This window comes from Macrotis lagotis, chromosome 4 (genome assembly GCF_037893015.1).
Source record: "Macrotis lagotis isolate mMagLag1 chromosome 4, bilby.v1.9.chrom.fasta, whole genome shotgun sequence".
Taxonomy (NCBI): Eukaryota; Metazoa; Chordata; class Mammalia; order Peramelemorphia; family Peramelidae; genus Macrotis; species Macrotis lagotis.
In genome coordinates this window covers 53398441-53686798 of record NC_133661.1, presented here as the reverse complement: position 1 = coordinate 53686798, position 288358 = coordinate 53398441, and the positions used below count along the sequence as shown (strand labels likewise).

At 38.4% G+C, this 288358-nt stretch overlaps 3 protein-coding genes and 1 long non-coding RNA gene across 5 annotated transcripts; 2 read left to right on the top strand and 2 right to left on the bottom strand.

Moving 5' to 3' along the window:
• Positions 1 to 19488: 19488 nt before the first annotated feature.
• On the top strand, positions 19489 to 59785 carry PLA2G12B (phospholipase A2 group XIIB). Of its 2 annotated transcripts, none has more exons than XM_074232805.1 (4): positions 19489 to 19901; positions 48863 to 48939; positions 50938 to 51103; positions 55042 to 59785. In XM_074232805.1, the coding sequence occupies exons 1-4, from the start codon at positions 19691 to 19693 to the stop codon at positions 55158 to 55160; spliced, it is 573 nt and encodes a 190-aa protein (XP_074088906.1). In that variant the 5' UTR covers positions 19489 to 19690; the 3' UTR covers positions 55161 to 59785. The 2 variants fall into 2 exon arrangements, with proteins under 2 accessions (XP_074088906.1, XP_074088905.1); XM_074232804.1 differs by having other exon boundaries at positions 19491 to 19901; positions 48863 to 48951; positions 55042 to 59783.
• A 683-nt stretch (positions 59786 to 60468) lies between these two features.
• On the bottom strand, positions 60469 to 95146 carry OIT3 (oncoprotein induced transcript 3). Its single transcript, XM_074232803.1, has 9 exons — positions 94932 to 95146; positions 89287 to 89661; positions 88376 to 88483; positions 85151 to 85273; positions 78103 to 78225; positions 76037 to 76197; positions 71183 to 71598; positions 62904 to 63003; positions 60469 to 61636 (listed from the first exon to the last, which is right to left on the bottom strand). Exons 1-9 carry the CDS (start codon positions 94993 to 94995, stop codon positions 61466 to 61468), a joined length of 1641 nt encoding a protein of 546 aa, XP_074088904.1. The 5' UTR covers positions 94996 to 95146; the 3' UTR covers positions 60469 to 61465.
• Positions 95147 to 103532: 8386 nt separating this feature from the next.
• Positions 103533 to 269441, bottom strand: MCU (mitochondrial calcium uniporter). Its single transcript, XM_074232802.1, has 8 exons — positions 269276 to 269441; positions 139184 to 139253; positions 133047 to 133217; positions 123917 to 124021; positions 118311 to 118471; positions 116811 to 117014; positions 112061 to 112177; positions 103533 to 108359 (listed from the first exon to the last, which is right to left on the bottom strand). Exons 1-8 carry the CDS (start codon positions 269420 to 269422, stop codon positions 108273 to 108275), a joined length of 1062 nt encoding a protein of 353 aa, XP_074088903.1. The 5' UTR covers positions 269423 to 269441; the 3' UTR covers positions 103533 to 108272.
• Positions 176362 to 178864, top strand: LOC141520890 (uncharacterized). Its single transcript, XR_012477788.1, has 3 exons — positions 176362 to 176700; positions 177509 to 177594; positions 178125 to 178864. It is a non-coding gene; the product is annotated as an uncharacterized LOC141520890 (long non-coding RNA).
• Positions 269442 to 288358: the final 18917 nt, after the last annotated feature.

Below are 288358 nucleotides of genomic sequence, written 5' to 3'. Positions count from 1 at the left end.
AGGAACTAGAGGGTTTCATTTTCCATTTGGTGGTTCCATTACAGCTAATTCTAATTCCTTTTTTGAAACTGGATAATTTAAGATTCTATTTGGGCTTTCATTAATTTGCATATTTATATATTTAAAAATATTTAGTTTTCTGTTTCTTTTGAGTTCCCAATTTTGTTAACAGACAACTGTGTATAATAGATTCCAATAATTCTTTATATTTCCTCTGGGTTTTGTTATGATTTTACCTTGATCATTTACTATTTTGTTGATTTAGTTTTCCTCCTTTCTAATCAGGATGTCTAAAGGTTTATGATTTTATTAGTTTTTTCAAAGAATTTGATTTTTTTCTTTATTTTTCATTTCTCAGTCTTTTTTGTTTACAATTTATCTATTTCTCAGTATCACTTCTTTTCTGCTTATATTGGGTTTATTTGTGATTGTCTCATTTTTAAAATGCATATTTAGTTAATTTTCTTCTTTATTATTTTGTGAATATTTGGGGAGAGGGAAATGTGGTTTCCACCTCCCCCCCAGAAGTACTTTAGATTCATCACAGAAATTTTAGTATGAAGTTTCATCATTATCATTTTATTTCACAAAATTATTGTTTATTTTGTTCTTTGGAACACTCATTATTTTGGAACACTCATTGTTAAGTGTCCATATGGATCGGTTTCTTTTCTTCATGCTTTCTGAATTAATTGCTATTATGATTATGTTATGGACAGTAATGAACTTTTACTAGAGCTGCCTTTTTACATTTATTTATAATATCTCTGTGCCCTAATATATGGTCAATTTGTATAAAAGTTCCATGTGGTATTGAGAAATACACATATTATGTAGTCATCCCATTTAGAAAATGTCATAAATCATTTACTAGTTTGTCTAGCAGTTTGTTCAGTTCTATGTATCTCTGTTTATTATTCTGTTTGAGTTATCTAAATTTGCGAGACATTAAATTTTGTTATATTATTGTGTTGACTTCTATATCTTCTCATATTTTAGTTCATTTTTCCTTTATGAATTTAAATGTTATTGCATTTGGAGGAATTAAGTTCAGTATTTATATTAGTTTTCTGTCCATGGTTCCTTTCAGCAGAATGTAATGTCCTTGTTTATCCTTATTTATATTATGCATTTTTATTTTTGTCTTTGTCTGATAGCATGTGTGTAACTCTTGCTTTTCTTAGATTCACCTATTGCATAGTGACTCTTGTTCCAGTTCTTCACTTTTATTTTGCATAAAGCCTTACTTTTCTCATCACCAAAAAATTGTGGGGTTTCGTTCTCTTGTCTAGTCTGTCCTATTTCATATTATTGGATCACTTAAGCCATTCACATTTAAAATTATAAGTAAAGCTTATATTTTCTAGATTTCTCTTTAACATTGCTTTTTGTCTGAATTAGGACATTTTTATTTTTCTTCCTATTTAAAGATAGTACTCTGTCTCTTTGTTATTTTTGTTTAATCTGTTTTAAGGAAATCCTATTCACATAGGTTCTTTTTCATTCACCCTCAATCTTTTCTCCTATTTGCTACTCTTTTCTGTAGTTTTGGAGTCTTCCTTATTTATTCCTTTTTCTTTGTTTTCGTTAGCTTTCAGATTTACCATCTTTTCTTTCCTTATTAGTTAAGTAGTTAATTAAAATTCTCCTGCCCCCTTTTGACTTTTTTGTTTGTTAGTTTTTTCTTTCATCTTGTGCTGCTTTTGCTAAAAAGAGATTTCTTTGTTTTCTTCATTCATTTTCTTATCTCTCTGTATCTTCTAAATTCTTACTCTTTGATTTGTGGTCCTTATACTTATTTATGCCTTTTTTTAATCTTGCTGTTTCTTGTGGAAATTTCTCTTCTAAGGTATCAATTCTAAAGTGTCTATCTTTTAAACAATTTCTATATTCCTGTCTTGTAAACATTACTCTCCCCCTTTTCTGTTGTGCCTCAAAAATAGAAGGATCAATTCCTGTAGGAGCTAGAAAGGGTAGAAATGCTGCCCCAGTGTAGAAATGTTCCTGCCTCTCTGTTTGTGTGAAACATTTTTAATTCTACTGGCTTTGCAATCTCCTTCTTGGCTCCATGCCCTCCCACCCTTTTGTATGTTGGCTGCTCCCCAGGAGCTCTGATTTCCCTTCTTTTGAGGCAGGATACTGTCCATGAAGGCATCCCATTCTCCCAGAGTTAGCTGTCTTTGTGAGCACCAAATAGTTAATTGCTACATTAGCTTAACATTATATGCATCTATATCTATATCTATCTATATTTCTCTATAGCCATTTTCTCCTAGGCACTATATAATTGCTCTCATTTGAGTCTCAAAATAACTATTATCATCCTTATTTTACAAAGGAGAAAATTGAGGAAACAACAATTAAATGATTTGCCCAAGCTCATACACTAGCATTTGAGGCTAGATTGAAATGCAGAACTTCCTAATTTCAGGTATTTGGGAAATGGAGACTTCCCAATGGGTTTTATCTGTAGTGATTTGGCCCTCAGAGTTGGGAAGCCCTGATTTTTGAGGATCAAATGAGAATATTTAAGTTCTATTTTGATCTCTATCTCATATGCTTTTGGAAAGAAATTTCTAACTGGCCCTTTTGTTGTTTTGTTTGTTTGGTTTTCGGTCTCATAGATGTCTTCTCCCCCTCCCCCCTTTTGTATCCTTTCTGGAGACTGGATAATTTATTTAATTACATATGTTTTCCTTGGCAGGTGAATTTGTTTACCTTTTATGTTTTTCAGTTGTCTAGGGGAGTTGAAATTTTCATTTTCTCCTCTCATTTTTTTTGGTAGGATGATTGAAAGTGCCTCTAATTTCATTGACAATTAGGCTCAAATTTGCAGGATATGTCATTTTTGGGGGTGTTTTGAGTTCTTTTGCTTTTGAAAAAAATATATTTGAAATATATATATACGTATATATACACATACACACATCACATATGCGGACACACTGGCATATCTACATATACATGTATGCAAATGCATACACATACATATACATATGAAGTGTATATATTCATATACATAATATATATGCATATATAAATTGAGGCATTCTCCCTTCTGAAGTTTCTAGTAGGAACTGACTGCTCAGAGTAAGGGGTGGAGGGGTTCTCTAGAGTGAGAATGTGAGAAGACTTCAGAGGAAGAGGAATCTTCCAGGGTAAGAATAGGAAGAAATTTACATACCTCTGAGTTATACATAACACTTTTACAAAAACGGAACCTGTATTAGGGGCATACAGACCTCTCAAAATGTAGAAAAGATAAATATTACTGAAAATTTTAAGATGAAAAATATGAAAACTGGAAAAACTTATATGATGATAGATATATGTATCAGGTGATGTAGAGTAATGTGAACAGAACCAGTAATCTATACAATAACAACACTGTAAAGGCAAACAACTTTGAAAAAGTTTAGTTTGCTGATCGGTGTAATGAACAAACATAATTTCAGGAGATTCATGATGAAACATGCTACCTTCTGAAAGATGATGGATTCAACATGAAGACTGAGATATGTCATTTTTGGACATGGCCAATTTGGGAATTTCTTAAGTTTGACTATGTATATTTATGGCAAAGGCTTTGTTTTAGTTATTTTTCAATTATAGCAAGTGAAAAAGGAGTTTTGTTAATAGAAAAAATGAATAAAAAATTGAAGGGAGAGTGTAATGATGGGGATTTATTTTTTATCCTACTCATATAAAAGTGCTTTTTCTTGTAAGGTAATAATCTAATGACTTAATTAGACAAAGCCACTAAAGCCACTAAGGGATTTTTACAAAAGGATGGAGCTATCTCAAAAATAGTTAAAAAGATTTTGAGGGTCTGTGACGTAGAGATGTAGGGGCAAAAGTAGAACTGGGCTAAGGCAAAGAAGGGAGATATCCAGGCCTGTCACTGGCTTAATAGGCATCTTAGAACAGAAGATCTTGACTGAGGGATTCACTGACAAAATCCCCAACACTCCCTCCAGTGCCCTTCTAACCATGGACACTGGACTATTGCCCACATGTTTCTAGTAAATTGAATTTTACTTTAACTACAAAAAGGCCAAGGATTAACTATAAGTGTATGTAATGTATAAATATTATACATATATGTATAGGTAATACAGAAATAAAACATATAAATGCATATGATATGTAAATAATATACATACCTGTATGGTATATTATATGTAATTCATATGCATATATCTATACACCTAGAGAATTTATATATAAACACATATAATTTGTGCACATACAACACTGTATATATATATATATATATATATATATATATATATATATATATATATATATATATATATATACAGCTAGGCACAATTTCCATTCACTTTTGCAAACTGGATCAGCACTGTACAAAAATCTTTTCTGAGCCATTTCTGGGCAGAATATGGCAAAATGTAATCTAACTGGTAACAAATGTGTAACTTGGAGCGCAAAGACAACAAGTGTGAAAAGGTGGGAAGTGCAAGTAATAAAATCTCCAGCCACTGTATAAGATGCTCCCAGTTTTTAGACCTCAAATTTTTCAAAAAAGGGTGCATCTTTTACATGGGGAAATATGGTGTATTGAGGGAGAGGGGACAATGTGCAAACATAGATGTATCCATGTTTGAAGGAGAGGGAGAGGAAGTAAGAATTAGCAACTAGAGCCCAATAACTGCTTAGATAATAGGAATGATTGTGATTTAACACATTACTTTTTGTCTAAAATAAATTACCTAAAGAAGTGAATCCCTTGGACCTTAGGGGTCTTTCTATTGGCCCTTAGACTTTAAATGAGCTGATTATTTTAACAAGGTATTCCATAGTTCTAGTTCACTTCCCTTATTTTGCATAAGAGGAAACTGAGACTCCAAGTGATTTGCCTAAGGTTTGGGTACCAGAACTGGAATTCGAACTTGGATCCCAACTTTAAATCCAAGCTCTTTTCACTCTGCCATGCTCTCATTTACAGCCTATCTAGCCTTGGATAACTCACTTCGTCTTTCTGTTTCTTTGTTTTCCTCCTGTATAAAATGAGGAAGTTGACCCAGATGTCTTCTGAGGTCTCATTTAGCTTTGTACCTATGAGCCCTGCATGCCCTAGGTGACTAGAAGTCAGATCTTTCATCCCTCCTTTTGGGGAGAGAAGAGCTCAAACACATCAGGGACTATTTCGATGGTAGTTAATTTGGGGGAGTTACATTATGTTCTAAAGATGATGAATATAAACATTTCAATAATAACTTTTTAGAAAGATTTTATTTATTTCATTAATAACTGTTAAAAATGAAATAAAACTTATTTTCACTCAAATTAAAAGCTTCCTGTTCCATATTATGCAAATATAACCAACAGGTAATTAACTGTGTAGATGGTGAAGTCTGCCCTGAAGTCAGGAGGACTGACCTCAGATACTTCCTAACTAAATGACCTTGGACAAATCACTTCACCCTTATTGCCTCGAGTCTTCTTCAAGAAAGAAGGACAAACATCATTATCAACTGTGTAAACCAAGTTAGAGACATTTACAATATTTATTTTAAATCTAGGATTACCAGCATTTTAGAGCCATATTTTCTGTCCCTACAGGCTAAGGTCTGGAAATATTAGCAGATGACATTTAATGTGATGTCTTTAGAATTATTATAGTAGTGGCAGTGGTAGTAGTAATTGGAGCAACAGCTGTAGCAATTATAGCAGCAACCAGGGCAGTAATAATAGTAATGGCATTAATTGTACTAGTAGCAGAAAGGCAACTAGGTAGTTCAGTGGATAAAGCACTGACCTAAGATTCAGGAGGATGGGAGTTTGACTCCTGCCGCAGACACCTGATTCTTAGTAGCTGTGTGACCTTGGACAAGTCACTTAACCCTGATCACCTTTCCTTCAAGGCCATCTCAGGTCATCCTGATTCATAGCTGGCCAGTGGACCCAGATGACTCTGGAGGAGAAAGTGAGGCTGGTGACTTAGTTCAGCAGCTTTTCACTCAAATCCAGTTCATGTACTTCTCATGCCATCACCTCTCTGATGTTGCTGTCTTCTTCAAGAATGAAGAACAAACAGTAGCAGCAGCAGTAGCAGAGCCATTGTAGTAGTAGCAGCAGCAGCAATTGTCAGAGCAACTGCAGTAATTGTTTTTTTCTTAGAATTATAAAGATTTTATTTATTTAGAGTTTTACAATTTTTCCCTTAATCTTACTTCCCTCCCCCTATCCCCCACAGAAGGCAATTTGCCAGTCTTTACATTGTTTCCATGGTATACATTGATCCAAACTGAGTGTGATGAGAGAGAAATCATATCCTTAAGGAAGAAACATAAAGTATAAGAGATAGCAAGATCAGACAATAATATAGCAGGTTTTTTCCCTAAGTTAAAGGTCCTTGGTCTTTGTTCCAACTCCACATTTGTTTCTCTGGATACAGATGGTATTCTCCATTGCAGACAGCTCCAGTTTTTTATTTTAGATTTTTTTTTCAAGGCAATGGGTTTAAGTAGCTTGCCCAAGGCCACACAGCTAGGTAATTATTAGGTGTCTGAGGTCGGATTTGAACCCAGGTACTCCTTACTCCAGGGCTGATGCTCTATCTACTGTGCCACCTAGCTGCCCCTACACCACCTAGCCACCCCAAGACAGACCCAAATTGTGCCTGATTGTTGCACTGATGGAATGAGCGAATCCTTCAAGGTTGATCATCACCCTCATGTTGCTGTTAAGGTGTAGAGTGTTTTTTTGGTTCTGCTCATTTCACTCAGGATCAGTTCATGCAAATCCCTCCAGGCTTCCCTTAATTCCCATCCCTCTTGGTTTCTAATAGAACAATAGTGTTCCATGACATACATATACCACAGTTTGCTAAGCCATTCTCCAATTGAAGGACATTTACTTGATTTCCAATTCTTTGCCACTACAAACAGGGCTGCTATGAATATTTTTGTACAAGTGATGTTTTTACCCTTTTTCATCATTTCTTCAGAGTATAGACACAGTAGCGGTATTGCCGGGACAAAGGGGATGCACATTTTTGTTGCTCTTTGGGCATAGTTCCAAATTGCTTTCCAGAAAGGTGGGTTAAGTTCACAGCTCCACCAACAATCAGCTACAGTAATTGTAATAGCAGTTGCACCAACTGGAACCGTAGCAGAAGTAGTCGGAGTGGCAGCTGCAACAACTGCAGTTTGTAGTAGCAGTAGCAACAGTAATAGTTATTAATATTTATGTAGCATTTTAATGCTTGCAAAGCATTTGTTTATATATTGTCTCATTTGATCCTCAAAAGGACCTTTCGATATAATTCTGCTCTTATCCCCATTTTACAAATGAGAAAATTAAGCTTCAGAAGGCCAAGTACTTTGCTCCGGATCGCAGAGGTTAATTAGCGAGTGGGGTAGGAAAAAGGGGGATACTTGAACCTCTACCCCCTGACCAGGTTCAGTGACCCAGGGATCTCTTCACTGGACCTTCTTTTAAAAATGACCACAAATTGGATTCAGGTCATATTCCCTGTCAGGAGAGTTTCCCAGCTTGAAGGACATTCTAAGCGTTGCTATTCAGCACACGTAGACATCACCAATTCAGATGTCGACATCTCAGAAACAGAGGAGAGAGATTGTCAGGAGAGGGAAGGACTCATCTGGGGGTCACCGTCTGGGTTCTTCCTTTTACTGGAGCTGTAAGTACACGCATCCCCCTTTTTGTAGGGAGGAGGCAGAAAGGAGAGTTCAGAATACTGGCCTATTAAGGACAATAAATGCTGGATGACAAATAACTTAGTTGCTTAAATTCTACTACTTGTTTCCCCTGTCTCAGAGAAAGCTCAGGATTCTGGGCTTCCCTGAGGGACCTGGGGATGGATTTTCTCAAATGCTAATGGCTCAAGTGCCTATTGGCTTATCCCTTCATTCCCTTATTCCCTTACCTAGATGTGACTACTTTCACATAACCATTTGATATCAATTTTCTTTTTTGAAGGGATATTTATTTTGAAGATAGAGCTATAACTAAGTCCAAACATTTTCTCAGCCCTTCATCCACACTCTCCTATATTCCCCCTTGGGCTCACTATTAGCACAGCTCCTCCATAGCATTGGTGGTCCTTCCATGTTCTCATCCAGATGTGGCATGACTACTGAGTCATGCCACCTACAGCTGGGTAGAGTCCTTTGCTCCAATGCAGAGCTGGCTTCAGATGGTGGGGTGCTGGGATGATGCTCTCCTTGCCTAAAACAAAAGAACAAGCCCCACCCAGCCCAGGCAAAGAATGCAGTTCTATATTCCCAAGTAATATGATGATCTTGGTGGATGGGGGAGACCCTAGGCCTTTCCTCTTATAGCATTATTTCTTTTTTTGTTGTTGTTTTTATTGGGGGGGGTTGCAAGGCAGTTGGGTTAAGTGACTTGCCCAAGGCCACACAGCTAGGTAATTATTAAGTGTCTCAGGCCAGATTTGAACCCAGGTACTCCTGACTCCAGGGCCGGCGCTCTATCCACTGTGCCACCTAGTTGCCCTTATAACATTATTTCTTACTGCAAAGAAGTTCAAAAGCTCCATCTAGAGTGTAGCTGAAAAGGACTAGGCCAGAATAGGCTTAGACTGCCTTTATTTCTTAGAAAGTAGCTAATCAAAAAAAAAAAGACTCCTACTAACCACATGCTTAGTAGATTAGAACCATGTCTACACATGCTCCCTAGCCTTACCAAGGCATTTCCATTCCACATTATCTCCAACTCTCCCAGAAGCACAACTCTGTTTCTTCTTTAATCAACCAACCCACTTTAATTAAGGGATTATTCTATTCTAGGCTGGAGATATAAAAAGAGGCAAAGACAGTCCCTGTCCTCAAGGAACTTGCAATCTAATGGAGACAACATGCAAACAATATATACAAAACAAGTTAAATATAGAATAAAAAGGAGAGGCCATTCAAAGTTCTCTGGCAGCTAGGTGGCAGCACTGGCCCTAGAGTCAAGTCAGAACGTGGGTTCAAATCCATCTCAGACACTTGACACTTTCTCGATGTATGACCTTGGGCAGGTCACTTAACCCTGATTGCCTGGAATTTCGGATCGTCTCCAGTCGTCCTGATTCATATCTGGCTACTGGACCTAGATGACTCCAGAGGAGAAAGTGAGGTTGTTGATGTAGCACAGCACCCCCTGACTCAAATTCAGTTCATGTGCTTGTCAGGGCATCTCCTCCCTGACGTCATGGTCCTCTTCGAGATTGAAGTACAAACAACAAATGATGCTGATGATAAGGTTAGATTGTTAGATGTTTTTTTCTGTTTCTCCCCTAGATGGATGTACTAGGAAGTGACAGCTTTAAACTCAACCTAAGAAAATTTCCTAACAATTAGAGATGGATGGGCTTCCTTAGCAGGTAGTAAGTGATTAATTGATAATTTGATTAGTTGAGACACAATGTCCACCTGAGCAAATGAAGGCACAGTTCAAGTGCAAAGCTGGAAGCCTGTATTGGCTGCAACAAATGGGCACCTGGAGAACAGCAGAATCTAGTCTGCTGCTCTAAAGATGGGAGGTTTTGAGAATGGTTTATGTGGTTTTACAACAAAGAGAGGAGAATGGGAGAAATACAGAGTCCCCAGAACCAGGAACTCTGTTCCTTTGAGGCTGGTGTGAACTAGTGTGGTTGCTGACACAGCAGATTGGCACACCAGATTCACATCATGAATATTGCAAAAAATCACTGGTGTGAGCAACACTTATTCAGCCTCTCGATTGGCTGATTTTGATTCCCCAGGATATTTTAGCCTCTTCTGGGGAATAAGGGAGCTCAAACTCATCAAGGTCATTAGTAAACTTGTTATTCATTCTATTTCTACACTACTTTCCATTTCTAACTACTTTAAAAAGATACCAAAAATAGGAGTGGCCTCTGAGATAATTTCCATCTCTCATTTTGTAATTCTTTGGTTCTGAGTTACTGGGACAAAGGCCACTATTTTATATCTGTATGTGTTCAAGTATCTATGTATGTATCTAATTATTTGGTTGTTTTGACTTGAGGAGGGATAGAGTGATATTTAATCACAACTGGTAAGCTCTTGGAAAGGCAGCTAAGTGGGGCAGTGGATAGAGTTTTAGTTCTGGAGTCAGAAAGACTCATCTTCCTGAATTCACATCCAGCCTCAGATACTTACTAGCTATGTGACCCTGGACAAGTCACTTAACTGTTTGCCTCAATTTCCTCATCTATAAAATGAGCTGTAGAAGGGAATGGATATCCTCTGCAGTATTTTTGCCAAGAAAACTCCAAGGGGATCATAAAGAGTTTAATACAATTGAAAATGACTGAACAACAACAAAGCCCATGACTTTGGTGTCAATTACTAGCTAAGTACAAATATTAAATCCAAATATTAAAATTTAGTTGGGAATTTAAGAGGAATCGAAACATTAAAGACAGACAAGTGCTTAAGCATTCCCTATAAAAATGATGGGATAAGGGGGCGGCTAGGTGGCATAGTGGATAAAGCACTGGCCCTGGAGTCAGGAGTACCTGGGTTCAAATCCGATCTCAGACACTTAATAATTACCTAGCTATGTGGCCTTGGGCAAGCCACTTAACCCCATTTGCCTTGCAAAAGAAAAACCTAAAACAATGATGGGATAAGAAGAACTCTCGAGGGAGAGGGAAGGGAGAGAGAAGACAGGAGACAGACAGAGAGAGAGAGAGAGACAAAGAAACAGAAGACAAGGAGAAGGAGGGAAAGGAGAATGAAGGAGGAGGAGGAGAGAAGAAGAAGAAAATAAAAAGCAAGGAGAGAAGAAAGAAGAGAAAAAGAAAGAAGAAAAGAAGAAGAGAAGAAGAAATGGAGGAGGGAAGGATGGAGAGAGGGAGAGTACAAGAATAGTTGTTTTAGCCAAAAGAGAGAGAAAATCTTTGTCCCTGGTTAAAATGTATTAAACAGATGCTCAAAGGAATTCAAATTATGTGACCTGAAGCAGACTACAGTCTTCAAGGGAAGAGATGGGTTTTACCTTTTTCCTTAGTCTTCTGATAAGTGCACAATTTTAAAGTCAATGATTTCCACTCAGAATACCCTCCTTTATTAACTTTACTTTTAATGGAGGAGGATGAAGAATTGGGCAGGGCATAATAAGGAGTTCAGTCCTTCTAGGGTTGCCTTCTCCATACAGTAACCTGGGGCCTTTGGAATCCAAAATCTAAAAAAAGATGATGCTGGTTCCATTCTATAAAATGTTGGCTAACTGTATGGCACTTGCATTCTTAAATCAGGATCTCATTATTTTCCTGTTTCCCCAATAACCCAATTGGGGAATTGTGCATTTTAATGGAATTGGGGAATGAAGCACTGTAATACAGTGAATAGTAGACTAGACATGAAGTGAGGAAGACTTGAATTCAAATCCTGCCTTCTACATTTATTACTAGTGTGACTCTGGGCAAGTCCTTTCTAAAATCTCATTTTTCCTTTATGTAAAATGGGAATGATGAGACCTCCTTCAGAGGGTTGTTGTAAGGATCAATGACTGTAATTATCTTTAGAAATGTTAAAACTCTACCAGTATTAAACTGTTATTACTGTTATTGTTGCATTATATTGTATATATTATAAGTATACATTGTATTGTATTCTAGATATTTGCACAATGAAGAAAGGCAACCCAGTGAAGAAGAAAAGGTCTTTGCTTTGAGAAAAGGATCAGAATTGGATTCTTTTGATCCTCAGAATGGGGGTGAGGACTGGGAAGTCAGAGAGATTGGCTGAAGAAATGAGATGGTGTAGAAGGAGCAGGACATTTCCAGCATGGCCTTGGGGACAGAAAGGGCTTTGTGTGTTCTGTTTTGGTTCCAGAATTCAATTGGATGATTCTGATTCAATTATTTCTATTCAAGTCAATCCCACAAGTATTTGTTAAGCATGTCCTATGTGTAAAATAGAAAGGAGTGGTGGAGAGTTGGGTAGATCTGAGTTCAAGTCTTGCCTTTGATGTCTTGTGACCAGGGTGTGGAGGCTTGGGGTGGGGGGAGCATTTAACCTCCCAGAGTTCCAGGCAGTTCTGTCAGAGAAGGAGGGGCTGCCTGGCACTAGAAAAGGAAGGTGTCTCCATTTCTGGGAATCCCCTGTGCCAATGACCTTTCAGGTCCAGTGACTCCATGAACAAGGTACCATAAGAGGCCCTGATGTTAAAACAAAAACCAATCCCTGTCTTCAGGGAGCTCACATTTCTACTGAGGACTTGGGTGGGATGGGGTGTGTAGGCAAAACATTTATGAAGAAAGGGGAAATCCAAGATCATTTGAGGCAGGACAAAGATCTGAAAACTAGGGGAATGGAAAGGGATTGGCACCTAAGCAGAAGGAAGAAAGGGAAGGAGAGAGGAAGGGAAGAAGAAATAGAGGGAGGAAGGAAAGGAGGCAGGGAGAGAGGAAGGGAGAAAGAAATGGATTGAGGGAGGGAGGAAGATAAGGGGGAAAGGAAGGGAGGAAGAAGTGGAGGAAGAAATGGAATGAAGGAAGGAGAAAGGTAAGAAGGGAGGAAAGGAGAGAAGGAGGGAAGAAAAGAGGGAGGGAGGGAGAGAGAGAGAGAGGAAGGGAGAAAGAAATGGAGTGAGAATTTACAGATGAGGAAATCAAAGCAATCCATAGTCATGAAAAAATTGCTCTAAATCACTACTTATTAGAGAAATGCAAATTAAAGCTTCTCTGAGGTACCACCCCACACCTCTCAGACTGGCTAATATGACCAGAAAGGACAATGATCATTGTTGCAAGGGTTGTGGGAAATCTGGGACACTATTACATTGTTGGTGGAGCTGTGAACTCATCCAACCCTTCTGGAGAGCAATTTGGAACTGTCCAAAGGGCAACAAAAATGTGCATACCCTTTGACCCAGCAATACCACTACTGGGTCTATACCCTGAAGAGATGATGAAAAAAGGGTAAAAACATCACTTATACAAAAATATTCATATCAGTCTTGTTTGTAGTGGCAAAGAATTGGAAATCCAGTAAATGTCCTTCAATTGGGGGAATGGCTTAGCAAACTGTGGTATATGTATGTCATGGAACACTATTGTTCTATTAGGAACCAGGAGGGACGGGATTTCAGGCAAGCCTGGAGGGATTTGCATGAACTGATGCTGAGTGAGATGAGCAGAACCAGAAAAACACTGTACACCCCAACAGCAACATGGGGGTGATGTTCAACCCTGAAGGACTCGCTCATTCCATCAGTGCAACAATCAGGGACAATTTGGGGCTGTCTGCAATGGAGAATCCCATCTGTATCCAGGGAAAGAATTGTGGAGTTGTAACAAAGACCAAACTAAAGAATTTAGAAAAAAACCAGATATCTTATTGTCTGATCTTGTTTATCGCTTATACTTTATGTCTCTTCCTTAAGGACATGATTTCTCTCTCATCACACTCAATTTGGAACATTGTACAACATGGAAACCAAGTGGGGGTGGGGTGGGGAGGGAAGTAAGATTGGAGGAAAAATTGTAAAACTCAAAATAATAAAATATAATTCAAAAACAACAACAAAAGAAATGGAGTGAGGGAGGGAAAAGAGAAAGGAGGAAGAGAGGAAGGGAGGAAGGATGGAAGAGAAGGGAGGGAGAGAGCAAGAGGAAGGCAAAGAGGAAAGCTTTCTTAGCGTGTTACAAAGGGCAGGAGCTCCAGAGGCAGGTTGTGGCTCCATGAGAGACGAGCTTCGGGCCACTCGGAGTAGCCCCCAGGCGGCCGCATCCCCTGGCTGGACGGCCGCGGGGCGGCGGCACTGAGTCGGTCCTGCGGTTCAGCACCAGACCCGCTGGACCTGCTCGAGCCCTTGAACTTCGGCGATCGCGACCCTCGTCTCCCGGCCCCGCTGTGGGCGCAGCCGCCCGAGGACCATCCAGGCCGGCGAGCACGGGGGGCGGCAGGGCCGCTCTCCTCCATGAAGAGCCCGGCCCCATGGGGCCAGCGGGGGCCATCCTCACTGCCAGAGTCCGGGATCCTCCAGGGAGGGGTGGGGGGTGGCGGGAGACGATGCTCCCCCATTTTTTAGGTTTTTGCAAGGCAATGGGGTTAAGTGGCTTGCCCAAGGCCACACAGCTAGGTCATTATTAAGTGTCTGAGGTCGGATTTGAACCCAGGTGCTCCTGACTCCAAGGCCAGTGCTTTATCCACGGCGCCACCTAGCCGCTCCTCAGCTACATTCTAAAGCTTGATGCCTCCCTGTGTGAGCCAAGGCTGCCTCGAGCTAATGTGCTGCGAGGGTCCGCACACGGGCCTTGGATGGGCGGAGACTCCTGGCTTGGGCCCGCCATCTGTCCAGTAGGCTCTTTGGGCCTTAGTTTATTAAACAGTTCAATGGGCATATTGCGCTTTGTCCTCCCTCACAGGGTGATGGGGGCAGATATTTATCAAACCACAAGGGCCGGCAGAAGCTTAAATTGTATTTTCCTATTGTCACGCTGGCCTTTCCTCTGTCCCCTCCCCGGTCCAAATTCTTCCTTCCAATTTCTGCTCAAGGGTTTCATTCTCCAGGCTCTCCGATCCTGTGATTATTTCCGCCTTCAGATTCCGCTTTAGAATATTGTTTCTCTTGGCACTTAACTCCTATTTGTAGTGGCCGGGTGCTGGGAGCCAAGAAGACCTGGGCTCAACTTTTGCTAATGATGTAAACTGGCTGCTGGGGGTCTTCTAACCCTTCTGAGAGGCAGTTACTCCACCTATAAAATAATCATAATAATTTGTTGTTACTTATGTCTGACTCTTTGTGATCCCATGGACCGTGCATGACCCACCAAAACTGTCCATGGGGTTTTCTTGGTAAAGATGACAGAGTGACTTGTCATTTCCTCTCTTAGTGGAATAAGTGAATGAGGCTGAATTTGAACTCAGGTCTTACTGACTCCAGGTCCAGAGTTCTATTCACTAAGACACTTAGCTGCCACTGCTACTACTTCTGCCAACAACAGCAGCAGCAGCAGCAGCAGCAATAACAATGCCACCCACATGGACAAGTATGTGAAACTGGATTTGAACTCAGATCATTCTGTCTCCAGACCCAGAGCTCTGTTCACTGAACTACCCTGCTGCCTCTCATAATAATATTAATAATAACACCCTCATGAATTAGTATATGAGACTGCATTTGAACTCAGGACTTTATGACTCCAGGTCCAGAACTCTTCTCCACTAAGCTGCCTACCTACCTCCAACAACAAAATTACCCACATGTATAGAGACATTTGACACTTTTTAACTGTGTGACCCTGGACAAGTCAATTAACCCTGATTGCCTTGCCAAAAAAAAATCAGAGAAAATGATAATAGCCATCGTAGTCATGGCACAGGTTTGTTGGGAGGCTCAACTGAGTACTCTGGGTGGGGGGTAAATAGTATTCTTCATCATAAGTCCATCAGAGAAATTGCCTCAGTATTTTTTCCCTACAGTTGCTACTGCTAGCTGTATTTCCCTCCATCCAATCTCCCCCCACTCCCATTTATCCTATTCTCTCTCTCTCTCTCTCTCTTCTCTCTCTCTCTCTCTCTCTCTCTCCTTTCACCCTATCCTTCCTCAAAAGCATGTTGTGTCTAGTTACAATCTTCTCTCTGCTTCTGACTTCTACACTTCCCTCCCCTTTCTCCCTTTCCTTTTCTCTCCTTTTCCCTCTAAGGTGAGGTGGATTTCTATCAAATTAAGTCTGTATGTTCGCAAATGCATACTTTTGAGCATCAGTTATTATTATCCTTTTTATTTTCTACTAGCCTGACCATTTGTATCTCAAATCAGATGGTAAATCCCTCAAGTGCCAGTCAAGACAATTTAGTGAGGGAGCCGTAGCTTCTGCCACCTAGTATCACTCCTAAAAAGCTGACTGCAAAACATAAGAAACAATAGAACGTAAGTTTCTTGAGGGCAGAAACTTTCATTTTTATGGTCCCTAAACCCCTAACTTAGTGGTTTAGTAAGTGCTAAAAATAATGCTTGCTTAATAAATTGAAGTAAGTCCATAGGATCCCCAAAGTCTGGAATTTTGTATTTAGTAAGTGTTTGATTAACCCTTTGGGATCCATATGGAACAGAAAGTCAGTTGGAATGGGCTGGGAAGAGGGAACTTCTTCCCTTTGTTCCACATCCTCTGGAAAAGAAGAATAAGGATTCCTCCCCCATCTATGTCTCATTTCAACATTAAATTCTAACGCTGAGTCCGAGATATTAGCACACGCTGACCCTTGGTAGGACTTCAGGGCCCAGATCATCCCATCTAACAGGAAACTCGAACCTCTCCATATCCAAGGTAGCAAAGCCACACCATAGAAGGATTTGTAGTAGGTTAGATATATAGATCCAGAAAGGACCTCAGAGACCAGGCAATCCAGTCATTTTACAAATGACTGAACTGAGGCCCGGGAATTTAGCCAATCAAGGTTACAGAAGTGTGATCCAATGCTAGAACCAATGCCCCTGAATGCAACAGCTTGAGCTCTTGGTTGGAGTTTAATAGAAAGGTTTCCACTGTTTTAGTATTAGGGACATAGCAGGCAGGGAGGAGGGCATTTCAGTATCTGATCTAGACAGTTAATACAGATAAACATTCTGAGCCTGGGTTCCCAGCTCACTCTAATGAGATATTTTGGCTTAAGGCAGTGGGGCTCCTGGGACACCTTGGTGGACCCATAGTGGATGGAGTGCAGGACCTGGAGACAGGAAAACTCCTCTTCCTAAATTTCAATCTGACTTTGGACATTTACTTGGATGTAATCCTGGGCAAGTCACCCAATCTTGTTTGCCTCAGTTTTCACATCTGTAAAATGAGTTGGAGAAGAAAATGGCAAATCATTCTAGTCAGAAAGAGTCAGACAAGACTGAACAACAGTGGGGCCCAAGGGAAAACACATGGGACTGAAGTCACGAAACCTGGCCCAATAATCATTTTTTTTAAGGTTTTTTGCAAGGCAATGGGGTTAAATGACTTGCCCAAGGCCACATAGCTAGTGTCTGAGGCTGGATTTGAACTCAGGGCCTCCTGACTCCAGGACTGGTGCTCTATCCACTGTGCCATCTAGCTGCCCCCCATCATCATTTTGATGACTATAAAGGCATATTCATCATTTTGATCCACCTCACAGTTTACAATGAAATAGCCATGATATTCATTTAAATATCACCTCAAATAACCACTAGTTCCTAGGGATACCAAAATGCAAAGGGCAACTCCTGCCCTGCAGGAGATTATATTCTATTGGGGCATTCTCTTATTATTCTTATAGGGATAGGAAATGTCCCCAAGATTTCAGGGGCACTGAGACTTGAAGATGAGGACATATCCTCTGCCAATGCAGGTCAGCATCTGCTCTGCAACTTAATAGTCATAACAAAAATTGTACTAATGCACTGATTAGTGGAAGGGCTTGTCCAAGGCGACACAACTAGGATGCTTCAGAGGCAGCACTTGAACCCAGACCTTCTTGGCCAACTCTTTCCAATATATCGTGGTATCTTTCAGCATTATATACAAATGTGTGTGTGGGAGAGAGAGAGAGAGAGAGAGAGAGAGAGAGAGAGAACCTTTAAAGTTTTTTACACACATTAATTCATTTGATTTTCAGAATTCTGGGAGATAGGTGTCATTATTTTTTTTAAACATTTTTAACATTTTCTTTAAAATAAAAGAAATCATACATCAATTCACACTGTACAAGTGGGGATGAAGGAATTATCTGGAATGCAGAGATAAGAGAAGCATGGAGATAATGATCTGGGCTATTGAGGGAGGAGATAAAAATGAAGCAGCATAATTCCAGGAGTAGAGAGAATTAGGTTCTAGTTCTCCACAAGGGACAGTGCTGGTTCTCTTTGTTGTGACCCTGATCCCAGGCCCGTCCAGTGATCTTCAGAGGGTGTCCAGTTCCCAGAATAACTCCTTCCTTGCTTTCTCCCACATTCTCATTCAGCACTGTGGTGTGTTTACCCTGCCGAGGCATCAGGGGACCAGGGGAATTATCATCCTGCAGGGTGGTGAGGGGTGATCTCCTTAGGACCTTGCAGGAGGCCTAGAAGATAGGTGTTATTATTATTATTATTATTATTATTATCATTATTATTTTAGGTTTTTGCAAGGCAATGGGGTTAAGTGGCTTGCCCAAGGCCACACAGCTAGGTAATTATTAAGTGTCTGAGACCAGATTTGAACCCAGGTACTCCTGACTCCAGGGCCGGTGCTTTAGCCACTGCGCCACCTAGCCACCCCAAATAGGTGTTATTATTAACACCAGACTCAGAACTATGACTTTCCCAGGGTCACACAGCTAGTAAGGGTCTGATTTGGGAATTGAACTCAAGAGACCTGAGCCCCAGATGCCAAGTCCATCTCTATTCATGGGCTTTAACCATGTAACTCTGCACCATCAACCTTCCTAAAGCAAAGTCATGAATGACTTTGAAAACTTAAAAATACTGTGAGACATCATATTGTATCATCATTACTCTGGAATATTGCCTAACAGCAATTCCCTCTGTCTGGGGCTCCTGAGGTTTCCATTTTAAAACAATTTAGATTCTCTCTCTCAGACAGAGGAAGGGTTCCTTATCTGTGATAATGAAATTCAATCTGTTATTTCGGATGGGGTTTTCTAAGCATGGTTGAGAGTGGCCAAAAGATTCATTTGATCAATGAAAGCATCATTATTATTTCCCAGTTGTCTCATAAAGGAAATTTATGGTCCTTTGTGTAACAAAAGTCAGAATATCAAACAGGAAACAGTGTCTAACTACTGGGCTTCAGATTAAGATTTGTAGGTGTCCCAAAATTATAAAAACTTTTTGGTAAACCAATTCCTCGGTTTTCATAGTGTGCTTAACAGAGGAAGAAGCTCACCTTTTCTGAATTCTCCAGGCACATTTCTTCTTCCTTTCCTTCTGTGATGGCCATAGGGTCTTCAGCTTAGAGCTAGGAAGGATTTTAGAAGTAATGGAAAGTATGCCTGTAATTGAGAGTGGACAAAGGGCCCCCTTTAGAGAGAGCCAGAGTAAGGTACAGAGAGATTAGGGGACTTGTTTGAACATCTGGCTAATCAGTGATGAAGACAGACAGGTAAATCCTCAAATCCTGACTCGCCCCCTCCTCAGATTAAGATCTTCTGGAGCCACCAGCAAGGCTAAAATGTTTTTTATATAGAATTGCTTTCCTGACCACACTGTGGGGTAAACAGCCATCCATGTCCTCTGATTACCCTTGGAGCTCTAGCCAAAGGGACACTGACCAGACTACAAGATGGTTGGCTAGATTAGGGTCAAGAGCCCATGGCCAGGGGAATGAATTCATGAAGCTAGGGAGGCAGGAAAGCATCAACATGTGACCACTAGCTGACCATACAGAGGAGGTCTCATCGGAGGAGGTCCGTCTGTACCCTCCCTCGGGCCCCTACATTTCAGAGATTGGTCAACCCTCCTCTACTTGTTCTGGAATCTAACTTTGAAGGGCCCTCCCATTACTAGACCTTTGAACCCTTTGTCATTACTCTGATCTCAACTCAGTTACACAGCAGTGTTTAAAGTCCACCTCCCAGGGGAATACCTGCGCTGAGCACTGTAGATAATCCCCTTTGGCAGCTTTTCTACCACCCAAGCTGGTCATAGGGAACCTGGGCCTCCCAGCAGGCCAGCTGGGGTCTAGGGAGAGGACTGGGCTTCTCTGCTTGGCTACAAGATGAAGCTGGTTAGCAGTGCTCTCTTCTTGTGGCTGAATCTACTGGGCTGTCTGGGCCAGAGTGAATCGGACTCTGAAACCGGGGAATCCTATTCTGACTGGGGCCTTCGGCACATCCGGGGCAGCTTTGAATCAGTCAACACCTATTTTGACTCCTTTCTCGAGCTGCTAGGAGGGAAGAATGGGGTTTGCCAGTATAGATGCAGATACGGTGAGTCCTGTCTTTCTGTCTCCATCTCAACTCTGTGCTTACAGGGCTTGGGAATTGTCTGCCTCTTGTTGAAGGCACTTGTCCCACAATTCCCATCTGTCATGGTCCTCCCTACCCCCACCATTCTGATAACTGCCAAAGGTCCCTCTTGCGTTTACATTGCTTTTGGAGGGTGCCTGGGATGGGGAGGAGCTAGAACACAGGGAAAATTGGAGTAAGGGATAGGGTGGAGTAAGGGTAGAGGATGTCATCTGAAGACCCAGGTGCAGATTGAAGGAAGAAGATGAAATATGCCTCAACAGCTGGAAAACTATCCCAAATAGCTGCCAAGTGATGGAACAATCTCCCCAAGGAGAGACTACCACACTAGAGAGGTCCTGAACCTGTTGTTCAAGAATTGAATTATTTCATTCTGTCTTTGTTCCCACATAAAGTAGCGAATAGAGTAGAAGACTTGGACTTAGGGCGATTTGGATTCAAATTATGCCTCTGACCCTTACTAGATATGTGATCAAGTGAAAGTCATTTAAGTCATTTAAATCCTAGGAAACTCTCAAAAACTATAAAGTCACAGCTAGACTGCATTTACATCCACAGAGAGACTTCTTGCATGTGAGAACTCTATCTCCATGAAATCACAGGTCCTTGATGAATCAACTCATGTTTTCTCTGAGTTAATTGTGGTTGAAAAGAGCCATGGAAACATCACTGGTATGGATGATAGGTATCTTCTGATGCTTGATCCTAAGTGGAACCAAAGTAGAGAGTTCAAATCCCACCAGCGACAATACCTCAGTGATCATGCAGGCCACTTTACATGGATGTGTGCATGCACATGGGACACCCATGTGTATATGGATGTGTGTTATAAGTACACACATGTGTACAAACAGACACACACTACCTCATTGTCAGAGTCCAAATTGGTTAGGGAGGCTGAGCCAGGCCAAATGTCTGATGGTAGAGCTGCCATCTAAGACATCCTCTCAGTGGCACCATTCTTACTTCAAGGCATAGTAGTAGTCAGAATAATGGGACCCTCATTGGCAGTTCCCCTGGAGGCTGAGCTCCAGGCTCTAGCTGCTTATCTCAATGAAAAGCTCTTCTAATGTGGCCCTCTGGGACATAATTACAGCTGACATTTTTATGGCACCTGTTAAAGTTCAGAAAAACATACGTACACAATCTAATTGGAGCCTCATCAAAACAAAGGTTTGGACTACATGATGGTCCCTATTTTTCAGTGAGTCTCAGAGTTAAAGTGGATAGCCTAGGGCAATACGGATAGCAGACGTCCTATGAGGAATTTGAACAGATCTTCTTAGTCCCTTGCCCAACATTTTATTAACTATCAGGCTCCATCAGCGCCTAGTTTAATAGGATTGGAGGACTGAGACTAAATATGGCAGAGGAAGCAACCTTTGAAACACACACACACACACACAGACACACACACAAACACCCTTTAGCCTAAGGAAAAGACCCAAGATTGGGTTAGTCCAATCTAAGGACTAACTTTTTTTTGGCAAGACAATAGGATTAAGGGACTTACCCAAAGACACACAGCTAAGTATTACCTGTCTGAGGCAAGATCTGAACTCAGGTCCTTCTCCCTCCATAGCTGGTGCTCTATCCACTGGGCCACCTAGTTGCTCCTCCTAATTTTTTTTAACTTCTGAGTTAAGGAAGAACTTTTCTTATGAGCCACCAGAGAGGAAGAAAGATGATGACAGCTGGTACAGAACAAGATAGTCCATGGCCAACAAGAGGGAAGCTATTCCTTCAACCTTAATTCTTTTTTTTTTTTTTAGATTTTTTTCAAGGTAATGGTGGCTTGCCCAGGGCCACACAGCTAGGTTATTATTAAGTGTCTGAGGTTGGATTTGAGCTCAGGTCCTCCTGACTCCAGGGCCAGTGCTCTATCCACTGTGCCACCTTAGCCGCCCCCTTCACCCTTAATTCTGTCTACATTCCATAAGGTCTATAGACATCTCTGTAAGGCTAATGAGAGATTGTGCTGGGCAATAAGTAAGCCGGTCTTGGAACCCAGAAGTTCTAGATTCAAATGCTGCTGCTGCTACATAGTAGCTGTGTACTATAGGCAGTTTCCTACATCAAAGAAGAGTCTCCAAGTTCCTTCCTCCTTTCCCCTCCTCCCCAAGCTAGGCTAATAATTCATACCTGGGTCATTCAAGTTAGACCGAAGTATAAAAATATATGTATTTGCTTAAGGAAGGGAGAAAGAGGATTCAGAGTAACAAATATCATCATTAAATCTTGTTATGGCAATTTGATTTCTGGGTAAAAGTGTATTATAGGACTTGGAGTAGAGAAAGGGACCTGGATTCAAATCCTACCCCAATTTTTGCTAGCAGCACAAAGCTGGGCAAGGTACTTCTTCTAAACCTCTGTTTCCTCAACTCTAAAATGGGGGTGATAATAATATTCTTCACCGAAAGAATTAAGGGCGATAAAGACTGCAGTGTCCTTTGTTAATCTCAAAGTACTGAGTGTCAACAATTACTTAGGAATGGAGTTTGCTCATTTCTGAATCAAGATAGGTACAGCCTCCCCGGACAGCCCAGGAGATAAGATGCTAGTTCTTAAAAGACCTCCCTGGGGAGGCAGTTCCTAGAATATAAAGAATTGCAGAACTTTTCCAGGAAAACAAGACTAGCTCCTCCTTTCTCTCCCCCATCAAAGCAAAGCAGCAGTCAAAGACTCCAGTTCAGCACCATTCAGTGTCCAAGCTCCCCAACTGGGTAGGGTTGAGATTGGGGAAAAGGAGAGAGGAGATAAGAGGGAGCTAGCTTGAAGGTAAACAAAACTTCTGCTTCAAAGACAGAACTTTTCCAAGGAGAAGTCCTGGGTCAAAGAGGAACAATGGGAAGAGAGGTTTTTTGAATCTGATTATCTCTGAAACCAGAGGGATCTGAGGACCAGGAGGATGATCACAACTTGCTAGAAACATCTTCTGAAATAATAATAGGAAACAAAAAACTCTTTCAATATCCAAAAGCATCTCCTTTGTCTGTCTCCCATTTAATAATCAGCAGAACTTTTCACTCCATCTCAATTTACTTAACTGCCCCACCCATCAGGTATGAAAAAAAAATGCCAATGACTAGATAAAACAGCTTAGACTCAATTACTCATCAACTAAACTTATTGGGTTTTTCAATTTTTTTTAAAGTTTTGACATCTTTTGCTTTTAAAAAATAGTTTGTAATTTTTATTTTAAAGTTACAAATATTTTTTGAAAAATGAATCTGGGGGTGGCTAGATGGCACAGTGGATAGAGCACCAGCCATGGAGTCAGGACTACCTGAGTTCAAATCCGGTCTCAGACACTTAATAATTACCTAGTTATGTGGCCTTGGGCAAGCCTTGCAAAAACTAAAAAAAAAAAAAAAATGAATCTAGAAAATGAATCTGTCCTTGACACAACTTCCCACCTTTATTGAGCAAATTTAAAACAAAGGGGCAAACAAATCTGAAAAACAAGGCACTCAAAAAATAACAACATATTCCAGCAAAACAAATTCCTAGATTACTCAATGTGAAAATGGGTATCTTATTCTGCATTTCAGTTTGTTACCTCCTTGTAGAGATGAGTAGAATGTTTCATCCTTATTCTTCTGTATTAACGGGTTTATCATTGCACTCACTAATCAGAATTCCAGTCTTTCATAACTGCTTTTCCCTCTAATGTTATCATTGTATACACTGTTCTCCCTTTGCATTATCTCATAATAGGCTTTCCAGTTTCCTTAGAAATTCTTACTGAATTTTTTCAAATAATTTTTACTGATATCTGTCATTTTCATACCACCTCCATTTCATTAATGTTGCCTCTCCCTCTAAGGAAGAAGTGACCACTTCTTCCCAATTTAGTTGTAGATGATGATTGTCCTTTGTTCTCAAAGAAGACCATGGCATCAAGGTGGGAATACCATGACAAGCCCATGAATTGGATTTGAGTGAGGGGGTGCTGTGCTAAGTCACCAGCCTCATTTTATCCTCCAGAACCTTCTGAGTCCAGGATGACTGGAGATGGACTTTGATGGGAGGCCTTCAGGGCTAAGTGACTTGCCCAAGCTAGTAAAGGTCAAGTGTCTGAGGCCAGAATTGAACTCCCATCCTACTGACTCCAAGGCCAGTATTCTATCTACAGCATCACCCAGCTGCCCAAATTAGCACATGTTCTTCACCAAGTTGCTATGGCTTAAATTCTTCCTCACTTGGTGGCCAACCTTCTAGTATTTCAATTCAATTCAGCAAGTATTTAGTATCTCCTATATATAGGACATTGTGCTTGAGATAGTGACCTCAAGTAGATTATATTCTACTGGGAATAAATGACACAATTTTCTGGGTAGAGGAGGAGCATAGGCAACTGACAGAACCAGGAAGAGTCTTTTGAAAGAGACAGCCAGGTTCCCAGGAGCTGTGTTGAAGGACATTACCTATGGTGAGAGAGGTGGAGGATGATCTATTTCATTGGATAAAAAGCAAAAAGATCTGGTAGTGGGAAGGTACGGATGGAGGGAATTGCAGTCAGTAACAGCAATGGCAGAAAAATATGGAAGTAATGTCTGTGATGGACTTATCCTAAAGAATGTGATCTGCCTGCAACAGAGCTGGCAGTGTGGGAACACAGATTGAAGCACATGTTTTTTTCTCTTTCCTTTACTTTATTTCTCATGATGGTTTATATTTTTTGGGGTAGGGGTATTATGTTTACTCTTAAACAAGACTATTTTAGTAATGTATTAAAAACATCAAAAATAAAAACAAATAAATAAAAAAGAGGGGCGGCTAGGTAGCGCAGTGCATAAAGCACCAGCCCTGGAATCAGCAGTACCTGGGTTCAAGTCTGGTCTCAGACACTAGCTGTGTGGCCTTGGGCAAGCCACTTAACCCCATTTGCCTTGCACAAAAAAAACCTAAAATAAATAAATAAATAAACAAACAAGCAAATAAATAAAAAAGAAAAACGAAAAGCAAGGAGGTCAATTGGTCTACAGTAAATTTTAGAAACAGGAGTGAAAAACCTATGCAAATAGAGCTAGATATGATCTTCAGTTGATGGAATATATCATTATTTGAGACTTCTAGGACCTGGCAGAGCTCTCTGTTGTTGTAACCATTAAAAAACCAATGCAAGGGTGTGACTAGGTGGTGCAGTGGATAGAGCCCTAGAGTCAGTAGTACCTGAGTTCAAATCCAGTCTCAGACACTTAATAATTACCTACCTGTGTGGCCTTGGGCAAGCCACTTAACCCCACTGCCTTGCAAAATCCTAAAAAAAAAAAAACAACCAAAAAAACCAAGGCAATTTCCACACTATGATGAGACATTGGGTTTCCATAGAGTCTTCCATGTTATACAGTCATAGAAACTGATGGTACAAAGCAAACATTAGTCAGAGTTTGAGAAGATTAAAAGCTTCTTCCTGAAAATAAAACTGTATTTATAAGGTACTCCTATTGTTTATGTTGCAGTTTCTTTCTAGATAAGAATGCAAGCCTGGCTGTCTAGACTTCCACAACAGAATATTAACTCTGTTTTTCTCATATCTGATATCAAAAGCTTTAACCAGCAATATACAAACAACATTTAGATGTTTTGCTTTTCTTAAGACATTTGATTTTTGACAATGATAATTTATTTTTCTAATTCTTCTGGTTTTATCCCTGCATAAAGTTAGACAGCACCTGTTCCAAATTAACTCAGTCCCTAAAAGAAATGCCTTCGCTGAATGACATGGTGTCCTCACCCCAGTAGATACAATAATCCTCCTGGCAATGAGAACTTCCATTTGTACAATATTCTTCTAGCTTCTGTGGAATTGTAATTGAAGAGATCATATAGTATGTCTTTCAAAGTTCTTTGTAAACAAGGATCTACTCAATCTATTCTTTAAAGAAAATTGTTGATATATTTTTTTAATTTTTTTTGCAAGGCAATGGGTTTAAGTGACTTGCCCAAGGTAAGTAATTATTAAGTGTCTGAGGTTGAATTGGAACTCAGGTCTTCCTGACTCCAGGGCCAGTGCTCTATCCATTGCACCACCTAGCTGCTCCAATATATTTTGTTTTGGAAGAGCAGTTGTGATCAAGAGAGTTTCCTCACCATGAATTCCCCACACTAAAGAAATTCTTTATTTAAGACTCTTTTTATAGATCCACACCCCAAATCCTCTCAAACTTACATTTTTCTATTATCTACATTTCCCAATATTCCTTTCCCAAAGGGATTTGACTAGAGTTATTTCTTATAATAAAGATTTTAAAAGAGGGGGAAAAAAGGTCCAATAAAACTGACCAATATATCAACCAAATCTAACATCTAGTTCTACTCCTACAAAGAAGAGAAAAGTATATTTTTTTACTTCTTTCCTTTGGATCTGGGCCTGTGTATGATTTTTTAAAAATTGTTTTTTCCTGTGTCCTTATTTTTTAATTTTCAAAATTCTGAACTTAAATCAAAACAATATCCATACAGGGAAACATACAAAAGAATATTTGTTTCATACCTTTGCTTTTTTTTTTTAAAGCATATAATAGGGGCAGCTAGGTGGCACAGTGGATAGAGCACTGGCCCTGGAGTCAGGAATACCTGAGTTCTAATCCGGCCTGAGACACATAATAGTTACCTAGCTGTGTGGCCTTGGGCAAGCCACTTAACCCCATTTTCTTTGCAAAAAAAACAAACCCTAAAAAAAAGTATGTAATAAATTCTCCAAGTTACTTCAAAAATTGTCCTATTTGCACTTTCTTCTGAAAATCTTCTGCACATTAAAAAAACCTTTCAATGATGCTCCTTTTGGGTCATTAGCATCACCTGCTAACTATCCTCTTCTCTTTTTTCATCATCCCATTAAAAAGAAAAAAACGCTTGTATCAACTGAGCATACAAAACAAATCGATATGGTAGCCATGTCCAAAAATCTATTTTTCTATACCTTGTTTCCATCACCTATCAGGAAGATGAGTAATATGTTTATAACTCTGTCTAGAGAGAGCGTTAGTCACTGCATAGATGAGTTAAGTCTTTCAAAGTTGTTTTTCTATACAATGTCACTGAACTCATACACTTTGCCCTCTTGGTTCTGCTCATTTCATTCTACTTCAGTTCATCCTACCCAGGGTATATCTTATGGTATAATCATATTCCACTATATTCATTTACCCCAGTCATGCTCCCCTTGGGCATCCTTTTTGGTTCTAGTTCTTTCCTTTTCTTTTTAATCATCACCCTTTTGTTTCTCATCCAATCCAGAAGTTCATTTTGCTCCTTCTTCCTATTTTATTCTTGTCTCCATCATTGCTTATTTATGTTGTATTTCTAGAGCTGACGCTACAGGTATTTGATTCTCCTCTGTCTGTTTCAGAGGAGCAAGAGATTTGTCTGGTTCTCACTCCCATTATCCCTTCCTCAGCATTCACACATTCTACTTCTCATGCACTCCAGTAATAAGAAACATTACATTCCAACCCTTTTCCCCTCTTTTCCACATAAGTATTCTTCCTTTTCTCCCTCTCTTCTTTTTCCCTTCTTATATCCTTCCATAGAACACCTAAGCCTTCTATTGTTGTTATTATATTATTGTTTCAAACTTTCAATTGCTCAAATATAGTTTTCTAAGTTCCTCTTGATTCTTCTTTGTATTTCAAAGCTCTAATCTTTTCATCAAAAATGCTTGCGAGAGTTACAGTAAAGGTCTTTTTTTTTGTTGTAGGTATATTCTTAACTTTGCAGATTATAATTCTACATCTTTTGCCTTTTGGAATATTGTATTCCAGTATCTCTTCTTGTTTTTAGTAGAAGCTGTCAGGTCTCGTGTGACTTTGACTGTGGTCATTGGTTCTTGGACTTTCTAGATGATTGAAATACTTTATTTTTTGACATGGGAACTCTGGGTTTTGACTGTGAAATTTTTAAGACTTTTCCTTTTAGGGGCAGCTAGGTAGCCTAGTGGATAGAGCACTAGCCCTGGAGTCAGGAGTACCTGAGTTCAAATCCGACCTCAGACACTTAATAATGACCTAGCTGTGTAGCCTTGGGCAAGCCACTTAACCCCGTTTGCCTTGCAAAAACCTAAAAAATAAAAATAAAGACTTTTCCTTTTAGAAAGTGAATCAATGAAGTCCTTTCTTCACTTTCCACTTTTGTCCATATAGAACTGGGCAGTTTTCATTTGTGATTTCTTGAATACAGTGCTCAGAATTCTTATAAAAACACATGAATTTCAGAGAATTCAAATATTTCAAATATTTCTCCTGACATGTTTTACAGGTCAGCTACTTTTTAATGTCAAATAGCTTATACATCCTTTTATTTTTTTCAGTCTTTTGACTTGGTTCTAATATTTCATCCTGTCCCATAAAATCATTGATTTCTGTTATGTCTGTTCTAGTTTTTAGGGACTCCATTTTTTTAGGGGAAAAAGATTTCCTTCTTTCTCTTGTAAGGCATTTATTTTCCTACCAATTTTTTACTCCACAATTTTTAGTTCATTTTAAAATCTCTTGTTTAATTTTTTCTAAGTAGTCATGTAGTCCTTATGGAAAATCCATTATTTTCTTTCCCCCGATTTCAACTGTTATAGACTTGCTAAGATTAATTTTTGGTCATTTTTACAATCTCAAAAAAATTTTTTCCTGGACAGTGACTTCTTTCTTACTGTTGTTCTTTGAGACTTTTAAGTCTCGTCTCCATCCTGTAGGAGTCAAACCATCCTGAAGCTGCTGAAAAGACTAGAACTTTGAATTGCAAGTACAAGAATCAAGAGAAACCTAGAAAGGTCCTTATCTCTCACCTACCACTGGAAGTCTGTGGGCTTGTTTGACCTTGTTTCCTTCTCTTACCCATTGCTTCTAGTGGACTTCTTGTTCTGTTCTAGAGTGAAAGCAATCATTTCCTATAACTTTCCCCTAGAATGCTTAATTACTATTTATCATGAAGAAAATTTTAGGCTTTTGCTAGAATAGGTTTGTGAGAATTGGACAGTCTACAGCCATCTCAGCCAGAAATCTTTGTTCTTCAGAGTTCCATAGCTTTCAATTTTAATTATTTTGATGTTGGCCTTTCCATTTCCATCATTGTAGTTGTTGAACATATTATTTTCCTGGCTTTGCTTACTTTATTTTGTATTCTTTGTCATCCCATTCTTCCCCTGTATTTATCACCTTCTTTTTCCTCTTACAGTATAATGATATTCTAATATAGTCACATGCCACAGTTTACTCAGTCTATTCATGAGCTCAGTTCCAAGAAAAAATCATTTCTGAGAATAGAGGCCTAAACTCCAATTATAAATGTCATTCACTTAACCTGGGAGACTTTGGCCAAATCACTTGACCTTTTGGGAGCTCAGTATGAAACTCAGTATGAGCTCTCAGGTACTCCCTGGTTCTCTATCAATAACGTCTCCATGATAATCATTTGCATGCTATCTCTTGTCAGAAAGCAAAAACTATGGAACCCAACCTTTCCTTTCTCTGGAAGGTTTAGCTGTCAGTGAGCCAGATTGATTGCTGAAAAGGAATCTGATCTGCCTCATTACTTCTGCTTCCTTCTAAAGGCCTCTGCTCAGTTTTTATCTTTAAGTGTCTTATCTTAAAGACTTTTAAAGATTCAATTGAATCTATAATCTGCTCCAACTCTTTTTTTGGAAATAAAATACAATAGAGATCTTAAAATTAAAATCTTCAAAAAATTTGAGAGAAACACAGACATTTAATGTAGAGTGGGCAGACATTATGGTTATTTAAATAAATGACCCCACCTAAGGAGTAGGAAATTAATGACTGCCCCTTGCCCTGGTAATAAACTCCAGTCGTCCTTGACAGTGACTGAACAGAGAGGAATGCAGAGAGAGAGAAATGATAATATTAATAACTCACTTTGTTATCAGACTTTAAGTTTTACAGAGCAATGTCCCCCAGAATGTTCTGTCCTTTTTAACCCCTTAGAGATATTTCTTGATTCCAGCTCAAGGGGAGCTGGGCTGCTGTTCTTCACCTGCAAGGCCCAAGGTTTGCCTCTCTTTCTCCTCTGAATTTGTTTCCACCCCCAATTTCTCTTCTACTGTTCTCTTTGAAACACCTCACAGATTTTCTTGGACATTTCTAAGATTTTGTTTTGTTTTTTCCTGTTAATAGAGAGGCAGCGTTGTCTTGGACAAAGGACTTTGTTGGCAGTGTTGAAGACTAAACTCAGCCCCCATGGGCCATAGGCTGGCTGACCCAGTGAGAAAAATAGCAGTTTGCAGTTAAGGGGCCTGGACTGAAACACCAGCCCTTCTATTTGCTACCTATATAGCCTTGGATAAATTTGGGTCTGAGTTTTCTTATCTGTAAAAATAAGGAAATTAGATTAGATGATCTCTAAAGGCCCTTTTTGCTTTCTATCTATACTTGAAAATCAAATGACTCATAGATGGACTGTGATCTGCATAATTGGAAGAACTTTCCACTAAATTTCCTTTCATTAAACTGATGTTTAAGCCTACAGAGCTTTCCTATATTCACGTTTCAGTAACGGTAGGAATTGGAGTATAAGGTTAAAGAATAAACAAATAAATCCTTTAGAAAATCAGAACTCTTAAAAGTAAATTCAGAGCAAGCATTATTTTCTAGAGGGATGAGCTAGAAGCCTTTCCAGTAAGATTAAAAGTGAAACAGAGATGTCCGTTATAATCCTTATTATATAATATTATATTAGAAATGTTAGCAATAGCAATAAGAGAAGAAAAAGACATTGAAGGAATCAGAATGGACAATGAGATAAAAGAAACTATTTGGAAAATCCTAGAAATTCAGCTAAAGGTTTAGAAGAAACAATAATTTTAGCAAAGTAGCAGAATATTAAAAAAACCCACATAAATCATCAGTATTTCAAAAATCACCAACAAACCCTGGCAAGAAGATAGGAAGATATATTCCATTTAATATAATTGTATATAGTATACAATTCCTGGGAGTATTCTTTTTTAAAACAAACCCAGGAATTACACCAACATAATTATAAAATACTTCTTATGCAAATAAAATCAGATTTAAATAATTGGAGAAACATTAATTGTTCTTGGAAAGGTAGAGATATTATAACCAAAATGACAATTTTATCTAAACTAATCTATTTATTCAATGCCATTTCAATTAAATTACCAAAAGCTTATTTTACTGAATCAGAAAAAAAATAATAGCAAGGTTCACTTGGAAGAACAAAAAGTCAAGAATATCAAAGGAATTGATGAAAGAAAAACTTACAGAAGGAGGTTTGGCAGTACCAGATCTTAAACTATGTAATAAGGCCATAATTATCAAAACTATCTAGTACTGGCAAAGAAATAGAAAGTTAGATCAGTGGAACAGAATAGATATACACTACACAGCAGCAAATGATTATAGTAATCCTATGTTTGACAAATATAACGATTTAACTTTGGCACTAAGAATTCATGTTGGGAAAGCTGAAAAGCAGTCTAACAGAAATTGGGCAAAGATCAAAATGGATGCATGCTCCAAATAGATAGGGAGATATCATAAGAAAATTAGAATAACATGGAATATATTATCTATTAGACTTAAGGATAAGAGAAGAATTTATGAGTAAACAAGAAATAGAGAGTAGTGAGATCTGAAATGGATAATTTTGATTACATTAAATTAAAAAGTTTTGTATAAATAAAACAAATGTAGCCTAGATTGGAAGGAAAACAGAAAAGGGGGGGGATTTTTCTGGACAGTTTCTCAAATAAAGGTCTCATATCTCAAATATAAAAAACACTTTGTTAAATTTTTAAGAATAAGAATCATTCCCCAATTGCTAAGTTATCAAAGCATATGAATAGACAGTTTTCCAATGAAGAAATCAAAACTATATATAGACATCAGAAAAAATGTTCTAAATTACTATTGATTAGAGAAATGCAAATTAAAATAACTTTGCAATATCATCATACATCTGTCAGATTGGCTACAAATGTTGGAGGGAATATGGAAAAGTTGGAACACTAATTCACTGTTGGTGAAACTGTGAATTGATACAAACATTTTGTAGAACAATCTGGAATTATGCCCAAAGAGTTATAGAACTGTATGTTCCTTTTAAGTTAGCAATACCTCTATTAGATGTGTTTCCCAAGATGATCAGGGAAAAAGGAAAAGAACTTATATGTTCTAAAATACTTATAGCAGCTCTCTTGGTAGTGATTAAGAACTGGGAATTGAGGGGATGGCCATCAACTGGGGAATGACTGGATAAGTAATGGTTTATGATTGGGATGAAATACTACTGTATAACAAATGATGAACTGGTAGATTTTAGGAAAACATGGAAAGACTTTCATAAAATAATGAAGAGTGAAATGAGGAAAATCAAGAGAATATTCTAACATAGTAACAGCAATATTGTTCTAAGAACAGTTTTGGAAAAGTCAGTTTTTCAGTAGTATTATGTATGCTAAAGTCATCTGCAAAAGGCTCATGAAGGAAGATGCTACCCACATCCAGAGAAAAAACTGTCAAATAGAACTATGTCCAGTATGGTTTTACATATCCATATCCATATCTATGTATACACATGTGCTCATACACACACACACACACACACACACACACACACATATATATATATAGACATATATACACATATTCATTATTCATGTCTAATGGTAGTCTTCTCTAGAGTTGGGTAGGGAGGGATCAAAAAAATAATATACTATTAAAATCATATAATCCAACTAGTTTGGCCATTCCCCAAATGATGGGCATCCCTTTGATTTCCAATTCTAAACCATCACAAAAGAGTTGATAGAAATATTTTTGTACAAATAGATCGTTTCCCTTTTTTGGATGTCTTTGGGATACAAACCTAGCAGAGATATTGCTAGATCAAAGGGTATACACATCTTTATATCCCTTTGAGCATAATTCCAAATTGTACTCCAGAATAGTTGGTTAAGTTCACAATTCCACCAACAATGCATTAATCTCTCAGTTTTCCCATTTCTCCAGCATCCTACATTTTCATTTTTTGTCACATTAGTCAATCTGATAGGTGTGAGGTGGTACCTCAGAGTTGTTTTAATTTGCATTTCTTTATTCAATAGAAATTTAGAGCATTTTTTCATATTACTATAGTTTTGATTGCTTTTATCTGAAAACTGCCTTACATATCCTTTGATCATTTATAAATTGGTGAATGTCTTGTATTTTTATAAATTTGACTCAGTTCTTTACATATTTGAGAAATATGACCTTTATTAGAAATATTTCTTGTAAATTCTATCCCCCACTCCTGTTTTCTGTCTTCCTTATAATTTTAGTTGCATTGGTTTTGTTTATGCAAAACATTTTAATTTTATATAATCAAAATTATTTTGTAATGCTTTCTATATTTTCTCTGTCCTAAATTTTTCCTTTATCCATAAATCTAACAGATAAAGTATTCTATCCTCTCTTTTTTCATTTTTTTAGGTTTTTACAAGGCAAATGGAGTTAAGTGGCTTGCCCAAGGCCACATAGCTAGGTAATTAAGTGTCTGAGGACAGATTTGAACTCAGGTACTCCTGACTCCAGGGCCAGTGCTCTATCCACTGTGCCACCTAGCCACCCCTTCTATGCTCTCTTAATTTGCTTATGGTATCACCCTTTAGGTATAAATCATGTATTCATTTTGACTTTATGCTGGTATTAGGTGTGAGATGTTGGTCTATAACTAGTTTCTGCTATATTATTTTCTGATTTTTCCAGCACTTTTTGTCAAATAATGAGTTTTTGTTCCAAAAGTTTGTCTCTTTAGTTTATCATATATTAGAGTACTGTGATCATTTATTGTAATGTAATTTGTACTAATCTATTCTACTGATCTATCACTCTATTTCTTATCCAGTATCAGATTATTTTCATAATTAATATTTATAATACAGTTTGAGATCCGGTCTGGCTAAACTGCCTTCTTTTGCATTTTTTTCATTGTTTCCCTTGATATCCTGGATCTTTTCTTCCAAATGAATTTGTTATTATTTTTTCAAATTCTATAAAACAATTTTTGATAGTTTTATTGGTATGGTATTGAGTAAATAGATTAATTTAGGTAGTTATCATTTTTTATTATATTGACTTGATCTACCAATGTGCAATTAATGTCATTACAATTGTTTAAATCTGACTTTATTCATGTGAAAAGTGTTTTATAGATGTAGTCATATAGTACTTGTTTTTGTCTTGGCAAGTATGTTATATTGTCCAGAGCAATTTTAAATGGAATTTCTCTTGCTCTTTCTCTTACTGCTGGATTTTGTTGTTAATATGTAGAAATGTTGACAATTTATGTGAGTTTATTTTGTACCCTGCAATTTTGCTAAAATTGTCAAATTCAAGTAGCTTTTTGATTGATTTTGATTGATTTTGTAGGTATAAAATATCCACAAAGAATGAAAGTTTTGTTTCCTCATACCTATTCTAATTCTTTTCCTTCTCATTGTTATAGCTAACATTTCTACTATAATACATAATAGAGGTGATAGTGGGCATCCTTGCTTCACCCCTGATTGAATTAGGAAGACTTCTAAGTTTATTCCCATTGCAGATAATGCTGGCCATTGGTTTTAGATAAATATTTCTTTTTTAAAATTTTTAAATTTTTTATAATTTATTTTTTTATTCTCATTTTGTACAAATTTTTTTTTACATTAATAAAATATTCTTGTTTACAAGTAAACAAAATACCCCTCCTCCCTCATGAATATAGATAGGCTTGCTTGGGTGAAAAAAGTAAAGGGGAGAGAAAAAAAATTAAAATAAAAAAAATAGTAATAATTGTAGGCATGGCCAGGTGGCGCAATGGACAAAGCACCAGCCCTGGAGCCATGAGCACCTGAGCCCATATCCAGCATCGTAAACCCAACCATCACCCAGCCCTGTGACATGCAAGGGGGTGATCCCCACTGCCCTGCAAAAACCAAAAAGAAGAAAAAAAAGACCCAAAATAAAATAAAATAGTAATGATAGTAGGGGTAGCTGGGTGGCAGACAGAGCATTGGCCCCTGAGCCAGGAGCACCTGGGTCCAAATCCAGCCCCAGACACCCAAAGATCACCCCGCTATGTGGCCCCAGGCAGGCCACCCAGCCCCACTTGCCCTGCACCCTCCTCCAAATAATAATAACAAAAAATGTGCTTGAGTCTTTGTTCCAACACCAACAACTCTGTCATGGGTGGATCTCATTCTTTATGATAAGTCCATCACAGAAGTTACTTTCATATTTTTCCACCATTGCCATTGCTGATCGCAACTCCCTCCTTTCTTATTTCTCCATTACCATGTACTCTTATTTTCTCTCTCCTTTCACTCTGACTCTGCTGTAGGGTCGTTGACTGGCTCAGCAGAGAGATCCCTGGTCCTGGGGCCAAGAAGCCCTGAGCCCCCATATCACCCCTTAGGCCCAGAATCCACCTGGCCCTATGGTCCTGGGCAGGCCTTCCAATTCCAGCCCCTTGCAAGAAGTAAGAAAGAAAATGTGTTATATCTGACCACTCTCCCCCCATGGTCCATCCTCTCCTCCTTTATTCACATCCCCACCCCTTCCCCCTGCTCCCCCCCTCCTTCTTACTCCAGATGTCTATACCCCATTGAGTATATTTGCTGTTTCCTCTCCTAGCCATCTGTGATGAGAGCAAAGGTTCCCTCATTCCCCCTTGCCTCCCCCCTTCCATATCATTGCAATAGCTCATTGTAATAAAAAAAAAAACTTATGTGAAATGTCTTGGACTATTCCCCCTGTCCTTTTTCTTTCTCTCATTACATTTCCCCTTTTTTTTCCTATTGACTCCATTTTAAACCATGTTTTATCTTCAAATTCAGCTTTCTCCTGTGCTTCAACTATGAAAGCTCTTTCTACCTGCTCTATTAACTGAGAAGGTTCATATGAGTATTATCAGTGTCATTTTTCTATGCAGGAATACATGCAGTTCATCCTCATTAAGTCCCTCATATTTTCCCCCTCTCCTCCAATCTTCATGCTTCACCTGAGTCCTGTATCTGAAGATCAAACCTTCTGTTCAGCTCTGGCCATTCCAAAAGGAACATTTGAAATTCCCCTGGTTCATTGAAAGTCCATCTTTTTCCCTGGAAGAGGACATTCAGCCTTGCTGGGTAGTTCATTCTTGGCTGCATTCTAAGCTCTTTTGCCTTCCGGTATATTGTATTCCAAGCCCTATGAGCTTCCAATGTAGTTGCTGCTAAGTCCTGTGTGATCCTGACTGCAGCTCCACGATCTTTGAACTGTGTCCTTCTGGCTGCTTGTAATATTTTCTGTTTGACTTGGGAGTTCTGGAACTTGGCTATAATATTCCTAGGGGTTGGTTTTTTGGGATCTCTTTCTCTGGGGGATCGGTGGATTCTCTCCATTTCTATTTTGCCCTCTGCTTCTAAAATATACGGGCAATTTTCCTGTAGTAATTCTTTGAAAATGATGTCAAGGCTCTTTTCCTAATCATGACTTTCAGGTATTCCAATAATTTTTAAATTATCTTTCCTAAGTCTGTTTTCCATATCAGTTGTTTTTTCAATGAGATATTTCACATTTTCTTCTAATTTTTCATTTTTTTTTTGTTTTGAAATATTGATTCCTGATTTCATCAATCTCCCTGAATTCTATTCTTTGTCTGAAGGATTTGTTCTCCTCAGAGAGTTTTCTTATCTCTTTTTCCATCTGGCCAATTTTGCTTTTTAAAGCATTCTTCTCCTCAATAACTTTTTGAACTGTTTTATCCATTTGACCTAAGCTGGTTTTTAGCATGCTATTTTCTTCAGCATTTTTTTGGATTTCCTTGACTAAACTGCTGAGTTCATTTTCATGTTTTTCCTGCATCTGTCTCCTTTCTTTTCCCAGTTTTTCTTCCAACTCCCTCATTTGATTTTCAAAGTCTTTTTTGAGCTCTGTCATAGCCTGAGCCCAATTTCTGTTTTTCTTGGAGTCTTTAGATGCAGGAGCTTGTGCTTCCTCATCTTCAGATTGAGTATTTTGATCCTTCTTGGGCTCATTTGCAAAATATTTCTCAATAGTCTTCCTTTTGTTTCTCTGCTTGCTCATTTTCCCAGCCTGGGCCTGGTTTGGGGTGCTTCCTGAGCTTTTGGGACACTTCCACAAGGGTCTCAGTGTGTGAGGCTCTGTCCTCCCTCCTGGTCTGTGAATGACCATAAGCACCCCCCTCTGCCACAGGGCTGAGGTGGGGGGCCCCTGCTGTTCTATGGGGGGGCCTAGACTGTGATAAGGATCTGAATGTGGTCAGAGCCCCAGAGTCCTGTCTAGATAAATATTTCTTATCTTTTTAACGTAAGCTCCATTTATTCCTACTTGGGCTCCTTATTTTTATCAAAGATGTTTTCTGCATCTAATGAGATTCTGTTAGTTTTGATAGTGATATAAACAATTATGTGAACAGTTTTCTTGATATTGAACCAGTCTTGCATTTCTGATATAAATCCCACATGGTCATATTGTCTGATCCTTGTGATATATTGCTGTAGTCACTTTACTGGTATTTTATTTAAAATTTTTGAATCAGCATTCATTAGGAAAATTGGTCTGTAATTTTCTTTTTCTCTGTTTTGACTCTTCTTGGATAAGGTATAAGCATCAGATTTGTGTTGTAAAAGTAATTTAGTAGGACTCCTTCTAAATATATAATATAGGTATTAATTGTTCTTTATATGCTTGATAAAATTTACTTGTGAATCCAACTGATTCTGGGGATTTTTTTCTTAGGAAGTTCATTGATAATTTGTTCAATTCCTTTTTTTAAAATTGATTTAAGTATTTTATCTCTTCTATTAATCATTTATATTTTTTGTAGGTATTTATTCATTTCATTTAGATTATCAAATTTATTGGTATATAAATGAGCAAAATAGCTCCTAACAATTGTTTTGTTTTTCTCATCATTGGTGGTGAATTCACCCCTTTCATTTTTTGATGTTTTTATTTTGGCTTTCTTCTTTTATTTTTTTAACCAAATTAGCTAATGGTTCATCTATTTTATTATATTTTTCCTTAAAACCAGCTTCTAGTTTTATTCATTAACCCAATAGTTTTCTTACTTTCAATTTTATTAATCTCTCCTTTGATTTTCAGAATTTCCAATTTGGTGTTTAATTGGAGATTTAAATTTTTTTCTTTTTCTAGTTTTTTTTCTAGTTGCATACCCAATTCATTGATCTGCTTTTTCTCTATTTCACTGATGTAAGGAATTAACCTGATTATATTTAGGATTATTTTTATGATTTTTTCAAATTAAACTTTAATCTCTTTTCATCATTTATTATTGAATATTAATTTTATTGCATTATGATCAAAAAGTACACATTTACTATTTCTACTTTTCTGCCTTTGATTGTTGGGTGTTTATGTCCGAATACATGATCAGTTTTTGTTTAGGTGCCATGTGTTGCTGAGAAAAAGTTATATTCCTTTCTATTACCATTTAATTGTTTCTAAAAATCTATCATATCTAACTTTTCCAGAATTTTTATTCACTTCCTTGACTTTCTTGTTTATTTTTTGGTTAGATTTATCTAGTTCTGAGAGGGAAAAGTTGCAATACCTCACTAGAATCAATTTATTATTTATTTCCTCTGGTAATTTATTCAACTTCTTCAAAAATTTAGATGCTATACCATTTGGCACTTCTGTTTAGTATTAATATGACTTCATTATCTATGATATCTTTCAGATATATTTTTGCTTTTGCTTTTTTTGAGCTCATGATTGCCAGTTCTGCTTTCTTTGTTTTAGGTAAAGCACAATGAATTCTGTTCCGGCTTCTTACCTTTAACCTGTATGTTTCTTTCTGCTTCAAATGTGTTTCTTGTAAATAACTTATTGTAGTATTTTGTTTTCTAAATCATTCTGTTATCCACACCTCTACCATCTCCCTCTTTAAAAGTATTTTATTTTTTATCACCACCTTCCCCAATATGCACTTCCTTTTATCATGCCCCCTCCTCCTTCCATTATCCCCATCTCTTTTTACTTTCTTGAAGGGTAGGATAGATTTCTGTATCCAACTGAATGCATATGTCATTTCCTCTTTGGTAACTCTCAGTTTTAAGGAGGATAAGGTTTAAGCTTTGCCCCACCCCTATCTTCTATTAGAATAAATCTTTCATACCTCTTTTATGTGGGATAATTTAACCCCCTTCACTCTCCCTTCTTCTTCTTCAAATGAGAAGATTGAGGAGATCTGCTCTCCCGAATTCATTGAGAGATGAATTATGAACATTAATGATAGAGTTGCTAGAGAAAGAAATTTAGGGCCCTGGGTATGATGGAAGGAAAAGAATCAATCAATCAATCAATCAATCAGCAATTACTTTAGCAGTAGTGAGTAGGATAGAAGGACAATTAGGTGGTACAGTGGATAGAGCATCGACCCTAGAGTCAGGAGAACATGAGTTCAAATCTGACCTCAAACACATACTATCTGTGTGACTCTGGGCAAGTTGCAAAACTCTGTTTGCCTTGATTTCTTCGTCTGTAAAATGAGATGGAGAAGAAACTACTCTAGTATCTTTGCCAAGAAAACCATAATGAGGTCATAAAGAGTCAGATACAACTAAAATGACACTATAACAACAATAACAAGTGTAGGAAAGGTGAGTCAGGTGAGAGCAATTAGGAGCTTATTGCAATAATCCTGGTGAGATATGATGAAGGTCAGAACTCAGATGGTAACTGTGGGAATAGAGAAAATGAATCAGATGCAAGAGATGTTCTAAAGGAAAAGATAACAAGATTTGGCTTTGGGGTGATATATGGGGTGAAGGAGAGTGAGAAGTCTAGGATCTGAGATGCTAGAAGGATGATGGCACTTTTTTTTTGCAAGGCAATGGGGTTAAGTGGCTTGCCCAAGGCCACACAGCTAGGTAATTATTAAATGTCTGAGGTCAGATTTGAACTCAGGGACTCCTGACTCCAGGGCTGGTGCTCTATTCACAGCGCCACCTAGATGCCTCTCCCCCAGGCACTTTTGATAGAAATAGAAAAGTTTGGGGAAAGGGAATATTTGGGTGAAAATATAATCACTTCAGTTTGGGACATTTTAAGTTTTGAGTTAAGATGTCTTTGGGACAACTGGTTTGAAATACTGAATGGGCAATTAGGGATGCAAGACAAGTTCTGGTACTGGATATACAGATACAGCATTGGCTCAGAAATGACGATCAAAGTCAGGAGAACTGAAGGGTTACCAAGAAAGAGTCTAAAGAGGAAGAAAAGAGGACTCAAACAGACCTGTAGGGAGCAGCTACTGCCACTGGGGTCATGATTTAGATGATGAGCCAGCCAAGGAGACTGAGGAGCATTCAGACAAGTAGGAGGCAAACTAAGCAACCCTGAGGACAGAGAATCAAGGAGGGGAGGGTTGTCAAGAGGGTTGAAAGCAGCAGCTAGGAAATAAAACTACCAAAAAAAGAGATTATAACATAATTAAGACATCCATTCGTGATGTGGGGGAGCTGGAAACCTTCTACCTTCTATATAGCAGGGTATGATGGAAACCTAAAGATAGGAAGAAGAGTGGCAGCCCAAAAGGCTAGTAACATGAATACTGTCCATGTCATACAGGAAGCCAGTTTTTCCTCCTTCACCTGGAAACATATTCTCAGCTGTCAAAAGTAAAATGAAGGGGGCAACTAGGTGTCTCAGTGATAGAACACAGGACCTGAGTTCAAATCCAGCCTCAGATATTTAATGCTTCCTTAGCTGTGTGAGCTTGGGCAAATCCCTCAGTCTCAGTGCCTTCAAAAATAAGAAAAAAAAGAAAAACAAAAGTGAAAGGAAGAAGATTCTAGTATTTACCAACAGATACTGCCATTTAAAGAGAACTGAATGAAAATGTTTACACCTATTTTAGTATACTTGGGACTTCAAGTGGTATTTTAACATACTAATAATGATAGCTAGTATGTATACATAAGGTTTGTGAAATGCTTTACATATATTAATTCATTTGAACCTCACAATGGCTCTATTAAGGTAGAGGCTATTATGATCTCCATTTACAGATAAGAAACCTGAAGCACAAAGATTTTAAGTGACTTGGCCAGGATCACACAACTAGAAAGGGTCTAAGGCAGGTCTCAACCTCAGATCTTCCTGACTCTAAGGATAGCAGCATTGCTGAATACAACAGTAAATAAAAGTTGAAATTAGAACTTGTAAAGAAACCAAGGATGAAAGCATTCCAACAAAAGCTGTTTACTTATTAAAGCTTTTATTCTCAGATTTCAGGTGGAAGATGCACTTGCCTTCATTAGCTAGATGATCTTTTTTTTTTTTTAGTTTTTGCAAGGCAATGGGGTTAAGTGGCTTGTCCAAGGCCACACAGCTAGGTAATTATTAAGTGTCTGAGACCCTGATTTGAACCCAGGTACTCCACCTAGCTGCCCTGGTAGATGATCTTTTCCTAAAATCTTTACAGAAATTACAAATGTGGAAAGGGAGGTAGCCTTTCTAGGGCTATAGAAAAAAAATGCTAGGAATAGAAGAAAAAATAAATTTGCCATCGAAAGTGTGACTGAGGCCCAGAAAAATTTGATTTGCACATTGGTATCCTTGGTGTTTTCAAAACATCAAGATGGCAAGAATAGTCACCTGCCACATCATCCTTGGAATTCCTTCATCTGAGGGCTATGGTAACATAGCTAGCAGAGCAGCAGAGCAGTTCTAATTTCAAGATCAGGGACTTTTTGTTCCTGAAAAAAGTTGGAAGTGTGCTGTATGAAAGGGCAACAACTATGCCACTTAAAAAGATTAATATTTAAAATCAATCAAAGTTTCCTTTGCTATTCTCATCTAGACACAAAAAGAAAAACATACTTCTACAGTTCGACTGACATATTGCCTTGGGTATTATATAAATAATATTAAAAATTATTAATTTGTCTTTTATTCTTTTGGCACAATGTACCTATATTTACTTGAATTACAGTAAATCCATAATTAGAATTCTTCCATTTTTGAGGAGAGAGAGGGAACAAGAATTTATAACAATGCATATTCTCTTGTTTGATCCTCACAACAACACTGGGAGTCAGGAACTATTATGATTCTCACTTTACAGTTAAGGAAATGGGTAAAAGTTAAATGAGTTGCCCAAGGTCACACAGATAGTAGGTGTCTGAGGCTGGATTTGATCTCAGATCTTCCTAACTCCAGGTCTGGCACTCTAGCCATGTATCACCTAGCTGCCTATTTGTTTAAGCAATTTAAATTAAACAGAAAAAAGAACTAATTGGTAATTTTGGAGAGAGTAGTTAGGTGAGACTAATAAGGCTAGAGGGGGTTGAAGAATGACTGAGAGAAGGTGGAGGCAGCAAAATAACCAATTCTTTTCAAGGAAAAGAGATAGAGAGATAGGAGAGTGAGGTAGCTTGAGGAAATGATAGAATTGAGTCAAAGTTGTTTTTTTAAAGAATGGGAGGGAGAGAGATTTGAAGACAGTAGGGAAGGAGTAACTAGGTAGGAAGTCGAAGGTCTGTGAGCCTGTCCAATCTGCTGGAGGAGGTGGGCAGGGATGGGATCAAGTACACATACAGAAGGGTTGGTCTAGGCAAGGAGAAGGGCTATCTCCTTGACTGGGGTGAGGGAGGAAAGGAAGAGATGATGTGAAAGGGTTTGAGAGGAAGAGAAGGGAAAATGGCGGGGAAGAGAAAAGTATATCTTCATAAAGCTCATGGATCCATAAAAATAGTAGCATATAATATGATGTAATGAAATGCCAACAGTTTTCTCTTTGGTAGAATAGTCAACATAATGAGTAGGTAAATTAGGAATTCAGACCAAATGAAGATGGTTGGAGAATGTGGGAGATTCTATATGGAGATGGGTTAAAGGATGTAAAATTGTTTATCCAGGAGGGAAAAAAAGGCTTTTGTGTATCTCTGTGTGTGTGTGTGTGTGTGTGTGTGTGTGTGTGTCTGTATACACATGATAGCTAATCTTCAAACCTTGATTCTTCCTTTGGGTAGGCAACATGTCTTTCCTTTTACTAAAAAAAAAACACCTTAGTAGTTCCCTATTAAGCTACATGAATTATATCAATGGTGGCACTACCCTCAGATGCAGTGTGGTGGATTATTAGTGAAGGAAAAACAAATGCATTACTTCAATACCTTAAGCCAAACCCAGATTATAAAACAGAAGTGAGACCAAATAGGTCAGGACCTAACTGCCCTACTGCCTCTTCTCTTTGTTGTTGTTGAGTCATTTCAGTCATGTTGGACTTTTCATGACCCCATTTGGAGTTTTCATGACAAAGATACTGGAGTAGTTGGCCATTTCCTTCTCCAGGCTCATTCGACAGATAAGGAACCGAAGTAAACAGGGTTAAGTGACTTGCCCAAGATCACCCAGGTTAGTAAACATCTGAGTTTTCCTGACTCCAGACCTAAAACTCTATTCCCTGTACCCCTAACAGTCCCCTGCTTTACTGATTTGTTTTTAGAGCTAGTAAGTATATTTCCAGAGACCTGGAAAGAATGATGAAGGTAGGACTCAAAATAAATCTGACCAAGGATCTAATTAACAGTTAAAACATTAGCATCATGAGAAGAAATTCTATTTGTAGGTCCCAAAGAACTTTCCCAGGAAAATCAGTAACTTGGATAAAATATTTTTCAATTATATACTTACATACATTTACATATGTAGGGATATTCCTAAAACACAAGCAACCACAGCTTTCTAAAGACATTTCAGTTGGCTCTGGGAAATGCAAGCCCCACTAATTGGCACTGAATCAAAGCAGAAATTGTAATATCCAATTCACTTAGATCAGAAATCATGTTTGAGTAGTTCTCCATTTCTTTTGTTGGGTGAGCAGTACCTTGGAGAGGCTTAAGGAGTCTTGACTTTGACCTATGGGAAGGGGGTTGAGTCAGGAGGCAAGGTTCCTCCTTTAAGATTTACTGAAGTGGTCACTCCTTCTGACTCATTGGTCAGTCTTAATGTAGACACCTTTGTTGCCATCATGGGACTAAGGGATCAATAAGGGAATTGCTTCAATGAATCCAAAGCATTAGAGTCCTTCAGCTCTGAGGCAGAGTCTACAGTAGTCAAGATAGCTCATCTTTTGCTCTCTGGTTTGTACTCTAATCCAAACTCCTCTACATGAGTAATTTACCTAAGGTCACATAGGTAGCAAATGGTAAAGGTGAGACTTGAACCCAGGGTTATTGGGTACCAAGGCCATTTCTTTCCCTATTGTCCTCTGCTGCCTTTTCTTTTGTTTTAGGTTTTTGCAAGGCAAATGGGGTTAAGTGGCTTGCCCAAGGCCACACAGCTAGGTAATTATTAAGTGTCTAAGGTCAGATTTGAACTCAGGTACTCCTGACTCCAGGGCTGGTGCTCTATCCACTACACCACCTAGCCGCCCACGGCTGCCTTTTCTTGAAGCTTTGATCCATTCTGGCTTTGCACATGACCCTTGAGGGTCAATTGAGTTTCTTCTTCCTTTTTTATTTATTTAAGGCAATGGGGTTAAGTGACTTGCCCAAGGTCACATAGCTAGGTAATTATTAAGTGTCTGGGGCTGGATTTGAACTCAGGTCCTCCTGACTCCAGGACTGGTGCTTTATCCACTGCACCACCTAGCTGCCCCCCAATCAAGCTTCTTTTAAGGGAGAAGCTTCTCTTCCCCCCTACCTTTGAGATTATGAAATGGCATCTCAAAATTAAGACTTCAGAAAAAAAAGGAAAAATTTGGAAACCTTTCTCATGGTCATTATCAAGGATTTGACATGCATTTATTAAAAGCCTACTATGTGATGAGTACTGTATTTGCTGTTGGTGGTGCAAATACAAAAGTGAGAGTTCCTGACTTCAAGGAGTTTCCATTCTACTGGAGGCATATAACATGTTACATAAATAAAAATAGAACATGTACAAAATAAACAGAAAATAATGGGGTGTGGGGAGAAGGAACACATCTTGGGAAATACAAATAATTTAGAGCAGAGATAATGAATCATTCTCATTAGAAAGTAAAAAAATGCATGAAGGCATCCCCATAATAACTCATATTTCTACAGCACATTAAAATTTACAGAGTATTTTCCTTTCACTACCTCTATGAGATAGGCCATCAGATAAGCCCATTTTACAGATTAGGAAGTCAAGGTTTAGGAAAATTAAGGATTTACCTGAATCAAGTCCTATTGGATGGAAGTAACTGAAAGTCCAGGTACTCTTGACTCAATTCTCTGGACTATGAAAATTCTATGTAAGAAACAGATGACTTTTCCTCCAATGCCCAAAGAAAACAACAGGGAAAAAAATAGAATTTTTCATATTTATGAGTTTTTTCCCGAAAATGCAAAGCAAAGATGCTGTATGGATTCTGAGAGAACAATGTTTCATTCTTTCTAATTTGTAGAAAAATACCGACCAAAAAAAGCAAATACAAATGAATGACCTTTTGGTGTCTTGGCTTGATATCCGATTTCACCTGTCTCTTAGCTTTTATTGATCTTCCAAAACTCATTGTATTCTTTTGATCAAAGGTATGTTCTTGCTCCCAAATCATTGCAGAAAATGTTGATTGATGTCAGGGATGTAAAGGGTCTGGGACCCCCATAAAGCCTAGGGAGGCTTTGCACAACTGTGTCAATAATAATATTTGAAGTTTATACAGGGCTTTAAAATTTATAAAACTCTATACATATATGATCTCATCTGAGCTCACAACAAACATGAGTAGTATCTTCATTTTTATAGATGGGGAATCTGAGATCTGAGAAGGTGAAGGTCCTTGTCCAGGGTCATACCAGTGAGCCTGGATGTGGAATCAAAAGATTATAGACTCATAGACTTAGTCCTGGAAGGAACCTCAGAGGCCATCTTGCCCGATCCTATTGTTTCACATTAGGAAGAAACTGAGACCCAGAGCAATTAAGAGAATTGTTCAGGATATGACTAAAAGATTTTATTTAGAGATATCAATTGTGTAGAGATATCAGTTGTATGACTCCTTATTTGAATCTCTTTCTTCATATTTAAAATGAGGGGCTAAAGTAGGTGATCTCCAAGGTTCCTTTGGGTTCTAAATCTATGCTTGTAAGTGCTATAGGTCGAATTTGAACCTTTCTTACTCCAAGTTCAACATTTCCTCTATGGTAGCAGGCCACATCAATGCTACAATGAAAGTAAAGGGAAAAAATCCACCAAAGAATTATTATATAAATTCTCAGAGAAATCAGGATGATCCTGCTCAAAGCCTATACTTATGGACTTGTTGCAGTTCTATCTTATTTTCTCTTTGTCTATATGAGTTTGCTTTTTTAAAAAAAAGGTAATATTGAGAACTAGATCTAGAATACTTGTTCTAGACATATCCAGAAACTGCTCTGCCTCTTCGGTCAAATGAGAACTCTTCCAGAGTTTTCCTGATAATATAAAACTGTCCTCTTGCTTTCAAATCATGGAGGAAAAGATTCCTGAGCACTAAGGTCATCATCATCTATTTGAAGCCTGAAGTTCAAGTGCCCAATGAGGAGTTGCTTCCTCTTTTCTTTAGGGTGGTATTGCCTGATAATCAGTCAAAGAATCAGAGAGGCTTGACTTCACAATCTTGTTTTGGCCATCGTCTTGTCATGGGTCTATATATCATCGAGTGGTTCACAATTATATAGCTTTTGAAAGCTCACCAAGGGCGATCTTGCCTTGGCTGTTGGTTGTCTTAGGTCAGCTACTTGTCTTTCCTGGGATTCATTTACCTCTTTTGTAAAATACAAGGGCTAACCTAGCAAAGAGATAAAAAAAATTACATTATTTTTCCTTTCCTTGGAGAGACAAGGGGCTGTTTAGAATTTTGTATATGTTACTGTTTTTTTTATTACAAGAGGAGGCTTGTACAAGGTGGGAGCTGGGATATCCAGAAATGACTGATGGAAAAACAACAATCATCAGCAAAATTTTAATTTAAAATGAAATAAAGGGGCTAAGGTAAATGATCTTTAAAAAGTTCCAGTTTTGAAACTCTGACTTAGTCCTTGCTTTCAAGGAATTTCCCTAATACTATCACTATGATGCCCTCAAGAATATTTCAAATTCATGAGAAAGACCTGATCAAAGTGTAAAGAAGATTCCAAGAGAAAATAAGATTTAATTTCCAGTTGGTAAGTGGTTGAAGATGGAATCAAATATATCTTCATTGAGGAGGTTCCCCAGAGTTAGGTCTAAAGGGATGGAAAGGATTTCTGTATCTGGAAATGAATGGGGTCAGGGACCATTTCACATGGGTCATGAGCATGAAGATGGAAGGGTAAGGGACTGGGAAATGGTAAATTGTCCATGTGTGATGACATGAATGTAAAGAGCATGGAGGGAAGTGGTGGAAGATAAGATTGGAAAGAGAGGTTGAAAACTAATTGTCTTTGGCCATAACTACCAAGTTAAGAATGCATTTTATTCTATAATGATGAGGGATCATTGATGGTTTTGGGGAAGATGTAATCAGACAAATGCATTAGAAGATAAAGTTCTAAGAAGAATGCTTTGGAGTTGAGAGAGTATGGGGAAGGGAGGTAGGTTAAAAGACTTAAATGAAATTTAGAGGTTAAAAAAAGATCTAAAGTTGTTTAGGAGCAGCTGGGTGGTGCAGTGGATGGATCACTGGCCTTGGAATCAGGATGTGGGAGTTTGAATCCAGCCTCAGACACTTGACATGTACTAGCTGTGTGACCTTGAGCAAGTCACTTAACCCTGATTACCTCACATCCAGGGCCATCTCCAATGGTCCTAGTTCATATCTGGCCAGTGGATCCAGAAGGTTCTGGAGGAGAAAGTGAGCTTGGTGACTTAGCACATCATCCCCTCACTCAAATCCAATTCATGTGCTTGTCATGGCATCACCTCCCTGATGTTGTGGTCTTCTTTGAGAATGAAGGACAAACATTATTATTATTGAAATGGTTTAGGATCCAAGAAAGTCAAAAGGAGATGACTAATCCAAGGTGCCTTGCACACATACTTACATTCTGAGACTTTGACTCTGGGTCTACTTTCCTCCTCTGCACCTCTCTTTTCTGGTGTAAAGATATCTAAGGGTGTTGAGTTGTGCCATTTGTGTATCTCATATTAGAGACTCATAGGGTCATAGTTTTAGAGTCAGAAGGAAACTTAGGAACCTAGTTCAACTCTTTCATTCTACAGATGAGGAAACTGAGGCCCAGGTAAGTCAAGTGAGTTTTCCAAGATCACACAATTAATGAATAGTAGAATTGTGATTCCAGATGCTCTTACTTTGAATTCAACATTTTCTCTGTTTCTTTTTTTAGTAAATACTTAAATTGCACTTCTTTCAAGTTAAGGACTCAAGCAGAACCTATTTACCTTTTAGCAGCACTTACATTCTTTATTATCTATCTAAAGGTGGCTAGACACTATTGCTCTATAAGAAATGACAAATAGAAATTTATAAAAAGTCCTCTATAAACCAACAGGGAGTAAAGAAAGTAGAGGCAGGAAAATATACATGATGACCACTTTAATATAAGGGCAAGCAACAGTTAAAAGACATCAGAATTTAGATAAAACACACTGGCCAACATTGGTTAGAGAACACAGATGATGAGAACACATTTCTTTTTTCTCAGTAGGAAGGTGGGTGGTAGACTGGATCCAGAAGGTTATGTACACTGTTAGAGGTGGTTGTTATAATGTTAAAGGTTTGGCTTGAATTTTTCCCTTTTTCTTTCTCTTTTTTTTGCTATAAGAAAAAATTCAGAGTAGGGAGGGTTTCAGGAAATGATTATAATGCCAAACCCACGTTATTAATAAAATATTAAAAAAATAAACAAAATCATGTCGGTCACTGTCGTTGTTTGATGAATGCTCTGCTATAATGCCCTGCTAAAGTTTGATTCTCTTCTCTCTCCTTCTGGCCAGGGAAAGCGCCGATGCCCAGGCCTGGCTACAAGCCACAGGAGCCCAATGGCTGCAGCTCTCATTTCCTGGGTCTCAAGGTACCAGACAGTGTATGTACTGCTAACACTTTACTTACTGTCTAGTATGATTTTACTAATTGGGAGGATGAATCAAATAATGACCCTGGAGGAGGGGGGAGAAGATCATGGGAAAATGCTTACCAGTAAAATCATCATCACTTTTTTTTTCAGGAGAAAAAAAGTCACTTTTGAAGTAGGTGAATGTGACTTTCTCCTTCCTCAGGAATAGCTATCCTTTTGGATGCAGTCCTTATTCAATATCTAAGGTTTGAAACCTTCCCTCATCTCAAACCTAAGACTTTTACTGTCAGTCACAGAATCACAGAAATGCGAAATTGGAAAGATTGTAGGAATAAACCAAAGGCTTAGACCTTTCTTGATTTCCTCACTTGAATTGGCTTTTAATTTAATAATGTCTGACTTAAGCAGTTTCTTATAGCTCCTATGGTTTCTGATCTGCTCCCTGAGCTTTTATTATTATATTATATTGAAGGACACGGTAAGGAAGTTGTTCTATAGCAACTCCATTCGCCGGCATCCTTCACAAATTGATGCTTTCTCACTCTTAATTTGTCCACTGTTGATGACACCACCATTTCTCTGCTTCCCAAGGTCTTTTGGCATTTTAGACTCCTCTTTCTCCTCCTACATTGTTATTCACTCAGTCTTACAATTTTTTTGAAAAAATATTATCTCTTAAATTGGCAATTTATTTTCAATTTACATATATTTTCTTTTTTTCTTTTTTATTTTTTTTTAGGTTTTTGCAAGGCAAATGGGGTTAAGTGGCTTGCCCAAGGCCACACAGCTAGGTAATTATTAAGTGTCTGAGACCGTACATACATTTTCTTGATTGAACCTCCAGACAACTCTGTGAAGAGAATTCTATAGATTTATTATTTCCCCTTTACAACATAGGAAACTAAAGCTCAGAATTCGAGTGATTTGCTCATGATCACACATTTAGTATTAGGAGTGGGATCTGAACCCCAATCTACCAGGTCCAGGGCTCTCTTCAATGCCCTATGTTGTTTCTTAGTTCTAGCTGCAATTTTATGCAATTTTAAGAATAACCTTCCAAGATGTTATTTTCATTATTTTATTTTTCTTCACTGTTTTCTATTGTATTAAGTCTAAGTCCTAATCTCTCAGGACTATGTAAAGACTTGTCTTTCTAATCTATTTACCAATTTTACTTCTTTGCTATAGATCTCAGATTGAATCCAAGCTTAGATCACTGTACATATGTTTCTTTACATTTATAATTATCTCTATTTCCTAATGTGTCCCTTAGTACCTTCACAATCTGCTTCTACCAGGAAGCCCTCCATGTTTGATATTGCATTTTGTGCTATGATGATTTGTTCCTGTCTAAAGTTTAACTTGGTTGATGAATTATCTTTTTTCATATATGATATCTTAATCTACTTGAGGATGGGAGACAGACTACTTCTCTTATCTCCCCACCCTCCTCCCTAATGCAGGAAGAGGTCTTCAATAAATGATTTGGACATATTGACCAAATTGTTGCTCAGGATCACATGGTAAAACAGTAGCAAGATCCAGGAGCCTCAACATTCCCATCTGCTTGGGCCTCCTATCTCATGAGACTTCTTGTTCAGTCATTTCAGTCATGCCTGACACTTCCTGACCCCATTTAGGGTTTTCTTGGCAAAGATATTGGAGAGGTTTGCTATTTACAGATGAGGAAACTGAGGGAAACAGGATGGAGGGACTCATCCAGGGTCATACAGCTAGGAAGTATCTGAAGCTGGATTTGAAATAATTTCTTCCTTACCCCAGGCTCTTTATCCTCTGGTCCATGTACTTGCCTCAAGGAAGTTATACTGATCAAAATGAACAAATTCTCTTAGTCTTAGAAATGATTGACTTTAGGTCAAGATGTCACTCAGGAGTTTTGGGGGAGCAATAATCCCTTGATCCTTGGAAAACTCTGGGGCTTGGAAAACTCAGGGCTCTGATCATAAGATCTTTTTTCCTGTTCTTCCCTCTCAGATGGACTTGGGGATTCCTGCAATGACCAAGTGTTGCAACCAGCTAGATAGCTGCTACGATACATGTGGTGCCAACAAATATCGCTGCGATGCCAAGTTTCGCTGGTGCCTCCATTCCATCTGCTCTGACCTCAAGCGCAGCCTGGGCTTTGTCTCCAAGGTGGCAGGTAATCCTCAGTCTGATCTCTTCATAGGCAGGCGGCTCCTTCCTTCACCTGGGCTAGTGGCCTGTACCCCCTTCTTACCATTGGATACAACAGGGAAAGAACTACAGAACATACAAAGAATTGTGAAGGCTGCAGTAAGGAAGGGCAGGACTTTAGGTACTATCTCAAGAAAGCCCCTGTGCCCAGCAGCACCTGGTACTATCACTATCATTAATGCATTTTTTAAGGTTTGCAAAATATTTTACATATGTTATCTCGTTCTATCCTTGCAACAACCCTGTGACTATAATCCCCATATTATAGATGTGGGAATTGAGGCTGAGTGAAGTTAAATGACTTGCCCAGGGTCACACAGTAAAATTCTGAGGTGGGATTTGAACTCAGTATCCCTATCTCCAAGGCCAACACTGTCCACTGCACCATATAAATATTTTATAGGATGGATTCCATTTAACTCATTGGAGAGAAATTAAATTCTCTCCTTTTTTTTCCAAGGATGAATTAAATTCTGCAATCAACTTTTGTCACCAGAGTTGTGACCAGGATTATTTTTATCTGGGACAAAACCAAAAAAAAGTTGGAAAGGACTGTTGGGTTTTGATGGGGAGACTCCACATGAAGGATAGCTTTACTTTGGGTATAGCTGATCTAGTAGGGGGTACCTTGTCCACTTAGAGGTTAGGAGTAAGGAAATCTCCAGAAAAAAGCACAGGTGATAGAAGACTTTGAGGAAAGGTTCAGGGATCCTGTTTCCTGCAGTGGAGACCCTTTTTTCTACTCACATGTTAGCACCTTAGAACAAAGCCTTCATCACCCCATAATAACTAATGCTTTGTGGATCATACATTCTGCTGTTCTAGTATATATCAGAAATTCTTTCTTAGAAATAATTATTCCCTCTTCTAATCTTATTGGAGATTGAGAAAGCTGACCATGGTCTTCTGTGTAAGATGCCTTTCATATTCATTTTTGGTGAAAAGACTTTTGTTGGATGATGTCCAGTTGGGGGAAAGGCTGATCAAGTTATGATATATGAATATGATGGAGTACTATGGTACTGTAAAGGGATGATGGGGATGGCTTCAGAGAAAGCTGGAGACTTGTATGAACTGATGTAGAAGGAAGTGAGCAAAAGCAGGAGAACAATTTATACAGTAACAGCAAATTGTAAAGATAATCCACTTTAAAACATTTAAGAAGTCTATTCAACCCAATAACCAACCATAATTCCCTATGACTCATGATGAAACATGCTGCCCATCTCCTAACATAGAAGAGATGAATTCCAAGTATAGATTAAAGTCTATTTTCTTCTTTCTTTTTTCTATTTTTTTGGTAATGGCTAATGTGGAAATTGGCTTTGCATGACTATACATGTTTATAATAGGTTTTATTTTCCTTATCTTCTCAATGGATAGGAAAAGGGAGAAGAGAAGGAGAGAATTTGGAACTGAAAATAAATGAAATTGAAATTTTAAAAAAGTTCTCAGTTGCTGTTCCCTTTCTGGGGAAATTTTTCTAGAGCCTGTGAGAAGTTTTCATTTTTTATTACAGGACTTCTGAAGCCAAGGATGTACTGCCAACTGTTAGGACTATATATTTTAAGAGAGTAAAATTATAGCCCTAGACAGGTCAAGTGATTTGCCTCAGTTCGTAGGTAAAGGGAATATCAGAGAGTGGCTTGGGACTTGTTCATAGGTCTATGCTTAGAGTAAAATCAACCCTCAAAATGAATGTGGAAGAATCTAAAGGCATGAACTATTTATCTGCAGAAAAAATAGACCCCCAGGGAAAGGAGTAATTATTTGATGATCTATGTCTAGTCTAATGGTTTCAGTGGTGGGTGAGAAAATGCTGGTTGCTTAACCCCATACCAGGTTAAGACCTTTTCCACTCTAAGTAATTGGCTTGTTATATTTCATCCATGTCTCAAAGAGGGAAAACTAAAATAAACAGGACATTTCCCGACCTCCTCGCTCCCTTATGTCTCTCCACTGGGAAGTGCAGACTAGATTGTAGTTGATGAACTATAAGTTATTGAGGTTTTTCACAGGGGACAACATTAGAAGGGAATAGTTTGTTATTGGTGAAATTACTGGTCAAAAGGTTATTGTGTTGGGGAAGATTGCGGGGAGGGAAGGGATTTGTTAAGTACCTCCCATAATGTGAGACACTGTGCCTTACCTTACTTGATAGGACTAGAAATCAGGTCACCTAAAAAATTTGGGGTTTTTGCTGGACTATCAATTTAATATGAATCAGTAGGGCAACAGAAAAGCTAAGAAAAATTAGCAAATTCTCTTTAAAATTGTATTTAAGAGAGGAATATTGTCTGGGGATTGGAGAACAGCCTGGCATGATAGACAGTCAGGAGGGTTTAAATTATATTTCTGCCATTAAAAAGGGTTTTGTGTGATCCTCATCTGTAAAATGAGAAGTGTGGATGACTTCTAGGGTCCCATTCAGCTCTAAATCTATAAGAAGGTGGTGGTCCTATTATACCCTACTCTCATCAGAACTTGTCTAATTTATTTTAAGGGATGGCATGATGCCTACCAGAATTTTGGTCCAATGTCAACCCACATGGTGAAAAGGCCAGTTTTCCAGCAACTATTAAGCACCTACCGTACGTTAGCACTGTATGAAGAGGATGGAAAAAGAGCCATAACAACATCAACAACGACGGAGATAAAAAAGAGACCCCTGGCTGAAGGGTCTCCAGTGGAGGGGCAGAAACTTTGCACAAAGTAGAGAATGTGTTCAGATGTGAACATCTGTCATAAGTAAAAATGCAAACAGGTTTAAGAGCATCTAAAGAAGGATATAGGATACCAATGGGTATTGAGGCCATGTCATACAAGGCTCGTCAGTTGAAGGAAGGGAGTGAATTAACTTGAAAGGGAACACTCTGAGAGAACATAATTGTTTCCTTCAAGTATTTTCAAGTTTATACAGTAGAAGAAAGATGGGGTTTGTTCTGTGGAAGGTGTAGAAAGGAAGGTTTAAGCGCCAGTAAGGGAAGATCTTCCTAATAATTAGCTCTAACTCAAAGCACCTTGGGAGACAAGCAGTGACTAGTGGGCTTGAGTCATGGGTGTGTTGGAACCAGCTTGAAGCAAATCTCAAGAGCAGTTGTTAAATTTCCAGTTTAAGTAAGCATTTAAACAAGGTAAACATTCCAAATTAGAGTTTATTGATTGTCTAGACTTAAGGAAATGAGAGAGAAATTCTTAACGTTGTAGATTAAACTTAAAAGCCTGCCCTGTACATGTTCCCACTACCCATCACCCACTCCCAGGTTAAAAGACTCCTTTTTTAGGTAAAATATATGAGGGAGTCAAGTGTGGATTGGACTAAATACTCTCAGAGGTTCCTTCTATCTCCAAGATTCTAGGGTTCCAAGCTCCCCGGGAAATATGGTGACTGTTTCTTGGGGTGCTGTTTTGATTCTGGTTTCTTTGCAAAATTCAACTAAGGGATCCCAAATTAGAAAGGATGCCCCTGCTTTTTCCGTCTCCTGGCTTCCCTGGCTTCCTGCACCACCTAACTGTTCCAATGTTAGTGCCTTCTTGATGCTGATTATCTCCAATTTATCTTGCCTATAACTTGTTCATCCATAGTTGTTAGTGTATTGGCTTCCCATTAGACTGTGAGCTCCTTGATGGCAGAGGGCTCTTTTTACCTTTTGCTGTTGCTGTTAGTGAATATCCTGTGTCTAATGGGAATTGTTCATCCTTAGTTCTTAAAGAGGATCAATGACATCAGTAGGGTGATGACTTGAAAGCTTAAGAAAGGCCAGGCAACTGAGTTTTTCACCATTCCCTTTGATATTGGACCAAAATTCTAGTGGGCAACTTGCCACCCCTTAAATTACTCTATGCTTTGGCCTGACCCTGGACTACATCTCATTCTATCTTTTCTCCTCTTGTTTTGTGCAGCTTGTGATTCAATCGCTGACACGATATTCAATACCGTATGGACCTTGGGCTGCCGGCCATTCATGAACAGTCAGAGGGCAGCCTGTGTCTGTGCTGAAGAAGAGAAGGAAGAGTTATGATGAAGAGCTCTCCAGTGAGACCACACCTGCCTGCCTGCTTCCCTCAGAGGGGACTGTGAAACCACAAGACACTTCTTGAGCTATGTTCCATCCTTTCTTGTAACAGCCTAGTTACCACCGAGTAAGAGGGGGAGAGTAGTAAATTATAACTCGAAAAGTGAGTCATGACTTTTGGGGAGACTTGTCTGAGGGGGATTGGAAGCACCAATATCCCACTGTAAGTCCTGGGAATAGCCCTGCTTGGGGAAACTTTTCACACAAAGAAACTACAATACAAACTCTGAGAGTTCTGGAATTGATGCTTGTCTTCACATGTGAACTTTGGGCAAATCTTAATTCTCGTGATGGGGGGGTGATGGCTTTCCATCAGTCCATGCTTTGGTCCAAGTTCTCTCTTGTTAGATACAATAAAGTGAACTTTTAAAAAACTTTGAAAAGATCAGTTGTGAGTCATCACCATTTAATTGGTTCTGGTAACTTATTCAGAAAAGTCATGAAATCTGCTTGATGAGTTTGACTTGATGAGTTTGACTTGATGAGTTTGACTGACATTCACCATCATCTTCATAGGAACTGAGGAAAAGAAGGGTGTGGCTAGGTTTGGTTGCCTCTCCTCCTGCTTATAGTCAAATATATCAGTTGGAGTCATTTCCCTGGGGTAGTAGAAAGACTGTTGAATTTGGAGGGAAAAAAACCTGCTTGGAATCCTAGCCAGGACCATTCTCTATTTGCTTGATTTTGGGGCAAGTCTATCTAGATGGCACAGTAGATAGACTTCCAGGCCTGGAGTCAGAAAGACTCATCTTACTGAGTTCAAATCTGACTCCAGACAATTACTAGCTATGTGACCCTGGGTAAGTCACTTAACCCTGTGTGCCTCATTTTTCTTATCTGTGAAATGAAGTTAATAATAATACCTACTTCCCAGGGTTGCTGTGAAGATCAAATGAGATAATAATTGCAAAGTTCCTTGTACATAGTAAATACTAAATTAATATTAGTTGTGGTTTGTTGTTATTGCAACTCTAAATCTAGAGTCTCACATTTCCTGATACTTTGTGTTTCCCCCTAGTGCCATTTGCTTCTCTTTGTATTTCCCAGAGCTAGATGGTTCTCAGAAGAAGTGTCTTTTAAAAATTCTAGGATCCTGAATGATGGGAGTCTTTGGGAGCCATTCTCTAAGTGACTTTCTATCTTCTTAATTTCTTTATTTTTTTTAAAAGTTTCATTTATTTGATTCATTACCTACTATGAGCAAGGCATTGTGGGCAAGGATATCAACTATGCCCTTACCCTCCCAGGTACTGCCCAAACCAGTGTAAATTTAATATTAAAGGGGAAAAATCAATATAATTATGCAATCATATTAATATAATGTTAAAGGGAAATATTTAACAAAATAAATAAAAATAGAATAAAACATAGATAATATCACATTTTAAAACTAAGTCAACACACTTCCCATAGAGATCCTCATAAATGGGTTAATGATCCCCTATTTCTACTTGAGTTTAACACCATTCTTCTAGGGGACTCAAAGAAACAGATACTTACTGCCCTCAAGAAATTACAGCCCTGAACTTAATTCTCTACTATAGGATTAGAAATCAATGTGCCCTTTGTTCCATTGTCTGTGGTCCTCTTCTGGTGGAACAGAATAATTTTCTTGACAAATGTTGATATCTAGAGGAGAATACCCATCAGCTATCATGTGGAATGTGGAATATAAGCTCCTTGAGGACAGAAACTTTTAAATTTTGTCTTTGTATTTCCAATGCTGAGCACACTGTCTTCTACGTGCTTAATGAATATTTGATGAATTGGATTGAATTGGAATAGAACATTTCTCCTTTACTCAACTTTGTCTTCTGCTGTCCCTCTCCCAGCCTCCCTTGCCTGATGGAAATATCTCACTTTCCTTCTATTCATTTTATGAATTTGCTAAGGACAGTGTTTATTGTTGTTCTTTCGTAGTAAGAAAAGAGGGTGAAAGTCATGAGGCCTATCTGCAAAACTTGAGGCTATAATCTATAAAAGACAAGTTTAATTCCTTATCTCAAAAGCACTTGAAGAACATTGACCATTTCTAGGATGATTTGTTAGTCTTTTCTCCTATTTTACTCTCTTCCAGATTCTTTTTGACTGTCCAAAAAAGCAGCTTATTTTATTGTTTTAGTTATAATTCAGGAAACTGTCCTCTTAAAAAATACATCATCAGGGCGGCTAGGTGGCGTAGTGGATAAAGCACTGGCCTGGAGTCAGGAATTACCTGAGTTCAAATCCGATCTCAGACACTTAATAATTACCTAGCTGTGTGGCCTTGGGCAAGCCACTTAACCCTGTTTGCCTTGCAAAAACCTAAAAAAAATGCATCATCAAGAGAAATTCCATTTAAAATAATTGTAGACAATAGAAAGTACTTGGGATACTACCTGCCAAGACACACATACACACACACACAAGAACTATGTGAATACAATTGCAAAACACTTTTCACATAAATAGACAAGTAATTGTTCATGGGTAAGTCAAGTCAATATAATAAAATGACAATTCTACCTAAATTAATATACTCATTAATTATCATAACAACAAATTGTGAAACAGCTATTTTATAAATAGAGCTGAAAAAATAGTAAAATTCATCTGGAAGGATAAAAAGGTCAAAAGCATCAATAAAAGAGCTAAAGAATATGACCTAACAGTGATAGATTTTAAACTATATTACTAAATAGCAATCATCAAAACAATCTGGCTAGGAAATGGAGTGGAGTCATTGTAATAGATTAGGAAGACATGATGCATAAGTAAACAACCATAGTAATTTAGTGTTTGATAAATCCAAAGATTCAAGCTTTAGGGGCAAAAACTCATTATTAAATAAAAACTTTTGGGAATAACAGAAATTAGACCTATACCAACAGCTCACACATGATATTAAGATAAGCTCAAAATGGATACACAATTTACACATAAAAAGTGACATCATGACAAATTAGGGGAGCATGGGGAAAATTACCTGTCAGATCTATAGTTAAGGGGAGAGGTTATGACCACTAAGGAGTTAAAGAGAATTATAGGAGTCAAAATACCAAATTAAAAAGTTTTTGCACAAATAAAACTAATGTAGTCAAAATTGGAAGAAAAGTAGGAAACTGGGAAAAAATTTTGCAGCAAGTTTCTCTGATAAAGGCCTCATTTCTCAAATATGTAGGAAATTGAGCTAAATTAGTTTAAGTAAGAACCATCCCCAATAGATAAATGATTAGAGAACATGAATAGTTTTCAGAAGAAGAAATCAAAGCTGTCAATAGTCACATGGAAAATATGTTTAAATCACTACTAAAAAATGCTTGAATTACAACTGTCAAATAGTTACAATGACAGAAAAGAAAAACAAATATTGAAGGGGATATGGAAAAAATAGGTATAGTAATGTAGTGTTGGTGGAATGGTGAGCTGGTCTAACCATTCTAAAGAATAATTTGTAACTATGCCCAAAAGCTATAAAACATCCTTTGATACACAATATCACTACTATTTTTGGATCCCAAATAAATGAAAGAAAAAAGGAAATGAACATATATGTATAAAAATATTTATAATTGTTCTTTTTGTAATGGCAAAGAATTGAAAACTGTGATGATGATGTTTCTCCTTTGTTCTAGAAGACCATGACATCAGGGAGGTAATGCCATGACAAGCACATGGACTGGATTTGAGTGAGGGGGTGCTGTGCTAAGGCCTCAGCCTCATTTTCTCCTCCAGAGTCATCTGGGTCCAGTGACCAGATATGAATCAGTATGACTAGAGATGGCCCTGGTTGTGAGGCAATCAGAGTTAAGTGATTTGCCCAAGGTCATGTGTCTGGAGTAGGATTTGAACTCAGATCCTCTTGACTCCAGGGCTGGTACTCCATCCACTATGGTTCACAGATAAATCATTCTTGGTTACAATGCAATAACTACTGCATATACACATGTGATTGGTTTTTTTACTATGGCTGTGAGAGAACAATATGCTTGTTCCAAAACTTTTCTATGCATTATAAACTTATTAATAGGTTCTGAGAACATCTATCAATCGTATTCCTCTTCTGGGATGAGAAAACTTAATCTTTAAAAAGATGCCTTGGGATGATGAATGAAAGACACAGTTCAGTTAAGGTATGACTGAACAAGTTGTGGTATATAATTGTGATGTAATACTAATGTGATGAGCAGGATGTTTTCAGAAAAACCTGAGAAGATAGATTCAAGCTGCTGCATAATGAAATGAATAGAACCAGAAAGATGTGCATAATAATGGCAATGATCAACTGTAAAAGATTTAGCTACTCTAATAAATAAAACGATCATGACATAAAGGACTCATAATAAAAACTGTTATTCACCTCCAGAGAGATAACTGATAAATTCTGAGTGCAATTTGAAGTATTTTAAAAAACTTTCCCCCACCATTTTCATTTTTCTTGCTTTTTTTTTTTGGTTCCAACATGGCTAATATGGATATGTGTTTTGAATGACTTCATATACATAATGGGTAACATATTTCCTGCCTTTTTAGAAAATGGATAGGGGAGGGAATGGAGGGAGGGAAAGAATTTTGGAATTCAAAATTTAAAAAATAATTGTAAAAAATAAAAAGCTACAGAATAAAAAATGTTTAAAGTTTTTTTTTAAAAAGTAGATCATTATATTGGGCCATCATTGCTGATATATATATATATATATATATATATATATATATATATATATATATATATAGTAATATTGGGATATATATCCCAATATTACACATCCACACCCATCCAATCTAATTTTGTCCATTTTCCAGAACTTAGAACATTAGTGAGTTTTTAAAAATTCTATCTTACCTTCCTTATTTTACCTGAAATCACATAATTTGTAAGTAGGATTAAAGATTTGAATGCAAACATCTAACCCTATATTCAGGGGCTCTTTTCACCACACTATAGCTGTAATTAGCCATAACTGAAATGGGGCGGGGGGGACAAATTCAAAGTTACATTATGGCCCAAAAGGCAGTCTGATTGCTGATATACTCAAGTCAGGAGGGAATTGCCTGTCCCAGAGAGTGTCTCTTGTATCAAAAGATGTTGGCAATAGAAGGTGGCAGACAGGAAAGGGAGAAGGTGTACAGAAGAAGAGATAATGGTAGGTAGGAGACAGATGTGGTAGGAAATGAATCAAGATTCAGAGATGGCAGGAAAGAAACAGTAAGACAGCTTTCTTTTTTCTAGTTTCATTATGGCTACATTATACCACAGCAATTACAGGCTTCAATCTATCAATCAGCAAGCATTTATTAAACAGCCTATTTTGTGCCAGTACTGTGTCCAATGAGACAATTCCTTTGACTTTAAAAGATAAAGATAATGTGAAAACAAGAGAACCAACAACACATAGGAAGAAAAGAGACAAAATATTATGTCAGAAAAATCCTTATAGTCTCCTTTATTAAACATTCCTATACTTAGAAGCACCTCTTTCCATTTTAGTGACCCTGAAATGCCTATTGGAAATGTTAGGGTACAAAGACAATTTACATATTTAAGGGCCTTGAGCCCTTGCACTTTAATATATAATTTTACACGTCACTTTTTTTTTTCCTCTAGCATTTCTATGATTTAAGTTTGAAATGTGATCCTGACTTCTTGTGTTAGTGTTTCCATTACTACTGGCTTTGTAAAAATTGTCACTCTGCTCCCCATGCCTTCATCTGTCAAATTCTTGTCTTTTCTTTGTTCTCCTAAGTTATCTAAATGACCCAAAAGCTAAAAGTTAGACCCAAGGCTCCTGATAACTAATTCCTTACTAATTTTTTTTTTAGATTTTTGCAAGGCAAATGGGGCTAAGTGGCTTGCCCAAGGCCACAACAGCTAGGCAATTATTAAGTGTCTGAGGCCACATTTGAACTCAGGTACTCCTGACTCCAGGGCCTGTGCTCTATCCACTGTACCACCTAGCCGCCCCACTAATTTCTTACTATTAACTGCACAAAAAGGGAGTGTGCTGGGCCAGCATAAGGAGCTCTATTGAATGGATGATCCTCCATTCAACAAAGATTTTGATCCTCAGAAACCAGCTGTAACAGGACTCGTAAAAGGTTAGATGGTGATGAGTATCTTCACCAACTATAAGATGAGAGAAAGTAATGTTTCACTGAATGTCAAGCTTTCCTGAACCTCATTCAATTTCCTTAGCAGACTTTCGAAGGACTGGTGGAGAAGTTATAATTCATAGGGTAGTCTCAGAACCAAAGATATGGTGGCAGATTTGTCACTAGTCCTCCTTGTCAATGATGATTGGACCACTTGTCAATAAGCGATTCTGCAGGTGAGTTCCCTGATCCTCAATTGTTTCACGTCGAATCCGGCGGTTGCAACCTTGGGCGCAGCGGGATTGCTCATCAAGCACCCCACAAACCAGGACTCGGCAATGTAAAAACACCACCTAGGAGAAAAGAAAGGCAGAGAGACTGAAATCAGCCATCCTCAAATAATCAAATTATGTTGTTGGTGTTTTTGTTTAGTGGTTTCAGTTATGTCTGGACTCTTTGTGAGCCCATTTGGGGTTTTCCTGACAAAGATCCTGGAGCGGTTTGCAATTTCCTTCTCCAGATCATTTTACAGATGAGGAAACTGAGGCAAACAGACTTAAGTGACTTGTCCAGGGTCACAGAACTAGGATGTGTCTGAGGCTAGATTTGAACTCAGGAAGATGAGACTTCTTGACTCCAGATGCACTACTGTATCCACTATGCCATCTAGCCACCCAACCATCTTATACCACATAACAAAAAGTTTTATATTTCATTACAGACATTAGCCTGTTTTGTGTTTTACGTCTTTTAATAATGTTATTCTACTTATTCTACAAATGGGGAAACTGAGGGGAAAGTAGAGTTGGACTCATAATTCTGTTTACTGTGAGAGCTGGCATTTCTCTAATAATAGGTTCTGACTATTCATCAAAATATAAAGATATAATGATTGATTTTAGATAGTATATACCTACATGTCTATGTATCTATATAACATATATATGTATATATATATAAAATGAGAGTTAGTATATCTATATATACAAATATTTACCCATCCATACAAATAAATATACATATACATATATAACCACACAAGGAACATGGTATAGGGGAAAATATACTTGGAGTCAGAGAATCTGGGTTCACATTTTAGATATACTACTTCCTGCCAGTAAAACTTTGGATCTATCATTTCACTCCTCAGTTTCCTCATCTGTAAACTGAGGAACTGGCTTCTAAGATCCTTTATATCACTAATATCAATCTTAGAGATATCATTAAAAATGAACATTTTGGATAACAGGGATTATCATCCATTAAAGGGTCAACTCAACTCATGCTCAAAGGGGAATAGACTGTTCCTGACTTGCTGCTATAGCCTTTTTCTAATCACACTGACACATAGCAATTACAAATCAATGCTGACTGGTATCACATACTAAAAAAGAGTGTCTATCTCTGGGTAGATAATTGTGCTTGCTGGGATAGATTTCAGTCATTCAATAGTTGACTAATTTATATTATTGGTATGTTCCAGAATGTAAAGGTGCCCAAAGTACCCTTCACCTCTAATGAAGAAGACCAATTCTATCTTTAGAAAATGAAAAAAAAAACACAAGAGTATTCTTAGGCCCTCTTTGGTCTGAGAAGTCACATTGTGAAAGCAGGACTCACCTGGTGGTCTTTACCCACAAATTTGAAGACAGGGACCTGGAAGTGCTTTGTGAGGTGATCTCGGGACGTATACTGTTTTACTGAGTCATCCGACACACAGCTAAAAGAAGAAAAGAACACAGTTTAAAGGCCTAATCACTTTCACAGAGGTGGAAAAATGGCCTAGCCCAACTCATTTGATCCCTGAAAAAGGAAAGAAACTGGACAGAAAAGAATGAGTTCTTTTCAAACTTTTCAGGAATGAAGGAAAAACTAAATTCAGTCCCTGTGATGGCAACTCCAGATGCAGGCCTGGCTCTAATTTTGCTTAGCTCATCACTCTTGGGCAGAATCATTTTTCTATTAAGCTAATATATCAGAGAATTTCATCAGCAGAAAAAGATTTAATTAATAGAGACCTTGTACTGAGTTAGAGTGTCTTTTTTTCATATCATATGGTGAGAAAGCTGGTCTGAAATGACCTACTGCTTATCTTTGCAAATATGAAAGCGATAGGTAAATGGACTTATTTATTTTTATTGGGGAAGGGGGAGATGGAAGGGAGGGTCGGGGTCTGTGATTGCATTGGCAGAGAGAACTTCTGGAAAAGAAACTTCAGTGCAGATGAAGAATTTTTCTGAAAACTATATTTTCATGACTTGGGGGTCCCTGTGTATATTTCATTGTTCACCCAAAGTGATGCAGCCAGTATGCAGATTTTTTTTTAGGTTTTTTTTTGCAAGGCAATGAGGTTAAGTGGCTTGCCCAAGGTCACACAGCTAGGTCATTATTAAGTGTCTGAGGCTGGATTTGAACTCAGGTACTCCTTACTCCAGGGCTGGTGCTCTATCCACTGCTCTATCCACAGTTGCCCCCAGTATGCAGATTCGAACCTAGGTCTTCTGGTTCTCTATGGGCTTCATGCTTACTCCATGGATGATGATGAAGGCAATAAAAATGATTGAACAATGTGGTGTAATGGGGAGAGAGTTTACCTCAGAGTTAGGAAAAATGGAGTTCATACCTGCTTACTTTGTGACCTTAATATCTCAGGGTTCAGACTATAAATAATGTACTTCTTTTTGATCTACACTCGTAGAGGGAGTTTTTCTATACCAGGTCAAGACCAAAAAAATTGCTGCATCATTGTCATCTGTGAAACCTTTCCCCAATAATATACCTGGTGCTCTTGGCATAGGGTTCACTTTGAAACTTCTATTACCCCCCCCCCTTTGCATTTAACCCACCTAAATCCCTCTTTGCATTTAACTAGAGCTATATTCTGTCAGGGCCCTTAAGGAGATGCTCCTGTTACAAGGACATAGTCCTGAGACTTAAAGTGAATCACCTTAGTTAAAGAGGCAAAAGAGCTTTCTGGCATTTATCCTTCTTCAGTTTAGATTTTAGGTCTTATTATGGGCCTTTTCCCCATTAAAAGTTGGTGGCTCTGTTCTTATCTACCTTCCCATCTCTCTTCTACTGGGAATGTCTTTTTGTGAGTAATGTCCTTTTTTTTACGAGTAATCCTATACGCATGAATTCCTATTTATCAGGTTGGGTGAAGCAGAAGGGAGTAGAGATAAATTCTGTTATAACTGAGGACTTCTCCACCATGCTCGAGAAGACTCAGTATTTCACTGCTTCCTGATGTTTTGGTGCAATGGAAAAATCCAATTAAAAAAAAGTCAGCCACTCTGGCTTGTGCTCCTAATAGCACCTTATATCAGAAATGGACAAGAGTTAAGAAACCAAGGATTTCTGCATTTGCTCTCATTTATTTATTTTTCTTCACTTCCCTAAAGTTACATTCCTATTGGTTTATTGATTTATTTCTTTAGTTTTTGCAAGGCAATGGGGTTAAGTGGCTTGCCCAAGGCCACACAGCTACGTAATTATTAAGTGTCTGAGGCCGGATTTGAAGTCAGGTACTCCTGACTCTAAGGCTGGTGCTCTATCCACTGTGCCACCTAGCTGCCCCTCTACTGATTTATTTTTGACCAAAAAAAAATTGGTACACCTATGTTAACAACCCTTTATCTTAGGACTTCTGAAGCACTTTTTCATACTTCTTTCCTTGAAAATGTTATTATTGGAATTATTTTGAGATGGAGAAATTGAGTCAAGTAAGGTAAAATTTCTCAGAGAAGGGGCGGCTAGGTGGTGCAGTGGATAACGCACATGCCCTGGAGTCAGGAGTACCTGGGTTCAAATCCAGTCTCAGACACTTAATAATTACGTAGCTGTGTGGCCTTGGGCAAGCCACTTAACCCCATTTGCCTTGCAAAAACCTAAAAAAAAATTTCTCAGGGTCACTCTGCTACAGAACAGAATCGAATTTAGGAAATTTTGTTCCTTGTCCAGAGTCCACCCTTGTCTTTTCATCTTGCATGACTCTCATTCATTCCTTCCAGAAATAAACATGACAGGATCTATTCAAAACTTCCCTTTTGGAGGTACCAGTTTGGTTTTCCAGCTATCTATTAGTTATTCTCTTGCTTTCATTACAAAGTCTTTTTTGGGGGCCATATTTGTTCTTGATAAAGCCTTCTCCTATGCAAGTTGTCATTCATAATTTGCATCTGTTTTTGCTTACTAGAGGAACTAATTGTAATTCTTTGAAAATCCAGATGTTCAATGATTTGTATCCATGTAACTAATAATGGGCTAATATTATAGTGTTAGAAGGTGGCTCTTTTGTTAGGGAACAGCTTGAGGCTATTGAAAGCACTGTACATTGTCCTAAATGCAATTCAGCTGGACCCAACTTATTGCCTAACCATAGTTCCTGCTCAAGCTGGAGACAGAGATGAAACTCAATGAGGTTCCTGTCCAACTGTATCTCATGTCCTAGGCAATATGCATTCTTCATTTATTTGATTTTTTTTCTCGAAGCTGCCCCCTTTTAAATGGTTGTTGATCTCATTGAGGAGACTTGGTTGATAGTCTTCTGATGACTTAATTCAATTAGCAAAATATTATCCACAATAGGAGCATTCAGAGGATCAGGATAGCCTTTTTAATAGTGGCAAACACTTTCCGCCAGTATACATACTCCCTTGTTTTTGCTTCAATTTGCACATTACAGATCCTTAATATATTGAGTAGCATATTGATAATTAGATGAATGTTGAATAGTTATCTCTGTGCTTGCACCTTATGAGAAATCATGAATGACTTTAGTCTATGTGACTGATACACCTTATTGGAGGAAAGCTTGAAAGTTGTAGTTTGCTTTTATTAAATAAAACAATTATAATTAAAATGTTAATAATAAACAAGTAATGATCCTCTTTATTCTACAACTCTCAATTTTGTGACCACAGATGTGGCATGTTGTAGATCATCTTCTAAATCCTACTTGTTCCCTTCATCAAGCATAATTATGAAGTGTCTGAGGCTGGATTTGAACTCAAGTCCTCCTGACTCCAAGGCTGGCACTCTATCCATTGTGCCACCTAACCACCCCGAACAGTTTCTTAAAAATATTATAGTGATGAGAGAGTAGAGATTGTTTCATTTTTTTTGTATCTTTAACCCTACATTTTTAGCACAGTTCCTGAAATATAGAAAAGGTTTAATTTTATAAATAGATTTAATAAAATAATTTAATATGCCCTCATTGATTGTTGACATTTGTCATTTTTTAAAGATTCTTTCTCTTTTTGAGATATCTTGAAAACCAGTTTCAAAAAGCCTCGAGAATTATGTTTACTCCAGCATGAATCTTTTCTGTGTGTAATTCCATTTTCCTAAATCCTATTTTTACTTTTTTTATATGTGGTAATTTTTCTGACGATGTGAAGAAATTGATATAAAAATGCTGGCAAAACCATTTTGTGTCTATTTATTGCCTTCTATTAGGGATTTTTAACTTAGAATTCATGAACTTGTTTTTAAAAAAATGTTTCTTTAACTGTATTTCAATATAATTGGTTTCCTTTGTAGTCCTAAGTATTTTATATATCTAAAACATTATTCTGAGAAAATATTTATAGGCTTCACCAGCCTGCCAAAGGGATCTATGACATAGCACAATGGTTGAAATTAGATTCTAGATTCTCTATAAATGTTCTTGGGGGTAATCTATATTAGTTGCATCTCACAACATGCTAGCTTCGGGTTCTTTTTACTCTCCAATACATTTTGCTATTTCATGATACTACTTTATTAATAATCTTTTAGTTTCTTCTAGAAAGTTTTGGAAATGAGCTTAAATCCTATACTCCTACATGATCTTGGTTGCCATATCCCTCTACCTTTCAAGGAGATCAAATATTTGCAGAGTGAAATGCTTTTCTGGGCTCTTTGGGCCTTTTTTTGCACTGGCAACTGTTTATATCAATAGAATGTCTCTAGGAAATAGTAATAATTGGAATCAATATCTTTACTGTAAACCTTGTCATGTTTTTCAGTTATAATTTGCTTGGATAGATAAGATCAGAACAGTTGCATATCATGTCTTTTCATCATTACTCTTTAATTTAGTATTTTGATCTTTGCTCTAATTGGTTCACTGACTATACATAATTGATTCTGAAATGATTCCTCTGTCAGTGACCAGTTGTTTTCTGTCTGTTAATATAGAGACAATTTTTTTGTTCAATGTACATGTTAAGTACATTCAATTTTGTTCTTAAAAACTATAATAATGATATAGACATGAAATTTTTGAATAATTTATAAACCTTTGATTACTTTTATTTCTTAATCCTGCATCACATTTTCCAACTTTTGTTATTGTGCCCATACTAGCACTGAAGTTGTTGGATCCTAATGTACACATCAACTCAATCTGAAGGATCTTGTCAGCTAGGTGGAGCAGTGATTAGAATGCTAGGTCTGATTATCTCCTTGAGTTCAAATCTGCCCTCTGACACCAGATGTATGACCTTGTTTGCCTCAGTTTTTGCATCTGTAAATGAGCTGTAAAAATCCATTCCAGTATCTTTGCTAAGAGAACCCCAAATAAGTTCATGGAAAGTCAAACGCAATTGAAACAAATGAACGAGGGGGCAGTTTGGTGGCTCAGTGGATAGAGCACTGGCCCTGGAGTCAGGAGGACCCGAGTTCAAAAATGACCTCAGACACTTAATAATTACTAGTTGTGTGGCCTTGGGCAAGCCACTTAACCCCATTGTCTTGCCAAAAAAAAAACTAAAAAAAAAGAAATAAATGAATTAACAAAACAAAAAAGTCAAATTCTTCAAGCAATTTCTCTGCTTCTTTATCGCACATAACAGATGTTGAGAAATAAGGGGTGATTATCTTTTGCTTATGTTCAATCATGAACACTGCAAGAAGTAAATGACTAACAATATTTCTTTTTTGCTTTTGGGTACAAGATAAAACCAAGTCCTTATAATGATCTTTTATAGAAACCTTCCATTCAGCTGTAACTTCTTTATGTTAGTGTTAATATTTATGTGGTTCAGTTCTTCTAGTAATTTATGAGCCAGTATTTTTGTTGGATATTATTAATAATAATAAGCATTTATATAATGCCCTAAGGTTTTCAAAATGCTTTAACTATATTATCTCATTTTATCTTCTTCATAACCCTGTAAGGTCATCTAAGATCATACATCTAAGATCAAACTTAAAGCCTTTCCACTTTGGTAGGACTTTCTAGAGTTTCTATTCCAGTAGTGTTATAGAACTAGATAGTTGTTTCTCTCTCTCTCTCTCTCTCTCTCTCTCTCTCTCTCTCTCATTTATCTATCCAGGGCAGGTAGGTGGAGTAGTGGCTAGAGCACTGACCTTTGAGTCAGGATGAGAGATTGAATCCAGTCTCAGATACTTGCCACTTACTAGCTGTATGACCTTGGGCAAGTCACTTAACTCTGACTGCCTCACTTGCAGGACCATTTCCAGTTGTCCTGATTCATATCTGGCCACCACACCCAGATAACTCTGGAGGAGAAATTGAGGCTGGTAACTTAGCACAGCATTCCCTCACTCAAATCTAATTCACATGCTTGTCATGGCATCACCTCCCTGATGTTGTGATCTTTGAAAATGAAGAACAAATTTTATTATTATCATTATCTATCTATCTATCTATATGTCTGTCTGTCTGTCTGTCTGTCTATCTATCTATATCTATCATCTCTCAATTTACAGTCTTTAGAGATTATCCAGTCTAATCCCTCACTTTATAAAGTCAATTTTAATTATTTGTTCCAAGGCAAAGAAATGGCAGTGTTGGATACTCCCCAAACAACACCATACTCAGTCTCTGCTGTGGTGACACTTTATGATTTCCACTTTCAACAACAGTAATTTGTTCTTATTTCCACCTTATGGGCTACTTCATAGATAAATTCCTTTGTATTACAGACATGATACCTCTAATCTCCATACTCACAGAGGCAGAAGAATATAGCAGCAAGTTGTATATCTGAAATCTAACCCACATTATTGTCTGGTTCTGGAGGAGGTCCATGACATCAGGAAAGTGAAGTCATGGCTTACAAATGAATTGTATTTAAGTGAGCGAGTGTTTTGCAAAGTCTCATTTTCTCCTCTGGAGTCATCTGGATCCAGTGGCCAGATATAGATCAAGACGATGAGAGATGGCTCCAAGATGCAGTGGGGTCAAAGTTTTAGTAAACTGGGACAGCTAGGTGTTGCAGTGGATAAAGCACTGGCCCTGGAGTCAGGGGACCTGAATTCAAATCTGCCCTCAGACACTTAATAATTGCCTAGCTGTGTGACCTTGGGTACCTTTGGCCTTGCCAAAAAAAGTATATATGGCCATTAAACTACTCAGCACAAAGCTCATGTGTGTTTTGGTTTTGTTTTGGGTTTTTTTTTTGTAATTAAAAAAAAGATAAATGTCAAAGGAAAATCCAATGCTTTTTTGTTTTAGAAAAGTTAAAGTCACAAAGATAAGAGATTCTTTCCTGTGAGATCCTAACTTTTTCTTATCGGTACAATACAGAATGACAAACTTTCCAAATTCAATTAATGGAAATGGGAGATGGGAAGAGACCAGTGGGAGAGATGACCTGATTCTATTCTCAATTCTTTATTCTTACACTTATATAACTAGGAAGTGGTGCAGCTGGAAGTCCAATGAACTTAGCTGGCCTCTCAAGAGACACTCTATTAACAAGGCCAAAGAAACCCTTTTGACCGAGGGCTGAACTTGGCCCCTCGGACTCTTACATTGGGTTACTGAAGCTTTGACCCCCTCTAGAGGACAAAAACAGCAGGCCATGGTGGTTGTTTTATAGCCAAGCTTCCTCATCTATGGAAGGAGAGTAATACTTTTTGGAGGATCCAATGAGATCAGATATGTCAAGAACTTTGTAAAATATAAAATAGTGTGTGTAGCCAAGCTGGGAGAATCTCATCACCACATAGGCTGGGTTGATGAACTTTTTTGGTCTTAGAAGCTTCAAAGATCATTTATTCAGTTAGAGAGAGGCTGTGATCTGCAAACAGCAGAAGGAATAACCTTGCTGACAAAACTACAGCTCTGTGAAATATTGAAATTATAGAGACCTAGTTCTCTAAGTACCACAAAAGACTCCTAAAAATACTAAGGATTCTTAGGAAAGTCTAAGCTTCAGGAAGCTTAGAATAAAGGGCTTCCTTATCAATTGAATTATAATTATTTCTTATTTATTCTCTGTATGACTTGTTTTTATGTATTTGTTTGATGTTTCCTTCATTAGGTTGTGAGCTCCTTGATGATAGGGATTGTTTTTTGTTTTGCTTTTTAAAAAATCCCTAATACTTTGCATATGACCTAATACATAGTAGATATTTAATAAACATTGATCGGGACAAAATTATAATGGAATAGTAACATGCTCTGAAGAATGAAGAGTGTGAATACTTCAGAGACACATGGGAAGACCTTTGTGGAGTAATGTAGAATGAAAAGTGGGCCCAAGAAAACTACATTAAACAAAGATTACAACAATGCAAACCAAAACCAAATCAAAACCAAATTCAAATCAGGTTGACCCCAAAGGGGAGATGAGAAAATGCATGTCCTTCCCTTCTTTTCAATGGGTATGGATGTAGTATATATACTGTAAGACTTAGCTGATGTGTGAGTTAGTTTTGTTGAACTGATTTTCCACTCTTATTTTTGTTACAGGACAGTGGCTCGATGGGGAGGGAAAATGGGACCTTTTGAGACTTGAAGGAGGTATGAAAGCAAAAGATATCAATAGAAGTTCAATTTTACAAGATTAAGGCTTCCAAAATCTCTATATTATCCCAAGAAGTAACCCCTTCTGTGAATGGTGTCATAGGGGATAGATATGAGTAGGCAAGGAGATACATACCCATCTCGGATGAGGTAGTGCTTGAGAATCTCATCAATCTTGTCTGAAGGGGTTGCAAAACAGCTCTCCACCAGGGTTTCTAGACCATTCACATGTACCAGGGGCTCAATACCAAAGTAAAGCAAATCCCGCAGCTTGAGGATAGGCAGTGTCTCTCTGTAGGGCTCCTCAAACTCATTATCCTTGAAGATCTCCAGTGTGAAGGGGAAGACCCCTTGGCTGCGTCCCATGATTTCCAGTGGAGAGTTACGGAGGTTGGGCACATAGCCTTCAGAAATGGTGTACAGTCGAGGGAACTCACAGGTGACTGGGATCAACAGCTTACTGGTGCGGATGATGATGTCGCCATTACTACCGGGCATCTGCTTGGGGAGCCCTGTCACTAGGTTACTAGCAATGATCTTATCATTCACCACCTGAAGCAGGGAGGAAGGAGAGGAAAAAGATGTTGGGATGGTTGTACTTGGCAGTTCTCCATCCCATACCCAGAAGACATTTATGATTTGGCTTCTAATCCTCTAGGGGACTCAGGTGCCAGCTTTGATTGTTTCTATTTGCTTCTTTTACTTTTAGGATGGCATCAAGATGGTCAGAATTTCACCCATGCTTCTCTAGAGACAACTATTCTTCATCAAGTTGTAACTAAGGTTACAAGATGGGGTCTTTGCCTAGGGTAGTGCAATTTAGGAGGAACATGCATTCCTTCTGCAGCATAGGAACAACTGACCTTAGCTCTCAAGTTTTTGTTGGTTTTATTTTTTCATTCATTCATTCATTCATTCATTCATTTGTTTGTTTATTTATTTATTTTTGTACCTCTGACTCAGTTGGGATAGGGGATTACAGTGTCAACACTCCTGGGAAAACAGCTGAAGCCTAGTTTCCTGGAATACTGAGAACTTAAGTCCAAGCTACTTTGTGTCAGAGCAGCTCTTGAGCCTAGATCTTCCTGGTACTTCAGATAGCCTTCTGTCCTCTCTGCTGTTTTGTCTCTCAGTACCTAGTCAACGAGAATAATTAGATAAAACAGGGAGATATTGTTTCCTCCCTATGGAGTCTGTGTCCCCAAGGAACTTCTCCCCTTTTGGGTTCTGCCCTTCCCCCCTGCTTCTTAGCAGGAATCTTGAAGTGGACCAAGGTTTCAGTCTGCCCACCCTGGGGTAGTGCTCTCTGGTCTCTTTTCCTTCTAGAAGGTCTAGTCTCTCTAATTCTTCTCACCTCATTTGTCTTTAAAAGTTGATTTGATGATATGTTTTGTGCTGCTTGCCCTACGTTATAGAATCCATAGTTTGGGTTTCTGATACCTAGAAGTATCAAGTGCAACCAATGATATTATATACAAGGATCTCTCTCTCTCTCTCTCTCTCTCTCTCTTTCTTTCTTTCTTTCTCCCTCCTTTCTTCCTTTTTTTCTTTCTTTCTTTCCTTTCTTTCTTTTCTTTTCTTTTCTTTTCTTTTCTTTCTTTCTTTCTTTCTCTCTCTTTCTCTCTCTTTCTCTCTCTCTCTCTCTCTCTCTTCTTTCTCTCTCTTTCTTTCTTTCTTTCTTTCTTTCTTTCTTTCTTTCTTTCTTTCTTTCTTTCTTTCCTCTACATGGCACAGTGGATAGAGTGCTGGACCTGGAGTCAGGAAGACCCCATTTTATGAGTTCCAATACATACTCACTGACCAAGTCACTTAACCTTTTTGCCTTAAGTTCCTCATTTGTAAGATGAGGCAGGAGAAGGAAATGGTAAGCCACTCCAATATCTTTGCCAACATGACTGAAATTACTCCACATCAAATATCTATATCTAGATTTCTAAATCTAGATATATTGATATTTATGTGTATCTAATTTCCATCAATTCTTTTTCACTAACCAGTTTTAGGTAAAAAAAAAATATGCTTATGGTAGCCCTGAATCATGTCCTTTAGAAAGACCAGAGTGGGTTTAAATTCCATCGTAGAACATCCGTTCTCATAGTTCCAACTTCATGTCTATATGGGTAGCTCTCTGTTCCACACAGTAAGCTCTTGGTCTCCCTTTTGAGTTCTGGGCATGAATTTCTAGCTGCTGGTTGAGCACTTTCATTTGGTTATCTTCTTTCCACTTCAAATCCAGCACATCAAAGCTGGAACTCACACTCTTCCATTCCAAACTAACCCCCTCCAGCTTCCCTAATTGTATCGATCATTTTATCAACTAGACTTCAAGCCTTAGAATAATCTTTAACTTGTCCTTTTTTCTTGTTCACCATTTCTAGTCTGATAACATATGAAGCTCAGTTACATCCCCTATAGAATTTACAGCTGGTAGCTTTCAGTAAACACTTTTTATATATTATCCTTTTATAGGTGTATGTCTTGCTTGTTTTCCCAACTAGATTGTGAGATTCTCCATGAGAGGGACCATGTCTTATAGCTCTGTGTATTTCCCTTACACAGAACCTTCAATTCAATTTGGCAATTATTTATCAAATACTTACCATGGAGAAAACTCCAACTAGCACCTGGGGATCTAAAGATAAAATGAAAAATTGCCCTGTCTTCTAAGGAGTATAATTACATTTTTGGGGGAAGAGAATTCTTCTTCCCTAGACATTAGTGCTTGATAAATATTTATTCAATGACTAAATTAAACATCACCTTATATTGGATTATTGCAAGGGACAAATTGGTTTCCTTGAACATTGTCTCAGTTCTAGCCTTACCCCAAACCAACCTGTCTAACATGGCAGGAATGGAGTTTCTAGAATACTATTTCTTAAAACAATAACTACAGCCCCAAACACCTATATCTGCTCGAATCATCTATATTGTTTGCCATTGGTAAGTTATAAAGTCTGTCCTCTTTTGTCCTTAGCCTTTGGGATCACTGTTATCTGATGCCAAACTGCCCTTCTGACATTATCTTCTATAACTTTCAAATTAACCCTTGCTTCAAAGAGGGTGCTCTAGGCACTGTCTCCAGATCATGGCTTGCTCATTCCCATCTATGAACTTTCAGTCCCATTTTTCCCCTTGCCACACTGTCTATACTTTACATAAGCAAATCATACACATCCTTTGAGACTCAGATCCACTTCCTTGGCCACTACAGCTTCTATTAGCCTCTTCAGATCAATTCCTAAACTACATATGGACCTAACCAGACATCTGGCACTAATGATTTACTTTTGCCCCACATGTATGTCATTTCCCCAACTATAATGCAAGGTTCTTGAGGCTAGGGATGATGTCTTAGGATTCTTTATATTTCCCATATTCACTTTTGCAAATTATCACTTACTCTGTTGTGACTGACTGAATGAATTTCCTTGGAGAAACAGATAGAGCCTGCACAGAACTGAAGGTTGTTTGGCATTTTTTTGTAAGTTGTCATTGCCAAATAATTCATCATCAAATATCCAGATTATATAGTCTATTGCAGGTACTGTGCCTGAGCATTTTTCATCAGGGTAGGACCTAGCAGACTTTTGCTTTATGCATAGCTTTTAAGGGCTCATAGTCACTTCCCTGCCATGATAAGGCATCAGAGTGGGACTTTGTAGAGAACAGAGGGATGAATGAATGATGCATGATTGAGTTTTTGGCTCTTAATCTGATTCTATTCACTATCTTGGACTCATTTGCCTTGTCCTAAAATTAAAAATTCAATTTAATTCAACAAACATTTGTTAAAGGACACACTGTGTAGAAGGTATTATGCTTGGAACTGGGAATACCAGAACAGAAGTCAACAAAGTCTCTGACACAAAGGAATTGCATGAAATATGGACAGAAATAACTATAATAAAAATTAAGTTCATTGGAGAGCTCAAACCTGAGGGATCTGAGGCACGATCACTTTTACTTGGATGAATCAAAGAAGACTTTTTGGGGAAGTCTTTTTCGCATCTAAGCTGGGTTTTTCAGGAGAAAAAAGATTTTCATAGGTAGAGATAAAATAGGGGAGAGAGGATTAGGGGGTATTCATTCTATATTGGAGGCAAAAGAATGCAATTTGAAAGAATTGAATGACAGTGGTGTCATTTAACAGAATTAAGGAACTTAGAGTGAAGTTTTTGAGGGAAGATGATTAGTTCAATCTTGGTTGTGTTGAGTTTGAGATTTTGGCAAGACATTTCAATGAATGTACAAAGTAGATATTTGAAAATATGGGATTCTAAGAGAGAGTTTAGAGCTAGGTCTCTAGAGTTGGGTGTCATCTGAAAAGAGATGATAAATAGAGCCATGGCAATGGATGATTTCAAATGGAAAAAAATGTACAGAGACATAGGCTAAGAACAGAGCTTTTGGGGATGTCCACATTGAAAAGACAGAAGGAAAAGAATCAGCAAAAGAGCATGCAGAATGGTCAGAAAGAGGGGAAACTAGTAGTCATATCAGGGAAGCCAAGGGAAGGGAGAATATTAAGAAGGAAACATTAGTCAACAATGTAAAATGTTGTCAGAGAAGATGGTGACTGAGAAAGTGTTCATATGTTGGTCCTACTATCTGTTGTTATTTAATCTCTTTCTGTTCTATGTTAGCAATAGAGATTACAGTTGTGAGAAGTAACCAAAAATCTGGCAATAGGTGGACTTGATATTCTCATGAAAATATTGTCAACTACTTCATGGGTGATGTGCTTAGCTCAATCTGATGAAATGCAAGCTCCCTGAGGACTTGGAAGCTCTCCATCCATTTTACCTTATTGCCTCTTTCATATGTGTCTGGTTCATAGTTGGTATTTAATAAATGCTCATTAAATTGAATTAAGTTTTCTACAATGGATCTATTTTATCTGTGACTTAAATAAAACATCTATAACTCATCTTCCAAGCTTTAGGTCCTTGGATCATGTCCACATGCCCTCCCTCCCTGAGGAACCTACATCAACCACAGTGCCACAGGTCTTGAGGGAGAAGTAGATATTGATGTGGGTGCCATTAGATACTCCTCGGCAAGACGTGTTAGTCAGGAAGACTTCCAGACCCCCAACCAGGTCCTTGGGGATGTTTACTTCAATAGCATTTGACTGGCATTTCATAGGGACTGAAAGAAAGAAGACATTTGTCAGGTATAATCAGAAAACCTAAGCCAGGATCGGGGGAAGGGAGATATCAAGGAAGAAAGTTTGACTTGGTGGCATTAGAGTTGTTTAAGATTGTATTTATGAGGGGCAGCTAGGTGGTGCAGTGGATAAAGCACCGGCCCGAGTCTCAGACACTTAATAATTACCTAGCTGTGTGGCCTTGGGCAAGCCACTTAACCCCGTTTGCCTTTCAAAAAAAAAACCCTAAAAAAAAATTGTATTTATGCGTGCTAGTGTTTTCCACTATCTTTCAAAGACTTCAAAGGAAGTTAGTGAACATAACCCAGGAGTTCTTCCTTCTGGAATAAGAACTGGATAGGTTTCCTAAATATTCTGTCATTGTTTTAAGAGGAAACATCTATTTCCAGAATTTGAAAATAGTCTACCCTCTGGTCTCTTCCAAAGATATGGCCAGGGGGCAGCTAATTGGCACAGTGGATAGAGTCCCAACCCTGGAGTCAGAAGGACCTGAGTTCAAATCTGATCTCAGACACTTAATAGTTGCCTAACTGTGTGACCTTGGGCAAGTCACTTAATCCCATTGCCTTAAATAAATAAAACTTTTTTTTAGCTTTTTGCAAGGCAATGGGGTTAAGTGGCTTGCCCAAGGCCACACAGCTAGGTAAATATTAAATGTCTGCGGCTAAATAAAACTTTTTTTAAAAAAGAAAAAAGATATGGCCAGCACAAAACCATGACCTGAAGCCTTAAAGGATTAATATTTATCCCATAAAGTCAATTTATTGGCAATGAAGGAAAAGTTTTTTTTTTTCTACACAGGGTTTAAACCTGCTCAGCAAACTACCATGGCCCCATAAAACAGGCACTGTCAGCATGGTTTGGGAAACGTTTCAGATTGTCCTTGCTTGACTTAGTAAGTTGCAAACTAGTGATAAATTTAATTTTCTTTTAGCACCAAAAAGATTGCTTTGCCTTTAAAGTACAGAGAATTAGACAGACCCCAAATTTTGTCTCTTCAAGGAGGGTCTAGACAAAACCCAACAACATTTTATATATATTATGAAGAAATCACAGTCTTAAGGGGTAGTCCCTGGAGCATTTACCAATGGATGCTGTTGTACCTATATGGAGAATCATTTATGCTTGTTCTTTTTCTCATTTCTTTGTTAGGAAAATAAACTTTGGTCATTGATTAGATATTTATGGAATTGTATATTTATATTCAGATAATAACATAGTCTAGTGAGTTGGACTGATAATCACTACATAATTTTGGAGGAAAGTATCTAAATGGGAGTCAAGAGACTTAGATTTCTTTGCTAGGCATAAGGGTCATGAATTTTGTACTAGAAGAAACCTTGGGCATCATCTACCCAATCTCATCTTAGAAATGAGGCAACTGAATCCTATAGAAGGAATATATGGCCAAAGGCATATATGATTTGTAAATAGTAGAGTCAGAATTTGAACCCAGATTTTCTAATACCAAATTCAGTGCTCTTTCTAGTGTACCTTACAGCATGTAGACCCAGCTATCATGACTCATTTTCTATAAAATAGGAACACTGATTTGCAAATGTCCTACAAGTTCCAGTCTCAGACTGTTGTTGCCTGAGGTCCTAAGAAGAAGAATCCTGCTGTCAAGAATCATATAGCCAGGATGTGGTTGAGGTGGGACTTGAATCTGACCCTGGATCTCTATCCTTTCATCATTATTACTTAGAAGTTATATAAATCTTTGGGAAAGTTTCTGCCAAAACTTCTAACCTTCCTAAAAAATTCTAGGTTATCAATTCAGGGATACGTAGGAAGGCTTGTATTGAAGGGAAGCAGGGTTGAGAAGACCTCAAGGTCAGGAGAGGAGAAGAATATTAGGTAAACTTTCAGTTGAGGTTGAGTCCTACCTTGGCAAGTATGATTGTCCTCAGATAGTACCAACCCTCGAGGGCATTCACATCGATAAGTTGTTTCATATCCATGGCAGGAATGACTGCAGCCACCATTTTTGTTATGACATCCCTCGATGTCTGCAACAGAAATAGAAAATCCAAGAGGGTCAATTTTGTCACCCTAGCAATTTCCTAGCCTGAGAGGGTAATGCTGGGAAAAAACTTTTGCAAGATCTAGACTATGGATTTGTGATTTCTTCAGTTTAGGGAATTTTCAATGTGTAAATTCCCTTCACCAATGCAAAACAATTATTTTTTTTAGTTTTTTTTCAAGGCAGTGGGGTTAAGTGACTTGCCCAAGGCCACACAGCTAGGTAATTATTGTCTGAGGTCAAATTTGAACTCAGGTACTCCAGGGCCAGTGCTCTATTCACCATGCCACCTAGCTGCCACCAAAACAATTATTCTAAGAGCTTAGATTTAGAGTTGGAAAAGACCCTAGAGGTCATCTAGTGACATCATCATCATCATCATCATCATCCTAATAACAACAACAATAACATTTACATCATCCTTTAAGGTTGACAATATGTGTTTTATTTGGTCCTTACAACAAGGAAATTGAGACTAAGTGACTTGCCTATGTGTGGCAGAGGCTGTATTAGAATCTACTTTTGCACTTTTTCCTTTTTAGGCTACTATTTACAAATAGCATATTTAATTAAAGATGAGGTAAGAAACCCAAATGGATAAAGTTGCTTGTTGGAATTTGATCAGAGAATTATACATTTTGAAAATGGATCTTGATTTTTCCCCCCAACCAAACAAAATTTTACTGATTGCCGGCTATTTTACAGAACAAATGGAATAGTGAAGCCAAGCTTTGTGGAAAACCAAACAAGTCGGTTTCAATTGAAATATCCTCTTCATCCTCTTTGAGAACTTACAGAGCAGTATTGAATTTGAAAGAATCTGTTATTCTTACTGTCAGGATGTGAATTCCACTAGACAAGACTTTGGCTCCCCTTTGTGAATTGGGTTAATATTATTGATTGGTCCATTACCTGCTGCTCTTAGAATCTCAGAACCCAAGTGTATTCAGGTTAAGGCTTCTGTGATAACAGCCGACCATGAAAGTAGAATAAAATAAAAAACATTAAGAAACTTTGCTCAAAAGAGCTTCCTACATTTCTTTTATGGGGAAGATAACATTTTTCAAGTTCCCAAATAAAAATGTTTTTTTCCAAGAAAAGTGTTATAGCTAATATAATTTCAGTTTGTCACCTTCAGAACATAAATGTTGCTATCATTAAACTTCCAGAGGAACAGTAAGAATTCTTAGTTGCAAAAAAGAAGGATCTGAGAAGACTGAAAAAGGTAGATTCAAAGAATGGGCTAATTTATCCAATTTTGGAAAGGATCCCCAAGACTATTGCTTTAGACCTATTCTTATGACTCCATGATATTACAAATAGGTGCCATTTATCTTCTAAGGATGAAAGGAAAACCAATAATTTGAAATATTGATGACTTAAAGCATTTGAGTACCATTATAGAAACAGAGCCATTAGTAGGTATTCTTGCACATTGGACAAATTCACTTGTAGATTATGGGGGTGGGAACAGTTGAAATAGGAGTCATCTCAGAAATGGGAATGTCAGAGATATAGGATCCTGGAACAATCCCTCTTGAGGAAGTTGTGCTGCATAGGATGGGCAGGCAAAGAACCACCAGGCAATGGTTTTTGGAATATTACAGGGAGGAAACTTGCCTTCTTCCCATGGAATGTTGCCCCCCTTGAATGTTGGTCCTCTGGAGCAAAGCTCTGATCATTCCTAACTGAAATCTACTCTGGTGATTATATCCAGATATCACAGCTAAGTGAGACTCTAAGAAAAGGTGATCTCTGGTCTTCATGAGTCCAGAATCACGTAGGTGTCTCAAAAAACCAACCTCCCTAGTAGCACTTTTTTTTTGTCTTCATGAGTCCAAGCCCAGAACCACCTAGCTACCTCAAAAACCAGTCTTTTTTGGATCACATTTTTGTCTCTAGAAAGTGCTCTTCCTTAATAAGGATGCCATCTTAAGTGTTCAAGGAGGGACAAAAGTTGCCTCCTGGTTGTGGTTTCAATTATTTCTTGTACAATAATTGCATAAAATATTGTTTCTCTTGAACATTAATAAATTAACTTTTTAATTAGTCTTTGTGAAGCTTAAAGCGAATAAATTCAATGCAATCATATTTATGAAGCTATAAATTTAACAGATAAAGGTAATCTTTTGGCCTTAGAAACCACTGGGGAAAATTTTCTATTTAATTGTATTAGAGGCAATGTGGTATAGTGAAGAAAGAATTATCCTTGGGCTAAGGAAGACCCAAGTTCAGTTCTGGCCTCCAACATGTATTGAATGTATAACCACAGACAAGTTTCTTAACCACTCTCTCTTAACCTAAGCAGACTATGGGTTCTCAAGTTGTCTTTGTAAATGATGCTTCCACCATGAAATCACAGGTTTAAATCAGTAATAATGATTAATTGGGCATCTTCAAGTGGGAAGAAATATTAAAAGTCAACATTAAAAAGATTCCCTTTCCATATTCCTTTTATTAAGACATCTCTGTTTCCTTTGCTGGATTCTCTTCCAGATCATAAGCTCTATATGTGGTCTTCTGTTCTGGGCCATGGATTTAATGACCAACTCTGTGCCACTGTCCTCCAATCTGGCATCTCCAGGCTCCTTTCAGACATCACCAACTCAACATGTCCAAAACAACATCCAACAGTCTCTACTTCCTACTTTCCCTATTATTGAAGATGCCAACACCATCTTCCCAATTTCTTAGACTCCCAACTGGGGAGCCATCCTGGATTTCTTACTATCTCTCACCTCCACCTGCTCCATATCCAATCTCTTATCAAAGTCTATTGATTTCACCTTTGCACAATTTCTCCAAAATGTCCCCTTTCTTTCTCTGACCCTGCCCCGACTCATATACTTAGTCCACTGTTTGAGGTAGGGGTAGGGTAGGGATTGCCTGCCTCAAGTCTCTCTTCACTTCAATCCATCCCCTCACCACTAAAGTGACTTTCTTAAAACACAAGTCTGATCATGTTACAACCCTCCCTCCTCGGTAGACTCCAATGGCCTCACTATTGCTTCCAGGAGCAAATACAAAATACTCCATTTAGTATTCAAAGCCCTTCATAACAGGCCCTCCTCCTACCTTTCCAGTTTTCTTATACCTTACTCCCCCATACATACTCTTCTATTCAGTGACATTGGCCTTCTGGCTGTTTCTTAAAGAAGACCCTCTTTCTCCCCACCAGGTATTTTATCTGGCTTGTCCCCAATGCCTAGAAAGTTTCCTTCCTCTGCTCTATTGACCTTCCTGGACTTCCTTAAAATTACAATTAAAATCCCATTTTTTATTCCAAGCTTTCCCTAACCCCTCTTAATTGTTAATCATTAACTTAATCATCATCAAGTTAATCATCTTAACTGTTAAACATTTCCTGTGTATGCTATATGCAGTTTACCCTGTTTATATTTGTTTTCATTTTGTCTCCCCTCCTTTAGATTGTAAGTTCCTCGAGGGCAGGGACATCTTTTGCCTTTCTTTTGTAGCCCCAGAGTTTATTGATTGGCACATATTAGGAATTTAATAGATGTTGAATGACTGATTGACTAAATGAATGGACTGGACAAGTCATTTCACTGCTTGTGGAAATGGGATCAGATGCCTTTTGCTTGGTCCCGGAGGCCAGGCCAGAACTAGAGGGAAGTTGCAAAAGGGAAATTTAGGGCTGGATATAAGGGAAAATTTCCTAATAGGTAGGGCTCTTCCTGAGTAGAAAACTACCTTAGGAACTAATGGATTCCGCTTCCTTGGAGGCCTTCAGACACAGGTTGGATGACAACTTGATGGCACATTTTAATGGGGATTCTTTTTAGGATATGGGTTAATGGCAGCCAAGGTCCATTCCAGTTCTAAAACTGTCTGATTCATTGGCTCTCTATTTCCCCATGTAAAATGAAAAGATTAGACAGGATGAATTCTCAAAGTCCCTTTTCTTTAGGAAAAAAATGCTAAGATCAAAATTTAATATTCAGCCTTTCCAATTCTAAATACTCTCCTCTTTGGAGAAATTAAACTAAGCTGGTCTAAAGGATAATGGATTCTATTGATTGGGGATATTATAGAAGGTTCTTGCTCTAAGTTAGAGCCCTATGGTCTCAGTCAACTTCAGGATTCCATGATTGTAGGTCTCCAATCATTAGATACAAGGAAAGTTTTCAGTAAGTTAGTTGTAGTTGCACCATCTGGAGTTAGGTCATTGAAGGGAAGTAGAGGAAAATAAATCCTGAAGTGGAACTTGTCCTAAGTTTTCCTTTTAAATTCATGGATTTATGGATAAGAAGGCTGAGAGGAGTCTGATGAATGAACTGCATGTTCAGCCAATAAAATAATCACGCATAATTAGGAATGCTCCTCAGGAGCCTTCTTTGGAATTAATTATCTCCTGCAGTGTTCAAATATGCAGAGATTATTGCAGAAAATAAAGAAGATTAAGGAAGAATTCAGGCCATTACACTTCTTTCAATAAAATTCCAAATAAATTAACCTTGTTCTCAGAGACACTGTCTGCATATGCAGCACATAATGGCTGCTGCAGTAGTTAACACATCCTTTATCTAAGACTCTAACACTCGTATTGGTGCAAGTCATGCTTGGGTCTTTCTATGCTGCTGTAGCTTTTAATCTAACTAGAGCCAAATGAGTTTATGGAAAAACCCAATTTTCATTTCTATAGTCCTTTAAAGTTTGCGAGACATTTTCCTCATGACTCCTGGTTATTCTCATTCCTAATTTACATATTAGGAAGCTGAGACCCAGAAAGGTAAAGATGGCAGCTAGGGGGTGCAATAGAGCATACAGCATCAGGTCTGGAGTCCAGAAGATTCCTCTTATTGAGTTCAAATCTGTTCTCAGACACTTACTGTGTGACCCTGGGCAAGTCACTCATCTCTGTTTACCTCAGTTTCCTTATCTGTAGGAGAAGGAAATGGAAAACCATTCCAATATCTTTGCCAAGAACACTCTACAAGGGGTCATAAAGAGTTAGACACAACTGAAGAACAACTGGACAAAAAAAAATCTAACTGAGATTTAGTAGTTATCAAATGTTAACAGGAAAATACAAATCTAGATCTCCCCTGACTTCAGGTTTATATTCATTGTGTTCCAACATCTGAAGTTGTTCTTTAGGTAGGAGTATGAGCACTTACTATCTTCACCCCTCTGAACAGTGACAATTCTATCCTAAAAGGGCTGTCAGACTATAGATCCAATCCATCATGCTGTCTAAAATAGGAATGTATAGTTCATTTTTCTAAGTCAAACGTGGAGGATCTATGACTTAGGGTGAGTCATCCTTGTCCTGTTCCTTCAGTGTTAACAATGAAGTGATAAAATATTTTAGGAAATGCAGATGATAGTATAGAAATTTCTGCAAATGTAACTACCTGAACTTGGATTGCTAGGTGATTCAGTGGATGGAGTATTGAACCTGCCGTCAGGAAGACCTAATTCAAATATGACTTCAGATACTTATTAACTGTGGGACTTTGGCCAAGTCACCGCATCCAGTTTGCCTCTGTTCTCATCTGTAAAATGAGCCTGAGAAGGAAATGGCCAATCCATATGGAGTCAAGAAGCATTGGACTGAAAATGACCAAACAACAATAAACTACCTGTTACAGGAAAGGCATTCGGAAGGAGAGGGCCGGTTAGAATATTATGTACAAATGTCCTTTTCATTATGTTCATTCCATAACCACTGCAAAGCAGTATTTTGACTTGTGGCTTTATTATCCCTTGGTTATATAAAATGTATATACCATGTTTAATCTTAAAAAGAAGAATTTATCATTTGTCTTCTTTATGTCTTAAGGTACTTTCACAGGGTATGTATCGGCTTCCCTCTTAATGATAATAACTGACTTTTCATAGAGTTTCAAAATTTTCTTAAACTGTTAAATGCATTTTTCAGTTGAATTTTATGGTGACCCTTTGAGGTAAATGTTATAGACATTACTATTCCCTTTGAAACAAATGAGACAAAGAGAGGCAAAATGGTCACACAGCTAGTAAATATAAGAAGTAGGATTTGAACTCAGGTCTTCCTAACAGCAGGTCTAACACTTCATCCAATTCATTACGGCAGCAAATTAACAGCATAGCCTGATTATATAAGTATATATCACAGTATAGTATAGTTCTAAAAGGATATATATAATTGTATAGTATAACTAGTATGAGTATAACGACTCAGCAGTTGAACTCTAGTACATTTAGCATAACTATTCAAAAGTGATAACTCACAGGAGAGAAGGAAGTCACATTCTAGCATAACTAGTATAAGACTCAACTGTTACTTTCTAGACTCACTAGTGTAAGAGTATAATTACTCAATAGTAACATTTTAGTATACCTAATATCAGAATATAATTACTCAACTGTTACTTTCTAGTATCACTAGTGTAAGAGTTCACTAGTATAACTACTAAACAGTTACATTCTCGTGTAACTAGTATAAGAGTATAATTACTCGACAATTACATTCTAGAATAACTAGTATCAGAATATAACTACTCGTTACTTTCCACCACATTTTTTTAGGTTTTTGCAGGGCAATTGGGTTAAGTGGCTTGCCCAAGGCCACACAGCTAGGTAATTACTAAGTGTCTGAGGTCAGTTTTGAACTCAGGCACTCCTGACTCCAGGGCCGGTGCTCTATCCACTACGCCACCTAGCTGACCCCATTACTTTCTAGTATAACTAGTATAAGTACTCAACAGTTACATTCTGGTATAACTAGTATAAGAGTATAACTATTCAACTCTATTATATATCTCTATTATATATATATATATATATATACATATATATATATATATATATATATATATACACTCTATTATATGTCACTGTTTTTGCTCTCCATTGCCACACATCCCCACCCCACCTGGCCATTTGAATCCCTTCTGCCCCATAATCACCTTCACAGGTCTTGCCATCACTTCCCAGGACACGTCCAACCCCACATTCACAGCGGTATGAGTTCTTCAGATTTACACAGATCTCACTGCAGCCACCATTGTTTTTTTCACATTCATTTTCATCTGTAGAATAGAAATCATTCTAGCAACACATGACTAAGCAGTAATTGCTGGGGTGGGTTCTTATAACTGGCAGGAGAGCCTCCAAAACAGGGAAACACAAATCTTTTGGAAGGATACATTCTCCCAGATAAAATCAGCATGCATTCTATTACTCTTTATATTCCCTAGTGTTCCAAGGTACCTTCCATCCACCCACCTGTAACAACAATCAGGTTATCAATAGTCTTTCTCTGTTAAAATATAGAAGACTAATTAGACAAGGATGATTCTCTTCAACCAGATGCAGTGAAAAACTATTAGCACATGTCATATAATTGTAGGTCAGGAAATGCTAACAAGTTTGTGGTATAGCTAAACCTCATTTATTCAAAAAAGGCATTCCTAAAAAGCTTTATATCTCCTGTCTTAGAGAAAAAGCCAGACCTTCTTTTCATTGCCATACCTTTGGGCTTATATCTCTCCTACCCTTCACTGCTCCACTTTAGAAAAAATAGTCTATATTTATTCCCTCCATTTCCATTTTCTCATCACTCACCCATATCTCAATTCCTTGCAATATGGTTTCTGATGCCACCTCTACTGAAATTGTCAATCCAATTTCCCAAGCTAATGGCTTGTTTTTGTCTTCAATGTCCTTGATCTTTCTGCCTCATTTGATACTGTCCGCCATTCCCTCCATCTTTAGTTTCTGTAACTCTGCTCTCCTATTCCTTTTCCTATTTCTGTAACTGCTCTTTCTTGGTCTACTCAATTGGTTTATTGTCCACCTTCTCTGTTTTAAGGTTCTGTTTTTGACTCTTCTTTCAGTCATTTCTTCCATGAAGATTTCTCCCAAAGTTCACCCCTAGATCCCTTTCCTTTATCTGCTATATCCCTTTACCTTGTTCTCCTTTCAGAGCTTCAGACCCAATGTATGCAAAACTAAACTCACCTTTGCTTTCCTAAATCTGTCCTCCTTCCTAACCTCCCTGTCTCTATTGATGAACCCCCATTATTCTCCCAGGCACTCAAGCTCAAAATCTTGGAGTCATATTTGAATAAACTCATTTTCTCACCGTCTATATATATATATATATTAGGTTTTTTGCAAGGCAAATGGGGTTAAGTGGCTTGCCTAAGGCCACACAGCTAGGTAATTCTTATTTTTTAGGATTTTGCAAGGCAAATGGGGTTAAGTGGCTTGCCTAAGGCCACATAGCTAGGTAATTCTTAAGTGTCTGAGACCAGATTCGAACCCAGGTATCCACTGCACCACCTAGCCTTCCTCTCATCTTCTATATTCAATAATTTGCCAGGTTGTTGATTTTACTTCCTCAATATCTCTCAGGTTCAACCTCTTCTCTCCTCTTATGTTTCCATCATCTACTTCATCACCTTGTCCCTAACTGGGCTTTCTGCCTCTATTCTTTTTTTTTTCCAAGTGGCCAAAATTATTTTTCAAATGCACAAGATCCATTATGTCACTGCCCTGCTCCAGAATCTCAAATGGTTCTCTCTAGCCTATTGGAAAAAAATAAAATAAAAACCTAACCTGAGATCTAACTCCATTGTCAGACTCCAAAGTAAATGGCTTTAGCTTATCATCCATCTTTTGGCCCATATGTTGGACCATGAACTCTTCCTTGAGCTTTACCTCTCTCCAGTCTCCAATCATGCATTCAGGCATTCCCTGACAAAAGAATGCTTTCCCTTCTCCTCTTTAACTATTAAAACCCACCCCTTCCTCCAGGACTCAGCCCAGATATCTGTTCATCCAGGAAAAAACTCTAATTGTCCAACAGAAAGTTCCTTCTCCCTCATATTTTTATAGAGAACTTTGCCTGAATTTCTCACTAATGAAACCACAGATCCTTAGGGTAAACAAGAATAAATCTCCAAACAACTCAGAGAATCAAAGAGTCATTATGGCTATACCCTTATTAGGGCATAAGAAGCTAGTCTTGGTAGTGAGGACAAGAGGGCTTTCTTTCTAGTTTTCTTTTACTTTTCTCATATTCACAGATAAAACTTACACTGGCCTTTTTGTTTCCCATATAAGACATTTCTTCTCTTGTTTTTAAGCCTTTGCCCAAATGGTACATGGCTGCAAAGCCTTTACTTCTCATTTCTTCCTCTTAGGATCCCTGTTTCTCTCCTCTCCTCTCATCCTGCCCCTATTATGTGTTCTCTCCCTCCTGAAATTATTTGATGTATAATTTAGATTTACATATATATATATATATGTGTATGGTATACATTCAACAGAATGTAACCATATATATATATATATATATGTGTATATACATACATACATATATATATATGGTATAACTTTAACAGAATGTAACCTCTTTGTGGACTGTGACTTTCATTTTTATCTTTTTCTTTCCAGGTTAAATGTCTTGTACCTAGCAGTTACTTTCTAAATATGTATTGAATTGAATTGAATTTCTAAATTAAATAAATTAAAATGTCTTCCCCTTTGCACTCTTTGTGTCCTAATTATAGCTCCCATGTTTAGTGGATTTTTTTGATGGTGCCACTAGACAGGATGGTCTTTATTAGTCCTAGTTTAATCCACTTTCTTTTGAATTAAAAAAAAAGAATCAGGAGAAAGGAAAAGACTATCCCATGGGATGAGATCTTCAGCCTGATGATTTCTCTAAAGGAGAGAGAATGGAAAAAAAGTCATTCAAGCAGCCCTGGATTCTTTTCAAATTGCCCATTAAACCTCCCTTTCTGCTGCCCAGGAATGATAAAAATACCTGAGTGCCACTCTAGGAGAGAATTCCTTTAGATAGTGCTAGACTGTCCCTATCTAGCTAATTACATTATGACCCAGGCAAGCCCTGCCCAGGTTCCACCCCTGATCTGGCAGGGCACAAGGATCAAGTATTGTTCTGTCCAGAGAAAACCCACCTTCTCCCAATTTCTTTTGCTTTTTTTTGCTCTGACTAGTCTGATCTGCTGTCACTCTTCCTGTGATTTCAGTTATCCTCACACAAATGATACCAAAGTTTCTTTACCTAAGCTTTGATTCCCCTCCCACCCCCACAGTGTCCTCTACCTGCCAGACCCTTTTACCTAGTTGGTCAACTCCCCATCTCACCATTGCTTTCTTACCCAGGCACGTTTGTTGGTCTGGGCCCAGGATGGTTCCTTCAGAACATGTGCATTCAGAGTTTGAGCATGTACCATGGCAGTCTACCACATCACAGATATCATAGAAATCTGTGGAAAGGCCAAAGACAAAGTGATGATTAGGAGAAAAAGACTACATTCTCACTAGTGTATAAGTTCTTTGACACCCCAGTTTTTGGTTGTGATCCAAAAGGCTGCCATGGTGGTTTCAGGGCTTCCTGAAGCCAGTGGAATTAGGTAAATGATTGTGGTTTTCCTCTAAGGTTACCTATAAAGAAATATTGACATATTTGTCTTGTAAATACATTTCCTAACCGAATAGAATATTTTCTTTTCTGGAGTTTTGTCAAAGGTGACAGAAAAAATGATTATGAGAATGACTTGAAGGCACGATTCCAATGACTACCTCTTTATCCTTCAGGAATATCTCACAGACTCTTGAACCAGCAGGCTTAATTTTCTAGTTAGGACCAAATAGAAAGGATCGTATTAACACAATCCCCAGGCAAACCTTTAACTGAAAATTCTGGCTCCCAGTGTAACATCAGTTGAAGTGTGGTGGTATGAGAACAATCCAAGCCTGTTGGGTACAGTCAGATTGGGGGAAAGGGATGACCTATTCTCATGGCTGAAGGGGAGGAATGTTCCACTCTGGCGTAATGTCCCAGGGGTCAGTTTGCGGTAGCATCAGGGCACGGGACCATGACAGGGAGGGAGTAAGTGTGCCCTCTGATATCATCTGTTTCCTGACACAGCATCCCATCATCCTACCCTCATTGTGGCTCTGTTCCCAGCACCCTTACATTTCAGAGTGCCATTCTCTTTTACTCTTTCTCTGCAAATGATTTTTCAGGCCCCCGAGGGAGAGGAAAACATAAGGGAAAATTACTTACGGCCACAATAAGCATGAAAACAGACACTGGGTTTGGTCAAACGATAGACATAATAGCCTCCAGGACAGGCTTTGACCTCCACAGTATTGTTCCAGAGGCAACAGTTTCCATTGAAACTGGCACAAGCCTGGCGCTGTACAATGCCATCCACTTCTTGTGGGTGGTTGCCATTCAACCAGATAGGTGCATGGGTGCCACAGTGGTTCTCTTGGATGCAGAATGTCGGCATGGCATCTCCTGCCATGCCTGTGAAGCGGTACCACTCCCCATCCACATGGCTGTCACAGGCAAGTTGACCATCGTCCTCCTTTAGCTGATGATCTGTGTTCCTCCAGGGCTCATTCAAGCTAATATAAGCAGAGCAGGGATCCAGGGCTAGAAACAGAGAGAATTGCTGAAAGGGGAGCCCTTGTGTGGATGAACAAGGTTACTTCTTAGATGTCCAGTTCTTAATATACAATTAGGGGCATGACTGAAAAATGACTAAACAACAAAGATCTATACAGCCATATACATACGTACTCACAAACACATACAGTTGAGTATAGAAATTTATCTTACTCAACTGGGAAGTAGGAGGGGAATGGGGTAAGAGAAAGGGGGTGGTGATAAAAGGGAGGATAGATTACAGAAAGCAGTGATTAAAAAAAGAAAGAAGAAAACCAAATTACCAAATAAAAAACGAAAAGGGTGAATGCACAACCAATTAAGATTAAATTAAAGCAGCTATTAGGAGATATTTTGCCCAACTACATGCCAATAAAACCAACAATCCAAATGAAATAGATATTTGCAAAAAATAAATGACCCAGATTTATAGAAAACAGAATATTTAAATAACTCTATCTTAGAAAAAGAAATTAAACAAGCCATACATGAATTCCCTAAGGGAAAAACCCAGGACCTAATGAATTTACAAGTGAATCCAATTGACTATTTAAAGAAGGAATTCCAATATTATATAAACTGTTGGAAAAATAGATGAGTTCTACCAGATTTCTTCTATGACACAAAAGTATTTTTGATACCGAAACCAGGTTCCTAAAAACGATGACTTTTTATAGATGATATGATGGTATTGTTAGCGAACCCTAACTAGTCAACTTAAAAAATAATCAAAACAGTTAAAATTAGCAGAATTGTAGGATGTAAAATAAACCCACATGAATCATTCACATTTCCCTAACAACCTCAGCAAAAAAATTCATTCAGAGTGACTGCAGACAAAAACTAGAGACAGAGGACTATAGACCGATTTCTCTAATGAATACTGATACAAAAATTTTAAATAAAATACTGGCAAGGCAATTACAGCAACAAAACATAAAGATGATACACTTTGGCTAGGTTGGATTTATACCAGAAATGCAGGGTTGGTTCAACATTAGGAAAAGTAGAGGCATCATTGACCATATCAATGAACAAAAACAACAAAATCAAATGCCATTTCAATAGATGCAGAAAAAATTTGTGACAAAATACAATACCCTTTCCTCTTAAAAAAAAGTAGTCATAGGAATAAATGGAGCTTTTCTTAAAATGATAGGTAGTCTCTACTTAAAATCAAGAGCAAACATTTGTAATGGGGATAAACTAGCAACCTTTGCAATAAGATTGGGAGTGAAGCAAGAATGTCCGTTATCACCATTACTATTCAATATTATACTAGAAATGCCAGCTATAGCAATAAGATGAGAAAAAAAGAAATTTAAGGAATAATCATAGGCAATGAGAAAACAAAACCATTACTTTTTTGTAGAGATATGATGGCTTATTTACAGAACCCCAGAGAGTCAATTAAAAATAGTAAAAAAAAAAAATTAACTTCAGCAGTAGGATATAAAATAAAATAAAATAAACTCACACAAATAATCATCGTTTCTACTATATTACCAACAAAACCCAGTAAGAAGAGTTAGAAAAAAATTTCCTTTTAAAATAACTGCAGACAAAATAAAACACTTAAGAATCTAACTGCCGAGACACACCCAGGAACTATAAGAACACAATCACAAAACACTTTTTCATTCAAAGACGTATTTAAACAATCAAAATGTTAATTACTCATGGGTAGACAAGAGCCAAAAATGAGAATTCTTAAAGTACTTTGCTTAAGCAGCGCTAGACCAAACAACCAAATAATTATTTTCTAAAGATAGGAAAATGATAACTCATCATCTAAAGGAACAAAGGATCGAGAATATCAAGAGAATCAATAAAAAAAAGCACACACGGTCTAGCAGTACTAGGTCTCAAACGATCATAAAAAGTGAGAATTGTCAAAACAATTTGAGATGGGGCAAGAAACAGAGGGACTGATCGATGGTACACATGAAAAAATCGGGACTAAATGGCCGCAGTAACTTTGTGTTGATAAACCAAAAGATCTAAGCTTTGAGGGCAACAATTCACCATTTGAAAAAAAAAATGGTTGGGAAAACTGGAAAGCAGTTTGACAGAAACCGAGCATTTGGAGGTCTCACATTGTATCAAAATAAGTTCAAAATAAGCATATGGTTTAGACCTAAAGGGTATCATAAGCAAATTAGGGAAGCATGGAAAAATTTGCTTGTCAGATCTATGGATAAGAGAGAATTCATGATCAAACAGGAGATAGAGAGCATAGAAGAGGTAAAATGGATAATTTTGATTATATGAAATTAAAAAGGTTTTGTATGGACAAAACCAATGCAGCTAAAATTAATGGGAAAGCAGGAAACTGGTGGTGGTGGTGGAGAACTTTTACAGCAAATTTCTCTGATAAAGGACTCATTTCTCAAATATATAGGGAACTGAGCCAAATTTATAAAAATAACCCTTTTTTTTTAGTTTTTTTTTTGCAAGGCAAATGGGGTTAAGTGGCTAGCCCAAGGCCACACAGCTAGGTAATTATTAAGTATCTGAGACTGGATTTGAACCCAGGTGCTCCTGACTCCAGGCCGGTGCTTTATTCACTGTGCCACCTAGCCGCCCCCTCAAGAACCCTTTTTCAACTGACAAATGGTCAAAGGTTATGAATAGGTAATTTTCAGATAAAGAAATCAGAGCTATCTATGATCACACAAAAATTTCTATCACTATTGAGTAGAGAAATGAAAATTGAAATAACTTTGAAGTACTACCTCATACTCACCAGATTGGCTAACATGACAAAAATGGAAAATGAAAAATGCTGGAAGGGATTTGAAAAAATGAATACATTAATGCAGTGTTGGAATTGTGAACTGGTCCAATCATTCTGGAGAGTAGATTGGAACTACATCCAAAGGGTTATAAAACTATGCACCTTTTGACTCAGCAATTCTACTTAGTCTGTATCCCAAAGAGATGAAAGAAAAAGAAAATATACATTTATAGACATCAGCTCTTTATGTGGTGCCACAAGTTTTGAAACATGAGGGATGTCCATCAATTGGGCAATGGCAGAAGAAGTTGTGGTATGTAAATGTGGTGAAATACTATCGTGCTGTAAGAAATTAAGAAAAAGATCCTTTCAGAAAAACCTGTGAGGATTTAGATGAACTAATGCAAAGCAGAGTGAGTAGAATTAGGAGAACACAGTGATAACAATGTAAATTAACTGTGAAAGATTTAGCTACTCTGATCAACACAATGATCCATGATAATTTCAAAGGACTCATCATGAAAAATGCTATCCTCCAGAGAGAGAACCAAGAAACTCTGAGTGGATTGAAGCATTTCTTTACTTTATTTTCATTGCTTTCTTTCTTCCTTCTCAATTTGGCTAATGTGGAAATATATTTTGCATTACTACATATGTATAATGGGGATCATATGTCTTGCCCTCTTAATGAATTGAGGAGAAGCTTGAGGGAGGGAGATAATTTGGAATTGAAAATAAAAACTTTTAAAAGACACAAAAATTCTGAAATCTTCAATAGCCATTTTTAGATTTAAGAAAGTTTTTAATTCTTCTGTCATGCCATAACTTAAACACACTTTTCCTGCCTTCACTGGAGATTAATAAGGTTAAGATCTGAACTCAGTCTATTATACATGAAAACCATTAATACAAATCACCAAACCATCCTAAAAGCCTTGTCTTCTTCCAAGCTTGTTGAAATTTGCTTCATTAACATTTTCTTAGCATCCCTTTTGCTTAATCCTTTAGATGACCTCTTCATATTGTCCAGTTTTCAAGTTCAAACCCAGAACGTGACTCTTACTAAGATGAAATTTAATAACAAATTTATATGGGATGATAAGCTCTATGAGGGCTTTAAATACATTTTTCCATTTGAGCCTCATAACAGCCCTGTTAATTTGAGATCATTTTAATAATGAGGAAACTGGGGCTTCTAGAGTTTCAGTGATTTGTCCCTGGCCGCATAGTAAGCTTCAAAAGGAGGATTCAGACTGAAGATTTCGTTCCTCCATGTGCACTAAGTTACACTGATTCTCATTCCTTGTTCCACTAGTGTGATAATCAATCAATAGGCCTTCATGAACTTTCTACAATAGGGTAGCCAGATGGTACAGTGGATAGAATGCCTGGGTTTGGAGTCAGGAAGCCTTATCTTGCTAAGTTCAAATCTGGTCTCACATACTTACTAAGTATGTGACTCTGGGCAAATCACTTAACTCTGTTTGCCTCAGTTTCCTCATCTGTAAAATGCACTGGAGAATGAAATGGAAAACCACTCTGGTATCTTTGTCCAGAAAAACCCTCAGATAGTAGGATCCCAAGGAGTCAGACATGACTGAAATGACTGAACAACAAAACCCATCTACACTGTGCCAGCTCCTGGGGGATAGGAGGACAAAGAAAATTATTTACTCTGGTCTGGGCCATCCTTAAAATAAGGCTTTGTTGACCTAGAAGAGACAGACTCTCTTCTCCTATTAGAGACTGAGTAAACAAAATATGTACTGAATATAATGGAATATTACTGTGCTATAAGAAATGATGAAATCATGGAATCCAATTTTAGAGAAAACTGGAAAGACTTCTATGAACTGAGGATGCAGAAGGAAGTGAGAAGGCAGAGGAGAACAATGTATATAATTGTAACAGCTTTATATGGCAAAACAACCTGGAAAAATCATAGAACTCTGATCAATGTAATGATGTATCAGAGGTTTAAAATGATGATCAAATGTGCTGAGGTGATGAACTTAAAATGCAAAGATATTTATTTTCAGACTTACCCAATGTGAGAATTTGAACTATGAAGTTTTGGAGTGTATTTTTTGTAATTTGCTCAGTGTATGTAGGGGAGATAGTGGAAGGGATGGATTAAAAAAAATTAAAAGGAAACTCTCCCTGAACTGAATTTCTCTTTTATTTTGCCTAAAAAGAGTCTTGAGATGTTAATACCGCCATTTTAGCATTTTTTTTTGAAAGTTATTAGACCTAGGAGATGTTAGCCCAGCGAGGAATTCATGAAAAAAATTAGTGAAGCAGCCAGACATGTAGAGATCTAGGAGACTGAATTAACAGAAAAGAAAAGAGGCCCAGTTTGTGTCCAAGCAAGTTCCCAGAAGCTAACAGGGATTCTAAAATCTCAAGGCCTTTCTCCAGTCATCAGTGATGGGCTCCAAATCCGGCTTTTGGAGCCCAGCTAACAGCAATGAATGGCAACAAACACTAGGCCCTGGGCAAAATACCCCATAGACAAACTCACCCATTGGCAGTACTGGTGTGATTCGGATGAAAAGACAGAAGGCCCAAAATAGCACCTGGAACATGTTCTTGAGCAAGCTGAAGGACCTTTGCTTCTTTCTTTCTTCTGTTTTCCAGAACTCTCTTTCAGTTTAAATTTTTGAGACCATTAGGCTTTTAAGAGCAGAGACTTTATCAGTGCTCCTGGCAAGTTTATCAGAGGAAGGAGATGAAGGAATAAGCTGGGCATGGCTCGAGCCTTGACCCTTGTAGAAACACAGACTTGCACCGTCAACAAGGTTATTTTTTTACTGATATTTTCCCTTAAAAACTCATCCTCCTATTGTTTTCTCTTGAGTTCTCTGCAGTGACACATTGGATATATCTTATTCAGAAGGGAACTGAAGAAGGGACACCCTCCCCCCTCACACCACATGGCCAGAAATCTCATTTCTTCCATAATTTGTTATATCTTTATGCTTTATACCTTTACCATTAAGGACCAAAGGATAATGGAGTCATTTAATTCAGAGGATAAGAGAACGATGTAGAAATGTCAGAGGAGTGGAAATTTTACAATAATGATAGTAGAGATAAATACGGCATAGAAGAGACCCTTAACGAGTCTTTTTTATAGACTTAGGGTGACCTACTGGATAGTGCCGAGAGCTAAACGCAGATCCAGGATGATCAAGGAACAGATTATTCCTCTGAGCTGTGTTACCTATATGACCAGAGAGCCTCAGCTTTGTCATTTCTAAAATGAGGATATTGATTTCTGTGCTATCTTCCTTAAAGAAAAAATGAAAGAGTATTTGCCTTCTTAGAGTTTAGCCTGGGCTACTTAGAGGAAGTAGGTGAGGTAGGGCATAAAAATGGCAATGGGGAAGGATACAAGCTCTATATAGATGAGCAAGGTGATGATAATAGGAGGAAGGAGAGAAAACTATCAAGTAGGGAGATGAGGAAAGGCTTCCTTCCATTGGAGGTGGAGCCTTGAAGAAAGGGAGGGGTGAAGATAAGAAGAGAGTATTCCCAGTATGCAGGAGGGCTTTGCTGGGCCATAGAGAAAATTGAATGATTAGTTTTGGAAAAAGCAAAAGAGTCAATTTATTTCGAAGATATAGTGCGTACAGGGGAGTCATGAGGAATTAAACCTAGAAAGGGGACCAGTAGGTTGACTTTGTTGTTTTTCAGTCATTTTCTATGATCCCATTTGATATTTTTCTTGACAAAGAAACTGGAGTACCTTGCCATTTCCTTCTCCAGCTCATTTTACAGAAGTGGAAACTGAGGCAAAGGGTGACATGACTTGCTCAGGGTCACACAGTTCCTAAGTGTCTGACAAAGGATTTGAAGTCATGAAGATAAGTCTTCCTGGCTTCAGAACCAACATTCTCTGCACTATGGGGTCACTTAGTTGCTTCCCCCAGTCTATAGCCAGATTGTAAAGGATTTTAAATCCAAGTATATTTTATGCACCGAAGATTCCTGAAGAAGGAGTCTGCTATATCTTTATGAAGTAGGGTTAGGACCTGGGCCTGTGATTTCACTAGTATTGGCCCCTCGAGTAAGGAACATCATCTACCAATGCAGATCAGCCTCTTGTCTAAAGCAGGTCTGTCAGAGGCAGGATTTGAACCCAGGTCTTCCCATCTCGGGGAGAGGCACTCTCCATTCATTATAGCCTGCTGCCTCTGAGCTGTTACTCTTAGGTCATAGTCATTTTTTAAAGGTTTTTGCAAGGCAAATGGGGTTAAGTGATTTGCCCAAGGCCACACAGCTAGGTAATTATTAAAGTCTGAGGTTGGATTTGAACTCAGGTCCTCCTGACTCCAGAGTTGGTGCTCTATCCACTGTGCCACCTAACTGCCCCAACAGTCATTCTTTAAAGCATTTTTAAGGTTTTAAGGCAATTTGCATGCATTTAATCCTCACAAAACATGGTGAGGAAAAGTAGTGTAAATAAGGAATAAAGAAAGCCTTAGGGCAGTGGTGGCACAGTAGAAAGGAGAAGGTCAGGAATCCTTCCTCTGATATGATGACCTTGTAAATCTGATCAACTCCCTTTACCTCAGTCTCCACATCTATAAAATGGGAATAAAAATATTTGTGACACCTCATAGGGTCGTAATAAGGCTTGCATCATGGGAGAAGGCAGATAAAATCTCTATGTAAATTCTTAGAAGTCCTGTCTTACCCAAAGATGAAGAAAATGAGGTTCAGGAAAGTCGTGACTTGTCCAAGGTCTTATGCAGCCTGACCCCAGATCTTCTGGGATCATTTCCACTAAACTAAATGATACTAATGATGGCTTGGAACACATGGTGACCTCTGAGTTTTGATTCCAGTTTTTTAAAATTCATCAGGAATTTGGCCCATTATTCAGTACTCAAACATTTATTAAGGGCTTGGTGTGTATCAAGCTAAAGAAAAGGCATACAAAGAGAAGCACAAACACAGTCCCAGACCTTAAGAAACTCATGTTCAACATGGGGAGACCACAGACAAAACAATTGTTCATCCAAGTGTCCCCAAAGTTTTAATGCAGTTATAAAGCCAAACCTGGACTGAGACTTTTCAGACATTCTGTACCCTCTTTAAATAGGAGGTTATCTCAGAGGAAAGACATTAGTAATGTCGTAAGATAGCTCTCCTACAGAACATAGGATTTGAGCTGAAACTTGGAGGAAGTTAGGGAAGCTGAGAGATTAAGGTGAGGATGGAGAAACAATCTGTGCAAGGGAAGCAGTCACTGAAAAGGCATAGTCTGCAGATGGAGTGTGATGCAATAGGAACAGCCAGATGACTAGAAAAATGGCAGTGACCATGACAGGAAGTTTAGAAGAACAGGGGTTTGGGGGAATAAAGATAACCTGTTCTGGTTAGGATATGTTGGGTTTGAGATATGTATGGGATGTCTGATGGGAAAGAGGTAATGGTAGAAACTTTGAGCATCCATACTTTTCTCTTTTGAGTGTTCTCTCCTAAGACAAATGGTCAAGAATCTCCAAGGAAGAGATGAAAAAAATGGGAAAGAAGGGGTCTTACCAGAACCAGATATCAAACTTGACCTCAAAGCTGTAAAAAAATTTAGTACTGGTTAAAAAACTGGAGAGCAAATCAGAGAAACAAACACAGTAGAATAGTATTTATTTCATTCATTATTGATTCAATAAGCATTTATTAAACTCCAACTATATGCCGGACTTCTATGCTAAAGCTGTGTGTGTGTGTGTGTGTGTGTGTGTGTGTGTGTGTGTGTGTGTGTGTGTGTGTGTTAGGGGGTATAATAAGACACAAAAGATAGTCCCTGCCTTCAAGGAGTTTACAATATGAATGTAAACAAATATAATACAAAGCAAGTTTTTTTATGGGATAAATAGGAAATAATTAAAAGAGGGGGGGAAACAGGCTCTTGAAAGGAATTAAGAGGGATTAAGGAAGGTTTCTGTAGAAGGATTCCAGTGGAAGCCAGGAAGCCAGGGAGGTTAGGAGTCAGAGTGGAAGAAAGAGCCATCTAGGCAAGGGGGACAGCCAGAAAAAAGGCCTAGAGCCAATGTCTTGTTCATGGGAATAACCAGGAGGTCAGTATCTCTGGATTGAATTAAAACTAGATCCTTGTCAATGGGCTAAGGACTCATTGTTTGACAAAAATTGCTGGGGAAACTGGAAAGTAGTCTGGAAGATAATAGGTATAGACAAACATCTCACACTATATACTAAGAAAAAATTGAAATGGACACATTACGTATATAAAAGGTGACATCATGATGTAAATTAGAGAAGCAAAAAAGAAATGACCTTTCTGATCCATGAATAGGAGGAGTTCATGTTCAAATAAAGGATAGAGAAAATCACAGAAGATAGAAGTTGAAAATTTTTGCTCAAACAAAACTAATGCACTGAAATTAAAAGGGAAACCAGTGACTGGAAATAATCTTGGCAGTAAATTTCTCTGATAAGGTATAATCTAGATTAAAGTTATTGATATTCAAATCATCCTCCAGTAGATAAATTGTCAAAGGCTAGGAATGACAGTTTCCCATCCAAGCTATCAGCAATCATGAAAAAATATTCCATTTCTGAAATCACAATCAAAGCAATACCATGGCTACTATAAAGGTTGTACCAATCTACTCCCTTCTATGGCTCCAACATCCTCTTTTGTAACTTTCTAAAGCAAAGTGCCCTTCGCTGGCTACCATTTCCCTATATTTTCTCCTATTAGAATGTAAGCTCTTTGAGAGGAGGGGTTGTCTTAATTTTTATTTTTGCACCTACATTTCTAGTACAATGTTTGATTGTTGTCTTTGATCTTTCATTTTTGAAGAGGACCAATGACCTCGTGAATGATCTCTTGACTTGCAAATGAATTGGATTTAAATGAGGCAGAGCTGCCCAAAGTCATCAGCTTCACTCTCTCTTCCTAAGTCATCCAAGTCCAGTGATTAAACAAAAGTCAAACAACTGGCTATGGCCAGTTGAATGCCATGGATGACCTTAGCATCTTCAGTCTCTAGGCAGTGCTAACTTCAGCTTCCTTCATTGCCTTGAGAACACATTGTTCTCATCTGATCACTCTGTAGATGAAAGTCTTCACATGCTTGGGGAAGACATCCCCCCTAACTCACTAACAGTTTGGAGGCCTATCCAGTTGCCCTCAGCAAGGTTTAGCTCATCTTCTGAGTCAAGATGTGGCCACTACGCATGCCAAAGCTTCTTTGGAGCCATCAGTGAGAGTTGGGCAATTCAAGAGGACACCAAAGATGAATGAGCAGTCCTGAAAAGGGCTTAGCAAACCCTCACAAATAGAAAGCACTTGATAAATGATCTTTTCATAGTATGAATCAATCCTACCCCCACTTTGGACTGCATTCTCAAGCTGCTATAACCCTGTTCTATCAAACTAGGAGATTCATTTCCTCTGATGATCAATATACTGATATGCACAACAATATACTGTATTTCCCTAGTTTGCTTCTTCCAAGAACATATTGTTTTCTGCAGTTGTCTCATCCATCTTTATAGTATTTCCAGGTCAGCTTGCTGACATGGGTCAGTATGTCCTCATGGAGAGTAGATCATAGTGCTAGGAAGACCTAGGTTGAAGTCTCATCTTTGACATATATTGGACCGCATGACTTAGGGCCACTTACTTCATCCTCCCTGCCCTGGGAATGGTATCAAAATTAAATGCGACCTTTGGGCGTATGTTCATTTAGGAAAACACAAATTAACATCATCTAGAGTATGCTTTATTTCATTAAATATTTTCAATTTCATTTTAATCTGGTTCTACCCATTGATAAATTTTGAGTGACCTGAATTTGACCACTGCCTCTAGACAGTTATCCAGGATTCCAAATTGCATGGGAGGTTCCCTTTTCTAAGAGTTCTAAATTATTGAAAATACATGTCGAGTTCCTTTTCCCCATCTTCTGGTTTTAATAGCCAAGGTTACCCTAAAGTCATATCTTTACCCTCTTCTGTTTTAGGTTTCTGTTGGTGAGTCCAGGTGTCTGAACAGTGATGATGAGGAAGGGACTGTTTGAGCTAGAGGGCTCTGCCTTTGGTTTAGGGTTCTGGGTTCCCTCAGAATAGACTGGTTGTCTATTCTGAAAGGCACTTAGAAGGGTTGGCCACTAACAGGAGAATAAGCCATGCAGGATATTAGGGACCTTGGGTGATCTGCTCACAGCAGATCTGAGGTCAAAGTGAAATGCTCCTTCTGTCGTCCCACAAAGTATTTCATGTTTCAATATTTTAAGTATTATCCTCTAGGAAGGGCATAATAGAACTGAAGAGTTATTGAATTGCATTTTAAGTATTTGTATCAAATGTTAAAGTATTTGATAATGTACAAGTATAAATCTTTAGTGTTTTAAGCATTTCTTTTGTGTTTTTAGCATTTTAAGCATTTCATAAGCATAGTTTCCCTATATTTAATCTACTTTGCACACTGAATACCTTTTTCAAAGGGATTCCATTAATTCCATAGACAAGAGTCAAACTTTTAAAGGTGGCAAAATGATGAGAGTACTGAGCCTAGAGGCAGGAAAACTCAAATCTGGTCTCTGGTATGCGAATCTGGTCACTTAACCCCATTTGCTTGAGTTCCCTCATCTGTAAAATGAATTGGAGAAAGAAATGGCAAACCATCCAATATCTTTAAGATGTGGGAGTCCTAAAGAGTTAGACATAACTGAATGGGACTAAACAACATTAACAATTTTGAAAAGAATTTCCCCTGGGGCTCTGAGATGGAGATGTAAGGAGTCAAAAAATGTGACAAGAGACTGGCCTCCTCTTTTGGATGTCAGGTCCTCACAGTACTGAATATGATCTGTGTAAATACTGAACAAGGGTGTCTTTGTGAAAGAAGGTATCCTTCTCCTCCTCTCTCTCAAACACACACTTGCCGTTCAAGCCGAATTGATTTTCTTCTTATTTCTAGAACTTGTAATTTCAGGTCTGGCCTCTGCCCTTGGTTGGAAAGCCTTCCTGCCTCATTTTTACATTTTGGAATACTTAAGCTCTCTTCAAGGCTCAGCTTGGCTCCAACCTTTCCTGATCTTTCAATATGTCAGTAGTCTCTCTCTCCTTAAATGATCTAATATTTGCTTAGCTATTGTTTGCATTGCCTGGGAAGTAGATTTAAGCTCTTTGACAACTGGGACTGTTTTTCATTTTTGTCTTTGCTGACTCAGCACTCATCACAGTTTTTTGTCGAACTGAATTAGAGATGGAATGAATGCAGACATCATACATTTAGCTCTGGAAGGGCCCATGGAGTTCATCTAATCCAAATCCCTCATTTTACAAGGCTCAGAGAGGGAAGAGAGCTGTCCAAGGTCACTGAGGGAAGTCAGAGCTGAGACTCAAACCGCCCAATCTGGTGCTCTATCACCTTCTAACAGGTCCCCTTTACGCCCCATTCCTGGACCTTGCCCCAGTAGGGATGCTGTGATCTGCTTGGCCTTTCTTCATTCTGCTGTGCATCATGATACTCAAGCTTGGAGTCATGGATGTTGTGCTTCCTGTAGCTGAAAAGGAAGAGGAGGCAAAAACAGAAGACTAGTGATAAAGGGAGACATAACAGTGTGGTGGGAAGGATCTGAGGGGCCTTGGTGGCATACATCTATAATTTCTAATATTGGTGAGGCCAAAGCTGATCTATCTCTTCAGCTTCTGAATTCTGTTGAGCAGTAGGGGAGTCCTTATTAAATTTGGGACCAATATGATGATGCTCCCAGAGCAGGGAGCCACTTGGCTGCCTAAGGGTTTAGTCTGAAAATAGAGGTTGTCAATGTTTCTGTGCTGATCATCCATGGAGTGGACCCATGAGTGGCTGCCAACCTGAAAGAAGAAAGGAAGGGAAGGAAGGGTATAAGGAAGAGAAGAGTAAAGAAAAGAGAAAGGGTGGGAAGTTATATAGTAGGGAAAGGAAGAATGGAAGAAAAGACAGGTAAAGGAAGGAGGGAGGGAGGGAGGAAAGAAAAGAGACCTGATGGTTTTAGAATCTGGGTGCAAGTTGGGGGCAAATCCTAGCTCTGTTATCCATCAGGATGCCCTTGGGGAAATCAATTTCTCTAGGCCTCCATTTTTTAAATCTGTAAAATAAAAGAATTGGACTCAATCATCTCTAAGTTTTCAAGCTAAGATTCTAAGTAGGAGTCAGACTCTTTTTTTGGGGTGGGGGGAAGGAGTAGTGCTTGAAATAAAAAAAATTGTCTTAACTGACCTGATAATGTTACTCCTTCCTTCATGCAATCTAGGTTTCCTCTTTGTGACTGGTAAAGGAAGTCTGTCCTTGAGATTATCTCATGTTTGTATGACAGTTTAAAGCTTTGACTTCCTTCAAAATAGACTCATGGGTTAGTGTAAGCCTTATTATTCCCATTTCACAGATGAGGAAACTGAGGCTTGGAGAAGAGGAGGCAGTTAGATCAGAATCACACAAGGTTCTGGGTCTTAAACTTAGGCCTTCAGATTCCAAATCCATTATTAATTCCTGCTTCCTCTTTGCTATGCTGAGATGAATCTTGCCCCATAAGAATTGACCATTTATTTAAGTGGATGTTTAGCTGTTCCATAGTTAGGAGAACCAGCAGGACCCAGAAAAAAGGACCGTAATCTAAGCCGTCATTGGAGGAAATCTGCAGGCAGCGCTAAAGATTTCGAGGGATTGAATGATAGCTGTATTTCAGTAGTTGAGCAATAACATGAAAAAAAGGATTAGGTCAGAGAAGATGGAATGCTGGACCTTTAGTTAGAAGTACTTGGGGTCAAAGGAGAAAGATTTAGACAGTAACAGCAATATCATGAGGATAAACCAGCACTGCAAACTTTCACTCTTTCTACAATTCCAAGGGACTCCCGATGAAACAAGAATGCACATTGAAACAAACGCATACTCTTTTTTTCCTTCTTTTTTGGACATGGCTGAAGTTGGAATTTGTTTTGATGACTCGACTTATTTATTATGGGTTCCCCTGCCCCTTCTCATTAGGTGGGGTAAAAAGAGAAGGAAAAGAGAGGATTTGGAACTGAAAATAAAATCTTAAAAAAATTAAAAAAGGAGAAATATTTGGGTTCAAATCTCATCTCCAGAGCTAGTTCTGCAGAGCACAGACAACTACCTTAGTGTCTTTAACCGAATTTTCCTCAACTGCAAACTGAGTCTATAACACCCCTACTTTGGTTACTACTTGGCCTCAGTGAGACAAAGCTCTCTACACATGCCAATTATTAAACTTGTTCTGGACTAGGCTGCCTTAGTTTGTGGCAAGTTTTCCCTTATTGGAAGTCTCTCCTACATGGATAGCATGACCACTTTTTGATAGATAAAATGTTTTGCAAACCTGAATGTACTGTGTGGATAAGCATCTCTTTTTATGATGATGCATGATAGATTCTTACACAGGTTGGGTTTGGATCAAGGGGCCCTTGGGGCTCCTTCTGTGATTTTATGGCTCTGGTGCAGCCTAAATTGGTGATTTCTATACATAAGAGGCCACCAGACTGTCCCATGTGTGCTTGTCAGGAGACAGAGGATGTGTACTCAAGATAAACACGGATTTGGTCTGGGGACTGATTGCTGAGAGTCAAGGACTTTCAACCTAGATAACTTGTTTCTGTAAACAAATAATGCCAGGATGTTAGGACTGAGACTCTGTGTTGAAGGGGAAGATAGGGAAGGGTCAGACACTCAGATATGGGGCTCAAAATACTTCATTAGGAGATTCTCCTAGGGGCAACTTTTTATACCACTTCTAGCCATTTCATTCTCCCCTTGCTTTCTCAGCACAAGTGATCAGCCATGTCTCCTTCCACAACTCTGCTTTATGGAAGCCCTAGCTTTTATCACAGCACCCCCTCTTCTACAAGTCCTTTCCTGAGATTCCTGGTTTTTAATTGTTCTGAGAAGTACCTTGTATTTACTTACAACTATACCTGGATCACAGCCTTCTTCTCCTCCCCAGTTCATTCCCTTTTTATTTATTTAAGGCAATAGGTTAAGTGACTTGCCCAAGGTCACACACCTAGGCAATTATTAAGTGTCTGAAGCCACATTTGAATTCAGGTACTCCTGACCCCAGGGCCAGTGCTCTATCCACTGCACCACCTAGCTGCTCCAGTTCATTCCCTTTTAATGGGTGACACTAATACACATAGATGTACCTCCATGTTCTCTATAATCTTCCAATTTCTCAGCTTCCAGAAGTTCCGTGTCCTATTCCTCCTTCACTCCCTTTCAACCACACAGTATTAGATCATACACTGAAATTCACCATTGTGGTCCAATTCTCTAATTAGAATTTCTAACATTCTTCTATCTGCCCATAACCTCCTTTTATTCTACCTTACCCCATCTAAACCTGTTCTCTACTTTTCTGGGGACCTTCAAATGCCTACCAATGAGTACTCCCAGATCATTACCTTAATCTGATTTGATTTTGCTTCCTCTCCAACCTACACCCATTAGTTTAGCTATTTCAGAGCCTGTGCTCTTAAATCCCACATGGTTTTTGTCCAATCTCTGTTCTTGACAAACCCATGCTCTCTGCCTTGGCTGCTTTGTCCACTACTCATGAGCTGCCAAAGGCAGAAAGAAGTCTCACAACTGTATATACAAATTTGGGATATCCAAACTCAACAGAAATCCCACCTGTCTAAGGTTGCCCTTTTATTTCTCCCTGGTCAACTCCTATCACTTTCTACAGAAGTTATTTCGAATTTCCTCTTCCCTCCTCTCTCAACTGAAGACCTTTCTCCTTACTTGTTTGAAAAAAATTGAGGTTTTTTTTTTGAAGTGAACTTACTCTTCTCTCATTCTCTCACAATTCTTTAATATCACTTCCCATTTTCTCCTCCAGTCTATGACAAAAGATGACCATCCTCCTGGCCAGCAGCAACCCTGTCTGATAGTTCTCAGTATCCTTTGCTTGTTCATCATCCAAACGATTAACACTAATCGTAGGTTTTCTTCTAGGATTTGCCCAGAACTATTTTCTTTGATGTTCTTGGTGACCTCATCAACTGTCTTGAGTTTAATGTTCATCTCTTTGCAGATGACTTCCCTATCCAGTCATCATAGTATCAGCTCTCATGGGTTTAACTATCATGTCTCTGTAGATGACTTCTGTATTCCTCCATCTATCTATTATCTATCCTTTTAAAAACAAATATGAGTATCATATTCAATCTCACATCATCAATTGTATGCTGAATATCTTAATGACCTCAAAGACCATCTTTCAAAATATTGAAAACTAAACTCATCATCTTTTCCCCTAAACTCTTCCCTCTTCTACCCTTCCAGTCTTCCAGGTTTGTAGGCTCAGCCTTATTGTGGATTTCATCTCACTTATCTCATCTCATGTGCTTGATCAGTAGCTACATATCAATGTTCCTACCTTTATAATATAGGTCTCTCCGGTCACACAGCTACTTACCCCCTTATGTCAAGTCCTAAACTATTCCAATGATTTTCTCCTAGCTGTAACTCAAACATCTCATCACCTGCTTTGGGGAAGCTGCAGATAGTCTATGAGGCCTTAAGAATAATGATTTCGTGACAGCGCATACTTGCCTAAATTTCTGAAACCCGTGGGATTAGGGTGATAAAGAGTCTGTTAAGAGTCATCCTCATAGCATGAGAGGTCATAGGCATGGATGAATTCTTTACAGGTGTTATGGGCAATCAATCAAGCTCTGGGTTTCTGGAAAACAGAGAATACTAGCTGTCAGTTCCGGGAGAATCTACATGATGTTTGCTCTTTTAGGCTGCCCAGGGACAAAATTTAACTTGAGAATATCTATTTAAAACTAATTTAGAAGGACAAAGCTCTCCATCTGGTAGAGGAAGATCAGACTCGATGTCCCCTCAAAGAAAATACATTTCTTTTGAAAGGATGAGACACTTCAATTCCAAAAAACTGAATAGATATTTATTGTTCCAGAAGGTACATTGCTCTTTTATACATATTTCATAAATGATACAGGATTTTACACATGTTTGTATTTTGCCATCTGTTTAAAGGACTTTTCTCCATATCCCTTTCCCTTCTTCCTTCCCCCACCCCCAAAAGGATTTGCCCACTGCACTTTGCTGCCTGCACACAAACAAGATAAAACTTTTTAAAAGTAATTCACACAACTTAACCCCCCCCAACAAAAATAAAATTTGAGGAAGGCAGAGAGAGTGGAAGAAAAGAAAGGCAAAGGGAACCAGAAAGGGCAAACATGCACCCATTCATTCCAACATGCCATCGTTGGAACATAAAAGAGGTTTGTGGCAGCAGTGGCGGGGGCAAGCCCACCAGCCCTGTGTCGCCATCTGCAAGGCACCTGGAGTCTGGGTCACATTGTCATCCTACTCCCCTTCTTGTTCACAACCAACACTCCCAGAGGAGAGAGAAGACAAAGAGGAGCCCCTTGCCAAAAGGAAAAACCAATCCCATGAGGGAAGACGGCCAATCAGCGGTGGGCTAAGCTCATATCCTCCTTTCCATCCTGTTCCTAGGCTTGTTGGAAACAGGATGTTAAGAGACATTGATTCCTGTGACACTTAGAATGCAGATATCGTATGGAAACAGGGTAGAAAATATATCTATATTTTTTTGAGGAGGGCACAGGATCTGGATAATTCTGTCTCTCAATTAAAAAATAGTGTGGAGAAAAGCTGTGTAGAGAAAATAGTAATATGTAAAGAACAGGCAAAAGGGGCTGGGGATCATGGAAATGTGTTCTCCACTTAGGATAAAAATCCAGCCCTTGGGCTCCACAGACCTCATTTCAAAGTCACTAAAGATGAGGGCTAATCAAAGTGGAGGTTGGTGTCTTTAAATAGTGGAGTCTCAGCCTTTAACAAAGCCTCCAGACGAGTGCCAACAGACAGCTTCACATGCTGTCTCATGAGCAGATGAACAGTAGTGTAATTATTCTGGTTCTGGAATTGCTACCCATCATGATTTTGAGCCAACTTTGTAAACCTTGTACCTTCCCAATTGGATAATCCAGGTGACCTCAGATGTGGATCAGGGAGGGAGGAGAGAAAATGGGGGGGGGAGGGAGGGGGTAGAAGAGAGAAAGGGAAAAGGGAGGGAGGGGTTGAGAGGGAAGGAAATCTTCCTCCCATTCAAGATTGATTATTAGAAAAACTCATGCAATGTTGCCATTGATTTCTTGTGTAGATCCAGAGCACTGCGATGTGTCAGAATTTATGAAGGTACAAGGGAATAATTCAAAGTGTCAATTATCAAACAGTCAGATACTTTCATTGCTTATTTGGATAAAACTGTTGAAATCTAACAAACAAGTATAGAGGAGTCAGCAAAAAGGGGGCACAAGGGAGACAAACTCCTGGTTCTCAATGGAAAAATCATTTTGCTGAAGCAAAAACTATGATGATGGCTCTGATTCTCAAACCGTTCATCACAGGGATTTGCTTTTCTGGTGCAGTTAATTTACTGATTTGTTTAAAAAAATAAAGAGAAGTCAAATAAAAAAAAATCAGAGCTGGATGGGGTGCTGGTGCATTGTTGTTCTGCTGCCCCTGCAAAGATACAGGCAGCACCCCCAGTATCACCCAATCTTTGACTCTCTCAACTATCTAATTACATCACTTTCATCCAGAAACTGAGTTGTTTGATTAAGACAATATTCACCAAGCCCTTTGAGACTTATATTCCACAATGCCTGATCTTTAGATTTTAACATTCCTTTTATCCAAGATCCTTTTTGTTTATTTATTAATTAAAGGTAAAAACCCTCCACCCCCACAAACCGCCTGGCTTTCACCTGCAATGCTTTAATTAAAAAGGCAAGAGTTATAAACAGGTATTCTTCCTGCCAGGGTTCAGAGTTCCTTTATTTTATCACCGATTTGTTGAACGGGCAGATGTATTTGCAATGGGTCTCTCAGCCTCTTAAGATCCAATTCTGCCTAAAATAGGAGGGGAAAAAAAAAGGTGAGGAAGATCAACTGCCGAAGTCCATGATGGCTTTATTGAAAAAAAGGAAAATCACAATGGAGTCACAAAGAGTTTCTTAGGAACAGAGAAAACTTCTGGTATAAGTAATGCTATTTGTTACCCAGAGGGTAAGATTAGAAATCCAACAATGGGCTATACAACATACAACTTTTCTGTTATGGACCCAAGAATTTAATTGCTTATTCACCAGCTGCATATATAATTCACAGACCCATTTCACTTAGCATGAGGTGATGAGTCAAAGACAAAAGGAATAATTGGAGAAGACTTGCTTTGTGAGAACAGAACAAAACAATAAGGTGATAAGTTTAAAATTTCTAATAAAAAGTCATAGACAAAAAGACTTGCTTACCAAATCCCAGAAGATAACTCCCTGAAGCTCAAGGTCAATTTAGACAAAAAAAAAGAAAAAAAATCCTGTTTTACATAAATGTGTAGGGAACTTAATTTACCCAGATGTGGTTGGTTGAAAATATACTTCAGGGCAACTAGGTGGCATAATGGATAGCGCACTGACCCTGAAGTCAACAGGACCTGAGTTCAAATCCAATCTCAGAAACATACTGTGTGACCCTGGGCAAGTCACTTAACCCCAATTGCCTCCAAAAGTCAAAATCAAATCAAAAATATACTTCAGTTCAAGAAGGTTTTTGAGAAAGTATGGATAATTTAGATAAGTTGGGTTCCAAATTTACACTAGATTTGTTTGGAGGACATATTTCACTTTGCAAGACTGCCATTATGGAGGGCAGTCATGCCCTTATACAACATATTCCTTGGTGCCACTGTTGGAACCATAATGCTGGGCCTGGTGAACCTTGGGTCTGGGTAGTTTTGTATATTAGTATTAGAATGCATCTTTTTGGTTCAATAACTTATCAACTGGCAAGATTTCTGGGTACTGTCTTGCTTCCTGGCCTTTGCTTCATGTTCTCTTGTTTCAGGCAGGGAATCAGTCATTTCCTTATAATAGAGTAAATTTAAAATAACAATATTAATTAAAGTAGTAGATGTAATCATTGGGGTAATAAGCTTATTTCTGAAAGTCTTTTTTCTTTGAGACCCTATACATTTTTTTGTGGATTTGAATACTTTGGCTCATGTACAAAAATAATTTCCAAAAAAATCTAATGTTGAGTGTCTGTAAATAGAAAGAATGACTTCTATTGTTCTTGACCTTCTTATATTAGATTTTTGCCTACTATTCCTATTTCACCCCTGCCCACTTGCCCCAGAGGAGAATCAGCAGCAGCAGGCCTGTTCCAGGCCTCCCTGTCACCCCTTTATCTCAGATGGGTGACTAGAGCTGTCCAGTCTGGCCCTTGACCATCAATAACAACCTGTGGAAACTGGGAGTTTGAATTTTCATCTCACACCTTCCACTTCTCATCTGACTAACAATTTCCCACCACCTGTTTCCCTATCTGTATTATCAATCACTGCCCACATTAGAAAAAAACTATCCCCAACCTTCTGTTCTCTCATTCCCATTTCTGTTCCACCCTATCCCACCCATAATTCTCACCCTTTCATTGTGACCTCCAGAACTCTTATTCCACAGCAAACAATTTTCCCTTTGACTTGGGCCTCCTCTCTCCCTGCCAACACGACACCCACCCAACACACAAAGTTGACCTAGAAGGGGAGCTGACATATCCTTGCTTGCCAGTGACACGGCCATTCTCTCCCTTCACTATTATTCCTCAGCAGCTTCTCCTTTGAAGTTCAGAGTATTGCTATTTTCCACCCAATCTGTAGAATGACAGTTCTCCTACACCATTCTTCTCGTCATTTTCTTTCTTTGCTCAAGGAGTTCAGATGCCTTACCATCTTCCTTACCTCAATGGCTATCTTCAAGCTAAGGACTTCAACATCCATTGATATATCCTCAAACACCATAACCTCTTAATTCCTCAGTCTCTTTAAATTCTGTGACTTCCTCCTTCACTCCACTTTGTCACAGTGGAGCTCACCATTATCTGGAGAGGTTTTAATTCCCTAACTAAAACTTTGACATTTCTCTACCCTATCATCTATCATTCTCTCTCTCTCCCTATACTTCACCCTTTCTGAACCCATTTTTTACCCTACTCCTAGATATTTTCTCAGGTCATTACCTCTTTCCTAGTCTTACTTCCCTCCCTCTCCAATCATGACCCTAATCAAAGTTTTATTTCCACCCCTTTTCCTACGGAGCTTGGACTGTTCCTACTTAGGCTGAAGATGGTTGGAAGAGACTTACAACTGTGCTGGCTGGGACCATTACAATGACTCACATACTTTTTTTTTATTTATTTAAAGCAAAGGGGTTAGGTGGCTTGCCTAAGGTCAAACAGCTTGGCAATTATCAAGTGTCTGAGACTGGATTTGAACTCAGGTCCTCTTGACTCCAAGGCTGGTGCTCTATCCACCGTGCCACCTAGCTACCCCACACCACCTAATTTTATCTGCACCCTCAATACATACTATAATACTTTAATTTCTCCCTAATTGGTTCTCTCTCTCATTTCTCACCAAAGTTTTTCTTTCTTAAGTATCCACACCTCCCCACTCTCTCAGCTGAGAACCTCACTTTTTTTTATTTCACTGGGGAAAAAAAATGAGGCCATTCAACATTGAGAACCCTTTTCTCTCCTTAACTTCTCTCAAAAGCCCTTGATACCAGATGCTCTCCAAGAGGCAGACCTCGTCTCTGCCAAAGACAACACTTGTGTGCTGTTGAGTCCAACCCACTCTGGTCTTCTCTAACAGACTGCATCCTTGATCACTTGAATCTTCCACTTCTCCCTTATCGGTCCCTTGTTTGCTTTCAAACACACTCAAGGCTCCTTTGTGCTTAAAAAAACCTTCACTAAACCTTGTCCTCCCCTGAAGTTACTATCTTATGTTTTTCATCCCTTTCTCAGCCAAACTTCTTGAAAAAGCTGTTTACACATCCCCTTCTCATGCTTTTAACCCTTTGTAATCTGACTTCCAACTTTATACTCAACTGAAACTGCTCTCTCCAAAGCTTATCAATGGTCTCTTAAAGTCAAATGTATTGGATCTCTATTGCAGTCCTCATCTTCCTTGATCTATAGGCTTCCTTTGGCACTGCTGATCAGCTTCCTCTTTGGGACTTTTTTTTGGTCACTACTCATTCCTAGGACTCTCATGTAACTATCCCTTAAGTCTCCTCTATTGGTTCAACATCTAGGTTATACTCCCTAACTGTGGACTTCCCCCAAGGCTCTGCCATAGACCCTTCACTCTTGGAGACCACATCAGTTCTCCACAGGTCTATGCATCCAACCCCTGAGCTTTAGCACCTTGCTACCCCATGGCCTAGAACACCAGCCCCCCCCCCCCAATTTCCAACCTCCTTATTCCCATCAAAGGCACCACTGTTCTTGTAAGGACAGCTAAATCCTTGTTATGTCTCCTGATATAATGGATGTTCCTGGACAATGGGGAATTATTTCATCTAGAATATTTAAATCCCTAGAGCACAAAATTATGAATAGGGACTTAATACAAGCTTATTTATGGATCATAGGAAAGATGCTTCTTTTAGAACTTTCTCTGCTTTCTGGTGGTTAGGGAGAACACTGATTATTGAGTAGAGGTTAGGTTAGCATGCATTCACTTTTATTTTGGCAAAACTTTCTGTTACCTGAGCAATTGCATCCTTGAGTCGATTGTATTTCTCTAGATCAAAACGCGTCTTTTTGGCTCCTTTATGGAAAAATAATAGGTATTGTCTGTCTCTGGCCTCTGGGTAAACATATTCCTATAAAAACAGAAGGAATTGCATTATTAACACCCAGCTAAGTCTCATACAAAGTAAGCACTTCATAAGTGTTTAACTTATTTGATTTTCACATATATTTATATATATGAAAATTTTCTAATTTATTATTTTTATATACATATATATATAATTTGTATAAATATGTATGCATACACCTAGTACACAAAACTTTATAGGTTCTAAATATTTATTAATATGAGAGAATACTGGGTGAGTTGCTGGAGAAGGTATAATAGTAACATTAGTAGGACAGCACTATTTTAGGTCTGGATCCAGATTCATAAACTTCAATCTAGCCTGAAAGGTCTCTCCCCCCATTCCCTACTATTCTATCAACCTCATGCCCTAGATCTGGGTTCTTAGCAAAAACAGGAAATGGTGGGAGACCCTGAAGATGCTAACCCACACAAGACTGAATTCTTTTACTATTTAGATAGATTCTAGTTTTCTTTAGTCAGCCTCATTTCTGTGTTATAAGGATGACCTGTTATTAAAGATTTACTGAAGATCATTTCTCATAGTGTGTGATGATCTCTTTAGTTTTATGGTTTCAAGGAACTTGTCACAAAACCTCTTTAGAAGCACACAGATGTGGGATATGCTGGAGACTCATGGAATGTGCCAATTTAGAAATGAACTGACATTCTTCATGGGTATCATTCAATGCAAGTTGGATTGAAATGTTGTATACATGGATAAGAAACATTCTAAAATAATTAGTATTTTCTTTGGAAACCAGAAATGCAGACTATGCACACCTGTTTTTCCCAGGTGATGATGGCAAATATTTCTGTACTATGGATACTGTTTTGTAATTTGCCACATGAGGGCAGTAAAGTTATTATTTCAGTACTACATACAGAGAAAAAAGTGTTTAGAATTATCCATTACACAGGGATTTTGGAGCTAGAAAAGTCCTTAGTTCATTCCCTATAAAAATGAAAAAGTGAGGACCAGAGAAATGAACTTGCCCAGGTCACAAAAAGGAGATTGGAAATTCTAAAATTTGAGAAGGAGCACATTTGACAAAATCCATTTAATACATGGATTCATTTGCAGGACAAGGAAGTAGATAGGGTGTTTAAATATTTACTTCTCTTTAAGAGCAATTATTTCTTTCACATGCCTTTATATTTTAATCAAAGGATTATGGACTTTGATAAGAAAAGTGAGGTTGGTAGACATATTAACTATGTATAATATAAATATTTTACAGGCTGGTAGGCAAATAAAAGGAAATTTCATTTCTAGTTGATTCTTAAATGTCTTCCTTAGGTGACCCCTACTATGTACAGTGAGCACAGATAAACTATAAGGGAAGGGTCTGGATGTTTTTGAGTAGGATTTCCTGATTATGAATTTGGTGAACCAGGTGGGAACACCTGTTGCATGTAAAGGGTGCGGCAAGAGGAGCATTTAGTCATTAGAGACTAGTTTTTGGTTGAAAGTGTTTGTTGTTATTCAGGCATTTTTCAGTCATGTCTGAGTCTTCCTGACCCCACTTGGGTTTTGGAGGAGTTTTCTTGGTAAAGACACTGAAGTGGTTTGTCATTTCCCCCTCCAATCCATTTTACAGATGAGGAATCTGAGGCAAACAGGGTGAAGTGACTTGCCCAGGGTCACATAGTTGGTAAATATTGGAAGCCAGATTTGAATTCTGGAAGATGAGTCTTCTTGCTTCCAGGTCTGGTGCTGTCCACTTCATGGTGTCTCCTAGCTGCCCAGGCAGCATTAGGGAGGGCATTAGGCAGAAGTTGTACTTTGTTTATTCATTCATTCATTCGTGCCCTAGACATGTGGGTGACTCCTGTGCTCAACACAAGCCAGACATAGCTTGTCTTTGCTTCCAGAAAAAAACATGTCCATCAAGAACTCTAAGGCAAAAGGGAATTAGTGCACCACCCTCTCTTTCTTCAGGGGAGGGCAGCTTGGAAGGAAGGGGCAGCAGAAGAGGCTGCATAGAGGAAGGATGGGCAGGATCGTGACCAGGAGAGTGTTGGAGTGGAGAGCTGTCAGATGACAGGAGCAAGGGGAGAGGGCAAAGTTAGGAAACAGTAAACTGGATCCAGTGTGGCTGGTGGAGGGGCTGGAAAGAGGCTTGAAGTCAGACTATGAAAGACCTTTTGCGTCAGGGGAAGGAATCTGAATGTGGAGGACAGAGTGACATCACCATGGGATGGCTCAGGACTGAAGGAAGGAGGATTGTTTCAGAACTATCCTAGGGTGGCAGACATGGGTGACCAGGAGGACGCCAGGGATCTGAACAGAAAAAGGTGAAGGGTGAGGGCCAGATCATCCCTTTGGGGCCAGAAGCCTCCGGATCTACTCAAGGTCAAAGAATTGCTTCCAGAGCTAGAAGGCAGCCTGCATTCAAGATAGAATTCTACCTCTGCTCTGCTGCAGGTTCTCAACTGCCAAACTTAGGGATGATATTATTCACTTATATTCACTTGAGGATGAGAGTCCAACATGCCAGGTCTACCTGAGCTGTCAGTAAAAGGCATGTCGACCAAGGATCAAAAACAGCATTTGCATCTCTACCATTCAACAGGATACTACCTTAGTTTGTAGTTAGTAGACAGTAAGCTTCTAGAGGACAGGAAACATCGGCTTCTAATATTCCCCAGGGTCAAGCACAAAGTAGACACTTAATAAATATTTTGTGGATGAATGAGAAAATGTATATTTATGTTTCATCAGCTCAGTTAGATCAGAAGCTCTTGGAGGGCAGGGATAGGACCTCGCTTATGTTCACAGCTCTCCCAGCAGCTGCTCTTGCTCAAGGTATGCAACATATATTGTGAGGTGATTGCTCCCAAGTCCACATGAGCAAAAGGGTGACCCTCTTAATTATTATCATTTGCAACATCAACTGTGGGAAGATTTACTAAAAGATGCTAAAATATGATATCTGAGAAACATGGTGCTGTATTATTAGATGACAATATTGAGGAAGAAGAATCAGCCATTTTTAGAGGTCATTTATGATAGTAAGAATTCCCCCCATTTTGCTGATGAGAAAACTTGGGGTCACTACTCTCTCAAAAGCATCTACATAAAAATGTAAGGTTGGTCCCCTACTTCCCACTGTCTTTAATAGAAATGTCTAGGGAAAACAGAGATTTATTTTATTTGATCTTATACTGAAAACACCATTTCAAACCTTCCCTTCTCTGCTCAAGCCTCTCATGGCATCTCCTATCCCATCTCATCTAAGAACATCAACTCATCTGTTCAGTTATTTTCAGTCAAATCTGACTCTCTGTGATCCCTTCTGGGGATTTCTCAGAAAAGATACTAGAGTGGTTTTCCCATTTCTTTCTCTAGCTCACTTGACAGAGGAGAAAACGGAGGCAAACAGATTGAAGCGACTTGCCTAGGGTCACATAGGTGGTAAGTGTCTGAGGCTGGACCTGAACTCAGGTTCTCCTGACTCCACTTTGCCATCTAGCAACCCTCAACTCATACTTTGTGGGAAAAACTGTGGTCACCATCCTCTCCCTTCCTCAGCTTACGTTCCTCTGACATCATTCCCCACAATCTTTTCTTGATCTTTGCACTCTGATGGAGAGGCAACCCTTTTCCTTGTTACCTGTACCCATGATCGACTCCCCTCCCATCGTCTGCAGCAGACTGTCCTCACCATCATCTCTGTTCTTTCAGTGATCTGTCACCTCTCCCTTTCTGCTGCCTACAAAAATATCATCATGTCTCTCCTGTCCTCAAAAAACACTTGCTGGATTCTGAGGACGCTTTCCTCTTCACTTCCATTTTCATAGTTCCTGATCATCTCCAGACTCAAGACTTGACGTCCTCCATTTGGCAATCCAGGCTCTTCACAGCTCTTCCAGCTTCCCTGTGGCTCCTCTGCAATGACACTTCATCTCTCCTTACTGGATATCATGCTTCCCTCCAATGCTGCCTCTTCTCTTCCTCGCTTCCTCCAAGGCTAGATCAGCCCAAACCCCATTCTGCAAGAAGGTTTTCCCAGTCCCTCCTTGACCTTTCTGGTAATCATTCTAGATGAATGATTACCTGTACATGGCTTTTATGTACCTATTTGTTTGCCAACTGTCACCCCTGGTGGCAGGTAAGCTCCTTGGAAGGAAGGTAAGGCTGTTTCTTCCTTTCTTTCCTTGTACCCTCAAGACTTTGTAAAGTGTGTTACACAGGGCAAGCTCTAATGAAATGCCTGCTGACTGATAGAAGAATTAAATAATGCTGAATTCTTCCTGTTCTTAGAGTAGAATTGTGGTATTTCCTAAGCCATTCAAAAAGCTAAATTTCTTAGGCCATTAGCAAAAAAGCCAAATGGAGGAGGTCCCTATACCCAGAGATTTGAGCTCTAGAACTCTATCCCCTTTCCCCAAGGAGCATGGTTATTACCGACACTCCATACCACATCCATTAGTTAGATCAGCATTCAGAGAACCTGGGTGACCCCCAAAGTGATGATGGTCCAGGACTTTCTGATCTGGCTAGCCATGCACAGTAGGGGAAAGTTTATGAACAGCAAGAGGCTCCTAGATGAAAGTGCTTTCTAACACTACCCTTGGGAGGACCAAAGTTTCCAACCTGAAACCTTTCATGAGTGCATGCTTGGGAGTCTCACCTGGCGTGTCATTACGAAGTATGCATATGTGGCCATGGCACTTCCATATGTAATGAAGTAGGTAACTGGCTCCATGATGTCCCAAGAGTACTCCCACCAGGTTAGCCGGGCCAGAATGCCAAACTGTGTCGCCATATAGGCCAGCCCACCCCATAGCACCAAGGTGGTCCTCTTCTCTGCTTTCCTGCTGATCTCAATTCGAACCTGTAGCATACAAACAGTTAAATAGCATTTTGGGGAAGTGTTTTTGCAAAGCAATGGGGTTAAGTGACTTCCCCAAGGTCACACAACTAAGTGTCTGAGGCTGGATTTGAACCCAGGTCCTCCCTACTCTGGTGCTCTATTCACTGCACCACCAGTTAAATAGCATTTTGATAAAGAATCAAATTATTCTTCCAAGTGAAACCTGCTCTATGATCACCCAGGTGACTAGATTCTTGATCAGGGCACAAGTCACTCTCAATTCTTTTTTTTTTTTAAGGTTTTTGCAAGGCAAATGGGGTTAAGTGGCTTGCCCAAGACCACACAGCTACGTAATTATTAAGTGTCTGAGACCGGATTTGAACCCAGGTACTCCTGATTCCAGGGCCGGTGCTTTATCCACTACACCACCTAGCTGCCCCCCCCCCCACTCTCAATTCTAGTAACCATAGTCTGTATTTCAGTATTGTGTTTACAGTTCTTCCTGGGTGTCATCACACCTTAAAAATTGGGAGTAACCAGTATCATTTTGTTAGTCCAGTTGTTGTGTTTTATGTTTTATTCCTAAAAAGCTATAGGGCAGAGCTTCTGGGATCCCTCTTCAGCTCTCTATAAAGTGTTCTAGCAACATGTTATTTTTGTTAGTAAAGGAATTAAGCTAGAATTACTCAGACTGGTCATTTGTTCAGGCTGCAAGTTACTTTAAAGACCCTTTTAAATATTAAGAGGCTGCAGCTCTCCAACCCTTAAAGGGACACACTAAAGATTGTTCTGTGTTATAAAAAGCATTTTGTTGTTAGAAAATTCCCTTTTAAATTTCTCATCTCTTGACATTTCTATGACCACAAAATTCTTAGTGTAGAGTACTTGGGAAAGTGTCTATCATAAACACAGATAAATTGGCTAAAGTTAGAGGATCAGAGATTTGGACAATGATGTGACCAGGCAGGGTCCCCTGAGGTAGGATCTGAACTGACACCAAGCCCACTGCCCTATGTGCAGTTACCTCTCCCAAAACAAAACAAAACAAAACACAACAAAACAAAACAACAAAACTCCCACTCCTTTGCAGAGTTCTTCTTCCTCGGCTTTTTTCCAGCCCTAAATTAAGAGTGATCTAGCCAGACTCATTCTGTTGAGCTTTTATCATCAGTTCTCAGTTCCCTTGCCAGCCTTCCCTAGGCTTTAGATATCTTGACCACTGCCCTAGAGGAGTCCACGTCGGGGAGGAGCTGACAACAACATTCCACTGTTGGAAGGCATACGTTCATAAAAGATGGGCAGCATTGGGACATTCACCTTTTCCAGGGGAGCGAGCTGCTCCTTGAGAGCTTCTAATCTTTCTACAAGTTCCTTTTCTTTACTCAGCTGGTGCTGTTCGATGCACAGTGTGGTGTAGAGCTGCTGCACCAACGTCTTCACATCATTCAGCGTGGCTGCATTTTCATGGCCTAGGAGGTCTGAAAGCAAGGGGTGGAATGTTTCTGAGTACATCTTCACCTAAAATGGGCTATTTCTCCCCCCACCAAAAAAATTAAATTAAATTAAAATGGTTATTTCTGCATCTCTAGGGTAGGGATTAGAAAGAAGTAGGTTCATAGTACAACACCAGCTTTTCATCTTAAAATTCACTGTGTCAAACAAAGAAATGGACAGCTCTGACTGGGTGTACATTTTCTGTTAGGTTCCAGCAGATGAATTCACAATTGAGTATTTCAAAGTTTTTGGCAGTAATATCTGCTGTAGGTATGCTCAGCAGTCAAATGAGTCCCAGTTAAACTGTTTACTAAAAATAATGTGAACAATAATAAGCCTTCTCAGAACAATACATTTTTTTTTATTCCTCAATAACACTCAGGTCCTTTGTGTGGACCTTCTGAGAGGAAATTATGTAAAGGGATTGGGTTTGGGTACCTATAAAATATTAAAAGAACCAGAAGAAGGCCTTGAGCACGTTGGGTGCTTCTACAGAGAATTTAGAGAAAGACATGAATATGAATCTGATAGAAAGCATGGCTGGGGTGCAAGTCCTAGTGCCATATGGAATATGATATAGAACCAACAAATTCATGGACCTATTAAATAAGTTAAAATCCAACAATATGTGTGCATCAGTCTGGCCAAGGTTCAGACTGACCACTGGAGCAGCAAATTTTTTAGCCATTGTCTAAGATATAGGTAAAGAGACTGAAATCTGTTTTGATTGAGGGATAAACCTCTGATGCAACTGCAAATCCATAAGGTGTTGAAGGGTGTACTATTAACAAAACAATAGCAGAAGTTATTATGTACTTTCCACAAGTGTTCTAACTGTCCACTGTCTTCCAGTAAAACTGGCCTTCATTCTATTGGACCCTGTGCTTCAACTCTCAGGAATCCTATCTTCCTATGGAGTTTTACTTCAAGGAGAGAGAGAGAGAGAGAGAGAGAGAGAGAGAGAGAGTGTGTGTGTGTGTGTGTGTATTTCTAAGCCAGGACCTGATACTTCCTTAAGCTGGTCAGATCTTTTCCCAGCCACTTTTTCTGTGGCTTATCCCCTCCTCTACAAATTCTGTCTACAGAGCATCCACCCAAAGACCTGCCCAGGCCCCTACTTCTTGTGATGTGCAGTAGACACCAAGGGAGCTAGGGAGTTGTCTGTGATTCCTGCTCTTTATGCATGGTCAGCCTCTCTCTTTCTGTAGTGAGACAACCCTCTTCCATCCCTTCCTTTGGCCTCCTGCTGACTTTTCACAGCTAGTTCTCATGCCAGCCATGTACATCTCTGTTTCCCTTTGGGTGATCTACAACTTTAATCCTTATGCAACTGTATGACTTACAGCCACAGATCACCCACTATCCAAAGACTACTGATGCTTAAAAAAACGGACCTCTCTTACAAGGAGAACCTTGAGTTTATTAAAAGCAAAACATAATTTCCCCAAAGTAAAATGACTCATCTTTCTTCTGCTCAGTTCTAATCCCAGTTCATTGTCTAACCAAAGCATATGAGATGATGGAGCAGCTCTGAGGCTGCCCATCCAACTGCATGTTTAATCTGAATAGAATGGTTTTGTGTGGTTTTTTCCCCCTGTGTGGATAATTAGGCAGAATCTTCAGAATCTTTTGGGATCTTATTTAGAGACTATATAGTGGCCCAGGACTTAAAGATATAAGCACAATGTCATCTGCAACTAGGAATATCTGGAGGGTCTTATCAGACGGGAACTGTTTTTTTCATTTGGGTTCTGTGCTGGATTCTCCCAATAAAAGCTGTGAACACCTTTAGCAAACACACATCTCCTAATGTAATGTCTTTCTTGACATTAATCAGCAGATCCAAACAAAATTATTTTGTTGTTTCATCTTTCAAGCAATCCTGTATAGCACATGCATGGGAGACACTTTGTTGGAGAAGTCTTTAAGCCTGCATTTTGCACTACAGAATCAAATTCTTGTTTTTAAAAAAAATCAACAAGCAAGAAGTATAATATAATCTTGTAATTGCTATACTTTTCATTAAATTTTGGAATTGAAAATGTGATATACTGAGAAGATTTCAAAGTCTCTAGTATTTTGTCCTAAGAAGTCATAGAGAGGCTGAAGAATCAGTGCTCTGAACGTTTAGGAGGTTGTTATCCTAGGAGAGGGAGGTCAATTGAGGTACCTAGGTGATATAGATTGAGAACAAGCATCCAACCAAAGCAGAACAGAGGGCAGAATGCCTCATTTTAGGAATTAAAGTTATATAGATTAGCATGGCTACCAATACAGTCATAAATGATTCTAACATCCAGAGATACACAAAAATCCAATTTGGAAGAAGAAAAAACTCTACAGCAACTGCCAGTAGAGACTTAAAGAGGAAAAAATGGATTTTCCACAAGAACTGCATGAATACATGGGAGAAATGAAGCAAGAGACTTAAAAATGAAAGAAAAGTTCTGGAAGAAAGAATTGGGAAGAAAATGAATGGCTTAGAAGTGAAAGTGCTAAATCTTACCCAAATAATGAATTCCCTAAAAGCTGGAATAGAGTAAAAAGAAATCAATGATTCCATGAATAGCAAAAAAAAAAAAATGACTGCTATAAATGAGAGGAGAACTTGGACTACAGCATTCCAAAAGACAAAGAATATGGCATCACAATGAAGAATACTTTGTCTATAAAGCTGAGCAGAGAAAAATGAACCTTTAAGGGAATAGAAGACTTTTGAAGCACTCCAGATGAAAAAACCAGGATTGAGTAAGAACTTTAAAATGCAAACATTACACTCCAGAGAAACCTGGAAGTTTCTTTAAGGCATTAGAAGAGCTAACACAGTGATGAAGGACAAATGTTCTAATGAGGGAAAAGAAACAAATTACTCTTTGGAATCTTAATGTCTTCAAAGGGCAAGAGGAAGTGGACAAAAGAGGAAGATGGAAGTGCAACTTGTTATTCCTCATAATTGACATCCATGAGAAGAGTATGCAAAGCTTGGAAGAAGTGTGGTGTTTGGATCACCAAATTTCATTTTTACTTGAAATGGATAGAGGATAGAGGATTGAACATATACACACATACTCACACACACACACACACACACACAGGGAAATTATGATATTCAGATACATGAAATCCATCAAAAAAAAGATAAGGACAGGAAAAAAATAAAATGCAGACTACTGTTGGAGGGAGAATAAATAAATAGTAGAGACTTGAAAATTAAGGAGTGCAAATCACTTAGCAATGTCTGAACAAGGGTGCCATGTGAAGGAATAGAATATTTATGAATCATGAAAAAGATGTTTTCAGAGAATAATGGGAAATATGGACTGGGAATATGGACAAGGGAAATAGAGTGAACCAGAACTAGAATAGGGTAAACCATAACAACAATCTCAAAAGAAAAATAAGTTTGAAAGACTTAAGAATTCTAATCAATGAAATGACCAGTCTTGTATCCCAAGGACCTATGATGAATCATGTTGTGCTTTGCATTTTTTTGTGGTCCTTCTTCTAGTCCAATTCTTAAATACCTAAAGGATATATTCATTCATTGGAATGCAATATACTTGCTTTTCTCCCCATTGTTTTATTTTATAATCATTCATCATTTTCCTCCCCAAAATTTCACAAATGAATTCATATTCTAAGTTGAAACTGTCCTTAGCTGATCTTTCTTGACCAGGAGATCAAGTATTTGGTGCTGAAGACAGTTTCTAGCTCCTATGAACTCTTCTCTGTGGCAACTGCCTTATAGGGATTAAACTTCCTTAGGAAACAGTGATGGACTGGAGGTGGTGGCAGAGTGTTTACTCTATTTTCCATTTATCTGCTTCAATAACTTGTTTAAATAGATAAGTGAGGGACTAGGTGGGTATAAGAATGTTGCATATAATATCTGACTTGGATGATGAATTGGCTAGCTTTGTTGATCTGATTTGCTTTATTCTTTGTTAAAAAGGAGGATTCTCTGGGAGGGATTTGTAGGTAATGTATAAACAAAATGTAGTAAAACAATTTTAAAAATAAATCTGGGACTGATTTGATTGAACATCCTATCATTTTATTTTTATTCTTTTAAATTTCATTTTAATTTTTGTATTTACAAATCTGTATAAGCAACTTATTAAATGACTTTACTTTTGTAATCAGTAGATTTTTTTTACTGTTTATGATATAATAGATTTTATTCCTTCTTGATATTATTTGGTCCTTGGCATACTGGCATTTTATGACTCTTTTCTAAGAAATTATGCATGATATATATGTAATGCAATGTGGTCCATTGGATTCAAAAACATGAGATCTGGCTTCAGAGAAAGGAAGTGCTATGTTCAACTCCAACTCAGTGGTGTAGTGGATAGAGTTCTGGGTCTGGAGTGAGGAATACCTGAATTCTAATAGGGTGAAGAAGTTGGTGTCAGATGATGTCAGAGAGTGGCAAAATGAGAAGGGGGGGCACTTAGCAAGTTGCTTCAATTATTTGGTAAAGTATAAAGAGATATCCTCAGCTAGGGGAAGATGGAAAATATATGCTATAGTAGGCACGGGAAGATATGGAAAAGCTGCTGGGGTGAAAAGGAAAGAAAATCAATTGAAGGAGTAAGTAAGATTGCCTTGCTACCATGAGAACAGCTGAATTTCAATATTATGACTTCCTCTAGCTCCATTCAGTAGCATGTAAATTAAATGGAAGTGAAGACAGTAGATTATAGTAACAAAGAAATGAGATTTGGTAAGGCATGAATGGCAATAGGAGAAGCAGGAAAGAGATTCAAGAATAGGGAATATAGCACAGAGTTGAAATATTTTTCTTCATTATTTAGAAAGTTTCTATGCTCTAGAATGATGTCAGTTTTTAATATAGGTGTCATACACAGCTGATAAATATATATAATTCTTTTCTATTTTCATTCAATCATTTCCAAGCATCTATCTTAGTTAACTTTCTAATGTTATAATCAGATACTTATACCTTCTCTCTTTTTATATTTTTTGTAAGATTTGCCTAGGGATAAGGCAGGGGCACACCACTGTAAGAAAACCAGAAAGTAATGGAACATATAAAGTCATTTAGGAAGATTTTCATCTAAGGTGTTTAAGAAGTACTGGAATGTAATGAGTCTTAGGTTATCTGGGATATTCACTTGTGCAAGACAGCTCATCCAGAATAAATGATAAATGAATGAAATGTGTTACTGTATTTAGGTGTTGGCTAAATAAGTATAAACTGATATAAACTTCAGAACGAGCATCCTACTAGGAACAGGGATGACACAAATTCTCAAAATGAATTACATTCTAAAATCAGGTAAAAATTACTCAATTTTTAAAATAGTCTGTTTCTTAAGGTTTTCCATGAAACTTCCTTATATGAAATAATATTTTCAAAAATACCTCTCCCATATGTTCCCCAATCCTACAAAAGAGCTATTTACTTCTCTTTGGTGGATGAACATTATATGACGTATCATTAATGACCAGTTTGAAGTCATCAAGGAGCAAGAGGTCTATCCCTGTTGAGGAGGAGATACGAACACCATCTGTAAGAAATTAAAATAAAACTAGTTGCACAGAGATCTTCCAAATCAAGTTAGGCATAAGGCTCAATTATTTTAATTGTAAAAATGACTTTACCCCATTCTGAATTTCATAAATACTAATGCCTATTACCTCTTGCCAACAGGCAGCACTATTTATTCAAGTACAAAGTATTTATAGTTCTTATATCATAATAAATGTAAAGATGAAGACAATGGAAAACTGAAGAGTTGCATTATACACTGCCCACAGTATGCACTTAATGTTTGTTGAAATGATTTAAAGATCAAACAGAGAAGTGAAGTAAGAAAAAATAAACAAAAACAAAACCTGGCCCCTCTGCTGAATTCACTTGGTTTTAATTTGGAAGAACATCAGGGGCTATATATATATATGTCCTTGTGGTCCAAGGGTAATAAGATTACTGGCCAGCATAAGGCTCAGAATATAGGAGTAAAAATCCATATAGATTTTCCATTTTCTTGAATGTTTATGATGGAGGTTATTTGCACAGAAGACCTTTATATATTAATCACTTGTACACTTATGAATCATCATGAATATTAATTATTCTGTAAAGGTTCAGGCTGGATCTAATGGAATAACCCAAATTGCCTCATTATTCTTAATACATTGAAGTGAGGGTAGTGCTTTAAAAAGAAAATTTGTAGTTCTGATGGTTACTTTTTTTCTCAAGATGTTTAAAGCTATTTTATTTTATTTTTGATTTTTTGATTTTTTTTGCAAGGCAATGGTGTTAAGTAACTTGCCCAAGGTCACACAGCTAGGTAATTATTAAGTGTCTGAATCTGCATTTGAACTCAGGTCTCCTGACTCCAGGGCCAGTGCTCTATGCACTGCACCATCTAGCTGCCCTGTTTAAGGCTATTTTAAAATTAATTACATTTTTAAAAATCCATGCCTAAAAGTTTTATGTCTTTTATGAATTTTTCTTTTAAATTTTTAAAAAATTCTTAATTTAGATACAAAAAAAGAGAAAATACTCCTATATGTGAAATATAACAGAAAGATAGTTATCAATCAATCAATATTTATTGAGCCTTCTATGTTCCTGCCCCTAAGGGCTGGGTGATACAAAAAGAGAAGCTTACAATTTAATGGGGGAAACAGTTCATCCAGAATACACAAAGCAAACTATACACTGGAGAAATGGGAAATAATTAATCCAAAGAAGGTACTAAAATTAAGAGGGATTGGGGAAGACTTCCAGTAAAGATAGAATTTTACTTGATCTCAAAGGAAACCAGAGAAGTCAGTCATGGGGGCAAAGGAGGAAGAGCTTTCCAGGTATGGAGGACAGCCAGAGAGATTGCCCAGAACTGAGAGATAGATTATCCAGGAGTTCAGGGTCATTGGGTCAAAGAGTACATGTTGAGGCCAATGTCTACAATGCATTGCTTGATTTGTTTAAAAATATATATTATATATATGTATATGTGTGTGTATATATATATATACACACACATATACATATAAAACCTATATCATTGCTCGCAATCATGGGAAGGGGGAGGAAAGGGGGAGTACTAGAAAAATGTGAACTTCAAAATCTTGCAAAAAATGAATGCTGAAAACTATCTTTACATGTAGTTAGAAAATATGTTACTTTTGCAGCTGTCCTGCTTGTCTGTCTGAACACCCTTTTCTCCTTTGTCTTTAAAAAAGGCTTCAAGGATCCTTTTTCCTCTCTTTTTTTCCCCCTCTTGGAAACAGTAGCACCAGCCTCTTTCCCCATCTCCCACATTACAAAGAAAAACCATGGTACTTGTCCCAAATAAGCAAGGTCAAGAGAAACAAATCAACACATTTGCCATGGATGTTTCATTTGGAACCTCGAGTCCATCACCTTTCGGTCCAGAGGTGGGTATGCTTCATCATCTGTCCTTCATAGTCAATGATTGGTCATTACAAAGACCAGACATCTGAAGAATTTAAACATTGCCTCTACAGTGTCATTGTTAATGTATAGATTTTCATATGGCTCTGTTCATTTCACTCTGCATTTTTCCACGTTTCACCAAAATCATCCCTTTCTCTTTGTCATTTCTGACAGACAATAACATTCATTTTATATACCTTATTTTTTCAGCCATTCCCCAATTGATGGGCAACCTTCCCTTTTTTTTTTTTTTTTGGGTTTCCTATTCTTTGCTGGGATATGTGATATTATTATGTCAAAAGGTATGACAAAGTTTAGTGACTTTGGCAACATAATTCTCATATGCTTTCCAGACTAAGTGGACTAATTCACTGATTTACCAGTGTATCTGTTTTCTGAGGGTCCCTCCAACAATTATACATTTCTTTATTTAGCGATATTTTTGATAATCTATTAGGTGTATAGTAGAATAACAGTTATTTTAATTTACATTTTTGTTATTAGTGATTTGGAGCATTTTTACCTAGCTACTGATAGCTTGAATTTATTTCTTAGATAACTTTATATTCTTTGATCATTTATCTATCTATCAATTTATTTATTTTTAGATTCTGCAAGGCAATGGGGTTAAGTAGCTTGCCCAAGGCCACACAGCTAGGTAATTATTAAGTGTTTGAGGCCAGATTTGAACTCAGGTACTCCTGACTTCAGGGCTGGTGCTCTATCCACTGCGCCACCTAGCCACCCCCTGATCATTTATTTATTAGGGAATGACTGTCATTCTTATGTATTTAAATCAATTCCTTATGTAGCTTGGAAACAAGACTTTTATTAGAGGAGCATGTTGCAAATATTTTTTCCAATTAGTTATTTTGCTTCTAATGTTAGCTAAATTGGTTTTGTTTGTTAAAATATATTTCCCTATGATTAATCAAAATGGTCCCTTTCATTTTTTATGATCCTTCCTATTCTTTGTTTGGTCAGAGTTTTCCTGCCATCCATAACTGAGAAAGGTATTTTCTTCCATGCTCCTTGACTATAAATGACTTTTTATATTTATATTTAAGCTATATATCAAGTAAAGTGTAATATGGTATAATTTTGATCTAACCTAATTTCTGTCAGATTATTTTTTAAGCATGTATGTGTGTATATATGGATATATAAGTACATATATGTATTTGCCAATTACTACACTCATTTGATTTTGCATGTTATATACCTAATCTGCTTTTAGTGGTCAATTTCAATATTTTTTGTTAGTATAAAATAATTTTGATAATTTCTGCTTTGTAGTATTGTTTGAGATAAAGTGTCATTAAGTTTCCTTCTGTCATATGTTGGTGGTGTTTTTTAAACATTTCACTTGGGGATATCAACCATTTGTTGTTTTAGATGAATTTTATTGCAATTTTGTCCAACTCTCTAAAGTTATTCTTTGGTAGTTTGTTTAGTATGGCACAGTCCATTGAGGTAATACAGTCATTTGTTTTATGGTGGCACATCTCAACCATAAGCAATAAATATCTCTCCACCTAGTTAATGCTACTTTTATTTTTATTAGGTATTTTGTATATATATTCAGGGAGCTTCCTATATGCTTTTGACAGGTCAACTCTTAAATGTAAAATATATTCTATAGTTATTTTGAATAGAATTTGACTTTTTATTTCTTTGTTGGTAACATTTAGAAAGACATGATTTGTGTAACTTTATTTTATAACCTGTTTCTTTGCTAAAGTTATTGTTTCAATTAATCTAAGGTACTCCATATAGATCATCATATATGCAAATCCAAAAATTTTTGCTCTTCTTTGACTGTTCTTATTCCCTCAATTCATTTTACTTTTTTAGCTCAAATTTTTAACATTATGTCAGATACCAATGGTGGTTAATGTATATCCCTACTTCAGCCATAATTGTAATGGATAAGAATCTATTTTATCACTATTACATATAATACTGGCTCCTAGTTTTAGTTACTGTGGGTAGATGAGAAAGCTCCATTTTTCTGCAGGTCCTCTATCTCTAGTTGTATTGCAATGCTACCAATTCCCTTCCCTTTCAACCTTCCTTACTGACAGAACAGCAAGGACACCTAGCTTGAAAAGAAGCCTTTCCTGTTATTAAAACAGCAACTGTCCTGCCCAATCCATATCCAGTTCACCTCCTACCTAAACTGAACCTATAAGATTTGTCCTTTTGCTCCTGTAAGTGGATCTCCCTTGCTGGGGAACTCAACAAACCCTCTTTGGTTCCTAAATTTATAGTTCTGGGTTGTGGTTTTAGTACTGTTTCTGTTTTTTTGCTACATTGATAATTTTAAATATAATACACTATATATCAAATTATGTAATGATCCTTTTATTCTTCTGATTTTAATGGCTTTGTTTTAAACAGATATGAATCCTTAATCTTGTTAAATGTTTCCCTCTTCTGGATTTATTGATATAATTATGTGATTTATATTGTTTTTTTAATTACTAGAGCTATTATGTTTTAGCTTTCCTTAGATATTGAACCAGTCCTGCATTCCTGGTATAAATCCAATCTGGTTATACTGCATGATCTTCTTTTAATATGTTGCTGTAGCTAATAATTATGCTATACTTTTGTGCCATACTTTTCTTTCTCCATTTTGACTTTCCCTGGTTTAGACCATATTTGTATTACAGAAGGAATTTAATAAAGTCCTTTATTTCCCTGGCTTGGCAAACATCAAAGGCGATATTGGAATCATTCTTTGAATGTCTGATAGAAATAATTTGTAAATCCATCTGGTACTGGGGATTTTTTTCTGGGTTATGATTATTTAAATATTCTAATTCTTGTTCTATTAAAGTAGTTGTTTTATATTTTTTGTAGATATTCATCCAGTTAAACTGTCAGTTTTGTTGGCATACAACAATTCAAAATAGTTATGTGAGGCATTTTTTCTTGGTAGAGGGAATTTTTTTAAAAAGTCTAACTTAAAAAAATTGAAAACTATTTACTTTCCCTCCTTATTCCTCTTCAACTGGGGTAAAAAGAAAAAAAACTTTATAACATATGCATATCCAAATAAAACAAATTCCTGCAGTGTCCATGTCCTCATCATTCTTCATCCTGAATAAATCATCCTTCTGATAAGAGGTAGGAAGCATGCTTCATCACTGGTTTTTGGATGATGGTTGGTCATTGCGCTGAACAGATATCTTATATCTTTCAAAGTTGTTTTTCTTAATTATGTTTGTTTTCAGTGAATAAATTACTTAGTTCTTCTTATTTCACTCTATATCTTACAATTCTTTCCAAGTTTCTGTGAAATTATTCCTTTCATTTCTTTTATCACAATATGATTCCATTATATATATATATATATATATATATATATATTTGTTTAGTCATTCCTCAATTGATGGGCACCCCCCCTTCAATTTCTAGTTTTTATGCTACTAGCATATGGGTTCTTTACCTCTTTCTTTTGATGCTCTCTCTTAATTCCTTTCCTCCCTGTCTGACAGTTCTTCTCAGCACTTTTACTGGTTCTTTATCCATGTCAAACCCATTAACTGTGGAGTGTCTAGCTTTTGGGATTTTTGTTTTTCGCTTTCTATACTATCTACTTGGTGATCTTATCATCTCCCATAGGTTAAAGTATTATCTCCATGCAGATGATTCTCCCATCTCCTTAAATCTCTCTCCTGACTTTGCCTCACATCACCAACTACCTATTCAATATTCTGAACCAGAACTCAAATTCAGCATGTTCAAAAGAGAACTCATTCCATTTCCCCCAAATCCTAAACTCTTCTGAATGTCCTTCCTTCAAGCTTACAAACCAGATGCCATGTCTCACTTTCTCAATCCACATATATGGATCTGTTCCCAAATCTTATAATTTCTGTCTTTACAGCATCTCTTCCCATTCTGGTGAAATGAATTACCTCACTTCTGGACTTTAAATAAATGTGTCTATGCCTTTCTTTCCTCATCAATAATCACTAGAGATATATCTCATTTTCCTAAAATAATAATTCAGAGCTTAATATCTTAGATTTTGATTAGATTTATCTAGATCTAAGAGAATTACATTGTCTATTATAATTTCACTATTCCTTTTTTGCAAATTGTTTACCTTTTCTTTTAAGTGTTTAAATACTATGTCATCCAGCACATCTAGTTTACTGCCTATAATGTCTATAAAAATAATGAGATTTTCCTGTTTATCTGTTTAAGTCTATTTCTTTGGTTGCCTTGTCTGAGATCATGATTGCTACCATTGCTTTGTAGAATTTACTTAAGCATGGGCTAACTTTTTTCATTGCAGATCCCAGTCATGGATAAGAAGTCTTGGCAAAGTATATGGATCCCTTTTCACAATAATATTTCTTAGTAATTGAAGGAAATGCAAGGTTTCAATTAAAGATTAGTGAATATAAAGATTTAAATTTTTCTTCCTCCATGTGAACTGCAGGCAAAAAACTCCTTAACTAAAAATAATCAATTTTACTCTAGTTCTTTTTTAATAGTGTCATTCCTGTTGTTGCAAGTGTGTTTTGTGTAAACAATGGGTTCTCCTACCATTCTGAGTTACTTGACCCTATCCATGTTCATAGATATGACTATTAATCGAGGATTTTCTTTTATCCTAATGATTATATTTTTCCTTTGGTAGTCTTTTTATAAAGAAGAGGTGGTGAGACAGGACTGTGCTCTGTACCAGTTAGCTATATTTGATATGTTTTGTTTCCATTTTATTATTCCTATTTTCTTTTCCTCGTCTAGTCTCTAATCACAATTTCTTACCATTTTTTTCTTTCCTTTTATTCCCTCCTTCATGTGATTTTTCTGACCAGATTCCCTCTGAAAATGTTTTTTCTTTATTACTAATATCTCTCTGAATCTACATTCCTTCTTAATCCCAACCTCCCTTTCCTTGTTCTCATGTTTCCCTGCTGAAGTTAGTGTAGTTATTTGCCAAAATCTATATATGCTGATTCCATTCTTTGTCCAGATCAGATGAAAATAAGGTTCCTTTTTAACCTGTCCCTCCTTTTCTTCCTTGATGGATTTCTTTTTTCTTCCCTTTAGAACAAACCTGTTCTAAATGTCATATTTATTCCCCTAGAACCCCTGAATATATTAGGATTCTGAAAGGATACTTATTCTCTCTTGTTAGCCTATAAACATTTTGACACAAATCCCTTCCACTTGCTGAAATGTTTCTCTTGACTCCTATGTTTATATTTAAAAATATTTATTTGGTTTTTGTATTCTTTATCAGAAATATTTGGAAGTCCTTTCATTAAAGTTCTGTGTTTTCTTTTTATCATAAGATTATATTCAGCTTTGCTGAGTAAATTATTCTTTGTTATAAGTTTTAAAATCTTTTTTTTTTGTCTTCTGGAATACTGTTTTCTTCTCCTTTATAGTGGTAGTTTCCAGGTCTTGTATAATAATGACTATGACTCTTTGATACCTGAATTATTTTTTGGATTGCTTAGATTATTTTTAATTTGACTTGGAAATTCTGACTATGGCTATGATTCTTCTGGGAGTAATTATTTTGTGTTTCTTTCAGGAGGTGGCTACTGAATTTCATTTTCCTTTTTAATAAGTCTGGTTTTTAATCTATTTTTTTCTTGAAATTTGATATTTAGGCTTCTTTTTTAATAGTGAAGGTTTTCAACTAGTCTGAAGATTCTTAGATAATTTCTTACTGACCTGTTTTCCATGTCAGTTGTTTTTGATAAGTAGATATTTTACATTTTCTGATATTATTTCAGCTTTTTCATTTTGTTCTAGTGTTTCTTTAATTTCATAGAATCATTGATCTGTCTGGTCCAATCTGATTTTCAAGGAGTTTGTTATCTGAGAAAGGTTTTGCACAATCTGCATTAAGCTATTAGTGCTCCTTCTGGTTCCTTACTCCTTATAAAGCTCTCATTTAATTTAAAGGATCATTTCAAAATTTCTTCATTTGTGCCAGAAGTTCCAATATAGCTTGTGTCAAATCTTGTCATTTTCCTTGACACATTGCTTATCGATGGTGTGGAGATCCTTTCCTCTTTGAGGTTTGTAGAAGTTTGTATCTTGCTCCTTGTTCTATGACCTTACTATCGGTGTTTTCTTATGTTAACCTAATTTTTCAGTCTGTCTTCTTGTCTTTTCAAGAGGCCAAGCTCTATGACCTTCTGGAAAGAATGGAAAACCTCTGTTGGTCCAGATCTATATTTTTCAAGGACTTCAAGGTCTATCCAGTGACTAGAACCAGACCAATCCAGGGAATGATCTGATGACTGCCCTCTCTAGCCCTGGTTTGAGGCCAGTGACAGAACTGCAGGCCACAAGAGACCTTGGCCAACTCTTGATCTGGCCTCTTCTACCAGGACCACTTTCCTGATGCCCACAGGTTGTCTCTTTGCATAGATATGGGCACTTACTTTGCTTCTCCTTGAATTTCTTGCTGATATCTTGATCCATTCCCTTTTATTTTTCATCCTTACTGGAGTAGCTGTGAAGAAGTGAGGATAGTTCTGCTGCTACTTGCTCCAACATCATGAATATAGTTTTCAAGCTAGTATGTTATTTCCCTACTTTTTTCCCTTTAGTGCAAAGACCTTAGATCTAAAAAATAATTCTTAAGAGTTTATTCTCCCAAAATGGAAGGTCCAATAATTATTACTGGAATAATTAATTCTGCATCTAAATATTACATTAAAAGATTTCAAGCAATTAAACAGTGACTGTCTATCCTTGGAAAAGTATGGTCTTTTACCAGCTATAAGCATGTGTGAACTGGTGATAAAATAAACCAGTCATCTTTCTTCTTTTTTTTTAAGGTTTTTGCAGGGTAAATAGGGTTAAGTGGCTTGCCCAAGACCACACAGCTAGGTAATTATTAAGTGTCTGAGGCCAGATTTGAACTCCTGATTCCAGGCTCAGTGCTCTATCCACTGCACAACCTAGCTGCCCCTAGACCAGTAATCTTCTGAGACATCCCTGTGAGTTCTGAAGGCATCAGAGATTGATCTCTTTCCGTAAGTGTTAATGGTATTGAATAAGCAAAGTTGAAATAAAAATGGCAACTTCAATTAGCTTATTTATTCAAGTGAGAGTTCACAGTTATCGAAGTGGGACGATACCTGGTGAATAGATGGCTACTCGGTCAATACCCCTATCTTCCTCCTGCAGCTGTCGTAGAAATACACCAACGGAATCTGAAATGGGTTTAAGTGTGAACTGGCAGCGCTCACGCCGGGATGGCAGCCTCACTGATATCACAGGTAAGCCATTTTGGTAAACCACTGTCACATCTGATAGAAAAAAAATATATAAATAAACAATAAAGAGGCATGAAAGACCACTCTAAATCATGATTGATTAAAACTTATCTCTCCCTCATATTACAAAATAGCTATTATCATCACATAGGCACAGGTATTATTTTAATGAATACTTCCTTTTATCTTAAACTGCAGATTATTCTAAAGACAAGACAATGTAAGGCCAAACTGACACAACGTATACAAAGAATAAGAGTATCTCTCAGGAAATCCTTGTATCTATAAGTGGTATTCTTGTTCTCATTCAGACCCCTGGATTTAATTAAGCAGAATATTAGAGGTGCTGGATCAGATGCCTGTATTTACTTTCATAATAAGGGAGACATGGTACGATTATACTTTTGTTGCTGAGAATCCCCAGGGATGCCACTCTTCCAAGCCAGACTGCCAATTGAGAATTTAGTCATTCAACAATTATTTACTGAATGTCTTTATAGGAAGGACTCCCATATTCACTTATGAGTTCCTATCCTCCATCACCAATTTCTTCTTGGGCATTTCCAACTGAATATCCTGTATGCATTTCAAATTCAACACATCCAAAATGAATCTTCTCCTAAAAGTCATTCTTTACTTAACTCTTTTTGTAGAAGGTACTACCATTCTGCAGTCACCCAAGTTCAGACTCTGCACAATTTCTGATACCTCACTCCCCAAACCTAGCCTTGTCAATTCTACCTCCAGAATACCTCTCACACCTGCCTTCTCTCTCTTCACATAACCACCACCCCACTTCAGACCCTCATCTTCTCTCACCTGGTGACTTCACAGTATCCTAACTGGTTTTTCTGCCTTGAGTCTATCCTCTCTCCAACCTATATTCCACAGAGCTGCCAATGTGATATTCCTGAAGGTCTCACCATGTCCCCTGCTGATGAAGATCCAATAACTTCTTATTGCCTTTAGAATGGATACAGACATCTATGTTTGATTTCAAGTTCTCCCCAATCTCCTTTTCCAGACTGATTACACATTACTCACTTCTCATAGTCTATGGTCTGGCCAAACAAGTCTTCTACATATGACCATTTATCATCAATTCTTCAATAGAATACTGTACTATTGAGTCAAATTTTCAGGCTTCCTTATTCTCCCCAAATTTTATTCTAATGTAATCTCTTTCCTAATGTGCAACCAATCATACAAAAAATTCCTTGGGTTTATCAATTACTGAAATAGTTTCTAGTTGAAGCTAAATCAAAATATGGATATAAAAGCATATAGGATGACAAGAGAGCCAGATAACAGAGTACACCCACACCCACACCCACACCCACACCCACACACACACACACACAATACAGATTTTAAGTGAGAGTCATATTAGCTAGCTGTTTGGTTGGGTTTCTTTTCCTTTATCATTTGGTTTTAACATTTCAAAGATATGAGATTTCATCAATGAAAATACTCTCTCTACAGATGTGGATTGTATCATAAATATCACAATAAACTGTAATTTCATGAGTTGCTGTAGCTGAAAAAAATCAATCAGTCTATAGCCAACTTAGTGATGAGCCCATCCTGCATTATCTTGGCTGGTCCTTGGACAAATACAATTTTTTAAAAACAAAAATCTGTCACCTATGGAAATGTTTTTTATAGTGAGACATAAAAACTCATAGACACTCAAGAAGACAAAATAATCCCAAGTTTAGGAATGAATGGCAACAAACAGCTCTAGTTTAAAGTACTCTCATAGTCCAAAACCAAGCTTATCATTTGCTTCTCCATAAGTTCTTTCTCCTTATTTCTCTTAATGGCTCCCTCATTCTCTTATTCACCATACTAAAAAACCATGGTTTCTATCTAGATAATTTTTCAGACAGATATCCTCCCTCTTCCCATTTCCAGTGGCAATATCCTAGTTCAGGATGTCAACCTACCTCAACTGGCATACCCATTTAAATGTCTCTTAAATTATTTTAACATTCAAGTTCCTCCCCTTACAACTCCAACAATGTTGCTTGGGTCATTTTTGTAAAGCATGACTTCTACTCTACCTGAAAACCTTCAATGCTTCTCCATTAATCTGGTTTGAATCCAAATCCATCAGTATCGTTTCTTGGTCCTCCAGTAGTATTCCAATAGAAATAAAATGGCTTTTATTTCTGCCTTGTAAGACTAAGGATTGAAAGCTGAAAGAAACATTATTTCCAGAAATCAGGTGACTTATCCAAGGTCACAAAGGCAGTCAGAAGCAGAGTCAGTACCTAAACTCAGACTGTCTAACCTTTAATTATTTCAAACCATTGTATGGTCAGTATTTTTTCTTCCCTCTCATTCCTGAAACCTGGCAATATTTACATATTGGATACTTCAGAACCAACAATGGCATTAAAATATTTTTTAAATTGTTTTACATTTCTATGAAGATAAAAAACTTTTCCCCCAAGTGGACTATATCCAATAGTCTTCTTATATATTAAGTAAAAGCTTCATACTATTGGAGGACCTTAAATATGGGTAAATAATAGGGATAGATATAAACAGTTCCCTAAATAACTATATGGGCAATCAAATATTGCACAAAGAAGCAGTGTCCTCTCCTTTAAGTTTAAAAAGTCTTACTATGAAGAGATGATGATGAAACATCTATCCCCTTTATGGTAAAATTATAGATGACTAATATTCAGATGATGTCAGATGTTACAATCTCATGTTTAATTATCTTTCTTTGGTTAAAAAAAGCAGGGTGGTTAATTTAAAAAAAAACAATGGAAACTAACAATGGGAACACAAAAGATACCAATAAAACTTAACCAGTTCAGATCTAGGTCACCCACTTCTAGCCTCTTTCCCTCTCTGACTATCACCCCATGACAAGGGATTTCATCAGTGAACAATCTAATTACTTGTCTTCCTCAATGGACCTCTTTACCAGTCACTGATATTCTACATGGATTCATTCATCCATTCATTATTTATTCAACATTCATTCATTCATTCATCCATTAGCCTACTTGTCCTCCCTCAAACTCCCCCACTCTTGGTGATCCTCAGCCCCTGACTTTCTCAAGTACAATTGCATTCCCCATCCCCAACTGCCCACTTCCTCATCTTATTCCCCTCTGCAAATGGCCCAGTCCAGCTCTACCACACCTTCCACTGTCCTCACTAGTATGCTTACCCAATATATTAACAATTTTTTTCTTTTTAATTATTTTCCTTTCTCCTTTTATCTTCTGAGATAAAAGATTCTGAGACCCATACTGAGACCAGCTCTGTCCTGATGACCCTACACCATTAGATCTCCTTTCTATCACTTTTCACTCATAACTTCCTCTCCTCCTCAGGTTCACACTATTCAAATTGTTCACCCCATCTAGTTGTTGGTGGACATCATCCATTGACCCTGGGACATTCTCCTTCCTTCCTCAATGCATTCAGGCACCTGGAGCTCAGCCTTTCCCTCCACCTGAAACTCCAGCCCTTAAATTAGGAGGCTTCAACCACAAAGTGATACTTCCTTAAACACTCAAACTTTTAGTGCTTCACTCTTCCACCTCACTGCAGGGACACACACATATTCATACTTTTGATCGTGCTGCCATCCACCAAGGCACCGCTTCCATGTTCATCAGCTCTGAAATTCTCTATTTTGATCATAATCAGTTCCCCTCTTTGCTCTGCCTTACAATTGCAAAGCCTGTTCTTTCTCTTCCCTGTGACTTTTAACCTCTCATCCCAGATCATGTCTTCTCAGATCCCATCACTGAGCATGCCAACTAAGCCTCAGCCTTGAATTCTTCTCTCCACCTGCCTCCTTCGCTCCTACACAAGTGCTAACTGGGTCTGCTACAAATGGATGTGACATCATCTCACTCGGGCCCTCTCTGCTCCTAGGTCACCTTTTTAGACCTCCCTAACTCCCTCTCACCTCTCTTTAAAGCACCCCGGGTCCTTCTCTCAGCTGAGAATTTGCCTCATATTTCACTATTAAAAAAATGGAGGTTGTTGGCAGAGTTCTCTCCTCCCATCCTCCTCATCTCACATCACTGGGATGCTTTTTACCACTACCTTTTCCTTTACCTCTATAGCACATGAAGAGGTGGTTCTTCTTTCCAAAGCTAACCCATCTATATGTACAAGTGATCCCATATTATCTTTATATGTCTGTATCTTCCTATCCTCAATGACCTTCATTTTATTCATCTGACCCTGATAGTTATTATCTCTTCCTCTCCTTCATTTTGTGGCTAAACTCCTTTAAAAAAACCATCTACAGGGGCAGCTAGGTGGCGCAGTGGATAGAGCACCAGTCCCTGAGTCAGGAGTACCTGAGGTCAAATCTGACTTCAGACACTTAATAATTATCTGGCTGTGTGACCTTGGCCAAGTCACTTAACCCCATTGCCTTAAATAAATTTTAAAAAACCAAAAAAACCTCATCTACAGTTGCTGCTTCTACTTCCTTTCCTCTCATTCTTCTTACATCTCTGCTCATCATTTAATTGAAATCGCCCTCTCCAAAGTTACTAATTTCTTAATTGCCATTTATTTCAATCCTTATCATTTGCAACCTCTGAGAGCAGCAATCAGGCTCTTCTCAATCAGTTTCTCTAACAATACTCCCTCTTGGTTCTTCTTCCACCTATCTGACCACTCCTCATTTTCTTGTGTTGGATCTTCATCCAGGTCATTTCAGTTAACCACCAGTGTCTCACAGGGCTTTGTCTTGGGTCTTCTCTTTTCCCTTTATGCTATTTCACTTGGTGATCACATCAGCTCCTAGAAATGGAATCATCATCTCAGGCCTAACCTCTCTCCTAACCTCCATTCTTGCCTCTTCTATTGCCTAACAAATATCTTGAAATGGATGTCCCACAGAAATAAATACCAGTGGGTTTTCCAGAGGACCGTGACTTTCAGATTTGTTGACTGAAGTTCTGCTGGCTGTCATCTCTCCCACTACACATAGGAGCTGATGCCTAAAAAAAGTAAAGCTACAGTTCTGATCTTCATTTGTGCATTCTCAGAATGCACAAAGAGTGTTTACTTTTTTTAAAAAAAATGGAAGATAGTACATTTTGGTCTGCATTTAAATTCCACAGTTCCCTCTCTGGATATGGATAGTGTTTTCCATCACAAGTCTTTTAGAACTGTCTTTGATTATTGTACTGCTGAAGTGAACAGGTCCATTACAGTTGATCACCACCCAATGTTGCTATTGGTGTGTAAAATATTCCTCTGGTTCTGATCACTTCAATATGTTCATCGTTAAACCAACCAATTGCATTGTAAACATGTGCTATTGACCCAAAGGTGTACCTCAGGACAAATTCATCCCAACTCTTAGAACTGAACTCAGCCCATAGAACTTCTATGCATAGAACTCAACCCATCATTTCCTAAGGAAATCTACTTCAGCCTTCAGGAGGGTTTCACATATGTTCTCCCACCTCTGTAGACAATGAACCTTACAGGCTTAATAAATAATACTGATTAATCCTCCAAATATCTGCTCATTCTCTCCCCTCCCCCCCAAAAAACACTAGATGGAGAAAAATGTCACAAAGAAGTAGCAGAAGCAAGAGAAAGTGATGGCAACCATGAAATCCCTATGCCAACAAGGAACAGGAACTAGGGATTCTTGTGATCTACAAGTAACTACCTCCTCCATCCCCTCCAAAACAAAAGAAAACTTGGGACAGAATCAACAAGGGCTGTTTGCTATCCCATCATGAATATTTCATTAGTGTGCCACTTTCTTTTTTGATTTGTCTTCTGTCTTTACTTTAGTCTTTCAATTTTTGGTGATGAGTGTGCTGGGTTCTGTGACCCCCTCCCCACCAAAATCAATATGGAACCTTTCTCTCTTCATCCTAACCATCACCAGTTGCTGAGGCCTCCTAGCAAATCTATGAAGTGGACAATGCAGACTGCACAAGAGGAGAGAAAAGTCAAGAAGGACCCTGAATGGCCTTGCCAGGACTTACCATCAGAGGGCACCACCGTACTGCAGTAGACAACTCTCAAGTGCTGCCAGGAAGAGAGCCTCTGGTGCACCTGGGAAAGCCAAGGACAAGAGACACGTTAGTAGGACGCCCAGCATCCGGGTGATTGCCCAAATTCTGATGCTCTCCTGCCTGAGCAAGGCGGGTTTCCTCCTCCTTCCCCCTCCCCCGTGAGCTCTTAGACCCAAAGGGAGCAGCATATGGGGGTGCCAGACTTAGCATTAGGATAATTCTGAGTTCAAATTCAGCCTCTGTGTCACCCTGGTCAAGACCCTTAGCCCCCTGTTTGCCCTAGGATCTTCATCTGTAAAATGAGGATCCCAGGGAGGTTGTGAGGATCAAACAAGATCATAGTTGTAAAGTGCTTAGCATAAGAGTGCCTGCCACTACCAACATCATCAGTTACTGCCTGTACCCTCTTTGTCCTGTTCTTGGGGGCAGCTCCAGAGAAAATCCAGAATTTCCCTCTTCTCCTTTCTTGGCTTGAGACAGTCACAGTCAGTCTTGGGCTCCCTCCCACCCGTGGCTGTCTAGGTCTCCAAAAGACATTTTGCACTTAGAAAGAGAAACCTGTTCATTGAGGAGGAAGTTCTCAGGATGAGTAAAGTGAGGCTCAGGATCTTACAATGAGGGAATAGTGGTAAGAATAGAGTGGTTTGTGAATGTCTTTACTGGAGATCCCCTCACCACAACCCTGGGTGAGTGTGTGGAGTGTGGAGTGGGGCTTCCATCTTTATCCCACTTAGAGATGAGGAACTTGAGGCTCAGTGGTTAAGTCACTCTCACTGGATCAGACCTTTGCCTCAGCTATCTCCCCACCCTTGGGGAAAGTCCAGCACTTTACCTACTGTCCCATATTGCTATTGGACTGCATTTTTTCTCAACCCTCATAAATTATTTTGTCTTTTGCAAATCTACCACATTTTCCAACCTCTTCATTTTCTTTTACAATTTTCCCTTACTACTTTTTAATTCCTAAATATCACCTATGAATTCAAGGACATCATTTTGATTTCTAATTTTCCCAAAGTAATAAGTACCGATTGACTACTTTTCTTCTGAAATATGCTGATAAACAGGGGAGCCTTTATCATTTCCACAAGCAGTGGAAGAAGGACCAAGTGCAAATAATCTCTGTATAGACATCTAATGCCTACTTTATATTTTTGGCTTTTATAGTTGTGCTGTCAAATTATCTTCCTCTCCATCTTCTGAATTTTACTGGACTTTTTTCTTCATAACAAAAGAAGAAACCTATTCTTTCTTCTCTAAGTGTTCATCTTGACAAGAGAGAATTGAAAAATTCTGTAACTAAAAGCAGTTTGATACTACCTCAAAGTCATTATTTAGAAAAATTATATTTTACTCTCTTTTGATGGTGGGGGGAAAGGACCCAGATTTTTGATTCCATCTGTGTTGAGAACTCAATATGAAAACTCCATGCATAATGCAGATGAGTTCATCTGTAATATCTTTTTAAGAGAGTTGCCTGGGCCATTGAGAAGCTATGACTTGCTCATGGTGAAGCGCTAGAATGTCAGAGGAAAGACAAACTCAGGTCTCCCTGATTCTAGCCTTGGACTCACTATGTATTTCAATTGCATGATGTCTAATTCAGAGAAACAGAGTGAAAATAATAGTTAAGATGGAGTAGAGAAATGGGATTTGGCAGTTTTGAAAGACAGTTCCATGGTGCACCTGTTATCAAAAGCCTATATGATCTACTACTTTGTTAAATCTACAATTTTTTCCTTTCCTAATTTCAACGTTTTTAAATACACTTTTTAGGTTAGCAAGACTGAAGAGAATTTTTTTTAACTCAACAGAATCTCAAAAATGTTCCAGATCCACTCACATAAAGAAACCAAAAGGACAGGCAAATATGTTCACATTTAATTGGATTTTTAATAAAATCATCCTCCTGTTTGTGTGTGTGTGTGTGTGTGTGTGTGTGTGTGTGTGTGTGTGTTTGTGTGGAGAGGGATTTATAAGGAGAAATAAAAAAATGTCTTCAAATGTATTTTACTGAGAGTTTTGGGATATCTGCAGTCTCCTACAACAGTCTTATGTTTCCTCCTTTTGCAAGATAGGGCCCCAGTAATGGTGAGGAAAGGATATATTTTGATAGGCACAGAACTTTTAATTTCCCCAATTCTCCAATTGAATTAGATCCCAGACTGCCATCCTGGACTTAAGTACATGGTTTCCTTGTTAAAAAAAAAATGGGTAAACCACAGCAAAAGAACTCAGGGAATTCATCAAATGTATAGCAGCTCAAGAAAACTGGTCTCCTTGATTTTGCAATAATAGACCTTGATTTAGAGATCTTGTTTTCCATCTTTATTCAGGTTTTTAAGTGAACTTCTACCCCTGGTTTTCACACTTGGTTTCTGGTTAGACAAACAGTGGTGAATAGCTTGGGCAGTGGGTGGTTACTATTAATACTTTTCTCAGTGTTTCCTTTGTTCTTGGTTGCCAATAAAACATAGATAATAGAAAAGAAACACCTTCAAAATATAAGAGATCACATTCTGTATTTCAAAAGGGGTCACAAATCAGTTGCTGATACTCTAATACCCTTAGGATGTAGTTTTTCCCCTAGCATTAAAATGCAGTGAATAATCATCATTTTCTCTATAACCCTTAAAGGTGAATGTGATGGGGGAAAGTAGAAAGAGGACTCATATAAATAGCAACTTTGCTATAAATGCTCCCTACTCCTATTGTTTTTAGTTATTCCCCCAACAGTACTGTGACAAGTTTTTGATTATGGGCACGCCTAATGAATAGGCTTTCTCCTCATCTATGGCCACGAGATGGAAGTCATGCAACTTTTAAAGGGCCCTTTTAAGGGTCCACAAGAACAGCTAGTAAAGTTTCAGGGAAGGCTCACTTCTTGCTTTTATTGCTATAAGTGGAAAACTTTAGATTGGGGGGGTTGAAGATACAAAAAAAGAATTTGAATTTTCATTTCAATTAAACATCAACTATACACCATACAGTATAATCAGCTAGACCCGGGCTTTTCATAGCACCCAAAGAAGAAAGATCAGAGGAAAATGAAATTTTGCTCTGCAATCTAACCCATCTTCCTATTGTTGGTTACTTTCTTCTTTTCTGTTAAGTGAAAGTGTGATGATGTTCTTTAAGGAAATTTCCAGTTCTGAATCTTATGATCCCTTTCATGATTACCCATGAAAAAAATGGAGAGAGCAATCTTGCGCTCCTAATCCTCACCATTTAATTGTCAGACACTTTTCTTCATCTTGTTTGACTAGGGCAAGAAGGCTAATGCTCACAGTTTTCAATAACTAAGAGTCCCCTCCCAAAAGTCCTTCTCCAGTTCCTTAGCCTGGGTGGTCTTGTCTTCTTTGGAGGGCAGATCCTCCTCTAAGCTACAAAGTTTTCAAATATGGATCTTCTGGTAGAATGCACAAATTCTCGCAGGACCAATCTGGCTAATTTAGGAAAAGAATTTTTTTTTTGGTCAAAGTGATTCATCAAGACCATTTAAGGTACAGAGGCCTCGATTTATATTGGTTGTGGGATTACCCAGAAAGATGGGATTATGGATCCTGAATGTTTTAGAGTATTATCTGGGAAACTATAATAAAGTGAACTGTGTGTCCAATGTTGAGTATTTATAATATCTATTGGTTTTTCTTTAGGAAAGAAAAAGAAAAGTCTTCTCTGAGGAAAAAAGCCCCACCAAAAACTGACTCTTTACTTTCTCATATTTTCTGCTTACCTATTCCTATAAACAAAGTTGATGGTCTTGACAGGAAATTACATTTCCATGTATTTGAAACAAGTTATTGTACTTATTTTAAATACTGTACTTGTTAAAAAAATTCCATATTTTCTGCATTTCTAAGGAGTTTCCATCTCTGCTATGGAAACAACAGCCTAGAGCAATGTCAAGTGCCAGATGTCTATTAATGGCAGGTAAAAACAGGCAAGAGCCATAAAATGTGATTGACATATTGTAATTAACAGTAAAAATACTTTGAACTTCTATAAAACTTTTCATAATGCCTCACACATTTTATCATTATCTTGGACCAAGGTGAACATTTCAACAAAGCCTCCTTTCTTTCTCCTCCTACATTCTCATGTAATTAATAACTCCCAAAATTAGGTCCATCCCAAAACTGATCTAAGGAACAAGGACAGAAAATTGGTACATTGTTTATAATAGATACAAAACAGCAACGGTAGTTATTGATTTATGACAGTATCCATGCTCCTCTCACTGGGAAATATAAAATTTATGTATAATTATATAAATTGTAATTATATATATATAGGTATGAATCCATGTGTGTGTATACACACACACACACACACACACACACACACACACACACACAACCAGAAAGATAACAGAAATAAACAAAGCAGAAAATTTTCCTACAGGATAAACAATTCATTTTGAACAGTGTTTTATATTTTTCTGATAACCCTGTGTGATTAGGTGAATAATAGGCAAGGCTATAAAGCAGGATCTGAACCCCCATCTCTTGCCTTCCAGTCCAACTCTCTCTCTACTAAGACTCATCTACTCTTTTTTTTAAATCACAGCTGACATTCCTTTCTGTCTGAGAATAAGAAAACATTTAGTACAGATGGGGTAACTGACAGTTTCTTTTCCTAACAAGAAAAAGAGTCGCACTCCCAACCCCTCCTCTCCTCATCCACCATTATATAAACTTGGCCTTTCATTTCCATATGGAACAAAGTCCACATACTCCAGAGAAGTTGTAAAGGAAAGCAGACATCTCCCCTGCCCACTCCCTCCCCTCAAAAAGAAGCCAATCATTTTAATAAATCAGGTAATCTAAATAAGTACAGTCAGTTAAGGGAAGAGGAAAAGGACATGGGTCATTTTAAAACTATGGTATTCAGTAACTTAGCTGGTTTGGTTAATCAGATTAATTTCCTTTAAGCAAATTATTTTAATCATGCTAAACCTTTCAAACCCAAACAAGATTTTTCTATCCTACTGTTACTGACCTAATCTTGTTCTTTATGTCTCATTCTACAGAGAGAATAAGGTCTTCACCCACCTGAGCAACAGGAATAAATCAGAGAATTTCAGAGGCTAGGAGGACAAATCCTCTATCCTACATGGAAACTCAATGTGTTTAGAGACTAACTGTACTGTCAAACAATGAGAGTTGTAGAGATGGAGTAAAGCTGAGGTCTTTGATGTCCAGTTGGTATGTTATTTATAAAGTTATCAGTAAGGTGTGGAAGAATTTATAACAAAATTTCATTATAGTCAATGAATTTTCCAGAATATTCTGTAAGCTTTGAATAGTTTCTCACTGGTAATTTACCAGTTGAAATCTAAAGTTAATCAGACCTTTTCCTAAAATCTGTAAGGAAGATGGGATCATTTAGGAAACACTCGGCCTTAAATTTCAAGCAGACTCTGGAAACTGAAGGCTTTCTTTGGGTTTCTTCCCCCCATGATACATGCCCTGTGATTTTCAACAAAACTGCTTATTATCCTTTTCAGTTTGTGTGTGTGTGTGTGTGTGTGTGTGTGTGTGTGTGTGTGTGTATGTATGTATGTGTCTGCTGTGATCTTCACATCTGGTTTTCTCTCTTGACAGAGCAATGATCATATTGAAGGTGAAAAGGTACAAAAATGAGAGGATATTTAGGAGAGAAAATCATTTTCCACTAGCAAAGGGGTTAAACTGAGATCCAGAACCAAGGTGTGAAGTCCCCACTTCTTTACATGTGTGCCAAATGGGGGGGGGTGCTGCTGCCACAGCTGGTGATGGTTTACATCCCTACATCTCAAAAGGGGAAACTAATAATTAAACAGATTATGCAGAATAACTATTTACAAAAAAGCACTGTTGAGGGGATGAAAAAGATAAATAAAAAGGACAATACTACCTCCTCAAAGACAGATAAATAAAAGGGGTCAACTAGAAAGAAAGGCAGAATTTTACTCGACCTCTCTGCTGGCAAAGTCTGAGGGATGAAGACCCAGTGGTTCCCAACATGTACCATCCAGCTCCTGTGATGCAAACAAACAGGATGACTAAAAAGCATTTGCATCTAGCAGCAGAGTTGGGTGGTTGCTAAGCACTGGGTCCTCAAGTGTGAAGGTGTTACTGAGAAGAGCTTGGGGGGGATTTCAGAGCTCCTCCAGTCCAACTCTGTCCCTGGAAGGATGTGGCACCCGAGGCTCTGGGGGCAGCTCGGCTAGTTGGGAACAGAAAGCAGACCCTCCAGTCTTCATGCAGGGTGTACTTTATCTCCCTGCACTTCCTTGATGCTTCTGAAAGAGCCCATCACAGTTCCCATAATTAAGAAGCAAATTCATCCTTTGAGTATCCCCTGGAAGACAATTTAACTCTCAAAGAGACAATTTGCTATAAGGAAATAGTAAAAGCTAGAAATGATTTTTCTATCAGATAGTTGGCAGAAGGAAACTTCTTACATTATCTAGAATCTTGAAATATCCTCTGGCTGCCATCTATGCCAAAGTGAGTTAAGTGAATAATTTTCACTTATGTGAAATCAAAACTTGACACTTTACCAAACAGGGCAGAGAGAAAAGATAAATTATGCTTAACACAACAGAAATTACTCTCCTTCCTGTAAGAGGAAGGAAAAGTAGGGCCATGATTAGGAACAGGGAACAAATAGTTCTTCTTCTGGCAGATAAGACTAGTGAAGTTACTACTCCTGATTTTTAAAAAAGGAATAGAAGAAAAACAAATATTCTCCCACTCAGGGATGTGAAGGCTCTCTATAAATGCCAGCAACCCATCAGTAGCAGAGGAATAGTGTTCTCACTAGCAACATATAGTTGGACTGGGCAGAACAGGACTATGGGTGAGTTTGTTTTTTAAAATAGTTGGAAAAGGGCATGAGGAATCCTGTGATAGTCAAATATTTATTAAGTTCCTCCAATGCATCAGACACTGTTAAGCCCTGGAGATACAAATAAGAAAGAGCTCCTGCCCTCAAGGAGCTTACTATCGAAATGGGAAAGTTGATCAATCACAGCAGCAGAGAGTAGGAAATGAAGAGTCATTCTGCTCTACCCTCAACTCAGAGGTGCACATGGTAATGATGAGGCACAAGTACTAAAACTGGTGCAATCTAGTAGGATGTTGAAGTTTCCTGGATGAGAAAATATTATCATAGTGGAGTTCAAAGAGTGATAGATAAGGAAACTGAAGTTCAGAGTGGTTCAGGGATTTGAACATGGTTATATGGCTCCTAAGCTACATCAATGTTAGACTCAAATCCTTCAAAGATAAGACTAAGCCAAGTCAATTCTATCTTGCGGCCCATATATTATGTTGATGAAAGCTATCTACTTCAAGGAAGGTTATTTCTCTCAGCCATATAGGCTATGGAGCTGTCAGATATAGACTAACATACAAGTACCTTGGGTCTTTAAGATTCAAATAAAAGAAACATTTATTTTCCCCCTTCACTACAGAATGAGTCACATTTCCTTGGATTGATGATGCTGCTCCACTATTATTTTTCAAATCTCTTTATTGGTGTTTAGGAGAGATGTTTGTATCACATTCATAAGTGTAGCAGGTACACTGTTCCAGATATACAACACAACAAACTTTTAATTAAAAGCCTACTGTATGGGGGCAGCTAGGTGATGCAGTAGAAGGAGCACTGGCCCTGGAGTCAGGAGTACCTGAGTTTAAATCCGGCCTCAGACACTTAATAATTACCTAGCTGTGTGGCCTTGGACAAGTCACTTAACCCCATTGCCTTGCAAAAAAAAAACTTTTTAAAAAAGCCTACTGTATGGAGATCACTGTAGTATGCACCAGGGGGAAAAAGAAAATTTAAATAATTCAGTCTTCAAAGAACTTAATGTCTAGTAGGGAAAGGAGAAACAAACAAAATATTTAAATATACTAAATATAAATGCATAGAGTTTATAAAATAAATTTATCTATGAAATCTAAAGAAGAGGCCATTGTTTCATTGGATGAAATAGGGGAAGAGATAGGAAGATATATAAGGGATTGGTTCCCACCAGTGGTAGTACCAGAAATAGGCTTCTTTATAAGTGGTAGAGAGTAGATAGGTCAATCCTTCTATCTGGGAGTTAGAAAAACCTGGGTTCAAGTCTGGCTTCTGACAGGACTGACTATATGGCCCCTCAGTAAAGTTGCTCAACAAATCAATGCTCCAGAGGACTCTTAGTTACAAACAAAGCCATGATGAATATGATGGCTGACATCTAGGAAGCCTGTAAGATCTTCCAAGAAGATCTCCCAAGTTCACCTTCTTTGTTTTCACCCAACAACTGAGAGGTGATCAACCCCAGTCTGGTTATACCTAGATGAAGGCACTGAGGCTCAGAAGGGAGCCAGGTCTTGCTCAGGATCTAAATTCTGGGTCTCATAATACTTGATGGGCACCACCACACCACTAGCCAACAACCTTGTGACCATGATGGCTTAATTACCACTTTATTATTAAATAGCTCACATTTACAAAGTGCTAAAAGCACTTTATATATCATTTGATCCTACTAAGTCAAGAAGCATCTTATTAGGTGCCTACTATGTGGAAGGCCTGGTGCTAATCAATGGCAATGCAAGTAAAGTAAAAAAAAATCTTATTTGTCAAGGGCTCACCATCCAAACCAAGAGGAAGACAACATGTAAACAACTCTGTATAAATAAAAGCTGTAAAGAATAAAGAGATAACTGCAGAAGAAAGGCACTAATGTCAAGGGAAAGGCTTCCTGCATAAGATCAGATTTCCTTGTAGAAGCCAGAAAAGTCAGAATGAGAAAGATGGTAGAAATGACACAAGTTGGCAACTGATCAAGTATGAAAGGGAGGGGAAAGCATTGGAAATCAAGGATGACCCCTTTGGTTGTCAGTCTAAGCGACTGGGATGTCACTTTATTTTTAATGTAGCATATTATTAATGTAACAGGGAAGGGTCATTTGATGCCTACAGCATTGGGAAGCTAGGAGGAGAAGATAATGGGAGAAAGGGGAAAAGTAATAGGCTCAGTTTTATACATGTTGAGTTTAAGATGTCTACAAGCCATCTAGCTTGAGATGTCCAACAGGAATTTGGAGTTGTGAGACTAAAGGTCAGGAGGGCTGGAATCATCTGCACAGAGATGATAATTTTATCTTGGGAGCTTAAGAGATGGTCAAGAATGATAATGATAATGCAGAGAGAGGAAAGTGAACCTGGATATCAATGATTAGCACATGTGACCTTGATAAACAGAAGAGACTACAGAGTAAAGTGTATAGAGGAGAAGAAAAGGGTCAAAGACTTGGATAGAGTGGGATACTGACTTTATCAGAGAGATGAAAATAGGTCTTAAAGAAGTTAAGAGACTTGCCTAGGAACACATAGCTGCAAGTTTCTAAATCAGAATTTGAACTCAGATCTTGAATCCAAGCCCAGCACTCTTACATCATGAGATGCTCCCTTTCATTAAGCAGCTCATATGATAAAGTCATTATTCATGATAAATACCAGCTCACTTGTATTGAGTCACATATGGAACTGTGGTTATTCTTAAATTATGGCAGTCCATATTTGATGGCCATATACTAGTGAGAATACTAGCTAAACTTACTGGAATTTGGTGACAGAGGATGACTTAGAATCTCCAAAAATGCTGCTATTTCTCAAACATGGACTAGTCTCCTCTTTTTCTCCTTTTCAATTCTGGGTCCAATTTATTCCTCCACATTTAATGCTTATCAACATACATACATATATACATATACACATATACTGATTCATAAAATCTAGGCAATATACATTCTTTACCTACTTTCTTTTTTTCTGCATTTATTATGAAATCTCTTTTTAGGATCCATGGATTTCATTGAGAAATAGTTAGATTCTAAAGGCATGTGCTGAGGTTAGATGTGATCTGTGCAGTCATTAACAACAGGAACCATCTGCAGAATCTCATCATTAAAAGCAAATTCCTTTTCTATAGGAGCCTGTTATAGTACATCTGATAAGACAGTGATGTACACCTTGGAGGAGCATCTGTCCCTCTACTTTAAACCCTGCCTTAATAATCAGAAGATTAATGAACAAAGTTCTCTCTGTGGTTAATTACATCTGTCAAAGGAATAATCTAAACATATGAATATGAGCCCCTTTGTAGGAAAGTCTCTTAAAGCTGCATAAACAAAAAGAAATGAGGTCTTGAAGCATGATGAGGAAAATTATTTGCAAAAATCTGCTTCCTTCTCATTTTAATCCAGGATATCTTTTTTAAATTCATAGGCCATTTTCATAAAAAAAGAGGAAAAATGAGGAATTTCCTTTAAGTCACCAGAAAAGGTTCTAATTAATAAATTACTAAATTACTTATTACAAAAAGAAGAATTTTTATTATTGACAGTTCCTTCTCACATATTTGTAGTATGATTGGTTATCTTCTATGTGAAGAGATTACAGATATGACTTCATAGAACTGGTTGCAGTAGAGGGAGGACAAAAACCAGCATGAGCAACTCAAAAAGAGATGCTCAGATTGAAGCTTCTGCCAGAACCTCCATTTGTTCTGAGGACTGTTCAGGCAGTAGGTCCAGGTCTGCTGAGAGCTGCTGCATCAGGATGAGGGGCAGGGGTAGAGGATGCACCAAAATGACTCTAGAAAGCACTTATATAATATACAAGTTAGAATGGAGATTGTGGAAATTACTTGGCCTCCCATTCCATATTTCTAAGATGCATTGGAAGGGATCATAAACTCTAGAGGGAGAAATTAGTTTAAACCTTTAATTTTATGGAGGATCTGTGAAGGGAGAATAGATGTTGAAGAGCTTGGAGGAAGAATGTGGGGTTCAAATCCTGGCCAGCCACTTCCTCCAGGGGGTGGGGGTGGGGAGAGAGGTCACTACTTTCCTGAGCTTCAGATTTCTTGGCTACAAAATAAAGGGTTTAGACAGGCTCTAAATCTATGATTAGAATAAAATTTTAAAACCCTTGTCCAAAGGATGAATCATATCAATTCTATCTCTGACAAATGGGTCAGGTCATCTAGCCTCCAGATGAAGTTCTTCAGGGTTGAGGAATTCATTCTCTCCTAAGAGATATCCAAACCTTTTTGGATGGCTCTACTTGTCAGGAGCTTTTCCACCTACTGAAATGAAGCCTTCCTCTACTAATTGGTTGTTGTTCTGCCTTCTGGGGCACTGATGGATGTTTCTGCACTCCTGTACTCAAATCAGGCTCAATTTCGCTGACCATCATAAATGGAACAACAGCCCAGTTTCCAACTTTAAAACCTCCTTCTGATACCCTTGGCTCCTGTAAGCCTTTTCAAGTGCTCCTTGATTCAAATCCTACCTAATGTAGAAGTCATCATCATGCATGATGGTTAGATAAGAACTACTCCCCAGACTAAAAACCTTCCCCTTTACCATAAGAACTATTTCACATCTTTAAAGGAATTCAGAAAACATATGCTAAAACAAAATATAAATTTAAATTCTAAAATGTAATCCAAATAAAATAGACATATTATATATTAAACCTTATACATATTATTGACTTAGTATATCAGTTTCTAGAGAGCATTATAATTTCTATTTAATTATTTAATTAGTTTATATGACTATATAATAAGTAGATAATTAGATATAGTGACAGAGGCAAATATTTATTGGACACAAGATAATTTCCCCTTTTTACTAAGTTTCCAGGACATCTACAACCTTAATCAGACTTGACTAGAACTACCTGGTATTGGTTTAATAATCTCTGGTACCTAGGGAAGTTACTTTACTATTGGTTTGTTTTAAAGGGTCTTTTCTTTAAGTTGGTTTTTTTTTGCAAGGCAAATGGGGTTAAGTGGCTTGCCCAAGGCCACACAGCTAGGTAATTATTAAGTGTCTGAGACCAGATTTGAACCCAGGTACTCCTGACTCCAGGGCCGGTGCTTTATCCACTGAGCCACCTAGCTGCCCCTTAAAGGGTCTTTTAAGAAAAACAAATTTAATTTACTAATTTATTAGTACTAATTATTCAGTGCATAAAGCTTGACTAATTTTAAGTGTTTTTGTTGAACCTTTACAAAAGAGCATGTTTTTCTTAGATGCAGAATATGAAAGGTTTTTAGGGAGTGATCCTCTGCTCACCAAAGTGTTAGTTCTAGTCAATCTTATTTCTGTTAGGAAGAACCTCATTTGAAAATTTTTCTCAGCAATTCTGTTGAGTAAATGGATCCTAACTGGGCCATTGTTTAAATGAGAAATCTCAGAAGAACATAAGGGGATGAACATCAATAGTGAGTCTCATACTTTGGTTATATGCATATTATAGAACCCAATTTGGTGTCTTTAAAAAAAACAAATGAAAAGACATCAGCATAGTAGAGAGGGTAGTAAATGAGATTCAAGACCGTGTTCCAGTCCTAGCTATCAACTTCCCAATGTGAACCTTAATTTCTTACACTGTAAAATGAGAAGGCTGGGGTATGTGAGAATAGTTTAAACTGTCATATATAGGTTTTCAAATTAAAGTATTTCACATACACTTGATTGATGCCAACAACAGATACTGTTCCTTCTCAGTCTCTTTTTGCTGGTTCATCATCCATTATTATCCCACCATCAAGTGTGGGTATTCTCCAAGTTTCTCTTTTTCTTCTTCTACTACATTCTTTTTCTTGGTAACATCATCAACCACCATGGGTTATCTAGGATTTCTTTGTCAATGACCAACTGCATAAATGTATCTGAGCTTCAAGACTACATTACACTGGGACATTTTGAATTGAATGATCCAGAGACATCTTAACCTTACTGTCTGAATCCACACTTTCCCCATGGGCCTCCCCACTCCCAAACTTCCCTATTTCTATGGCTGCCCCATTAATAGCTTCAGTCTTACCCTGAAATCCTCTTTCTCCCTCACTTGGCTTCCCAAACTGTTAAGAGACCAACCCATTGTTTCTCTTTACATAATCTCTCCCATTTAGTGCCTTCTTTCCAATACCCTGTGGCTCTCTTGGCTCTGGCACCTCTCATGCAGATGATTGACAATCTCCTCTTTATCTCAGATTTCTCACCACTTCAGTCCATCCCATACAAGGCTGCCAAAGTAATTTTCCTTAATGCAGACTTGCCATGTGTCTCCCCTACTTCATTAACTCCAATGGATTCCCTATTGACCCCAGGATAAGATGCATATACTGCGTCATTTAGTTTTTAAAGGTCTAAATAACCTGACTAAAACTTCTATTTGCAGACTCCCTCTGTACTCTTTATCCAGCTCAACTGGCTGCTCCCCTCCTCATTCTATTATCCAGGGATTCTTCACTCCTTTCTGCTTACTGCTGGGGCTACTCTTGACAGAAGCTCTCTATAGCTCAAACGGTACCAAAATCAATGCTAGGTAATTTGCTCCTGGAGAGTCATCTTCTTTTTGATTGCAGACTATCAAGCTGATTATCTTCTCCTTGCTTATCATCCATCCCAGTGAAACAGTACCATCTAAGGGGTGTTCAAGGGTGTTCTTAAAGTACCCACCCTGCTTCAAGGTCCCTTATTGCAGTTTCCTGACTGGCCCCTCGTTGGGCACTGCGATGAGGACATTCTGGGTTTATCCAAGATGACAGAGTGGTGGGAGGGTTCAGGATCACACCTAGGAGTAAGACTGAAGAAGCCACTCCCACACTCAAATGCATTTCCAAGCCTCAAAGATACACAGATTGTCCAGAGAATGCACTCCACAATGAACCTTGATCTGTAGATCTCAGAGCAGGGGAGATGGCCATCTCTTGAGGCATCCCATTTCATTTCTGGTTAACTTTAATTCAAAGTTTTTTCTCATACTACGACTAAATATGACTTGGTAACTTTCGCACACTGCTGTGTGGGACCAAACATACCAATTCTGATCTTTCTTCCACAAGAAACAGTACCACCTAAGGGGTATTCTATGGTGCTCTTATTTTGTCATTCAGTCATTTTTTTTAGTCGAGTCTGACTTTCTATAACCCCATTTGGGGTTTTCTTGGTGAAGATAATGGAATAGTTTTCCATTTCCTTCTCCAGCTCATTTTTCAGATGAGGAAACTGAGGCAAAAGGGTGATGTGATTTGCCTGGGGTCACACAGCTTGTAAGTTTCTGCAGCTGGATTTGAACTCAGGAAAATGAGTCTTCCTGACTACTGATTGTCACTCTCAATGCTTGAAGGGACTCTCTCTGGAGTCTTTCCTCCTTGTATTTAGGAATTTCTTATTTATGAAGTGACTTTTCTGAACCTAAGTGTAGGATTTTTACATTTATCCCTATCAAATCACATTTTTTTCAGATCAGTCTTAGGCTTGCCTGTCATGAATCCAATGGATGCTTACTGTTTTGTCTAGTGTGTTGTCTATTTCTCTCTACTTGTGTCATCTGCCTTTACCCAAGTCACAGATAAGAATGTATAAGACCAAGCAGTGAACAGTCCTGGCTCGCTGGACTGAAGACCTGACACTAAGATAGATGTGGACCAGTAAGGACTCCTAGTGGAGTCTGGTCATCCCAACAACTTCAAGTCTATCATACTCAAGTCTAGCACATATATCTTCATTTCCCCCACCCCAGAACACCACAAAAGGCTCTCTAAAATGCTGGGAAAGGTGAAAATGGTGGTGAGAAATGACATTGAGGAGGCCAACTCTCTCATATATGATCTGGTGGAAATAGTTAAAAAGAGAAATAGTTAATAGTGATTGAGAAATCCAAATATAAAAATTAGTCAACAAACTTGCACAGTTCAATTCTACACAAAAAGTCAGAAAACTTCAGGAATTGAGAGAGAAAAAAAGAAGAGGAGGTAGAAAGGAAGGAGAGGAGGGGGAGAGTTTAGCTTACAAATATATTAAACTTAACAGAGACAGTGAGAGAGGAGATGGAATTTAAAAGGTTTCTCCTTTTAGGGTCAAAACAGACCCAACTTTAGAGGGTGGATTATAAAGGAATGCATTTAAAAGAAAAAGTTTAAGGAGTGATTGGTGTCTGAGCAATGAGAAGAGAGACGAGGTAGTAAGAGTACAAACCAGTACTTAATATAGGCACATTTGAATTACATAAGATCTAAAGACTTAAAAGAAAAAAATTATTGAACTATAAGGAGAAATAGATAGCAAAACTATAGCAATTGGGGATCTCGATATATCCCTTTTAGACCTAGAGCAATCTAATAAAAAGATAAATAAGAATAAGTTAATGATTTGGAACAGAAAAAATAACTCATACAACACAATACAGTATATATACATACATACATATATATGTGTGCGTGTATACAAACCCATGTATACATATTATGTATGGCTAAGAATATATATGCATTCTTAGCTGTGCATAACCCTTTTACAAAAAGTAACCATGTATAATGGTTATGAGGCATAATAACCTCATAAATAGCTAAAAACAGAAATATTAAATATATATATATATATATATATATATATATATATATATATACCTTCCTGATCACAGAACAGTGAAGACCTTTTTTTTTTTGTACAAGAAATTCTATAAATTAAAGATTAGGAAAACCAAAAAAAGCCAAACCCAATAAAAGAATTAATAAATAAAATTAGAAACTGTTTTTGTAAGTTATTACAATTCATGAATCATTGACTAATTTGATTTTTAGGACTGAAGAGTGTCAAGACAATTTAAGTGACTTGCCTAGGGTCATATAGTTAGTCAATGTTAAGTGTTTAGGGCCAAATTTGAACTCAGGTCCTCCTAACTCCAGGGCCAGGTGCTGCTGCTAAACTAATTTTTAAGAGCTAGGAAAATCTAATTGCCAACATAAAAATGAAAAAGGAAGATTTACAACAAATATAGAAGAAATAAAGGGAAATTATTAGAAACCACTTTTTCAATTGTAAGTCAACAAAATACTTAGTGAAATGGATCTGTGTTATAAAAGGTTATGAAAGACCCTATTTAAAAAAAACAGTAAGAAGAGAATTTAAATAACCAGGGATAGGACAACAAACAAGATAATATAGGAACTCCCAAGGTGAGTGGGGGGGAAACTCCAGGAAGAATAATCATCACATTGCATAAAATGCTTACAAAAATAGGAAAAGAAGGGGTGTCATCAAATTCCTTTCAGAAGAGAAATATAATATTGCTACCTAAATCAGGAAGAGATAAAGCAAAAAAAAAAAGACTAAGGAAAAAAATTCCTAATGAATATTGAATAAAATTAGTGATTAAAATGTTAACAAAGAAGGCAGAAAAACATATTAAAATGATTATGCTCTATGACCAGAATGGATTAATATCAGGAATACATACTTGGCTAATTATCAGGAAAATCAACACAAATAGAACACATTAATAATCAGCATAATAAGTCACATGATTATATGCAGATACAGAAAAGGCTTTTTAACAAAAACACCCACTTCTGTCAAAAACATTAAAATTCAGAGGAACAAATGGACTTTTCCTTAACACTGTAAAATGTATCTGCCTAAAATCAAGAGCTAGCATTATTTGCAAAGAAGAAATCCTAAAGGTCTTTTGAATAAGATCAGGATATTGTTCTGGAAATACTAATTACAGAACTATAAGACATTAAAGAGGAAATAAGCACAGGCAAAGGAGAAACAAAATAGTCCTCTCAGAGAACTCTAGATATTCAACTATAAAGTAACTGAAGTGACTAATAATTCCAGCAGAAGAAGATATAAAATAAACCTATACAAATCAACAGACTTTCTGCATATTACCAATAAAAATCAGCAGGTAGAGATAGATAAATTCTATTCAAACTAACCACAGAATAATAAAAGTAGGGAGTCTATCAAGCCACTCACAATAATTATATGAGAACAAAATATTCTTTTTAGAAATAGAGACAGACCTAAGAAATTGGAGAGAGATTAATTTCTCAGGGTTAGGTCATACAAATGTAATAAAAATGATAATACTACTTCAATTCATTTCCTTAGTGATATAGCAAACTATCAGAAAGTTATTTTGAAGTGATATAACAAACTACCAGAAAGTTACCTTGTAGATCTGGGAAAAAATAATAAAAAATCTCAAGGGAAATAATGAAAAATTGTAAAAGGGCCTAGCAGAACTAGATCTCTCATGCTTCTCAGATAACTTCAGATTACTTCTAACTTCTCAGACTCAAGTTTCTTCAACTATCAAATGGAGATAATAATATTTATATTATCTATCTCATAGGGTATGATACTGATATGTATGAAAGAGCGCCATGAACTTTAAATCTGTATATAAGCATCAGTTGTTATTTCTGAAAATGATAAATACAATAATGGTTAACATGTATATAATGCTAACCAGGCAGTGTGCTAAGCACTTTCTGATTATTGTCTCTGATGATCCTCACAACACACCCTGGTAGAAAGGTGCCATTATTACCTCCATTTTACAGATGAGAAAAAAACTGAGGCTTAGAACAGTTAAGTGACTAGCTCAAGGTCACATAGCTAGGAACTGTCTGAGGCTGGATTTGAACACAGGTCTTCCTGACTCTAGGCTCAGTACCCTCTATCTATCTAATGGCCCTGTGCACATGAAGTTTATTTTTAGTTGTTTACCAGCATTACCACATACATTTTTTCAAGAGAAAAAAAAGATTATTTAAAAAGCAATCTAAAAATCAGCTAAGACATTGATTTTGACAGTCAAGAAGTTTCCTTGGGAATGCAGATGCTGTCAATCACCCGAGACTGAATCACTGCCAAAGGGGTCCATTCTGGGCTTCCCAGGAGCTCCTTCCCCTTCCAGGCAGGCACTAAGAACTGTTTTCTTCAGCTGAGCTGGAAGAATGAGAATGGAAAGAACAGACAGCTAAAAGAGAGACTCCCCTGACCAGAAGGGCTTGGGCCGTCCTGCTCCAAGAACAGAACCAAGACGAGCTTGACAAGAATTCTGGATGCTTAGATGTCAGTGAATAAAGACACACGGGAGTAGGTAGAATATTTGTAAATTCAATTTCAGACATATGGGAAAAGAAATTAGATCCACCACTAGAGGAGCAAGACCTCAGTGGAAAAGGTCCACTGGTCATCCCAGGAAGACTCTGTGGAATTGCTGTCAATGTTTTTTGGTTAAAAGGCAGGGGCTGTTCTTGATGGGGAGTTTGGACTTGGAACATCAATACACAGAAGAGGAGAGACTCTGCAGCAACCAACCTGAGAGCAAGAATTGTTCACCTTTTTGAATGTCTTTGGACATCTTTTGTAGGCTGCTGAAGCCTGTTATTATGGTGGCTTGTTGCCTTCCATTCACTAGTGAAGGAAATGTTCAATTTTAGTTAGAGGTTGGTGGCACTCTGTATTTTTTTTTCCCATCAAAGTTCATGGATCTCCAAAATCTTTTCATATACCCCAGGTTAAGATTCACACCCAGCTGGCCATATACTAGTAGTTTAGATCCCATGGATAAGTCTCAAATGGTTAAAGAAATAACCAGAATAAGGCAAAGAATTGAAAAATTGAGGGGAACCCCATTGATTAGGGAATGGCTGAACCAGTTATAAATGGTTATGATGGAGTACTACTGTGCTGTAAGAAATGATGAGCAAGGTGCTTTCAGAGAAACTTGGAAAGACCTACATGAACTGATGCATAGTGATATGAACATTCTCCAATCAACAAATGGTCCAAGGATGTGCAGAGACAATTTACAGATGAGATAATCAAAGCAATCCATAGTCATATGAAAAATTGCTCTAAATCATTACTTATCAGAGAAATGCAAATTAAAACATTTCTGAGGACCACCTCACACCTCTCAGACTGGCCAATATGACCAGAATGGACAATGATCAATGTTGGAAAGGATGTGGGAAATCTGGGACAATAATGCATTATTGGTGGAGCTGTGAACTCATCCAACCTTCTAGAGAGAAATTTGGAATTACGCCCAAAGGGCAATAAAAATGTGCATATCCTTTGATCCAGCAATACTACTACTGGGTCTATAGCCTGAAGAGATCATGAAAAAGGGTAAAAACATCACTTGTACAAAAATACTTGCCACTTGCCACTTGTAGTGGCAGAATTGGGAATTGATTGAATGTCCATCAATTGGGGAATGGCTGAACAAATTGTGGTATATGTATATTATGGAGCACTACTGTTCTATGAGAAACCAGGAGAGATGGGAATTCAGAGAAGCCTGGAAGGATTTGCATGAACTGATTTTGAGAGAGATGAGCAGAACCAGAAAAACATTATACACCCTAACAGCTACAACCTTAACGGACTTGCTCATTTCATAAGAGCAACAATTAGGGACAATTTTAGGGTATCTGTGAGGGAAAATACCATCTGTACCCAAAGAAAGAATTGTGGAGTTTGAACAAAGACCAAAGACTATTACTTTTAATTTTTTTTTAAAAAAGTATCATATTATGTAATTTTGCTGTTATATTTTATTTTTTTCCTTCAGGATATGATTTCTCTCTCAACACATTCAATTTTGATCAATGTATATCATGGAAACAATGTAAAGACTATCAGACTGCCTTCTGTGGGGGGTGGAGGGAGGGAAGCAAGATTGGGGAAAAAATTTTAAATTCAAAAAACAATTTAAAAAATGAGATGAGAAGATTCAGAACACTGGAATGGTAATATTGTTAATGACTTAGCTAGTGAATTATCAAAACAGTATTACAAGATAATTCTGAAGTATTCATGATGAAAAATACTATCCACCTCCAGAGAGAACTGATGAATTCTGAGTGAGATTGAAGCATGTTTTTTTCACTTTATGTTTCATGCATTTGTGGTTGTTTTGCAACATGGGTAATACAGTAACATGTTTTATGTGACTTCACAGATATAACTTTGCCCTGATGGGTGGGGAAGGGGCAGGAGAGAAGAAATGAAACTCAAAAATAATAAAAATTAATAATTTTTAAAAAAAAATAATTTGTTCTTCTTAGGGGTTTTCATAGCAAAGATACTAAAGTGGTTTGCCATTTCCTTTTCTGGCTCATTTTACAACGAGGAGGATACTGAGGCAAATGGGGGTAAGTGACTTGTCTAGGGTCACACAGCTAGTAAGTATCTGGGCCCAAATTTGAATTCAGGTCCTCCAAAGTCAACAATCTATACACTTTGTCACCTAGTTGCCATTATTAATTGGCTAATTGTTACTGACCAGCAGGTCAGTTAAGGCCTAGTTCCAGTGTATATGTCAAATGACAGCACAGGTATGAGACATAGAAGAAAGGTTAGGACAACAAAGAATACTAATAGCTACTATTACTTTCATTCCCTAAGAGTGTTTTCATCTTTAGGGGGAACTCTTACATTGTTAATGCAGATTGGTAGTTCATCTATAAAGTAGTCCTAGCTGTAGGCTGGGGAAGCTCAGAAGTCACTTGAGTTGTTCGTGCTAATTCCCCCTTATTAGATTGTACACACTTCCTAAGTAGGGGTTACATTTTACTCATCCTTTCCCTCCCCTTCTACATCACAGATTCTGGATAAATATTTGTCGAGCTGAATTCACTGATACCTTCCTTCCAAATCCATGAACTTATAAATGTGAGCAGGTACCCTGGCATCAGCTACTGATTGGCCTCCTCCATCCACCACCCACTCTAAGGCAGTGAAACATGACTGGCCTGCAAACAATCCAACAAAATGGAAGGTTACCCAACCCCCTGAAGGGACTGATTCTTCCATAAATGAACCCTGTTTCACAGGTAAGATTTTCCTATTAATCTAATTTCCATGCAAATGTTTACTTACAGAATTTTCCCTTGTTGGGTATTAATGCAGATTCCTTATGAGGCAGCTGGCAGGTGAAACTGGCAGGATGATGGAGATAATAGATGGAAGAGAACCTAAGCCAACCACTGCAGAGAATGACCAAGGTCCCCTTGTTGTCATCTCATCAGCAGCACAGTTCTCATATAAGAAAGCTATTTTGAAAATGGATTTCATTCCTTTCTTTAAAGTATTTTGTACTGGCAACTTATCCTACCCCTAAGTAGGTCATTCTCTCTCTAAAGAAATAAGTACATAAATACTTTTTTGAGGGGGAATAATCATATTTTACATATACTACATGTTAAAACATCTAAATCATTTCTTAGATTTGGATAAAAACTGGATCTTTAAAAGTCCAGATTTGAAAAAAAAGGACAGGAAAACATACTTCTGCCAGGTTACTGCTTGTGAGTGGTCAACTATAGTCTATGCCTTTGGTCACATGTTTTTTATAAACTTGAATCATTCAAATGACAAGACACTAGGGAATAAACTTGAGTAGCTGAGGAAGGAAAACCATTTTTCAAAGCTATTCCACCTGTATAATTTTTCTCTCACCTCAGTTTAGGGGAAATGAGAGGTCTGCTAGATAGATACCCTTTGGGTTGGTCAATAGACATCTGAATATAGGACCTTGTGGTCTACTTTGTGTTCTTAAAGAAAAAGTCCTTGAGTATGAGGTGGAGTTAGGAAGTGGAGGGGGGTAAAAGGGAAGATGTTGAGAAGAACTAGAGTAAGGATTTGGTGCTGTTTAGTATTTTTAACAATAACTATGATAAAGGCTTAGACAGCATGCTTATCAAGTCAAATGATACAAAGTTGGGAAGGACATGTTGGATGAGAGTCAGGATTTGAAAAGACTTAGACAGGCTTGAATACTGTGCCCAAACTATAAGTTAAGAAGGAAAAGAGATGTTAAAAATATCAACTCCCTAAGTACAAGATGGTAGAGTTGATTTAAAAAATGACTTGAGGGTCCCAGGGGACTTTAAGCTCTATAAAATGTACAGTGTAAAAAAGCTCATGTGATCTTAGCAAGCATGAATTCAAGGCTATAGAATGTGAGCTACTTGGGATACTTCATATTCTATATCTTACCTAGAGAAGAGTAAAAATATTTGTTGGATTAGATAGAGAGGCACAGAGTTTAGAAGACTTGTCAAACACATAGCCCACAGGCAACCCAAAACTTATACCAACTAAAATGGGATTAGGAAATGTTTAATGAAATAAATACAAATACAGTATGAGACAGTTAAGGTTCATTTGTCATTTTATAAGTCAAAATACAGCCCAGAGATTCTTTTCCTATTTGAGTTTAGCACTACTAGTTTTCAGATTCAGGGAGGTGATGGTCCCAGCTTTATCTACACTGGTGAGATGACCTCTCAGGCATTAAGATCAGTGCCACTGTGACTGGAAGGATGGAGCTAAGAGCAAAGAACTCTTCCCAATCCCTCCAATCTCCCTTTCAGTTTCCTTTTGTGAACTGTCCTCCATTAGACTGTAAACTCCTTGAGGGCAGGAACTGTCTTTTTCATGTGTGTATCTTAATAACTGTTTACTGATTCTGTAGAAATTGTCAAGCAAAACCTGGAAGCCCACTTGACAGTTTATTTTAAAGGAAATTTTAGGGAGAGCCAGGTGGCTTCGTAGAAATAGCATGGGCTCTAAAGGCAAGGGGACCTATGTTTAAATATTGCTGTGTGATTCTGGGCAAGTTATTTAATCTTAAATGACTCCAAAAATTTTAAAAAAGAAAAAAAGGAGATTCTTGTTCAAGTAAAATTTTCACTAGATGCCTCTGACATCTCTTTCATCTCTGACACTCTGATTCTTTTATTTCAATAAGTAATTTTTGAAATGGGTTTTGGAAAAAACATCGCTACAGTAGACTGCAATGCCTTGTGGTTTACCCAGAAGATAGAATTCGGGCTTCTTTCACATTTATTCTTTACTTCATATCACTAAAGAACTGCTCTACTGTATAGTTGGTAACTCCTACCATATACAAGTCATCACATGAGGTGTGGGGATGCAAAGACAAAAACCCAAACTAAACAAAACAAAATGAGAGATGAACATCCCTAAACCCAAGAAGCTCTCATTCTCCCAAGGGACATACTCTACATTCAAGCTAAACAAATACAAGACAGTATGAGGACTGAAGGCACACTAACAACAAAGGATTCCTTAGAAGGATCAGTTGGATTAACTGATACAAAAAAATATTACACTTTACTTTGAAATAGAAAAGTTATCCTTCTATTTCTATCTTATTTGCCTGCAGCAGACACAGCTTGGTCCTTTGAGGCATTTTAAATTCCAGTTTTTCTAGGGTTAAGAAGTGGCATTGAGTGAAATCTTGAAGCAAGAATTTTAAATAGACCTGGAGGTGAGGAGTAACACACAGTTGTATTAAATGTAATACATACTTTAAGAAGGAAAAAAACTCAACAGTATGTCATAGAAATTCACTCACAACTTTCTATCTGACTCTCTGTTCTGTTTCTTGTTAAGGGCCAATGTTCATGCTTATTGATGTCTGTTAAGGTCATAATAAAAAGAAAATTTAAAAAAAAAGATGAAAGAAAGGAGAGACAGCTGTGCCAAGACAGAGGTCAAAGATTGAAATGCTGAGGGTGGGCAATGGCATATTCAGCTGGACTGAAACGTGAATTAAGGAGAATCATGTGAAATTAATCTTGAAGGCAGGCTTAAAGCAAGACCTGCTGGGGCCCCAATTATGTTGATATTTGTGGGTGACACATCCTTTCTCTGCACTATACTACCTCACTCCATAGTCAAGTATGCAGGGAGCAAAGAGGATAGAATGCCAGGCCTGGGGTCAATTCCTAGCTGAGCAAATAACTTCTCCTGTGCCACAGTTTCCTCATCTGTGGAGATAATAACAGTCCCAACCTCCCAGTGTGATGGTGAGGATGAAATGAGATCATGTTTGTAAAGTAGATACTTTAAAATGGTTGTTTTCCTTTCCTTGTGGTCCAGGGTGAGCCGTTTTCCCACATATTCCAAAAACCTAAGCCAACTGTTCTCAGTCATTTTGGGAGTTTCATTTTTTACTAATCCTCAAAGGGTCTCCTTGAAGATGTGCACTTCTATCTTATAATGTTGATAGGTCAATGACTCTGGGCTCCTGAAGGCCCACACTTTATCACAAGCTATGGAGAATAAAAAGCCTTTGAATATGGGCTGATGGGCTCCATCCATGTTGGTTCTTCAAGGATCAGCCTTATGTAATTCTGAAGAGAGGAAGACTTTAATGATTACCATTGGTCAAAGACCAATCCAGTTGTTTCTTAGGTGACTGACTTGGGTTTGATGTTTTACTCGGAGTTCATGTTGCTTAGTACTCAGGAGTACTCAGTACCTAATAAATCACCTTTCTGGGACAGGGTATTTTCCCAGTGTCTATTAGTAGATAAACTGTGTAACTTTGACCAGATCACTTTGAGACTTAGCTCCTTCTTTTGCAAAAGAAGGAGACTGGATTATATGATTCATGCAGATTATTCTAGAAACAACACTCTATTACTCTTTGTGGGTCTATATCCTTAGGTGTAAAGCAGTCTTTGACTGCTTACTTCCCTCCTCCTCCTCTGTGCTCACAGTGAACCTCAACTATCTAGACCCAAGGTAGGATTTTAATTGAATTTATTTCTATAAACAGGGAGTGCCCACATGGATGAAATAACGGATTCATGATCAAACAAAGAGATTGCACATTCCCTTTAAGGAGTCCTAGAAGTAAGTTTCTTTCTCAAAATGAAAAGAAATAATTCTTCTAAATTGGTCATTTAATCCCGGTTGCCACTGCCAAATATCATGCTTTGGGGACATAATGAAGACAGCAGAATTTAGATATGACTTGGAGAATATTGGTCAGATCCCCAATGGACAGTTCTAAATAAGAGCTGCTTTTCACAGGTAGCTTTGTAACATCAGGAAAAAACAAAGGTACAAGAGAAATGGAGAAAGATTTGCAACCTGAATAAGATATTCTTTTCATCAGAAGAGTTTTCATTTCTAAAAAAAAATCCTGGAACATTAAAAAATGAAAACATAAAGCCAAATTATAACAATAAAATCTGTACCTATACATCTGGTGAATATTTTAAAGTCAGGTTTTAGAGGGCTTAATTCAATTATTATTTTAAATGGCAGTTCAAAATGGAGGCTAAGAATAGAGTGATTTCATAGGTAAGGAAAAAAAGTTTGGCTTTGAGTTTCCTACTCACATAGATAAGTCAATATTAGTGAATATTACCGAGAAGCAGTTGACCAGATACTACACCAGGGCAAATTTAGTATTTCCTATAGCTTCTGTCATTCTTGAATCCTGGAAGGTCAATGGGTTATCTTAACTCTCAGGAGAGGCAAGTAATAAGTGTGGGGGGCGAGGAGAAGAAGAAGAATGACAGTCAATGAAATTAAGAAAAAATAGATGGGGAAAATGGAGGCAAACAGAACAAGTTGTCAAAAAACTAAGAGAGATCAGTAGTTATTCTTCTTAGAAAAAGCACTCTAGAATAAAAATCTCTTTAATAATATTACCATCACACAAGGATGGATTATCCAAATGGAAAATCCCCCTAATTTTTCTTCTGAAAATTATCCTGTGTTAAGCCTAGAAGAGCTCTATCTTCTATTACATTAAAATCCACAGTTCAGGAAAAGGAATGTGGAACAACTTTTTTTTCTTTATTAAAGAAATGTTCTCTTGTGAAACAAATACAGTAACTTGGTCTATGAATAATACAACAGAAAAAAGATATAACATTTTCACTCTGACCTGATGCTTCTGTGGGAGGAATAAAATTGTTGATTTAGTGGGATAAGCCCCTCAACATTATAACTGAGGAATTATAAATGCTTCAGAATCATTTTGGTAGTGATGTTTTTGTTGAAAATATACCAGACTCTAATTTTTGTGGGTATGAGTTAAATCAATCAATCAATTAATCAAACAACAAACATTTATTAAGTACCCATAAAGTGCAAGAAAAGTAAAAAACAGCCCCAAGCCCTCAGGGATCTCAGAGTTTATAATTTGTTCAAAGAATCTCTGCAGGAAATAAATGGGAAATAATTAATAGAAGACAGTCTCTAGATTAGAAGGAGTTAGGGAAAACTACCTGTAAAAGACCAGGTTTTAACTGGAACCTAAAGGAAACTGGGAGGTACACATTCCAACTCTCTCCCCCCTGCACCATCTAACTGCCCCCAATGTTTGTGGGAGGATGTCAAGAGGAAGAGGAGATCACATTCAAGAGAGTTAACAAAGATGAAAGGGACAGGCCTTGGCAACAGCTTGGATATGGCCCGTGCGACATAGTGAGGAGTCCAGTATGTTTCTTAGGTTGTGAGAGTATGAGATTTGGAGGATGATGATGTTCTCTACAGTAATAGGGAAGGGAGGCAGAGGATTCATTAGGAGGAAAGATAATGAGTTCCATTTTGGACATAGAGAATTTAAACTGTCTACTGGACATCTAGTTTGAGATGTCTGAAAGGCAGCTGAAGACACAAGATTGGAGGTCAGTAGAAAGGCTGAGGCAGAATAGGGAGATTGGGGGAAAACTAACAAGACTAAAAAGACAGAAGTCACAAACACCCCCGTTTTCGTAGTAGGCTGTCACAGCTTCCTTCTCAATCTTACAAGCCTTTGGGAAACATTAACTTTGCATTTGACAGTCACTCTGAACCATCTTACCATGTGTCATTTTTCAATTTATGGATAGAAATCCTCTAAGACCAAAAAAAGGTCTTTTTACTCCTAAAAATGATTTTAAAATATAAAAAACTTCTATCCAGTACTATAATTTGTATTCCTTTTTATTTAAAGGAAATGGCCAACATTTTTCTGAAAATCTGTTTGTGACCAAGCATCCTGAGAGACCTTCCAAATACAGCTTTGTATGAGCCATTAGTAGGAACCACGTTTCCCTTTGACCATCTATCTCTTTTATCTCACTCACTCTTGTTTTTGATGAATAAAAAACTAAATTTCTAAAAGTCCTATGTTCTATTGCTACTTGATAAAGCAGAACCTGAAGACATCACAGAATCTCCTAGGACCATTTTAAAACAAAACCTGTTCCTCTCAGCACAAAACTCATTTGAAGGAAATTTGATTTTAAAAACATCACCTTTGTCTTGTGAATTTTTATACCATTCAAGAGGAAAGACATACATCCAAGAGTTGGAATCATATTGGTTCTCAAAAAGCCAAGTCTCTAAGTCAAATCAAAGCATGTTTCCTTTCCTTTCTCTGCTTACTACCTTTGAATGCTAAACCGATGGATAGTGGCTGGCAAAGATATCATTCCCCAGTCAATCAGTGTCCTAGTCAAGTCTGAGGTTCTGCTAGAGAATTCATACAGGCTGCCCTCCAATTCACAAAGGCTGCTTTATCCCACTGACAACATCCCCATCACAATAATGTGATTCTCTTATAAAAGTACAAGGGGCAACATTTCACCCTGAGTAAAGGATAAAACACCCCCCTCCCAACATTCTACTCCCCACACCTCGGTTTTTCCTAGCAGGCTGCCACAGCTTCCTCCGCAATCTCACAAGCCTTTAGGGAAATATAAACTTAGCATTTGAAGGTACACCTGAACCACCTTACTCTGGCATTTTTAAATTTATGGACAGAAATCCTTTAAGACAAAATATCTTTTTTTTTTACTCCTAAAAATGACTTAAATATATTTTAAAAACTTCTATACAGAACTCTAAATTCTTGTTTTCCACTGTCAAGATTAAAATGCCAATGATAAGAAAACCAGAAGACCAAAGTTTCCAAACAGGGGCCTGAGCTTCAATAGAGAATCAGTCCAATGTCCCCATTTTCACAGAATCTCAACATTGAAAATGATTCTAGGAGTCACAAGATCACAGATTTTATGAGGAAACTGAACTCAAGAAAAGGTAAGTGACTTTCCTAGAAGAGTCTGCTTAGGCAGTTATTGAACTTGTCTTCTTTCTTCCAAAAGACAAATCATGCTAAGTCCAACCATACCTATGTCAAGAATCCCCTCAACAAGATCTCTCACCCCCAGAGAAGAGGAAGGAATCCATTGCCTCCTAATGCCCATAGCACAATCTACTTTTGTAGGATTTTTTTCTCCTTTACAGTAAATTTAAATCTGCCTCCACATCACCCTCTCTCCTCTGCCTCCATGTTCTTGGGTATATATCATTCAAATGACAAAAAAACAAGTCTATTCTCTCTTCCATATTACAACCCTTCAAATATGTGAAGAAGGTTATGTACCCTTTGACTACCTGCTTCTCTGCACTAAAAACATACCTTTCCCTACAAACTAATTTTTATATGACACAGCATCAGGGAACCTTGCTATCTTGGTCATCCTCCTTTGAACATGCTCTGCCTTATCAATGTCCTTCCTAAAATGAGGTGTCCAGAAATAAACTTGCTTTAGATCTTAACTTTACAAAAGAGATTATAGATTGCTAGACCTCTGTCACTGGCCATATTGTAGATTTTTTGTCAGTTAATAAACATTGAATAAGTGACCAACTTTGCCGACAATGAATAGAATGTCAGTCTCAAGTCTCACCTCTTACATAATGACCATAGGACTATAGGGCAAAATTACTTAACCTCTCTCTACTTTCTTGATTACGGTGTCAAATTCAAATAGGAACAAGCCATTGATCCCCCATGGGTCATAAGGATCCCTGGGGCAGCAAACTGTCTTAGTTTTTAAAATGTTTCATTATTGCATATATAGCCTACATCAGATAGAGAGAAGAAAATGGAGGGAAAGAGAAAATTTTACAAAATTGAATGCTGAAATAACTGTGGGTTGAACTGAAAAATGTTTATCTTTTTATTTTATGAAATATTTCCAGGGGCAGCTAGGTGGCATAGGTGGATAAAGCACCAGTCTTGGAGTCAGGAGTACCTGGGTTCAAATCCAGTCTCAGACACTTAATAATTATACCTAGCTGTGTGGCCTTGGGCAAGCCACTTAACCCCATTTGCCTTGCCAAAAAAATCTAAAAAAAAAAAAAGAAATATTTCCCAATTTCATTTTATTCCTGATCTCAGTGATGTGGATTGTTTTCAGCCAGAACACTGGATGCCTCTGTTTTAGACAACTCTATTATACCATAAGCTGAAGGAAGATTCACAAAAATTCAAAAACAAAACAAAAAAATTAGAAAATACAGACTTAGTAACAAGGTTCTTGCAATGAATGCATCTGGGCCTACCAAATCACTGAAAAAAATTGTAACCTGATATTTACGAAGAGAATCTTAATATGCTAAGAATTTTCCAATTCCTTCCCAAGCGTAGAACTTAAAGATAAACATCAAGATGTCACTTGTCACCAGGTTCCCTGGTAACCTTTGTTAATGAAATACTGGTTCTATAGTAGAGCTGAATCCTTGATTAGCTTTTACACAAATCCCTCAATTCCCCATTATTGCTGATCTATGAGAAAAACTGCTCCTCCATTCTACCCTTCACAGTTGCTATCAGATACCAGAAGCATCCTAAAAGCTTTCATCATCTTATTTGGAGGGTGACTCTGGCTTTGCCTCAGAAAGCTTGGGAGATGCACAGTAATCCTGGCTTTAAATAATAGTTCCAGCTAAGTTCTAAGACTCTACCTGGCTGCCATTTAGAGCAAACAGTATTTAGAACATGGACAAGAAATCACAGGTGCATTATGAGGTCCCTTCTGTAAGCAAGAATAATAAGAATTAAAACACTCTGTTGTGAATGAACAGTACATTTATTTAATGGAAACTATGTCTTTACTGTAGTTCATCAAATTCAGTGTTTCCATTTAAATGGCTAGTACTTGTTTGTATTTATGGTGTTAAACGAGGAGGGGAGGCTCTGAGGAGTTAGCTGCCCTAAGGTCCAGGAACCACTGTTAGGAATCATAGGTACTGGTACCCCAATCCTAGTGGTTAACCACATGTCCATATCTATTCAAACTGTTCGTTGTCTTCTCCAAAAGGACCCCTCAGAGAAAGGACATTGGACAGTATTCTCTGGGAGACAGAATCTGGGGCAAATATTTCTTTTTAACCATTATTTTCTATATTCAGGAAATTACCATATTTTTTAAGGAATCAGAGAGAGGCAGATATAGAGGTGACAAAAAATGCATTATTTTTACAAACATGTCTAGAGGACCATCCTATAACCAATACAACCACATTTGATAGAAATTATTCTGTTTAGTTGCAGCTAATGATTCATGAAGTTTAAATAAGTATGGGAAATTGTAATGTGCTGAAGGGCTTGCTGAAAAAAAAAATCTAACTTCTTTCCCTACCTCACAATTCAATGAGCAATGTAATTAAAGGGTTTTTTGGGTTTTTTTTTTTTTTTGCAAAGTTGTTAAAGTCTCAATGAGAAAAAGTGGCAGAATTGCCTGCGATAGTTAACAATGTCTACTTTGAGTGAAAGAAGGTATCCTTTAAAGAAAGAATAGGCAAGTGGCTGCCTTGAGAGCAAGATCTTTCTTTCCCTGGCCAGGAAAACAAAACAACTGTGACATAGATTTGATGGACTCTATCTTGCACAGCACCTCAAAGCATTAGACTGTCCACTCGGCAAAACCCCAGCACTAAATGCTCATGGCTTCTCCCAGAGATTCAGTGGGCAATCTAAAATGAAATCTGCATGTAAAAATCTATAAAAGACTTTCAGATTGATTTTTAAATATTCAGGTCATTTCAGTACACAACGATGGCTCGCTTCATACCAAACATCAATCTCATGTTCTAGAGCCTGCCCCTAAGAGCTAGAAGAAGGATCATTTCTCTCACCTCAGACATTAATAAAACTGTCCTTGCTTCCTACTGCAATGATTCTCACTAGTGCCTTCAGAGTATAACATCTGAATAGTGTCCTTGCCAGGGGAAAATCACTTAATGTACAAAGACACTGGATGTGTATTGACTCAGCCATTCAAAGGGGATTTCAGGATTTAAAAGAACCAAGACCAGCAAAACATCTCATCTCCCTACATCTGTGTCAGCTTGTGGTGTGTGTTTGTCACTTTTGTCTATGCCTACCAAAATGAATAGTGCTACTCTTATGCACATCACTGTTTTTATTTTTAAAAATGCAAGCAATTGATGCTAAGATCCTAGGAGATCCCATCTCATTCAATGCACAGTTATGCACCTAGGAATCCTGCAATGAGAGATTACTAGTTATCAGCACATACAGTAGCTGAAGTGGTTTGAATTATGTAGCGGCATGCCTCCTGAGATTCAATTCTATAAATAAATAAGCACTGGGGAATCCCAGAAATGTTCAGGGTTTTCCTGATTTTATCTAGGCCAAAAAAAAATCAATTAAATAGAAGGCTTACATTTCCACCCCAAAGTCTATCACACCCACTTGTACAATTACCAAATAAAATAGAATTTTTTAAAGAAAATACTGGAAAACTATATTTATAGACACTTCCTTTTTTATATCTCAATTTCTAGGAAGGGTAGTCTATGATTCACCCAATTTTTCATTCAGTTTAAAAGACTAGTTGTTTATTTAGGTCTCTGTATTTTATTAAGCCCTGATTTCCCAAATACTTAAAGAACCAAACAAAATGGGGAAGGAGATTGTGAAAAGAGGTCGTGGGCAGCACTGAAAATGAGATAGTCTGGAATCAAGTCTCAGTGCCAACTCTCTCCAAATTCTAATGAGGAAAACCAACTTAATTAGGCACTTGGCTCTACATAAAATGGGTAAATCTTTATTCCTCTTCCCTACTTCATTTCCTATCCTGGAAGACAAGCACTGGACATAGAAGGGTAACATTGACAGAAACTAAGACTCCAGGATATGTGGAGCTCTTCAAGAGAGAAGTATGTGGCAGCTAATCAAAACCCAGGAAATAGACATAAAAGGACATCACAAGGGCATGTAGATGATGTCCAATCTGGCCTCAAATTCCTTTAATGAGTCAGATCTATGGAAAGGGGAGCAGTTTATGACTAAGGAAGAGATGGAGAACATCACTAAAAACAAACTAGATGATTTCGATTACATTAAATTAAAAAGCTTTTGCACAGATAAAACCACTGTAACCAAGATCAAAAGAAATGTAGTAAATTGGGAAACAATCTTTACAACTAATGGTTCTGACAAAGGACTCATTTCTAAAATATACAGAGAACTGAGTCATATTTTTAAAACAAAAAAGCCATTTCCCCAATTGACAAATGGTCAAAGGATATGCAAAGGCAATTTACAGATGAGGAGATCAAAACAATCCATAGCCATATGAAAAAATGCTCTAAATCATTATTATTAGGGAAATGCAAATTAAAGCTTCTCTGAGGTACCACCTCACACCTCTCAGATTGGCCAATATGACCAGAAAGGATAATGATCATTTTTGGAAGGGTTGTGGGAAATCTGGGACACTATTACACTGTTGGTGGAGCTGTGAACTCATCCAACCTTTCTGGAGAGCTATTTGGAACTACGCCCAAAGGGCAACAAAAAACATCACTTGTACAAAAATATTTATAGCAGCCCTGTTTGTGGTGGCAAAGAATTGAAAATCAAGTAAATGTCCTTCAATAGGGGAATGGCTTAGCAAACTGTGGTATATGTATGTCATGGAACACTATTGTTCTATTAGAAACCAGGAGGGACGGGATTTCAGGGAAGCCTGGAGGGATTTGCATGAACTAATGCTGAGTGAGATGAGCAGAACCAGAAGAACACTGTACCACCCTAACAGCAACATGGGGGCAATGATCAACCCTGAAGGACTTGCTCATTCCATCAGTACAACAAGCGGGAACAATTTTGGGCTGTCTGCAAAGGAGAGTGCCATCTGTATCCAGATAAGGAGATGTGAAATTTGAACAAAGTTCAAGGACTATTCCCTTTAATTTAGGAAAAAACATATCTTATTGTCTGATCTTGTTACCTCTTAGACTTCTTGTCTCTTCTTTAAGTGTATGATTTCTCTCTCATCACACCCAATTTGGATCAAGGTACAACATGGAAACAAAGTAAAGACTGACAGATTGCTTTCCATGGGGGGGGGGAAGTAAGATTGGGGGGAAAATTGTAAAACTCAAATAATATCTTTAATAAAAATAAATTTTAAAAAATTCCTTTAATGAGGGGAAAAGGTTTTCATTTTATTTTCATAATTAAGATTAGTCTTCAAATGCCCTTCCTACCACTGAAAGACTCATCTACTTTATGGATGGATATGTTTGTCATTCATCAGCTCAAAAAGCATCATGGGCTCCCAATTCCTCTCACCCAACTTTCAATCTAGTTACCATTTACTTACCCTTTTCAGTTTTCATATTATTCACTTTTAAGCACCAGAACCATCATCCATACTAGTCTCTTTCTTACTCTGAACATGTTGCTGTACTTTTCTACATCCATATAACTTCCTTCTCTACCTCACAATTCAATGAACAATGCAATTAAAGGGTTTTTTGGTTTTCATTTTTTGCAAAGTCGTTAAAGTCTCAATGAGAAAAAGTGGCAGAAATGCCTGTGATAGTTAACAATGTCTACTCTGAGTGAAAGAATGCATCCTTTAAAGAAAGAAATGGCAGGTGGCTGCCTTGAGAGCAAGCTCTTTCTTTCCCTGGCACACAAAATGGATTCTCTTCTCAATAGACTGAATCTGTCCCCTTCCTTTAAAATCAAATTCAAATGCCACTTTAATCTAAATGAAGTTTCCCCTGGTCATGTCCAATGACCAACAATTTCCTACTTTGGATTCCCCCGGGTCTGTTTTGCATGTCTCAAATGCATTATTTTAAAAGTAAAATTTTATTTTATTATGAAGTTAATAAACATCAAACATGAAAATTTCAATATGCAAAGAACAAAAGGGATTATATCTGAAAGGCTGAATTCATGTACAGTTTTTCCTATAAAAAGATTATTTTTTTATGAGGCAATGGTGTTATAAGTGACTTGCCCAAGGTCACACAACTAGATAGTATCAAGTGTCTAAGGCTCTATTTGAAACCAGATTCCCTTGACTCCAGAACTAGTATGCTATCCACTATACCATCTCACTGCCCCCCCAATTTGAGGCCACAAATTCTTCTTCTTCTTCTTCTTCTTCTTCTTCTTCTTCTTCTTCTTCTTCTTCTTCTTCTTCTTCTTCTTCTTCTTCTTCTTGCAAGGCAGTAGAGTTAAGTGACTTGCCCAAAGTCACACAGCTAGGTAATGATTATGTGAATCCAAATTTGAATTCAGGTCCTCCTGACTCCAGGATCAGTGCTGTGCTCCCTTGATGCCTGTGAGGTCATAAATTCTTAAGAGATCAGTGTCAGTCCATTGAAAAGATCCTTAAAGCATGGATGCCACATTTTCCCCTTAGGCCATAGATATAATTTTTTTCTATTTAAAGAAATTATTTATTCAAGGCAATGGGGTTAAGTGACTTGTCCAAGGTTGCACAGCTTAGTCTTAGGCTGTATTTGAACTCAGGTCCTCCTGACTCCAGGACTGGTACTCTATCCACTGTGACACCTAGCTGCCCCCCTCCCAGTAACCTTAAGGTACTTAGGGGATGTCTTTTCCAATACTGTAGCTCACGAGCTCATTGGTATGTTTCTCACCATAATTATTGGTTTATTTAATCAATCAGAACTAATTAGACTTTAAAAATAGGCATTTACTGTGGTAGTATAATTGATATAGAACATCCCTCCTCAACTCCATGACACTGGCTCCTTTCACTATATAAGTCTATATAGAATCCAGGGAAAAATGAGTTCAAGCTCAGAAGTGACTGAGCTTGGGAAGTCTGTTTGCTGGAGCCCTCAAGATGTTCTCCTTAGGGTTGGTATTGCAGTAGGATTGCTCGTCCTGAACTGGTTCGCAGCATTTGAGTAAGAATACTGTACCCTGACTCTGGTTTTATCGATGTTAAAGTCAAAATGGAACCAAGCAGTCCAGGAGGCTGGTTGTTGAGTTGGCAAGCCGGGTCAAACAGAGTTTTATGTGGGATTAGAATTGGGAAGTAAACGGAGATTCCACTCATGGGAGGAGTTGGGGGTTGGATGCCGGGAATCCAAGAATTACCATGAGTAATGAGATGGAAATGAAGGGGGGAAACATCACCAAGGTTACTACAGGATGGAGAAGGCTATTTAGCCTGTGCAAACTAAGGGAAAATCCCCTGACCACAAGATCAGTAGGGATTGGAGGGAGCCAGAGACTGACCAGGCTGTGCTGTGGGTCACTAGAAAGTGAAAGGGGAAGCTAGTGCACCTGCTATGCAAAGACTGACAAGTAGATGGGTGCAAGGGGTCACAAGGGTCACTGGAAGGTGAAAGGGGAAGCTCTTGCCCTTGCTGTTTAAGAGGGCTAAGTTCCCATTTCTGCTCTCTTTGGGGCTGGGCTCCTTGAATCTGCTTTCCTTGTGTCCAGTCTGGTCTGGGTTCTCAATGAAGATAGGGCTGTCTGGTGTGGTGGGGACACTATTGGGACACCAATGAAAAAAGTCCAAATCCTCTGGACCTTTCTAAACTTTTCCAGGCAAGGAAATATCATTTGCCCCCTCCCAAAAAACCCCAACCAGTTTCTTCTCAGAATTTACACTCTCCTTCATTTCCAGGCAACTCAAATGTCCAATTTTAGTTCATTTCAATGATTTTGTACAGTCCCTAGAAAGTGTAACCAAGGTCCTCCTGCCAATGTGAATATGTTTTCTTGTCACTGGGGGAGTTTTATCTAGGCCTGGCTCACACCCAGTGAACAACCAAGATGCGGTTTCACCTGATAAAAAACAGGACAGCATCTGGACGGTTACCCTAATGAGGAAATTATGAATTGATTGCTACACACACGTCTCCCCCTAGTCTAAAGAATATTAGATCTTGGAAGCAGTGACTGTTCCACTCTATCTCTGTAGCCCTGGGGGGTAGGGGAGGAAGGGCAAAGTCCCTCAGTTAATACTGTGTGCCAGCAATGGGCTGGGCAGCTGAAGGGCACAAGACAGTCCCTGCTCTCCTGGAGCTCACACACTAATGGGGGAGCCGCACAAGAGGGGGACTAGTAGGCACAGACACGCTCGGGTAGGGGTTCGGGATGATGGGGACTTGCATCGTCCTCTCAGACTTTCAGGCGGGTGACCCCGAAGGAGTCCCAGTAACCTCTACCACCAAACCACCGCTGCTCTCACACACACCAGGCCCCTTGGTGTAGCGGGAGCCACACAACAACGGCTCCAAGGCACGAACTGCTCCAGTGCCCAAGCCCTCTCTGCAGCCCGCTGTGGCCGTGCCCCCCTGGCAGGGCCTGGCACGGGGCTGAATCCCAGTCATCCCGGTTGTGAAGTGCTTGGGCACTGCAGGGCTTCACCCAGAAAGTGAACCGGGCCCTCCCGCCTCCCCGGAAGTTAGGGGAAACGAAAAAGCCCCCTTTTACTTTACAGATAGCTGCTGGAGAGTGATAGGCGCGCGCGCACACACACACACATACACATGCACAGACACACAGACACACACACACACAGACAGAGACACGGACACACACACAGACACACAGACAGACATACAGACACACACACACACACAGTACCCACACTCACTCACCCACACAGCACATGTGCGCATTTGCTCATACCATCACTCATACTGGTACACATGCTCTCATGCACTCACGCACACACACGCACACACACACACAACACTGGCACACGCATGTACTTCGGACCCGCACACACAGGCTCACACATCACACCCCCCCACTGGCCGCCCCGCCCTAAACCAGGGACCAACCGCGCGTGCAGGCGGGGCCGGGCTGCGGGCGGCTCAAGGTCGCGGGGGGGGGGGGGGCGGGGCGGGGCGGGGGCAGGGCTGCGGGGGCGGGGCGGGGCTGCGGCGGCGGGGCGGCGGGGGCGGGCGGGGTGGGGGCAGGGCTGGGCTGCGGGGGCGGGGCGTGGCAGGGCTGCGGCGGGGAGGGGCTGCGGGGGCGGGGCTGCGGGGTGGGGGCAGGGCGGGGCTGCGGGGGCGGGGCTGGGCTGCGGGGGCGGGGGCGTGGCAGGGCTGCGGCGGGGGCGGGGCTGCGGGGGGGGGCAGGGCTGCTGCGGGGGCGGGGCTGGGCTGCGGGGGGGGGGGCGGGGGCGTGGCAGGGCTGCGGCGGGGCGTGGCGGCGGGGGCGGGGCTGCGGCGGGGCGGGGCTGCGGGGGCGGGGCTGCGGGGGCGCCTGCGCGGGCGGGCGGGGCGTTGGCGGGCGGGAATCCCCACGTCCGGCGCCGCCGCAGTGCGCCGCCCCCGCCCCCCGCCCCCGCGCCAGGCTTCCCCCAGCCCCCCGGCGGCTCCCGCGGGAGGGCTGCCCCGCCCTCCCCTCCCCCTCCCCCTCCCCCTCCCCGGCGCGGGGGCCGCTGGGAGCGCAGCCCGAGGCCGCCCACAGGTGGCTGCTCGTTTGGGCTTTTTCGGGTGAATTTAAGAAAAACGAATCCCCGAGTGCAAAGACCGGATTTCAGCGAACGGGGTTAACCCACCCTCGGGGCTCTGCCGAGGCAGCGGGTCGTTGTTAAGTGTCTGAGGCCGGATGTGAACTCGGGGCCTGGCGACTCCACCTCGCTGCCCCAGACTGGTGTGGGACCGCCCAGTGAGGGCCACACCCTGGCACAATGGGCTTGTTATCGTGATCACGCCAGATACACAGCGAGTCACAGGGGAACCCGGGTACGCCGCCCGGGAGCAGCCCTCGCCCCACTTCGTTTCCCGAGAAAGGGGACCCTCCTTGCCGAGACCCTTGGCCAGGAAGCAACGTCCGGACAGGCCCGCTCGGGCGCAGGCCCGGGGTGCGCCCGGGGTGCGCCCGGGGCCCTCCCTGGAGCGGCCTTGGGCCGATGCCGGCCGGCTCCAGCCTCCCCATAAGCTCCACATCTCCCTGATTTGGGCACCGAGTGGCTGGGGCACGGCGGGAGGCCGGGGCCTGGCACTCGAGACCCTCCCGGAGCGGGCTGCCCCAGGCCTTGGCTGGACCTGACCCCACAGCCCTTAGGCTCCGGGCACCGGGCGGCATCCGGCTCGGGCCAGAACCCAGCCCCTGCTGGGCCGCACGGGGCGGTGCCAGTCACTAGACGCCGCTCTGCCATCTTGCCTCGTGGTCACTCCCCACTTCACAGACTTCCTGCCCCGGCCATTCAGGCTTGGTGCCCCCGCTCCAGCTCCTTCCCAAGTGCTGATGCCAGTTGCCTCACTAGGGCAGAGAGTTATCGTTACCAACTCATTTTCCATATGGTTCCCTGGGTTCTTCTTTCTGCTCACACTCTACTGGGTTTCCTTTTAAGGAATAATCCACTTTCAGGGAAACAGGAGATTCAACAGGGCTCCCTGAACAGAGTCCCAAGAGAGCTACCTCCAAAGGAGTCACACCGCTCAAATAGAACTGGGAAGAGCGGGGCTGTGGGCTGTGGTCATTAGGAAGGAGGGAGGCTTGTGAGAAATGGTCAGATTTAAGCTTTGGATCTATCCACTTGGTCTGTAGATGGGTGAAGAAGGATGGTTCAAAGAAAGGAGGGACAGGAGGCTTGAAAGACCACATGAAAAGCTAGCACTACAGTCAAAGGAGAGGTAGGTGGTGATGGTGGAGGCTGTGTGAGTCTGTGAAGGATGAATATTGACGGGAAATGAAGGAGAGGGAAGGGTCAAGAATGGCTTCAAGATTCAGAATTTGGGTGACTGAAGGGATGTTGATACCCTTAAGAGAATGAGGGAAATGGTGGGGGAGGAAAGTGAGCCCTATTGGGGGCTTGTTGGCATGAGGGCATGATGCATCAACCATCGACTGATGAGTGCCTACATTTTCCTCCTCTTCAGTCTCAGTGTGTTGACAGCCAGCTGTGTTGTGCAAGGCCCATGAAGGTGTCAAAGCATCCCCATATTCATGGAGTCTAGTTTTGACAGCTGTTTCTGTTGGGTGTCCTTGGGGAGGGAGGCAAGGCATTGTTTCCCTGGCTATAGTCTTATTTTCCATGTGTCAAACAAAACTTGGAAGGAATATTTTGGAGAGGAAGAGTGGGAGGGAACAATGCATAGATGACATTATTGATATGACGTTTGAAGTACACTAAGGATGTTTTCCCTGTATCTTTTGTCCCAAGTGATCTCAGGCCTTTAGGATTTTAACGGATGAAATGCAGTCTCCTTGGAGGCAGGAAATGAAGTACAAACTTTTAAAATTAATGATGCTTGAAGTGAAGAGTCACTGAGATATTCAAATATATCTATAACCAGATTCTACAAAAACTGGTCTTTTTACTAATGCATCACTAACAATGTGAGTACCTGAGGCTTAGACAGGACATCTCCAAATGAGACCAATGCCCCCTAATGCAGCTGATGAAACAGACTTTCCTCCTACCATGCTTATTCTAGGTTAGCCAACCAAGTTGTCAGATTGCAACAAAAGAGCAATAAAGATTTAGGTCCAGAAATCTGGGTTCCCATCTTGGACCTGTCACTAGCCAGCACCCTGGTCAATGTGACCTTGACCACTTCTACCTCAATTCTGTGTGTAAAAAGCTTAGATGGAATAAAAAGTTCTCACCAGGTCCTAGTTCCTGCTTGTAAACTAGAGGAGAAATTAAGTTCTCCAAGAAACGCTTAAGACTTAGGAATGCCAGTTTCATTGAAGGTCAGCAGCCAAGCTGATTGTGAAGAACAAAAAGCTCCTCAAAAGCCTGGAAGAAACTCAGTCAAAACTTCTAGGATGGCTGGCTGAAGGTCAAGGTCAAAATGCCTTTAAAACACTGCATACCTGTCCAACAGAACCTGATGTCACCTCAGCAACTGTTCTCTAAACATGTTCATTTTTTCATTCATATAAACTTGATCAAAATTCTTGGGATGTATATTGATTATATACTTAAAGTGCTTGCTGGAGAAATGAATTATTGTTCTGCCTTTCTGATGGCTCAGAAAGCAGGGAGCTTCCAGGGGGAAGAAACTCCCATCATACCTTCCCATACAGAGGAATTCAAATAGAAACTTCATGGGCAAGGAATGATACAGTGGGACTGTAATGATTGGGGGGGAGGGTCCTAAAAGTCAGGATCTGTCCCTAACATGCTCCTGGAAAATGCCAAGAAATGAAAAACTAAGTCCAAGAAATACATTGCAGTGGATACTAAAGATGTTTGTTTAACCTTTGCTGAACCAAAGATAAGCAAAGATACAAAAAGCATGATTATTCCCTGTTCTCATGTTTAGCTGCACCAATGAGATAGACTGGTCGGGATACAATATTAAAAAGCATAAGAATGAATAGAGAGAGGCCATATCATGGAGGAAGGATTTGAACAAGATAGATAGGATTTAGACAGATTAAAAAAGGGGAAATTATTTGAAAAAAGGAATATATTTACAGCTGTCTTTGGAGGGCAAATCAGTCACATAGGACAGAATGACCAAGGTCAAGCCAGTGGCAGCCCCCCCGCCCCAGTCTCTGTTTGCTCACCAATAAAAACAGGAATAATTACATTTGTTGTACCCATCTTGGAGAGTTATTGAGACATTCAAATGAGATTGAAAGGTGCTTTGCAAATATCAAAGAACTTTATAATTTCAGCTATTTATTATTATTATTACTATTATCATTATTTAGGACAGCAATGAAACCCACAAGGTAGGAGGTGGCCTGGGGGGACTGTAGAATTTTCTGTAGATAATATGCTACCATGATTGGAAGCCAATTTGTTTATGTTGCTGAAGTGAACAAAGCCTGGCAGCTTAATGCAGACTGACTGCATTGATTCCCTAGAATGACAGACCCTGTCAAGGCCCATGGTTGGCATCCTGCACAGGGCTGAACCCCTCTCACTCCCCCCACCCCCAAGACCCTTAGTAGATAGATAGGGTGATGTTCTCTTCTTCTTGGAGTGAGCTGAATCCCCCATGGAAAAGGTTGTTGTGGCTGTAATGAGAATGGCACCAGCCATGAGTTAGGAGGGCGACCTGGCTTGGCCCAGAGGACTGATGAGGAGCAGGAGCTCCTGCATCAGAGAAACCACAGTGGAAGGGGTCCCCAGAACTCTGGTAGCATTGGGGTCTCCAAATGAGACAGTTTCTACTGTCTAGCAATTCAAAATAAAATATGAGGACCTGGGATGATGATGACTTAACTGTTCATACTTGGATATTGCATTAGGTCTGTGATATTGAAAGGGATGCTGAGGTTATCCCTATGGCTGAGCAGCAGCAAATGTTAAAAATAAACTCAAACACATCTGGGTGCCTGAGGGAGAGAAAAATACAAAGAGGCAGTGATATCTAGGTGGAAGCCAAGTTTTCTGAAGTATACTTGGGAACTGGGAGGCACGCCAGCCTGGGTGAGGACATCCACTCCGTTATTCTCCATCTGGGGGTCAGCCCAGGCTAAGTTCCTATGTATAAGTTTTACAATAAGACCTGGGTGTCCCTCTGCAGCCACGCCCTAAAATATAAATCTAGCATACCTAAAAGAACACTGCCATGTGTTGTCTGAAGACTGGGGGGTTGTCTCTCTGGCTATAACATGAAGTACTTAAGAACACAGACTGTGTATTTGTAGCATGGTGCTGCTTGGCACCCCCAAGAGCTTCATAAATGCTTTTTCATTCATTCAAAACAGCCACCAATAGGCCACAGTCCAAGATCCCCAAGCCCTCCTCTCCTCCTGGCAGACACTCAATCTAGATACTAGCAAGATGCCCCCCACCCTTCCTCCTCTCTACAATATACTCTGGTTTTGCCCATGGAAAAGGCTCACTGACTACAATCCAAGATGATTTGAGCTAATCTTTAGGTTGTGCTTGTGATAGGGTTGGTTTCTATACTGAAACAGATTCCTTTAATGGTTTCTCAGTCCCTGATGTTTCTTCTAAACACTCCCCACCCCTCTAAACACGTTCCACTTGGCAAAGATGGTAATACCAGCAATGAGTAATATTCTCAGCACTCATGTCAGTAACTACCCACCCAATGGCCCTCTTATACCTATCCCATCTGCCCACTGAATGGGGGATGGTGAGGAATGGTGGGTTCCTGAGTTTATTTTACTATGAACAAAAATAGAAAGGCACAGATGACTAGGAAAAGACCAAAAAAAAAAGGTCACTTATTACTGTATTCCATTACTATAATTTCAACCTAGTTCCCAAATTTACCATCAAGGTGCTAACCATCCAATCATCAAGACACTAACTTCAAAAGATCTCATCACTGGGAATATTATCCTCTGAATAACAATACCTCCCATTTTTTTTAAAGAGATCTTATAACTTTTTTCAAAGTACTTACAGACCTAAAGCAACATCTAGTTCACCTCCCCCCCCACATACTTTATTGAGGAGAAAGCTGAGGCCCCTTGAGGATCATTTTCCATTAGACCTCTCTAGGTGAGGCAGACCAAGGTCAAGTCTCAGTTCCTGTCATTTTGCTTTCTTAAAGAATTCATCTCCAGCAAACTTCTTTATTAGTCCTTGTTTTTTGATCACAAGTTATTTGTAAAAAATTGGTCTCAGCAACCAATTTCAAAAACCTACTTCAAATCTCCTCCTTCTTGAATACTCCCCACCCTAAAAACCATCCTGCTGGTCAGGCAATATATGGCTGCATCCTGGGAATTAGAGATAAAAGAGGTAGGAGAGCTCGGTCCTCTCCTCCTTATCAATCTTTAGGTCTTGTGTTGCTGAGAGACTGAAAGATCAAAGGTATTGGGAGAAACAAGTACATAAAATAGAGCAGAAGTAAAATATACATACGTATATACACACATTTCACATGCACACAGAAACGTGGAGTGTTGGAAGTGAGGAACAGACAGGCCAGTTTGGCTGGAGTACAGGGGAGAGGAAAAATGTCCAGTGAAACTGGAAAGGTAGCTTGGAACAAGATTCTAAAGGACTTTAAAAGCTAAACAGAGTTTATATTTTATGCTACAAGCAATTGAAAGCCCCTGAAATTGGTTGGATGGGGAAATCAGGAGATCACATTTGCAATTAAGGAAAATTGCTTTAGGGGCAGTCTATAGAATGGATGGGATGGAGGGGCTTAAGGCAAGGAGACTGATTAGGAGGCTGAGGGTTGATGAGGCCCTGAACTAGGGGGTGGGTTGCATATGAACTTCTTTTCTCAGCCTAAGAGAATGTGAAGGCTCAGGTGGAATGTTGTAGAATGTCTGAAAGCACAAATATAGGGCAAAAAGGACCAGGTGCTTTTATGATCACATCTGGTGCTGTTTGGGGAAGCATTATCTTCTGCCAAACCTGATAAAACCCAGGTCCTGCTGGGAGGAACTATGAATGAGTCACCTGGATGGAAGCAGTGACAATGACCAGACTCAACTAGTCAAGCAAGCTTGTTCAAAGACAAGAACACTTCACCTTGTTATAGTTCCCTCCAATTTGGATAAGAAATATAAAATCTGTTCCTCCAAGTTCTTTGTTCGATTCTCAAGGACAATGGAAAATTGTCTCACATTCAAAGATCATTTTTAAGGGAAAGCATCAGTAAAGGACCTACAGTCACATAATCTCTTTCAAGCACACACTCTGGCCCTGGTAAGAGAGCATTATAGGGTAGGGAAAGAATCCAAAGGTCCTGGGTTTGAAGCTTGGCTCCAATGAATACAATTTCTTTGAATCTTTATGACTTCACCTGGAAAATAGGGATGCTACTTCGAACAACGATTTCACTGGGTTTAAAGTGGAGTAAAGCCCTTTGTATAGCAGGTGGTGTAGTGGATAGAATTCTTGGGTTTGGAGTCAAAAGTTGAGTTGAAATCCAGTCTCAGACACTTACGTCTGTGTGACCTTTGGCAAGTCACATAACCTCTCATTGCCTCTGTGGAACAATAAGAGCATCTATCTCCTAGGATTGGTGTGAGGATAAGATACTTGTAAAGCACATGGTAAACCTTAAAACACTATGTAAATGCTCTTTATTGTTACTGTTATTATTATACTTGAAAGCACTATATTAATTGGAGCTATAGCATTGTGTTCAATAAAACCAAAAAAGTAAGAATTCATTATTTGATAAAAATTGCTGGGATTGAGGAAAGCAATCTGCTAGAAATGGAGTTGAGACCAACAGCCCATAGCAAATACAATGAGCTCCAAATGAACCTAAAACCTATTTTTTAAAAAAAGATTACATCATAAACAAAGTAGGAAAGTAGGGAAGATTGCATCTTTTAAATATATCAGGGAAATAATTCCTTACCAAGAAATGGAGAGAGAATCCTAGAAAATAAAATGAACAATTTTGATTAACTAAAATAGAAAAGTCTCTGCACAAACAAAATCAAAGCAGTTAAAATTAGGGTAGATGAAAACAGTTAGCTAACTATGAAAGACTTTTTGCAGCAACGTTCTCTGTCAAACTGAATCTGAAATTCAAGATATAAAGGGACCTGAATCAAAAATATGACAAGAGCTATTCTTCTTGATAAATGGTCAAAGAATGTGAACAGATAGTCCTCAAAAAAAAAGGCAAATTATCAACACATGCTGCAAATCAATAAAAATGAGAGATACAAGTTAAAACATTTCTCAAGTTCTCTGTCACAACCATCAAATTAGTAAAGATGACAAAGAGGCAAATGGCAATCCCTGCAGGAGCTAAGGAAAAATAGGTACATTAATGCACTATCGGTGGAGCTGTTCTGATGGACTGCTCCCTAAAAGTCATGGAACTATGATCCAGTGATACCACTAATTGGCTCATATATCAAAGAGAGCCAAGAAAGAGGCAAAGGACCCACAAGCATGAAAATATTTATAGCACTACAGAGAAGTGGAATGGGGATAGTTAAAGAAATTAAGGTATACAGAATGGAGAATTACTGAATTGTAAGAAATAATGAAAGGATGAGTTTAGAGAACCTTGGGTGCAGGGAGGACATGTATGAACTGAAAAATGGTTAAGTGGGCAGAATCAAGACAACAATTTATGCCAGGGATACAATAGTGTAATGAAAAACAACAAAGGAAAACTTAAGATGTATAATCAATGGAATGACCAATAATGATTAAAAACAAATTCCAGGACAAACCATATTTAAAAGGCAAAATGAGATACAGTTTTGAACACAGCAAATATGTGACAAAATTTACTTGATATAATAGAGGGCAATTTTTCTTTTTCTTTCCTTTTTTTGGGGGGGAGGATACTTTAAAAAATGGGAAAAAAGAAAGAAATCAGTCATTTAAACAGTTACCAAGACAGTAGGAGGAAGTTCAAGAAGAGAAACAGACAAGCAGAATGGTGTTGTAACTATGATGCTAAATTTGAATTATCTCAAAAAACCACACCCCCAAAACAAATAAAAAGCCCAAGAGAAAAAAGTAAAGTGTACCTAACAGAGGTCAAAATTTCATATTCAATTCTTTTTTTTGCTTATTTTTGATATATTGACTTGTTCCATTTTTATTGATGCTTATTAAGTTCATAATTAAATAATTTTTTTTGAGAGAAATGGAAGGCCTCTCAAGAATCCTGGTGTCAATAGAATAATCCACCAGTGATGTAGCTAGTTGAGGAACACTGATCTGCTCAGGATCACAACAAAAGAACTTCATTTCACAGGCAAATCACTGGCACAACTTACCCTCCTGGAAAGGTTGCAGACTATGATTTCCACTTTGGTACAACATTTGTTTTGACATATACCTGCTTATCTGATTCACTGACCACTGACTCCATTTTAATTGCTTAGTTCATCAATTTCTGTAATAAACTCAGAGATAAGGATATCTCTTGGTGTGGATTACTTTCTTGCCCTCCCCAAAGCATGACTGAAATATGAATTATTATCTATTGATACTCTCTGCTGAATCCTTCAAGTCAATCTAGCCTACATTGGTTTTTGAAAACTGGTCTTTCCTGGTCCATAATGGCAGAAAATTACCAGGGCCACCCTATCAAACTTAGCTGTTTCTTCTCATTGCACTAGTCTATCTATAACTTAACATTTTATTTTTTAGGTTTTTGCAAGGCAAATGGGGTTAAGTGGCTTGCTCAACTAGGTAATTATTAAGTGTCTGAGACCGGATTTGAATCCAGGTACTCCTGACTCCAGGGCCGTGCTTTATCCACTACGACCGACATCTAGCAGCCCAACTTAACATTTTCTATTGTAGAAGGGAAGACTTCTTGAAGGAGGTGGATCTGAATGAGGCCTTAAAGGATGGGTAGAAAGCCAATAGGCAAAGAGAAGCAGAATATTCTAACTATAAAAAACTGTATTAAAAAAGCCAACAGGCAAAAGAATATATTATGTATTTGGGTAATCAGTTTGATTAGAACTTGGAATAGTTTATTATACAATACAATCAATCAGTAAACATTTATAAGTAAATACTACATACAAGACACTGTACTTAGCCCTGGGGATAACAAAAAAAAAAAGGCAAAAGTCAGTTCCTGCCCTCAAGAGCTCACAATCTAATGAGATAAGATAAAACCAGAAAGGTAAGTACTTGAATGGCAAGCACCAGGGTGTGGTTAACTAAGCAAGCAACTGAGGATTTTAAAACAGTGACACCTCTGGAATTCTCTTTTAAGATGACTTTGGATCTAGGATGATGGCCAGGTTGAACCACTACTAGGCAGGGGTGTAAAGAGGAGCCTGTACTAGAGTGGTGACTGGGGGTAAGGGGAAAGGGTGGAGAGAAGAGATTCAAGAGATGTTTCCATGATGGAAATGTCCTGACTGGTAAGTGAATGTATAGGAGATAGGAAGGCAGAATCTAAGAACAGAGACTTCAGAAACTACCTAACCCATAAGTCCTCCTGGCAACATTCAGTGAAAGAGAACCTCAATGATATAATGATGGGAGAAAGGATAAATGGAATCGTGATTTCAAAGTCAGACACAGTGAAAACAAAAGAGAAAGTATTTTTAAGGGAAATAATAAACTCAATTTTGGCTGTGCTGCTGAGTTCTTATTCTGGGGGAGGTAAAGAGGAGGGGCCAATACCCATGATAGAGTTTATTAGCACAGACACAGTAGCTAAAGTCATCGGTAAATAAAAATTTCCATAGCAGATCATTGTAGGATAAAAGAGGGTTAGCTCAGATCGTTGCATAAATACACACATTTTTAAGGAATAGGGAAGAAGACGACCTAGTGAAGATGGAGGAAAGAATAATTAGAAGGGTATTATGAGAACTCAGAGAAAGTAGTATCTCTCAGAAGGAGGTGAATGGTTCGCACTTTCAACAGGCAAAATGAGATCATGAAGGACAATGACTAACATGGACAGTTTCAGTATTGGAAAAGATGAAGCCTCTCTACAAAGTATGGAGAAGGGGCAACAAAAAATAGTTTGGCAGCAGGACAGAACAGAAAGATCAAAGGAGGGTATTTTGTTTGTTTTTAAGGCTGGAGAAACTTCAGAATATTTTATAGGAGTCCAAAAGTGAGGGAAAAATTCATGAAGCATGAGAGGGAAACATTGGTGTTGGAGCAAGGTCTGGGAGGAAAGAGAAGGCATAAAGATCATAAATAAAGGGAGATGGATTATTGGTCTTAGTGAGAAGAAGAAATATGTCTATGTCAATGACCAAATGAAGACATGAATACATTTTGAGGGATGGAAAAGCCGAACTAAGCAAGTGTTTTCAATCTTCATAGTGAAGTCAATGTCGAGGTCAATTGAAGTATTTTCCTGCGGCATAGCATACATCGGTGCTGAATAAATGCTTATTGGATAAATGATTGCAAACTTCTAAAAGGGGATGTTTGAAGGGAAGGTTTAGAACAGTTGTGTGCATTGAGAGGGGGTTGATAAGAGTTAAATAGAAGCTGCAGCAGCAAGGCAAGTGTCCAACTGAGATTATGTGCCATGAATTTATAATGCATTAAATCAGATCAATTTCAAGTTCATTATTTTTTCCTAGTGATGCTCAGCAGCCAAGGAGTAGGAGTAGAGAAAATTGGATGGTGGGAATTACCCAGAAAAAAATGATTTGCAGGTTGAGCACAGTGGAAGTTCAGAGAGGCAAGGCTAGCATGCAGAAACATTAGACTGGATCCAAATCCTGCCTCAGATAATGAATGATGTGGCTATGTGGCTCCAGAGCTATTACTTACCATCTCTCTGCCTCAGTTTCCTAATTGTAAAAAAATGAATTATCTCTAAAGACTTTTCTAGCTCTAAACTTAATGAAACAAAGTATAAAAAACCATGAATGCAAGGCTCCAAGGTATGGAAACACATTAAGCCACAGTGAGGGAAAGGGTCTCATAGCTGTGAATGAGATCTTATGTAGAAGCATGGCAGATTAGGGTTCAGAATTTCAGGGTGTTGAAGAAAGGATGGCTCAAAGAAATGGTGATGTCAAAGGCAAGAGATGAAGAAAGAAAGAAACCATTGATACTGAACTGTATGGGCAAATTTTCAGAGGAATGTCCACATGAATCACACAGAACACTTTGTAACCATAAAGAGTAACACAAGGTTAGCTATTATTCTTGAAGATGTCAACCGGAAGATCCACAATCTTGCTCATTGGAGCAGAAACTAAACCGAGAGCCAGAGGAGCCCTAATCACCAGTTAGTCCAACATGCCCATTTTACTGTTAAATGAGGCCCCAGACAGAGGAATCAACTTACCTAAAGTCTCATGGTACCAGAACCTGAACTTCTACGTTTCTAACTTTTCAGGTGTAATGTGCCAGTTCTTCACTTACTCTCTAAAGAATGAATCAAGGTGGGTGTCATCCATTACCCATCAGCTGAGATGGAGTAAGGAACACTCCATGGAAATGCTCCCACAAGCTTCTGACCCTCAGGAACAGAAGGATGCAAGCATCTGGGAAGACACAGGTAGGAACGGACTATTGGCAGAGCTGGTTCTCTTCCTGATAAAATGTGTGTTTGTTTCTCTCTCCACAAACCTGGACACTTCAACCCTCAGGAATCATCTGGCCCAGCAGGGGTTGCCAACCCCTAGTTTAAAATAGTATATGATGCCTCAAATGATTTTCTTCCATTAGTTCAAAATGTGCTCCTCAAAAACATCCTCCTCAAAATACAAAAAAACTCACCAAATCTTACTATCTTCAATTTTTAAAAATTGTCTTATGTATGATGTAGTTTTTCTCTCTAACATTTTTTCTTCCATTTAGATTTAATTCTTCTTTCACAACATGATTAATATGGATCTATGTTTAGCATAATTATATTAAATGTGGAACCTATATTAAATTGTTTTCTGTCAGGGAAAGAGGGAAGGGGAAAGGGAGAGAAAAAAATGTAAAACTCAAAATCTTGCAAAAAAAATGCTTGGTGAAAGCTACCATTGCATGTTGTTGGAAAAACAAATAAACAAAAATATTTCAATTTAAAAAGAAATGCTGTCTCACTAGAAACTGTTGTAAGACTATATTATTGATCAGGAGTGGAGATGCAACATGCATAGCTGGGACACCAAAGGACAGCAACATAAATTCTACAGGAGTTCATGTGAACTTACTAAAATTTAGGGAATGGCCATTTATCCACTTTCTTCACTCTCCTTCACCCCTTTTGATCTTTCAGAATGCCAATTAATTGAAACTTAATCAGATTCCTAGAGAAGGCAAGACCTTATTTACTAGCATGTTGTGAAATTATATCTAACTAAAATTAAATGGACAAAAATGAGGAAATTACTTTTGGGAACATTTATCTGAGATCTTTTGTCATGTCAGTGATTCCAAGAATGTAGTATTTAACTGTGGAGAAGTCACTATTGCACTAATTTTGACTGTCTAAAGGTATTTGGTGCTCAGAGAGAAGGGGGGAAAGGACAGATTTTCATGAGTTAGATGTTAAAGACATGTATGTTTTATGTAAAATAAACCCACCCACAGGTCCCCTCCCCCATGGAAAGAGAGCTATGACTTGGCCACATGCCTGAAAAAGAAAAGCAGCAAGAAGCCACATTCGAGTATATTGGCATGCTGGGAATAAAACTGTTGCTAAAATTAAAAGCAGAACAAAAAAAATCTATTTTTAAAAACAAGGAAAATGCATTTGCTGTACAACATAATGAGCAAATTTAAGCCACATATAATCATAGGTATTAAACTGCCTATTTTCAAGACAACTCCATTCCAGAAGATCACCTATGGAACTTAAAAATTTCTATCAGACAATAAGCTTTTCTTTCTTTTCAAATGAAGTTATGACAAAGATAGGCCCCGCTCTGGGGCCACTAAGAGGACAAAGGGAATTTCTTATATACAGCCTAGAGCAATAAAACATATCCTCTATTTCATGTATCAAATACTGCCAAAATTCAAACACAATTGATAAATATATTTTAAATTCCAGTGTGCAGCAGAATTTGTATAATTGCTTGGAATAACTGATAACATTGCTTGAATGAATGGCAAGTTTTCCTAGGTGAAAATATAGCAAGGTTTTTGCCATATAAATAATAAGAAGTGTGTATAGAATAACATCCAGAAATAAGCATATTTGAGAAGTTGACTAGTTCCACTATTTCATTCTTGGTGGTCCTAACCCTTCTTTAGAACAGATGAAATCCTTTAAGGCTTTCTAGTGTTTTGAAAAACAAACATCATAAATCTTCCTATAAAGCTTTGCTGGGATCTGTACTATAGGATTAAGATACAGGGAGAAATCTTATAACAAGGACATTCTATACTACAGACATTCATATTATAACAAATCTCCATGATGAGATTTTATTTGGCCTCCAAAAATTCAGTGCATCTCCTTTCCCCGCTCCATTCTTATTGTTGGATTTCCTTCTGCTCAACCAGAACCTCAAGTGAACAATTTGGGGAATGTGTGTAGTCATTGATATTTGTCCTAATTAGAAAAACTTACAGAATCATCAAAACTTAAGACCTAAAAGGAACCTCAAAAAAAATTGTGTCCAATTCCTTCCTTGTAAAAATTCAATTGTCAGATCTACCTATCATGGAACAATTGTTTCTGCATGATTCACTACTGTATGACCACAAACCCTTGGAGCAAAACTGGTAACTAAATATTTGGGGTTTTTAAAAATTTGCTACTCTGTTTTATATTGAACTCTAACTTCAGATTCTTAGAGTACCAGCAAGCTCACCAATTTGCTTGGGTATTCAACAAAGGCCATCAAAGGACCAAGGGATTCCACTGAACTACATTAGAATGCTTTTAAATGTATTTAAATTTCCTCTTCCAGATGAGCTAGCTTTTCAGCTAGCTGCTCCTCCCTGAAGATGCTAATCCACCCTGGTTGATGTTAAGCATAATACAGTGGTATACAACATTAAACACACTCAAGAGTGCCTATTTTCATCATCCAAGTCCAAGATCTCCCCACTAAAACTAAAAAATGAAGATGGAGAAAAGTTTTATTCTGGACCATTAAAAACACTAGGATTTCATCTTTGTTGCCAACAATTTTCCCACCCTCCTTCTGTGTCTGCCTGGTAATTAGGGAATTGCTTAAATTCATTACTCATGCTTGGACAATCTCTTGGTAACCTAGGTCAACTTTGGCTTCCAATTTCCTCTAACTACAAACTACAAACCTTGATTTCATCTTCATAAATATTCCTACAATAAAATTCAGAATTGAATGGGACCTTCAAGGACTTATTTAGAGCATCTACTGCAAAAGGAAACCATTTAGAAGCCAGTGAATATGTTAAAATGGTCTAACTTCCCTGGTGCCATCTTGACCACTATGTAGATATCTTTATTTGGGCTGTATACATAACTGTGCAAAAGCAAATGGGTCCCTCTCTACTTTGCTCAAAGTGATTTCCCTTTAATAGCTGATAGCTGAGCTGCTGGGGAGTAAAATGTTGGTTCTTAAGCAACAATCTGTTGTACTGCGTAAGCAATAGTGAGTAAGGCAGAAAAGAATGTACTAGTTTACTAATGTATTACTAAGAACTGAGATGTTTATGGGAATTAAGCAAACCTTATCTGTGTATAATTGAGCTGGCTATATGGCAAGAGAAAAAGCAGAAATCACAGATATTCTTAATTATGTCTGGCTGGTGTAATTTATAACATGAGGCTGCTTAAAATTCAAAGCTATAAGCTACCCAAATACGTGCCAAAACAAATACAAGGCACCAAAGAAAAAAATTGGGCTGTTTTCATTTTAATTTCTACCAGAAATATGAATGGCTTATATAATTTTATTATAATATAAAACAACAAAATAATTGCATATATATATACACACACACACGAAATAAAGTAGTATAAAATTGTCTTCACTGCCATTTTCCGCTGATTTTAGATAATACTATTTAGAAGTCTTTCCATCCCCCATAAACTTTCTTTTCCAGTTTCTGACACCGTAAGAACATCTAAAATAAGGAAAATGCCAGTTTTGATGCATTTGCCTGATTCAAGAGAACAGGAAAGAGCAACTGGGTTAAAAGTTTCTCTGAGGGGCAGCTATAATAATGTTTGCCTTTTATTTTTGAAGAAGACTATGATATTAGGGAGGTGATGCTATGACAAGCACATGAATTGAATTAGAGAGAGGGGATGCTCTGCTAAGTCACCAGTCTCACTTTCTCCTCCAGAGCCATCTGGGTTCAGGAGCCAGATATGAATCAGGACAACTGGAGATGGCTCTGGATGCAAGGCATTCAGGATTAAGTGACTTACCAAGGTCACATAGCTAGTAAGTAGCAAGTGTCTGAGGCTGGATTCAAACTCCTGTCCTCCTAAATCCAAGGCCAGTGCTCTATACACTGTGCCACCTGAGGGGTAGCTAGGTGATACAATGTTTGGAGAACTTATCCTGGAGTTAGGAGGACCTGAGTTCAAATCCAGACTCAGACACTTAATAATTACCTAGCTGTGTGACTTTGGGTAAGTCATTTAACCCCACTGCCTTGAAAAAATCAAAAACAACAACAACAAAAAAACATTTTTCTAACCATTGTGTAGAAGAGATCTTTGACTCAAATATGGCCTAAATACACTTAAAAGTCTCATAGTATATAATACAACAGAAAGAATACTAATTCTGGAGTCAAATATCTTGGGCTAGATGGCTTCTGAGGTCCCTTACAGCTCTACGTCTCTGATGGTCCTTGACAAAACTCAGAAAGCCAAGGAGATTCAAGAACAAATGTTTGTTATTTAAAATTTATATATCTTCCATGTTAATGGAATTAGGTAGCCTTTGGGGAAAAATGATATTGATTCAAAGAGAAAATAAAAATCAATAGAGATAAATGTAAGGTTCAGTACTGACTGGTTTTTAAAAAATGTATAAGTATATAGTATATATAGCTGTATCTCATTTTATTGGGCTTCTTACAAGTTGAAGGTATGTGGCAATCCTGTATCAAGAAAGTCTGTTGGTGCCACTTTTTCAACAGCATGTGATCACAATGTGTCTCTGTGTCACATTCTGGTAATTTTTGCAATAGTTCAAGCTTTTTATTCTTACTATAATCTGTTACATTGATCTGGGATTACTGATCTTTGATGAGGAAGGCATGATAAAAGCCGAGACAGGCTAAAATGTAGTCCACTACCCTGATCAGTCAGCAGCTATCTACATTAAGGTAAGACCCTCCATTAGCAAAAAGATTAGGACTCGCTGAAGGTTCAGATGATGTAATTAATATTTTTTTAACAATAAAGCATTTTTAATTAAGACTTGTATGTTTTTTTTTAGACACACTATTGCACACTTAGTATAGTATCTACAGTATAGTGGATAAACATCAATTTTATATGCACTAAGAAACCTCAAACCTTGCAATATTTGCTCTATTGTGATAGTCTGGAACTGAACCCACAATATCTCTGAGGTATGCCTATACAATATAGGCAAGATATGCCTAAGTAACAATTCATCTGGAAAAGATCTGGGGATTTAGATGAACTAAAAGCTCAATATAAGGATGACATAACAGTCAAAAAATCAGCTATGATCTTATGCTGCATGTTGTCAATAATGAGAAAGGTGATGACGGTCTTGCTCTACTCTTGTCTACCTTGGTCAGGTTATATCTTGAATGCATGTTGAGTGCTGGGTGCTATGTTAGGGGCAGGAGGTTAACAAACTGGAGTAGGACAATTATTATTCAGTGAATAATGACTTAAGAGTCTGGTACTTACCAGGCAACGTGCCAGACCCTGAAGATACAGTAAAAAACATGAAGCAGTGCTTATTGTAACTATGTAACTAGGAAACAAAGGAACATTCCATGGAAGGAGTGGCCAGAGGAGCTGCTCATGGTTAGCCTGGTCTGGGGCAGCAGGGGGAGGGCTAGGGCAAATAAGTGTTGGGCTAGGGCAAATAAGTGTTTTCTGGCATCTGAATGATTGCCATCTCCAAAAAGGATTATGTTATTATGCTTGGTCCCACAAAGGAGATCAGTGGGTAGAAGCTTGCAGAGAATTAGACTTGATGTAAGAAAACCTTAACAATTAGCACTTTCCCAACATCAGAATGGACTTCCTTGTGAATGAGGACTTGTCAGCAATGTACCAGGGAAAATGGAGCAGGGGGCTTGAGAAACATTTCTCTCTTTCTGCAACTTTCATGAAGATTTTATACCAGACATCCCCAAGTCAGGTACAACATGTAATGGCATATGACCATAATTCAGTTGACAATGTTCTAGGAAGGGGCAATTCTGATATCTTCAGGTCTTCTGTGAATAGGGGGCAGGGGCTGGGAGGATCCACTGTAGACATAGACTGCATTTCACTAGAATGGATGAGGATTTGGCAACATATGCAAGAATCAATGTTGTTGTTCAGTCATTTTTCGGTCTTGTCCAACTCTTCCTGATCCCATTTGGGATTTTCTTGGCAAAGATATTTGAGCAGTTCACCATTTCCTTCTCCAGCTCATTTTGCAGATGAGGAATTGAGGTAAATAGGTTTAAGCGACCTACTCACAGTCACATAGCTAATAAGTTTCTTAGGTCAGATTTGAACCCTGAAAGATTAATTCTCTTGCCTCCAGCCCCTGGAACTCTTTCCAGTACACCACTCAGCAGCCCCATCTAGTAAATATAGCCACAACCAAATTAATGAATATCATCATAGCTGGCATTCAAGACAAGATGGAAATGAGAACAACCCTTAACACAGTATTATCCTTCAAACATTGTAAACATTGCATTCTAATATTTGGGAACTTAATTACAAAGATACCAAATGATTTTCATGGTAAGACAGTTTAAATGGGTGGCAGATCTTGAGACTCTAATGTAATCTTTAAAAGAACAGCCCTTTCAAGTTGGGGAGGATGGGGTTTTCCTTTTCTCTAGTTCTTTAATATCTCTAACATTCTTTATTTGCTGGTTCTCTCATGACTTTTTTTTCCTTTTAAAGCTTTTCATATGAATGCTTAGATCAATTCCAGCAATAGTATAAAAAGAGGAACAGTTTTGAAAAACTTATCTCTATCAATACAATGATCAACCATGATTCCAGAGGACCACCAAAAAGAACTTTGCCTTCTAAGAGCGGTAAAGAACAGAATATGCAGAATGAGACATTTTTGGGAGATGGCCAATATAGGAATTTGTTTTCCTTTAAGGAATATTTATTACAAGGGTTTTATTTCTTATTTATAATTTTTCTTCTTTGAGTAAGGGTTGAAGGAGGTAAGGAGAAAAATCAAATGCCTGATAACTGAAAAAAATTTAAAATGTTACTTTAAGTGGCTATATTCTAAAATTATCTTTAAAAGCTCATATTTTAGCTACAGAGAATAGATTTCAAGTTAGGTTAAAAGGATTAAGTGGATGTAGTCTCAGGGTTCTACCATAAGCTCAAGGTTCATTCAGCATTGGTAATCCTACAAACTAATGAGAGGGAAGAAGGTAAAATAAATTCACTTTTACTTGTTATGTCTTGCTAATTTAATCAGTTGAATACTGTCTACAGTAAAAAGACAGTCCTTTAAAGTGTTATACTTTGAGAAACCTAATTAATAGATGCCTCTTTAGTAAGAAAAGGAAGACTTAATGCTTAATGGGGTTATGTAATTCAACAATGCCCCACAGAAGAAAAGTCCCCAGGTTATTAGGGCAATAATCACTACACCAGAGACTTGTCCCAAGGAATGATTTGTCTAGAAGAGTTGACCTAAAGTGGAATAAAAGACTAATGTGCTAATCTGTCCTATTGATTAGCCCTTCTGGAAATGCCCTGTGCTATAGTATCTCTCATCTATTACACTCCGGCTAATGAAATCACCTGTCAATTTTATGACTTTCTTGAGGGCAAATCTATTTCAATTAATAAATCTCTACATAATTAGACAGTCTATAAATTAAATAGGCATCATCTATCAACAATTTATAGCAAATAGTATATTGGCAAAAGTATACAAAATTCTAGCGAGTTAAATCTCCCTCCATTCTTATGTTAAAATTCTATTGTCAGCTTATTTATTCCAATTGATAATTTATCTTTCTAAAACCAAAATCCAAATCTAAGCCCCATCTTTTTCCAACTCTATATTGTCTATCTTTATGCTATCATTCAAGTTTGTTCTTAATAACAATTTAAATAGGGGCGGCTAGGTGGCACAGTGGATAGAGCACTGGCCCTGGAGTCAGGAGTACCTGAGTTAAAATCTGGCCCCAGACACTTAATAATTACCTAGCTGTGTGGCCTTGGGCAAGCCACTTAACCCCATTGCCTTAGAAAATCTAAAAATAAACAAATAAATAAACAAACAAATAAATAAATAACAATTTAAATTTAAGTGTCCTATAAAATACTTCTTTATATAATCAACATTTATCTAACCCCACCCTCCATTTAATGTGGACTATACATTTTAATTAGCTGTCTATCCAATCAAACCAAGGATGATAAATTGTAAATCTATAAGATTCATTTATTCATTCACTTATCTAACAATCATTTATTAAACTCTGGTTTTATCCTTTCACAATATGACTCAGAGCTATCTTTCACCAACCTTATTTCCTCCTCTTAAATGCTACATTTGAGTCAAACTAGGCTATTAGCTGTTTCCTGATTTTATTGAACCCTCTGCCACCTCCATTAATTCATTTCATTCAGGACTTTTCTCGACTGGGAGGCACTCCACTCCATATCTCTGTCAGTTTTGGAATCCTTTTCCTTGAAGGTCCTTGAATGCTTCTCCATGAAGCCTCTCTTAATCTGATCAAGATTGTTCTTATTGCATTTAGGCTCAAATCCTGTTTATTTCTGTACTTCTCAGCCTCCCTGTTAGACTCTCTACTGGTAACAAGCCCAGTTGGCCTTAAGAGAAGAAATGTGATCCATCTTCCCACTCTCTGACCACCACACAGCCTGTAGACATGTCACAGGCCCCCATTTTGGGGACAACAAAAGACTTAATGACTAGCATGAACCAATCTGTTTTAAAAAGAAAACTACACTACAAGATGTGTGTGTGTGTGTGTGTGTGTGTGTGTGTGTTTATGAGGAATAAATAGTTTTACCTTCTGACCATTCCAAATTCTGGGACCTACCCTATTGTCCAAACATTTAAACTCCACTGTCCCAAGTTCACTTCTGGCTATTTGTCTGACCACTGTCCTTCTCTTGAATGACCAGTCAACTATTCTGTCCTATCTTTGGTACCTCCAGTGCCTCCCTTTTGGACACTCCTTTGATTTCATGCTTTGACCAGAGGTTGGTGCTTTTTATTCTCTTCTATTCATCTCAACCTCTTGGAAATACTTTAACAGCTAGGACTGTTAACCCCAACTGTCTGACACTTGAAAAATGCAACAATTTTCTTCTGGCTGAATTATGATTTCATCAGTGTAAGGAACTACCCTTATGACAACAGATGAAACAATTTTAGGCATCCATTTAGAATTTTTTTTATGCTTTTATCGGTTGTGTACATAAATGGATGTTGAAGCAAAATTGATGCTTCTTTATGGCTAACAAGGGTTAGAAGGAAACCAGGCATCAAAATATTGAATAGATGAGGCATTTAGAATACATCCTCTTGAAAGAAAAAGATTTATACCCATTCTGAGCCGGCTCTCTTAGATTTGAAAAAAAAAGGCTGGAACTCCCTCCATTCCACTTTCAACACTTCCCTGTCCTACCTATAAATGTAAGACTAACAGATGACTAATCCCACTCATACTGCAGACTTACAGAACAAAACTACAGGCAACACAATGGATAGTCCTGGTGTCCTAGGCTGGAAGTTGGACAAATCTGATTGCAAATACTGACTGACTGTAAGATCCTAGGCAAGTCACTTAACCTCTGTTTGCCCCATTTCCTCCTCTGGGAAAGGGAGATAACAACAGTATGTACTTCCCACAGTGGTTGTGAGGACAAATGAAACATTTTAAAATGCTTTGCAAAAGTCTTAAAGTAATAAATAAATACTAGCTATCATTAGTAGAACAGAATCTGAAACATAATTTAGAATTGAGTTTCCACAGTTCCAGTGGCCTTTGTGAGTGCCTATTTGCCTTGCCTTCTCTGACCACAACATTTAAACAATCCTTTTTTTAAAAACTGCCTCTATCCCTGGATTCTGTGATACCCCATGCTCCCTATTCTCCTCTGATGAACCTTTCCTTTGACAGCTTTTATTCCACTCCTCACTTGGGCCATCTTCAGTCTCTATCCTCAAGTCTTTTTCTCTGCTTTTCCTCATTGCTGCTCCTTGGTAGTCTCATCTACCCCCCTCTAGCTTCCATTATCACTTTTATGGAGAGAATTTCCAAATCTATATTTCTTTGTTATCCCCCCTAGATCCCAGTCCTAAATTTCAAACAACCTGCTAGGTATATTTGCTATTTGGGGAACAGGTTTTTCTAAGTTGGAACAGGTTTTTCTAAGTTAGAAAAATCTTTTTTGTAGAGAGGTCAGTAGATTTCCAAAGAGCTTTACCTGGTGCCTTACCTCCATTTTCTAAATCCATGCATGTTCAAGGATTCTGGCCAACTTGGCTATCAGATGGACAGTAGTCCCAGTCCTGCCCCTTCATGGGACGTAACAGGTAAGATAAAGCCTTCCCATAGGAAGACTTAATTCCTTTGGCTTTAGAGAGGTCAGAAAGAAAAGGGATATCTACATGGTAGAAGACAAGAGGCTGGAAGGATAATGAACAGAACAGCAAGTACCATTTTTTGGCTAGCAAGGAAATTTCTGAATACTTACCAAAAAAAAAAACCCTACCTGCCAGACAACTGCGTTTAAACCTCCCACTAGCATCTCAAACACATATACAAAGCTCAAATCATCTTCCTTTCCTCCTCCTCCTGTTTCTGTTGATGGCATGAACTCACTAATCACTTATGCTCAAAACATTCAATGATCAGTGATCTTCAGGTCAAGGACTACACTGGACATACAAAAGGCTCTCAAGGGGCTTATATTTATTCTCCAACATCCAGTCATTTGCCACATCTTGTTGAATCTGCAGTCTATCTTATATCTCCTCCCTCTTTTCTACTCTCTTCATCATTCAATCCCTCACTACCTCTTGCCAGGACCAGTGGCAGAGTCCATCTCACTGGTCCCCTTGCCCATCCTTCCCACTGCTACCAGAGTTATCTTCCTAATGCCCACTGTTCAGAAACACTTTGTGGTTCCCCATTGATAATCACCTGGAACTCCAGTCTATCCTTCCAGTCTTTAACCAAATATTACATACAACCCTTTGCAGGAATTCTCAGCAGTATCCTGCCTTTCATCCTTCATACACTGATTTGTACATGCCCTCCCCATACATGGAATAGTCTCTCCTTTCCTTCAAGGACAAGTTCAAGGACTACCCCCTTCACAAAACCTTGATGTTCCCAGGTATGTGATGCTCTCTCACACAATTCAAGCTTTTTTTTTTTAGTTTTTGCAAGGCAATGGGGTTAAGTGGCTTACCCAAGTCCACACAGCTAGGCAATTATTAAGTGTCTGAGGCCAGATTTGAATTCAGGTACTCCTGACTCCAGGGCCAGTGTTCTACCCACTGCGCCTCCTAACTGCCCCAATTCAAGACCTCTATATGTATAATTATAGTTTAATTTTTGTTATAATTTTTATTCATTTTTCTTCTCCTTCCTAACAGAATTTCATCTTACTGCATCTGAGTCTCCAATGCCCAGTAGAGTAGGTTGCATATATCAGTGACAAAATAAAATACTGAAGTTTCCTCTTGGGTTGAATGAATGACAATAAGCAAACATTCACTTTATTCTTAGTCTATCAAACAACCAGGCAACAGAAATGGGTAATGCTACTTTCAATGATTATATCCAACCACAGATGTCTTTCCCTAATTGGGATCTCCATCCAAATATTGTGGGACACTGCTATGTTACCACAAGAGAAAAATATAGTCTCTGACCTTCCCCCCCCCCCCCCCCCCCCGCAACCATTCCTCTCTAATCTTATTGATATCTTTCAGGAACAGGTTCACACTTCTGCCAAGAGTACACCTTCCATTATAATGATGAATGTGTTACTTGGCAAGCCAGTGGTTGGCTCAGTCACCACAGTCTAACCAAGGGAGAGAAAGAATAAACTGGAACAGATTCCTGCTGTACTTTGGTTCCTCCCTAAAAGCACCTAATGGGGCAGAAAAGAACAGGGAAGGGAAAGATAAAGTATATGAGCAGTTAAGATTATAGGAATGTGGGAAAGATGCCAAAAGGAAAAACCCCAAACTCTACATTCCTAGCAATGATGAAAACCTTGTAATTCAAACTTAAGTATTTTTTTTTCTTATCTTTAAATGGCAACTCCCACACTAGGAAAATAAGTGCTTGATATGTTTCACTAGAATGGAAAAAAAAAAACCAAACCCTATAAAGTTTCCTCTGGAACTAACAAACAGAGAAGATAAAAGTCTTCCCAAGGCAAAAATTCAATGTAGTCAATTATAACGAAGGGTACTAGCATGCACAAAGTCTAGGTCAGAGAAGCTTTCATTTTTTTTTTTTTAGTCATCTTTATAACCATCTAAGTGACGAGCACTATTATTCTAAAACTTCAGACAAATCCCTAGTTTCCTCAACTACCCCCAAGACATTAATTCAGAATCCTAAAGAATTGAGCTTATGTTGACCTTGATACTTGACATAACCAAAAGCTAAGATTGAGATAATCTTCTTAATGCAAAACTAATAGATTCTGACAAATTATAAGCCATGGTAGTAATAATAAATTCTCAATCTGTCTCTCTATAGAGATCATTCCAATGATATAAAATAGCACACAACTACTAAAAGTGAAATTCAACCATGTGCTTTCCTGAGATCTTCTAAACTCTCAAAGTTGTGAAGATCTAAACTTCTCAGGTTAACAACTCTGGGCTGTTGAGACACATGAAACATGGGATTGGTCTGAGGGATGGGATGCTTTTGCTTGTTCATATGTAGTTCTTGCAGCTCATTTTAGTTCAAGCTGGTAATGATGGAGATCGTTCTGCTTTCATTTTGTGAATCACAAGCTATCATAAGAATCAATTTCAATTGTTTGATTTTTGTAACCTAAATTCTAAGAATTTCACTGGAGGGCCAGGGAAACAAGGATTCCCAAACATCACATCAGGAGGCATCATATTCAAACTCTAATTATGTTTCTGTGAAGCTCTGCAGGAAACAAAAACAAAATTGTTGGCAGCATTCATCATCATTTGCCACTCTACAGAAGGAGAGCTCATACTACATTTCTCATTTGGACAGTAAGAAGAAAAAAATCTTGCCACTCAATGCTGATGATAAAACATCCTATCACACAGAGGATGGTGCATATGGCACCATCTGCAACTCATTTGATTGTGTTTCCTTGATGGCAAACACCTACGGAAGGGGTGACAATGGACAGCATCAAAATGTAAAACAATACCAATTAAATGACAAAGTAAAAAAAAAGTATTTTTGTCATGAGATATTTTCATTTTCTTTCTAAATTAGACTTTACCATGTATGTGTCTTCCATGTTAAAAGTGCAGCTTTTCTAAGTTATCTACCAGTCCTAAAAATTTATTTTGTTCAGCCTGTCCATGAAAACTGGAATTGCAGTTTTATTTTGTAAGACACTAGGTCTAAAAATTCTAAAGCACAAACTTAACTTGTACCTCAAATGCTATTTAGTAGGCCATAAGTAATAACTCTGTCATCTAACAATTGAAAATACTGTTGTTAGGCTTACAACTCAGGATATTTCTTCTTACTATCATTTTATATTCATGCACAAAAATTGACCATAAAATATTTAATGGTAACTATTAATCCTAATAGTCACTAATTAGTTGAGAGTCCTTAAATAGTTCGACAGACACTGAATCTCTGAGACTCAGTTTCCTCAGTTGTAAAATGAAACTGGACTTGATGAACCCTTAGGTCTCTTTCAGCTGCAAAATGATGAGCCCATCAGTCTGTGAAATATCATGCCTGTATGTTTATTTGTACACGTGCATATATATGTGTATACACTCTTCCTCATTATACTAAACTAACTGTTACAAATATGGAAACATAAAATTTTTTTTAACTGTTGTTTTTCTTGCTAAATTGAACTGTTTTCAATGAGTCCTTTTCTGAATTAAGTTTTTTTTCAGAACATAGGGATCATCTTAGTTTTGGGATTTTTTTCCTCTATAAGGTGAAAAACTGGCATGCTTCACATTTTAACAGGCTGACCCAACTGTTTCCTGTTAAATGTCCCTGGTCAAAATTCCTCAGGGAGTCAAATGACTCCACAGGCACACCCAAATTAGATTGTTATTGCCCATAACATCAGGTTGTCTCTTGAGTGCTTTCAGAACCACCAACTTTCCGAGTCTATAACGGATTTGTGTGTTGTCATTTTCAAACAGAAGTAGCTTCTCTTAAGTCACCTCTCTCTCATATGGCAGGGACACCTTTGCAAGATGCTTCAAATAAAAAAGCTAGAGAATCTGAACCGCATAGTTTTGGGAAAGTTAATCAGACAGCAGCTTCTTATTTGGGAGTCAGCAGCCTCTGAAAGGGAAAGGCCAACTTGCAGCACTGGGAGTCTTTGGCTCTTTCCAGTAAAGTGTGGTGTCCTTTTCTGACTTTTTCTTTACAGGTTAAGAGAATACACAAACAGGGTGATGGCAATGCAATACTAGTTTTGTGGCTAGATTGGTGGGACCCATTTATTTTAACCCAAAAGTACCTTTAGCAATGACATGAAAGCTAGCGCCTCCTAGAATTTGTGAAAAACCTCATCTACAAAAATAGCCATCTCTATACCAGATCTTCCTTTCTTGCTTGGTTATTTTGTAATATTGTTCTTTTTTTCTTTTTCCTTCCTGTATTCTACTTCTCTAGGAAGAAATTTGGAAAATTCTTCATTTTGGTGACCTAACCAATTCATTATTTTCAGTGCTTTCTAGCCTTCTTGAAGCCAGAGGACTTTTTTCTTTTATCTTCCCTAAAGCTTAACATAGCAAGATGTAATATAGTGGTTAAAATAAATATTCAACAAATGTTTATTGAATGACTTTGTGGGAATATGTGGCAACTAGTCAGTGTTGTCCTGGTAACTGAGGTACCCAGGTCTAAATAGAACCACATATGAAACAAGGCTGAAAGACATTTATTGTTCTATTCCTTAAGGCCCACCTGTTTTGCAGACCTAAAATAACAACCTTGAGGTTTTCAGACTGTTTTCAAATTTCTAATTTGCCAGTCACTATTCCTCCTGAATTTCACTCCATGGGTTTCTCCATCCCTAATTCCCTCCAAAATTCTACATACTTTCTGTTTAAATCTTACCCTCTGACATGGAAACTTCCAGATTACTTCAGCTCTCTTGTGATAGCAAACTATTTTTCTTTAATTCATTAAGTGATCCTTGACTTAAAACATTTCTTGAACGAATGTTAACTTTTCATATCTGTGTGGCTTATTTCTTCAGAGAAGAAGGGTCTTCATAGGTAAAAGTGAAACTTGGGACTCCCAACTGATCTTGTGTCTTTCCTTCTCAGGTTCCAATTGTCTTCTGCACTATCCAATCTATTGGTGACCTGCTAGTGGACCAGTTCAATTCCATACTATCCTCCAGTCTTGATTTCCTGAACCCCTTATCATTTTGCCAATTATGCCCTGCCAAACATCAGCATTGGATTACTCCCACCATCTGCTACTTTCAATTGTGATGGAGATGAAGAAAATTATGTAACCTTTCTGTATCCACAACATTTATGTTATACAATCAACCCTCATTGCTCTAGGCAATCCCACTGAGGCTGTCTTATCAACTCATTATCCTAATCTCTACAGCAGGTTTTCCCAAACTTTTTCATTCCTTCTCAAATCCCAACACAGCTCCCTCTTCCTTCATCCACTCACTCAGCTAAGACCCTTCCTCATATTTTACAGAAAAAAATCACCATGAGCTCCCTCTTCATTCTGCCCCTTTCTCATCTCTTATCACTCTTTCTCCTGCCACTCTATTTTCACGCCTCTCTTACATGAAGAAATGACCTTATTCCTTACCAAGGTGAACCTCTACTTTCTCAAGGAACACCATTCCATACTGTCTCCTCCAAGAAACTGATCCTCTGTCACCCCACTCTATAACTAATATTTAATTTCTCCCTACTTACTGGTTCCTTGCCTACTACTTACAAATATGTCCATGTCTCCTCATCCTCAAAAAACCAACACTAGATCTTTCCATCTGTTATCCTATATCTCTTCTGCCCATTATGGCTAAAATCCTTGAAAAGGCCTACAAAGATGCCTCTGCCTTCTCTCTCCTCTTGCTCTCCCTAATCCCTTACAATCTGGCTTCCAATCTCATCATTCCACAAAAACTGCTCTCTCTCCAAGTTTATCATTGATTTGAGATGTCATTTGCCAAATTCAGGACCTTTTCTCAGTCCTCAATCATCTTGATCTTTCTGCAGCTTCTGATATTGCTGACACCCTCTTTCCCTTGAGAGTCTCTTCTGTTTAGGTTTTTTGGACACCAGTCTTTTCAGGTTCTCCTCCTCTTTCTCCAAGACTGCTCCTTCTCAGTTTCCTTTGCTAGATTCCCATCTTGGTCACTCTCTTTAACCATAGGTGTTCTACAGGATACTCAGTATTACTGTTGAGGACAATACCATCATTCCAGTCTCCCAGGCTCACAACTTAGGTGCCATCCTCTAGTCCCATCTTTCATTTCCCATATCTAATCTTTTGCCAAGGCACAGTATTTATCTTTTGAATATACCCTTCTCTTCTTTGATAGTGCTATCACCCTGGTACAGACCCTTATCACCTTAATACTCAGAGTATTACAACAGTCTGCTATTGAATGTTCCTGTCTCAAGTCTCTCCCCACTATAAAATATCCTTCATCAAACCCCAGTCCTATTCATCTAGCCCAATCCCCTACTCATCTAACCCAACCCTCTAACTGATGCATGAATCCCACTTTCTCCTACCTTTTGGATTATTCTTCATTGATCTAAATTGGTTATTTCTCAGATTTCTCAATTTCTCATTTCTTCTTTTACTACAAAATATTCTGTAGTTCTAATGTTCTATAAGAAACCATAAATGATCAGACTCTAGAGAAGCATGGAATGAATTACAGGAACTGATGCTGAACAAAGGGAACAGGACCAAGAAAACATTGTACGACACTGTAAGTTGATCAAGCTTGATGGATGTAGCTCCTCTCAGCAGTTCAGAGAACTGGGACAAGCCTAGGAGACCAGCTATGGACATGCTATCTCCCTTCCAAAGGAAGAAAACCAAAACAAAACCAAAACATCCCTTCAGAATCTGAATGGGCACTATATTCACTTTCTAAAAACTTCTTTTATGTGTTTCTTTTTATCATTTGATTTTCTTTCTTTTCCCTTGATCCTAATTCCTCATACCAAAAATGACTAATCTGTAAACATGTTAAACACAAATGTGTATGTACAAATGTGCATGTACAATGTTCGCCACTGAGGGGAGGCAGGTGGGAAGGAAGGGTGGAAGAAAATTATGTAACTTAAAGATATGCATGTGCATTGTGGATGAATGTTGAAAAACTTTCATTATGCATAATTGGAAAAATCAATTGAAAAAATATTCTTAGTAACTCCCAAATCATCACAATAATGCTGATAATTCCCACATCTTTATATCTAGTTCTGCTCTCTCTCAAGTCCAAGACCCATATAGATAACTATCTGCTGATTATCTTAAATGACCTACCAGCACTCAAATTCAAACTATTCAAAATTTCAACCTATTTTTCTCCCCCAAATTTGACAGTTTTCCCAAGTTTTCCTCTTCACTGGATGGTACCACCTTCCTTTGAGTCATTAAGCTCAAAACTTTAGTGTCATCAGAGAGTAAGATTCTTCCCTATCCATGCCTGACATCCTATGAATCATCCTAGCCCCACACTACTGCTCCCCATGCAGCTACCACTCCAGTTGATTACTTCTGACCTGGACTGTTTTAATAGATTAAAAACAAATGCGTTGCTTTCAATTTCTTCTCACTCTAATCCATCCTTTATGGACTTGCCAAAAGCATTTTCCTAATATAAACCCTAAAGCAATCGCATATGTCAGTCAATCTGTGAAAGTCAAGATGTGGTCTTCTGTAGGATATCATTTGCAGAAGCCTGCTAATTTTCTCCTATTTCCTCTACTTGATACTTATGCAGCTCTTTCCCATGATGATTTTATTAAGAAAATACAACAATATGAGTTGGTGGTTACTAATATTCTTTTGATCCCCTTTATTCAGTAGTAATGCCATCTGTTCATTTTTTCCAGTTGCTTCCTTTCTTCCCTTATTTCAGAAATTTTGAAACTCTCACATCACACTCAAAACTGTGTCACCTTCAGCAGTCTGTGGATACTTGATCTGGACCAGCTGCTTCTTCTTACTTTTATCTTTAGTACCATCATTCTACTTTGTTAGCACACAGATTTTGATGTTAGAATTCAAATGTAGCAGGTTCCTTTCTCATGAATGATGACAGAAATGGTGACATTATTTTGCTCTGTTTTCTTCCTTCCAGTTTCACCTTCAAATAAATTCATTTGGTGTGGCCTGGCTTAACTGGGTCTCCTGCTGAGGTGTTTTTTTTTTTAGGTTTTGCAAGGCAAATGGGGTTAAGTGGCTTGCCCAAGGTCACACAGCTAGGTCATTATTATTAAGTGTCTGAGGCTGGATTTGAACCCAGGTCCCCTGACTTCAAGGCCGGTGCTCTATCCACTGCACCACCTAGCTGCCCCCCCTGCTGAGTTTTCTGAAACCTTTTTTTCTCCCTTCACCACTTCTTGCTGTTTCATAAGGTAATGCTGCATCATTTTCCTCCATAACATTTTGAAAAAGAGCTAATGTTTTACTCTGGTGTTGCCCTTGAATGGCATGACTGGATTTGGCAAAGAGATCAAGAATTTATAACCTGAAGTTGTATCACTCAATCAGTAAATATTTATTAAGCACATAACTTTTGCCAGGCTGAGGGGGGAAAAGACAAATTCTGACCTCAAGGAACTGCCAATCTATTAAGGAAGACAACATGAGAACAGCTATGTATAAACAAAAGATAGCCAGGATAAACTGGGGGTAATCTCAGAGGGAAGGCACTAAGATTAATAAGGTATGGGAAAAGCTTCTGAATGGAGATGAAATTTTAGTTGTTTTCAGTCTCTTTTGACAGCTATTTTATATTTACTATGCATAGTAAATCCTGATGTTCTATATTGAAGTCTTTTGCTTACAAATTTTCCATTTATTTTTTGAAATCAGCAGATCATTTAAATAGGTCAGGCTGCAGGTCTTCTTACTATACTCCTATCATCTCATCTTTATTTTTCTTCTCAATTGGTGTTGATTTTTTATCTTTGCTCTAATATATCAATAGTTTGCATGTGCCCAGGCATCTTTAGGGATGCCTCCCACAGTGGTAATCAATCATGCCTGCCAATATGTAACCAATCTCATTTTTTGTGATGGTACTCAGTGCTTGTTAGTTCAGGTCCTTCTAAGGCTTTTAAAAAAAACAGAGAAGTGTAAGATTTCTGTGGAATCTGCAAGATTTTGGTCTGTTGTTTCTTAGTCATGAGCCCTATTTTAAAACCTTTTCCTTTCCTGCCAACCCCCTCTCCTTTGTTCTACTTTGCATAGAGGCACTTTAGTAAAGGTAGCTCGGTGGATAGAGTATCAGACCTGGAGGTGGGAAGACTCATTATCCTTGAATTCAAATATTAGCTGTGAGACCCTGGGCAAGTCATTTAACCCCATTTACCTCAGTGACCTCATCTTTTAAATGAGTTAGAGAAGAAAATGGAAAATTACAGCATCTTTGCCAAGAAAACCCTTAAATGGGGTCCTGAAGAGTTGGCACAATTGAAGTGATTGAACAACAACAAACACTTTAGTAAACCCCACATTGTCTACCACTGCCAATTTCACTGAGGGAGAAGAGGACCCTATAAAATTAATTTCTAATTATTATTATTATAACATAATAATATAAAAGAACTAAATTATAATAATGCTTTGTATCTTTGTATTAAGGGTTATTATAAGCAAAAAGTGCATGACTACAAAGAAAGAATGAGATGCTCTAGTCAGTCAAATTTTCCAAATACCTAAAGACTTCTTAGGACTCTTTAAAATATTCCCAACTGTTTTAACTGAGTAATCTTGGATAGAAATCTTTCTTAAAATCAATCACACACTTCTCTGCCTTCTTAGCTAGGTTATACTGATTATAATTTAACCTAATCTTGGTGAGTTATGGTTATCACTATGAATAATACTTAGTAAATCCTAATGTGATAGAATGTTTCTAGGACTATTGAAATATAAAGTTATTTGACCTTCCTGAAGTGAGAGCCCCAGATTGCTTTTTAAATTCTATTTTTCTTTGTAGTTTTGTTTGTTTTATGTGGAGGGAAGGGTAGATTTCTCCCTAGCTAACAAACTATTTCTTGCCCCTTTCACTGCTGTCTGGGTGCCAATCTACAGAAGGTCTACTCTTGCCCTCTTAACTTGCTACAAGTAATTTTCTATGAAGTTGGAAACAGATGATCAATCTTAGAACTGTGTGTAAGCAAATTCCTAAGGGAAGACCAAAAAGGTTCTTTGTCTGAATGATATTTATTTTGGTTTTTCAAAGACCTTTCCCTTGGAAATAGAGCTAGATGAAGTTTTTATTAAGCAGTTAAGTCCAAGGCATTCTGCAAAGTCTTGGGGACACTAATACTGGCAAGATAATCCCTGTCCTCAATAGGTTTATATTCCAGTGGATAGAGAACAGAAATGGTTCTATGGGAGTAAAAAGGCCAATGTGAGGAGACAGTACATGGGCATAAAATTCATTTCTCAGAGCTAGAAGAGCCAGAGGTACTTATTTCAGATTTCAGAGTAAAAAGAGGGAAATTATTGGATCCATAGTCAAATCACCACTTCTTTGTGCCTCAGATTCTCACCTTAAGATATAGATAAAATACTTCCTACTTTTCTTGGAGTGAAGAATCAGTCTTGAGGCACAATGTACACCCTGATAGTTACCAAATGCCCTAAGAGATGACTTAATCGGCTTAAGATGAATTAAAATTAAACCAGTATCAAAAAAAATGTTATTGGAAACAATCTGGTTACAACCTCTTATTTTACATATGAGGAAGCTGAGACCCATACGGACTTGCCTAAGATAGACAGTGAACATTAGAAAGTCCAGCTATGTCTTTTGACTTCAGTTCAGTGTTCTTTCCTTTATTGCACTGCCCTCTCAGAATATTATTCTACCCTTTTTATTTTGAGATGAGGAAACCAAGTGACCTGTTCAGAACATGTAGCATGAATGTTGAGACCAGGATGAAGAGCTAGGCCCCTACTGCCTCTCATTCAAGAGTCCTACTCCATGGATAATGGCAAGCCTATGGAAAACATAAAGTAATTCTCTGAAAATTATCTGCCAAAACTTGAACCATCACCATGCTGAGCCACCCAATAGAATGTTTGGCTCCAGGGACCATTTTGTTTCTCTCTCAGTACCCAGGAGCCTTGTAGGTGACTGTTGTCTGTCAGACTGGATTGAGCTACCATCTGATCCAATTTAAATAGGGTTTTAGGTGGAGGTTTTAAAGTTTTTAACTGCCAAATGCCCCACACTATTTCTTTTCCTAGTAACTTATTCATGGTCATTTATAAATTCAATTAATTTAACATGATTTGATAATCCTAATTTTGAAGCATATGGAGAAGATGAAGAAGTCTTACAGAATGGAAACTCAACTACTCAACAATTACAACCTAATTACTTAAGTGCTACTCAAGCACCAAACAAAAACTATTGAAGATGTATCTGCTTTTGTACTTCATTAATTCACAGGATCCTTAAAAGTAGAGGTTATCTAGTATAACATTACATTCTAAAACTGGGAGATAACATCTTCTAGTTGGATGGAAAAGCCCATGGGCCTTAGGGTGCAACTGCAAGACAGTCCATATACTACATCTCCATATGTATTTTTTCCACTCATAAATAATAAGAATAATAAATTTCCACATCCCATTTCTGATGTTAAATTATCTGACAATGCTAAGAATTTGAGAAGTGAAAATTTTCTTTTCTGGGCTTCCAGTTACTATTGCTATTTTGGAGGAAGCAGGACTAAGCCACCTGCAGAAGTGACTGCTGGGACTCATCTCTGCAAGGATGATGGCTTTTGGGAATGGATTGGAAACAGGCCTTGTGGTCTATGGAGCTTTGCTACATTGATGGCAGCTGGTGACTCCTAAATAGGGAAAACACTTCATTTATATTCATAAAATACACAAAACAGTAGTCTAAAAATCCACATACCCAAAGCTTATACAAATCAAAAGCCTGTGGTCCTCAGGAAGCTGAAAGGAAGCATTTAATATAAATGTAAGTTTAATATAATAATTTCAGCAGATATTAATACATTAAACAGTTTATACCAGAGTACTATTAAATTTTCAGAACCAAATAATAATTGCTAATGAAAATATATTCAGATCCTATGTCAAGTCCTAAAAAAATTTTTTTTACATTGCTTGGCGCTAAAAATTTGAAATTTTTGGTTATCTGGATGCCTCTTATTTTCATTTTAGAAAAGATGCATATAAATAACCACTTTAAAAAATGTCTGGATATCAAATAGTAGGCCCTATCTTATTCAATAATAGTAGATATAATGGGCCACTGATCCCCTAACCTTATGATCCAGGCTGAAAGGGAAGAAGCCTAGTATCTAGAATCATTGATGCAAATATGATACCAATATCTGAATCAGCTGTGATGCCAAATTTAAGGCCTCCGTGACCTGGGCTGCTTTCAGAATGGAACAAAACACCCCTCCCCCAAATGTGACTAAAAACTGTTTTAAGAATAGATGCTGTGAGCAAGGATATTGCTACCAGGCAGAAGTCTTCAGAACTGGAAATTCTGATTCATTCACTGAAGCCTTCTTTTTCTTCAAAAGGGCCCTATAGCTGGGCAGCAAGTCAAGAAGACTAGCAACATGGATAACCCAGGATAACTTGTTTAAAGTTTAAGATCAAACTTGCCTTCGTGCTTTCATTACAGAGCCAAAACTATACTTTGGGGAAATTAAGGGAAACTCCAAAAGTGGCTCAGCAAAGCTGATTCAGTTGGCATCTGACTAAAAATCGGATGCTTTGATGTCGTCTAGATTAAGAATGAAGTCGGACAAGGAAAAAAACTACCAAAAGGGACATTAGGCAGTATCTGAGCTGATAAAAGTTCAAGCTACTTTGAAATCTGGAATATGAGTCACTCCACAGGGACTCTAATAAGGAGGCAGATACAATAACTACTTCTGTCTTGTAGTCTTGCCTTTCAATACATTGAGAGAAGATCTGGAATAGAATTTACTTGATCAGACTCAAGGCAAGGTATTGAGTAGAGTCTGTTCATTGTCAAGAATGACCCATTTAGAACAAGTACCACCTGTCTGTCTTGCCTAGTACCTTTCAGAAGATGAATATGCTCAAAAAATCCTTCGAAATTTTAAAAATAAGAGCAAGGGGGAGGGGGAGGCAATTGAGAAACAAAAGCTATTGAAGATGTATCTGCTTTTGTATTTCATTAATTCATAGGATCCTTAAAAGTAGAGATTATCTAGTGTAATTAATTTTTTGGTCTCAGGATCCCTGTATATATTTTTTAAAAAATTAATTAAAAATTTTGTTACAGTTTAAATTCTGAATTATTTCCCGCCTTTCCTCCCTCTCTACCACACAAAAGAGGTCACCATTTCACACATACATACACACATATATATGTATATGTATAAGTTCATGTACATATACATGTAAAACCATAATATACAGATTGAAGCATATATTTTTCTTAAATTCTTCTTGAGATTTCTTTTTCTTGAGGAGTTCTATATTTTCTTTTACAATATGACTATTACGGAAATATTTTCTATGGCTACACAATTTTAAGCTATATCAAATAACTTGTTTTCTCATTGCAGGGAGGGGGAAGAAGGGAGAGAATTTGAAACTCAAAAGTTTTAAAAATGAATGTTAAAACTTGTTTTTACGTGTATCCAGGGAAAATAAAATAAAATGAGATTTGAAAAAAGAGAAGGAAAAACAAATATTTTATTCATTATTAGTCTCTTACTATTTCTCCTTGCAGGGTGCTGATTTATAGAAATGCTGATGAGTTATGTGGTTTACTTCACGTCCAATACTTTGCTAAAATTGTTTCAACTAGCATTTTAGTTGAATCTCTAGGATTTTCCAAATATATCATCATACTATCTGCAAAGAGAGAAAGTTTTATTACCTCATTGCCCATTCTGATTCTTTCCATTTCTTTTTCTTAATGCTAGCATTTTTAATACAATATTGAAAAATACTGGTGGTAAAAGGCATCCTTGTTTCACTCCTGAACTTATTAGGAAGGCTTCTTTCCTTTTACAAATAAGGGTTGCTGATGATTTTAAATAAATGTTTCTTATCATTTTAAGGAAAAATCCATTTATACCTATGTTTTCAATTTTTTTAAAATAGGAATGAGTCTTGCATTTTGTTAAAAGTTTTTTCTCCAGCTACTGATAAAGTCACATGATTTTTGTTACTTTTGCTATTGATATAATCAGTTATGTTAATAGTTTTCCTGATGTTAAACCTTTCTCACATTGCTGGTATAAAAATCACTTAGTCACAATGCAGAATTGTTGTAGTCTCCTAGCTAGTACTTTAGTTAGGATTTTTACATCTATATTCATTACTCAAATTAGTCTAGAATTTTCTTTCTCTGTTTATACTCTTCCTAGTTTAGGTATCTGTAACATCTATTTCATAAAAGAATTGTGGTAAGAATTCCTTTGCCTATAATTTAAAATGATTTATTTAATATTGAGATTAGTTGACTTAAATGTTTGGTAGAATTCACTTGTAAATCCATCTGGACCTAATGCTTTTTTCTTAGAAAGCTAATTTATTTTTCTAAAACAGGTTTATTTAGATATTTTATTTTTTCTTCTGTTAATCTAGGCAGTTTACATTTCTGTAAATATTCTTCTACTTCACTCAAATTGCTCTCACTATTAAATCTTTGCTATCTATTTACACCTATAATTCATTTCCCCTTTTTTTTGAAAAATTGGATGTTATAGCATTTGATACATATAAATTTGGTATTTCAGTATTTTTATCACATCCATGTACACTCTTAAAAATTACTGAGGATCCCCCTAAAGAGTTTTTATTTATATCAATATTTACCATGTTGGAAGTTAAGCTATCTTAATATTATTATGAAAAATAGAAAACAGGATTCCATTTTGAGGAACACTGAATCAATCTTCTCCCTCTTTATTTAGGAATCATCTTCTGTGGCAAGCACTCATTGGAAAACAAGTCACACAACCTCTGAAAGAGAAGTGTTTACAGTTGGCATATAATTTGGCAAAAGAACTCCTAAAATGGTTTTGATTTCATCATCTTTTTCATTTTGATAATAATAATTTGATTTTCTTCTTTTAAAAAATATCAACCAATGACAACTATTTTATTGGATTTTTTCATAAAACCAATTCCTACTTTTATTTATTAATTCAATTGCATTTTTTTAGGCTTTTGCAAGGCAAATGGGGTTAAGTGGCTTGCCCAAGGCCACACAGCTAGGTAATTATTAAGTGTCTTGAGACCGGATTTGAGCCCAGGTACTCCTGACTCCAGGGCCAGTGCTTTATCCACTGCTCCACCTAGCCGCCCCAATTCAATAGCATTTTTACATTCAGTTTATTAATCTCGCCTTTAACTTTTAGAATTTCTAATGCAGTGTTTAATTGGGAATTTCTAATCTGTTTTTTCTCCTAGGTTTTTTAAATTGCATACCCAATTCATTGTCATTCTTTCTCTATTTTATTGATATAATCATTTAGATATATAAACTTTCCTCTCATTATTGCTTTTGTTACATTCCATGGGTTTTGGTATATTTTCTCATTATTAGCATTCTCTTTAATAAAGTTATTTATTGTTTCTATGACTTGTTCTTTAACTCATTCATTCTTTAAGTTTAGGTTATTTAGTCTCCAATTTCTAATCTGTGTTTCCATGGTTATTAGTTATAATTTATAATTTTTATTGCATTATAATCTGAAAAGGATGCATTTAATATTTCTGCTTTTCTGCATTTAACTATAAAATGTTTATGCCCTAATAATGGTCAAGTTTTAAACCATTATTGCTGAGAAAAAAGGTATATTCTTTCCTATTCCAAATCAGTTCTCTCCAGATATGTAACATACCTAGCTTATCCAAGATTCTATTCATCTCCTTCATTTCTTTCTTATTAATTTTTCTGTTAGATTTATCTAGTTCTAAGAAGGGAAGGTTGAAGTCTCCCACTATTAAATCTTTGCTATCTATTTACACCTATAATTCATTTCCCCTTTTTTTTGAAAAATTGGATGTTATAGCACTTGATACATATAAATTTGGTATTTCAGTATTTTTATCACATCCATGTACACTCTTAAAAATTACTGAGGATCCCCCCTAAAGAGTTTTTATTTATATCAATATTTACCATGTTGGAAGTTAAGCTATCTTAATATTATTATGAAAAATAGAAAATAGGATCCCATTTTGAGGAACACTGAATCAATCTTCTCCCTCTTTATTTAGGAATCATCTGTGGCAAGCACTCACTGGAAAACAAGTCACACAACCTCTGAAAGAGAAGTGTTTACAGTTGGTAGAACTATGAACTGGAGACTGGAAACTGTTTTGGAAAATGATTTGGAATTATGCAAGTAAGTCACTGAACTGCCCTTAACTTTTGTACAGTACTGGTATATACCTCAAGGAGATTGATGACAAAAAAAAAAGAGATGATAAATATTTATCATCCTTGTGAAAGGGGGAAAAAGATAAAGTGGGTGCTCAACCATTGAGGAATAGCTGGATAAAATGAGATATGAGTATAAAAAATATTATTGTGCCACCAAAAAAAGCAACCAATATGAAAAGCCCAGTAAATTTGAATGGAGCCTTGTATGAATTGATACAGAATGAAGGAGGTTGACAGAACCAAGAAAATATGTACAATGATCTCAGTCACATCAAGGAAAATTCTCCTAGCCAAAGCACTCAGATCACTGAGATAACTTTTCTTGACTCCAAAAGACTGATGTAACATCTTTCACTCCTTTTGATAATAAGAAGGCAAAATACAGAGACAGAATAAGGATTGTGTTTTCTGAAATAATGTGTTTATATACTTCTCTATTAGAGAGGGAAAATTCTATTAGGCACTGGGAACTCTCCCTGCCCTCATGAGATGTAACTGCTCTGTTAAAAAAAAATAAAGCATCAATAAAGCATTTAAAAACTAAATAGTGTTTAATTAGGTAAACTATTTTTCAAACTCTTAAGATATAAAAAAATTTACACCAGAAAGACAACCTAATATTACCTTTCTTTTTAAGATGAGAATTTCTCAACAAGAAGATGTTATTTATATGCAAACTGTTTGAATATCAGCAGGATATCCTTAAGACAATGGCATATATATTATATTCTTTGGACTCAGAAATAAACATACTTTTGGTTCATTTCAACACCAAAATAGATTCACCTCTGCTCCTTAGGAAGAGAACGCCCCCACAAACTATAATGGTGGTGATTTCTAAAACTCCATTAACCATGGATTCCTAAATTACGGTCCCAGAACAAATACAAATTCACCTATGGGGCACACTAATCACCAACCAGTCAGAACAGAAGCAAGATTTAGTGGGCATTCCATTTCACAGTTGGATGGCACTCTTGGGTACTGAGCTATAGAGGAAATCTAACACATCCACCAATCTAGAAATGTGATTATGAACTCTCACACAATATATATGTATGGACACAGGTGCTCATGCACATGGGAGGGACTCGGGCATACACAGATGTGTTTTCTCATTTCAGCTGACACAGGTTACAAATATTCAAATATTCACCATGCTGCCATTGTGGTGCCAGATAATGCTAAAATAAAGCAGGATTTGGTCATACTGCTCCCCCCCAGTCTCAGTGCTTCCATGACTGGCTTATATGTGCTTTTCATAAATAAAGTTATTTTTAATCAAAAGAAATGCACACTGTGCAGAGGTAGCATGACATAGTTCATCAGAGAGCTGGTGGCAGTCAAGAATTCTTGGGTTCAAATCCTGTTTCTGACACAGACTGACTTGTACCCACTGACAACAATCCCTACTTCTGGTTATAGAACAGTTGCTAATTTGTACAAGAAGATGGAAGGAGTGTTAACATTTGTTATGTCATTTGACTCTTAATAATGACTCTTATGGCCTCAATTAGCTGGCTTGATGAGAGGAATGGATGGGTTTAAAGGCTGCTGACTCCACCACCAAGAAGCTGAGATTGGTCAATTAAATGGAGTTCCTAAGCTGAATTTGCAGCTCAGGAAACCTACCTGAAATCATTTCTTTCTTTTCACAGTCTTAAGTATAATGATCCCAGACTTCCCACCCACACTGTGCTATCCCAAGAGTAAAATGAAGTAAGATACCTAACAATGCTCTGCAAAATTAGAAGTACCCCAGAGCTCTAAATACAGTGGGCACCCCATCAGTGGCATCCTACTATAAAGCTCCTGGATAAGGAAGGACTGACCACAAGGGACAGGGAAGTAAATAAGCATTACAGGCACTTGGCTAAGTACTTTCACAAATATAATCTTATTTTACCCTCACAACAACCATGTGAGGTAGGTGCTATTTTTGTCCTTATTTTACTTTTGAGGAAACTGAGATAACCTGAGTGTTTCAGTGCACAATGGAGATAGCACATTAGATCTGAAATCAGGAAGATCTGAGTTTAAATTCAGCCTCAGACACTTACTTACTTTGTGACCCTGGGTAAGTTACCTGACCCTGCTCGTATCAGTAATCATCTTTCCTTTGGAATTGGGTCTGTGAAACATCAAAAGTTCAAAAGAGCCACTACAAATCCACCCACCAAGCCCAAGAAGGACCCATCTAGTAGTGGGCTAGCTCAGAAACCAAGACCTGTCCAGACCTACATGGAAGGTAGAGACTTGTCCATTAGCTATGACCACCCAAAAGGGAGTTCAATGTTCAAGTTTGAGCCCACACTCCCCAGAAGTTCAAGTTGAGACTGTCCTCTCATTTATATTTCTATTCTTGCTGTGTTCCTCAGTAAAATATCCCTCTGTAAAAGTTAATTGATGTTATTGGTGACATAGAGAAGATATCAATGGGTTAAATAATGCTGGAGCACTAATCTCTAGTCAAATGATATTAAAGATATATAGTTGATACTAAAGATATCTTTAGTAAAAATACTAAAGATATTTAATTGATAACTGATTTAGAGGAAACCCATCAGACTACAAGCTTGAGTCCAAACCATTAGGAAAACCCCTAGGATACCCTTAGGACCTGAGGGAGAGAAGTAATCCACAAGGATCTGACAATCTGTTAGCATACAGGTGGGTTGAAGGAGTAAATTCATCATCGACTATTCCTAAACCTCATTGAACAGTTCCACAATTTTGCAATCTGTCACTGAGCTACCTGCCCAAGGAATGGGCATGACAGAACAAAAAGATTACCCTAAAAGGGAGAAATGGATTTGCTTTATGGATCCCAGAGAAAGAGATATCGAGATCATCCAGTTAACAACAATTCACCAGTATGGACTGCTGCACACTTTACAAAAAAGTTTTCATAAAGTAATTCAAAAGGCTGACAAAATCCCTGTAAGGACCACTGTCCCAAGATTATTATCCTCATTTAGCAAAAAAGAAAAGGAACAGGCCAAGAGATTTGCCAAAAGTCACACAGCTAGCAAGAAGCTGGGGCAAGATTCAAACCCAGGTCTCCAGATTTGCCCATGCCTTTTGAGTCCTTGCCATCTGACTGACCCTGGGAAGCTAGCAAACTAACCTGTCAAGGGTACCACTCCTTCCATCAGGACAGGGCTGCCAAGTGTCAGTAATAACTCGCATCTACTACTGATAATATACCTTCACTGTTTTAACAAAACAATTTGGAGATTTGATGGGCATGAATAATTGCTGAAGCACACCAAGAATCTTGGCTGCCAAAGAACAGTCTCATGTATAGTGTATGCTGCAAAGAACTGAGTTGGTGAGGTTTATCAAAATAACAAAATGAGGTGAGGAGAGAGAAATACAAACATCATTTAAAAAGTAAACTCCTAAGGTGAATCAGCAAGATAAGTAAGTTTCAAAGTAGAGTTGACAAAGAGTTATCATTATAAAATAATTAATTCCACAAACATGTCCTAGGTGTCTATTAACAAGCAAAGGCCTAGGTGTTAAGACCTGAGCATATATAGAGAAAAAAATAGGCCCTGCATTCAAGAAGCTTACATTCTATGTAGGAAGGGGGGAATTTAACCAGAATAAACATACACACATACACACAAGTAAGCACATGCACATGCAAACACACACAATTTGAGAAAAGAAAAAGCACTAATTACAAGGCAGAGGTTTCCTAAGGGGTAGTTAAAGGTGCTGAGGACACAGAGGCCAGTCAGTGGTTAAACAGGTGTGCATGTGTTTTAAAATTAAAATTAATTTGACAATTATCTGGAGAATGGTTGAAAAGGGGGAGTCAAAAGGCAAGAGTAACCCAACTAATAGCCTATTAGAGTAATTTAGGTGATATGTGACAAGGACTTCAGCTAAGGTAGAGGTTATGTGATAGAAAAGACTTTCTGGGAAGGAGTTTGGCTATGAAGTGGGGCAGAGACATGGATGAAGTTTGAGATGACAAGGTAAAATGATTTTTTAAGGACCAGGGTCTTGGACATATTATAAGCAGCAAAGAAAGAACCAATAGCTAAAGAGAGAGTACAGATTAGAAAATGAAAGGGAATGATCAAGGGAGGCAAAATCCAGTGTGAGATAGGAGGAATTGGGATTGAAGGCATAGGCAAAGGGATTGACCTTGGCAAGGAGCAGGACCACCTCTTCCTTGGAGACTAGAATAAAAGAGGAATGGGGATAATGTGGAATGATTTTGAGGTATGAAATAAGGAAGCAGAAAGTATTCAGGATAGAGTCTCTATATTCCTCATAATGTGGCAGACAAGATCTTCTAAATGACTGGAGGTGGGAGAGCTGGATGAGAAAAGTTTAGAATAACTGATCTGGAGATTGTGGGGGCCAGTCAGGGGAAAAACAAAAGACTTCAGAAAAACTGGTGAAGGTCCAGTTCAGGTTAAATTTTAAATTAAGTTAAATTAAATTTCAGATTGAAATTTGGAGTAGACCCAAGTGGAAGCATAAGAGACAAGTCAAAGAGTATGAACAAAGGGGATTGATATGCATGTTTTCTCTCATTGATATGAATTTTCATGTTATCTGTGGTTCAAAGATTTAGAAATAGAAGAGAACCTTTGCTGCCATCAAATCCCTACACATTCATTTTACAGATTTAAGAGGCCAACAGAGATGAAATGGTTTTCCTATATTCACACAGGTACTCAACAGTAGAGCCAAGATTCAAACCCATTTCCTCCTTCAATCTGAGGAATTAACAATCCAGGGAAATCTATGGATTTAGACATTGTATTTACAAGAGAAATGAGAAGACAATGACTTAGAAAAGCAGTATATCTCACTAATTCACATAAATTCATTGTGACCATGTGTACCTTTTGTCCACTAGGGGGCTCTAAATCTTGACGTGTATTTTAGGGAATCAAATTGGGAAATTGGGATCCAATTAGAGACTTCTCAAGAGCCACCATGCTACTGGATTGATATGGAAATAGGCTTGTTTCCTTGATCATTCATCACATATAAACTCCATTGTATTAAATTAATATTCTCCCCCCAAGAGAGTCTGTATGCCAAATCTGGTCACACACTCACTTCCTGATAGCATGTATTTGGAGTAGCTCATGAACGTGAAAAAATCATGTCTGCTGAATGCTTCAGGAAACAAGATTTGATTAACATGAAACCAAGCATTCACAAAGATTCCTTAAAACCCAACTATCTTGAAGACCCTACCACTTTTAAGGCACTGTGTAAATTGAGAGGATTTGCTATTTACTGAAACAAGACAAAGCTAGGGGGTCCAGTTCTGATTTGACCACTAATAAACTATAATTTTGGGAAAGTCACCAACAAGGACATTTTAACAAAATGATCTCAAAGATTTCTATGATTCAGTTCTGAAGAAACATAAGGAAAGAGTATCTTTTTTTCCCCAACCAGAAAACTTAACCTAGAATTTGTTTAAGTATAATAATGTAAAATTTAGAAACATTTTCTGAATCAGAGAAACACTGCCTTTTTGGGGATAGATACTTATGATATCACCACCCAATCCATTAAACTAATATCTGTCACCTCCTCCCTCTCTACCTGAGCCTGTATATCCTTCTCAAGTCAGGTGCTTCCTAAATAGAGAAAGTTATCTGAGCTCTTGCTAGTCTGTAAGCTTCACCAAGAAGGGTTTCAGTGCCTTTGAATCCCCCAGCACCACTACCTCCCTCCAAATTTGCCTGGATTCTCAGGGAATAGCAAACAAGAGCACTCCAGTCACCACTACCCTCTGAAACTCCAAGTAAGTCACATGTTCCCCCCATCCCAAAAGTCTAGTAAAATATTAAGAATAAAACTAATGAAAGCATAAAACACTGTTATGATAAATTCCAATAGCATTCATTCTTGTGCTTCTAATCCTTTTTTTTCTTATTTTGTGCTTTCAGCTAGAGCAATACTTTGGCTACACCAATTCCTATGTTATTATTTTTAAATATTCTAAGAAGGGGGAGGCTAGGTGGAGCAGTGGATAGAGCACCAGCCCTGGAGTCAGAAGTATCTAAGTTCAAATCCAGCCTCATAGACACTTAATAATTACCTAGCTGTGTGGCCTTGGGCAAACCACTTAACCCCATTTGCCTTGCAAAAACATAAAAAAAATCAAATAAATATTCTAAGCAGGATAAAGGATAAATTATGTCCTTTAGATGACCTGTTTAAATTCTTAAAATAAAAACCCCAAAAACTATTATTTTAATTTCTCAGTTCAAAACAATTTCTTAGATTATTCTAGAATATTTTACATGGTTTATTTTTCAAAAAAAATTAAAATGCCAAACTCAACTCCCCCCACCTTCACTTTTGATTTTTAAAATTGTTTATGAACTAGAGCAGTCAAGTGCTTTCCATTCTAACTTAGATTCCTTTTGCCATATTTAAAGGAACCAAAATGATCCAAGTATGAATTTGCTCCTAGAGGAAATTTTTACCTATTTTTCTGTGATGTAACATAATTTAGAATATTTAATCCTGCTATTTTCTTTAGTAATTTGGATGCTATTTATCCAGTCTGTAGATTAACTAAAATTCTCACTGAAATTTCCTCCTATTGCCTTTTGATCAGTTTGCTGACCATCATTATTAGCACTGCCATCAGAAGGAAGGATGAGAAAAAGGGCAAAATACAGTTTCTTGTTACTATTAGCTCAGAAGGGAAAAAAAAAGGTTTGGACTAGACTAGGCTTTAAAAATAGCACTTTTGATAATTCAGAGGATTTCTATTGTCACTGCTTACTAGGTTTCCTTAATATTCCAAATAACGAATTGGGTTTTCTAAATTCAACAAGGATTCCCCTCCCCACCACTAAAAATATTACTTTGAACAATAAACCTTCTGTGATGAAGCTCGTCAAGTAGCCAGTGTTTAAATGGCTAAGGGTGTTTGAATATCAACCATTTCCAAAAAGCAGCAACCTCAGGTCTTAAAACCCTTCCACCATCCTGAAAGTGTGTAAGCAAGCAACTCAAAGAATTATCTTTGAAATGCAACACTAACTCCTAGTTCTTGGATCTGGGAGAATTCAATTCAAAATGTATATATTAAAAGTTACCTATTCAGCTACTATGTGAACTACACTGAAGCAACAGTTGACAATGGATAGTAAGTATCATGGTCCTAGCACAGGAAACAAACAAGCCTAATTAGGGAAGACTATAGGGAATAAAAGAAGAAAAATAGCCAGGATTCAGGAAGACTGGTCTTGTTTTCCTATCACCCCTGGAAACTACTCTCTTTACTGTCTAGCTTGGCTTATTCATTTTGGGCTGTTATATCACATCCCTAGGGTTAGGCTGAAAAAAGACCAGCACCACAAAAATTTCATGTTTAGTATGGACACTTTTTTCCCTCCCATTTTGAAACTGACCCAACCTATACCATTAAGCAGTACCGGATTCCAAATATTTCAAGGCAGGGGAGCAAAAACCACTAGCATTTTCCCACCAAACAATTATTCCATATTTTTAAGTCTCAGGGCTGGGCTTGAAAAAACCCAAACTCATTTATTTTCTATGTACTCAAGCACCTCGGATGGATTTTCTGACTACATCAGTGAGAACAGCCAATGGGCAAGACTTTGTGGAAAGTTTACAGACTTTCACATGGTTGCTAAAAAAACAAAAAACAAAATTAAACACTCTCTCCCTAGCCCAAGTGCTTGGAAGCAGAAGCAGAGTCCCCAATTCCCATTGAGGGCCCACTATCAACTACTACCGCATGAGTTAAATTGCAATCTTCTTGAGAGCAGAAACTGTCTTTTGCCTCTTTTTGAAACCCAGCATATAGGAGGACCTGGCAGGCCAATATAAATGTTTACCTTTTGATTGATTTTTGTGAGGAAAGTGCCAGCACTAAAGGTCTATAAACATGACTTCTTATTGGGTCACTTTGACTATTTCAGATAACTATCCGTAAGCACCCCCAGATCTACCAGATAACCTGGAGACCAAGAAGAAAAAAAAAGACCCCTTTTCTTTCTCTGGCTGAATTTTTATGAAACCGGTAGTAGGTGGACTATTTTGTTATCAGGCAAAGTTTTTTTATTGTCACTTTCCTGTTATTCTTGTGGATTAAAAGACAGAAATGTAGACTCAATGATCCCTTGTTTCATGAAGGGAGAAGTGTAGTTGTGCTGGATAACATTTTATCAGTGACTTGGATAATGACAGAGATAGTATGTTTATGATATTTGCAGATTATATAAAAATGGTATAGAGAACAAACAAGAGATGACACACATCTTGAGAGAATGAATATCATAAGATGAAATAATAGAGATAAATGTGAAGTCCTACATTTGGGTTCAAAAGAAATCAAATCAACAAGTGGAGGGGGAAGTTACATTTAGGGAACAATTAATATGAAAAAAATTCAGAAAAATTTTTACGGACTATACAAGCATAAATCAACCAGTCAGTAAGCATTTATTAAGAACCTACTGTGTACCAAAAACCATGCTAGGCAGTTGGGAAGTAAAGGAATTTATCTTTGCACTATGACCACATATTATAAGAATATCCAAAATAAATACAACACAATGGTGGAGCAGGGAGAGCTGAAGGCATGGCAGTCAAAAAAATTAAGCTGCATTATGGGAGAATGGTACAAATAAGGCCACATTCCTAGTGCACTCCCCCCCCCCATCAGACTCCATTATAAGATTGTTTTTAGTTCTAGGGTGGTCATTGGTATAGGTAGCTATAGAGAAGTCAAGAAGGATAAAGACTGAATAATGACTAGTGAGAAAGTGGAAGCATTGGGTATAAACAATTTTTTCTCTTTTTTGAAAAAATATTAATTTATATAGCAAGCATTTATTATTTCTTCCTCCTACTTCCCCTCCATGGCAAAAAAAGGAAAAGAAAACTCATAATAAACATGCACATTTCACAGTCAAACAAATTCCCACATGGGTCATATTCAAAAACGAATTAGGCAACTTTTCCAAAAAGCTGGAAGTGAAGAGGATGTGACAGGGTGATGAGTAGATAAACAAAAAGATCTAATTAACCCCTGCCTTTTTTATGGAGAATGGAGGGGACCTCAGCAACATGTTTATAGTAGATGGGCAAGAGGCCTCACAGAGAAGATTCAAGGTGGAGAATGGCAGTAATGGAAGTGGAAAACATGTCAGCCATGGAAGGGAGTTATATGGCAGAAGGTCATCCCATCCTCAGTAAAGGATGAAGCTGGGTGATTTGCTCTAAGTATGGGAGGCGGAACAGAAATTAAGAGGAATAGACCTGGAACAATCACTATAGAGCAGGAGGTCAATGCTTCTGCCAAGAATTGAACAGGAAGATTGTTGAGCAATAGAGATTAACTACAATCAATGGCTTGAAATGACTAAACTTCTTGATTATTTCCAATGATCTTCAATAGTCTTAGAGCAGTCACAGAGGCATTGGGAATTACAGTTATCCAGGAATAAGAACCTGTAAGGTCAGGGGCAAAAGATTTTGAGTATCAGTTAGTGAACCTGGTCAAGGCAGACTGAAAGTTGGTGAATCTAGGGTGAGGATGAAGGACTGGATGAAGGAAACAAAAGTCCCAATAATGGAGAGGAATGGGTTTAATCCAATTGAGATTGCGTGTGTAAGAGAGACAACACTAGAAAACTGTAGTCAGAGAAACTTCTAACTTTTGGATTCAAAAGGGGGTACAAGTACTGGAGATAGGAAAGCCAAAAGTATAGACAATAGCACCTGGAGAAGATGGAGGAATTGTGTGAGTAGGCTGTCAGAGGGTCTATCAAAATGACTAAGTCCCACACTATTACATTGTTGGTGGAGCTGTAAACTCATTCAGCCTTTCCGGAGAGAAATTTGGAACTACGCCCAAAGGGCAACAAAAATGTGAATACCCTTTGATCCAACAATACCACTGCTGGGTCTATACCCTGAAGAGATGATGAAAAAAGGGTAAAAACATCACTTGTACAAAAATATTCATAGCAGCCCTGTTTGTGGTGGCAAAGAATTGGAAATCAAGTAAATGTCCTTCAATTGGGGAATAGCTTAACAAACTGTGGTATATGTATGTCATGGAACATTATTGTTCTATTAGAAACCAGGAGGGACAAGAATTCAGGGAAGCCTGGAAGGATTTGTATGAACTGATGCTGAGTGAGATGAGCAGAACCAGAAAACACTATATACCCTAACAGCAACATGGGGGTGATGATCAACCTTGATGGACCATGCTCATTCCATCAGTGCAACAGTCAGGGACAATTTGGGGCTGTCTGCAATGGAGAATACCATCTGTATCCAGAGAAACAACTGTGGAGTTTGAACAAAGACCAAGGACTATTCCCTTTAATTTAGAAAAAAAATCTGATATCTTATTGTCTGATCTTGTTATCTCTTATACTTTATGTTTCTTCCTTGAGGCTATGGTTTCTCTCTCATCACACGCAATTTGGATCAATGTAAAGACTGGCAAATTGCTTTCTGTGGGGGGTAGGGGAGGGAAGTAAGATTGGGGGAAAAATTTTAAAACTCAAAATAAATCTTTAATAAAAAAAAAGAAAAAGAAAAAATGACTAAGTCCCAGAGGATAACAACAAGAGCATGGAGTGAAGGGGTAGGTGCCCATTCATTGAAAATCGGTTAGAAAACTCTACAGGAAAACACTAAATCTGATATGAGCAGAACAGTGCTGAATTATGCTAATCAAGTTAAAAAACGAACCCCAAAGCTTCATGGGTCATGAAACTGCGGAATAAGGGCCCTGTGGCTCAGAAAATGTTCCCACTTCCCATACTCACATGACGTAATACATACACTATAAAAGTTGTGCCTGTAGGAAAAAACCAGCTAGGGTTGTTATTTCTATTTGGGTTAAGAATATCTAAGTCTGATCTTAGCCAATTTTAGAATTTTTACTTTAAAAATGTTAGCTTAAAAAATTCAATTACAGTCATGTCTATATAAATGAGCTCACAATGAATAACTTTCAGTAAGGTTTGGAACACAAGCAAATTTAGGTTCTTTATAAGATTTATCCAAATTAACCACAGTAGTCCATGAAAGGAATGAACTACTACTACTGCACCAAAAAAATTTATGCACCTGTGTATGTGAGTGTGTATTTGCTGTTGAGTCATTTCAGTCCTGTCTGACTTTTCCTGATCCCATTTGAGATTTTCCTGGCAGAGATATTGGAGTGGTTTTTCATTTCCTTACCTAGCCCATTTTACAAATGAGGAGACAGAGGCAAATGGGCCAGATTTGAAATCAGGAAATTGTTTTCCTGACTCTAGACCCAGTATTCTATCAACTGTGCTACTATACACATACATATGTATTTAAAAGTGCTGAGAGATCTTGGAAGACATTAACTGATACAGAGTAAAGTAAGCAGAACCAGGAAAACAACATACAATGACTAGAATAAAATCAAGCTGCATGGTATATAATTATAATGACCAAGCTTGGCTGTTTAGCCACAGAGGAGTGATAAAATACACCCTCCTCCTTTTATCAGGGAGGTGACAGACTATTTAGGTATGCTGTATATGCTGTCAGATGTATCGTTTCATTTTATGGAGATGGTTTTTCTTTTGTAACTTTTCTCACAAAGAAAGATTCATTGGCTAGAGAAGGGATATGATTATTTGGAAATAAATGTCACTTAAAAACAAAAAACTAACCACAGTGTCTTAACTGGTATGTGAAATACTAAACTATGACCACACTATTCAAATTTTAGAGAAATGGGAGCTGAGGAAATCTGAGGAAGATCTAGGAAGATAATTTCCAGCTTAGGCTAAATACCCATGCAAATAAGCAAAGAACACCTGAACTATTTTAAGCAGGTAGCAGAAAGAGGGGCAGGTTTAGGAATATTGTATACACCTACACACAGGTTCTCTGAGTCACTTGCCCAAGAAACCAAAGGCAATAGCCAAAACTTGACCTCAGGTGCCATGACTCTAAAAACAGTAGCCCATGTTTCCCTCTGATGACCACATACTAGCCCAGGAATGTCTGAATCAATCAGAAAGAATCTATCAGAAATAGTTGCTTTGTAATCTGAAGAAATCAGAAATGAATCAGATATGGCTTGGAGGCAGGGAGAAAATAATCAGCTTTGGGTGCTAAATCTGCTCCACAGAGAGATGGTTCTCACTGGGGAGGCAGGTGTCACATCCTCACAGACCAGTTAAAAACTCAACAGGGAAAAAAATTATCAGCCTTTAAAAAAAAAACCAAGGAACATATATTTAAGGAACTTTTGTGGTTATTGCTAAAAGTCCATCATGAATTCAAGTGTACAAAATCATAAGCTACCACTTCCTTTCTTTGATCCTGAGAATTAAGTGTCTGGAGCAAGAAAAAAATGAAGGAAGAATAGCAGCCAATAATGCCAGTAACACTCAGCAGGCACATTAATAGTCTATCTAACAGAACCTCCCCATAACAAAGAGATTGAATTGTCAGGAAAAGAGAGAGATGAGTGATAACTGGCAACACAACTTGGATCCCTTCCATTGCCCAGGAGATCTGCTGAAAGCTAATTCAGTTGCATAGGATAAACCAATAACTTGCTCAACTTCTTATAAGCCAGGACTGGGAAGCACAGAGAGAAAAGTGCATGAAGGAGAAAGAGACCCCAGAGGACACAGGGGGAGCTTCTGTCATTCCTAAGCAGGTGTCTAAAAAGAATCTCCCCTCTCAGCATGATAAATACTTCCCTTTTATGTATTTATACAATTTTCTTCCATGACTTGGATCAGAAATACCTTTTTACATAAGATCTCTTTAACACAGAGCCACAGAAAACAAATAGAAGTATACAAAACACCAGGTGAGTTCCAGAGATACCTAGGAACTCTATGTGATAACACAGATATTCTCCACCTTTGTAAGACTCCTTATTCTGCTAATTAGGTCTTCAAATCACCACTCCATCACATTAGGTCTGTTCTGCCAACCCTACACACACACACACACACACACACACACACCTCTCTCCAAAGCAGCCACACAGGGGAAAATAAGGGGATAAACAATACAAAAGAATAAAAGATAGAAAGATTAAAGAAGACTTGTTCCAACATATCATTTATTAAGGGAACAACAACAACAACAACAACAACAATGACCACACCTAGTACCAACCCATGGGTTAGCCCAGAGATAGGAGAAATGAGTCACTAAAAGCTAATGGTAGTAGAATGTTAAATTCTACAATTCATTTGTGCCAGTTTTGCAACTGCTTTTGTGACCCAGTTGGACTCAAAGCTGTGAATTAAAAAAAAAAAAACTAAGTGGGAGGGAGGTTACAATCATAAGAAAGGCAATTCCAAATTGTTTTTCCTATGAAATCCAAATAAAAATATACATACACATATATATATATATATATATATATCAAATTTAAGTTTTGCAAACTGTTTTCTTGTTTCAAATCAATCAATGAAAATTTATTAAGCCCTACTATATTGCCAATCACTGTAAATACAAAGGTAGAAGTGAAAGCATCTGCCCTCAGGAAGACTTTAGTACAAAAGCATGGGAAGTATATGAGGACAATAAGAAGGCCAATTAAATGGAATGACTTAATTTTAAAGGGAGTAATATGTGATAACAACACTGAACAGACATAATTGGGTCATGTGGTAAGTGACTTTAAAAGCAAAACAGAGGAGGTGATATTTGATCCTGCATATAAGAGAGAGCATTGGACAGTCTAGTGGACATCTTCAGACTCTATTTTATGATGACATCTGTGTAGAGAAGGCACTGGAATAAGGAGAGACTAGATTCTAGTTACTAGAGGCAAGAAGATAATTAAGGAAGCTATTGCAATAGGCAAGAAAAAAAGTGATGAGTGTCTCAGCAAGGGTCCAAGGTTGTGGGCCAGGATAGAAGAAAACAGACAGAAACATGCTACAAAGAGAAACAAGATTTGGCAATCTGTTAAGATAGTAGGGGTGATGGAGAAGAATCAAGGAACTTGTGAGCCTGAAAGGATAGTGGTGTCCTTAAAAGAAATGGGGAATTCTAAAAGATGAATGGGCTGGAGAGCAGTGGGAGAATGAGTCCTGTATTAAAGACATTGAGTGTGTGAAGTCTTCAGGATATCCAGTTAGAAAAGTTCAGTGCAAGTATTACTGGACAACTTTATAAATGAGGAACCAAATGACCTGCTTATGGTCACATAGTGTCAGAGCCAAAAATGAAATTCAGTTCTCTTGACTCTATCCACTACACTGTTCTGCCTTATTTACCAAATTTATCATGATAAACTTTCATTTATAGAAATTCATTCTTCATGACTATGACCAACCAAACACTGGAAGTTCCTACTTGGGGACAGCAAAACAGTTCCTCATTGAAAAGAGGAAGGTCAAAGTGAGATCACTTTTCCAACCAGACACACCCAATCCAGCTTGGATTGAATGATGGCACATCTGTAAGATATCTGGGTGTATACACCCAAAGGCAACCAGGATGAATGGGAAGTATATTGAAAGAGACAATGGGGAAGCCAGGATTTTAAACTAACTTAGCCCTTGTGTCACAAGTCACTTCCCATCTGCGGCTCAGTTTCCTTAATGACAAAAATGAGAAATTTAGATGGGATGACCTCTAAAATTCCTTCCCCATCTAAATCCTACTAGCCTTTCTTTGAACTGTCAAACAACCTGAACACAGGTATGAACAGGCATGTGACCTGTCCAAAATAAAGGTGCTACTAAATAAAGTTAATGGCCCTTTTTTGCTCCCTTAGTGGGGGAGGGAATTGCTTTTCTTCCCAGGAAAAGGTCCCTAAAACTTGGGAAATTGAAGACTGGAAATGGGAAAAAAATGTTTTCCTTAAATGGAAAATTTGCATAAAAGTTTTGGTGCCCTAAATTTATTTTTACCCTAAGATTACTAATGAACTTTGGGTGATAGTTTTATACAACAGAACAAAATAAACATCAAATGTGTCTTGGAAACATATCAAAGGCATTAGACAAAATTCTTTGGCCAATTACTAGCTGGCCAACACTATGAATTCAGAAAACATGGACCTTTGGATTTTTTTCCCAATCTGAAACTGAACCCTTGGGAAAATGTGAGATGTGCATGAAGAGCCCAATGTCCAATTGAATTACCAAAAATGTTTAGCCAGAAGCTACAGAGTTCAAGCTTGTGCATAAAGTGAGCCAGTAGATTTTAAAAAAAGGAAAATGCTGAATTCCTAATTGTAACTAAGAAACAAATGGAGGGAAAGAAGAGAAGAGGAGCCTTCCAGAGTTTTGTTTAAAATTTATTTACTGATGCTGCTTAGCAACATTTTTCCTAGACATCTCCTGAAGACAGAGATTAGTCATTGTCTTTCCTTCCCAACAGGCACAAAGGGTCAAGCTTAGTAGTTGTTGGGTACAAATAATAACCACTAGGAAGCAAAAAAAAATGACCGTGTTGGAAGGAAACATTTTCCTCAAGGAATATGAGTTTTGTATCCTATGCTTTTGCTCCATTACAGGAGTAGAATATTTAACTCTTCATGGGTCCATCCAGCCAGGACCAGGCAGGGATAAGACAAATGAATTATAGAAAACAGAGACAGGACTAACTAAATCTATTTAGTGACCCAAGCCAAACCTTCTGAGTCCAAAGGTAGACTGTATGGGGTGGTAAATGATACGTTAAAATAAAATCCATTTACAACACTTGAATGTTTGTATCGAGGAGGGGAGAGGGGAAGAAAAGACAAAGTAGTCTTCTCAAACCCACCAATAAGTTGACATAAATACTGATTCTGCTATATCTGGAAGATTTTTAAATGACCAGAATTAATGACTAAACTAAGGCAGTCACATAAATTTGGAATTAAACATTTATTTATTATTTATTTTGGAACTAAACATATAAAATCAACACAGAGTTGGTTCCTAAGTTAACACAACTATGATTTCCACTCTAATGTGATTTCTAATAATTATCCCCTACCTTTGTATATTTTCAGGGAAATTAAATATGTGTTTCTATCTTTTTTTTAATATCCATCCTGACTGGTTGGAGAATTGCTCATTGGGTATTAAGTTCAAGAACTCTTACAGAGTGAGGGCAACTCTCCTGAATCCTGCCAAATAGGAAGGAGAAAAAAAAGTTTTTTAAAAAAGTGCTGTTGTGAAAGGCAAAATGTACATTTAGTTACCTTTACTTGTAGCTGCAAGAGATGACTTATACACCAACTACCAAAATCATTCTTGCCATCTAACTAAACCAGTTAAAAAACTATTTGAAGGGCATATACACCCAATGAAAACATCTATTAAGTCAAATCTTACACACTCGAGCAATTGTAAAGGCTGGTCCTTCAGGGGCTGGAAGGGAACACATGCCAGAGCAGGGCAGAGCTACCTACTGAACCAGGTGGCTTCTTCTTGCTGAGTCAGAGCCTCACAGGAATGCTGAGGATTTCGCTCAGATTTCCCCAGATTACATAAATAGGGACCGAGGCAAAGAGGAGCCTGGTGGTTGAGTGGCACTTGATTCTTGATTTCAAATACAAACCTTAATCACTCCTCACAACAACTATCTGAATGAAAATTGGTATTACTGAGAAAGTCTTCACCAAGACACAGGTGCCCAGACAATTTGTGACCTCAAAGTACCTGCTCAGCATCAAGAAACCCAAGAGAAAAATACACAACTACCTTTCTGTGGAGGGAGTCATTTGATCATTTAGTCATTTTTCTAAAATATGTGAAATGGATATGAAAGCCTTTTGTTAAGTCAAAATTCATTATAAAAATATAAAAAAAGGAGGAGGAGAATTGATGATGATGATGATGAAGGTAACCAAGTTACTGGCCAAGAAAACTCATGGAATTAAACTGAAGTAACACTGAATAAGCCCCTATAAGAGTACTGGGCAGGCACCAGCAAGAGATTCATGAAGGAAAAAAGAAATTAAATGGGTGGGGGCAGGGAGACATCCTTCACTTGAGACATCAAAGAGGGTATCTGTCTTTGTGTTCTGGTCATTTCCATTGACTAGCCCTCCTAGGCCCAGAATGTGTTTCCTCCTCATCTCTACTTTTGGATTCCCTAATTTCCTTCAAGTCACAGCTGAAATTCCATCTCTTACAAAAAGCTTTTTCCAACAACTCTTCATTCTAGTGCCTTCCCTTGGTTAATTATTTCCTATTTATCTCATATTTTACTAGTTAGAACCTCCTTACTTACATGTTGCCTCCCCCACTAGAGTACAGCTCCTTGAGGGGAGGGACTTTCTTCTCCCTTTCTTTGTATCCTCAGGACTCAGTATAGCTCTAAATACACACTTATTGATAACCATGCCTTTCTATAATGTAACCTTTGTAGACCCTTAAGAGATAGGTGGATGCTAAATGTAGAAGTGTTTGACCCATTATGATATCAGCAGATTGCTATTTCTATTCTATTTCTGTTGTGCTCAGGTAAAAGGCACTGAGTATTCCATGAATTCTAGTATCTTCTTGACTTGGTCTCCATCATCTCTCTCAGCTGCCAGAGAAGTATAAAATCGGGGCACCATTTTTTTTTCCAAAAATATTCCTGCCTTTTCCTTTGTAAGCTGCTGAACTTAGAAAAATGGTTGCTTTCTTCACTCATGTACTGGATGGAATGAGAACCCCCAAATCCTAATGGGGAAGCTAGCATGCAAGTAATGGTTTCCTCAGTGAATGACTATTCATTATCCCCAGGGCAAATTTATTCCATTGATGAGCAATCTAAAAAGTTGATTTTTTTTTTAGTTTTTGCAAGGCAGTGGGGTTAAGTGACTTGTCCAAGGTCACACAGCTAGTTAATTATTAAGTGTCTGAGACTGGATCTGAACCCAAGTCCTCCTGATTCCAGAACCAGTGCTCTATCCACTGTGCCACCTAGCTGCCCCTAAAAAGTTGATTTCAAGCTACTTTACTATTTATAATACCTTTATTCTATAGGATAAGAAAATTACAACATAGTTCATTTGGGGTATTTTGTAAATCTAGCCTGAAGCAATAATTAAACAGAACACAATCTAGAGTTGCCACAGGACAGACACTATTCATGAGTAATGAGGATCTATGTGGTTTTCTGCAAAGTCTTTCCTCATAAGCCAATTCATCATTAACGCATGAGATGGGTAGGTAGCAACAGCTTCATCTGGAAAACATCACATGAAGGTGGAAGCCGGGAATGAAATAATAATGGGCCATTTCCTCCCACTACAAATAAAGCCCATTTGTATTTTCTGATTTTATCTACTAAGGAGAAAATTTATTCTTCAAGTTGTTCAACTTCTGATTGGCAAACAAATAACTTAAATAACATTCCAAATATCCAACTGCTCATGAGATAAAAACATACATGTTGTGCCATTCTTCTCCCTATCTCCATAAATGCATCTCTATTTTCCAAAGCAAATCTCAGAAGGAAAACAAAAAGAAAGTGATCTTCGTGACACTTCACTAATTCCAGTTTTCCAATGTCATACACCCATCTCTGGAGGATGCATTTCATACTGCTTAAACTTGTATCTAGACATTATTCTGTTAAGTAGTCTTAGGTTCTTAGGACTATAGCTGGCACACAGTAGGAGATTAACAAATGTTTATTGAGTATTTCCTTTACTAGGAAAAACCCAACTCCTCAATACAGAGCAGACAGATTAATAACCTATCATACAATAGTTGGAGGTATATTTCCAGGAATGGAGGGTAGGCAGCAAAAAAGCAAAAGAGTGAGAAGATGAAGATTAGACGGTATGAAGAATATCAAGGCCAATGTTAGTGGCCAAGTATGTGGAGGACAATAAAGGGGAAAGGCAGGAGGGGCCAAGTTGGGAGGGTCATTCAATTTTTTTTATTTGATTCAAAAGGAGATCCCTATTGGTCAGACTTGTACTTCAGAAAGATGACATTGGTAGCTGAATGAAGGATAGAAGGATGTGGGCAACAACCTGAGGGAAGGTACCCAACCAAAAGACTGGTCTAGGAGGGAGGTGATAAGGGTTCTACTCAAGATAGCAGCTATGAGAGGAAAGAAGGGGAGATATAGATAGATAAAAAGATAGATACAGACATAGAAATATATGAGAGATGTTGTAAAGGTAGAAACTATAAGACTTGGCAACAGACTGGCTAGCTAGAGTGCTTCTGCAAGAGGAATCAAGGGTAACACCAAGATTGAGAGCCTGATTGATGAGAGGATAGTGGAGAAAAACATAATGACTTCTGTTTCAGACAAGCTTGAGATGCTTACAGACCCTGTCCAAGAGGCTGATGGGAAACTGGATGTCAGGAAAGAGATTAAGGCTGAATAACCTAGATTTAGGAATCACCTATGTAGATATAATCACTGAACTCATGGAAGATGAGATGACTGAACAAGGTAGTATAGAATAGGCCTAGGACAAATGAAGTCTTAGGAGACATCCATCCAGTCAGTGGGGATGACCTGAATGAAGATCCAGCAAAGTAAAATGAGTAGCAGTCATACAAGGTGAGAGCAATATCATGAAAAGAAGGGAAATATTCCAGGAGAAGAGGATGTTGGAGTGTCAAAAACTACAAGGGAAGTAAAGAAGGCTGCAGATGAAAGAGAATGCTATGAGATTTGTCAATTAAGAGATCATTGGCAACTTTGGAGAAAGTAGTTGAAAGATGAGGTAGAAGCTGAAGTGAAAAGGCTTTGTAAGAGGAATAAGAGGAAAAGTGGGGGTAACTGGTGTGTATGACTTTTTCAAAGTTAATTGAGATGGAAGACTGTTTAAGCATGGTGGAGACAGGGACATGAGATTGAAAATCAGAGAGACAAAGTAAAGATGATAATACAATCAAAATGCTAGAGAAGATGGTAGAGGGTGGGATAAAGTGGGCAAGTAGAAAGAGATTGACTTTATCTTAGACTACCTCTTCATGGGCCAGTGTGATGAAGAAAATAGTGAGGAAAAGGGTGGCTACATGGCACAGTGAATAGAGCACTAGTCCTGGAGTCAGGAGAAACTGAGTTCAAATCCGACCTCAGACACTTGATAATTACCTAGCTGTGTGGCCTTGGGCAGGCCACTTAATCCCATTGCCTTGCAAAAAATAAAAATAAAAAACCTAAATAAAAAAAAATAGTGACGAAAGCTGTCTCAGCAATAAGAGAGAAGAGGGGGCTCTCAGTTAATGGTCCTGGTTTTTTTTCCAGAAAAATATAAGGTGAGATTGTACACCCTGACAGCAACATGAGGGTGAGATCAACTTTGATAGACCTGCTCATCCTATCAGTGCAACAATCAGGGACAATTGTGGGCTATCTGCAAATGGAGAATACCATCTGTATCCAGAGAAAGAATTGTGTAGTTTGAACAAAGACCAAAGACTATTACCTTTAATTTAGGAGAAAAAATCTGTTATCTTATTATGTAATTTTGCTATCTCTTATACTTTATTTTTCTTCCTTAAGGATATGATTTCTCTCTCATCACATTCAACTTAGATCAATGTATACCATGGAAACAATGTAAAGATTAACAAACTGCCTTCTGTGGGGGTTGGGGGGAGGGAAGCAAGATTAGGGGAAAAATTGTAAAACTCAAAATAAATAAAATCTTTCTTTAAAAAAAATATAAGGTGAGGTCTTAAGCTAAGACAGTGGGGAGAGTGAATCCCATGGGAAGTTTGAGGAGGGATGAAAAGTTTGGAAGATCCATAGTAGTGAGTAGGATCATGAATCAATTAAAGAGGCATAAAAGGACTATCTTACTGTAGTGAAGTAAGATTATGTAATATAATTTATTATAAACCTAATCAACAGGGGCAGCTAGGTGGCGTAGTGGATAAAGCACCAGCCCTGGAGTCAGGAGTACCTGGGTTCAAATCCGGTCTCAGACACTTAATTACCTAGGTGTGTGGCCTTGGGCAAGCCACTTAACCCCATTTGCCTTGCAAAAACCTAAAAAAAATAAAATAAAATAAACCTAATCAACACAGCCATGCAATTTCCCCAACTCCATTCAGTAGCACATGAACAGGAGTGCAGGAGATGGATGGGGGGAGTGTTCCAAGATTTGGGTTAGGCAAGGAGTGATCAGTCAAAGGACAAGAAAGCGAAGTATACAATAGCAGAAAATAGTGTGAGGGTTGAACTTATTTAGCATGGAGATGAGAGAGAAGGGAGGAGACAACCAGTCTGGGAAGAAACTGAGGGATAAAGGAAGTGGAAGTCACACTGAGGACAAAGAAAATGGTAAGAGGTCATAAGGCAGAAATAAAAATGAAATGGTAAAAGATAAAGTAATTTCTTTACTGTGTTTTGTGTTTCTTTACAAATGTTCTGTGAACACTAGAGGATGACAGCAAATCAAAGCTATGACCACCTCTCTGTGTAGCTGAGGCAAAAGACCGATATGAAAAAAAATCTAGATCATGTATTCACACATACACACACACACAAAAGTTTACAAGAAATGTAATGAGAGGTTCTCATTTTTTTTGCTTGTTTGTTTTGGTTTTTTGCAAGGCAGTGGTGTTAACTGACTTGCCAAGGTCACAGCTAGGTAGTTTTTTTAAGTGTCTGAGGTCAGATTTGAACTCAAATTCTCCTGACTCCAGGGCTGGTGCTTTATCCATTGTACCACCTAGCTGCCCCTCAATATTTTTTAAAATCTACCTTTAGATTTCAACAAGCAGTCACAGCCCTTTCTCCTGCCAATGTCTTGACAAAGCCTTTAAGTTACCAAGATGAAACAAATAGAACAACTAGACTGGAAGCCTACTTAGGTCTGCCATTTTTCAGTATATACTTTTTCAAGCCCATTTTGAGGAAGCCCTCTTAATTTTCCCCTCTCTAACATTTGTGATCTCAGAGTAAGAACCTGAATATGTGCTCATTATTTAATCATTAAGGGTGGCTCTCTCCTCTTCCTAAAGCCCTTTTCAGTCTGGTTCATACCAAGGATCCCAGGACTATTATGCCTATATAAACACATGAATGAAATGACAAATGAGAGAAAGGGTCACCACTTCATGCTATTTTCTATTCTCTCCCCCCACTATATTTTCCCCTCATTTTACAGAGCTTTCACATAGTTAGTTTCAGAGCCCCCTTCACAAACCTTGATCCCAATGCCACATTCGGGGCCATTTCCACCATACTACATACTATTCTTGGAATTTACAGACCATTTGTGTTGTGTCTTGCATTGGGTTGAAAATAAGAAAGAAATACAAAAAGTCTAAACCAGCTCCTGATCTTATTGTCTTCCAGGGTAACCAAGCTGAAACCACAAAGCAAGAAGGGAAAATCCCAGGTCTAGGCTGCTCAGACAAAGCATTTATTTATTGACTTCCCTAGGGCTTACCTTGCTGATCTGTAGGGTTTTCCCAATGCAACAATTCTATAAAAATGAGAACAATGTAAGAAAAGAGTCTATCAACCAAAAACTAAATTGTCTAAATACAGACTATAAATATTTCAGAGAAGGAAGAGATCAATGGACACTGAAGTATCCCCATATTTTACAGCTCAAAGGAACCTTAGATTTGTCATCTACTCTCATATCCTCATTTTATAGACCTAGGGACAGGTCACTTGATAGGGAGTAGAAATGACTTGATTGAATAATCAAGGTCTTCTGGATCCTAGACTTGAGGCCCTTTACTCTATACCACATGTTTTCTTCAAGTCTAGGTTTTCTTTCTGGTCTCTAAATGTCAAAAACCCTCACCTGATCTGAACATCTCTACCAAGAATTGGCTTATACATCCCCCTGTCCTGACTCAACTCTTTGAGAGAAGCACTAGGAGATTCTACCTTGCCATTCACGTTCTTCTAAACACTCTGCAATGGTGACTTCCTACAGAATTCAATTGCAGCAGCTTTTCCCAAAGTTAGCAATGATCTCTTAATTGCCAAACTGAATAGTGTTTTCTCAATTTTTCTCCTTTCTGAGCCTTCTGAAGACTTTGATGCTTAATCCCATCTTCCTCTTGGAGAGATTTTCATAGTATGCTCTTTTTTTTTTAGGTTTTTGCAAGGCAAATGGGGTTAAGTGGCTTGCCCAAGGTCACACAGCTAGGCAATTATTAAGTGTCTGAGACCAGATTTGAACCCAGGTACTCCTGACTCCAAGGCTGATGCTTTATCCACTATGCCACCTAGCTGCCCCTATAGTATGCTCTTTTCTAGTTTTTCCCCTCCTATTTGCATGACCCCACTGCAGTTTACTTTGCTGGATCTTTATTCAGGTCCCTCCCACTCACTGTAGATGTAACCTAAGTCATAACCCAAGTCTCTGCCTAGACCTTCTCTTTTTACTTTTCTATACTATCTTGTTTTGTAATCTCATCTTCCAGGCTTTCAATTATTATATCTATACAGATCATAGATAGTATCTAGATCCCGGATCTAGTTATTCAGCCCTAACTTCTCTCCTAATCTCCAGCTTCCCCACCATGTCTCTTAGACATATCCAGCTGATGTCTTATAGGCAGGCTGGATGCCAACATGTCCAAAACAGAAGTCATTCTATTTCACCTGAAACATCTTCCAATCTTCCCTTTCACTGTTGGGAGTACAACCATTCTCCCAGTTACTCAGACTCCTAACCATGGTATTATTCTTGATCTCTCACTCTATATATCTAATCTATTGTCATGTATTATAGTTTTTACCTTCACAACACCTCTCTTAGGTATTCCCTTCTCTCCACTCATAGCTTCTCTCCTGGGTCAAACCCTCATCACCTAACTTCTGAAGTATTGTACTAGCCTTCTGGTAAGCTACCCTTCCTCAGGTTCCTCCCTAGATCAAACTATCCTTCCAACAGCTGCCAAAGTCATCTTTCTAACCATGCCACCCTCTACTTATTAAATTCCATTGAAACCCTGTTATTGGAACAAACAGGAAAAATTCTGTTTGACTTCTCAAGTCTTTGGTCACCTGGCCCCTTCCTTCCTTTCCAGAATTCTCACTCTCTCCTCCCTTCCATTCAGCTCCCCACTCTCCATGATTGAAATGCTCTTCCTGCCTCCAAAATTTTGCTGGCCTTTCCAAGGCCCACCACCACCTCTGCTGGTGATGTTCCTCTGAGATCACCTTCCCATACAATGTATTTTTCTTGTATGTACAATTTTTGGATGGTGTCACTCCTATTAGAGTGTGAGCTCCTTGAGGTTAGGGATTGCTTTGACTTTTCTTTGTATTTTCAATACTTTCTACAGTGCCAAGTGATTGGTCTTGGTGCCTACATGACTGGACCAGTGTTATGAATGCAGAGCTTTTTACAGGTGTCAGAATGACTTGATGACAAAAGCACTGGATTTGGAGTTTGGAAAACACTGGCTTTGATCTTCATTGACTGTCAATCCAAGTGATCCTATCAGTCAAAACTGATTATTGTCATGAGTGCCATATGGAGAGTGAATTATCTCTAATGTCCTTTCTTTTCAAATGATACACTCTATTCACCTAGTGTCATTCTTAAATAACTGAAATAACCAATTCTTTATTATAAAAAATTAATTATGATTAATATGCAATTTTTCTAAGCCAGTAACCATGAAATAACCCATAAAATACAGAGGAGGGAAGCAACTCTTGATGGGATGGGGAAGGTTGGGGCAGCAATGTGAGAAGAACCCTGAAGTAAAAAAAGGGAGAGGAGCCACCTGCCATGTTTACTCTCCCTTTTGGCTAGGTGGACTATATCCTGAACAAAAGCACAAACATTGAGCCCCTGCCCTCAGAGAGCTCACAGAACTCCTCCCACCTGGCCAGGATGCTTGGGAAATCCAGCTCCAATAATGTGGGTAGGTCTGTGGGGTCCTCATTTACCCACCACCTTAGCTCCTTTTCCATTTTTTTCAATGGCTTCATGCCACATATGAAAGGTTATATTTTAGTACTTTCTGGAGTGGATTCATGAACACTTTTACAAATACTTTCCTGATATAACAAATCATCAAATTCTCCACTGATTTTGCATCACACTTTAGGGACAGGATTGCAACACAAGACTTGAGTTTTAAAGGCAAATAATGAAAATACACAAGAAAATCAGGAGGAGCTCTTGATAAAGCCAGGGAAGTTTCTAGCAGAACACCAGGCACTCCACAAACTTGACCTCCTGGTGCCTCTCATTTTTTGAATGTGCACAGTTGTTAATGCAACAATGGAAATGATATTACTAATAAAATCATCTGAATGCTCAAGTTGGGAAAGTTAGACACATTTGGCTTGACTGTTCGTAATACTTTTAAATCAGAAAGAAAACCTCAGCCTGATGAACAAGAGTAACAGAATAAAAGAGGAATAATAATGATGAGAATAACTTCCATAGGTGTCATCTCCTCCATTTGAGAGAACTGTCTTTTTGTCTTTTTTTACTATTTGTTTCCTCAAAACTTGTCACACTGCTATGTGGATAATAAGCACACTCATTCATTCACAGATCCTACAGAGCCATGATTGTGCATTTAATTGCCTTGCTTTAAAATGTTTGTTACTCTTATATAAATTGTTCTGACTAGTCCCTTGACTGTTTTAGTCCCTCAGAGCTTCCCTAGGCTGGACTGTCCAGTACAAAGTACAAGGTGGAGCTAGTTAGTCTCTGCCTAGTCCACAGCTGCTTCCCAGGGCTTGGAATGTTCCTACCCATAGGCTTCCTGACCATCTAGGATCTTCTGCTTTTGCTGCCTCCAGATACAGATTATTCATGTCCTTTCCCTGTCCTGGTGGTGTTTGGTTTACTGCCTATGAATCTCTGGCTGAATTTTAATACAGTTGTGTGGTAGAGGATGTCACTGTAGTTTTTCATTAGTTGTTTTTTTTAGTACTATTTGATCTGATGTGAACCCAGGGTTTTGCTGGATTAGGTAGGTGAAAGCCGTCATGTTGACAGGAAGACCTCAACCAACATTTATTCTCCTTTCTGAAGTCACTTGATTAGGACATCAGGCTTTAATAACTTATCTGGAGGACAGTCAGACCTGACTATTCTTGGTTACTGAGTCTATCAATGGCAGAAAAGAAAGAGATTGTTTTTGTTTTTTCAATTAACAACTTTTCTTTAAGTAATATGGGTCATGGGGTTGGGGAGATGAAGAAGCATCACAAAGTAATGATAAGCCTTTGTCATTTGAAGAAATCTCTTTCTAAACATCTAAGACCATCTTTATCAAACACCAGTTTTTTGCAGTCTCTCAAAAGGATGAACTTTTAAGGGTGCTTTGGAGAATTTATTGTAATGATGGCTTCTCTTTTACTAATGACAGACAAGTTAATTAATTTCCTTGAGCTTCTAAAGATAAACTCGAACACTCTGACTTTAATTGGCTATTAAATGTCACCATAAAACAGTAGGCCTAGGCTTACTAAGGTAGTTTCATTCTCCTGGGGTTAAGGTCTATGAAATAAAAATAATAACCATCATTTTCATTATCAAAAAACAGCTGTAGGACATACTGTATATTTAATAGCCAAGTGCCTCAGACAGTGATACAAGCATTTAAAATATAAGCATACCTCTAGTCTACACTAAGTTCCTTCCCTAGACACAAAACCAAAACTGTCTTGATAGGTTAGCCCTAGTACTCACTACTCTGCTTTTTTCAAGGCCATTGCAAATTTATTGTCCCCAGATGCAGCATTTTCATTCCAGCTTTGTTGCCTTTCCTTGACCTAATTTTTATACTTAACTAAAAAGGCCCACCCCCTCATCCCAAGTCCTCAAACTCCAGCTCAGCTCAACTCCACCTGTTCCAAGTCTTCTTGGATACTCCTAAAGTACCATTTGAAATCCCTAAGACAATTTAGTCCCTTTTTACCTACTGTGTTCCCCTTAATGCTGATTATTTTGATTATTTCCTGTCCACTGTTAATTTAGTCTCTGTAATTCCTCAACGACAGAAATTCATGTTAGTTACACTTGTATCTACCACAGTACTAACCCATAATAACTAGCAAATCCCCATTGATAATAATAATAATTATTATTATTATAATAAAAACATATAATACTTAAAGGTTTGCAAAACACTTTATAGATATTAGTTTGTTTGAGCTTCATCACAATCCTCTGAAATAGGTGCTAATATAATTCACATCTTACAAATGAGGAAACTGAGGCAAACAACAGTCAAGTGACTTGTCCAGGGTTACACAGATAGTAAATATCTGAGATCAAATTTGAACTCAAGTCTTCCTGATTCCCAATGGGCCACCTAGCTGCTGATTCCTCTTGAGTACATGTCAGGAAGTTAAAGCAATATTCATGAATTGAAAACAAGTTTTTCTTTGCTCACTCTTTTATAATATGAACTTTATCTTTTAAAATTTTATTTACTTAAGGCAATGGGGTTAAGAGTGACATGCCCAAGGTCACACACCCGATTGAACTCAGGTCCTCCTGAATCCAGGGGCAGTGCTCTATCTACTGCACCACCTAGCTTCTCCCTGTAATATGAACTTTAAAAAAAAAAAGAAAAACCTAAGTTCAATTATTTTTAAGAAGGTCAGTTGAAGGATAAAGAACGAAGAAAGGGAAAGGAGATGATTTTCCCACCCCACCCCCACAATCCAAAAGAAAAAAAGTGGAAAACTTCTCCAATGGGGACAAGCTTCCTGAAGCTAGAAGTGTGGATTGTGAGAAACAATCTGGAGAGGTGCATTTGTAGCCCCACTCGAAGAATGATGCCTCTGCTTCACGTCCCTTGACCTTCTATGACACAAGAATTCTAACTGTACATTCTAACTGTACATACTGCTTAAGGCTAGAACAGTTAGCAACATTCTCTAACTAGATGAATTGTAGTTGATTGACTGTCTTCAGGCTAAGTTGTTCTAGGCAATGCTACCTTTTTACAAAAACCCAGGGACAAGTTGACGCAAAGCCAAAAGTCATGCAAAGAGGAAGCTGTGGAGTCCCAGGATTCACAAAAGTACCAGGGGAGATCCAAATGGATTTGTTCTTTAGGTTCTGAGGGAAGTACAAGAGGAGAGGAATGGCAGCTCCCCTTAATTTTTCTATTCTCATAGAAAAGATAGAGATAGCCCTATCCTCTAGGTCAAACACCACGATTAAGAAAGTAGACCAAGCCCTGGAGTCAGGAGTACCTGGGTTCAAATCTAGTCTCAGACACTTAATAATTACCTAGCTGTGTGGCCTTGGGCAAGCCACTTAACCCCATTTGCCTTGAAAAAACCTAAAAAAAAAAGTAGACCAAGTTGGAATGTTATTACTTTGGACCCAAGGCCAGACTCCCATAGCTTCTTAAACCCCTCCTTAAGGTGAGAAAAGATTGTGGTTCCCAAACTGGCATCTGAATGTAGTTAAAAGGATCCAGATACCCCTAAACAAAAATTATGTACTGAGTATGCAGTATACAATATGTAATGATGTATACTGGAAGGAAAGAGGATGAGGGAAATAGAATGTTATAGTCTGGGGAGCAACCTAGTTCAGGAAACAGATATACATACATATATATGTATATATACATATATATATATACATATATATATATAGAAAAATCTTAACATAATAAATGTCAAGCTCATAACTAATTGAGTGATATGCTATGAAAACAGAACATGAATCTTTCATAGGTATTTTTCTTGTTTCCTAAAATAGAAGCAATAATCAAAGAATTAATTGATTCTTAAAATTAGAAGAGATAAATATTTAATTAGATAAACATATAAAACTAGAGAGCCATAGAGAAACAATAAAGTCTCCCTTCCAAAAAAATATTTTCCCATTCTCTGGGATGCTCTAAGTCTATCGCAATTATCAAAGAATTAATCTTTGGCAAAGTAATTTCAATTCTGACAAATAGAAACTGAATATTTAAAAGATATTTAGAAATCAGGATCTCTGTATTTTTAATTTAGTTACATTTAAATATGATTGGGTTTTTTGGTAATCCTATATATTTTGTGCATTTTTAAATCATTCTTCTGAGGGGTCTATAACACTAAGAAGATGAAGAGTGCCTGATTTAGATCACCTGGTTAACAGTACTGTGCACATGAAAAGAAAAAAAAAAACCAAAGCAACTACAATTCTAAGAAGGAGAAGACAAGGGTTCTTTGAGGTATGAAGAATCCAATTCTTGTTAGAGATTTTTCCAACTGCAAGAGTGATACTGAGCTAAGGGGAGAATGGCTCATAAACCTTGCCAAAACCAAAATTTTGTTGAGATCTCTTTGCATGTCCTAGAAGGATTAGACTCCTCAGTGATGAAACTGAAAAGTCCTTTGTAAATGCTGAAAGGATTAAGTTCTTGCTTTTTCCTTGGAGAATACACTTTATATCAGTAAGAGTGCCCGAAAAATACAAAGAAGGAGGAGATAGAGAGAAGTTCATGAGAGGCTATACTTCTTAATTGTAACAACCATTTCTTGCTAACCTGGTATGTATAATAAGTTTGACTCTACAGTCCTTTGTAATTTTACTATGTAATATACAGGCAAATTCCATCTTCTCATTTCTTACCATAAAGATCTTAATGTATATAATTGTATTATTGTAGGAATATAATATAAAGGACTACACCTTATCCACACATAAACTGACTCTGGTTCTGACATTTTTATTAGTCAGGAGTTTATGTGAACAGTAATTTCAAGTTGCAATTATCCCTAACAGGGCAAAACTTGTTTATATATATCATAAAATAAACAATTTCTCATTCTCCAACCCAATCTATCATCTCAACTGCAATGAAATGATTCATTTTAAATCTGAAGAAGCTAACCCCATCATTTCCCACTTCCACTTCTCCCATTCACAGACAAACTACAATGTCCAGAAATAACAGTGATATATTATCAGGGCAAGACACTGGCAAGGGAGAACATGACAAGCTCCATCCATGGGTCATTGAACTTAGGCTCTCATGGGCTCATTCCTGACAAGTCTCTGGGCTTGAAGCGATGTTGCTAGGCACCATATAAAAACCAGAAAACTATGGTGTCCCCACCTGCAACATCCTTCATGACTCATTTTCATTATGTATAAGGGAAATAAAAGCTTTGCTCTGAATTAAAGTCAATGGATGGCAAGAGTTGCCAAAGTTTCCTATACATAGATCTGCCAATTCTCTCCCAACCCTGCATGCATCATCTTTCACTTCTGAAATAATATTGCCAAATGTGAATTGTAGAAAGCCTCAAGAACCCTACAGAACTCCTTTAAGAAGTATGTGCAGGCTCACTGTGCTAAGCCCCAGGAGCACCAATATGACAGAGAAAAGCTCCTATCCCAGGAAAGCTTACAATTTAATTAAGAGATGAAATTTGTACCAATACAATGCAATTTAATCATCTTTCAAGTGGACAGAAGGGGTCAAGAGAGCCATCTAAAAAATTCAAAGAGGGAGGGTTTACTTAGATAACATTATTCCATCAAGTTCCCATAATGATTACTGGTGTCTCTGACATTTAACAACGAGCCATAGCATGGGTCTAAATTTGATATTAAAATCAATTTAATCCTATTACAATGATTTTTCTTTTTTTCTGAATTCCTTAGTGGAGTTGAATCCAATTGAAGAGAGTCTTGAATGTCAGAGTAAACAAATTTGGGCATAATCTGGTAAATAAGTTAGAGTCCCTGAAAATTTCTCAACAGCAGGGTGACAAGATAAGAGTAACATATTAGGAAGATCTGTTTGGTGGAGGTGTATAGAACAGACTGGAGAAAAGGAGGCTAGGTGTAGGAAGAGCCTGGTGAGAAGGGGATTATGACAGTCCAGAAATGAAATGACGAGCACTAAACTAAGGTTATTTGTCCATTGGAAGTAGAGAGGTTAGAGAGATAATAACAGCAAAAAATTAATAATATTTAGTGACTGGCTGGCCAGTCTGGGACCTTAGGATAGTAAGAAAAGTAAACTGGTTTTCATTTTCAAGTTCAGGTTACTGTAAAAATGATGAGAAAATACAGAAGTCAGGAGGAGTAGATTTTGGAAGATAAACAATGAATTCCACTTTAAATGCACTGAATTTAAGGCAAAAGCAGAACATCCAAGTGAAGATATCTAGCAGGCCCCTGGAAATCATTTAGCACACTGTCTCAATAAAGACTTCCCCTGAAGATAATAACATACTAATATTTGTCAGAGATGAAATTACTTGGAGACCCATCCTCTAATACTTACTAGTATGGTGATGGATAAAGCCATTTAAAACTCTCCCAAATGCAAGTTCCTTATCTGTAAAATGGGAATTCATTCAATACAAATTTATCTAGAGCCTATTGTGGGCACAGCTTCATGCTCAGGGCTGAAGGAGATACTTTAGAAAAGGCATAATGTCGTTGACATGTTTGTTACATGATAAAAATATCAGAGAGTTACAAAACAATGTGGTACATAAAGTCCTGGGAGCTGGTCCTTAGCAGTTCTGAGGGGAAGAGATTGCATTGAAGGAGATGGTGGATGAGCTAGATCTAGGAGGCAGGGAATCTCAGGGAGGCATTGCGATGAGAACAGCATTGGACCACGCACACCACATTCGGAGGGTCAAGTATAGACCAGTTGTAAATATAGGGCAGGAACATTAGGGCTGCCAAGGGTCTGCTATTCCCTCTCTCACAGGACTGGAGTGAGAAAAGTGTATGAATATAAGTAAGAGGTGGCTGCTTTGCTCTTTCAATTATTTTAGGAGGAAAAAAACAAAATAAAAAGAGACAACCCACAAACATCAAGCTGCTGAGACAGGTTTCAAATGGGAATCTAAAGGGCAGAGATGTTCTCCTTGAGGAGCCCAAAGCAGTTTTTAAAATGAAAAGCTGACATTAAGATTCTGTAAGTTATTAAGTCTGTAGTACAAACAAATGGAAGATCATGGCAGCCTACTTCAACATTCACCCTCAGTCTCTTCCAGAATATAGTCCTAATTCATTAACCCTCTTTTCCCCCTCCACCATACAGACCTCTCCACACCCCCCACCCCCAACAATAGCAATACCAAAAAGTGCTAGAGCTTACACAGCATAATGAATCCCAGTGTTATTTGGACAACCGGCCATTAGTATAAGAATAGAGCTTCAGCATTTTCCTAGGATACAAGTATACATTACTAGAACTAAATGTTGAATAATTTGGCTTAGAGACCTAGTTCACACATTTTGGAGGTCACTGCAAAGTGTGTTTCTAAATTCCAAAATGTAATTCAACTTATCTCAAACATTTAGCAGTGTGTGAGGCTAAGGCCCTGGGAAAAGCACAAATTTTAATTAAGGTCTATACCTTGCCCTCACGGAGCTTACTAAATATAATTGGGAATTGTGATTAAAATATAGAATAATGCATGATAAATTCATTTTTAAAAAAACCAAGCAAATTCTTAAAGGAACAAAGATCCTTGTGGACCATTGTGGAGTTCATTGGAGCTAATGAAAGGTTTGGAGATGGGGAACCTAAGTTCTAATCTTAATTGTCATTTATTATTACCACCTTGTAAAAGTTAAAGGAGGAGGTTGGACAATGTCTCTAAAGCTGATTCTAACTCCAGTTCTATGATTATTAAATTAAGGGTAAGTAGATGGGGAGTGGAAAGGAAAGAAAGTAAAAGTCACCTTGTAAAAGTCATATAATCTTATATATTAGAGGAAGAAGTTGGTATGGGTCTCTAAGGTTGATTTTAACTCTGAAGTGATGGTTCTATGATTATCAAAATGAGGGTAGGATGATGGGGGGTGGGGCGGCAGGGTAGGGAAGAAGAGATAAATTCAGGGTAAGAGGAAGCTACCTACAAGGAGGAGGTGGTACTTAAGTATCTGAACTAGGCTTTGAAAGATAGGTCAGAATTTAATAAGAAAGAGAGGGTTTTTTAGGCACTGCAAATGATGTCAGCAAATTCTATCAAAATGAACTTGACACAAATGAATTCCATCTATAACACGTGGCAGTTATGCTGAGCTGCAGTGATATCTAAGTAAGAAATCCACCAAGAAAAAAAACAATATCTCCATTTAGCAATTCAACAAATGTGGATTGATCATCTAATGGGTGCAGACATGTACCAGACAGTGGAGGAAACACAAAAGTTTAGCCCTCGTGTATCTCTGGAATGAGAGGAAAAAGCTCCAAAAAAGAACAAACTATATAAAATTATATACTAATAAATTAGAGAATTGCAAAACAAAGCATTGTGTGAGGGCTAAGAAAAAAGGCCATCCCCACAAATTAATTGAATGGTGGCTATGTTCACAGCTGGATGCTCTAAGGGAGATCAAGAAGAAAGCCCAACCCTTACCATCCTAAAGATTACCTCTTGAAGACAAGGAATTGGTTTCTCTCAACCCATCTTCCACAGAGAGAATGCCCGAGGCAAAAGTAACATAGGAACCAGCGGAAACTCCCTGGACATCTCCACCAGCTTGGGATCCAGTCCCGCTGAACACTCGTCTGGAAAAGATGGGGGGGGAGTGGAGGGATTTTATATTCACAGGAAGAAAGAAACGATTGTGTACTGGTACAATAATGCATAAAACAGAGTGTTTAACTTCTGGAAGTACTGTGCTGTAAAGGAAAGAGATTTGGAATCTGGGACTCTACTACACTTCCTTGGCAACCCCTTTTCTCTACCAGGCCAGGCCGATGCTTAGGGCTCTAAACTATTGTGGGTTTGATTGCTGTTTTATTGTGAGGGTTGAAAACCATAGTCCAGACCAGAGAGCCATCTCATTAGGGTAGGACAATCCCTCCAAAGAGGATGTAACTTCTATTCTTGACAATGCTGGGGCACTAAAGCTAATACATGACACAGCCAGTACTTGAACCCATGACTTTCTGACCCTCCTCTGACTCACCATATTTAAGGATTTCTTTGTCTTAAAGAACAAGGATAATTGAGGGAGTAACATACCATAATATAATAGGATTCTACTATGCACTCAACTTATTCAGCACAATGTCTAGGTTTCCCAAGCATTAGTGGACCTCCAGCTAGAGGGTTCCCTTCTTTTCCTCACTTAGAAAGGAGAAAACTTCTCATCCCTCCAGAATTCTCAAACAAGAACCATCTATTTCAGCAAGGTTCTTCACTAAGAGGACTGACAAGTCAGAAACCCATTTTTTAAAAATATCACAGCACTAACATAATTTAGACATTAACAAAACCAAATGTTTGAACTTCAATTCAGCACCATTTTTCCAACATGGGAATTCTAATTTAAGTGACCATCAGGAAACTTTATTTTAGGGGCAACCAATTCATCTGATGGAAGTATTTTTTTTAAATCTCCTGCTGGGCAGCTAGGTAGTGCAGTGGATAGAGTACCAGTCCTGCAGTAAGGACCTGAGTTCAAATCCAGCCTCAGACATTTATTTAATCATTACCTAGCTGTGTGACCTTCAGCAAGTCACTTAACCCAAATGCACTGCAAAAACTAAAAAACTAAAAAATTAAAAAAAATCTGCCATATACCTGAGGAATATGGCTAAAAGGACAGATTTATCCAGTTCAACTAAAATAATCTATGACTTCTGATGAGATCTCAACGAAAATATGATTCATATCAGAAAACTAGCCTGCTGCTACTCCATTGAGTGTGATGAGTCATCAAGAAAAGAAGACTCACATGAGCCCCATCCAAAATCTAACATTTGGTTGGCTACAAATGGGAAAAAAAATAAGCTACTTACCTTAACACTAATAGAAAGAGGGGAGAAACCCATCTCAAGTCATTCTCTTAACAACTTGGATATTTTCCAATACTTTCTAGAATGACTTATTAAAAAAAATTTTTTAAAAAGGTTCTTCCCTTCATTTTATATTCAGGAAACAAAGCACTCAAGGACAGGAAGTTCTTTTCTAAGGTCAAGCTAAGGTGGAAATAAATCTATTTCCTCAGTACTCAGCCTTCCCTTCAAATCCCATTGCCCATTGGAAAGGCAGATTCTCCTACCTATAAATGGCTCTTAGCCCTTTAATATCATATAAGGAGAAAATCAATTCAGATGGAGCTCCATAATTTTGCATCAACTGGTTATATCTGAATTCTCTCTGAAAATGAAGTTCTTTGAGAAGAAGAATATATGTCATGAGAGTGATGATCTTTACATATCTTGGAATATTCAAGTTTTCTCTGTATAAACACATCATATCACCAACCTAAGACAGAGCAGGACAATACTCTCCCTTAAATGAGTGTTAGGGTGTAACAAGGGATGTGTTCATTTCCAGAGATAAAAACTTATAAGATGATCTGAAAAAAGAAAACACAAAGTTTAAGTAATCTGGACCATAAATACTAATGCTAGATCCTTCTAACTCAGAAACAAAGCTGGAACTGATCCTCCCCACTCACCTTCCAGGAGTCAGCCCATTTACAAATAAACAACTCCAGATCAGAGCTCCAAATAGCTTGCCTCGAAGGCCAATCCTGTCCTCAAAGAAGCCCAGGGGTACAGCAGGTCATCCACTGCCTATCAAAAGTCTACAGAGTCAAAGGGCTTCAAGGGAAAATTTCAAATTTCCATTCTATCCTCCACTCAAGGTGGAGTCCCAGCCAGAATCAGATCTCTCTCTCTCTCTCTCTCTTAACCACCATTAAGCAGATCTTAAAGGGCCCATGTTGAAATCAAAAAACCATTCTCTACATCTTCTTCAGTCTAAAAATACAAATTGGCCCTCAATAGGCCCCTGAGCAGTTACTTTTTCCCATCCATACCTAGACATTTGATAGCAAGATGGAGAAGAGAGCCAGTCTACAAAGGACCAAGAAAATACCTTTAAAAGAAATCTCATCCTAAGAGGCTATTCTCCAAGGCTTTGCAAAGTAAGCCAAAACCATGTCCTATAGTAAACAGGCACTGACTTGATTCCCACAGGCCAGCTCCCTTCTCTGGCAACTATGATGTCAATGACATGGCACATGGAGAGTCAGGAAGGGAAAAAATACAGCCAGACACTGCAGGAAAAGTGGCAAAAGATCAACAAGAATAGAAAAATACCTCAAGTTAGTGTCACTGGGAAGGCCCTCCCTTCTGAGTTTAGAGGACCCCAGTGAGTCAGGTTCCAAAGTCTGCAACTGGGAGAATTGGGGATTTCCAAGTCATCTTTACAAATGAGCTTCAGAGTGAGCCCAAGGACAACCAGATTCTTCAAAAGAAGCCCCTGTAGTTAAGAGCCTTAAATAATCCAGAAAAGCTGTCAAAATGTAATATACATTTGTTAATATTTTTTCCCAAAGACAACAGCTATTAAATCCTTCCCAGTCTCATGGTGAGTCAGACAAAAATGGAGATTTAACATAGTAACTCATTAACCCATATATAATGCAGAAAGAGTAATAAGATTTGTATATGAAAAGGGAGGACAGATTAAATTTTTGATTAGTTTTCAGAACTCTGAGAATACACAACTAAAAATGTTTTCTAATTCACTTTGCAATTTAATCTTATTATACCTATATTTAAATTATGTTTTTATTTATAATTATAATATAATTATATTATATTTAGTTTCTTAGAACTTACTCTACTTTAAGAAACAGCTGTGTATAACTTCCACATTCAACAATGAACATTTAAGGAACCTGCATATAATAGTGAGATAAAAGAAAAATAAAACACTGGTTCCTGTTTTCAACCTAACCCAATAGGAAGGATTAGGCTTGGATATAAATAAATAGAATAGAATCAAATATGATAACTGCATAAAAGATTTTTTTAAAAACATCATGACTAAGGAGAGGAGGATGACTTCTGGGTGCAAACAATCAGGGAAGGCATGATGAAAGCAGTGGCTTAAATGATGGGTACGACTTGAGGCAGGGCAGCTAGATGCACCATAATGTATAGACTCATCTTCCTGAGTTCAAATCTGGCCTCAGTCTTTTAACTATCTGTGTAACCCTGGGCAAGTCACTTAATCCTGTATGCCTTAGTCTTCTCATCTGTAAAATGAGCTGCAAAGGAAAACCACTCTTCTGTGGTTTTCCACATCTTTGTCAAGAAAACCCCAAATGGGGTCATGAAGAGTAGGATACAACTGAAACAACTGAACAAGGCTTGAGACAGGTAAAGAAATGAGGAGGGGACAGTCAACGTAGGAAAAACAATTTGACAAGAGGAATCCTGAGTGGGTTGGTGAAGCCATGAGCTTGTTTGAAGTGTAAAGCATTCAAAAGAGAGCAGAGATAGAAAATAGGAAATGTAGGCCAGGGCCAGATTGCAAAAAAAGAGGGGGGGGAGCTTCATATGCCAGGATAAGTTGCCCAGAAGACAATGGGGAGTCATGGAAAGCTTCTGGTGAGAACAGTGACATAATCAGTCAGATCTGTGCATTAAGTAGATGAATTTGGCAGTAGTGTACACAATCAATTCAAGTGGGAAGAGACAAGTTGTGAGGCTGCTGCAAATAGTCCTGGAGAGAGAATCAGCAGGATTTGGGATTGGATAGAAGGGAAAAGGGAAAAAGAAGAGTGGGGGAGGGAACTAAAAATTAATATCAAAAATATTTGTTAACTGAAAAGAATGTCTTTAATTTAAAATAAATAAAGATAATACCAAGGTATCAAGCATGGAAGAAGGGGAAAGTGGTAGTTCCCTTAACAGAAATAAGGAAATCAGGAAGGAAGAGGGACATGGGGAATAGTAGCTGAATTCATTGTATTTCATGAACACAAATTTATTCATTTATAAACTCTGATATATTTCAGCTGATTTGTTTGTTGTTTTGTTCCTGGAAAACTGATTGACATTTAAAAATCCTAAGAACCTTTCTCACACATCCCCACCATAATGAGCTTAAATGGATTATATGTAAAGAAATTAATCTTTTTTTAAGGCATCCGAAAGGGAATTTTTATTTACCCATACCTACAATAGCACCACCTCTATATTCCATGATAAACATTCCTAAGCCTTTGTGGGACCCTTAAAATTCCTATGGCAGAGACAAGTAGACTTGAATTGATTCATTCTTGAGACTTCTGAATCTTATATGTTCAGAAAGAAAAAAAGAAAATTCAAGAACTCACATCAGACAAGCTTTAACCAAGACCTTTGTTACTGTCACCTAAATTTTTTAAAAATGCTTAAAGCTGTCACTTTTTTTTTGTTGGAAATACTGAGTCTAAACCGCCCAGTTCCCAATTAACTTAATGAGAGTGTCTATTCCCTGAAGGCAGCAGTATTTTTCCTTTATGACCAGCTCACTTCTTAGGTACCCAAATAACTCTTCCCGCTTCATTTTGGCTGATGTTTGCCTTCAGCTCCATCTCCTGGAAAGTCTCCTGTTTATTACAATATTTCCCCTGCTGGTTCAGCATTTCTACCTGATGCATTACAGCAGTTCATTTGGGGGAACAGACCAATTGAAGCCCGGTTCCACGGTTCCACATCATATAACTGTGCAAAATGCTCCCCTGGCCATTAACAAGGATCTGGATGGTTTATCTGGAAACTAGAGGTAAAAGATAACCTTCTCCTCCAGGCCACAACCCCTGGTTTGATTTTCAATGAGTAAGAAGAGACATGAACATTTTTCTAGCTATAATAAAATGTATAAAATTAAACAAATATTCATCAAGTCCCTGGTGCCTAACAGTGTGCTTCTCTCAGATCCATCCCTATGCCTTCTCTTTAGCCTATAAATACCTCTTAATTTAAAAAGAGCCTTTTTTTAAACCATCCAGTAAAATTCCTTTTATAGAAGAAACAGATTTTTCCCCCAACCTCAGATTATTTCAAACAAACAGAAATAACACATTACTGAATTAATGCCAACAGAATTCCAATTGCATTTTGTCTGGGCTCTATAGAATTGAAACAACTCTGAGTCGGGTAAAATCAAGTTTATGCTGTAACAGATCAATCCCATAGGAACTCTCTGTATTAAGGTAAATGCTCCTATGTATTCTGTAGAAGAAATTTTGAGTCATCTAATAAAACATTATTCCCCACCCCCACCCTCCCCCCACTCTTTCAGGAAACAATAAGTTTTTTCCCAAGAACATGATAAATGAGAAAGTCATTCCACAATCTCAAAAAGTAAAGTAAAAACAGCATTCCTCAAGAGTTGAAAAAAATATTTTTTCTTCCTATCTATGGCTATGAAAATAAAAATCCAGTTTAAAAGAAGTCTCCATGTTTAATATACAATAGTGCCTTTTGCTATCCCAGTCTACTTCCTTTAGAAGAACCAGCTTTTATAATTGGTTCCCTCTTGATCTCACAAGTTTGCTTCTTTGGGGAGATTTTCTCTGTGAGAAAGAGTCTATCAGACCTCTCTCAAGGCCTACTCTTTCCTAATATTCTCCTCTGGCTCCTTCTAATACTGGTTGTGACGTGACCTTCTGATCTAGAACTCTGTGGCCTCATTTCATCTCTGCTTTAATCTTAGCAAGGATTTCTCATCTTAAGGCATGAAATCTATTATTCTTTCCTTTCATTTTTGTTCCCTTTTGCTAAAAACTCAAGCTATCATTAAAAAAGTAAGTCACTGCATATTTAAAAGCTCTTTTAGGTTAGAAGCACTTGGTCACATTAACTTCATTCTATTTCAAACACCAACGCAAAATGAGATATTAAAATTATCAAGAAATCACCAAAAATGGTTCAAAAGCTCCATTTTAATATAAGGATACAAAAAAAATCTGTTATGCTGCAATCCCTGTGCTGTTATATTCATTTATATTTAAAGCATGGATCAGGGTTTAGCATAAAGAAGACATTTTATTTTCTTTATTATGACTGCTTGTAGGGTGCAGGAAAGGAGGAAAACAAGCACCAGGACAAGAAATTAAAATGTTAATATATGTAATCTGTCAACTTTATTTTTTCCAATCACTGATTTCAGAATCAATACTATCCATAACTAGAGGGAAAATAACAAATATGTGTATATATATATGTGTATCTGTATATGCCCACGTACACACATAAATACAGAGGTATCCTCTCATTTACAAAACTGGCATGCTCTAGCCAAGATTTTGGCTGGACATCTGGAAGTAATAGATTCTCCATATTTAAAATGGATCTGGAAACCTACATGCTACTTCCTATAATCTCTTGGATAAGAACTTTCTTGAAAATATTCTGGTATGCATTCTGATTTAAGATGAAAAACTATTTTTTTCTTAGGGGTTGGCCCCTGGACCCAAGCCCTGCTTCCAGGTAGCTGACAGTTGTTGGCAGGAGGATAAAACATGTAGGAATCAACATAGTTTTTAAAAAGGTGATTAGTAAAGATCCATATCAAAAGAAACTGAACATCTCCAAGATTCCCCTTCTTAATCATCTGTGGAACTGAACTGCAGTAAGGAATCCAACAGGGTGCTAAAGTTGGCAGCACCTCTTCCCACAAACTATTTGTCTATCACCATTGGGTCAATGTCTTCAGATGCTAACAACCAGTCAGTTAGCACTCTGTTCTTCCTTTCTGTGGTCATTTTTAATCAACACCTACATAAAGCACCAATTTTGCCACAGTGTGACTTGTGAACTGCTGTATGATTATTAGCTGTTGCCCAAATCTCTTCTTTCCCTGCATTTCTATGACTCCTATCACCATAGCATCTAAGTACAGATAGTGACACCATCACATGAAGAGCTATAATTAAAAAGCTGTATTATCTTTAACACAATCTATTACAAGAGTTAGGAAAATGGTCCCTCTGACTTTCTAACTCTGCTTGCACTGCGGCGAGGGAAAGAAATGACCAGGAATGTGGGTAACTAAGCTCTGATAAATCTCATAAACAACCAGATTTCAATGGGTACTTTCTTTCTAAGGGTTCTGCAGGACAAGTCCTAGAGAATCAGAAAGCTGATGGAGAGCTCTAGACTAGTTAATGCTACCATTTAAAAGATGGCACCTAGGACAGGTCCTTGGAAAACTATCCTGGCAATAGGGTCATCTGTGCAAACCACCGTCTCCATATATCTTTTCACCTTATGCAATTCTCATCCAAGTTTTTTGAGCATATAGGCAATCAAACATATGTGAAGATGTGTGAAAAGAATGAAAACAAGGAAATACAAATATAGTCATTCCAAAAACATCTATTAAGAGCTTGCTAGCTCTGCTAATCCTTGGGGATAAAAAGAAAGGTTAAAAATAAAAGGTCCTCAAGAAACTCACAATTTAATGGGGGAGATGAACATAAAAATAACTAGGTTCATATAAGGTATGCAAAGAGTAGATGGATGATAAATGCAGAGGAAATACACTAGCAATGAGGGTCAAAAGAATGAAGTATAATCATCCTCACTTAAAACTGACAACTCTTGCTTCCCATGGGAGACATAGATATAGGGAATAAGGTGGGATTAAATGCAATAGTACTAGAATTATTCCAATTATTCAGAAGCAGATGAAAACACCCCATCCCCCAATAACAATGACTAAAAATGAAATGTTACTCTCTTCATTCCTAACCTTTAACATTGTCTTCCAGTCAAAATGGTTGAATGAATGGACAGCTAACTTCCCAGCTACCAGATGCCTACTCTATCAAGAAATCCAGTGAGGAATTAGAGTGGCTTCTTCCAGAACTACCCCCCAAAATCAAACAGAAGCCTAAGGAGGGGGGGGAAGGGGGCCACCAACAAAGCCAGAGCCGGCAAACAAAGAAGCCCTGCAGAGGTTCGCTGACCAGTCAAAGACTCCTATAGCCTTAAGATAGTATGTCCAAGAAGATCCAGGTGATAAAAAGTACCCAGAATGAGCAGAAAGACCCAGAGTGGAGCACTTGAAATAGTTCCAGAAAGCAGAAGCATCCAGAGTAAAGTGGCAGAGACCAGAACAGAAGAGCCCAAAGCCAAGACCCTCAAGAGAGGCAGGGAAGGGAGCACAGAGTCCCTAACCCCAAGAGGAGAACAGAAATAGGAAACCAGTCATGGAACAGGATTCCAGTTCAGAACAGTAGCTGGAGAGATGAGTTAATCAAAGAAAATACCAATCAATATCAAAAAATTCTTAAAGAACTCAAAATTTTCCCCCAAAAGAATTCCATAACAACTAAAGCAATGATTAAAAGAGGAAAAAAGAAACCTGTGTTCCACAAAACCTAGAAGAAATGAAGAAATAAAAAATGAAATAAAAGTTCTAGAGGAAAGATTTAGCTGAACAAAAAGAGAACTAGCAATACTTATCCAAGTAACATGTTCCCTAATAACTAGAATACATCACACAGAAACCAATGACTTCATAAAACAGCAAGAAATATTAAAATAAAACCAAAGATTAAAAAGAGAGACACAAAATGTAAATTATTAGATAAGCTAAAAGAAATGACCTGGAAAATTGGTCAAGGAGAGATATAATTTAACAATCGTTGGATTCTCTGAAAAAAAACCACGATTTTAAAAAAAGCCTAGACACTATATTTTAAAAAAATCATAAAATTGCCCAGATTTATTAGACCCAGACAGCAAAGTACAGATAGAAAAAATCCAGTCACCTCCTGAAAGAAATTCCTTAAAGAAAAATTCATGAAGGTCATAGCTAATATCCAAAGGAAAAAATACTGTAAGAATCCAGAAAGAAGCAGTTTAAGAATCAAGAAACCATTGACAATATCACATAAGAGCTGGCAACTTCTATAACAAACAAAAAGACATTTTGTTATATAATATTTCAAAAGACAAACCAATATGTTTACAACAAAGAGTAATTTATCAATAAAAGCTGATTATAACTCCATAAGGGAAAATGAACTTTTAATGGATAAAGAATTTTCAAGCATATTTGTGAAAAGACCAGAACTGATTTTTTTATATAGAGATACAAACCGCTTACTTTGGGTTGTCGTATCTATGCTAGGAAACTTTTGCCTTCTTAGACTTAGGGGCCCCTGACTCTACCCCTACCCATCAACTGGGGAATAACTATGTAAGTTATGGTATAGAGATGTGATGGGATACTACTGTATTATATGAAATGATGAAGGGGATAGTTTCAGAAAAACCTTGAAAGACTTATACAAACTGATGCAAAGGGAAGTGAGTAGAACCAGAAGAACATTGTATACTATAATAGCAATATTGTAACGATAATCTGACAGCTATTCTAATCAATATAGAGGTCTACAACAATTCCAAAGTATGTATATATATATATATATACACATATATGTATATATATTTATATATATGATGAAAAATACTATCTACTTCCACAAAGTGAACTGATGAACTCTGAGAGTAAACTGAAACATATTTTTCCACTTTATTTACTTGTACAACTTGGCTGTTGGTCATCCTTCGTTCTCAGAGAGGACCATGACATCAGGGAAATGATGTCATGTCATGCAAACAAACTGAATTTAAGTGAGGGAGATGGTATGCAAGTCCCCAACCTCACTTTCTCCTCTGGAACCATCTGGGTCCAGTGGCCAGATATAGATCAGGATGACTAGAGATGGCCCAGATACAGTGGAAGCCTTTGGCATATTTAAGCTAAGGTCCTTCCCAGGTCTCAGATTGACTGACTGCAACATGGTTAATATGGAAAGGTTTTCCATGACTTCACACATATAATGGGTATCATATTGCTTGTCTTCTTAGTGGGAGGGGAAGGGGCTGGAAAGAGAGAAAGAATTTGAAACTCGAAAGTGTTTTAAATTAATGTAAAAAGAAAAGGTCAAAGCTGAGTAAGAATTCAGAAATATAGAAACAAGAATCAAGCAAAACATAAAAGAGGTGACCTTGTTTGAGCCAATGGTAAGGAATTCATGCCTATATAATAGGAACATTCTGATAAGGAGAGGAGAAACAAGTGTGTCCCTTCAGAGCCTTAATGTCTTTAAAGGGCAATGAGGGAGTGAAATGTGAAATATTGAGGTTCAGGTGTTCTGTAGAGGGTTTGGGGGGGGAAAACCCAAGTATATAGAAAAGGAAGAAGGGGAGTAAAGCTGGCTATTTCTCCTAACTGGGTAGCAAAAAAAAAAAAAAAAAAAAGCTGTGAGTTCATGATTCCAGACAACCTACCTCATTTAGCCAGAATTAAAAAGAAATCTCTGAACCAATAGTCCTAGCTCTAATTTTCATAAATAACATGAAACCCAAATGAGTTTAGGAAACCTGTCCCAAAGCTGATTAGAAGCAGAGGTAGAATAAAACTCCAAGTCTTCTGACTGCCCATTGGTCATCATCCCTTCCCTTACACTCCTTAGATACAATCCTCTCATTTAATTCTATACCATCTTTTTTACCTAAATTAGAAAACTCATGTTAATTCTATCATACAGCAATCCCTGGCTCTCAGGAAATCTCAGGTGCTTCCCAACATTAGTTTTGCCAATCAGGACTGGTAATTCACCTATTTCCTAAGTATGGATGCTGTGTAAAAGAAAGGGATGCTATGCCTGTTCTTCGCATTTGCACAGGTCAGCTAACTAAGAAGGAAGTGATAATAATAATAATAAGTGATAATAATCTACATTACTAAATAAGGTAGTCCCAGAGGCCCTAGGAGGCCACCATTCAAACGAGAATGCTAGGTAACCACTCCAACTGATATTGTTTTAATAATTCCAAGACAAGAGAACCAGGCATGGTCTGTGTTATCTATGTTTCCAGGATGTTGGAAAAATGAGAGTTGCCAAAATTTAGTGGAGGATGAGTTTGTCCTTAGGTCACTTTCATTTCCCAAGTGATAAAACCTAATAGCCCTTGAAGGGAGCCCATGGGAGTTCAGATCATGGAAAGGACCAATCAGCCCAAAAATCCACACTGCAAAATTTAAACCTTAAGGCTACAGTTCCTAAGCCAAAGAAACTCAAGAAGACTCTGCAACACTGTTCTAAATCTGGAGGAATGCAACATCCAAGTTTTTTCTCATGATGAGAGAAGTGTGTACTATGCTCGGGAGGAAAGCGATCTATGTGCAAAAGAGAAATCCTGCAGATCATAATTAAGTAGAAACTGTCTGGATTTGGCAGAAAAGAGAAAAAGGTAGTAAGAAACAAGGATGAAGGGTCTTAAAAATAGACTGAGAAGCAAAGATGACAGAGAATCCCATTTATGTCCAGGTCATAAAAGGGGTGAGGCATTCATACATAGGACTGTGTTGGGAGGGAGAGCCCAAAAAGCAAGTTGACATCTCTAGCTTGGCCTCCAGAGTCTCCAATTCAAAAGATCACATCAGGTCAGAAGAAGCCCGTTAACACTTCAGTCTCTCTTAAGATACTTCCATCAATCAATAAGCATTTTTTCCAAGCCAGTTAGAGGGAATACCTATGATACAAAATACAGTCAAAGAAATACAAAGTAAGATGGGGAGGGAGGGTCAGGGTGGGAAAGGAAGTGTGAGGTTGGATCTAAGGAAGAAATCAAGAAAGCCTCCAGTCGGTGGGCTAGTGACCAACACCTGAGCCAAGTGTTGGGTTTTGCGATAGGAATAGAGTGGTGGCAGGGTTGCTGGAAAAGCAGCCAGATCAGGAAGGCTGAATACATGCACTTGATGGATCCAGGACTGTTTTGCATCAACTCCCCCCAGGTCTCCCAGGGAGATCATCTCTGAGGTCCCTTTCTCCACTTGTTCTAGGATTCTCCACATAAACCATTCTCACCTTTAGGGTTTCAAATTACTTTCACTGAGATGAAGTTGTCAAAGAGACCTAATGATGTGCTAGGTCAGTTCAAGGCAACATTACTATTCTCAAAGTCAAAGAGAATTCACCTCAAGATTCAGATACACTTTGGATCCCCCATCCATCAAGTCTAGTTACAAAATACCCAAAGTTACAATAAGATAGTTTCATCTATAAAATAATTATCCTCCCCCTTCAGAAAGACTTTACAAGTAACATTAAAACAAGGAGATTCCTAAGACCTTTAACTAGCATCATTTTAGTTAAGTCAAAGAAAAATGAATTCCATGAACAATTCCTGAATAATGATTATAATAAAAACTAATATTTATAAAGAGCTCTAAGGTTTACAAAATACTTTACCAATATTATCTCATTTTAGACTCACAGCAATCCAGGGAGGGAGGTACTATTATTATCTCCATTTTACAGATGAAGAAACTAAAACAGACAGAAGTTGTGACTTATCCAGAATCACACTACTCCCTGAGGCAGGATTTGAACTCAGCTCTTCCTAACTCCAGGACCAGCCTTCTTTTCCACAGTTACTACCTGTCTCAGGTAACCATTAGCAGAAAAGTGAAAAAGGAATAACTGAGCCTATCAGACACCACACACAAATAAATGAATCAATGAATGAATGAAGATAAATGCTCTGAACATCATAATCTCAAGAAAATGTCCACATGGATACTTAATCAATTATCTTCTTGTGAGATAACTATGGAAAAAGGAGGGTATTACTGCCAAAATGCATTTTTAAAATAAGATTCAATCTTGATAACTATCTTCCTCAAATATCAGAACATCTAAACCTGAGAGAGATCTCATATGGCTGATTATAGTCATTATTTTCCCATCAACCCCTAGAGGGAAAAAAGGGAGATCGAAAAATAATACTTTTTTGTCTGAAAATTCTGTGTGAGATTATTTTAGGACCTCTCCCCAAGTTATATATATATATATATATATATATATATATATATATATATATATATGTATTACTAATAGGGGTAAATTAGCTACCATTTCCATAAGCACTCAGTCTAAACAATTCCATTCCATTCAAAAGAAAGGCTTGTGGACTCTAGTAAAAAGAAGATCTAATTTGGAAATAGACCATAACTCAAATTCAATGGCTACTTACTATCACCAACATAACCCTGGAAACTTCACCTAGACTCTTGAGGTCATCAGACCCAAGGACTTCTAAAGTTTATTCCAGCCCTGAATTCTACCATAGTATAAAGCCTTTCTACATAATTCACACAACCATGACTGTATTTCCATGCACAGAAATCCCAGAAGTCATAAAGAACTGAAAGCATACCATTCAGACTCTGAACTCTATAAATTGACTCATTTATCTTCCAAGTCCCCAGGCTCCCTTTCTCTCTAAGGTTATCCCTGAGATCTCACCCAAACTACCTGGCTCTCTCATAGTTAATTTCAGAACTCAATGTTGCTCTATCTAAAATCATCATAATGATCAACTGATTTGCAACAGAACAATTACAGAAAATCCTTTCCTTTATTTAAAATCATAGCTGTAAAGCTAAAAATGGATCCTATTTAAAATGTTTCCTATGTATATACATTTTGGCTGTACACACTGGCAGTGAGATGATCAAAACAACAACAACAAAATCCAGACTAATTCCTCATGGCCTGCCTTATTTCTCCATATCAAAGCTGGCAACAGAAGCAGAATTCTTTCCTTCCCTCACCTCCCACATTCAGCACTAATAAGCAAAGATCAAATTTTTCCCTCACAGACTCTAAAGCTGAATGGGACTCAGTACCTCCTTCCTAATATTTACTAATAACTTCACGGGTAAAATTCTATATAGGGAAAATCTCCATCTCAAGATTGTCCTTTTGAGGTCCTAACGATTTCATGGGCACATGCTCCTCAGTAATTTATCAATGGTTTCCTCTGGTGCACATCTATAAGATAACAAAAAACCCACTGGGTTAATACTATTATTGAATTAATAGTATTATTGACTTAATAGTATTATTGAGAAAGAGTCCAAGGCATAGTGGTCAAGAAAGTTGGCCTCAGAATCAGAAAGTCCTGGCACCAGTTCAACCTGTAACACACCCATGGTTAGGTGACCTCTAGTCATGACCCTAACCTTTCAATGCTCAGAGATAATCCCTAAGGCTATGAGCTACAGAACAGGTGCTGATTTGAATTGGTGGCAGGAACTTCTTCATTGGTAGTTTCTTAAACCAGTGGAACCAAGAGTCCAGCTCTACCCCCCCCACTTCCTTAAAAAAATATTAAAGGGAAAAAGACTAGTAGAAAGTTCTCATTCTCTGCTTATTGTTATATTCCAGGAGCAGCCGATGTTTGCTGGCATTAAAGTGAGCTTTAAAATTTGACAAACATCAGATGTGTAATTTGAATTTGAGGCTCTCTGACTCCAAATTCAGAACTCTGCCTGACTACAGCCTCAGGAGAAAAGTTAAACCAGCTCAGATCCAAACTCACAGCCTTAGTCTTCACTGGGTGGATGACCTCCAGGGCAAACTTAACAGCATTTATCCTAGAATTCCACCAAAGACATGGGAGTTGTGGTGGGCTCTGCTGGACCCTGAAGGATAGACATTTCCAAGTTTAAAAGGCAGTTCTCCTTTTTCTTTTCATTACTCCATCAGATCCAACGCTAAAGTATGCTGAGGTGTCAAAAATGCACCAAAATTGTTCTTTAGAATGCCCTTGATGTCTCACAATGGCAAGAAGGTAACCCAAAGTTTTGACATCTGCGCCAACAGAGCACAGATCTAGAATTTAACCGGAAGACTTTCAGGAAAGGTCCAGAAATGGACTATGTGTGTCATTGTCCAGACCCCACTCTAGATGAGATCCTCTGATTCACCACCCTAGTCATCCAGCTAATGATCTTTTTTAGTCAAAGTAGCTCAGGAAGAAAGCCATTACAACATGGAGAGCTTGTAATCAACACAAATGGGAAAAGTAATATCAGTGGATAGGACCAGCTGTTTCCTGGAGCCCCAATTTCCCTTACACAGCTTCCTTCCCTCACCCATCCTGATTGGCCTCAGCTTTCCTAATGCAGTAATTTGGTCTGGAGATATCCAAGGTCCCAGACATGTCATGTAGCTGGAGTTTCTCAATGGATGTCTAAGACTACTTGAGTCATCCTTCTTTGATGTCTGACTGACCAGAAGCAGACCAGAAGGGGATAAGGAGGCTAAATGTTGCTGGATCCTTGCTTGGGCATCCTAGCTGTCTAAGTAAGCCTCCAGTCTTTTATTCAATGTTCAATGACTTGCAAGCACCTCATTTCAACTCAATACTGAACCTGAACTAAGAGGATGCTGGCTTTAGAACCATACCCACAATCATAACCCATGAAATCATGGAACCATGGATCATCAGTATCTTACACATTAGATCAACATCCTTTTTTCCCCAAAGTTCTGTCTTATTTGTCCCAACATTCAACAAATTCCACTGAAGGAAACAGGAAAAAAACAGATAAATATTTTATGGTTCTAACTAGAGAGGTTGGATTTTGTAAATCCATTTTGCAAATCTTTAAGCAAGACTGAGTTTAAGTCTCAAGTAAAAAAAAAAAAAGTTTTTTTTTTATTTGTTTACCATAAATAAGAAAACCCAACTTATAGATTCAAGGCACCACAATGAACCCTGGACAAATCACACAGAGCAAAATTTGGTAGAAAGACAGACTAAGTAGGAAGCTGGAAGAGCTGGCTTCTAACATTGTTCCCAAGCACTAATTAGCTAGGTGACCTTGGGCCAATCACTTCATCTCTTTAGGTTTCTGTCCCCTCAGGAATAAGCCTGCTAGCAGTAACTTACATTTTCACAACATTTCAAAAACATCACCTTGCCAAAAGGTCATTGAACCTGAGAGGGTCTGAGCACACCCACCTGGACAGGTACTCACGCTAAAAGGGCAAACTGAACTCCATCTTATACAACTACTATCCAAACTATGCCATAAATCCTATCAGAAGGCCATCTCATGTGGCTTACTCCATGTCTCCTGAGACTATCTGGTTATAATCTGCAGCTGGTCCATTTGTTATTGTTTTGCTCTTCCTCTCTAACCAAAATGTCTTTTTTCCCAGGAAGCATCCTCATTCACTGAGTCCCTCCTTTTGGCTTATCTCCAATCTACTCCCTTCTCTCCAATAGATTATTTAAGAATCATTTATTTAGCTCTTACTACATACACTATGCACTGTATTAAATTCTAGGCTAAAAAGACAGGCTAAAATGCAAAAAATCATCCCAATACTCAAGGAGATAGGTACTAATAGAAAATTAATAAGTATACACAAAGAGAAGAAGGCAGGCAAACTTAGAAGGGAAGCTTCAAGTGTCTAGAAAGACCAGTAATGGTTGTTAGTGTCCTGCATAAGGTAGCAGTTGAGCTAAACCTTGAAAGAAGCCAGAGTTGCCAAGATACAGGAGTTAAGAATGGAGGGTATGCCAAGTATGGGGACAGTCACCCTAGAAATAACAAACAGCCTAGTTCAGGCCTTCAACAATTCTGATAGGGAGGAAGGTAGCCTCCTAATTGGTTTCCCTATCCCTCTCCAGTTTCTAGTCTCTCTAATCAATCCTCCATGGAGCCACCATATTGATATTGCTAAAGCATAAGACAGTTCAGACAAAATACTGAATTGATATTTCAAGTCCTTCATAGTCTGGCTCCAATCTAGCTTTCCAAATGCCTTCCCTATTTCTACTTCTCACATACCAGACAAACCAGTCCGCCTGCTGTTCCCCATATGATACTGTCTCCTTTGCCCAGTGCTTTTGCCCAGGTTTTTCCCAACTACTCCCAGGATTCCCTTGGAATCCCCAGCTCCATTCAAGGCTCACCTGAAGAACCATCTCTTGTAAGAGGATTTCCACTGCCCCCCCAAATTGTTAGCATGTCACCCTCAAAAAAGTATTTTGTGGGGCAGCTAGGTGGCTCAGTGGATAGAGCACCAGCCCTGGAGTCAGGGGGACCTGAGTTCAAATCTGGCCTTTTACTTTATTTAATAATTTAATAATTACCTAGCTGTATGACCTTGGGCAAGTCACTTAACCTTGCAAAAACAAAAAAAAGGTATTTTGTATTTACTCTGTATAGGTACTCAATCAAGTCAACCACCCCACTTAAAATAAGTACTAAGATTCTCAATCAATCTCCATCAGTTCAGATTAAGAGCAAAAAGTCCTTGGAGCTAGAGTGGCTTTGCACAAGAACAGTGTTAAAATAAGCTAAGGAAACTTGGTCAAATCCTAGGAGTCAGTTAAAATTACCAGACCTTACTATTAGCAAATTAGCATTTTAAAAGTAGGAAAGGATCCTTGAGATTTGGAAGAGTCTGAAAATACTGGATGCACCATCTTCCCAATGATAATCCCAAATAAACTGATGGCATCGTGGATGCTGGGAGACAAGAAGAGATTTACAGTTCCATGAGGAGCCCAGCAAAACAAAACAAAAGCTATGCTGTGCCTAAGAGAATTTCTTGAGTATCCCAAATGGGCAAAAAGGACACCCAGTAAGCAGGAGAAATGAGCACCATATATGATCTCTAAGCCGAAGCTCACTTTTCCCTGGTCTCTGTATGTAATTGTGGGAGACAATGTAACAGACTTTTGAAAGGGGGGGGATATACTGCTCATACCTAACTAAATCCCCCTTTCCAAAACCTTTTTAATACTGCATAATTAAAATGATTCTCACCTAATAATCCTAAAGGGAAGTACACTTCCTTAATAAGTTATCTGGATGGAGGGGGAAGGCATGGGGGAAGAAAGAGTGTGGATCAAGCTGAAGGCATTACAAAATCATCCCTGCCTCCTTAAGGATAGACTTAGGACCCCAAGGAGGAGAGACTCACCCGTGAGAGTGGAAGTTGGGATGAGGAGGCTCAAAGTTCATATGGTGAATGAATGAACATATACATGTATATACATATGCATTATATATATATATGTTTTACTTAATCTTATATGTACATGCTAGCCACCCTCACACCTGCCCCTCTCAGGTTATAAACTCCTTGAGAACAGGGATTGTTTTCAATTGAGTCTTATATTTCCAGTTCCTGGCAAATAGTAGGTACATAATAAATGTTGGTTAGATAATATAACAACTTCCTCATATTTGCCCTTTCTCCATAGGTGACTTGAAATTTTTATTCTTCAAAAGACTATAGTATTTAAGGACTGACAGCCAGTGAGTAACAAGAGTAGGGATGTTGAAATGTTGTGTTCTTCCTTTCAAGAAGAAGCTTGGGGTCTTTAGAAGCCTTTCATGACTTCCCAAATTCAGTTTGGTCTTCCTGCTGCTATTGCATTCTGGGTCCAGATTAACTAGTCATCGGAAGTGTCTGTCCCAATTCATGAATTAATGGACCAGCTCAGTCGCCATGCCAATGAAGCTCACAGTCTGGACAGAAGGAATTATAGGTGTTCTATCAGTCCCATTTTACAGCTGAGGAAAACAAGATTCAGCAGAATGACTGGTTTGGTCTCAAGGCAGAGCCGGTGGGTATCTGAGGAAGTCTGTAAACTCAAGTCTCCAGATGCCACTACTCTTTTCAAGTGATTATACTGTCTCTCATAGAATGGAAGACTGGCAGGCAGAAGGCAAAAGGACAATTCAAATCCTGGACCCAGTAATAGCTGTGTGACCTCAGGCAGATCGTTTTAGCTTTCTGGGTCTCAATCTAAAATAGGAAGGTTGTAAAAAATCATTGCTAAGGTGATCTGGCTCTAAAATTTCATGGCACTGTGAGGCTGTGTGATTGTGAAAGGTTAGCCAGATTCCTTTATAAGCTATCTAAATGAAGAACAGGAACTGGGGGAGAGAAGGAAATCCCAGTGTAAAAGTATGAGCATAAAAGCATATGAGCAAAGGTGTGGTGGTGGAAAAACATATGGTATATTTTGGGAACATCAGGGAGCCGGATTTGAGACTGAACTAGTAAAGAGTCACCAGATGACGGGGAAGGAATGGGTTGAAGAATTGGTACATGGGCAGTGGGGAGCCACTGGTAAGCTTCTGCAGCCAAGCCACAACACCAGGAGACAGAAGAGCATCCTTGGGTACGGCCTACATAGTAGGCTGGAGTGGAGTAACCACAAAGTGTAGGAAACAGCTGACGACGATATGTGGCCCAGTAAAGACATCTAGCCTTGCACCACATCTGGTGACTGCTAGGAAGCGATAAGGGCTGTGTGGGGTGGCCAAGAGCAAAGGCTTCCTATGGCTCACGAGGCAAAGAAGTCAAATCCCCCACAACTATCTTGTAAATAGCAGCAACTAAATAAGCATTGAGGATGGGAGGCTTGGCAAATTCATGAAGGGAATTCTATATTATTAGAAGCCAGATGCTCCAATAGGAAGAAAAACTACACCAGTGCCACAATGAGCAACCAGTAAAAATAGATCCTGCCTTCTAGGAGCTAAGAGGACAACACTTAATCTTGCTCAAAGTTGGCAGTGGTCTCAAAACATCCCCTTGATCCCAATTTTATTGCAGTTTTGAATTTTCTTATCCACACAGCTGAATACTGTTGAATTAGGCAAGTTTTGCCAATCAGGAAAGTCAAATTGTTGCCTACAATCTAACAGTTGCATACAGAAGAACTAAATGCCTTTACTTCATCTATCTGCACCCTCTCACTCAATAATAAAATAACAGTTCCTCTAGCACACCTGGATACATTTCATGTTTTGCATAGTGTTCAATTCAGTCTCCCTCTAGAAGCAAAAAACAAGATTAGCAACAATAAGATTCCATTCAAATTAATCTCCCTTATCATAATCACCTATGGAAAAGGGGGTGGAAAGGATATTATCTGGACCTAAAACAAGATGCTTGGGTCCGATACAGGGTGACACCTAGTGTCCACAGATAGGATGTCTCCTTAAAAAGCTTCAATTTAAATCTCAAGCATCCTTAAAATAATTTCTATCCCATCTGGAAGGTTGTTTGTCTTTAATCAATACTCTCCAAGTCATTCTCCACTTAACACATTCATTCTTCAGAATAATATGAAAGACTAAAAAATTTCCAACAGTCAATAGCATGTTCATAAAGAAGGAAATCCAAAAATGTGTTTCAACTCCAAAGCCTGTCATACCACCATCATTTTTACACAATTACAGAAGGAAACAAGAGAAAAGATCTTAAACTTATTCCAGTGCCCCAGTGATGCTACTTCCAGCCCTTCGGAGTTTCCCAAGCAAAGTCCGGAGCAGTTTACTGAAAGCAGCATCCCCATCCCTGGGGCAATAGAGAAGTGCCGGTTTGATGAAACATCCCATGCAACTCACCCATGGCTCTTGTAACTTTGCCCCATCTTAAAATGCAGAGAACACAGTCACTGGTTAAAAAAAAAAAAAAAAAACCTTCAAGGAAGGGGAGTGGTGGGGAACTTTTTTTGAATCCCAGAGGGATTCTGGAGCAGGCACTGGTCAGAACTTAACCGGAGGCTGAACACAACACATTTAGCCCGAACAGTTTAGAAAAAGAGAGCTGGAGCCTATATTGCCACAGCCAGTGGGAACATCTGGGCTTTGGCTTGCACGAGAGTCGGGGCGGGGGGCTCTGAAGTCGGGGTGCCGCCGCCCGGCACGTGTAAGAGTACTTGGTCCTGGACGGATGGGCGGCCGGATGGGGGGCCGAGCTCCCCGCGGCCCCCGGCGGGGCGCTCCCTCCCTGGCCTCTTGGCTCGGGCTCACCCCCCACGGGTGAGGGCCACCGGGGCTCCCCCACACGCTCCAACACAAGGGCGACGCTGAGCCGCTAGGCTGAAGTTGGAGGCCGGGCCGTGGGGGGGGGCGCTCCAGGGAAGCCCCCCCCCCGCCAGCCTGCGCTCCCGTACTTTTTCCTTAAAAGAAATACAGAATGCCCAGCGGGGCTGGAAGGACGGGCTGAGGACGGACAGACGGACGTGTGTGTGTGTGTGTGTGTGTGTGTGTGTGTGTGTGTCTGTGTGTCTGTGTGTCTGTGTGTGTGAGTGTGCGCGCGTGTGAGTGTGCAGACCCGAGGAGCGGCCGCTGCCCCTCTGCCAGCTGCGGTGCCCACCAGCAGCGGGCTGACCCCGGAGCCACAGTCCGGGGGGCCGCCCCCCGCGCCCGCAGGACAAAGTTGGCGGCCCCCGGCCGCGGGGTCCCGGGCCGCCCGCCTCCTCCTGCGCCCGCTTCCTCCTTCCCTCCCGCCCTGCGCCGCCGCCGGGGCCGCCTGAAGGGCACCGCGCCGCGCCGCCGCCCCCTCGGCCCGGCCGGCGGCGGCTCGGGGGCGGCCTGGGGCGGCCGGCCGCCCGCTGTGCCCGCTGCGCCCGCCCGCCCCGCGGCCGCGGCGCCCTGCCCAGCCCAGCCCCGCCCCGCCCCCAGCCCCGGCTCCGGCCGCGCTCCTCACCGTCCGGTGGTGCTGCTGGTGCCGGGGCCGGCCCACGCCCAGCCCGGGGAAGCAGCCGGCCGTCAGCGCCCCGCAGCCGCCCGCGCCCCCGCCGCCGCCGCGGGAGGAGAGGAGCAGCAGGAGCGATCTCCCTGCGGCGGCCGCCATCTCTCCACTGGCAGCGGCGCCGGCCGAGGCGGCGCAGCGGACGGCCGGGGCGGGGCCGCGGCCCGCCACTCACTCGCGCCGGGCCAACGGCCGGGCTCGCTGGAGGCCGGGAGGCGGGGCCGCGCCGAGAGCCCAATGGGAGGCGGGCGGGCGACATCGGGGCTGTCAGTCTCCTCCCGAGGTCCCGGTAGTGGGACCGGCCACTTACCGGCAGATCCTAGGGAGCCGGTGATCGGCGCCCGCGGCCCGGGAGCGGCCCGGGAGCGGCCCGGGGGCGGCCCGGGAGCGGCCCCGCGGCGGCCCGGGAGCGGCCCGGGAGCGGCCCCGCGGCGGCCCGGGAGCGGCCCGGGGGCGGCCCCGCATCGGCCCGGGAGCGGCCCGGGGGCGGCCCCGCATCGGCCCGGGAGCGGCCCGGGAGCGGCCCGGGAGCGGCCCCGCAGCGGGGCGGGGCAAGCCCCAGGCGCCCGGCTACGGCCCGAGGCACGGGCGCTCTGCGGAGCTCCGCAATGGGGGCATTTCCCAACTTGGGGGGGCAGCGGTCAAACTAAAGAGTCCCTAGCCGGGCGGGCATCTCGATGCCATTCCCTTAGCTGTCAGTCCTGCCGGGTCGCGCGCTCGCCTCTTGGCACCGCGGAGCCGTGCCGCGGCGGTCTGTCCGGTAGAGGGGCAGAAGCACCCCGAGTGCCAAGCAGCCCGGGGAGTCGGACTCGGAGGTCTGCGTCCCTCGCAGTTCCCTTGCAGCCCTCTCAAAGAAACTCCCCGGGAGCCGTGTTCTTTATTTTCCTTGACGCTGGATGTACCGCGTGCGCAAAGAACGAGCAGTGCTAAAAAACACGAATCGCGATTGAAGATTTTATAAAATATATAATTTCCATATGAAGCTACAGAATAACGAAAAGTAACAAATTACGGATCATTTATTATTTATTAATCAAATTCTGAATCACTTCCTCTCGTACCTAGCCTCGTACTCAATAAATACTGAGTGAATGATACCTGTCTCTTCAAAGGGAAAGTTCACAGTGCATAAAGATGAGTGAGAGACTGAATAGCAAATTCCTTGAAAGGAGATGTTAGTCTTAAAAATGTTCTTTCGGAAGGGATTTCCTGCTGTCAGCCTATCATTGCGAACTGGAGCCTTCCTGCCCCCCTTTTAAAATATGTCCCGAGTAAAATACTCAAGAAGACAAATGTTAGAAATGTTAGAAATAGTTTCTGATTTCATTGCTCAAGTGTTGATATTTTTCTTTTTCTTTCGATATTTTTTTTCTTTAAAGCTGTCCTATGCAATTGCAGTATGCAGGTTTTTGAGGCTGTAGATAAATGATCAAGAAAGAGATGGTGAATTTTCAAAAGGGAAAGAAGGTTGGCTTCTCAAAGTAAATACATGATGCTGTTCACCAAGAGGTATTATACTATTGCAAAACAATGGAACATGAGATGGCCAGCCTGCGATTGCCGCACCACAGCTGGTGCCAGCTGTCGATCTATGACAGAAATCTGGAGGTCTGTCACATTCCCAGACCAACTCCATTTTAGGTTCTTCCCAGGCCTGAGGTCTCCTCCCAACTGCATGTAAAGACTTAATCCAGCCAACTGATTTCTCCCTGGTCCTTACAGGTTGCTGCAGTCTTTTTAAATTTCTTCCACTCCAGCCAAACCCAACTAGGAATAAGGAGCTATATTCTCGGTTTTTGGGTTTTTTTTAAGGTTGTTGGTTTTTTTTTCTTGCAAGGCAAATGGGGTGAAGTGGCTTGCCCAAGGCCACACAGCTAGGTAATTATTAAGTGTCTGAGATCAGATTTGAACCCAGGTACTCCTGACTCCAAGGCCGGTGCTTTATCCACTACGCCACCTAGCTGCCCCAAGGAGCTATATTCTCTACTTCTACTTCCAGGGTTTTCTTTTTCAATAATATTAGCTTTCCCCTGGTTCTCCATGTGTGCAAATTCATCATCCACCCTAACATGCTGATATTTGGATCTGTACATTTGCACACATGCCCTGGAAAGTAGGAAAGAGAACTGAAGGGACTCTCCAAGATCCTTTTGTTGGGGTCCAGTCATGTCTGATTCTTCATGGCCCCATTTGGAGTTTTCTCAGCAAAAATAGTCAAATTAGTTTGTTATTTTCTTCTCCTGCTCATTTTTACAGATGAGGAAATAGAGGCAAACAGGGTGAAGTGACTTGCCCAGAACCACATAGTAAGTGCCCAAGGACAGATTTGAATTCAGGAAGATAGTCTTCCTGACTCCAGGCCATCATCCACTATACCACCTCAGTGGCCCCAAAAGAACCTTCCTATCTCAAAAAAAACAAAAAAAGAAATGGTCTTTTGTATGTTCTAGAGGGCTGAATTTGGTCTGGATTCAATCAGACACTGACAGGCAAATCACTTAATCTTTCAGAGCCTAGTTTCCTCATCTATAGAATGGAGGTTAAATTGAGTGGAAAGAATCCCAGATTTGGAACTAGACCAGAATTCAAAGTTTAGCTCTGCTGAACTCACCCTTATGACCTTGAGCAAGTCATCTCCCTGAACCTCAGTTTCCTCATATGGAAAATAGGGTAATAATTTTTATATTATCAGTCTCACAGAAGTATTGGGACAGGATCACCTTGTAAATGTTAAAAAAGTTTTGATTATTGGGTTATAGAACAGGCACAATGCTCTCAACTAGCTTATAGTGCTACACAAACAGTCATTAAAGCCTGAATTCTTAGCTCATTTCTGGAAGCTATTGGCAATGTCACCATGAACAACAGCAAAACTTGAGTAATTTTTTAATAGAATAAGTTATGGATGTTTCCATCTGTCTTGGTTGAGAGATTTTTTTTTGTAAGGCAAACGGGGTTAAGTGGCTTGCCCAAGGCCACACAGCTAGGTAATTATTAAGTGTCTGAGACCAGATTTGAACCCAGGTACTCCTGACTCCAGGGCCAGTGCTTTATCCACTATGCCACCTAGCCACCCCTAGTTGAGAGATTTTGCATAAAATGAAAATCACAGGTCATGGATATCATAATTTGAAAATGTAAGCAAGAATGCTTTCCTGTTGGGCTGTGTGTTTTGAAAGCCAGTGAGCTCAGTTGGCTGGCACATTATGTTCATGAACTAGTAACTACAATTCCATATCAGTATGAGCCAATTTGTTAAGCCAAAAAGAATCTCTATACTATGACAGCCACAAAATGCCTTCAGATGGTTGGCCAGGCAGCACGTAAACCATAACCATTGTTGATGAGGAAACAAAATGAGATGCTGCAAGTGGTTCAGAAAGCATCATCTCTCACTATGAGAAGGTACCTCTTCTGTGGGCATGTTTCTGTTTGGAATATTTAAGGTTGATCTCAACTCTGATGGATGAGACACTTGCAGGCCACTCAGCAGTTAGCAAAAAAGAAATTTACTTAATCATAATAGGAGAAAGTGAACAAAGAAAGATATTGAGGACACTCCTCTGAGTTACCCATCTTGACCCACCAGCCAAGCATCAAAATGTCCCTGGAATTCTTCATGATTGAGTCCTCTGAGTCAAGTGGGATTCAAGGATGGCTCCATATCCCTTAAGGTAATCTATTTGCAAGGAAGGGAGGGTTGGAAATTGCTACTACCATATTTCTAGATGAGTAAGGTCTTTCTAGAGGATCCTCTGTCACTTAAATGACTTTAGGGCTCTTTTTGTTAATCCTTACCTCTAAAATTCAGGAAACCTTATAGAAACAAGCCTTAAGAAAGAGAAAGAAATAAAACAGAAGCGTTGCAAAAACATAACAGATGATGTTACAATTTCCTGAAGGAATGACTGAACCTGAAAGAGTACCAAAAAGGATAGAGAAAGAAAGGTCTAAATAATGAGATGGGGTGGGCAAAACCACATTTTTGTAGCTCACGGTGGGTTTCTCCTGGACATAAGGAGAACCAATGACATCAGTGTTATATACAGTAAAGTATATTACAAGTAAAGGAGATTGCCTTATGATGATACTTTTGGCATTCTCTGGCCCACCTTCCTCTTCTTACCCATGAGGGTAAAACAAATCTTTGCCCCATGAGAGACTCCTGAGGGACTGCCTGCCTTTCTTCTGTGGGAGCTAGTTAGACCTTTTCACCACCTTGTTGGTAAAAAACATATCCTTCCCCAATGATGATACCACTCCTTGTCCTTCAAGACTTCTTGGAATATGGGCAGCTTGGTGGCATGGTGGATAGAGCACCAGGAGGAACTGAGTTCAAATCAGACCTCAGACACTTAATAATTACCTAGCTGTGTGACCTTGGACAAGTCACTGAACCTCATTGCCTCACAAAAACCAAACAAGAGACTTCTTGGAATAAAATTGTTTAATGATCATCAGGTCTTGTTCTGGCCACAATATGGAGGGGTCTTGTCATGTAACCAGTGGATTTCAGGAGATCTGCCTTTTTCTATTGCATATCCCAGTGGCCATATTCTACCATTGGACTGTCCCTATGAGTAGGTGCTTATCTGCTGGGACCTGGATCTCTGCTTACTGCCCACTACTGTTGCTGTTGTTACTAGGGTTCACATCTCTACCTACTGACCAGTGACATCTGCTGTCTCAAACTGCTGCCAGAGTTAACTGCTACTTCCTGCACTCCTGGGGTCAGAGCTCTTTGGGCTCTGTTCTGAGACAGTGTTGCTGTAAGCCTGTGCACTGATGTGGGGCCCCTGCTGGATCTTGTCCCCAGGACTCTATTCTGATAGGCCTGACTCCACCATCACTGGCCTCCTACCCTCAGCAGGAGCAGGAATGCTACTACTTCAAAAACCACTCTGCCCTCCTATATTGGGGGAAAAGACAAAAGCAACAAAGTCAGAAATAGGCCTAGAGGACTAGACCTGTCCATAGATTCTATTTCCCATGTTCAAGCAGCTGCCAGTTCTGTTGACGTTGGGGAAATGCTGCTGGGGTCTAAGTTTGGTGCTTTGCAGGAGCCAAAGAGAGGAAAATTATCTTTTGTGGTTTGAGACTGAGAAAGAAAATTTTTTACACTGAGGCAGCACCCTTGACTTTCTTCAGCTAATTAGACAGTCTGCATATTTTCTTAGCCCCAATTTCAGAAATGTCTTTGGGCTCCTAGGGAAAATTAACATGGTCCTTTCAAATGCTTCCCTCAGTGGCCAGCATCAAAGAATCACAGCACAATCCAATTGTGTGGCAAAATGGAGGTGGCTCACTCAAATTCCATACTGGAAAACAAAAATCCAACAGTTCCCTCTGGATGATTGTTAGATACTCCTAAAATTCCAGAGAATTTTTCCCTGAAAAATTCATCACTGTTGCTGATCCTCATGCCATTCCCAATTATTGATTATATCCATATATAACTACAAAACTGAAGACCTTCAGTTCGGCTGAATTGTCATTCCCAAAAACTCATTCAAAACCAAATAATTTACACAAATATGACTTCTTTCCAACTGGTAAGCTCCTTCTTTCAGAAAACTTCCCCCAAGGCAATTGCAATTTGATGACCAATAGAAACACAAAGGTATCTTGTCTCAGCCAGTTCAACTAGTATTTCTGAACTTGTCATTTTTTTTAATGATGGGGAAATATTTCTCAATCCTCAAAATTTCAAACACTCCCCCCGCCCCAGGTTGCTTTAAAACTAAACTAAGTTTTGAGGAAATCCCCTGTAGGATTTTTTTTAGGTTTTTTACAAGGCAATGGGGTTAAGTAGCTTGCCCAAGGCCACACAGCTAAGTAATTAGTAAGTGTCTGAGGTCGGATTTGAAGTCAGGTCCTCCTGACTCCAGGGCCGGTGCTCTGTCCACTGTGCCACCTAGCTGCCCCCTATAGGATTTTTGAGGAAGCCTAAATTGACAGGTTGAAAAATCCAACAGAGCTGGAGGGTCTAAGGCACAGTTCATTGTGATTATCTTCACGATACAATTATGAAGCACATGGGATATACTCACATAGGTCTCCCCTGGTGGAATGCCACAGACATTTTTACTTTCTAATGTCCCAAGAGTGGGGGGGGGGGGAGGAGCTCACTGTAATCCAGCACCATCTCTTCTAGAAGCACCATCAGAAGCATGGATGCCAAATGGTTAGCCTTTGTCCCCACAGCTGATCACCCACTTCAGTAAGCTCATTGAGTTCCAATCTTGCAAAACTATGCTGGTTGTTCTGAGCTGGTTCTGACTCTGATTAGACCTCTAATAGTTTAAGTTTGATACTGAAACAATAATATACTTTCAGGACATTCAATAATTAATGAAAAGAGATTTACTTAGCCATAGCAGGAAAAGGATATTCAGCAAAGATAGGTATGGAAAACACCTTGGTGGATTCATCTGAGTGAATTCCTCTGCTTGAGTTACCCATCTTGAACCACCAGCCAAGCATCAAAATGCCCCTGGAACTCTCCATGGTTGCTTTGTACTTAGGTGATGAGGAAGTGATGTTCAAACCAAGACTCAAGGAAGGACTCCATACCCCTTAAAGGAAAAACTAGTCGAACTTGCACGTTAAACAGAAAAACTACCAGAAGAGCTATAAAGAAAAATTGTGGTAACTGAGGCAAAAAACATGAATTATACCCTTGAGAAGACAGAGATCATATACCACTTTAATTTGGGGGGGCCTGAAATTTGAAAAAAAGTATTACATAAGGTTATTGAACTCAATTTTAATTCATCATGAAATTCAAGGACTTTCTGCTCATAGTTTGCAAGCATCTTTTGGTCAAGACATTCCCAGTTTTTAGACCCCAAACTTTTCAAAAAAGGATATATGTCTTATACATGGGGAAATATGGTAATGCTGCATGACCATTGTTGACTGGGTGAATCTAAGGTTTTTAGTGGGAAGAGTCTCTAGAGAAGCCAGATCTGTTTTCTGCATGTGTTTAATTTTCTAGTTCCTCTAAAAAGGTAACAAATCAAGAAGTTCAACTGGGATGTGAGTCTGGGAGTTATGAAGTTTGCCATCAGATAACTTTTCTATTTTAATGCAGATTCCTAACTGGGTACTAAACTTTGTTATTTCTTTGTTAGTAAAGAGGTAACAAAGTATTGAAACTCACAATATTTTAGAGCATTGGACAAAGCCCCAGTCTACTACCTTAGTTATGTCTATAATGCCATCATATCACATTAGAATGTGGCAGCTAAAATCTCCATAGTGCCATAAAAATCAGAGGTCATGAAAATCATAGACTGGTTCTTTTTTTTTTAAGTTGGAACTAATCAAAACAGATGTCCATGCGCATTTTCTTAAGACAAAAATCCAAAAGTCAACTCTACAAGCATGACTCATTAAAGTCATATGTAGAACTGTCTTAATTACAAAAAGTCACAATCATTGATGAATCAGAGATCTATGTTCCTTGCTATGACTAATACACATGTACTCAGAACTCCAGGCAGGCATCTCTACTAACATTGGGCTTTATGGCTCCTCTCTAGTGGTATGGATATTATTTATGCGATATAAGCAGTTCCTAAAGATGCCGGCAAATGGAAACAGATGGAAAGAAGTGGAAGGAAGACATAGACTGAGTGAGAAGCATTTCTCAGGCATCAAAGACTGAGCCAGCACTCCGGACTGTTTTAGCTTTGCTTATTTCTTTGATCTTCACTGTTTTCTAGGTGCCATCATTCCAATGTCTTTCAATCCTCCCAAATCCTCCATCTGTAATCATCTCTCCCTCTCACTCTTTAGTGCTCATGTCCTCAAATCTCCCCAAGTCTCCAGAGCAGCCAGGGCTTTTCTCCCATATGTTTTCTTTTCTAAAGCTCCACTGATATGGGCTTGGATTTCCTTTGACTTCAAGAGAGAAATTGAGAAGATAGTTATCACTATTGTCTCCCTCCACCTTTATATTCTGTCTACCCCCTCTTTCTTTCTTTTCATAATGCCTCCCAACCATCCACTCCTTCCCTCAACAACCTGGGATTTCCTCAGCATTTCTTTCCTGGTCTTCTGACTACTTTCTATTTCCTCAACCCTAAAAAAGATTGTTGACTCCACCTCAAAGAAAAACTTCCCTAGACACTTCAAGGTGCTGGGACCTCTCTGATCTGGCTTCCAAAGGATAAAATTTGGGGGCCTATTTTGTCTTAAGTGTCAGTCACCCTACCAGTAGGTTGTGCGTTCTATTCACAGCACCATAATAGTAGCAGTATGGCCAGGATCAGGAGGATTGGAGATGGATGGGACTCATGCATAGGATCCAGGAAAAAAAAAGAGTTGGCTTCCCTTTTTTTTTCCTAAAGTTTTTGCAAGGCAATGGGGTTAAGTGGTTTGCCCAAGGCCACACGGCTAGGTAATTATTAAATGTCTGAGGCCAGATTTGAACTCAGGTACTCCTGACTCCAGGGCTGGTGCTCTATCCACTGTGCCACCTAGCCACCCCTTGGTTGCCTTTCTAGCCCTGCCACTTATTACTTGTGTGTCTGTGGATAACTCAGTTAATCTGAGTTACTTTCTTCCTATGTAAAATGAGGGATTTGAGTGAAAGAAAAGGATTTCTAGGGTCCCTTTTAGTTATAAATTCATTCTCCTTTGATCCTCACAGGTAGCATCTCCAGATGCTAGAGGTCTGAAGCAAGAGGCATGCTGTCCTTGGCATAGGTAATTTGTTGGAAGTGAACTATGTCTTTACTATTTACTCTCTAGGTAGGGATTAGAGTGCTTTTTGTCTTTCTATTTAAGCCTCAAAGGGATAAGGCATTCAATCCATGCGCAAATAGACAACAACTCCCAGAAGCACACAAACTCAGTTCAGGCTAGACCCAAGCATGAGCCAGACAAGAGAAACAAAGGAACTTTTCTTATGTAAGTCACTGGGAAATATAGACGCAGCATGGTATAGGGGATAGAGGGCTGTAAGGACATGGATTCAAGTCCTTCCTCTGGCTTATACTGCCTCTGTAATCTTGGATAAATCAGTTCTCTAGGTAGAAAAATGATGACCTGGGACTTCCTTATACCAGTGACATAACACATGCTCTCCTTATTTGGGAAAATAATGAAGTAGATCATTTATCATAAACATTTGGCTTCTGGGGCGGCTAGGTGGCACAGTGGCTAGAGGACAGGCCCTGGAGTCAGGAGTACCTGAGTTCAAATCCGGCCTCAGATACTTAATGAATACCTAGCTGTGTGGCCTTGGGCAAGGCACTTAACCCCGTTGCCTTGCAAAAACTAAAAAAAAAAAAAAAAAAATCTGGCTTCTTACCTGTGTGATTGCAGCAACGTTGTGACCTCAACCCTCTGAATCTCAGTTTTCTTAGGTATAAAATGAAACCATTAGACTAGGTGATCTCTAAATAGTAGAATCACAGAATTATAGAGCTGGAAAAAGCCTTAAAAGCCAGTAGTACAGACTGTAATTCATCAGGAATCCCTTTTCTAATGTCCATGGTGGGTGGGTGTTGGGTTTTTTCACCAAGTTCCTCCCTCCAATGAGCTAATCACAAGATATAGAATTAAAAGAACAGTGAGAGTTCATCTAGCATAGATTTATAGCCAGAAGAGAATTTAGAGGTTAACTAGTCCCTTTTGCAGATAAGGAAAATGAGACCCAGGGAGTATTATCTTAATTCCCTCTTAGAGGAGGAGTGACTGCCCAGCCATAGTCCTGGATCCCTCCTGTCCCTCACTGATACACTACTTGCTGGGCAGACAAGACTCTCTTTTGTGCTTCATAAAAGGAAAAATCAGTCTCTTTTGGAGTTACGTTGGGTCTTTTCTCAAATCAAATACCTATCCATAATAAAAGCAGGTCAGTCAATTTGTTATATAATACAGCACTATCTACAAATATATCCTATATGTGTGACCAAGTATTGCTCTTGATAATTTGATATCTATAATTACTATTCTTTCTACCTTTGACAACTCTGTGATAAAAGCTTTAATAGTTATCTAATGGTCAGATGACACGGACTTTTAAGTTACTTTGTTTTGGCATAATTACAAATTGCTTTCCAGAATACCAACCCCCTTATTTTACAGTAATTCAATCACAAGATTTTATTAAGAACTCATTATGTGTAAGACACTATATGAGGTTCTGAACTACAAATACAAAGTGAAAGTCCTTTGCCTCCAAGAGTTTATAATTAAGCTTCAAGAAGCATAATTTACATATATGGATGTAGTGATGTCATTGAGTTTTTTTTAGTTGTGTCTGACTCTTTGTGACCCCATTTAGGGGTTTCTTGACAAAAATATTGGAGTGGTTTGCCATTTCCTTCTCCCACTCATTTTACAGATGAGGAAACTGAGGCAAATAGGGTTATGTGAATATCTTTTAGTCATACTACTACTAAGTATCTGAGGCCAGATTTGAACTCAGGAAAATGGAGTCTTCCTGACTCCAGGTCTAGTACTCTATTCATTATGGCACCACACAGTGTAAGTATAAAATAAGTGTCTAATCTAGAAAGATGTTTGTCCTTCATTTTAAAGAAGATCATGATATCAGGGAGGTAATACCATGACATGTACATGAATTGGATTGTGCTAAGTTAGCAGCCTCACTTTCCTTCCAGAGTTATCTGAATTCAGTGGCCAGATATGAATTAGGACTGGAGATGTTTGGGCAATTGGGGTAAGTGACTTGCACTAGGTCATACGGCTATAAGTATCTGGGGCAACTAAATGTCACAGTGGGTAGAGCACTGGCCCTGTGAAGTCAGAAGGATCTGAGTTCAAATATGAGCTCAGATACATACTAGCTGTGTGACCTTGGGTAAGTCACTTAACCTAGAGTGACTACAATGGCGTCTCTACTTGAACGATTTTAGCAACAAGATAACATCACTCCATAAGAAGAGTCAGCAGTTTCTAGAAGAATCATCATGACATTTAAATAAAATGCCTTGAGAAAGTTATTATGACTCCCACTATTTACATATTTGATAAATAGCTATTGGGGGTGGGGGGAGAACCAGAAGCTAATAGAATCAGGAAATAATACCAAGCATGATTAAATACAATTTGTCCTATAAAATAGACTAGACTATATGATCTTTAAGTTTCTCTTATTCTAAGTGATTTATGACCTTTTTAAGCCTGAATGATTGGAATCTATTAACCGAAATAGGAAATTTAAATTGGAACTGAGGAGGTAACTTGGAGATGATGAATTTAGATCAGGGCTTAAATCTTAGATGCCAGGAGATCAACCAGAAAAACTTGATTGTAATAATTTTAAGAATAGTGATAATATTATTTCAATTTATATAGTATTTTATATTTTATCATTATAATGTAAGTACCAGGACAACTGATCTGTTGGCAATAATAGTTCATAAGATTGTAATAGCTCCTGTCTTACTTTGAAACTGTCTGAAGGCAGCAGATTAAACTTGGGATGGCTATTTATTAGACTGGCCATTTCTGTTGTATAATTATTGTGAAAACGCTCTAAATTACCAATGATTAGAGAATATAAATTAAAACAAATTGGAGGAAGTATGCCTTCCTATCCATCAGATTTGCAACATTGACTGAAAAAGAAAATGACAGATGCTAGAGGGGTTGTAGAAAAATAGGTACAGGAAGGCACTGGTGGTGAAACTGTGAATTGATCTGGACATTCTGGAAAGCAATTTGGAATTTTGTCCAAAAAGTTATTAGATTATGCCTCCCCTTTAACCTAGTTATACCAGTACTAGGTCTATACAACCAAAAAGATCAAAGTAAGAGGGAAAGAATTCATATATATATATATATATATATATATATATATATATATATATATATAAATATGTATATATATATACAAAACTTTTTGTTGCAGTTATTTTTGTGGTAACAAAGAATTGAAAACTAATGGGATATCCATTAACTAGGGAATGGTTGGGCATGTTATAACATGTGAATATGATAGAGGATACTAGTGTTCCAAGAAACAATGAAGAGGATGATTTCAGAGAAACATGGGGAGATTTATATGAACTGATGCAGATTAAAGCCAGCAGAACAAGCAGAATGATTTATACAATATCAACAATATTGTAAAGACAAATAACTTTAAAAGCCTCAGTACCTCTGATCAACACAGTGACCAACCATAATTGCAGATGTCTCCTGAGTATCCTCCCCTCCTCCTCATAGAGAAGTGCTCTATTCTGAGTATAGATTGAGACATATTTTGTTTTGGACATGACAAATGTGGGAATCTGTTTTGCTTGAATACATGTGTTTGTGACAAGAGTTTTGTTTTTCTTGCTTTCTCAGGAAAGTGGGAGAAGAGAATCTTCATTTAAAATTTTTTTAAAAATAAAATGCACAGAAGAGAATAGAAGAATATTCAGATATAAACAGAAGCAGCACAGCTTTGAAAGTAACATGTTGAATTTATTTATAAAGTAAGCTGTACATAATAGAGATTCACAGTTTTGCATAGAATTCTCTTTTCTGTATATTTTGTATTGGGAAATGTTCTCTATTTTGGATCATCATTAAGTTCAGAATAAAAAAAAATAAAACACAGTTTGTTGTGGAAGGAAGAAGAGATGATGAACTAGGTGAAATTTCTTCTTAAAGGAACACAGTGCCTCTGGGGATCTGTTGTTTCCTAGGACGTCTTTCCTGTTTATCATGGTGTTGCCTTGTGTAGTGAATGTCCCTGGGAAACTATCATGTGATTCCTATACAGCAACAAGCCTAAGGCCTTGAACATAGAAAACACTAAAGAATCCCTGTTACAAGATTAGTGAAAGATGAATCTTTGACAATACATCTACTGAGTCCTTCCTTATAGTTTTGGGGTGTGCCTGCTTTGGAAGTTGTGGGACCCTAAAAGTACAAAAAGATTAAGAGACTTACCTATGAGATTTGTAACTAGAGATTAGCAGAATAAATTTCTTGGCTTTATGTTCTATGTTCTCTCCACTATGCTACTGCCTCTCAGATGGAAAGCAGAGTTAGAACTATGGATCTGGGTAGAATCAATCAATGTTGGAGGTTCTGTAGATAGTTACAGGGGCAGCTCAGTGGCACAGTGGATAGAGCACTGGCCCTGGAGTTAGGAGGACCTGAGTTCAAATTTGACCTCAGACACTCTATAATTACCTAGCTGTGTGACCTTCAGCACACCTGACTGCCTTGCAAAAAAAAAAAAAGATAGAAAGTTACACTATTACACTGTTGGTAGAGTTATGGATTGGTCCAAATACCCTGAAAAATTATTTGGAATTATGCAAGAAAAGGAACTAAACCAATGATAGTACCACTGGCATATACCCCAAGAGATTAGAACCAGAAATAAAAATCTCAAATATACCAAAAAATTTGTAAGAACAATTTCTCTGGTACTAAAAAACTATAAATAATGTGGATACCCATGATTAGGAAATACTTTATGAATGTAAGACAACACTTATGCCATAAATAATGACAAATATGAGGAATTCAAAGAAACATAAAAAGACTTGTATAAGCCAATGCAGATCAAAGTTAGCGGAAGCAGAAAAATAACATGTACAAATGATTACAATAATGTAACCTCCCAAAAAATACCATTAAAATATGGTAAAACTTGGATTAATTGCAATGACCAATCTTGGTTCTAGAGAACAAGTGATGAAATACATTTCTTTCTTAGTTGAGAGGTAGGGGACCATGGGCAAAAGATGCTGGATAAACTGCTTGACTCTATTTCTTTGTTATAAGGGAAAGTTTATTGTTGGGATAAAGAGATAAGGTGGGGAAAGGTAAATTGTTGAATGACTGTGATATAAAATCAAAATAGTCCTAATAAATATTTTTCAAAGGTTGATCTGGAGCTCAGGAAAGTGGTTGGATTTGGAAGTCATAAATGTGATAGTGGAACTCTGGATGAGATAATTTCTGATGTGCAATTATTTCCTTAATCATAAGTCTTCAATGGTTTCCTGTTACCTTAAGCATGTAATCATACTCTTCAGCCTTGTCTTTGAGACTACTTACAATGTGACTCCAACTTCCCTTTCCAGTCTTATTTCACATTATTGTCTTTCATACACTCTACCTTCCTTCCAGCCAAGTTGGACAAGTAGCTGATGTCTCAGTTCCATCTCCGTCCTCCATTCATTTTTGCTATCTCCCCACTCCAAGAAGCAGAACCTCTTCTCATTTCTGTATCACAGAATCTTTCAGTTCCTTCAAAGCTCAGATAAGGCTCAACCTCTTCTGAGAAGCTTTCCCTGATGCTTGCATAGTTGATAGGCTCAAAATCATCTTGTACATACTTGCTTATTTATTGTATTCCCTCTTCAATACTTAAACTTTTTCAGGGCTGGAACTGATTCATTTTTATCTTCCTATCTGAAGCACCTAATTATAGTGCCCTGCCACAGTAGAAACAATAAATGTTTGTTAAGGTGAACAACCAAGGAAGAGAGAAGAGAGGAAGAGAGAAAAGAGAAGACAGATCCTTCAAGGACAGAACCTTCAAGAATGCTTTCATTTAGGGGTCAGAGGAAACCAGTGAAGGAGAAGGGGAGTGGGCAGAGAGAGAGACCCAGAGAGATAGAGTGACAGAAACAGACAGAGAAAGAGAATTAGAATGGTGAAATACCACAGAATCTGAAGGAAGAGTTTCAAGAAGGAATGACCATAAGAAAGGGGACAAGGAAAATATCCCTAATTACTAAATGCACTAAATGTCAAGAGAGCACTTTTGATAGAGCAGTTTGGGTGAAAGCCATACAGCAAAGAGTTAACATTAATGAATAGTGAAGAATTAGAGGCATCAAACATAGACTTTGCTTTTGAGAAGTTTGGCAATGAAAGGAAATTGATAGATAGAATGATAGGTAGAGGAGAGGGTCAAAGGGGAGTGTTTTTAGAATTACAGACTTGATAAAGTTTGTAGAGAGAGGGAAGAATAGTCATTGAAGAATGGGAGAATGAAGAGATGGGAAAATGAATGGAGCAAAGTCCTGGATGAGAGGGGAAGGGATATGAGAAGGGATGAGAAGGGATTAAAAAAACATGATCCTTAGAAAGGAGGATGGGTTTCTCCTGATATAAGACATAAGAGAAAGAAAATATAAATATTGAGACATATTTAGGGCTAGAGAAGTGGAGAACTATGTTCAATGACTTCTGTTTAATCTGTAAAATAGGAGACATATTCATTAATACCAAAGCTGAGAGATTAAAAATTGTAGGAATCCTTTCAAATAGAAATTATGGGTCATGATTAGGGATTGTTAAAAAAAGTGAGTTAAAAGATCACCAAGAAGCAATGAGGGCAGAAATGAAGAGCAGAAAAATGTTGTTTAAATGTGAGCTATGGTGGAAAAGGCAAAAAAGGAGACTGGATTGAAAGGTCTAAGGCAACTCTTTTAATATTTAGGACATCTTTGGGTCTCAATTTTTTTCATCATCATCTGTTAAAATGAAGGGATTATGTTAGGTGGTTTCTCACAAAAGTTGAACACAAATGAATGACCCAACAAAAGCAAGAACTACAAGGTCCCTTCTGGTTCCAAGTGGGCATGCTTATTCAAGGATCTTTCACAGCGAATCAAAGAGACTGGGTACAAAACTAGCCTTTGTTAGGGTCCATTGACCTGATTAGTTTCTTTCAAAATTCAAACAAGACCAAAAAAAATTCTGTACCAGCAGGACTGATTCGAAAACTATAGGCTTGATTTATTACATAATTAAAAAAGAAAAACAAGTTGCATGTAATAGAGACCCACAGTTTTATGTACAGTTCTCTTTTTCTGATCTATTAAGGATATAGAAATAGTCAAGTTACGGAGTGTTATTCATCAATCAATAAACATTTAAGAACTTACTATTTACCAGGAATTGGCATGAATTCAAGCACAAAAAAGACAGTCTGCCCTCAAGGAACTTACATTGTAATAGGTAGTACGTAAAAGGAAGTCAAAAAGGAGGTAAAGATGAAAGTACCAGGCATGTGGCATGGTTCAGAGAGTCTTGAGCGTCGGGAGTGTCATATAGAGAAGAATAAAGACATGGGCACCCTTCTTAAAATGGTGGTACTGAGAGGAACCAGCCAATCAGAAGCCACAGAAGAAGACAATATTTTCAAAGTGTGAAATCCAAGAGTGTAATGAACTTTGAATATTAAGAAATTTCTATGGCAAGGTAGAAAAAGGAGTACAGTTGAGAGAAGAATGCATTTGTTATCCTTTAAGTTTAGAATAGATGCATATATATATAAAATATAATTCTTTGATGGCTACCATGGTTGACTTGGAAAGAATGAAGAATGACAGAGAGAGTCTTTCAAAAACAAGAAGATAAAACAGTTAAGGTCTAATACTTTTTGATTTCATAAGAATTTAACCCAAGAGATTAAAAAAAGAGAAAGAAAAAAACTTGAAATGTGGTAAAGACGGCTTGAAGGCAAAGAGAGAAGTCTGAAAATTGTTCAAAGAGAATACTCATTAACAAACATTTCCCAATTAGGGACTAAGAACAAAAAAAATAGTTTAAAGAGAAGATACTTGTCAAAGTTTGAAAGTGGTGTCATCTAAAATATGGCACGGGGGTGAGAGTTCAAAATTAACTCTGTCAAATCAGAATGTAAGTTTCCAAATTATTCCCAATACTACTTCTACAACTTTAATTTTTCTCTAAAATATTTAACAACCTTGACTTTATTATTTTATTTTGGAATCCTAACTGATGATTTCATTTGCAGAGATAGTAGTAGTGTTTGTCTTTCATTTTCGGAGAAAACCACAACATCAGGGAGGTGATGTCATGACAAGCATGTGCATTGGATTTGAGTGAGGGGCTGTGCTAAGTCACCAGCCTCACTTTCTCCTCCAGAGTCATCTGGGTTCAGTGGCCAGATATGAATCAGGATGACTGGAGATGGACCTGGATGGAAGGCAATCAGGGCTAAGTGACTTGCCTAAGGTCACACAGCTAGTAAGTGGCAAGTGTCCGAATCAGAATTCAAACTCCCATCCTCCTAAATCCAAGACTAGTGCTCTATTCACTGCACCACCTAGCTGCCCTTTTGCACAGATAACTCCCAGTTTGTAAACTCCCTTCACTGCTATAAGTCAGCAACTCATCTATAACTTATTGTGTTAAAGAGTTTCCAGGGATCAATGAGAGGATAAGTAATTAGCCAAACAGCTAGTATGTGTCAGAGACAGGATGTAAACCTGGTCTGGTGGCTTCCCAAACTTGCCTTAATTCCCATAATTTTTGTAGTGTAATATAAAGATATAACTTAAAGGGGAGAATGTCTTTCTTTCAAAGATCCCTTTGGGAACCACTACATCTGTAAATAATAAAATCATTCTCAGCTCTTAGCAGCAGACTGGATTAGACTGATGTACAACAGCTTGCTGACCCCTGTCTTAAATCATCAATCCCTTTAATCTTGGTATATAACCATACTTCACATGTTGTTGTCTTCCCAAAAATGCCTTATGTTAAGCAATGAATCCCAAAGTGAACACTGGTAGGGAACCTTTCAGGTTTACCCACAATCACAAAGCCAATTATCTGGCAAAGTTGGGGTTCTTATTATTTATGGCTGACAGTTCCTTTTTTTAGAATGTCAAAGATATTTCTCCTTTGTAGAAGTGATAGAAAAAATAGTCCTATTTCTTAGTGTCCTAATGTTTCAGGATATATACATTAAATATAGATGAGTTTCCGAGGCCATCTAGATTCCTAGATTCAATCCAAAACTATGTAAAAAGGATCCAGGTAGGGTTTGTGGTGTCAACCCTGTAAATATTCTGTAAGAATGGAAAAATATCAGCAATACCCTTGGATTTATTTCTTAAGTCATTGGCCATTGAGATCTCTTTAGGGAAGAGAATCCCCATTCTGGGAATAACCTAGGCTGACAAATCACAGATCATCATCACCAGAATGTCAAAGATTATTCTGGAGGAGAAACTATTAAATCACATTTTTAAAGTCCTTTGGAAATATCACCACTGTCATTACCTCAACTGTAGACCTGACCCGAGAGGATTAAACTAACTAGCTGATATTCTGAAGTTGTTTTAAAGTCTGCCTCTGCTATTTTTTCCTATCAGTTTAGTGCTTTGGAGAAACACATAGATACAAATGACTTCTTGAGTTGCTACCATTGACCCTTCTGTGTTTCCCCAGGTAAAAGAATGGTTCTCATTAAATCAAATTTTATGGGAGGCTAGAAACAAGGAGACCATTTTTGAAAATGAAATATGTTCCCTCTAAACAAATTCCTGGTTGGTTATTATGGAAATATGCCCTTTAAAGTGACCTGAAAATGTTTTTTCATTTTCTTTTTGAAAAAAAAATTGAATATTTTATTGTGGCAGTATTGGCTGTCCCTGCAAATTCAAGTAAATCATGTCATGGGTATTCAAGTCTCTTTTTTGGATGGGGAGCAGGGGAAGAGAGGTCCACTGAGAAAGGGGAAAGAACCTTAAGGAGGGCAGTCAGTTATCAACTCCTTCCCTTTGACCAGACTATTTATTAGATCTATTCCACACCCTGCAGCTGTTTTAAAAGTCAGGACAAGTAGGACATTCCTGGACTATAAGATCATAGATTTAGAGGTAGAGGGGGAAATAGAGATCATTTCTAACCCTAGTCATTCATTTATTTTATAAGAATTTATTAAGCTCTACTTTACGTTTCTTCCCTAAGGATATGATTTCTCTCTTATTACGTTCAACTTAAATCAATGCATACCAGGGAAACAATGTAAAGACTAACAAACCACCTTCTGGGTAGGGGGGAGGGAAGCAAGGTTTGGGGGAAATTTGTAAAATTCAAAATAAATAAAATCTTTCAAAAATATAAAATAAAAAAACAGTGTCTGATTAAGCATGATGGCTGTTTAATAAATGTTTATTGAGGGACCATTGATGAGCTTTTCTTCATCTTTTTTGTACCTCTTATTGTGTTAGAATTCAAACCATTCACATTTATCGCTACATGTAATAGTTTCAATTTTGCTAT

Bases quoted from the DNA above. Each gene is read 5' to 3' on its own strand.
- PLA2G12B (XM_074232804.1), top strand. From the start codon at position 19,691: ATGAAGCTGGTTAGCAGTGCTCTCTTCTTGTGGCTGAATCTACTGGGC. The intron at 19,902-48,862 runs GTGAGTCCTGTC...CCTTCTGGCCAG, and splicing joins CCAGTATAGATGCAGATACG to GGAAAGCGCCGATGCCCAGG. The intron at 51,104-55,041 runs GTAATCCTCAGT...TGTTTTGTGCAG, and splicing joins CTTTGTCTCCAAGGTGGCAG to CTTGTGATTCAATCGCTGAC.
- OIT3 (XM_074232803.1), bottom strand. From the start codon at position 94,995: ATGTTCCAGGTGCTATTTTGGGCCTTCTGTCTTTTCATCCGAATCACA. The intron at 85,274-88,375 runs GTAAGAAAGCAA...TCTATTCTACAG, and splicing joins AGACCAACAAACGTGCCTGG to ATGAAAATGAATGTGAAAAA. The intron at 63,004-71,182 runs GTATGTATCTCC...TTCTTCTTTTAG, and splicing joins CACTACCTCATCCGAGATGG to CTGTGTGTCGGATGACTCAG.
- MCU (XM_074232802.1), bottom strand. From the start codon at position 269,422: ATGGCGGCCGCCGCAGGGAGATCGCTCCTGCTGCTCCTCTCCTCCCGC. The intron at 133,218-139,183 runs GTAAGTCCTGGC...TTTTTCTATCAG, and splicing joins TACGGTGGTGCCCTCTGATG to ATGTGACAGTGGTTTACCAA. The intron at 117,015-118,310 runs GTGAATGTCCCA...TGTATGCTACAG, and splicing joins AGCTCGCTCCCCTGGAAAAG to GTTCGAATTGAGATCAGCAG.